Source organism: Camelus bactrianus, chromosome 35 (assembly GCF_048773025.1).
Source record: "Camelus bactrianus isolate YW-2024 breed Bactrian camel chromosome 35, ASM4877302v1, whole genome shotgun sequence".
NCBI lineage: Eukaryota > Metazoa > Chordata > Mammalia > Artiodactyla > Camelidae > Camelus > Camelus bactrianus.
In genome coordinates, this window is record NC_133573.1 from 6,739,783 (window position 1) to 7,016,600 (window position 276,818).

Consider the following 276,818-nt stretch of genomic DNA (forward strand, 5'->3'; position numbering starts at 1 on the left):
CAGCCATTAAGGAGGCTATGGAGGGTGTCAGCTTGACCCTCCGGAATTTAATCTCCCTGGAAGTCTCTGCTGGGAGCATTTCTTTTTGAGAGAGAGCAGAAGTTTTACCAAGAGTAACAACAAACCAATATTGGAATCTCAGGCACTATCTACTGTAGGTCATGTCCATAGTAGGCAGAGAAAGGCTGTCAAAAAGGACTCCAACAAATGTGCAGGGTGCATGGTGGGAAAGGGCTTTGGTGCACAGCTGGGTGGGTGCAGGTCAGGAGGGAAGGATGATGCATGGATGGAGGATGGATGGTGGCTGGGTGACTGGATGTTTGGTTCATGAGTGGATGAGTGGATGAGTGGATGGAGGGAGAGAGAGATGAGAGGATGGGGAGAGAGGGAGAAAGGAAGAGAAGCAGGATGTGTAGGTGGATGGGTATACTTGTACGAATGTATGAATGGATAGAGAAAGAGATGATGAATAGATGGATGGATGGATGGAGGGATGGATGGATGGATGGAGGGATGGAGGCTAGCTGATTCACAGGGCTTCTTTTGGAAAACACCTTTCTGTTTTCCTCAATTCTTAAGGACTTGGCTTTGGTTGTAAACCACCAGAGCAGGGTGCTGAGTGCTAACTGCCTTTCAGACTCTTCTGAGTGGGGTTTCTGAGCTGTGAGCATGCTCCCAGTGGGAGACCAAGGGCTGGTGAGCCATTATCAGGCTAAGGCAGGTGGGTGGACAGCAGCGCTCTCTGGAATGGCCTTTTTCTCCCACCAGCACTTGCCTCCAATGCCAACAATGAGGCTCCTCCATAAGAGACAGGATGTCACTGGGCCCACATGCCGCCCTGTGTGGGCAGCAGGCAGATGGCTCAAAAAGAGCCCATGGAGGACAAACATATAGGGGGTGGGTGGCCCGGGGTCCAGGCTCAGCAAGGAATCCTTGGGCTCCCTGTGGTCCCTGAGGAGGGGGGTCTCCACTCTGGCTGAGCATCCTTTGCCCTCATCAAAGGAGCTGGGAGGGGCATGCGATCCTGCTCACTGGCAGTTTCAGATGTTGGGAACAGTCCAAAGAAAGGGGTGGGGACACTGAAGGGGCCCCAGCTTCATGCCATGAGAACCCCTGCCTCCCCCTTGCCCAGCTGCCCTGGGGGGTGGGGAGTGACGCCCTCTGACCTGGGCCTGTCCCTGCAGGACCCTGGCAGCACCTCCCCAGGTGTGTGTTGAGGGGTGGAAGGGGGGTCTCCTGAGGTCACTTGAGGTCCCTGAGGTGAAGGAAGGGGAGACGCTAGCCTCAGTCAGCCTGGCAGTCAGACCCCCTCCATCCTTGAAATCCAGGATTCAACCAGGATCCCAAAGAGATTCAGAGGGAGAGGACCCTGCTGCCCCATCCATGGGGAGGTGTAGGGTGGGGACTCAAAGCCCAGGGGTGGAGCGTGGCGGGCGGGCGCCAGTGCCACACGGGGATGGGGGAGGCAGCACCCGGGGCTCCGAGGACACAGGGATGAGGACGGAAATCCGGCCGCGGGGAGCAGGTCTGTTTATGGACCGCCTGCACTTCTGTGCTTGTTTCTTTCTTGCTTTCCCTCAGATTTAAGCAAAGTCTTTTTGGAAAATTCCAGCCTGGCTCAGCTGTGCTGAGAACAGGGGAGGTTTCAGAGGCTGGCATCTCAGTGGCTTCTGTGATCAGAGCACTGAGTGTCCCGGCGGGAGGTGAGTGGGAGGCGGGAGGAGGTGAACAGAGGAGAAGCCCGTGGGTGGGCGTGGGGGGCAGACTGGGGGGCTCCTCCTGGACCACAGGAGCTCCTTCAGCTCAGACGTCCAGGGCTCTGGGGCCTCGGGGATTGTAGGATTGTGTTTAACGAGGAAGGCTGTTTCCCACTGGCTGGGAGGGGTACCCTGTGTTCAGGTGACCTGGACAGACAGGGTGCAGGCCAGGCCCTGCATGCATCACCCTGAGCAGATTCCAGCCTCTCTGAGCCACAGCCCCACCTGTGAAATGGGGGTGCAGAGGCCCCCAACACAGAGCTGAAGGGGACCAGACACCACACGCAAGCCCAGCACACAGCAAGCATTCACCAATGGGCCTCCAGGAAGTCACCCCGATGGGGACTAAGGAACCAGGGGTTCAGAGAGGATGCATTTTGCCCTGGCTCATATGTGCACACACATGCTCACACGTGCACACACAGCTGGTTAGTGACAGAGCTGAAATTCACACTCCCCCCCAAGCTGCCTACCCTCCTCACAGACAACTGACTGTAAGACTCAGGATGGAAATTTCTAGAATATCAACAGGAGAGGAGGAAAAGAGCCCACAAATGAAGGTCTAAGGGCAGGCGAGGGAGTCGGGAGAAGATTCTTGAAACATCTACAGGTCTGAGAAAGAGAGTCTGCCTCTCTGCAGGTGGTCAGGGAGCTGAACAGGGCCCTCCCACCCCTGCCCACACAGCCCGGGACTCCTCCCACCCCAGGGAGCACAAGACAGATGCAGAGTGGAAACTGGAGGCCTCGTTCACAGCATTAAATGTAAGAGGCTTCGCCTTTTCTCGTAAGAGACAGACCAAAACCTTCAAGGGCAGGAGGAAACAGAAGGAAGCAATTTGCAGCACATCATATGATAAAGAAATGTGGTTGGCCTTTGTCCTCTCTTCCTGAGAGGGAACCTCTGAATCTTTGGAATTTCCAGAAGGCTGGGTGTCTGCGCCACTCACGGTGGCCTTGGACCACATCTGAGCTTATTCTAGTGAGATGATGCAACTGGGCCCTCAATGGTCTGTTTAGTGGAGATAACTCAGGACGGGGCTGGCCATGCCAGAAACACCAGGCATGAGACTAGAGGGCTGGGGCTCTAAGCCTTAGGGTATCAGCCCAGCCTCCCCACCCCTGGGCAGGAGCTCAGGCTGGAGACTGAGTTTAACCTCCTGGCCATTGATTCAGTCAACCTCACCTATGGAATGAAACCTGGATCAGAACTCTGGACCCCGAAGCTCAGATGAGCTTACCTGGTTGGCAGGGTCTGTGTGCTGTCACACAAGGATGTACCTGGAGGGAAAGGTGACTCTGGGGACGATGGAAGCTTCCCATGTGCGGCCCTCGGCTGTGGTCCTCACCTGTGTCCTTCTGCTGTGATAGAACCACCACGGGTACAGCGCTTTCCTGAGTTCTGTGTGTTGGTCCAGTGATGTCCCCAACCCAAGGAAGGCTGTGAAGACCTGATTTGCACCCACCCAGTCCGAAGTGAGGCCCGGGTAGCCAGCCTCACCGCAACCGTCCAAAGTGAGGGCCGGTTTGGGGAGGATGATGCCTGCACTTGTGGGGTTGGCGTCAGAAGTCACCACACACACAGATAACGCAGGACAACACGGAGGTGTTAAAATTCACTACCATCCAAGATCTATTGGTCAAAAGCAAATAAAGCATAGATTTGGCCATGTTAATTTCAAACACTCCGTATTTAAATTTAAATAGAATTAAATGGAATAAGGTGTCAATGTAGATTGTTAAAATCTTAATTCTGCGATGTGGGTGAGTTGTAATCCCACACAGGCTGGCCGAGATAACATGAAAATGAACCTCTGCGACTCCTGGGAAGGCCTGAAGGAAGTGGAAGAAATGCAGAGTGCCTCATAAAGACCTGCTCAGACTCCCCCTTTCCATCTTTAGGATGCAAAGCAGAGAAACCTGATGAGGCTTAAAACAATTGGAATAATGCAATTATTAAACAAAATAATACCAGAAAGAGAGAGGCGCTGCATTATTTCCCATAATTTGTGGGCGTGGCAAAAATGATCTTAGTCTGTCCTACAAAAATCCCAACAAATTTTCAAAAGCAGACACTGCATAGAGTACATTCACTCATTAAATGAGAATTTAGCAGAAAAGCAAACACAGAGAGACACACACAGTGCGAACGGCAAAGACCTGGTTACGGGACCCAAACAGCACCCGAGACGAAGTCCCTCATCTCTTCACATAAAAGGCGGGAGCAGGGGTGTCAGGGGGGGACTTGCTGTTCTTGGCATCAGGGCTTAAAGGGGAGGTCGCCCAAGGGGGGGTGACCGCCCAGCCCCCACCCTCAGCTCCCTGCCCCCCCCCCAGTCGCCCCCTGCTTCACCGCCCGAGTGCCCCAGGCGCCCCTTCCACCCCTGTGCACAGCCAGGTCCCTCTGCCGGACCCCACCTAGCTGCATCCCCTGGATTCCGTGTGGATCCCAGAGGCACCCGAGGTGCCGTCTCCAGGGGCTCCGTCTCTCCGCCTCAGAGCTGGGCAGGACGCCCCGAGGATGCTCACGCGGCCTTGGTCTTGCACCCCTTCTTTTCTTAGGCTGCACCATCACCTCCCAGACATGCCCCTGTCCTTCCCACAAGACTGGGATCCTTGGGGCAAAGCTTTGCCTTATTCTTAACTGTGAACCCCCTGGAATGGAGCCCCCTGTACATGGGAGGCCTCCACGGAACACGCTTGCATCAGTTAGCATCCCAAAGCACACATCGCCAAAAGCTTGAAAAGGCAAAGAGTCAACGCAGCAGTTGAGGACCAGTTTCTTAGGACACTGGAAACAGTAGATGCCCAGGGCCCAGACCGCGGCGGTACTGCTCCCCAGCAGGGTGGCTGTGGGTATGTAGCTTGACTGCTCTTGGCCTCAGTTTTCTCATCAGCATAGTGGGGACAGGGATGGGCTCTACACTTCAGGATGACTGTGAGGATGAACTGAACTGACACACACAATGTTTGGAGCCGCTGGGCACACCCCACGTGCTGTAGAGTGCTGGCTATTATTTGGAGGATGGACATGTAATAATCCCAGCCTAACATCATCCCTGGGTTGGCAGAGTCCCCCCATCTGAGACCCCAGGCCCCTCAGTGACCCTCTGGGTTCACCCCGGCCATGGGCACTCAGTCCCAGCCCCGAGGTTCCTTGCCTTCACCCAGCACTGCCTCGCTGATCACACAGCCATCGGGAACCATGCACCCCAGCGCCTCCACCCTCTCTGCTCACAGTCCTCTCACCCTGCAGGGTGTACGGTGGGCTCATCTGCAGGGGTCTGCTCTGCCCCTCCACCACACAAGCACGCCCAGCTCCGCAGAGCAGCCAGCTCCTCCTGCAGCTCATGTGGTGTCGGGCTTGGGGTAAATGTGTGAGTTGGGCCCTGTGTGCCATTCCTGCCCCCATCATCAGTCCTCTGCCCACTGACCCCCAGGGATGTTAGGCCGGCTGCCCCAGGAGCAGCGGCGGTGGCTTCCTGTCTGTCGGCATCCTCTGAGCTGCCCCCTCGTGCCCCTCTAATCCCCACGCCTCCTGAAATCCCTTGTTTCAGTTTCTCCGGAGGCTGCGGACCTCTGTCGACTTTTTTCCCAATCCACATTCACCCTCTCCCTCGTGCTCCACGCATCCAGGTCCTCCCGGGGACATTCACCCCAGTGTGAAGTCACCATACGTGCAGAGGGGCCTCCCAGAACACACCCCAGGTGGAGGGAATCCCATCACACTGGCCGTGGACAAAGGGTCCAGGATGGGCGTCCTTCCACAGGGACCAGCCGGCAGGGGACATTCCGTGAGAAGTCCCCGGCAAACCCCACTCTGTGCAGCCTCCTGCCCAAGTGGAGCAGCCCAAGATGGATGCTGCCCCCTGAGGAGAGGCTGGGCACCCAGAGCTGGAGACCCGCTCAGCACACGAGGCAGGGCTCCTCCCCCAGCAGAGCCCAGCAGGGGCCTCCTTCGGCTCCCCCACTGTGACAAGTCCCCTCAGCAAGTCAGATAAAGGCCCGGGGGACCAAGATATTCAAAAAACAATGAGAAACATACTGGTTAGAAGGAGGCAGTTCTTAAGTGAAGGAAAACATGTCTTCACTGAGAGGGACACAAGGTGATCTGAGTAAACGGAGCTGTGGGCTGAGAGGAAGCCTGTGGGTGTGACTTGCTCCAAGCTCATTTGCATATTTAATGCAATTCCAATCAAACGTTCCATAGAGATTATTCTGACATGCAATAAAATTATTCCTAAATTTATGCAGGGGGAAAAGTGTTTAATGTTTTTAAGGATGTAAACAAAGACCAGTGATGGGGAGCTTGTCCTCCCAGATCGCAAACTGCACTCTGAACCTGCAGGAGAGAAAAGAAGGAATCACGGGTCAGGAATAGGAGACAATGATGGACCGGAATCAGCAGGGCTCAAACCTGCCTACACGACACTGGATGGAGAAAAGATGCCAATGCAGTGAGGGGAGATGGCTCGATCCACCAAGGGAGCTCGGAACATTGGCCTTGAGGGTGAAATACTGGATTCTGCTTTTACAGCCTGCATGTGCCAAGGTGCCTTCAAAGGTTAAAGAGTTAAAGGCCTAAAAGAAGATAAGACAGGTGAGCGTCTAACCACCTGAGACGGGGAGGGGTCAGCCAGGAAAGAACAGGGTGAGTCAAAGAAGGAGAGAGGTGGCAGGGAGACAGCCGTCACAGCCCGGCTTCTGGCTAACATTCTCTGTTCCTTTCTCCTGCCTTTGTAAGAAGCGGACACTTGCTCACCATGTCCTGCGTTCCTCCGGCCGGTGGCTGTGTGAACGGCCCGGCATCCTCCGGGCGCTGTGTGCGGGGTGCTCCAATTTGCCGGGAGGTGTGGGGGGCTTTCTCCCAGGTTCTGTGAAATCTGAGGACACTGACCTTGGGCAGCTTATGGACATTGATTCCTGGGACCCCTTTTACTGGAGTCCAATGATGTTAGATTTCAGAAAGGGGCCATTTGAGTTTTACTTGAGGCTTTCAACATGACTGGAGGAGAAAAAAGTTCTTTCAGAGCTTCAGCGGGGCTTGCCCACCCCTGTGTGAAGGCATAGGTGTGTGCAGGATGGGAGGGATCTGGCCATCGTGACCCAGGGGGACTGGAATCTATCTCAGCTGCACACAGAGCTGCACCGGCTACCATCAGCCAAGTGCCGTCCATCTCAGGGAAGGTTACTTTTCCCAGGGACTCTGTTGGGGAGGGACCCAGGGTGTTGACTTTCCCCCTCTGTGTGGCCCTAGAAATAAATGGCCCCTTGGAAACAACTGGCACCCCAGAGCTGTTGTCTGAGCCCCCACAAACCTGGCCGATAGCCCAGGGCCCCAGTGGGTGAGACCAGGGTGCCTGGACTGTGGGTCACAGACACCCAGGCGGGGATGCCAGTGCAGAGATGAGGTCAGGAGAGATGCTTTTCCTGAAGCATCCTCTGTCTCTGCATTGGTAGACTCCTTCCCTCTGGCACCATTCAGAGGCCCCCAGCAGGCTGTCAGTCCCCGGGTGGCAGTGATGCTGGCAGGAGCTGGGAAGGAAGGAGTCTGCAGGGGGCTCTAGCTGAGCTGGGGTGTGGTTTCCTCCTGTTCACGTCCCTCCAGGAGGACCGACAGGGTAACAGTAATCAGAGCTGCCCCACCCGGAGGCCAGGGCATCTCAGCAAGCAGGGCCATTAACCTCATTTTACAAATGGAAGAACAAAACAGCACTGGTCTTCAGGGGCCGGAGCCACCCAAGGTCACGTGTGCGAGGGACATGGCGTTCACAGGGGCCCATAGACTTGATCCCAAACCCCTGGCGTTTCCTCCATAGCCCACTCTCTCAAAGCTGCCCCCAAAGGCTTCAGATGTTCCTGGAACAGGGGGAATTACGTGTAACTGAACCACCATGCTGTGCATCAGATATTAACATGACATTAACATGACATTAACAGACGCAGACTCACAGACACAGAAAGCAAACTCACGTTACCGGGAGGGAAAGGGGGTGGGAAGGGGTAAACTGAAAGTTCGAGATTTGCAGATACTGACTACTCTATGTAAAACAGGATAAACAACAAGTTTCTTCTGTATAACACAGGGAACTATAGTCAGTATCTTGTAGTAACTTATAATAAAAAAGAATATGGAAAGAAATATACGTATGCACATGTATGACTGAAACATGCTGTACACCAGAAACTGATGCAACACTGTAACTGACTGTACGTCAATTAAAAAAATTTTTTTAATGAACATCTGTAGTCTTTAGAGCACCCACTGCAGCTGTCCCAGCCGCACAGTTTGTGGAGTGACCGTCCCCCTGGGGACCCCGCTGAGTGCCATCCCTCCATCCTGACTCCTGGATGAGAAAGAAAACCCCATTTTGTGAACGAGGAAACTGATGGTCAGCGAGGTTGGGTATCTTTGCCAAATTTACACGCCGCGTGCGATCCAGGGCTCGTCTCTGATGTGAGGGCCACCTCGGCCTTGACGTCAGCTCTCCAGGACCCGGTCGCCAACACGTGAGTCATGACTTCAACCAGGTGGATCCCAGTGGGTCCAGGAGGAGGGCTGGGTCCAGGTGGAGCCTTCTCCCGCTCATAGAGCGCCTCGGGCCTCCTCCCGAGTGGTCCCCCTCGCCTCCCACACCCGTGAACAAAGCACCCACGTGATTTGTTTGCACAAGAAGAAAGAGTCAATAAGTGAGTTTTTGCCGAGCCGGGAATCAGGGCTATTTGTCATATAAGTGGGGACTCCTGTGCCTGCGGCAGGGCTGAGTTTGAACTGCTCAGAGAGAAGGGGATGAAGTCCACTTGGTTAAGTGTATGTTCCAGGCCTCTTGCTTCTCCTGCAGAAGAAACGGAGTGAGTGACTGTGAACTCAGCAGCTCATCAAGGAACCCCCAAACATGGCTATTTACTAAGAAGCTCAAGGCCGGGGGTTCAGACCCAGTGGGAGGTCCTAATGCTGGTTTTATGTTTCACAAATGCACCCCTTAGGTGAAAGGAAGGCAGTCCCCTCGTGTCAGGGGGCCTGAGGAGGCAGGAGCCATCCCCCCGCCCGTCTCAGGGCCCCCAGACTGTCATCAGGGCCCTGGTGCCCCAGGGCACAGGACCGCCACATGGTCCAGGGGGGGATGGCGCCCCCAGCTTGGTGCCTGGCAGGTCACAGAGTTAGGTCCTTTTGGGCGAGAGTAGCTCTCTGGGGCCTGAAGCTGTGAAAGAGCAGGTAAGAGCGAGGCTCCTGGGGGTCCTCAGCGTCCCAACGTCCGCAGGAGGTCACAGGCGTACCAAGCCGATGGGGTGCTGAGACGCCGTGTCTGCAGGGCCCGCGCTCCCAGGAAGCCTCCCAGGGCCTTCGCTCTCTGGACCTGACTTACTGTGCAGGAAGATCTCCAGGCGACTTGCATCCTGAGGGTCTCTGGTGAGGAAATGCCCAGCAGAGATTCCTGGGAGTCAGAAAGCAAGACTAGACTCTGATCAACACAGGGCAGGAGGACCCAGGGCCCCAGGATGTACCATGGCTTCAGGGCCCCCTGTGGACCAGCCGTGGGACCCCGCCGGCCTGCCCGTCCCTGCTCTGTGGGGCGACAGGGTGACACAGGGCCCGCCCCTGAGCAGGGCACATTCCTCTTGCTGGTGGGGAATCTCAGGGCTCTGCCGTGTCTTGGAAACTATGAAGGGCGTGACATCACCCACACGGCTGCCCACGGGAAGGGCGGGAGCGTCCAGACTCTGCGCGTGCGGCTTGTCAGCTGCCGGGCACTCATGTCGACAGCCTGGGAGCCATGCGCTCTGTGCCAGGGGTTTGCGGAGCGTGCGTTCAAATGCTGTAACTCTGGAGTCAGTGTTGTTTATACCAGTTCTGGGAAACAAAAGGCATCTTTCTATTTTTGGTTTCTTTGTTTTCTATATTTTTAAAAAATATTTATTTATTTTATTTTCTTGGTGGCAGGGAGGCAATTAGGTTTATTCATTTATTTTTAATGGAGCTACCGGGGGTGGAACCAGGACCTCATGCATGCTAGGCACACGCTGTACCACTGAGCTAGACCCTCCTCCCTAAGGAGCATCTTTCTGTCTGAATGCAGACGGTGTCCCTAAAGAGAAGTTTGAGGGGAGCCATTACTAATTCAAGGCAGCATTTCCTAACAAGGCATCTCGAGTCCACCCTACAAGGCTCCAGGCAGCTGGCGGGAGAGTGCAAGGAAGGATAGTGTGGGGAAGGGAAGGGAAACAGCAGCCCTCAACTCGGCCCCTTTCCTCTGAAGCAGCTCAGCTCCTGGGGACACAGTGGAGCTGGGGATCGGGCAGGAGCCTTAGGGCAGGGAGGGGACCTGGCTGCCCTCGGGGGCCACAGACTTGGGCTTCCAGGAGTCAGTACTGCATTCACCTTTCGTCCGACCCAGGACATGTCTCCTGCACGTGACTTCCAGGCTGGGACTGCCAGACCCCACAGCTTCTGCTCACCGGCCAAATCTGCTGTCTTGTTCTGCCCCATCTCTGGACCGGCCACCATGCTAGGAAAGGCCCAGGCCACAGGGAGAGGCCACAGGAAAGAGCTCTGGTCACCAGTCCCGGCTGAACCCAGGCTTCCAGATGCCACCACTTTTCCCATCTTCTCAGCTAGGGACCCCACATCACGAAGCAGAGATTAGCCGTCTCAGGCAAACAGCTGACCGGCAAAGGTCACAAGTGTAATAAAATGGTCTGTGGTTTACACCACCAAACTCAGGGTGGTTTGTTACACAGTGGGAACTAACCCATGCATTGTCCAACAGATCCCACCAGGTCTCCTGTCCCACCCTCCCCTCTCCTCTGCCTCATTACTGGGACCTCAGTGGGAGGTGGGAGCTTGTCAGGAAGGGCTCAGGTGAAAGTTCCCTGCAGGTACATCTGGTGAACATTTATCACCCCCACCAAATCTCCTGCCTCCAGTCTCCCCCAGATCTTCATCTGGTCTACCCTCTCTACGTCAATGATAAAAAGAATATAAGTGTCATTCTTATCATTTTTCTAACACTTGACAATTTAAAAAGTACTCTCAAATATACTAACTCATTAAATAAAGCAAACTTTAGAGATTCTTATTCTGATTTTTATAGAAATGCTCAGGCTCAGAGAGGCAATGCAACTTGTTCAAAGTCACTTAATAGTGAAAGAAAAATCGAAGTGACTAGTAGGAGCCAGCCTCTAAGCTGAGCTGGTTTCTTTCCAGTACTCACTGCATTTCTTCCAAAAGCCTCAACATGGACCCAGGCCCCTACTGGATCTGCCCTCAATAAACCTCCTTCCCTGTTTCTTTGAGAGCATCAAATTCCTTTTGGGAATCAACCAGGCCAAGAATAGAAAGGGAAAATAAGAAGCAGGTTCAGCAGTTTTACCCATGGGAGAACACACTATGGGATCATCTTGTTTCCCTTTTTGCTTTTGTGGCAGGAAGCTCAGCACAGCATGAAAGGCAGCACAACCTTGATGTCCATGTAGGACTCCAGGCTCTGCTGGCTGAATATCACTCTCTTTATACTTTAATTTTTTATTCTCTCTACCTTGTATTTCCCCTGACTCAACATTTTATTTATGTAGCACATAGTTTAGGATTTTTTTCCTGTTTCATCCTTTAATGAATTGTTGGAGCCTAGGACTGGGCCAGGCACAGAGTAGGCAGTTACTAAATGAATAAATGACTGAATGTTGGGGTGAGCACCCGTAGAAGCCATGTCAAGGTGGCTAATGTGTTAAGTGCATTGCTGTGTAGTGGAACTTAGTTATTATCCCGAAGTGGAGAGAATGGGGAGGCAGACAGTGAGACTGGAGGCTCTGGACCCAGAGTGAGGGGCCAGGGATGCAGCAGGGTTGGGGGTGGCTTCTTGGACCTCAGTCAGGAGAGGTCTGGAGGGCCATGGGTTCTGCTGTCCCCCTGGACCCAGCCTGCCTCAGCATCCCTGCTGTGCTCAGTCCCAGCTGGAGCAGCCCCTGGAAGCATGTTCTTCGTGTGATGCAGGGAAGGATCTCAGAGCAGCAGGGGGGCCTGGAGAAGAACTTCCCACAGTCAGAGCTGTGGGGGTGGGCACATGGCACAGGGGAACCCCAGGGTCCTTACCAGGGGTGCCCCGCTTCCTGAACATCAGAACACTTCTATACAACTTACTGTGTGCATGCACTGTCTGAGCAACCCCACCCCTACTCTGTAGGAAGTAATCAGATGAGCCATCAAGACAGGAATCTGCTGTTCACCCCAGAATCAGCCATGACAGTGGCCTTCGCTGGTTAAAGAGCCAGCCCTCCTGGGTTGGAATCCCAGCTCTGCTTCTGGTTAACTGTGTAATCTTGGGCAAGTTACCTAACCTCTCTGTGCCTCAGTGTCTTCATTTGATAAAAGGGAGCAAAAGCTTGTTCCATAGAGGAGTGAAGTCCATCACTGTTGAGTGCTCAGAACAGTGCCTGCCCTCAGTGAACATTTGGAATGGGCAAATTCAGGGCCCATTGCGCCTCGGTGTCTCCTCCCATTGGTTTGGGTGGGCCGTGTGGCTGCTCGTGATGAAGACATGGAGGAAGCTTCACTAACCTGGGATGCTGTTCTGGAGATGGTCTAAAGCTTAAAGAGAAGTTCCCCTGGGAGTGACATGCTCCTATTTGTCTTTAAAATTGGCTGCATCCAAATCGACCTGGTGGGACTATGGTTTCCTTTCCATGTCCCTGCAGCTTCTCATCTGTCCACCAGAGGCGTCTTTTCCTTACATACTTGAGAGAGCTTAGAGGAGCCAGGCACCCGTGAGGGTCCATGTCCAACAGCCTCCACAGCTGGTGTCAGGTTGGAGGGGCTGGGTAGTGACTGGAGGAGGTCCGCCCAGATGACCAGCCCTGATGTGGACCTCTCACTCTCCCAGGGAAGCCCACACACTAGGACCTTCTTATCCCTTCCTGCGAAGGGTCCCTGCTATCAGTGTGATGGATGCTTGTCGACCTTGACCTTAATCTGGCTGAGATACTTGTCAGCCTCCTTCTCAGCAAAGTTTCCTCATCTCCCTCCCCTTTCTATTCTGTTCTCTTTGGGGGGAAACCATCAGGTGGATGCCACACTTAAAGGGTGGGAGTTATACCCCATCTTTGTGGGCAAAGTGTACGTAAATTACTAGGAATTCTTCTGTTTGGGAAGTCTGTCTCCGCCTCCCCCATTCATTTATTAACATGACCATTTCTTTCTATGGGTATATTTATTTTATCCTTTGGATTATAATCTAATATTTCTTTATTCATTTCCTCGCTCAAAGTATTCCACTTTTGGGTTGGGGGAGCAATTTCAGTTGACTCCTGTGTCCCTCGGAAATGCCTCTTTTTGGCCTTTTTTGCAGCAATGTGCTTTTGGTTTGTGTTTGTTTTGTTGCTTGGCACTTCCTCACTTTCTGCTACAGACACTGTAGTCACATAACTCCTTCCGCAGTCCTAGACGCTGATCCAGCATTTCTCAGAGGGGCCCAGGTCCTTTTGTTGGAGGGTAGGACCAGCTACCAAGATCTGGGCCCACGGTGTGCTCATGGCTACTGGGGTGCCATTTCTTTAATCCTCCGAAGAGCTGACAGAGCCAGGAAACATTTGTCATCTGTATTTGTATTCAGTTAAATGTGACTTTGTATCAGTATCCAACTATTCCATCACCATGTGATTCTTTCTAGCCTCCTTCCTTGTTTATCTGTGAATTCCCACTCCAGCAGTGACAAACCTGGCTTCCTCCATCTGCCATCCTTTCACTAAATTGTCCAATGGCGGTATTGCATGTGTAGGAGTATCAGAGCATCAGCTGTCCCCCTGGGGGGACTTCATCAGCTGGAACACGGCTCCTGGGGTGTCCCTTTTGCCTTTACAGACTCTAGTCACGTCTGAGGCTCCTTGGTCAGCATCTCCCCATACCCACTTCAGTGAGGTTGTTTCACATGGTCACAGCACTGTTAGTCTCTCTTCACAACCTCTGCGCCTTCCTGGGATCCCATAACCTCCTAAATGATCTGTCAGATCTGCATACGTTCAGGTTCACTCTTTGTGCTGCAAAGTGCTGGGAGCTTTGACAGCTGTATCATGTCATCTATTCACAGAATCTATCATCTCTCACACGTATATACATATTATACATATAATTTATCATGCACACAGCTGTCACACGGAAGAGCTTCACAACCTCAAAAAACCTCTGTGTTCCATCTATTCAAGTTCTTCCCCTCCTCCTGAAATCCTGGCAACCAACCACTGATTTTTTTACTGCCGCTATAATTTTGCCTGTTCCAAAATATCATATACTTGGCATCATACAGCGTGCTGGTTTTTCAGACTGACTTCCTGCACTTAGTAACATGCAACATGAGGTTGACCCATGTTTTTCATGGCTTCCTAGATCATTTGTTTTTATTACTTAATGACATTCTGTCGTCTGGAAGCGCCAGGGTTAGTTTATCCATTCACCAACTGAAGGACATCTCGGCGGCCTACGGTTTTTGGTGATTATGAGAAAAGCTGCTATAAACATTCATGTGCAGGTTTCTGTGCAGACACAAGTCTTCAGATCAGCTGAGTAAATACCACTCAGTATGAGTATGACTGCCAGGTTGCACGATAAGACTTGATGAGCCTTGTAAGAAACTTCCTAACTGTCTTCCAAGTTGGCATTCCCACTGGCCATGAATGACACGTCCCATCTTGCATTCCCACCGGCCATGAATGACATGTCCTTTTCAGCATCCTCACCAAGACTTGGTATCACCTGTTGTATGTGTACGTTAGCCATTGTAATGGGGTTTATCTGGATTTCACTTCCTTGGCAACTATAGTTAATAATACTGTGTTACATACTTGAATGTTTCCAAGATAGTAAATTTTAAAATTCCTCATCACAGGGAGAATAATTCTGTGAATATGTGGGGCGATGGATGTTAACTAGACACTGTGGCCATCATTTTGCAGTATATATAGATGTCGAATCATGATGTCATACACCTGAAACTAACATAATGTTGTATGTCAATTACACTTTAAAAAAATGCCCTTCCTAGCATTTCCTTTCGATTCTGTCTTGTAGTTTCCATCTCTTTGCTTACCTAACTCACTTGTTCTTATATGTGACAGCTTTTTCCCCCATTCGAGCCCTTAGTGTATTAATCATGGTGATTTTAAATTCCCTGTTTGGTAATTGCAAAATCAATGTTGTATCTGAATCCGATTCTGAAGCTTACTTTGTCTCAGAGTTTTTCTCACCTTTAGCATGCCCCGTAACTTTTTGCTGCGATCTGGACATGGTATATTGGGTGGACACTGAGATAAAAGGCCCTTAGTGTGCGTTATGTTTCTCCGGCTAGAAGTTGGGCTGTCTTTAATGTTCACTGCAGCTATAGGTCCCAGAGGCTTCAAATTCTTGTAATGTCCTTGCTTTTGTCTCCTCTGCTGAGTCTGGGTTTCCCTAAGAACTCCTTCTTAATGTGAGCATCCACGTTTCAGCTATTTCAGCGCAATCCTCTGTCATGATGGAGTCTTGCCGATGGGGTGTAAGGTGTGGGAAGAGGGGAGAGTTGGGTCTTAATATGAAATCAGTCTTTTTTAGTGGTGCTGCATCCTGAGCTGTGGTGCTCACAAGTGTTTCTTAGCTTCGTTCCTCCTCTTAGGTGATGCCCGAGGTCTTCCGGGGCTGGAGGTGGGTGATCTCAGTTCCCCCTTCAGCCCAGGTTAGATCAGTCTCTGCTGAAGTCTGTTCCCTTACAGGGTCAGAGCTTGTTATGGGAAGTGCTCCGAGCTATTTCAGATGGGGTTGCTTTTCCCCTCTCCCTGCCAGAGCTACTAGGGGGTTTCCTTGGCCCTTCACTGTGAAGACCCACTGGGATCCCTATGGGTAAAACCCATGAAATGAGGACCCCTAGGGTGGGAGCACCGGGAGGCGTCCACATTCAGCCTCCAGCATTTGTCAAAATCAGCCTTTAAGCCTTGCTTCCAGTTTGTGTCTCCAGTGGCTGATGCTCTGAATAAACTGATCTCAGCCCTGATCCTCTTTGTCTTTTTCTGTAGATTTTGGGTGGTGGTTTGCCCTGCTACCTCCACTCTCTGATGGTTCAAGAAAAGTCACTGGTTTTTATTTTGTTCAGCATTTTTCCTTCTTAATGTTAGGACGAAACAGACAACTTCCAAGCTTTCCTTGTGGTGGTTGAAACCGGATGTTCCTAAATAGACTTTTTATTTTAGAATTGATGGAAAAGTTGCAAAAATAGCCCATCGATTTCCCATATACACCCACACTCAATTTCCCCTGTTGTTAACATCTCACATTGCCGAGTCATGTCTGTCACAAGTGATGGGCAGTATTGACAGATCATTATTAATAAAGTCCATGCTTTATTCGGATGTTATTAGTTTTATCCTGATGCCCTTTGTCTCTCCCAAGAGCCCATTCAGGACATAGCATGGCATTTAGTTTGTTCACAGACTTCTCTATGCTCTGATGGGTTTTCAGAGCTTTCTTGTTTTTGATAACATTGATATTTTAATGAGTATTGGACAGGCATTTTGTAGAACGTCCTTTAATTGGATTTGTCTGACATTTTCCCACAGTTAAGCTGTGTTTTTGTTTTGGGTTTGAAGACCATAGAGGGACACAGTGCCTCGAATATCCCATTACCTCAGGACACACGCCTTCAACATGATGGATCACCACGATGCTGACTTTGATCACCTGGATGAGGTGCATCTGTCAGGTATCCCCACTGTTCTTAATTTTCCCGACTTCCCACACTGTCCTTTTCAGAAGGGAGTCACAAAGCATAGCCCACACTTAACAGGTGGGAAAGAAATTGTAATTTGATGAACGGAGGGGATTGTCAGAGATTCTTTATGAGTGGGGGAGAATATACATGTCTGTGTGTGTGTGTGTGTGTGTGTGTGTGTATAAATATATATTTGTGTATATATTACATATGTGTGTGTATATATATTATATATGTGGTGTGTATATACATACATACACACACACACACAGGTATCCTCCACTTTCCGAAAGTTCAATTTCACGCTACTTTGCTTTTACGAAAGATCCATATTAGTACTTGTTTTTGCTAGCCAGAAGATGTTACAATATTTTCCCTTTTATGAGAAAAGACAAAACTTGGAAACAGGGTCAGTGTTTGTCTTGCAGCTAGTGTCACAGAGGTAGCGCCACCTGAGAGAGCAGTGCGAGGGGCCCCACCGGCTTCCCAGGAACCACACTCAGCACGTCGGCATCCAGCCACTGCAGCCGTGGGCCGGGGCTGTGAGCAGCTGGGCTCCGTCTCCACTATATATATATAGTCCTTTAGCAGGTGGAAGAAAAAATATATGTATATATTATCAAATAGGTGTGTGTGTGCGTATCTGTTCTCCTCCACCTGTGAGAGAAATGTACATACATGTACACACCTGCCGACTTGAGCTCATCTACCTACTGCTGTATGTGTGTGTGTATGGGTATCCATATACGTGTTCATACACACATAAAATTCATATAAATATATATGTGTACATATGTGTGTATGTACAATATACATAGTATGTATCTCTGTGTACATATGTATCTGTATATATATATATATATATAAATATATATGGACATACATATTTTTAACATTATTTTAACATCTATACATATGTAAGTATTTTATATGTGTATATATGTGTACAGATATATATATACACATAGCTACATACTATATATGCATTACACACATACACACACATACACACGCACACGTCTATGTGTTATACATGTGTACGTGCAAACGGCTGCACATGTACACACATGCATGCATTTCTGTGCACGCACAGCAGTGAGCAGAGGAGCTGGGCTAAGGCAGCAGCTCTCACAAGAGGGAAGGGCTGGAGAGGACAGGCTCAGACAGTGGCCGTAGAAATGCAGCTGTCGGTGCAGAGCTGAGAGACTCTCCTCCCTGATCTCAGTCCCTCGTCCATTCGTTTGTTCAATCAACACGGCGTCCTTGCCCCTCTGACACGCCCCCGGTACCAAGCTCAGGATTACCCATGTCCTGGAAGCTGAAAGGGCTGAGATGCTTCCACCCAGCAATTCGGGGAAGATGGTAAAAAGCAGACATCTGAAAACTGATCACAGGCACTCGCGAAGCTGTGATGGTGGCCACGTACGAGCAGGTGTGCCCGGGGCTCGGCCCCAGCCTGGGCCTGCGGAGGACCCCCTGAGCTGTGGTGCTGAGCTGAGGGACCATGTGAGCGCGGAGCAGGAAGGAGGCCGGGGGCATTCCAGGCAGAGGGGACCACTGTGCAGATGGCCTGGAGAGGGGTTAGAGGGACAGAAAGGCGACCACCATGATTGGAACCTGAGGGTGCGTGGGGAGCTGGAGGAGGGGAAGCTGGAGGGCGCGGCCGGGGAATGCATGTAACGTGGGGCTGTGTTTGCAGGAGAGCCAGGGAGAACCATATGGGATCAACACCTGGGACCGGGGAGGATATAAAAGAGCAGGGGGAGGAGGGGAGGGAGGAGAGCAGTCTTAGCAGAACCTGGAGCCAAAGTAAGACAGCAGGGACTGGCTGGGACAATAAATGAGCAGTCGAGTTTAGTGAAGCCCAGGTTTATAAATGGGGCGCAGCAGGAACTTGTGTCCGGGAAGGAGATGGGGCAAAGGGCTGCTGGGGCCCAGGGTAGGGGAGTGGGTGGAGGGGGTGGTGCTGCACACTGGAAGAGATTTCTGACTCTCATTCCATCCATCTGCTCATTCACTCACTTGTTCAGTTTCCATTGAAAGCTCAGCTCTTCACTGAGGCCACAATATTTCATTCACCAACAGACATGGGGCGCTTCACCTGCCAAATGGAGAATCTGGTCTCCATTCTGTTCACAACAAGTCAGATGGGGGTTTCTGGGTAAAGGAGCGGTAACTCAGCACCAACAGCGGGAACCAGCTCCAGGCCGCAGGGGCTCGTCAGCCTTGCCCACCGTGGTGTCTCAGCGCAGCAGTCAGCAGGGGTCCGGGCCAGGCTTGCTGGGGGGGCAGGTCACCAGAGCTGGACATGGAAGGACAGGAGCACAGGCAGATGTGGGGAGAGTGCGGACGAGGCACAAGGGGCCCCTGGGAAGCTGCCGGTGTCACCCATGCACGGAGGGTCTGCCCAGAGCAGAGCAGTGAGCATGAAGGAAAGGGGGCAGACCCTCAAGGTAGCTATCTCAGTGCCACTTCCCCCGAGCAGACCCCACCTCCAGGATGTAATCAGGCAGTGATGCTGGAAGACACGGGGGATGGAAGATGCAGAGGAAGGTGCGATTTCAGGCAAAGGGCCATGGCAGGCACCTCCCACCTGCGGCTCAGGGGCCTCTCTGCAAGGAGAGGACGCCTCCAAGATGTCCTGACCCAGGACAGTCAGGCAAAGTGTCCCCAGTGGGGAGGACAAGCTCACCATCTCGCAGGCACGTCTGGCCTTTGTGAGTGCAGGTGAAGCACTGCCCAGAACCCAGGGACTGTCCCCACAGGGCTGCATACACAGAAGAGGGAGCATCAGAGAGAAGAGGGGTCTACAGGCATCGAGGCAGCACTCGACCCCACCGGCTCTCCCTGTGTGTCTCCAGGCCACTCTCCTGGGATGTGCGTGCACACATGCACGCGCACACACACATGCAGAGTTTTCACCCAGTTACAATCACAGCATGCATGCAGTTTTACACCATATACATTTTTATGTGGCTTTGTACTTTGTCTTGTGATTATAATTTTGAATGCCTGAGTAATATTCCATCAAGTGATGGACCATCATGCACTAAATCAAACTCTCAGTGGACCGGGTCTTGTCAGTTTCTCTGGGCCACAGAGAACTCAGCGTTGGAAACACATCCACATGAGGCTGTCTGTCAGGGATGTCCTCCTTGGGGCCCATCCTGAGACGGGGGGCACTTGGCAGATGGTAGACCCACATTACATCCTTCCACACCCAGAGCAGGATGTCACCACAGCAGTTCCGACCTAGCCACCCCGTGCCCGGCACTCCCAGCGTGGGTTCTTCTCCAACCAGGATGTCGACTCTCCAGGGCAGGCTGGTCCCTTCTGGTTCATGGCTACATCCCCCAGTCCCTCGAACATGCTGGTGATGCTGAGGGAAGAAGCCTTCCTCCCATGTCACATAGTCACTAGCTGAGCAGATGAGCCTGGCCCCAAACATGCATCCTCCTCCTCCCTTCTGGAACATGTCCCTCCTTCCCTGCGTCTTCTGTAAATCAGTCATTGGATCACGGTCCAGGGCTGGCTTACTGCCTGATGAGCACCCCTCAGGTGGGGCTGGGCTGCTGGGATGGCAGAGCATCACAAAGCACTTCAAAGACTGACCTGTCGTTGGCCTGGAAGCTCTGGTTAAATATCTCCCCCTCAGCCTCGTGCCTGCGTGGGGAAAATCACCTGGGTGAGAGACAGACAGACAGACCAGCAGGCAGAGAGAATGGAGGAGGCAGAGGCTGACGGTGCCTGTCCTCCCACAGGGCTGGGAGTTGCAGCCCAGCACGGGCTGTGGTTTTGGCTTTGCTTTTGTTCTGTCCCTGAGGACCATGGCCCAGTACCACGCAATGCCTGGCACCTGCTTAGTGCTCCGTAAACCTCGTCTAAACTGAGGGCGTCTTATAAGGGGATGAAAGTCAAAGAAAACCACCTAAGAATGAAACCTCTCTGTATCACAGAAGTTCCCTAAAATGCAATTTGCATCATTTTCTTTTTATCCGTGGGTATTAAAGTGCTGCTAATTGAAGAGCAGCAACTTTCCTCTGTGTACAGTAGGGAGAGGCCGTGGGGCATCCTTCCCAGGATCCGGTGTCCAGGCGGGCCATAGGGCAGGGTGAGCGGGCTCTGAGCCTCCCTCCGTGTCTGGGTGTGCCACAAAGTCAGGGCTGGCACCCTCTCTGAGCAGCTCTGAGGGGCCGAGATCTCAGGCTGCAGCATCTTCAGGGGTCTGGAGAGCTGATAAAGGAGGATTTGCAGAGACTTCCACTGGGGCACAAAGTGCGCTCCAGGTGGAGAGGACCTCATGCAGCTCAGGACAGAGGCTGGGTCCTGGGTGGAGGTTTATCTCTGCCCCCAGCACCCTGTGCCTACACAGTACACCCCCCCCACCCCACCCCCAATCCCCCACCATGGTCCTCCTCACTTGCACACCTGCAGCATCTGACTTCACATTTCCATAAATTTCTAAGAACATTTTCCCCTCTGATAAATTTCTCTCATGGCTGGAAACATGTAAGGTCCCCAGTGACGGCTTCAGCCTCCCGCAGTTACTGATTCTTAGTGAAATGAGCCTCCTAATTATGTCAGCAGCATCCATTCTAATGCACGTGTATCGTCCTCACCTCCCTCCAAAAAGAAAAAGTGCCACACAGGATTTAATTTCCTCTGACAAGTTTATCTTGCCACAACAACCCATTGAAATGATGGGAAAATTGAGCAGTTTATCTTGATGAAGGAAATGTTATGATCAGACAGAAATTGGCTTCAGCATGATCCATGGAGCACCTAACGGATCCCAGAAACTGCATGCCCCTCTGCCCGGAACCCAGGCTCAGCCATGCTGTTCTTGTCACTTGCAGAACAAACCAGGAAGGTGTTCCAAGGGGAAGCGGGTTAATTTAATGACTATTGCCATTTCAAGCTCCAGAAATCTGCTTACCTTATCCTCCAGGGAAAAGCCGTGTTCTACAAAAATCAGGCCACTTGCTCAAGAAAAGCAAAGCAGAGCTGGAGAATCACATCTCGTGTGTTGGCCCGCATTCCCATCACTCTGCCCACGCTCTTGGGGCAAGGAGGTTGTCGGAATGTGAACCTGGGCCAGCTCCTCAGGGAGGGCCCCCCCACACTGTGCCCCAGGCCGGGGTGGCGGGGGGTGCTGCACACGGGGGGCCAGGACCCAGTCTTGAGGACACAGCATCCCCTGCCTAAGAGACCTGAGGGGCGACCTACAGCCCCCACAGCTGGCCTTGGACACAAACCGGCCTTCAGAGTGGACTCTGTCCATGGTTCTGACTCTGCGCCAACCCTACTCAGCCAGCCTTCCTCCACGAGTGATGCCCAGCTTAGGTGCTGTCTGCTCCAGATTCTTCAGGGACAGGAGCTCCTTTCCCCAAATGGCTTCAGCAAAAAGCCTCCTCATGGGTCATGCACCTACCCCGCTCACACCTTCCGGGCTGGGGGCCGTGTGCACTACCTGGCCATGTGCATCAGCCAGCTTGGGCGGCATTAATAAAGCACCAGAGCCAGGCGGTTCAGAGCACAGGGATTTATTCCCTCCCAGCCCTGGAGGCTGAGTCTCTGAGGTCCAGGCGTCAGCAGGGCCAGCCTCTCCCTGCGTCCTCACCTGGTCTCCCGTGTGCCTGTCCTTGGGTTCCCTGTAAGCTGCTGTTGAGAGCTGGGCCCGCCGTGTGGCCTGAGCACCGTGAGCACTTGGTTAGTCTGGGCTGAGTGTGTGTGCGGCTGCGGTGCCGGTGGTCTCATGCCTTTCCAGGGCCCTGAGTTTGGTGTCTGTGTCCTTCTGGCCTTGTGCTCAGTGCTCCTCCTCGGATGGTCTCTGTGCCCCGAGCACCGTTAGCTGTGATCATGCTGAATAATCCACTGTGATTTTTCTGAGTGCTGTGATCATGGGGGGTGGTCCAGACAGTGTTCTGTAATTTTCCAATTAAGCCTCGGCTTTTCAGTGAGTGTACTTGGCTGAAGGGTGGCCCCCAAAAGTATGTTCACATCCTAACCCTCAAAACTTGTGAGCATGACTGTGCTGGAGAAAGGGCCTTTGCAGGGGTGATGAAGTTACAGATCTCAAGATGGGATCTCCTGGATGATCCCGATGGGCCCTGGATCCAATGGTGTGTTCTTACAGGGGAGAGGAGAGAAGAGAACACAGACACACAGAAGGGGTGAGACAACAGAGGCAGAGAGAGGAGCCTTTTGAGACCAGACACCGAGGACGTCCTGGAGCCACCAGAAGCTGGTGGAGGGGAGGGAGGGTCCTCCCCCTGAGCCTGTCGAGTAGCAGGGCCTTGCCTACACCTTGAAGTCAGACTTCACCCTCCTGAGCTGGGAGAGACAAGGTTCTGATTCTGGAAGGCACCGGGCTCCGGGCTTTGTTACAGTGGCCCCGGGAAGCTGGCACGGTGGACCCTGATGCGTTCTTCCCGTGGGTTTCTCTCCATCCTGACTGACACAAAGCGTCCCCATCTATTTCCGTGATGTTCTGTGCCATGTGGGCTGTGGCCTCCCCACAGACTGGGCAGGAAGGCTGGACAGGGCTGGAGAGGGGAGCTCTCTCCCTCCAGCCCAGGATTCAGAGCTGCCTCTGGAACATCCTTTTCCCTGGAGAGTTGGTATCTGTACGGAGGACGATTCGGGTGTGTTTCACAAGGATGACACCTCCTTCCCCGACCAGGGCCGCAGGGGTGCTTCTCTGATCCAGACTGTGAGGATCCGGCGAGGCTCCAGCAGGGAGCGACCTCAAAGGTGTGGGGTCGCCCGAACACACGCCCCCCCCCCAGGAATTTCTCGCCCTCATACTCGTCCACACTCAGTTTCCAGAAATTTCCCCAAATGACCATCTAAATGCTCCTACCAGCTTATGGCCCAGGGGTTTCTGCTCCAGGTGAGCAGGTCTTAGCTGTACTTCTCTGCATTTGCCTTTTTCTCGAGGTTGTTGCATTGGGGGTTTGCCCTATGACCACCATTCACCGATTGGTCCTGAAATGTTGTGGATTTTCAGAGTTTCCAGTTTTGTCTTGTAAAGGTGACAGCGATGACTTCCGAGGTCTCTACGTGTCGGAGCTGAAGCTGTGCGTCCCCAGTGTCTTTGCTACATGTGGTGATGTTTTTCTTTAACTATTAAATCTGTCAAAGACAGTTAATTGGTTAGTTAGTTAATTTCTCCGCTCAATAAATCCTTTTTTGGCCATCCTCTGTGAGGCTCTGGGGATTCAGGAATGTCGAGATCTGTGCTGTCAAGGGGTTTCCTTCAGGATGCAGGGTGAAATCCAGAAAGACTTACTTGCTGTGAGGTTTTTTTGCCCCGAGAGCCAGTTGTCTGTGGTGTTTCTGCTCCAGGAGGGATGCGACGTGCCTGCACCGGGCAGGCCCCGGGGGCAGGGAAGCTCCCTGGACAGGGTTAAGTCCCAGCTGAGGACTGAGGCTTGGGGACCACACCCCCACTTCCCACTCCAGGATGTCAAACAGGGAGGAAGGAAACCACCACAGCAGATGGATCTAGTTCTCAGGCTGTGGGATGCTGGAGGTGCCCACAGGAGCCTAATGAGAGCAAGGAGGGTTTGCAAAGAGGAAAAGCCATCAGATGAAGACTTCTGAGGGGGAGGGGACAGCTCAGTGGCAGAGCGCGTGCTTGGCTTCCATGAGGTCCTGAGCTCAGTCCCCAGCACCTCCATTAAACAAACAAATAAATAAATAACCCTAATTACCTCTGCCCCATAAAATGGATTGTCCCAGCTTCTCACTGAGCGCCTGTCACAGGCACCTCCTGCCATCGGCTCTTCAGTGGTGTCTCCTTGGTGATTCCGGGAGTCCAGCCCCCTTGTCCTTCTCTGGTTAGTTTTGTGTATGTTTTGATTTGAGAGTCATTTTTATAGAATTTTTTTAAACTTTACGAGCAACGTGCATTCTGTGGGGAATGTTTAAGCTGCTTTCTAGTTTAATGCATCAGAGTTAACTGACATTATTACTACGGGCTAACATGTCACTATTTTGCAGCCATTCCACAGCAGCGTAAAAGGATGAACCAAGGATTCAGTATGGTGTTACGTTTGACAGAAATGCATTTGTGTGACATTTCAGTAAGACTGTTCAAACTCATCAGGCCTTTCTTTTACCCATTGTCTAGCTGACACATAATCTCCCATGCATTGGTTTCTGCTCACTTATATCTGTATTTCTAAAAGTGTTTCGGTTGTATGTTGAGATGTTGGTATTTAGTATAAAATGTTCAACTGACACATCCTCATTGAGTGATACAATGACCATGTGTTGACACACAGCGTCCTTGTCCACTAAGTGATTGTTGCCTTGAATTTGACTTTTATTTTAAAATCACATAACCACCCTTCCTTTCTTTTCCTTTGCTTTTGCTCAATAAACCTTTCCTATTGTCTTATAGTCAACCTGCCCCTTGCAGTGATGCTGTTTTGCCAACAATCAAAACCAGGAAGGCTTCATTTCTCTCTCTGCATCACTTAGGGGATGCATGGCCTTAGAGGATAATCAGTTAACCTCTCAGAGGCAGGTTCTTCACTTATAAACTGGGAGCAATAATACCTGTTTGCAAAGAGCCGTTGTAGGAACTGAGATAACACACTTAGAGTCCTTCAGTGAGCAACTCCTGACAGAGCACACAAGTGCCAGGACCCAGCACAGAGGAAGGAATTCTGCAGTGAAACACCTGCCCCGCTTTCAGGAACTTACAGCAGGATGGAAGACAGGAATCAAGTAAGCACGTGGGGGTAAACAGTTCACGAAAGTGCCACCAATACGAACCAAGAGGGGATGTGAGCACTTACAGGAAGGAAGTTCAACCCAAAGGCTTCCCCAGGGAAGTGCCCCCACGAGTCACATAGTAATGAATGGCCAACACCTGGTAACCTTTTCTTTATCATAACTAATGTGAATGAAAACTACTGCAGCCACATTAGTGCAGAAAGGGTGCTGTCCACCGAGTCACCAGCTGCTCCCGCCACCCCCGACAGTGAGCGGAGGAGCTCAGGATGCCGACAAGCAGGCAGCCTGGCCTCTGCAGCCGCCCCCTACGGTGCCCCTGAGGGGACTCAGGGTGGGAAAGCACAGGACACTGGCCCTGGAGAGCTCAGTGCCGATCAAAGATGATTTCAATGAGCCCAGACCTCTGCACCTTCCCGCACATGGAAAAGCGCTACATTCGTCAGCTTGAGGTGTCTGGCTTTCTTTAATTAACAGTAACCTTTGGATGTCCCGACTCCCTGGTCTTTGTGGCAAGAACTCCTGTATCTCCTGGCTCCTCCCTGCCTCTTTGGAGCAGTCACTCAGAGGGCTCTGGGAGGCCGCCTCCCGGTCTCGAGCCTTCAGAAAGTCTGCCCAGTAAACCGCGCCGCTCAGCGCTCAGGCTGCGCACTTTCGCTCCGTCAGCACCAGCATGAAACCACCGCTTGTTCTGCGTCTGTTCTCCGTCAGTGTGTTTTGCATTTTACTCTCATCTGCTAGTCTTTGCCATTTAATAGGAGAGTTCAACTCATTAATATTTATTGTCATAAAATAATGTTTTGTCTTCCTTCTGTCATTAAAACACAGAGCTTAGTAAGAAAAATATTAGCATTAAGTGTGGCAAAGGCTTAATATCCTCAACATTCGGGGAGGAGGGCTTACCTGCCACTAAGGAGACAAATGACTTGCACAGAAAAGTCACATAAGAAGGACCCAGCATATGGAAAACACTCAGCCCCACAAGTAATTTTAAAATGCAAATGAAAACAATTATGGTTCTTTTTTGCATTTTTCAAATTGGCAATTTAGAAACATAATATTTGATGTTAAGGCAGGTGGAGTGAAATGGCTATGGTCTTCCCTGCTGGTGGAAACATAAAGTAGAATTACCTCTCTGCACAGCAATTTGATAATAGCTGGGAAGAGAGTTAAAAGAGTCAACACCCTCTAATGCTGTAATCATACCTCCAAAAATTCATCCTCAGAGCAACACGGAGCTGGGGACAGAGAAGTCCACGTGACGACACGCAGGGCAGCTTTTGCGGGTAAAACCCCAGCCACCTGGAAGAATTCAGTTAGGAGCCTAGCAAACCCGCCCCAACACAATCGTTTAGGGGGCTTTCTGGCTACTATTAGGGACCCCCTTTTTCCTGACGAATGCTAGTTTATGAAAACTTTCTAAGTTGGCGAGTAAATGGTTCTGAATTCTAATAGAATTTGTTCAAAATGTTTTTCAGATGTCTGTTTCCTATTTCAAATTGTACTCAATAATCATCAGACATTATCCCCACTGGTTTCTTTTGCACATGAGCTGTTGCAAAGGTCCACACAGAAAGCCAGTGTCTCCCCACAGCCCTCCCCATCTTAGGAACATTGGTAATGAAGGAGTGTCTATCAGGTCAGGAGCCATGAACCCAACCTAGTCATGACCTGTGCCCTGGATGAGCTGCTTACCCTCTGTGAAGATGACCGTTTCTTTTCCTTTTGGGGCAAACAGAGGCCGGCTTGGCCCTGCTCGCCCATCAGACAAGGAGTTTCAGAGGGGCTCGCCCTGACCTGCTTGGCTGCATCTCTTCCGTGGGCATAGTTACCCAGAACCTGGGCACCCCTCCTCCAAGCCCACGTCCAGCTGCCCAGGACCTGGAGTTCTGCCCAAGGGAGCGGGCAGCCCAGCCACAGGCCAGCACCCAGGGTAGGGCTGCTTCTCCACCTGTGACCATGTTCCTGCATGAGACTCGTGGGCATCTGAGATTCTGAATTCAGCCCTTCCCTCCGGGTCATTGTGATGGTGCATTCATCTAAGCTGGGGGTTAGAACAGGATGCCTTTAACAGGTTCTAAACTCAGATGCTCAAGACACAGTGAGGGGGCCTCTTTTTGGGCTCCTGCTTTAGGTCCCCAAAATGTCTGCACCAGGTTCGTGGGGACGTCCCCTCAATTTGGGCATGTGGCAAATTGGCAGGGACCCAAGCATTTGTCATGTTGTCTCCTGCGGTAAATAAAAATCAAGCATCCTCTTCTCTGTCTTTGTCCATAACCACATTCCAAATCGTCTGGAAGAGTGTGTTTTAGCAAGCAAGTTCTGTTTAAACAAATCCGATGGCACATTCCAAACCTTTTTATTTATCCAGAAACTTCAGCTTAAAAATTGAAACATTTAAGTTGTGCATCCTGGTGGTGCTCTCCCATGGCTCACATATTGGGTTGAGATTTTTCTGAGAAGTGATACATGAAATTCAAAATATATCTCCCGTTAGAGCATGACTATTTACCAGATAAACTGAGAGAGACATAGTTTCCCTCTGCAGGTAGGAGCTGCCTGGGGATGACACCCACACAGACCCAGCAGCAAGGCCACTCTGGGTGGAAGGTCTTGCCCTCACCCCTGGAGGGGGGCTGCAAAGATCCTGGGGGCGGGGCTGGCAGGGGAGGGCAGAGGAGGGGAGGGGGCTTCTCCAGCCTCCAGTGGAGTTGCAGCTATTTTGATGCAACTATTTATCCAGTCAGCTGGGTTGCTGTCTCTTCAGACAGAGCAAGTCTTTTTTTTTTTTTTAATGCAGTTTGACACATGAATTTATATTTTTACATGCGGAGATTTGATTGCCCAAAATAAAGAATATATTTTGTACTTTAAAAAGATTTTTCTTCTGTCCCTTAATATTGGGACTAACGCAAGAGATCCTCCCAGTTTGTCCCCATTCGTCTTCCCAGTCTGGTGCCTTTTACACTTCTCTTCATCTTTTGTCATACTTTCTTGCCCCAAGAAAAAGTTTTTATCACCTCTCAAAAGAATCTAACAGCTGTGAGTTACCAGCCAGCAGCTCTGCACACCTGCCCTGGCTTCCACTGCGGGGCCACAGCTGGCTGTTCTTCCCTCTGCATTTTAACCTCAGCCGTTTACAAGGTCTAGAGCACTGGTACCCAGGCTTCCAGCGAGCGTCATTCTTAGGAACACCAAGGATGTAGGGGACTTTCAAATGAGTTCGTCTGTTTCTGTCAGGACTTGCCTAAAGATTCACAAATGCAGCAGTCGATAAAAAAAACTGCCCATTTATTCAAAACTCCATCCTCCAGAACGGCCACTTGCTTTGGAACTTTGTGCCATTCGCCATCACCCGGAGGATTGAGTAGACCCTGACGCACAGACCGTCCTCACACGCACTCACAGCAGGTCATGAGTGCACCAGGGAGACGGCAGGACTTTATTCGAGGAAAGGAGAGTCTTTCTCTCCTCCCAGGCTGCTGTCGACTTCACAGCTCATGTGGACTTCAAGTCCAGCCTCATGGAGGTGCTGACGTCCACGCCGGGCACAAACCCTCACGTTTCTCAGACAAATCTCACAGGCCTGCCCCCGACAGGTGTCCTAATATTGAAAACTTAGCTTCCTAACAAGCAGGAAGGGGGTGCTCCCTGGCTTCAGTCTGTGACCAGGTAGGGACTCCAGTCTGTGGCCAGTGCACCGTCAGGGGGGAAGCACCATGCCAACCAAACACCCTGACGTCGCAGGACAACCGCTTGTTGTTTTCAAGGTGTGCCTGTCACCTGGTCTGAAGTGGCTCTCTGTCCCTCTGACCTGGCCCCCGGTGGACAGTGGACTGTCTTCAGTTCCATTAATGAGCATGTAATGGACTCCTGGGCACATAGCAGGATGATGATAGATAAAGAAGTCCTTGAGCTGGGACCAAGCAAAGGGCAGCTCGCTTCCAGACAACTGGTGCTCGCTCAGAGATGGCCATGGACATCCCACTGAGAGCCCTCCACTCAGGGCAGGGCCGAGGAGGGGGTGTTGGGGCCCAGTGGGGCCAGGGCAGAGGCGGGCTCCATGTGGCCAGCACTTGCCTTCAGGGGAGGCGTGTTGAGGCATAAAGAAAATGTCCCTACAGAGAGTGTGCGTCCATCAGATAACATATCCATTGTGCTGCGGATTTCTTTGGCCACAGCTGGTGATCTGAATCCAAAGTTATCAATCAATCTTCCACCTAAAGTGATGTCCACTAAATGAGTACTCATAACAAATGACTGCAGACTGCAGACTGCATTTCTGGAGGTCAGAAGGCCAAGGGCAAGGTGTCAGCTGGGCATTCCCTCTGGAGACCAAGCCCCCACTGTGTCTCTCCAGTCCCTGGAGCTGCTGGCAACCCCGGTGCCTCTGGCCCTCCCCAGCATCACTCTAGCCGCCGACTCCGTCCTCACACCTCCTCCTCCTCTGTCTCATAGGATACTCCCCCATGGATCTGCTCCCACCTGGAAGCTCCAGGATGAGCCCATCTTGAGATCCTCAATCATGACATCTTCTTCCACATAAGGTCACACTCAAGAGGTCCAGGTGGACACATTTTGGAGGCGGGGGAACCATCCTACCCACTACACGTGGCTGTATTGCTCACCCATCAATTAAACTTTGATTTAAAGAGATAACCAGATTGAGGGCCCAGGGACAGAGATAGCTTTTCACCATCTAACCTCATCTCACTAATTCAGATTCATTGTTGAACTGGCTGCTCTCGGTGACTGGAGTCTGAATTATTGTGCTTTGCAGAGGAGATCACACCATCAGTTTGAGCTCTGCAGAGCAGATCTAACAAGCCCTGATGTTGTTCCTCCTGCTGTGAGTGACCTGCCATCCTGTCTTCCCACACTGAGAGCGCGTCACCCACGCCGCTAGCCTCGCATGGCTCGTGGGGACGCTCAGAGTTACCTTCTTCTCTAAAATGAACAGAGGCATTAAAACAGGGGGTGCTCTGTGATTGCCCCAGTGAGGTACCACTGATGGAAATGCTGTCACAGATCTGAATGCTAAGCAAGGGTTTACTGTGCTTAACCTACTGGTGTGTTTTCTCCTAATGAACAGTAAGGATATGTAACTGACTGTCTTTGCTTTTTCTACCAAGAAGTCCAGAGCTGAGTGTGTGGCTCCAGTTTGGTGCTGATCCAGGACCCGAGGCTGAAATAACTTCTCTCTCGTCTTCCCAGTGGTCTGAGCTCTGATTCTGATGATGTTTTCCCAGATTCTAACATACTGATTATTTCGTTTATTACACATTTTATTCTAAATGACTTCAAGCTTTGCAGGATGAATTAAGGACCAACTGAACGGCTAGCTGGCTGGATTAAGGGATGGTGAACAGAAAGATGATTGGATGGATAGATGGATGGATGGATGTGTAGACAGGTGTTTGGGTGACTGGATGGATGGCTTTAAATGTGGGTGGATGGGTGGGTGGGTGGATGTGTGCGTGGGTGAGTGGATGGGTGGATGGATGGGTGGATGGGTGGATGGATTGTTGGGCGGACGGGTGGGTGGATGAATAGATGGGAGAGTGGCTATCTTACAGGAAGAGCATATTTTAAATCCATATGGATATTTGAGTGAATTTTAATACATATCAATATTTAAAATAGAATCACAACTATTGATCAAGGTTTGTCAAAGGAATGTTTCAATGTAATTCCCTAATTATTTTTCACTTGATCCAGATAATTTAGTTTTATTTTCATTTTTATTTTACTGAAATTAATTTTGTAGGAATCAGTCGTTTGGGTATCAATTTTACAACAAATATCTAATTCAACAATCAGTTTGACTAGACCATTTTCAGCCAGTGATACCAATGCTAAGCATTGCATTTGCTTTTTAAGTGCATTATTTCTACACCGTTCAAGTTATTCCAGTTACACATTTCATGAAAATGATCATAACCCACTTTGCTGTGTGAAATCTTGTTCCTTGCCCCATTTATCTTGTGTTATTTCTACCAGCAGTATTCAGTATGAAATAAATAAAATGGAGAGTCCATATGTCTCCCTTATTTTAAGGAAATTGTGAGAAATTCTTCTCACATATTTTAGAGTTATTTTTTGGGGCAGGATTTTTTTACATTGTTGCCAGGTTTTCTGGGTTGTTTTGGGGGTGTTTTTGGTTTGGTTTGGTTTTGTTTTTAGATATTTCATTTGTTTGTTTTCGAGAACCTAAAAGCAAATAGAGCAGGTAAAGCAGAGGTGTGAGCACACCAGGGTCAGACAGCAAGGTCAGGGGCTTGCCAGGAACCCGCGTCCCAGGGGGCTGACCTCCAGGGAAGAAGTGGGTGCTTGTCCATTGCTTGCTGGGTGTAAACACAGCCAGGACCCCACCCCCTGTGGTTCTGGGAAGAGCCGTTGACCACCCCCCGGCTTCTCCTCCCATCCCCACTAGACACCCTTATACTGTCAGGGGCCCCTCCTGCACACCCTCCCCTGAGAGGGGCAGGCTCCAGACTCACCCTTCCCTCTGTGCTCCTGAAATGAGCGAGTCTCTGTCCAGCAATAGAAACAAGCTTTTCCCAGGGGAGAGTTTACCCCCAGAACTGACGGACAGTCACCCGCCATCACCCGCTCACGCACGTTTAAGGGAGATTGTGTAGCTGGAACACGCCCTGCTGTGGCCATTGCTGACGGAAAGCAGCAGGAGGGGGGTCGAGGGAGCTCACCTCCAGCCCCGCCTCCTGTTCCAGACGTTCCTCCCCTCTCCCCTGCCCTATCTGCCCCTCTTCCTCTGCCATGCAGGGCATGGTCAAGAATGCCCCCCCGTTGGGGACCTGTCCCCTCCCAGATGGGGCTCCTCTGGGTCTCCACTGTCCAGATGAATCCAGAAGTTGTTCTTGGGGTCTCCCAGGGCTGAAACATCATAGAACAAAACCTTGAACAATGTTTTCAGCATCAGTGGCTTTGGGCAGGCGTGGCGACCTCTGGATAAACCCAGTCTGTTTCTCTCTGGGCTCTGGACTCTTCTGGGACAGACACTGAGCATCTGAGTGGAAGGTGATCCCAGGAGAAGCTGGAGAGAGTAGGGGGATGGGGGACGGAGGGAAGGAAGGAGAGGGCCTGACCTTCCCGTGGGCACTGGCTGTCCCCGCATCCTTGCATGACAGCATCAGACACGGTGAGCTCCAGCCCAGGAGCTGGGCAGTACAGCAGGGCCCCCTCTGGAGAAAGAAGGGGCAGGAATCAGCTCACATGGGGCAGTATCAGAAAAGCCTTCATGTCTGGTGGACATGTGTCCTGGGCCTGAAGACACACAATTTCATCAGAAGAGCATCCCAGGCAGGGGCTTCTGTGCAAAGACCTAGGACATTCAGAACAAGGAGCAAGGAATTAGGGCTCCCTGACCGTCTGTCACTAAAGAGATTTAAACAGGAACCAAACACGTTTCCTTAGAGGCCAGAGAATAAGCATCCTGGCCTCTGAGGAGCACAGGGTCTCCTTTGCAACCAGGTCAGAAGCAGCTGTAGGCAACGAGGAGACAGATGGGTGACCGTGTGCCGATAAAGCTTCATTCACACAGACAGCTCGAGGCGGGCCAGGATCTGAGGACCTCTGCTCTGGAGAGCCTGGGGCTCATCCAGGAAACAGGTGACATGAGACCACGTCTCTCCGGCTCTCTGAGGAGGGAGCAAAGTGTAGCTGGGCCATGGACGTGCCCCCAGCAGTGCTGCCCCACCAGGGAACTCGGACAGCAGGGAGGACCCCCGCTCTGGCACCCGGGCCACGCAGGTGACCTTGGTGATTATTAACCACACGCGGACAAGCCTCACAGAAACCTGGCCTGGGGACAGAGCCGGGGACAGCAAAGCACGGCACATGGGATGGAGAGGGCAACGGAGCAAATGCAAAGAATGAAAATTTATCTTCCCCTCTCGTCAGGCTGTCTGGGTGTCAGACGCTCTCTGGGCGGTGCCTCTGATTCATGGCTTGGCTGTTTTCTGTGGAGTTTCCCTCAGTATTGTGTAGCCAGTCTTGACTGGGAAATGAAGCGTCTGAAACATCTTCAGTTGACCAAGAGGCCCCCAGTGACGTTAGAATAATGATTATCGCATGTTTTGCATTTCGTGGAGAAGTGTGCTAGAATAATACGGCTGCATTGGTCTCCTTGGTGATGGTGATCTAGGAGCAGGTTCTGATCTGGGGCAGACTGTGGTGGGGTCTCCATCTCCCTCCCCACAAAAGGCCCAGGAGGGACAGTGCTTCATTTTCTCCGCGGCTCTTCTGTCCACAGGGAGCCTTATTTCTACTTTATACGCTTTCAGAAACTCTGCTGTTGGCTTGATTTATGAAGCAGAGAGAAGGCCTCCAAATGCATGGGGATGTGGGACCCGCAAGGCTTCTCCTGCAGCCGGGACCCCCTCTGACATTTCACTCTGCAGAAACCATCTCTGTATATGGTACAAGGTGGGCATCTGGGTTCCAAGACTTCAGACTAAGGTTGAGCCAATCTCTGGATCCTCCTGTTTTGGGCAAAGGGTGGCTTCCAGATCCATTACTCCACAGTTCTGGAGGTCAGAAGTCCAGGTTGGGTCGGGGGGGCTGCCTTCCTCCTGGAGGCTCTAGGGGGGATCGGACGAAACCCCAGAAGCCCGGGACTTAGTTTACGAGCCAGTCCGTGGGTGGACCCACCACGTGGAATCCTAATGTGCTCCCTCCCTCCTTGGACACCCAGAAAGAATCCACGATCTTGTAGATGGATGATGTGAATTCATGTCTTCTGAGTTCAATTCTCACCAAAACCTCAGACAATATGTCACCAGACAAAAAGAGGAAAACAAAGTCTGCTTAAGAGGCACAAGTCTACATGACTGTAAAACTAACCAAGCTTTCACCGGTATTGTTTGAGGCCAAATTGCTAAGCCACTCAGGGCTGATCTTCTTGGGAGGACTAGATGTGTGGTTGGAAGCGGCTTCAGACCCATGTCGGTCTCTGATGACTGCTGTGACAAAGGACACAAACCAAGTGTCTTTAAACAACATGGATTTATCACCTGGCGTATCTGGAGGTCAGAGGTCCAACACCGGTCTTGCAGGGCTAAAATCTAGGTCTCGGCTGAGCTGGGCTCCATTCCCAGGCTCTAGATGAGGACCCTGGCTGTGTCCTGATGTGTGACATGAAACAGATGTTTGGCCTTTCCCCCTCCCGACACGGAGCTCCTAAAACCCTCGGGGTTTCCTAAGGGATCAGAGTGAAGAAGATGAAGTGGGTGCATTTTGTTATCCATGTAGCAAGCCCCTTCAACCACGCCAGGGTTTATGGTAATGAAGTGACTTTTGGAAAGTCTCTAAGGAGGAGGGCCAGTTGCCAAGGGAACCAACCAAGTGATCTGAGGCTGGACCCCCCAGGGAGCGGAGAGGTCCTGGAGGTTGAATCAATCACCAGTGGCCAGTGATTCGAACAGTCATGTCCAGTAATGAGGCCACCACAAAAACCCCTCCAGGCCGGGGCTGGCTGAGCAGACAGAGGTGCTGGGAGGGAGATGTGTCAGGAGCGGGTGTGGAGCTCTGCACACACACCTGTCCCTATACCTCGCCCTGGGCCCCTCTCCCCTCCGGCTCTTCCTGAGTCATAGCCCTTATAATCAACCGGCAACCTTGTAAGTAAACTGTGGTCCTGGGTGCTGGGAGATGCTCTTGAAAAGGACTGATCCCTAGGAGGGGATCATGGGAATCTCTGACTCATGGCAGGTCAGTTAGAAGCCCAGGTGACCACCTTACCCCGTGGGGTCTGTGCTAACTCCTGTTAGAGCCAGAACTGCTTGATGCGGAACCCAGCACACCTGGTGGCGGGAGAGCCAGGAGCTGTGGAAGAGACGGCCTTGCCTCCAGCTGGTGTCGAGAAGGAAACACTTATCCTTTTCATCCCCGCCTTTCCCAGCTTCTGGGGGCCATTTGAATCCCCATGGCCCCTTCCCCTGTTTCTAACATCATTCCACACAGGCCGACTTGTTCACAGGTTCTGAGGCTGGGGATGTGGGCATCTTCGTGGGGCTGCGGGTCAGCCCGGAGCACAGGGCATCCGGTTCCCAGAGGACCAGGCGGGGGCTGTACCCACCTCTGTGCTTGGAGGCCTGAGAAGATGTGCACTGACCTGCTGACCCCGGGCCACTTCTCCAGAGCAGCCGGCTGCCGGCATCAGGCAGGTCCCGTGAAAATCAGGGCGGCGGCACCAGGCAGCCTGGAGGGTGGGAAAGTTTGGTGTCAGGCTTTCTGTCTTCTTTGGTTTTGTTTTCTATTAAAAACAAAATCAGGGTGATTCCACGGTGGCAGAGCGAGCAGGAGGCATGCTCGCAGCCACGGGGCTCTGGGTGATCCCACCTTGTTCCCAATTGTTCATCTACCTGCTCTCCCCTAAAATGTCAGGATTTTGCACTGAGACATGGGAGGAGTGAGTGTGTATGAGTGTGAGTTCCCGGTGTGTGTGCGTGTAGGTTCCTGGTATGTGTGTGTGAGTTCCTGGTGTCTCTGTGTGTGTGGGGTGTGAGTTCTTGGTGTGTGTGTAAGTTCCTGTGTGTGTTGGGGCAGTGAAGCTTCTCCGTGGCTGTCACTGGGGAGACACCACAGCCACTCCGGCCTCTCTCCCCTCACCCCCTCTGCTGCAGGAACCCCCTGAAGCAGCTGTCTCTTTAGCAACCACAGAAGCATCTCACGGCTTCACCCCATTCCTGAGACTAGCACTACCCACCCTGTACTTTGTCCCCCCATTTGTCCTGTGTCCAAATGCCACCCAGCACCTTGTCCCAGCCGTGGTGAGACAGGACGGAATCGTCAGGACACAGCTGTTCAAGGAAGGACATGGCAGTTAGCACCTAGATGGCGGAGAATTCAACTCTCATTAGGCCTTGAGGCCCAAGATGGCAGGCGAGCTGACGCCCATCGGCGCCCTGACAGTTCTGAGCCTGACCCTGAAAGTGGGTGTGGCCTGGAATCCTCCCGCTTGTCACCACATGAGGTAACCGAGCTGTAAAGCCTGTCACCCCCGCACCTCCCTGCCACTCTCCCTTCTGAGTGAGATGCCTGCACTCAGTCTCTGGAGTGTGTATCTCTGAATAAACCTGCTTTTACTCACCTGTGGCTCCTCTTGAACTCTCTCCTGCGTGAAGCCAAGGACTGACACTTGATGGATGAATCCCAGGGACTCAACCAAGTCCTGGGACACGGCCATCCTCTCGCACCCCATTTTCCTGCATCAGTGGGCCATGAGGAGGGGAGGTCCTGACAACTGTGGACATGGCACTGAGGTGCCCACAGCAGGCAGACCCCAGCACACTTCCCTTTGAAAGCAGGACGGACACAGGAAGGCCTTGTACAAACACAGCGAGGCCACCACCTGGAACAGCCCGGGCCCTGGGCCACCTGGCCAGGCAGCAGGTGGCGCTGGACACTCAGGTTGGCACAGCTGACTGGACTTTGCCTGTTGGGGCCTCTCCCTCCCCCCAAGGACCCTGGAGAGGGGTCGGGGTTTGGGAGGAGCTGCCCAGGAATGAGATTCTGGGACCCCCTGCCCCCCACCAGCATGTTCCTGGGGAGGGAACCAACACGGAGCTGAGAGAAGACTGGTAAACCAGGGTAACTGGCCCCCCTCTGTCAGGAGGGGTAATAAAATGGATTTATAGAAAAGGAAACGCAGTATGATTCTGCATAATGGCTGCTGACAGATTCAGGCTGTTTGTTCTAGCATATTAAATTGACAAACAGTGAGGGTTCGCGGGGCTCGCATCTCTGATTTGCGAGCTCCTGTCAAAAGGTGCATGTGCTCCTGGCCACACCAATCAGACACTGAGATTGTGCAGAAAGGAGCCGAGAGGGCGTCCTAGGGGGATCTGGATTTCAAACACTGAGACCCTGCTCCACAGATGAGCCGCTCACGGAGGAAGCAGCGTAGAAACGCTAAGCTTTGTTCCCAGAAAGAACAGGCCACATTTTTTAAAAATTTAATTAAGACCCGAGATCAGGTTTGCGTAATTAAATTTACACCATGAGGAAGCAAGGTGATGGACGGGCCTGCGTTCTCCCTGACACCCCGGAGGGGAAGAGACGCCTCTGCCCAAAAAGGCACAAGCCTGGAGGAAGCCTCTGTTGGGGTCCAGAGCGCTCAGCCCAGGGTGAGTGGCTCAGTGGCTTCGGGAGGCCTGTGGGTCACGTTTGGGAGCAGAGCACGGCCATGATGAGGAGGGCCACCTTGAAGGGGCGTCAGCAGAGAAACGTTTCCCCAGGGAATTTGCAGCACGAGGAAAGGCAAGCCCAGAGCCCATCACACCCCCTGTCCAGACACACTCTGGAGCCACCCTTGTCTGCCCCCAGGTAGACTGAGGAGGGCTGAGTCTGAAGGGCAGCTGCAGAGTGCGGGACGGCTCGGGCACACATGACTTTTGGAAGTGGTCTGTTCAAGGCTGTGAACGAGAGATCTGTAATAAATCAACAGCCAAGCAAAGGATGCTCTTTGTTCAAGTTCTTCTCTGAACCCCAGTGAGATGGTGGGACAGCGTCCCTCCTTGCTCCTGAGCCCACAAGGTGGGAGCTCGCCAACACAGGTGGAAAGGGGCTGCATCACCTTTCAGGGGTCCTCCCGCCAAACTCACCCCCGCACTTGGCCTTTTAGGGTCACGGGGCAACGTACTCTTTGGATTTGTGAGAAAGCATCGGGGCGAGACGGGTCTGGGATTGACCTTGCATTTGTGGACAAAAGGGCATTTCAGGAATGTGGGGGAAATGGGCTACCTGGCAGATTAAACCCTCACTCTCGATCCAGCTTCAATCAGAACGTTTCTACACAGAAGCCCTGAGCGGGCATTCCCACATGTTGATCCATCCCGGGGGCTTTCTCCCGATTTCCGTGCACCCCTCCCCTCTTTCCCTCCCTTGTCCAGGATGCACAGGACCCCTACCTTTTTTGGTAGAGTGTGCACGTGGGCAGACCCACAAACCCAAACCTAACAAAAGAGCTTGTCCACAAAACACACCAATCTGTTGAGCAGACAGGACCCAACACCACCAAAAACCAGGACCACGGCCACCATCACAGGGGTCGCAGTGGAGAAGCAGTTTGCTGCTCATCAGGGAACCTCTGGTCATGAACTTCCTCCCAGAAAGGCCAGCGCCGCTGCCCCCGGGAGCCCCCTCCGCATCTCTGCGTTCACTCAGTTCCAGGGTGATTTGTGGTTGTGTGATCTGTAAATCTCTTCAAAGATGTGAACAGGATGATTGTGCCGCCGTCAGATATTAATGACTTGATGAGTCTGTGCCGTTAGTTTATGTAAATGGATGATGGAATCTCTACAGGGGCCAAATATAATACTACAATCTGGTGGTTCAGTGACTGCTTCACACACACACAAACAGTGTGTCGTCAGACAAAGTAAGTTCCGAAAGCTAACAAGGTCATTGTGGTCAGGTTTCTTTCCAGGCTCCTGGCAAGAGCCAGGGTTGAGGCTTCCCCTGCAGGGCAGGGACTCCTGGGGCCCCCAGGAGGGAGCCGGACATATATCCCCTCCTCTCCCCCTCCTACTCCCCCAGGGAGCTCCCAGCCCTCGGTGCTCCCCAAGCCTGTCCTCAGCCGGATATGATTCTTACCTATTTCCCCAACCCTGGACATCCTCCTCTGATCATTCTTCCAGCAGCTGGCAGAGCTGGCCCAGCTCCCACATCCTGCTTCTCAGCACCACATCCCCAGTCCCTCCAGGCTCTGCCTTCAAGTCTTGCTGCGGCTGAACAGCGTCCCCCCAGACAATCCATAGGCTGGAGCCCTAACACCCAGCGCCTCGGACTGTGGCTGTGTGTGCCCCTTGTTTCTTGAGTCTAGGTCAGCTCTGGTCCCATGTGCACACACACGCGTGCACACACACTCACATGCTTGGCAAGTTTCCTTCCTGAGCCTCGTGTCTTCTCTGTAAGGTGAGGCGACAACACCCACTTTGCAGGGTTAGGACGGAGATAAGCTGTGGCGATGACAGCTCTTTCTGGGTCGGTTACGGACTAAATGTTTGTGCCCCCAAATTTCCTCAGTTGAAACCCTAACACCTAGTGGGATGGTGTCATGACACGGGGTCTGTGGGCAGTGACACAGGTCATGCGGGGGAAGCCCCCACGATGGGAGTAGCGTCTCATGTCCCATCGGAGAAGAGAGACTCAGGATGCCCTCTCTCTGCCGTGGGGACACGGCGAAGGCACAGGACCAGAGTCCCCACCAGGCGCCCAGTCCCAGGCTCCAGAGCTGGGAGGGACACCTGTCCGTGCGTCTGGCCCGAGCTGAGACACACGGTGCGTGTGATCTAGACAACCCCACCACCACCCAGGAGCATGTGCCCAGGCTCTACTGGACGTCTCTGCCCCCATGAGCCTCCAGGCCACCAGAGCATCCTCCCATCCTCACCAAGTTCCTAGCGCCCCAGGGCTGGGCTGGAGGCACATGTGGCCATGAGGACAACTGATGGCCTCTGGTCCCATCACGGCTAAGCTTGGGGTGAGGCGGACTGGCCCCCTTCCTCTTTGGGGGCCTCATGCTCTGTAAAATCAGGTGGCATGGAATCCAGCCAGGGGCTTTGAGTGTCCCCCACCTGAGTCCACATGCCCCTCCTTCATCCAGCATCCCCTCCTCCCTGACCCCCTTCCTCCAGCTCCCACCTTCTCTGGCCACCTGCCTACTTGCAGGATAACGAGAGCCCCCATCTTCTCTGAGTGTTTCTGTTGTGTTGTCTCCTCCTGTTTATTTGTGAACTGCAGTGGGAAAGTTACCCATTTCGACTTCTACTGTGGATAAACAAATATGGAAAATTAACAGATGTGTTTTGCAGATGTATGTAACCAAAATAACCTCCTTCATGACATGGAGAAGCAGCCGGGAGGACTGTTGGGGACGAGGCCTCGGGCAGCGCCGGACACCCTTCCGGCTTTAACGGGAGGAATGTGAGAGTCAAGGAGGGGAGAGGACGATCCCAGGGCCAGAAGCTGGTGGCCTAGCAAGACATGGGCACATCGGAGAGAGGGGCAGAGGCCTAGGACCTGATGGGGAAGGGGAGGGCTGTGGGCTAGTGCGGCAGGCGGGACTAGGTGGCCACAAGTTCCCGTAAAGCCCAGGGGGCGGAGGAGAGGAGACACGAAGACCCTCCACCCCATGAAGATGCAGAAGTCAGATTTCAGGGTGTCAGGGAGGGCGCAGGCCAGCACAGCCTTGCCCTCAGGAAGGGAAGCGGGGACAAGAGCCTGAAGGCAGCCCCTGGCATGGCAGGACACGACCCCGAGACACCCAGCCCCCGGCACGTGGCCCCCAACTCGAGAGCCATCAGACCGCAGGCAGCTGTCCTCACAGGCCGGGAGACAGGTGTGCCCCCCACGCTGGTCCTTTAGAAACCCCGTAGCCCTTCATAGAGCTGGTCTGGGGGTCCTTCTGACCCTGGGCCCAAGACTGGTCCTGCCCAGCACTGCTGACCAGGTGTGTGAGCCCCTGGGACCCTCTCCCGCTGCCTCCCCCCTGGCAGGGGCGGCCTCCCTGAACGCCTCCCCACGAGACGCTGCGGGCAGGCCCTGCCCAGAGTGGCGTCTGGGCCCCAGCCCGTGTTTCCTGGAGACTCGGCACAGCAAAGCCCACTGGGCAGGTGTCCTGGGAGCTGGGGTGGTCTCCCTGGCCACTGGCCACCTGCTGCCGTGTCGAACCAGGCTCCCCATCCGCTCCCCGGGCGTCTGCTCGTGGACGCGTGCCTGTCATTTGCACTTTTACTCTATTTGCACAAAACATGTTAGTCTCCTAACTGTAACCAGCAAACACCTGGAAAATTTGGCTTCCTCTCCTCCTCTCCTGCACACCAAGCCTGTGCCCTGGTCTCCCATCTCTGGGTCGTGGTTTCCCATAGATGTCAGGCCCCTGTCCTGCCCTGAGTGTCGGACCCCTCCATACAGGACACGCTCACCTGCACACACGGGCGCTCGCACACAGTCACACACACACGAGCTCACCCCCAGCCCAGACAGCCGTCCTGCAGGCACTAAGACACCTTGGAGAACGGATGAGGCCCCTTGTCAGCATGCAGGTCTGGTCCCGGGGAGGAAACGAGTGGTACAATTTTATTTCTTCTTACATGAAAGGAGACACAGACTCAGGAATAATTTAATCTGCCTTTTCTGTCAGAACTGACTGCTACATGTAGGAAGCTTTCTTCTCATCTAATTTTACCCCCCAAAAAATAAAAGACTCCAAGAATGTTAGAGCTAAGAGTTTCATTCAACCCCATCACCTGGTACCTGGGGAGAGGGGCAGGAATGGTCCAGGGCAGTGGTGCCTCCTGCCCAGGAGTGGGTGGGAGACCAGGGACAGGGAGGGAACTCAGGGACGTGGTGGGGACCCAGATGCCAGGTGGGGGTAAGGAATGGTGGCTGCCCCCTCCCTTCAGGGCTCCCACAGACCTTGGGGACAAGTGCCTGCCAGTTGTGAGCCGCAGAGATGCAAGGAGGTCTGGGGTGCCCACCCCATCCTCGAGCATCAGAGCGTATGCAGCTGGACCCCACCCCCGGCCCTGCAGCCGAGGCCCCACCCAGGCTGAGCAGACGGGCAAGACCAGGGCCGGCTACAGGGAGCATGTGGTCTGGGAAGTCAGCCGACAGGCGTGGCTGCTGTCCTCCCAGACGCCTGTGCGATTGGCTCGGCACCTGGGAACCCTGCATGCGGAACTCCCCATAAGGAGGGGTGCTCTGGGCCACCCTCTGTGACTGGTGGTTTGTGCTGAGTACCGGGTTCCCTGGAGTCTGGAGTTTGGGTGCCCACAGGCAGAGGGTGGACACCTGGGAACGGCCTCTGACGGGCCCCCCGGGGAGACAGCTTCTCACATGTGGGGTCACAGCTCATCTCTTTGGCATCGAACATGTCCTAATGACTCCCCAGATGGGACTGGGAGCCTGCCTGGCCCTCAGGCTTCCCCTGGGCACCCGCCCTCTGCACACTTGGCTCTGTGTCCTGTCACCATAACAAATCTTAGCTGTGAGGGCGACTACAGACTGAGTCCTGTGGCTACTTCTAGCAAACCACTGAGCCTGGGGCTGGTCTTGGGGACCCCATCACATGCTTCAGAGTCTCAGGAACCATGACCACATTTCCTAAAGGACCAAGTCCTGGGTCAGCAATTTGGGGTGAATGGTGGCAGGTGACGAGCTTTGTCCTTGGTGGGGCTGCATTTGGCCCATGGGCTGGCCTGGCCTGGGGACCTGGCTGAGGTGCTCATCACGCCTGTGATCCCAGGGAGTTTGTGTGGTTTGGAAGTCTACTGTTTTCTTTAACGTTTTGGGGACATTTTGCACTTACAATTTAAACTCTTCTAAAACCACAACTTGAATAGTTCAAGGCTCTATAGTGTGTAACAGATTGCTGTTGCTGGCCATTCATTCTTCTAACAAAGACCCACCACGTGCCTGTGCTGTGCTCCGTGGGGGTGGCATTGGGGGACGGGGAGAACTGTGTAGACAGAACAGACCCCACTGTCCGGGCGCACATCCAGGGGCAGGGACAGATGACAATTAGGTGGACAGGGAAGAGGAAGCAGGGTCATGAGATGGAGAGAAACCAGAGGATGTTTCGGCCATTGGCCATTTTTCCTGCAAAGTATCAGCAGAATTAGTATCTTTGTGTGACAATCTCCGAGTCCATCTTAGATTGTGTACTGAAGATAAATTCCTAGACATGAAATTACTGGGAGAGAAGTATGAGCACTTACGGCTCGACAAAAACTGTTTGGGCAACTCTTGCAAATTTCCCAAGTTGTCTGCCACAGCCTCTGCAGCAAGAACACGCGTGCACTCATCCCACAAATCCAAGGCTAGTTCTCCATCGGGTGGGGGTGGGGAGGGGCCTCCAGAAGGATGTGACCTCATGTTGCCAAGAAGGTTGCCATGGAGTGAAGAAGGAGAGGGTAAGAGGAGGAGATGGAGAAGGAGGAGGGAGGGAATGAAGGAAGGAGAGAAGGAGGAGGGGAGGGGGAAGGGGAAGAGGAGGGGGGGAGGAAGAGGGAGGAGGAAAAGGGAAGAGGGGAGGAAGACGGAGGAGGGGGAGATGAAGGAGGAGGAGGAGGAGATGCAGGAGGAGAAGGGAGGAAATGAAGGAAGGAGAGATGGAGGGGGAGGAGGAAGAGGAGGAGATGGGGGGACACAGGAGGAGGGGAGGGAAGAGGGCTTCTACTAAAATACTTCCACGCACCTTGTGCTTAGACAAACACATTCATTCGTTAATCAGTCCATTGAATCTTTCTAACCACCTTGGAAGGTAGATATTATCATTCCTATTTTAAACTGGAAGAAATTGAGGTCCAGAGCATGTCAGCAGGTGGCCCCGGCATCCAGTGCTGGTAAGCGGAGGCTCTGGGCGCTTTATCCCTTGCATACACGTGAGATCGCTTGCTGGACTGAAGAAAACGAGGTCAAGCAGACAGAGACCTGACACACCCCGTCCCAGATCTCTGTGCCCAGCCAAGGAGGCTTCATCAGCGTGACAGAGGAAGCACATGAACGCATCACGCGTTCTTCCAAGAGGCTTTTAAGAGTTAAACAGATGTAAATTCCCGAGTCGCGTCCGTTGCTATTTGACCGATGTTCACAAGGGGTGGCGGTGCTGTCTCCTTGCCGCGGCGTTTTAAAGGATCCCGAGGCTCATGTGTCCCGGGGGTCCCTGGAGAACACACAGACGAGCTGTAACGAAACTGCCGCCGCGGCCTCGTCTGTCCCGCCGTCCCACGGTGACTCCTCAGGACGTCTGCTCCGTCTCCTCGGAGGCTCGCGGAGCACGCCCCCTGTCGGCCGCGCAGCAGCCCCTCCTGGCCGCCCCACCCCTTCCTGCCCTGAAGCCCCCGCGTCCCACCTCCCGCGCCTCCTGCCGCCGCCCAGGGCGCAGACGGGCAGCGCATGCGCACACAGGCACACGTGCATCCGCTTCCGGACAATCACAACCAATTGTTGGCAAATGGAAAACCACAGCGAGGGAGGCACTGTCTGGCCTCCGTCCTTAAACAACCTGGTGGTGGGGGTAGTGCAGTCACAGCTGGTGTTCTCAGAGCCATCAGGAGCCTCAGGGGACATTTTCTCCTCCCCTGGGGATGGTGGCTTTGAACATTAGGGCCTCATTCATTCCGCCTTGGTTCGTTCCCAAGTGGCCACCGTCCCCTGAGGGACAGTGGAAACAGTCCTCCCCTGCCTCCACCCTCCCTCCTACTAACAGGCTGGGTCTCATCCAAAGGGTGGATAATCTTTCACCCAAAGCAGAAATGGCATCCCCAGAGGTAAGTGTACCTCCTGCCCCACCCAACCTGAGCCTCGGCTGCTGGTCTTGGCAAGACACAGGGGGGTGGACCAGATGACCTCAGAGCTGCCCAGAGCCCTGTCTGTGCGGTCAAGATGGGGGGTGTCCGAGGTGTGCAGGTATGTGCAGGGAATGGGTACAGCATCCCCAAGAGCCTCCTGAACTGTCAGCAACCCTGTGGCAGGTGCCAGGGGAGAGACAGAGGAAAGGCAGACACCACCCTTCCCCCACTGGGAGAGACTCTGATCTGATGGAGGAGACATGGGCGCTGCCCTTGGAGAGATGGTCTTGAAACAGGGAAGCAGGGCCTCCCTATCAAGGAGCTACCAGTCAGAGAGAAGAGTCAGTGCCTCATACTCCATCCAAGCAGTGATGAAGGAGACAGCACAGCCACCTTCAGTGAGCTTGCAGTCAGATGGAGGAGACACAGTCCACACTTGAGACGATTTTGTATTCTGATAGGGGAGACGTGGTCTTGAGGAGACATGGCCTTTTTTTGAGAATTCCTAGTCTGATGGGGGAGACAGTTCCCACTTTGGGGGTACTCCCAATCTGATGGGGGAGTAGAGGCCCCCACTCTCTAGGAATTTCCAGTCTCATGGAATAGACATGTTCCCATTCAACTTCTGAGGTCCCCAGCCTGATTGGAAAGACCCAGCCCAATAATCTGGAATTTCCAATCTGATGGAGGAGACATGGCCTCCCACCCTCTGGAATCTTTCCGTCTGATGGGGAATTATAGCCCCCATATTCTGAGGTCTCTCGGTCTGACAGAAGAGACACAACGTGGAGTACACAGCTCCCAAACATCTGATGGGAGAGACACGGCCCCCATATTGTGAGAATTTCCAATCTGATGGGGGAGACATGGCCCCTATACTTTGGGAGTTTCCAGTTTGATGGAGGAGACATGACCCACCCCTCTAGGGTCTTCCAGTTTAATGGGAGAGATATCCCCCCAAAGGCTGGAAATTCCTAGTCTAGTGGGGCAGAGACGGCCCCCACCCACTGAGGTCTCCCAATCTGACGGGGGAAGATGCAGCTCCCTGGCTAGCGGGCATGGCTGGGACACAAACTCCGCCTACACTACCACATGTCACCTGCTTCCTCTGTCTCCCTCCCAGCACCCCACACGGGGAGCACCAGCCAGTGGGGGAGGCATAGGTGAGCTGGCTGGGGGTGGGCAGGGGATGCTGTGCCCTGTGCTGGCCCAGCTGACCCAGCCCCTCCAGCTCTCTCCCCAGCGGCAGTAGTGTCTATGATGATCGTGCCCGTGCCGAGCAGGCCGATGGAGGGCCAGGATGTGACACTGACCGTACCGGGCTACCCCAAGGACCTGCTGGTCTACACCTGGTACCGCGGGCCTGCCTCCGAGCCCAACAGGCTGCTCAGCCAACTGCCGTCGGGGAACTGGATTGCAGGCCCCGCGCACACAGGCCGGGAGGTGGGCTTCCCCAGCTGCTCGCTGCTGGTGCAGAAGCTGAACCTCACAGACGCCAGCCGCTACGCACTCAAGACTGTCACACTGCAGGGCAAGACTGAGACGCTGGAAGTGGAGCTGCAGGTGGCCCGTGAGTGTGCAGGAGGGGGCGGGGGCACCTCTTTTCAGACAGGGGCTCCCAGAAGAGGCCTTTGCCTCCTCCATGAGTCTGGGGAGAGAGGTCAAGGATGGATATGCCTCCCCATCAGACGGAAGGAAGGGGCCTTTGCCTCCACCATCTGACCTGGGACTCCCCAGTGGAGCTCTCGCCTCTTCTGTGACACTGATAACCTAGACCAGGGGTAGCAAGGCTCCCTCCATCAGACTGGGGGCACTAAACAGGGCTCCTGTGCCTTCTCGCTCCTGGCAGAGGCATACCAGACCAAAGGTTTTAAGAGATGGGATGTAGCCTGAGGATAGGGTATCCTTTTTCCTGCAGATGGGTGGCCCCTAAAACACAGGAGATATTGCCTCTACCACCACACTGGGAGGATGGGTTAATGATGGAGGCTTACCTCTCCCATCAGACTAGAGATGTAGAGTGAGGGTGGACCATGCCTCCCTCTTCAGACTGTCATCCCAGACAACGAGGGTCCTGTTTTGTCCTTTGCATTATAGTAAGAGTGAGAACAGAATTTCTACCCCTAGAAGGTAAAATACATCTCTCAAACTGAAAAAAGGGTGATCTCCATTAGGATGGAGGTTTCTAGGTCGTAGGAATTATGTGTCTTCTATCAGACTGGAAATTCCCAGTGGTTAGGAAGAATGTCTCCTTCATCAGACTGGGGGCTCCCAGATGTTAGGGACCGTGTCTCCCCATCAGACTGGGAGCTCCCAGGAGTCAGGAACAATGTCTCCTCCATCAGACTGGGAATTAACAGATGTTGAAGACCATGTCTTCCTCACCAAACTAGGGGTTCCCAGAGTTGGGGATCATGTCTCCTCCATCAGTCTGGGAGCTCCCAGAGTCAGGGACCATATTTCTCCCATCAGACTGAGCATTCCCAGAGTTCTAAGAGGCCATGTCCCTGAGGCAGGGTCAAGTTTTACCTATTTGACCAGGAGCTATCAGACACTGTGGGCTAGGTCATTCCCCAGTCTGGAGTCTCGCTTCCCCCAGGCAGTCCCAGAAGCCATGTCCCTGAGTCAAGGATAGTGACCTCCTGCCTCAGACTTGAAGCTTCCAGGATCAGGGACTCAATCACTGCGAAGCACCCCTGGTACCCTCCTTCATCCACTAACTCAAACCCTGGTTTTCTGGGTCCGTGTTGGAGGGAGAATGCCTGTCAGCGGCAGCAGGCCACCCCCGATGAAGCCCCGGAATCCCTCTTCACCCTGTCTTTCTTCTCACAGTCAACCTCCCTTCCTCGCACCGGGACCAGCGCCACCTTCCTGAACCTGAGCCTGCCACGGGCTGAGCGCGGGGGCGGGAGGGGCCGCTGGGAGGCTAGGTTGGGCAGGGCAGCGGGAGGCACGGGGGCGCCGGGGGCCTGGCCCCCTACCTCCCTGACAGTCTCCTCCGCCCCTGTGCCCATCCTTCTGCACAGACCTGGAGTAGCATCGTGGCCCTGGAGACCTCCAGAGAGACGAGCGCTTTGTGCCACCCTCCTCGTCTCCTCCCCCTGAGTGGAGGACCTCTCGCTTCCAGCAAGGATGCTGGACCGTGGCCCACTGTTCTCCTGTTTCCACCCTAGAGTTAGAGCCACCAGGGCCCTACTCCTTCACTGAGCTGTCAGGGAGCCACAGAGTTCATAAACGTCCTGGTTCACACACGTATGTGTCAGCCTATCCTTCCGCCACTGCCAACCCTGCCATTTCCTGGTGGCCACACTTGCTGCTTTTCCCACCCAAGATTATTCTCAGTCGGGATGCATATATCTATAGGGATGCTCAAATCCGAGGGCTCCAAGCTCCCACTGCTTGATATCAGGGCCTCAGGCCTTCCCACATCTCCCCAGGTTATATCTGAGGGTCCTGCTTCCTAGTGGGGCAAAGAATGTCCCTCCTCTGGCACCAAACAATGGCCGGACATGCCCTCTCCTACACTGCACCCCGCTCCTTAACCCAGGGCCTGATGCCAAGCTGCTTGTGCACAGGACAGGGAATGACCACATTTCTCAAGAAGAGTTCCAGCACCTTCTGGCCTTCATCCATTTAACCAAAGATGCCCTTTTGTGTCCTCCGTTGTCCTGGGATTTCCCCCCCACCCCTCGTGTCTCTCACACATCACCTGCATGGCCCTAAAATATCTCCCTCCTCCTCTAAACACAAAAATCCCCTATGAATAAATAAATGCAAATGGGGCAGGGGTAGGGGTGAGGGGTGGAGAACAGGGGAGCAGGAAGCAGAGAGAGTGTGTCTTCTAACTCCTCCCACTAGTGGAGTCTGAGCCGCAGGCCCCCACCCACTCAAGATGACCCACTGGCGAGAGACTCCTGGTGTTAGAAGTGGCAATAGCAGACTCCGGGCTTGGGGTGGAAAGAGAGGTTTGGGCAGGGATGGAAAGGACTAGTAGAGAGATTTCTCCAGAACTTTCAGGCCAGAGCATTTCTGGGGATGGCTATGCTGAGCTAAGATGGTGAGTGGTGAAAGATACCCAGAATGAGGGTTATAAAAGCTGGGCTGGAATCCTACATTTGCTGTGGGTTCACTAGACCCTCGATTTGTCCATCAGTAAAAAGGTGTGGACTTAGGATAGGCTAGAGTTTTCCAAACCATTTTATTAGCCTCAGAGCCCTTTCTTCAATTGCAAGCTTACATGGTAGGTCAATATCTTATTTAAAATGCAATGCAACAAAAGTAGATAACAATTCAAAAGCTAGAGCCCGTTCCCCACCCCAAATTTCTAAACATTTAGTGGGGGAAATCCTTTTTAAAAATTTCTTTCTTGTTTGTTTTTTAATTTGGGGCGAGAGGTAATTAGGTTTGTTTATTTATTTATTTAATGGAGGTACTGGGGATTGCACTCAGGAACTTGTGCATGCTAAGCACCTGCTCTACCACTAAGCTATACCCCTGCCCCCGGAAACCCTTGAATTTAAATAATACTTGGATTACAGGGACACTTAAAATGCAAAATACTAACCAGAATCAAATGACAATGAAAACATTATATAATGAAACTGTGGGATACGGCCAAAGCCGCACTTGGCGGGGGAATGAAAGCCTTAAATACTTAAATGCATTGAGAGTATTAAAAAGAAAAGAGCTTGAAAGTGAGCAAAATAAGTTTCTACTCAAGAAATTAGGGGAAAAGTCCCCAAAATAAACCAAAAGGGAAAAGGCAAGGAATTAAGAAAGATAAAAGCAGAAATGGATGAAATAGAAAACAAAATATTGAGTCAATAAAACCTAAAGCTGGTTCTTTGAAAGTATCAGTGAAATGGACAAACTGTTTGCACATGTAACAAGAAACAGCAGAGACTAATATATAAAATTAAAGAGAAACTGTTTTGATTTAAGTGAAGGGTCTGTCCCATGGTAGATGCTCGCGCACTCTCTCTCTTTCTCTCTCTCTCTCCCTCTCTTTCTCTCTCCTCTCTCAGAGAAAGAGAGAGAAGAGAATGTAGTTAGCTCCCAGCAACCATTCCCCTCTCCTCTTTCATGATGGCAGGTACTGCCTCCCATAAAAGCAGCTGAAAATGTCAGGTACTCACTTTCCCAGACTGCTTTACAGCAACAGGTGGCCACGTGACCAGTTCTGGCCAATGAAGGAAGGAGGGAGCTAAAAGTTCTGTCCACTGACTCTGTCCTACCAAACTGAGCACTAAGAGAGCTCCATGGAGTTTGAAGGCTATTAGCTAAATCCGTGATCTCCAAGATGAGGTTTCCAGGCAATAGCACAGCTAGAAAGTGAGGATGGATTTGAACCCGTACTCTTAACCCCAACACTAACCAGCCCCAAATAAGAAATAGCATCAAAGTTCTCCCCACACCTCCATGTTCACATAAGAGTCAGTGACATACCTATCAGTTAGAATTTTTCTTCAATAGCTGGTAAGAAAGACTGGAAATAACGTAACACAAACAGCAAAGAGAAAGGACAATAATATATAAGATAAAAGAGAAACTGGTGTATATATATATGAGTAGCTTATATGAATAGAAGATTATTTCTCTCTCACATAAAAAGTGACCATAAGCAGGTTGTTCAGAGCTGAAATGGTGGCTCCACAGTGCCATTAGGGACACAGCTCTTTCTATCCTTCTGCTCTGTTATTCTTAGCTGGGGACTTCCGTTCTCTTGATCACCTCATGGTCCAAGACGGCTGCTGGAGCTGCAGCTGCCTCATTTATGTTCCAGGCAGGAAGCAGAAAGAAGGAAACAAAGGGTAAAAATGGCCCCATGCCAGATTATGGACTGTGCCCTTCTTAAGGAACCCTTCCCAAAATCCCAAGTACTACAATTTCCACTTACATCTGATTGGCCAGCTCTTAGTCATGCGACCAGCCTAGCTGCAAGGGCGGCTGGGACATGTAGTCTTTTCCCTGGGTATATTGCTGCACCAAAGAACATCAGGGTCCTGCTCTCAAAGAAGACGGGAAGGATGGATTCCCAAGTGGGCAGCTGGCAGGCTTTGCCATGACAGACCTTGAATCTCCTACCTACTAAGCTGGACAAAATGACCTTTCTCACCTAAGCCCAAAGAGAAAAAGCTCCAGCCACAGTAAAAAGGATTTGGGAAAGACTGGGGTTGTGTCTAGCTGGGGTTTGCTTTGTGCAATGCAGAATGAGGCCAGGGGGAGGGGCCACAGGAGGGGGGCAGCTCAGTTTTCTAGGTCAAGCCAGATCCCATGTCCTCAGGATGTGGAGGCTCAGATGTCCCCAAGACCAAGTCTCCTATCCCCCTAGGTCTCTCTGGGCTCCTGGACTGAATCCTCCAGGCAGTCCAATCTCCTTCTTTAAGAGTCCAAGAAAGAGTAACAACAAGAAATGAACATTTTTTTTTTAAGAAAAAGGAAAAAAAGAGTAACACAGTCATACAATAATCATAGCTCCTCTATCCCGAGCATCAGTTTTGTCCTTTTGTGTGCTCTATCTCAATGAATTCCTACAACAGCCCTTCTGAGTGGTTACTGGCAGCTCTTCCACCTTACAGGTGAGGAAACTGAGGCACAGAGAACCAAAAACCTCGCTCCAGGTCCCACGGTCCCCACGGCTGCTGGGTATGTACACGCCAGCTGACTCCTCAGCAGGGCTGCAGGGCAAGGGCGCAGCCTCGGAGCCCGACACAGCTGAGCTGGCCGCCTTCGCTGTGGGCCTCCAGGCAGCCCGGCTCTTCCTCCCCCACAAAACAGGCATAATGACAGTGCCCGCCTCCTCCTGCTGTGGTGAGCCCAGGTAACAGGTACTCCGGAAGCCAGTAGGACGGAAGTATTAAGAAGTGGAACGTCTAGTGGATTTAGAGGGCGAATACCCGTTGGAGGCCAGCACCTGCCTAATTCAGGTGTGGGAGCAAGGCCTGAGCGATAAAAAGCTCATGAGAACCCAGTAAAAACTAAGACTTCTGATACAATAAAAAGAATTAGGACTAAGACATTAAATGAGTCCATACAAGGAAAGAATCTAGTTAATATAAGCACTTTTTTTTTTTGGTTCTTTCTTTGTTTTTGTTGGGTTTTTTTGTGAGGAAGTAATTAGGTTTATTTATTATAAAAATATTATATTTTAATAATATATAATATAAATATTTTATAAATAAACCTATTAAATCTATTTAAAATATATTATATATTATTTATATATAAAAGTATATTTTGTTTGTTGTTTTGGGGAATAGTGAGGTTTACTTATTCTAATGGTAGGACTGGGGATTGAACCCAGGACCTCGTGTATGCTAAGCATGCGCTCTACCACTGAGCTATACCCTCCCCACCGTAAGTGCTTTTTAACCATGAAGATGTTAGGTTTGAGCAACAGGCAGATGAAAAAGCCCCAAATCACCGTTTTTCCATAATGCCTTCTTCCTTGGGGACTTAATCCTATGGCACAGGTTTCCCTCATTTTATGTAATACAGGATGTTCTTGAAAATTGTCATCACTTGAAAACAGCCTATAAGAAAACTAGTCCATGTGTACGAGCTTTCCAAATGCCAACGCTGATCATCACAGGTGCCCGGGCCACGTGCGCTCAGCGCTGATTCCCTAGCCTGCTCCTCAGGCCTCCCTTTGAAATGGGGTCACATCTCCGCAGTCTCCTAGCTGTTTATTAAAAACATACCTCCCAGGTTCCTGCCTGGGCCCAGGGAACCTGTGTCTCCAGAGAAAGGACCTGGAAGCTGGATTATCTAAAAATAAAGAGCCTGGGTGATTTTTGTCAGCTGAGACATTGGGGGACACAGATGCAGGGACTGTCTGACAAAAAAAAGGAAAGTGAGGCACAAAGAGTAGGAAGCAACTTGCCCAAAGTCAGCCAGCCAGGAAGGGGTGGGGCCAGGAATTGGTCCAGGATCACAGGGCAGGTTTGCAGACCGAAGGTTGAGATTGGGGCCCTCTTCTGCCCTAAGGAGTTGATAGCAGCTCTCCACATCCCCCAACAAAGCCCAGAGGGTGCTTGGGGTCCTCTTGGGCCCTCAGATTCTTCTAGCCATGGGTGGGAGCCAGGCCAGGCCTCCAGCACTGCCTCTGCCCCTGTCCCCATCCCCATTCATCCCCTCCTCACCCAAAATGTCTTTTCCCAAGTAAACTTTCTGCAGTGGGGAGGGCAGTTTCAGGGCAGGAATGACCTTGAGGCCAAAACACACAATAGCCCAGTCAGTCTCTGGAGCCCTGCCAGGGTGAGGAAGGAAGGCTGCCCTGTTTTTCTCCCCTGGGCCAGAATGTTGATTCAGGATAGAGAGGAGGAGGGTGAGAGAGAGGGAGGAGGAAGGAGAAAGAGGAGGGAGAGGGGAAGGAGGGATGAAGATGGAGTAGGGAGGAGGTGAGGGAGGAGGAGGATGAGAGGGGAAGAAGGAGGTGGGTGAGAAGCAGGGAGGGGAGGAGGGAAGAGGGGGTGCCTGGCACCAGGATGCCAAGGCCAGACCTTGGGACCCAAAACCCAGCAGGGAGTCTGGTGAACTCCAGCCTGTCCTGACACACAGTGAACAGTCCAGAGAGGTTGTCCCAGCCCCTCGAGGTTGCACAGGACAAGGGCAGCCAAAGGGCCTCACCTGTGCTGCTAACCACAGGCAGAATCTCCCTGAGTTCCCACAGTGACCTTCAGAACCAGGTATCAGGTACACATTCCTCAGAAGACGAAATAGAGGCCCCAGAGGTGAGATCACATTTCTGGAATTATCTCCTCTTCAGATCACAGGCTGTACCCCTCCTCCTCTCCTTTCCTCTCACTCCAGTCTGGCCACACTGGCCTCTTGGCTATTGTTTGACCAAGCCACACAACTCCTGCCTCAGGGCCTTTGCACTGGCCATTCCCTCTCCCAGGAATGTTCTCACCATGGATGTCTGAATCATTCCATTCAGATCTCTGCTCACATATCACACCTCAGAGGGACACATACCCCCAACCCAGAACACCTAATTTTATCTAGCTTTGTTCTTCAGAGCATTTATGACACACACACTCCACTTCATATTATGTATTTCATTCTTCACTTGTTTGTTATCTGTCTTTTCCACCAGACTGTGAGCTCCATGAGGCAGGACATTTATCTCTTTTGTCTATTACCTAAATCAGTGCTTGGCACTCAGTAGGTGCTCAATAAATAGCCGTAGTAATGATCAGGAGGCTTGTCCTACCAGATAACAAAACATACCATAGAGTGATTGTATCAGTTATCTACTGCTGCATAACAAATTCCCCCCCAACATCAGCAGCTGTATTATCTCACAGTTTCTGTGAGTCAAGAATCCAAGAGTAACTTGATTGGATTGTTCTGGCTCAGGGTCTTCTGTGAGGGTACAGTTAAGAAGTTGGCTGGGTCACAGTCATCTGAAGGCTTGGCTGGGGGTTGGAGGATCCACTTCCTAGCTCACTCATGTGGCTGTTGGCTGGAGGCCTCTGTCCTTTGCCACCCAGGCCTCTCCTTAGAAAGTTCATGATAAGGCAGCTGGTGATCCCATGGTGGGACAAGAAGGAAGCCACAGTGGTCTCAGAAATCACACACCTTCACTTCCGCTGTATTCTACAGACTAGAAGCAAGTCGCTACATCCAGCCATATTCAAGGGGAGGGGGATTCGCTTCACCTTTGAGGGGAGGATCCTCGAAGAAATTGTGGACAGATTTTTAAACCATCACAGCCATGATAAGTAAAGCAGCGTGGAATGAGGGGAAAAAACAACCGAGAAACAGCAAATGCTAGAGGGTATCTGAGTCAGCTTTGGGAATAACAAAATACCATGGATGGGATGGCTTGAACAACAGAAATTTATTTCTCACAGTTCAAAATGCTGGGAAGTCCAAGAGCAAGGTGCCAGTAGGCGGGTTTCAGTCCGAGGCCTCTCCTGTGGCTTGCAGGCACATCCATCTTGCCCAGGGCTCTTTGTGAGCTCGGGGGGAGAGAGGGGGGGCAAGCTGTTGGGTCTCTTCTTAGAAGGACACTAATCCTCTCAGCTTGGGGCCCCACCTTTAAGCACTTCCGTAGAGGCCCCATCTCCACGTACCGGTGCACAGTGGAGGGGGGAGGTTAGGGCTTCCACATGTGAATTTAAGGGAGACACAAGCATTCGGTTCATAATCAGAGGAGACACAAGGGCAGAGTCACTGTCTGCATCCCCCAATTCCAAGAACGGTGCCAGGAAAACACTGGGTACTTGATAAATACTTGATAAGTGGATGGATGAATGAATTTGAACCGAAGTATCTGTTGAGCCTAGACCCTCAGCAGGTTCTGCGTAAGGTCACAGGAACACATACTAAATGAGACATCTGGGATCCTGGCCTCACGGAGCTCACAGCCCAGACTGGAAGACAGGTGTTAACAGGTCTTGACAAAGTCATCACAAAGTGTCATTATGCTCTGATGGAAAAGCGTGGGTTCTTGTATGTAGTGTAGGTGGAGGCTCCGAAGCAGCCTCCCGGAGGGGTGACATTTCAGGTGTGTGTGTTTCCTGTGACTGCCGAAACAAAGTGCTACAAACTCAGTGGCTTAAAACAGCAGAAGTGCATTCTCTTACAGTTCTGGCAGGCAGAAGCTGGAAATACATCTTACGGGGCTAAAACCGAGGTGTCCACAGGCCTGGTTCCTTCTGGAGGCTCCAGGGAAAAATTCGTTCCTTGCCTCTTCCAGCTTCTGGTGGTTGCCCGCGTCCCTCGCCTGTGGTTGCACCCCATGTCTCTGCTTCTATTGTCACAGCACTGTGTCTTCTGTAGCAAATCTTTCTCTGCTTCCTTCTTATAAGGATAGTTGTGATAACATTTAGGGCCCACTCAGATCACGCAGGATAATCTCTCCATCTCAAGATCCTGAACTTCACCACCTCTGCGAAGTCCTTTCCGTTATACAAGGTAACATTCGCAGGTCCCAGGGATTCCGACGTGGATATCTCTGGGGGGCATTAGTCGGCCTCTCACAAGGTGAGACCTGAAAGATCAGAGGAGCTGGGTGGACAGTTGGTGGGGAGGAGGCACTGCAGAGGGCACAGGATGTACGAAGGCCCGGAGGCAGGAAAGCGGATTCGAGCCAGGGTGATGGGAGCGGAGCAAGTGTGGGGGAAGTGGAGACGGTGAAGGCAGCGGGCAAGCAGGGGCGTGCAGGGCCCTGTAGGCTGCAGTAAGGACTTGGCCATTACCTCAAGTGAGGTGGGAGCCACAGGAGGGGTCTGAGCAGAGGCTGGACAGGCCCCGACTCAGGTCTTAACAGGATCCCTCTGGCCCCCTGCTGGAAGAGACCATTGGAGGGAGACAGAAGAGCAGGGAACCCAGTGAGGAGGCAACAGCAGTGGCGGCAGCTGGACCGGGATGGTGGCCGTGGAGGTGGGGATGGACTTTGAAGGTGGAGCCAACAGCATTCGCTGATGGGCTGGATTCAGTGTGAGGGAAGAGAGAAGTCAAGGGGTCTCTAAGCTCTTCCCTGAGCATGTGCAGGATGCAGCTGCCATTCGTGAGGCTGGAAGGCTGCAGGCAGAGCAGGATTGGAGGTGGGGCCAGTGACAGGGCAGACAGCCTGGACCCCATGGCATACAGGCTCTGGGAGGGAAGCTGGCACAAGCTGTGGACTGTGGTTTTTACCCACCTCCAGGGGCCCCTTATCCTCTCCCCTAACTTTCCCTCACGCCCGGGTGGAGCCAGCCTTGTTTGTTTCCCTCCCATCATCCGTTTCATGATGGGGAAGGCTGGTTTTCCCCTAACCCAGCAGACACCTCTTCCCTCTGCCTGTCCCTGACCCTCCCGCCTTGGGAAGCCCCGCGCCGGCCTCCTGAAATGTCCTGGCAGGATGGGGCCCCTGCCGCCCATTCATATAGCCAGATGGGCCCCAAAAGGGGAAGTGGGTCACCCACAGTCACCTGGCACACGGTCAGTTCAGGACCCAGGGTCTTGTCTCCTCAATGTCCCTGGGAGGCTGGAGGAAGAACTACCCATTCTTTTCACATTTCTCACGAGAAAACTGGAGCTCCAGGAGGGCCCTGAGCTCACCCAAGACACGCTGCAAATGGGGGAGTCGAGATTGAAGCCCAGGTCTTGACAAAAGGATGTCTCTATTATAAGCTCTGCAGGAAGACAGTGGATGAACAGAACCCAGTCCCATCCTCCCAGGACCCAGTAGGGGAGACAGACTTGTCACAGACAGTGATAACCCAGCATTGGTCAGGGATGAGATGGGGGGAGCCCAGGAGGCCAGGTTGGGGAATGCCTGACCCCGGGGGTCAGGGAGTGCTTCCTGGAGGAAGCGGTGGCCCACTGAGACCTAGAAGATGAGCGGGAGTTAATACGTGCAAATGTTCCAGGAAGAAGGAACAGCATATACAAAGGCTCAGGATTAAGAGGAAACCTGGAAGCTTCTAAATCTGACCTTGTCCCTCCTCTGATTAAACTCTCCTCTGGCTGCCCTGGCAAACTCTCCAGCCTGGCATTCATTCATTTATTCAAACAAACATTCCCTGGAGTATGTAGCTAGTGTCAGTCCCTGTAGGGACAGAGCACTCCCCATAAGACTGTAACCCTGACTTGGGGAGGTCAAGGAGGGGCTCCTGGAGGAGGAGGCATCTACTCCAAGATCTGAAGGAGGAGTACAAGAGATGCGGGGGAAGAGGCAGGGAAGGGTGTTCCAGGCAAAAGGAACAGCCTGTGCAAAGGCCTGAAGGTAGGTTCTGAGTCTGACATGCTCAAAAATCTACTCATGTTCAGCTGAAGCACAGGGCGGTCTGGGAGAGGCTAGAGAGGCCAGCCTCGGGGCCCACGTGCGGGCTTCCTTCTCAGGCACTGGGGAGCCATGGAGAAGTTGTGAGCAGAGAGGCAGGAGCAGACTTTTAGGTCAGAAAGACCCCTCCCCCCAGAACACCTGGAGGATGAGCACAGTGAGGCCACAGAATTACAGATGGGTTTCTTTTTTTCTGGGGGCGGGAGGGACTTGCACCTAGAGGTTCACGTCCTCTGGGGCCTCAGCTTTCCTCCAGCTCTGGATTGGAGGCCTGGTCCACAGATGCCACTAGGTGGCGCCAGTACCTCACCATCCAGTTCTGAGCTCACAAAAGACGTCAAGCCCAGAGCCCCGCAGAATTGCCCTTGGGTCCCCCAAATCCTTTGCCTCCCTAGCCCTTGGTCGTGGCCCCCTCCAGAGCTGGAGCTGACTAACAGTGGCATTTCAAGCATTCAGGTGCTGCTTGGACTCTGGAGGCTCAGGAAAGAGCGGGCTGAGCTGGAGTGAACATTTTCTATCATCACATCGGAAGCTCGGGCTGGAGCATCTTGTTTCCCCCTGAGGAGCACAGAGAGCGGGGCAGGATGAGGGGGCGTCGAGGAGGAATTTCTACCTCCCCCTTCAGACTGGGGCTGGGGCTACCTGCCTCCTCCCCCAGACTAGAAACTAATCATCTCACACATCAGAATGGGCCCTCCTAACCTCCCCCAGCAGACTGGAAATGCAGACTAGACATCTGCTCTCTATCCAGGGAACTGGGACTTATCTTTATCCTGTTTGGGAAATCCTGTCTCCCTCATCAGACTTAGAGCTCTTTATCGTCTCCATCAGGGTGGAGCTCCTTGTCTCCCCCATCAGACTGAGAAAACCTTTGTCTCCCAGTCCGACCAGAAGGGAAGACGCCTGAGGGTCCTTCTTGTGTCCCTGCAAGGAGCCCCACCCATTTTACCTAGAGGGAAACTGAGGCACATGGCAACGAGGCAGCACCGCGGAACTGCAGATGCTCCCCTTCCCCCTTGGCCCCTTTCTCCGCACCTGCCTTCTGCCCTCCGCACCCTGGTAACTCCCCTGGCACCGGGAGGAGGAGAATTTTGCCTGCTGGCCTCTGCACTGCTTGCCTGACTTTTATTGACCTGGGCGGTGGCTGGGGATAAAGTTCAGAACTGGGCTTGGGGCTCTGGGCAGGGAGGGAGGGAGGGGTGGTGGCCTAACCCTGCCTAAGGCCGCTGCTGGAGGGCAGCCAGGACGGTAGGAGATGGACGGGGCTGCATCCTTGCCTTTCTTAGGGAAATGGTTGTGGGTTCAAATCTCCTCGCTCCAGTTCCTGATTGTGTGACCTTGGACTGGGAACTTTGCAGCCTCTCCAAGCCTCAGTTTCCCCAGCTGTGAAAAGCGCATACTTCTCCGGGTGGTTGTGAAGATTCGCTGAGTTCAGGTGTCAGAAACTCCCAGGATGCTAGCTGACATTGACCCCCAGAAGTCAGCACAGACCCCACCATCTCCCTTTCCCAGGAAGTTAGCTCCTAAATCTCTGGAATGGATGCTCGTCACCCCTCCCTCACCTACCCTCCCCACCCAAGCCATCTGCTGGCTCGAGGCAAAGCTGGTCTCCCTGCACAGTCAGAGGGGTCTTTCCAAAACTCAACCCTGACCCCTGCTCAGAACCTGCTGTGGCTCCCCAGTACTCTCAGGAGAAAACCCAAGGGCTGTTCCAGGGCTCCAGGCTTACTGGGCACCATGTGGCCTGACCCCTGCCTGTGTCCATCCTCCTTTCTGTTTTGCTAAAAGATCTTGGCGCTGGCCTCCTTCAAATACTTCCTCAGCTGCTTTAGGTCTCAGCTAAAACATCAGGGCCCCAAGGATGTTTTCTCTGATCTCCGCAAACCAAGCCTGGTCCTCTCACTCCTCCCCATCCTGGTTCCCTGGGCTTCTTGGCACCCCCCTAACACAGGTAGAAGTAAGATAGATCGGGGTATCCACCTTCAAACTAGCTTCTGAATCCAGCCACTTCTCCTCATCACAGCTGCACCCAACCTGACACAGCCACCACCACATCACCTATGGCCAGGACCTCTGCGGTCTCCTCCTCACTGGGCTCCTTGCCTCTGTTCTTGCCCTGCCTGCAAAAGAAAACCCTTGCAGCCAGAGAGACTCTGTTAAATCTTAAGTCAGGTCACATGTCTCCCCTGCTTAGAACCCTCCCATGGCCCCCATCTCCCTCTGAGTAAAACCAAAGTCTTGGCAGTGGCCCACAAGACCCAAACAATCTGTCTCACCCTCCCTTGTCCTTGGGCTCTCATCTTCCCAGTCTCTCTTCCACTTTCCCCACTGCTCACTCTACTCCAGCAACCAGCCTCAAACAGCCAGTATAATCCACCACAGGGCCTTTGCACTTGCTGTTCCCTCAGCCTGGAACACTCTTCCCACTGATGTCCAGATGGCTTCATCTCTCCCCTCCTTCACATCTTTGCCCAAATGTCACTCCTGATGAGGGCCTCCCGATTTTAAAAACACTTTAAACCACTCCCCACTCTCCCACCCCACCCTACCCCCAGTCACTTGCCAGTTTTATTTTTCTCCATAGCAAATACTTGACGTTGTCTACATTTTCCTTGTCTTATTGACAATCTGTCTCAGGACACAACTCCCCAGTGGTCAGACCTTACTTGTTCCCCACCAGAGCCAGGCCTGAAATACCTGTCGGTAGTGTGGATGGAATGTGTGTGTCTATTTTGAACCAGTAAGACAGTCACAAGTTTCAAAATCCAAAAAAGCACAAAATAGAATTGAGATGTGGCCTATCTACCTGACCTCTGCTCCAACCCCTCCCTAGTCCTGTTCCCACCTCCCAGTTTCTGCTCTTACCAGCTTCTTGTGTTTATTCCAGAGATAGTCTATGAATGGACCAGAAAATATGTACACATATTTCTTTCCCCTCCCCTCTTTCCACAAATGCACACATTCATCCTGTTCTGGACTTTCCTTCTAGCAATTTGTCTAGGAGATCACACTACATCAGCCTAGAACTGCCTTTTTTTTTTTTTTTCTTTTTTTAAGCAACTGCATGATGTGACCAAAGGGGAAAGAGCTTTTGTTGCAATCATTTACAGGAGCCCTGTGGCTTGGTGACCAAGAGCTCAGCCCCGTCTCACAAACCCAGACTCACATCCTAGTTCTGCAATCAGAACTCTCCTGAGCTGCTGGTGAGCCTGCAAAGCAGAGCGGCCACTTTGGAAAACAGTTTGCCAGTTTCCCCAGAGGTGAAATATACACTTCCCAGGCGCAACCCGGCAATTTCAATCCTTGGGTACTCACCCAAGAGGAAAGCGAACCTAGGGTCACACGTAAACCTGTACACGCATGTTTATAGCCACTCTCTTCAGAATGGGAAACAGCTGGAAATGACCCAGGTGTTCTTCAGCTGGTAGATGGATAAGCCAACTGTGGTCCATCCACGCATGGTCATGAAATGCAGCACGCTTCTGATGCACACGACCACGTGGATGAATCTCAGATGAGTTAAGCTGAGTGAAAGAGGCTAGACTCACAAATCTCTGTTATTCTGTTTATAAGACATTCTGGAAAAGGCCACTCAGTAGGGACAGAAAGCAGATCAGTGGTTGTGGGGGTGGGACGGGGGAGGGTGTGACCACAGAGGGCCAGCAGCAGGGGGTTTTGGGGGTAATGGAAAAAATCTGCATTTCGATTCTGGTGGTGGCTACCTTGCTGCATGCATGGCACAAAGCTTATAGAACAGGACACCGAAAAGAGTAAATTTTACTGTATTCAAATTTTTTAATGAATTTTTCTAAAAAGCTGCTTAATGTATGATACCATTTATGTGATATTCTGGAAAAGCAAAAACAACAGGGATAAAAAACAGATCAGTGGCTGCCAGGGATTAGGGATGGAGGGAGGGTTTGACTGGAGGGGCACGGGGGTAGTTTGGGGGCGATGGAAGTGTTCTATAGCTCGAGTGTGATGATATGACTGTAAACTTTTATCAGAACTCATCCCTCACATCACATACACTGAATGCATTCTGTTGTATGTAAATTATGTCTCAATAAAGTTGATTTTAAAAAGCCTATTTCCCCCGGCCCTTCCATGGCTGTGTGACCTTAGGCAAAGCCCCTAACCTCTCTGTGCCTCACAGGAAGGAGTGGGGAGTTGGAGAGATGGGTCCTGAAGTCTGGGGTCTCACAGTGGGTACACAGGTACACAGGTACATGCAAGAAATGTTTACAAATAAAACAGAAAGGCTTTATGAGCCTTTAGAGTAGACCTGGGGACAAGAGAGCTGAGCTGCTGACAATGGCTACTGTGTCTCAGGAGGGCAGGTCTTGGGCTGAGCACCATCGGACCTTACCTGAGTCCCTTTGAACCACTGGGCCCACCTGTTGACCTAGAAAAGCGAAGAGAGCCACCCCAGGGTCCCAGAGGAATGGCATCCCGGTGCACAATTCAGAGCATTGTAAGGCAGCCTCTTTCAATAGTCAGGTGGAGCTGATGGACCTGTTCCCTGAACTCTCAGCTGTTCCAGGGAGTGTCTGGATGAGCACAGCCCCAGCCTGCCCTCACAGGATCACACATAGGGGAGACTGAGCTGCCCCCAGACAGCGACATCTCCGAATGGTTGGGGCTTCGAGTTGGGGAATCCAGAGAGGGGCACCTGACCCAGCCTACAGAAAGAAATCAGGGAGGACTTCCTGGAGGACAGGCTACCAGAGCTGAGACATGATGTGTAGTTTGAACCCTCCTGTGTGTCCTGGTCTGGATCTCGATGAAGAGACGGGTTTTTGAGGCTGAAGTTAAAGGGGCATGTGTGGGCAGGAGGGTTGGGGGAGAGGCCACAGCTAAAAGCAGGGGTGTGGGTGGGGGCAGGGCAGGGGGAGATAAGGCAGAAGGAGGTGGTGCCTGGTTCAAGGCCACATGGCAGGAGCCTGGACTTTCTCTGGCTGACACCCTAGCACCCTAGGTGGGAACAACTTACTTAAGATCCATTCACTTGCGCAGGGAGGATAAGCCGGGAAGAGGTGGGGAGGGTGAGGAGGGAGGTGATGGATATGAGAAGTGGGGGTAACAAGCAGGGTGAGAAGACAGAGGTTTTGTCTTTTCAGTCCCACATGAGACACTCCCAAGAGCTAGGAGGCCTCCACCAATGGAATGTCCTCATTTCTGAAACTTGAACACAGTCAGTCTTAGGAACTACACGTGATAAAAACGCATCCTTGGCAAATCTAAGACTCTCTGGCCTGATAAGTCTTCATCTCTTAAATTCTGTTAGCCTTTGCTCCTGAGGTTCCACAATTGCAAGTTTCTTTGATCCTTTGAGGCTAAGATCCATTCAGGAAATATTTATTGAGCTTCCATCCTGTTGGAGGTGCCAAGGACACAGAAAAGAACAAGATGGATGAAATTCCTGCCTGAGGGGAAATCGCATTTACGGAGCACTCACTAGGCACCGGGCTCAGTTCTCAGTGTGCATATAACTCCTTGAATCCTGTCCCCAATCCTCTGAGTCAGATACTTGACACAAACAAGGAAACTGAGGCACAGGATTCTAGAATGTCTTGTTCCTTAAAGTCTGGGACTCTAAAATTCTTTGCCACTGAGATTCTAAGTTTCTAGAGCTTTTTGTCTTAAAGATTATGTTGTGCTTGGATTCCAGTGGATAGTGGATAAAGGAAAGGGTGCTCAACTGCATTCCTGAGCAAGGAATTGCAAATTATAACCACCAGAAGATACACACACACACACACACCAGGATGACTCGTATTTCAAAAGTCTGACCAGATCCAGTGCCAACAAAGATGTGGGGCAGGTAGAACTCAAAGCAGCAAAGTAGACAGGAGTGAAAATCAGTGCAAAGCCGTGTGGCCGTATCTTTCCACAGCTGGACCACTGCAACCCAATACCCCAACCCTACCACTCTTGGATAACGCAGAAAAATGCGTGGGCTTGGAGGCACCAGGGGATGCACAGAGCATCGTCCAAAGAGTCAGAATCGAGAGACCGCTCACATGCCCACCAACAGGAGAACGGATGAAGAAATTATAGTTTTCCAGGCCAGAGAATGATAGACACAAAGTCACGGAAATGAAGGCACTCCAACAGATGTAAGAACATGCACGAACCTCGCAGACATAAAATGCAAAATGCAAGGAGCCGGATTGAAGAGATTGCACTGAAAGATCCTTTTTATTAAAAATTGAAGGAGGGGAGGGTGTAGCTCAGTGGTAGAGCACATGCTTAGCATGCACGAGGTCCTGGGTTCCATCCCCAGCACCTCTGTTAAAATAAATAAAAATAAATAAATAAATAAATAAATAAATAAATAAATAAATAAATAAATAAATAAATACTTCCCCTTCCAGAAAGAAAGAAAACTGTAGTGGTCAGGTGTGTATTCATAGGGAGTAAAAGGAAAGCAATAAAAACATAAAAGAATATGGGTTACCTTGAGGGAGGGAGAGAGTTATGATTTGGAAGAGGCCTGAAGGGGCTTCTGAGGAATCAGCAGAACCATTTCTGAACCTAGCTGCGCCCTTTATAATCGTTCGTGAAGTGGAACATTGCATTTTATGCATTTCGCCACATCATATTTCCTAATTTAGAAATATATATATATATTATTTTAAATCCCATGATTCCACCATCTCTTCATTGCTCCTCAGATGACTTGGTTCTCCAGGGGGGGCAAAATTCCTGAGCCCGGAGGCAGGAGGGTGCGGTGGGAACCCACAGAAGAGAATTTGGGATCTGAAACTCACGATAATGATTTGATTTTTCCCAGAAGTGAGCCAACGTTCCGCGGCTATGTGACCACAGGAGGCCGAAGTGATAAGTTGAGAGGTGGGTGATGTCCCCAAGGAGATGCCACAGCCAACTCCCACCCCCACCTCCCGCAGAGCCTGATGGTGACAGCTCCTCTGGACACCCCCTCTCACCAGCCGGCCCATAGCCAGTGCAAACTCACAGAGGCCTGGTGCCAGCCCCATGCTTTCAGATGGAGAAACTGAGCCTGCCTGGGGTTGTGCAGCTGGGAGGCTGCCGTGTGGAGATTTGCTTCCAGCTGGCGACCTGATTCCACCAGGTGGGGTAGTGGTGACATGTCTGCCATGGGAAAGTGGCAGGGCAGGGGTAGCCCCTGCCAGGACAGTGGTTTGGGACAGGGAAGGTGAGTCCACTGTGGCCCCAGCTCAAATGAGGAAGGGCCTGGCATGACCTGGCTTTCCCAGGAGCCTGGGGAACTTTTGCATCTGTGTTTTTAAGCCTTAGTGGCCTCAGGCTGGGGAGGCACCGACTTCCAGGGAAAAGGCTAGATTTTCAGGGAAGATGCTGTCCCTTCCTCTGTGATGGGCTCTGCGCTCTGCCCTGGGGAGGTGGGCTTGGGAAGGGGGGCCCCAGTTCATTGAGGGAGGCTCACACTGTCTCAGGGAGGGGCTAGGCTGATGGGAGAGGCAGGCCACAGCTTCCTCCTGGGTAATTCATAGCTTATACTTTAATACTGGGGACAAGACACGCTCACTAAGCACTCAGTACGATGGCCGATTCAAGCTCCAGAGCTCAGTGAGCCAGCCTGATGGAGGAGGCAGGACTCAGACTCGCCCTCAGGGAGCTTTAGCATGATGGTGGAGGCATGCCCACCTTCTTCAGGAAGCTCTGGTCTAATACTCACCCAAACGTCCCCTGGGAGGGAGGCAAACTTGTCCCCCTCCATTGAGAACCATGTACGAGACAGATGATGGAAGCACACTGCCTCCTCATTCAGGAGCTCCTAGTCTAACAAGAGGCGTGCCCAGCCACCACCCGAGGGAGTGCCAAGTCTGGGAGAGGAGGCAGTGCCCGCACGTAGAGATATCTAATCCGCAGAGTCACACTCATTCTCAGGGAGATTCTGATCTGATGGAGGAGGAAGGACCCAAGGCAAACCTGCAAAGGAACTCCTGCACTGATGGGGAACGTGTCCCCACCTCAGGGACCTCCCAGTCTGGTGGTGGTGGCCTTCCTCCCACCCTTGGGGAGCTCTAGTCTGCTGAGGGAGGCAGTCCCCGCAACCAGCACCTGCCCTGCCCGCCCGGCCCTCTTTCTTTCACACCCTTCCCCTTCTCTGGTTGACAGAATGAGCAGGGCAGAGGCCTCCCCCTTCCCACCTCCACGGTGTATCCTAGTATCAGGGAACTTCTCCAGGAGACACCACACTTTCCCAGCCCTGGGACTTCCCTTTATTTGTCAGCCTGGGAGCAGGACCTCAACGGGGGTCAAACACGCCCTCCGTGCAGACCCCTGCTCACCTCCCCTGCCACGGCACTCACAGTGGTGACACCACCTGGCTACTGAGCATCCAGTGAGCTGGGCTCAGCGGGGCTCCCCGTGCCTGCCCTCGCCAGCGCCCTACCCGGGGAGGGAGGGGCCCATCCCCTCTTTACAGACCAGGCTCAGAGGGCAAAGCACTTGGCAGCAGCCGCATGGCTGGGACCTGGCAGAGTGGGAGGTAGACCCAGATTCGACTTGTCTCAGCCTTCTGGATAAGGAAGACGTAGGCAACAGTTCCTAAGGTGCTGTAGCTGACTCACTGGATCCTTTCAGCCATCATGTTATCATCCCCACGACTCAGAGGGGGAAACTGAGGCCCAGAGAGATCAGATGCCACTCCAAAGCCACTCAGGCAGAGCCGATACTCCCACTCAGTTGTCTGACTCCCAAGTGCCTTGTCATGGATGTGGTCCTTCAGGAAGCAGACACTGAGAGGTAGGAGGGCAAAAGGTTTACGTGAGAAAGGGAGGGGAGGGCAGGATTGGGCAAGAGAACCATCAGGCCACGATGCCAGCCCAAAAGGGGGCCCCTGAAGCAAAGATTGCATTAGAGGAATCCCACAGTGGCCAGATACGGCCAGACCCCCCCCCCCCCATCCTGCCTGGCTCTGTCAATGGCTGGAGGCTGCCCAGGGGACTTTGCCCCCGACTGACACACTGAGGCAGCCCTTGAAGGAGCCAAGTGTTGAGGCTGCCAGCCACCTACACGCCTGGCAGTTGGGTCACAAGTCCTCTCTTCAAAGGGGATCCAAGCAGTGTGCCTCTGTGGCAACACTCCCATACTCAGTATTAATAGCAAACATTTGAAAATCACAACTTCCACATACTGATTACTTACTCCACGTCGCCCTGTGCCAACAGGTGTGAACTCATTTGACCTTCGCCACAGCCCTGTGACACATGCACTGGTTCTGCCCCCATTTTATAAATGAAGAAACTGAGGCTCAGACAGGGTAAGTCACTTGCCCAGGGTCACATAGCTGGTAAGTGGCTGAGCTCAAGCTTGAACCCAAACAGTTAGACAGTGATCCTCATTTACAGATGAGCCCCATTTCCACTAAGGCCTAGCACTGTAACGCCTGGCTGTCTATCATCATCACCTCGCTGGGACCCCTCTGCCCTCCACCTGACCTTCTCAGAGCCACCACCCCCTGCAGCCACCCAGGGCAGATGCTGATATCCCCGAACTCCTCCCATCTCCCCTGTCTGATCAAGGCAGTGAGTTGGGGGGAGGAGTGCAGGGGGGAGGGTGTCCAGTCTCGAAGCCCGCCTGGAGACGATGTGGTAATCCTCTGACTCAGCGGCATGCGTGCAGACGCAGCAACAGGGAGAAGGAGGAAGATTAAGTCTTGGCCTAGGCCCCAGATACGCTGATCCTGCCTGGTGCCAGGGGTTCCAGCAGCTGCCAAGGCCCCAGGGTGGGGAGGAACCAGGAGGCGCAGGCTGTGCGCCAGGAAGCTGGCCTGTATTCACCCCTGGGGGTGGGGTGGAGCCTCAGAGGGCAGAGCTGTGTGCAGACCCAGGGAGGACTTTCAACCCAGAGCCCAGACGCAAGGCTGTGTGACCTTGGGCAAGTCCTTTTCCATCTAGGCTCACTGTCTCTGTTTCCCTCTATCTGCAAAATTCACTTGCTCTCCCCGAGACTCTTAAATCTAACTCTATTTCCTCCTGCTGCAAAGTGAACTTCTCTCTTGTCTGCTCAAACTTCCCTGTGCCGGGAGGCAGCAGAATAGCCCTGGAGAAAGAGTGTAGACCCTTGGGCACGTGACCTTGCCTTCCTGTGCCTGAGTTTCCCCATCTAAACGACTCCTTCCCAGGGAGTAACTGGAATTAGAGCTGAGACAGAAGGCCTTGGGCCTCTGGGACTAATGACCACCCCACGCAGGGCAGCGGGTACAGCAGCCAAGAAGCTGGGGTCACAGAGACCTGCTTACAATCTTCACTCCCCCAGTCTCTCACCGTGTGATCCTAAGAAGTGACTTCTCTGTGCCTGTTTCCTTCTCTGTAAAAATAGCGATTTTCGCTGACTTTTCCTCACAAGGTGTCAAGAGAATGAAATGGGCCAATTCCCAGTGGGAGCTCAGCCAGGAGGACTGGGCCATCTTGGCTGATCGCTGGGTGGAACACGATGACAAGAAAGGTCCAGCCTGCTGGGTGAAGGCAGGCAACATGGACACAAGAATAGAAGTCATTCATTCATTCAGCTGTTCATCCTGCACACCTGGGCTCACTTCATCTGCTCAGCAATCCTGGGAGGCAGAAGCTGTTACTACCCTCAACCATAAAGTCATAGAAAGGCACAGAGAGGGACAGCCACCTATCCAAGGTCACACAGCCAACACATGGCAGAGCCAGGGCTCCAACCCATGTCTCTAAGCCCAGTAGGTTGGATGCTAATTTCCTCAAAGAAATGGATCCCGCTGTTGAAATTATGGGTTAATTGATAATAATTATTATTCCTATGCCAGGTTATAACAGGAAGAATAATAGTAGCAGCTACATCACATTAGGCACTTTCTGTAGTTCAGAACCTGTAGAATGGAAGTGTCTTTTCTTGATTTAGTCTGTCTTGTAAATGAGAAAGCTAACTGCCTGGAAGTCACATAACTAATGAAAGCAGGAGACAGGACTTGTATCCTGGCCTCAGTCAGAAGCCAACAGGACAAGCCCAGGAATTAAGTCAATAGGAACATAGGGCCCGACCAGCCCAATCTTCTCTCCTTTGAAGGGGAAACTGAGGCCCCCAAGGCAAGAAAGCTGCCCCAGACCCACAGCTTTCTAGCTAGGACTTCATTTCTCTCTTCGGATCTCGAGCACGTACAGTTGTGGTCCTTCCTTCCCCAGGGAAGTTTGGGGAAGGACAAGGGGAGAAGCAGTAGGAGGCAGGAGAACTGAACAGGTACAAAGGGTCACCTGCATGAGGGAAAGTGGTTAGACACCAAACAGGACTTTCGGGCCTTCTCTGGGAAGTTTCTGGGACTCATCCAGGGACTGCCCCTACTGGTGGCGGGGGGCATCCAGATTTCAAAGCCCAGCGAGGGGAGACCCTAGTCCTCCCCGCCTAGGGTGCAGGGAGCAAAGGGAAAAGGAGGGGAAGCCATCCTGGTTCCGTGTCCTCCATTCCCGACACTGGAGGGGGACGGCTGTGGGAGCTGGGACTTTCCTGAGCAGCAGAAGATTCTGGGAAATTAGAGACAGCTGCGGGGCGGGGCTGACTCCAGCCTCGCTTTTCTTCCCTCCCCTGAGTCTCTGCAGGTTCCCCAAGCATGCCGCTCTTCCCTCCGGCCCACGGAGGCCCTCCTCCAACTGCTCCTCCTCCCTCAGACCCTCAGGTCTGCTCCCTCCAATGTCCTCCACCCTCAGAATTTGCCTCCCCTCTCAGATGCTTTTCAAATCTCCCCTTCCCTCAGACCCTTCTGTTTCCCCCAACTCTCTCCTCCTCCCTCAGAGCTACTGCCCTCACTTTCTTAGAGTTCCTCAGACTGTCTCCCTTTCCCTCAGACCTCACTTCCTCCCTCAGACCTTCATTTCCTCCCTCAGACTCTCACCTCCTCCCTCAGACTCTCTCTCCCCTTCCTTAGACCACGTACTTCTGTCTCAGATCTGTCTTCCTCCTTGAGATCCTCTTCCCTCAGACTCTTATCCCTCATCCATCCTCAGACACAGAACCAGCACCCTCTCCCTCAGCCCCTCCAACCCCTCTTTGGGCCAAGCGCAGACATCCCCCTTTCCAGTCCTGCCTGGGCCGAGAGCGCCACCTGCCACAAGGGAGCCCGGGGTGGGTGGGTGTCCTGCCAACACTCTCCTAGGGTCATCACCTGGACAAGCCCTGCTCCCCTGAGGCTGACTTTCCCTCTGTGCAGGGGTAGTATTCTACATCCTGTCCCTCCCCTGTGTTTGAGAGTCACCAGAGGCCAGGGATGGGTGGGCGGGGGCAGTGGGACCCAGACTTTCCAACCTAATTCCTTCACCTCTTCCCTTGTAGCCCCCACAACTCTAGGGCCAGGGCTTGACATCAGCCCCATTTTCCAGAAGAGCAAACTGAGTTTTAAGAGAGACAACTTGTCTGAGGTCCACCGTCAGCAAGGGGTGGAAGTGGAACTTGCACCCAGGTCTTGCCCGCAGATGCTCACCCATTGCAGGGGACCCAGGGGGAGAGCCAGAGAGGTAGCGAGACGGGGGAAGGGCTGCGGCCTGAGTCTGCCCACGGCTGCTCCTCACATCCCGTTTAACGATGCACCGGGTGGAGCCCCAGTCCGGGGCAAAGTCCCTTCCTGGGAACCGGGGCCCCACACCCACTTTCAGGGTCCCAGAGAGACGCTGCCGAGGAGACAGAGACGCAGAGACTGGGAAACAAAGAGACAGGGTGGGGCTGGAGACAGAGGGAGGCCAGGGCCAGAGGGACAGAATTGCAGAGACATAGGGAGACACATGGAGAGAACCAGGGAGGCTCTGCGTGCCGCCTGAGTAGACCCGGAGTGCAGCCGCCCTTCCCCTGCCCCCCACTAGGTCCCAAAGCCTCCTGCTCCGGTGACCGGGACTCAACCCCAGCAACGGTCCCGCCTCCAGGGACAACCGGGAAAGCCCCGCGAGGCCCAGGCCCCTCCCCGGGGCGGGGAGAAGGGCGGCAGGGGAGGGGACGCGGGAGAGGCCCGCCCTTGCCGTCCCCCGCCCCCAGCTCCAGCGCGCCTCTGAGTCATGCCCCCAGCCGGCCTGGCCCGTTCCCCACCCACCAATCCGCCCGGGATGGGAGTGGGATGCGGTGCAGAAGGGGAGCCAGACTGCCCCCGCCTCCTGGGCCCGGGTTTGGTCGCTGTGGCGCTGGTCTTGTGTCCCTGCGTCTCTTGGTTATCTGCCCGTCTCTTGGTTATCTGCCCGTCTCTCCCTTGGTCTCTCACGACCTCTCTGCCTCTTTTGCCACGTCTCTTTATATCCAGCGTGTTTAGAACAGTTCCTGGTACAGAGTTTAAGCTGAATTTGGGGACGTGGCCAGTGCTTCACCACCGACTGATACTAGTAATGCTAACCACAGTGGAAGGTTACGGTTACAGGTAACTGTTTCTAGTGCCAAACTAAAAAGAAAAAAGAACTGGTTTGGAACAGCAATATATACAGAAGTAGTAGTAGATGGAGAAAGTAAGAAAACAGAAAAATCCAGTAGTTTTTCTAATCCAAAGTGGGATAGACAGCTAACTATAAATGTGATCCCACAGACCACGTTGGAGTTTTGAGTTTGGAGTCATCACACTTTAAAAGCAGATGCTTTATTAGGGACAGCAACGATGGATTTGAAACAAGCACTCTTAGTACACAATAGAAAATTGTAAAGAGTGAAAGAACAATTAAAACTTTCCTTGGAAACCAAGGATGGTGTAGTGCAAACTGGTGAATTAACCGTTGTGCTCGATGGACTGGTGATTGAGCAAGAAAACGTAACAAACTGCAGCTCATCTCCAACCATAGATACAAAGCAAAATGGTGATGCCTGACATGAAAATGGAGAGCCTTCCGCAAGCTGCTGAGGGCACTAATGGAATAGATAATCATGTACCTACAAACACTGTGGTACAAAACTCATGCTGTTCACACGGAGTTAATGGAGACAGCACACCTTCATCTCCAGCTCAGGTTGCTGCCAGACCCAAAAACACACCAGCTCCAAAACCATTCACATCTGAGCCTGCCAATGACACTGTCAGTGGAGAGTCATCCTCATCTGCACCAGCTGGTGATGCTCCCGCTGCGAGTACCACAGGGGTGTGTGGAGAAACCACCTGTCTTCAAATTGCACTAGCACTGCTGTCGAAGATCCTCCAGTTTGGGAAACCCGGGCTTCCCCAGAAAGCAGTGAATGTATTCATCCTAACAGTGCAGCATTCGGATCTGAGGCTAGAAGCACGTTAGCGCCTTCCCCCTCCAATTCTGGGAGTAGCTCAGCTTCTGAAGCAGCCAAATGAAGAAAGCCAGGTGGGAGCGTGGAACCCGTGCGGCCGCAGTCTGCAAACGCCAGCACAGAGACTCTGCCCTTGGGGTGGGAACAGAGAAAAGATCCTCACGGTAGAACCTATTATGTGGATCTTAACACTTGAACCGCCACATGGGAGAGGCCTCAGCCTTTACCTCCAGGTTGGGAAAGAAGAGTTGACAATTGGGGAAGCGTTTACTATGTGGATCATAACACCGGGACAACCGCGTGGCCGCGGCCCGCCATGGAGTCTCTCCGGAACTTCGGGCAGTGGCAGTCCCAGCAGAGCCGGCTGCAGGGAGCCACGCAGCAGTTCAAGCAGCGATGCCTCTACTCGGCTTCAATGTTAGCTGCAGAAACTGACCCGTATGCGCCTTTGCCACCAGGCTGGGAAAAAAGACTGGATTCAACAGACGGAGTTTACTTTGTGAATCATAACATGAAAACAACCCAGTGGGAGGATCCCAGGCCTCAAGGCTTACAGAATGGAGAACCCCTGCCGGGAGGCTGGGCAATCAGGTACACCCAGGAAGGCGTGAGGTGCTCTGTTGATCATAACACAAGAACAACAACTTTCAAAGACCCTCGCCATGGAAAGTCGTCTGTAACTAAGGGTGGTCCACAGATTGCTTATGAACGCAGCTTTAGGTGGAAGCTTGCTCACTGCCATTATCTGTGCCCGTCTAATGCACTGCCCAGCCACGTGAAGATCACTGTGTCCCGGCAGATGTTGTTTGAAGATTCCTTCCAATATATTACGGCATTAAAACCCTATGACTTGAGGAGGCGATTGTATGTCATATTCCAAGGAGAAGAAGGGCTTGATTATGGTGGTCTAGCAAAAGAATGTTTTTTCTTACTTTCACACGAAGTTTTGAACCCCATGTATTGCTTATTTGAGTAAGGCAAGAACAACTATTGTCTACAGATAGAACCAGCATCAACCATTAATCCAGACCATCTTTCCTACTTCTGTTTTATTGGTTGCGTTATTGCTATGGCACTTTTTCATGGGAAGTTTATTGATACTGAGTTTTATAACTCCCTTATCTGGATAAGAGACAATAACATTGAAGAATGTGGCTTAGAATTGTACTTTTCTGTTGACGTGGAGATTTTGGGAAAAGTCACTTCACGTGACTTGAATTTGGGAGGTTCCAGTATCCTGGTGATGGAGGAGAACAAGGATGAGAACATTGGTTTAATGACGGAGTGGCGTTTTTCTCAAGGAGTACAAGAACAGACCAAAGCTTTCCTCAACAGCGGTTTTAATGAAGTTATTCCCCTTCAGTGGCTGCAGTACTTTGATGAAAAAGAATTGGAAGTCATGCTGTGTGGCATGCAGGAGGTGGGCCTGGCAGACTGGCAGAGAAACACCGCGTACCGACATTACACAGGAGACAGCAAGCATATCATTTGGTTCTGGCAGTTTGTGAAGGAGACGGACAATGATGTAAGAATGCGGCTCCTGCAGTTTGTCACAGGCACCTGCCATCTGCCACTGGGAGGATTCTCTGAGCTCATGGAAGTAACGGGCCTCAAAAATTTTGCATTGAAAAAGTTGACAAAGACACCTGGTTACCAAGAAGCCACACATGTTATGATCGCTTGGATCTGCCACCATATAAGAGTTATGAACAACTAAAGGAAAAATTCTTTTTTGCAATAGAACAGACCGAGGGATTTGGACAAGAATGAATGTGGCTTCTTGTCTTGGAGGAGCTCTTGCATTTAAATGCCCCAGCCAAGAAAAATTGCACAGATAGTGTATAATAAGCTGTTTATTCTATACAGTGAATTTTCTGAACCTCTCAAAGTATAAATGTTTTCCTTTCTTCCACAGAAATATCCAAAACAATTCATCTTTTTCTACTTTAGGTATTCTTCCCTTGAAGTGACTGACCAGGAAAAAGATCATCCTTAAATTTTGAAGCAAGCAAGAGACTTTATTAAAAATAATAAGTATATATCTATATAAGCATATATGATAGTGGCTTTAGTTTTATAAAGGGCCAAGTGTATTACACATGACAGACGTTCATTCGAAAAATAATCTGGATTTGCTTTACCTTGTTTCTGTTATCCAGGGGAAGTTCAAGGTGCTCCATGTTTTTCCCCCTCATGTAACATCTCCTGAGGGTGTTTAGTTACATGGCTATTCAGGAAGATATTAAGAGGGCTTAGACCAAATCTTACTTTGAATGTTTTTAAAAATGCTGCTGGCTTTTCTGAAGACAGGTGCTTGAACCTGTCAATTTGTTTTAAATAAATATAATAGTTGAAAAATTTCCCTCTTTGGAAGTCATATACTAGATCCTGTAACATTTAGTTTATTCTAGAAATTGGAGAGAATTCATTGAGCAGCTTAGAGGTTTGTTTACATTTTACTTTGGGATGCTAGGTGTTTGTGGAATTAAAAAGAATCAGACATTTCTGTACTTTTGTTTTAAAAATCTGTGATGTTCTTTAAATTTAATTCATAATAAATTGATGCAGTTTGATACTTAGGAACATATAAAAAGGAAATGTGAACCTTTCTGCTTTGTTTGTGTTAAAAGTTTTGGTTTTATAAAACCAGATGAAGACTTACATAAGCATTTGAACACTCAAATAAGGCTAATGATTTTCTATTATTAGTGTTTAAATATCTTCATTCCTCTCAAATTCATGAAAATTCTATATATCTGAATAAGTATATAAAAATATTTTGGTCCCTCCTTCCTCCTTTTTTAAAGATTATTATTTTTGTCCTAAGAAAGTAACACTGTTTTTCATTATCAAGGGCATTTGCTAAACTACAAAGATGTATTACAAATTAAAATCTGATGTTAAGTAAAAAACAAAAAGAAAGAAAGAAAATGCACATGAACTTGGCTTCCTCCTCATTCAGCCAGGTCAACTTCAAACTTAAAATAATGGGCTATGATCACAGCAATCCCATCCCTGGGCATAGATCCAGAAGAAACTCTAACTCAAAAAGACACCTGCACCCCAATGTTCACAGCAGCAGTATTTGAAATAGCTAAAACATGGAAACAACCTAAATGTCCATTGACAGATGACTGGATAAAGAAGCTATGGTATATTTATACAATGGAATACTTTTCAGCCATACAAAGAATAAAATAATGCCATTTGCAGCAGCATGTGTGAATCTACAGAATGTCATTCTAAGTGACGTAAGCCAGAAAGAGAAAGAAAAATACCATATGATATCACTTATATGTGGAATATTAAAAAAAAAAAAAAAGACAAATGAACCTAGTTGCAAAACAGAACAGAAACAGACTCATAGACAGAGAAAACAAACTTATGATTACCAGTGGGGAAGGTGGTGGGAAAGGATAAATTGGGAGTTGCAGATTTGCAGATACTAACTAATATATATGAAATAGATAAACAAGTTTATACTGTATAGCACAGGGAACCACATTCAATAGCTTGTAGTAACTTATGGTGAAAAAGAATAGGAAAATGAATATATGTATATTCCTATATGACTGAAATATTGTGCTGTACACCACAAACTGACACAACATTGTAAACTGACTATACTTCAATAAAAATATATTTTAAACAAAGGAACTCCCACATTACAAAAAAAAGAAAAAAAGAAAGAAAGAATAGAAAAGAAAAGAAAAAAGAAAAGCCACAAGTTGTTTTTTTGGAGTTCCTGCTATGTGATATTCCTCCTCAGTCTCTGTTTCCATGAGTCTGTGCTGGGTCCATGAATTGCCATCTTTCTATATAAGGAAAGGCATACATGTCTATCTGGGCAGAGGCGTGCATGTCTATCTGAGAAAGCCTGCACATCACAACTTGGGGAAACTGACTCCTAGCACTTGGCTGATTTTCCTCCCTCCCTTGCGGAAGGCAGCTCCATCTGTCATTCCAGCACCACTAGTCTCTCTATTTGTGTATATGTTTGAAATTTTCAATAAGAAAAAATTGTTTTAAAAGGAGGAGATTGACAGAGATATTAGAGAAGATGAAGAGGAACTGGAGTTTCCAAGCACAGTAGAACTAGGAATGGTCAGTGACTTTGCAGAGCTAATTGGCATTTGAAAGTAAAGTGGAATGTTCACACATACACCCTTCCATTTCACTTCTAGGAGAAAACAAACTTAAGGGAGGCTGAATTACCCTCTAAATGGCTTTAACACCTAGTCTTCCAATATTTTAAAATTATCAACTCCTATAAGAAATCACACGAATTACATCAAATGAGGGAATATAAACTAACCTGGCTGCAATGACTGGAGATGCTGCTTTTTATGTTCTAGGGTTGTTAGGAAATATTTAAGGTGCACAAAATATAAAGGTATATAGGATTATCTCATATATAAACAAGAATGCATGTTGTCTGCCATCATTAAGAAATTGGAAGGAATATAAATAGGCATTAATGGAAGAATGGCCTTACACCAAGAATGGAAAATGCATTCACTGTGCAAAGGTAAAAATGAATGAACTAGACATCAGCACGAATAGTTTTCCAAATCCTAACGTTGAATGAGAAAAATAACTTGCAAAAAGACAGGAGGAGGGATGACAAAGACATGAGTGGAAAAATTAAACCCTAAAAGTCACTAGAGAGAAGGGAAGTGAAAAGCAAGTGGAAACAATACACAGAGTGTTTGAGTGTACCCATGATATTTTCTTTCTTAAGCAGAGTAGTTGGTGTGAGTCTGTTTGCTATATTAGCATCTATCCTGTTTTGTGTCCCTGAAAATTTAATCAGAAGACAAAAGAGAAAACTGAATAAGATGATTAAATTATGCTAGCTCCAGCGATGGGCCCGGAGGATGGCAGGGAAGAGGCTGCAGCCAGCTGGCTTGGTACACATTCATTCATGCATCACATAGAATTTGCCTTATTTCTTTGAGTATCAGTGATATTTTAAAAACCAAAAGGCAGTTTTCCAGAAGTAAAAATTCAATTTGCCAAGTAACATGACATCTCTGACTCTTGTTGTCTTATATATGAAAAGAACAGTAAAGGATTTCTGAGGGGATTTGTCTCCCCATCTAAGACCTGAAGAGAAACTGTAAGCAGCGTGTCCCCAGATTCTCAGGTGAGAGGTATTAGATAAATACCCAAGGAATGAATGTTTTTACAATATCTCTATTTATTCAAGGCACAGAATTTTTAAAGTTTTGGGGAAAAATGAGACTTAGAATGTTAGTGTCTGCCTAGATCTAGGTTAAGAAATCTGGATTTCCCTCCCTACTCCTGTTCTAATTATATTACAAGTTTTTGGTTAGCATCCCAGAAAGCAATAATCTGAAATCTGACCAAAATGACAGTGTAACAGCGCCATCTATTGAGCTCTAGATAATCTGACACAGAACTTGGGAAATGTCCTAAGGCATAGAAAAAGTAGGCTCTAGTCAAGCATAAGGTATAAACGCAGTGCCTCAGAAGATCTTGTATTTAATTCATTTTATTTATTTACTCTTTAAAACTAGTTAAAATATTAAGGTGGAATATGTAACAGAGCAATACTGTAAAGACTGTATAGCCAATAGTGAGGATTTGTCTTGTTTTTATGAACTACCACACTACTATAATACTACTCATAAAAAGACAGCCTTAAATATACTTTACTTCAGAATTGTGCAGCATAAAGTGGGATTGAGGGTGTTAGGCAGGCAATCAGCTTCCTAGTTAGTAGCCTTGGCTACTTTGTGATGTAAACTTTCCCACAGAGCCCATTCCAACATGGCACTGGGGCTGTATAGCCGACAGGTTCCCAGAAGCCACTGCGAGAGCTCAGGCTCCAGTGCCCACCTGGGCCTGATGCTACCACGTGAGTACAATTTTCCCACCCCTGAAAAGAATGGTAAATCATCACTCCAATGTTTTTCAGCTTAAATTGTATAATTCTAAGAGAAGAAAAATTTTACTCAGGAAAGGAAGACTGGCAGAGCAGCAGCATCACTTCTGAAAGCATCGCTCCTTCCTCAGTAAGGGTGGTGGGAGGTTCCCAGCAGCTCCACTTACTGTCCTGTTCCAAGTGTGGGAACATCCTCATGTCTGCCCAAGGGGCTAAAAGAGGATGCTGATGATGTGATTTTGTCACTATTAAATGTGAGGGAGTGGGTTGTGTTCCAAGATGGGAAAGAGATTGGCAGCCATTTGGTGAGGAAATTTTAAGTTCCTCTTTGCAAGATGGTCTTAATCCTTTTATCTACTGACCTCATCAATAAGGACGTCAAAATGCTAAAACACAACCCCAGCCCCCCACGGACTGAAGTCGAATGCGACTTGGCCACCTGTCTCATTGCAAAACTGCATCTTCAACGGTGGGATCAGAAAAGGACTATATAGAAAGGTGAAACCGCAGTGATGACTGCTCACAGAGTTGAATTCACACTCAGCTTTATGTCTGGGGCTTCGCCTTGACAAAGAGGAAGAGTTAGGAAGAAGGCATGAACCCTTGGTTTCTTATAACCTCCAGAGGAAGGTGTTAGCAGTGTGTCTTAGAGACAGAGGAAAGGATCCTTGGAAATGTGGTCTGAAAGCCTAACAGGTGATCCTAATGTGAAGCCACAGGGGAGAGCTAATCTACTTACTGTATCTATTTTTGATCATTTGGTCATTCTCAGTGTGTGGTCATATTCTTACACATCTTATGTTGCTCCTGTGTACCCATCGTCAGGAGTGGAGTTGCTGAATCAAAGATAGGTTGACCATGTATTTTAATCATCCAAACTGAGACGCTTTTAAGAGGAATGGGTGATGTTAAAATAAAAATTTATGTATTGGCCAATAAGTTCATTCAATGTTAGGAGACCTTTAGAAAGATTTTGATCCAAAACTGATTTTCAAAAAGAAAAACCCTTCTAAAATATTAAAGTAATGTATACCCATTTACATTAAGATAAAATTCTAAAAATTTTTCATATTGATAATCTGAATTTTTTTAAGCAGGGTAAATATTCTCGGTACATATTCACATATGTAAATTAAAGTTTTAACCACAGCTAGTTTTTTTTTCTGAAGAACATTATTTTAATATGGTCTCAATATGTTTTGTGAAACTACTTGCAAAATTCATCATTGTTGCATTTTATACCCAATATATTTAGTGGTTGGCAATTTCAGTGGACTCTTCCACAGAATATATATTTTAATACAAATGCACTTCTATGGATTCTGAGGTAACTTGTAAGCTCAAAGTGTTAAATGAAGGATCATCTCAATTCTAGTTTTTGTAACCTTGAAATGTGTAAATAGTTATGCCTAAAATTTTCCATAGATACTCTTTTTCCTCTATTCAAAATATTTTCCTTCAGCAATTTTTATAAGCAAAACTTAAGAAATATGTTGTCTATTTAAATTTCTTTGCCACATACATTTACAGAAAAATTGTAGGCCTTCTGAATTCACTTCTGGTTAGAAAATAAATATATCCAATTAAAAGTAAGAACTCTATCAAGAATGTCAATATAGTTCAAAGTACAATTTGACAATTAAATTTGATACAATATTTGGGTTTTCCTCATTTAATTTGTTTAATCCCCCATTGCCAGTTACTGTTATAGGGGTATATTTCAATGGTTCTCTGATTACAAATTCAGTTTTCAATAATTAAAATTGGTACAACTTTCAAAAGCTGCAAGGTTTTGGTATTCACTTTTTAACATTTTGATTAGTATTTTTGATAGATTGTGAACAAAATTCAACCAAAATTTAGAGGACCTTTTTCTAATACCATTGCAGGACATTGGGTATATTAACAAGTTAATATTCAAATGCTCAAATATTTCTAAGATAATTAATAACGGGAGCAAATAGAAAGAGTATATATGTATATATGTATGTATATATAATTTAGACAAGTGTGCATGTATTTAGGTTAGTAAAATAGCACATTTTTTATTCTGGTAAAATACACATAACCAAATTTATCACTTTACACAATTTAATGGCATTAAGTATATTCATAATGTGCAAACATCACCACTATTTCCAGGGCATTTTTATCATCCTAAACAGAAACTCTGTACCCATTACACAATGGTTCTCCAATGTCCCCTCCCCCTGTGCCTGGTAACTTCTATTCTACTTTTTATCTCTATGAATTTGCCTACTGTAGGCACCTCATATAAGTGGAATTATGCAAATTTGTCCTTTTGTGCTTGGCTTATTTACTAGTTTAATACTAAAATAATGTATTTAAAATTCATCTATGTTGTGGCATGTATCAGAAATGCATTCCTTTTTAAGGCTGAATAATATTCCATTGTATTCTTTGGGTGTGATATACATATGTATATAGTACATTGTGTTTATGTATTGATTCATGTTGTTTCCACCTTTTGGCTATTATAAATAATGCTGCTATGAATATACAACCATTTGAGTCCATGCTTTCAATTCTTTTCCATATGTACCTAGAAATAGAATGATGAATCATGTTAATTTTTATTTATTATTTTGAGGAACTGTCATACTTTTTCCACAGCAGTGGTGCCACTTTTTCTCACCAGCAAGGTACAGGGTTCCAATTTCTCCACATCTTCACCAATGCTTGTTAATTTCCATTTTATTTTTTTAATAGCCATACTACTGGGTGTGAAATGGTATCTCATTGTGAATTTTATTTGTTTCTCTAATGACTAGTGATATTGACTATCTTTTTATGTATTTGTTAGCTATTTATATAACTTCTTTGGAGAAATATAAGACTTTTACCCATTTTTCAACTGGGTTGTTTGTTGTTGTTAAATTGCAGGAGTTCTTTATATATTTTACATATTAACCCCTTATCAAATATATGATTTGCAAATATTTTCTCCTTCTCTTTGCATTGTCTTTTCACTCTCTTGATAGTGTCCTTTAATGTACAAAAAAGGACTTTTTTTGACACATTAATAAAGTATGCATGCACTACAACCAATTCCAACTACATTTCTACTCCATAGGTTTCTTAATTTAATAATATTGTTTTTATCTCAATGTCATATTCTTCCAAAATTCATATTTGTATTATCACCACAGAAACATTGTCTTTAGTGCTGAATGTTTTAAGTGAATCTATGGTAGAATTCACCATCATGTCTTACGTTTTTCCTTTCACAGAATGAATTTTAAAAGCTTTACTTTGACTCAATCAATTGGAAAGAAAAATTCAGCCATTATTGAAGTGATTTTCTCTTTGACACATTGATGGCCCTGCTATTAAACTATTATCATATAACTGTTTGAAAAGTTCTTCTTCTGCTAATAGAGCAAACACATTGACAGCTATCACTTCACTTTTTGTGTCTGCACAAAATTTGAAGTTTAAAAATGAGCAAAATTAATTTGCAGTGCCCATTTGATCTTAATGAAAAGTCATGCTTCATGGAATGTTATGTAAAGTCTCTGCTTACAGCCTTCCTCAAATAAATACTGCCTTAATATATATGCAGACATTTCAGGTCCATGTGTGACTTCTGGTTCTCACGTGGTCAGTGATTGCACTTTGCCCCAGGATGTATTGTGGGAGCCCAAGATTGGGTTAATAAATTGAAACAGACTCCAGCCACTTGTGACCTTTAAGAAAAACAAATGTGCTTTGCTACCAGGCGCATGTTCATCTGCACTCCTGTCTCCTTGCTGTAAAAAGCAGACAATATTTTGCTTGTATAGTTGAGGTTTTAGCTTAGGGCTGCTTCTGCAATGGCAAAGCCATTGTGTGTCCCTTGCTATAAATGCAGGACACAGCTTATTTTAAGCATAGGTCCATAGTTCAGGATTTACTCTGCTAATTGCAAAGTGATGACCATGCCCTCAGCTATAAATTCTGGGCATGCTTTCTGCTGTTTAGATAGTCTATAACCCCCAAGGCAAGAAACTGTAGTCTGGTAGTCTGTTTTGTAATCAACTTCTTATAACTGAAGAATGTACCTTGTTCCCCTCTCCCCACGACTGCCCTGAAGATAAATTAAGCATTTGTACTTAGTGTGGAATTTATGATCTCTACCCAATGCCATTTTTCCTCAAGCTCTTGCATTCCATGACACAACTTTTTTGATCTTTTCTTTAATTGTGCACAATAAATATGGGAGTGTTTGAGAGACTGGAAGAGTTGACCTCTGACTCCCTCTCACTCTCTTGATTTTCCACAGAGTCTCAAGTAATTCTTTCTATCTTGGTGGGATTTCTGCCAGACAGAACCCACAACTGGTGACCCCAACATGATTGACTGCACAGCGACAGAATCAGCATGCTTCAGCTGGAGAAAGAAACTGCATCTGGATCCCCATAAATTCCATCCCTGTAAGGGAACAGCAATGCCCACTTGAGATAGTTGCCAACGTGCCTAGAATTCAGTGAGATCCTTACTTTCCTTTCATTTTCTTACTATGGGTCAACTCACTAAGGAACAAATGATCTACCTCTGCACATTGGAGCATCTGCTGAAAGCAACTCGCTGTGTCAGAAGAGCAATTTATTAAATTGTTATAAATAGTATAGGAGATTTGGCCCTGGTTTCCAGACCATGGAACAATCAATTTGGAACTCTGGGGATGGGTCATTAAGAATTTAAAATGTAGGCATCAGCAAGGGGAGAAAATCCCCACTTCCATTTTAACTACTTGGAGTTTGGTACACACTGTTTTATGTCCCTTGTATTCTTCCTCACAGAATAATGACACTGAACCTGAGTCCCATTCTCTCCCTTCCTCTCCTTCTATTTCTTTGCCCCTAGTCGTTTCTGCACCATCTGCCCCTCTTTCACATGAGATCGATTTACTTCTGCCACCACCTCCTCCTCCCTTTCCTGAGGAGTATGATTATAAGTAAACTGCTATGCAATAATGTTTTAAAGAAGGCTTACATTTGGGAGCACTGAATGCTTACCCAGTAATTGTGGGATGCGGGCAAAGTGCTAAGCATGAGGCTGTCACTTTCTCAGTATTCAAGGAAATAAAAACTACTGTTACAGAAAATGGGACTCAGACTTCATTTACTAAAGGTATTCTTGATATGATTGGAAATTTATATGTTATGACTCCTTGGGATTGGAGAGCTCTTGTAAAAACTGTCTGAACTCATGTTCAATTTGCTGTTTGGTCTTCTGAATATCATGAAGGTTGTCTCTTACAAACTGTTTATAATGCAGATGCTGATATTGATGTATCTGTAGAAATGCTTGAAGGAACAGGTCAATATGCTAATACTCAGCAACAGATCCATATGGAGACGCTGACTTTTAAGCAGTGTACTGAAATTGCTCTCACAGCATGGTCTAAGGTTCCCGATACCAGAGCTGCTACTGGCTCCTTTGCTACCATTCAACAAGGCACCACGGAAACTTATGCTGATTTTATTAATCACTTAGAACAGAGCATCTCTCACCAAGTAGATAATCAGGAAGCAGTGAAAATGCTCTTGCAACAGCTGGCTTATGAAAATGCTAATGCAGATTAGCCAGGCAGCTCTTGCCAGTATTTGAACTCAAAACAAAATATAGCCAATTATATAAAGGCTTGCCAAAGTGTGGGAACTGAAACCCATCGTGCTCAGGTCCTTGCAGCTTTAACGAGATCCCCTTCTGCTGTGACCTTCTTTAAGTGTGGTAACCTGGCCATATTCAAAAGGAATGCTGCCAGTGCAATAAGGGAGGGCAAGGAGGTCCACCTCAGAAATTACCTAAAAAAGACTGCACTCAGTGTGGCAAAGGAAGACATTGGGCAAACCAATGTCACTCTAAATTTGATAAGGATGGCAATCCAATTTTGGGAAATGGGAAATGGGGCACTTGCTCTTGTACCCCAAACGCCAAGTAGAGAAATCCTGCCTGGCCAGCTCAAACACAGATCTTTATGACACAGCCTCCTCAGTCCAGCCCTGCAGAAACCCCTTCAGCAATGCATCCACAGTGGACTTATGTTCTACCTCAGAATTAATTCTTAAGGAACAAGATTGTATATACTCCACCTCCACTAGAATCTCTGGTCCTTTCCCTGAAGGGACCCAGGGTCTAATCATAGGCTGCTCAGACCTATCACAGCAAGGCATTCTGGTTTTACCTCAATTACTTGATGCTAATGTTACTGGCAAAGTGACAGTGCGTTTACAGTCCTCTGGACTTCGTGTCCTCTCTCCGGGAACCTGACTTGCAAAATTTCTGCTCCTTCCCCTTAAAGGGACCTTTGCCAGCTTTAAAACCTGCCATCCTTTAGCCACACCAGCCCTTTACTGGACAAAAAGGTTTGGGTCTCATCAGCCTCTTTTACTGGTAAATCTAAATGGCATAACTATTCATGAATTATTAGATATGGGGGCGGGTGTTTCTGTTATCATGCAACATGAGTGGTCTCCTCAGTGGGAAAGATCTGTAGGCCAATCAGTCATTACTGGTGTTGGGAGGACAAATCTGCCAATGCAAAGTAAGAAACCTCTCAAATGCCCTGAGGGGCAAGTCGCTTACAGCCAACCCTTTATTTTACCCATTCTGGTCTCCCTCTGGGGTAGAGAAATTTGAAACAATGGAAAGTCATTATATACTCTTTTGGGTAGGGGCCACTGCTAAGATACCTCCCCTTCCACTGATCTAGACTTTGTCCACACTCATTTAGATTGAGCAGTGGCCCCTAAAAGGGGAGTGTCTTTCTCAAGCAAAATTATCAGTTCAGGAACAATTGGCTGCTGGACATATTGAACATTTTTCAACTCCATGGGATATGCCTATATTCACCATTCCAAAAAAGTCAGGCAAATGATGATTAATACATAACTTAAGAGCTATTAATGCAATCATTCAGCCAGTGGGAGCCTTACAGCTGGGTCTTCCTAACCCTTCCATGCTTCCTTCAGTTTGGCCCCTAATTGTAAGTGACTTGAAAGACTGGTTTTTTCCATTCCTTTAGCTGAACAAGACAGAGAATGTTTTGCTCTCTCCCTGCGTACTGTAAATAATCAAGCCTCCCTTTCATGTTTCCAGTGGTGAGTTCTTCTACAAGGGTTGATTAATAGCCCAATCATCTGTCAATATTTTGTTCATCAAGTTCTACTTCCAAAGACAACCTACGGAATGGGAGAAAATCTTTGCAAATGAAACCGACAAAGGCTTGATCTCCAGAATATATAAGCAGCTCATACGACTTAATAAGAAACAAACAAACAACCCAATTCAAAGATGGGCAAAAGACCTGAACAAGCAATTCTCCAAGGAAGACATACAAATAATCAATAAGCACATGAAAAAATGCTCAATATCACTAATTATCAGAGAAATGCAAATCAAAACTACAATCAGCACATGTTAATGTTATGTGTTGTGAATATCTTGTACTACCCTCAGGTTTCCTTATTGGCCTCCAAATTGTTTCTTTAAGTGAATAAAAGTTCTTAATTTTCAATATTTGCAATATCCTTTAAGGAATCTTTCCTTCTTCAGAGATCATGAAGATACTGCCCTGTGTTATTGTCTTAAAGCTTTTTTTTTTTAACCTGTTGCATTGAGGTATACAGTCCTACTGGAAATGATTTCAGGCTATTGTAAAAGATAGAGATAATGCTTAATGCTTTTTTTTCATATTGGTATAGACTTGATTGAGCATAATTTTTTCAAAAGATTGTCCTTTTCCTACTGAGTTTCAGTGAAGATCTTTCATAAATCAGGTAACCGTATGTTTAGGTCTGCACACTCTCTATTTTGTTCCACTAATCTGAATTTTCCTTTGCCAATACCACCCTGCATATTAATATTATAATCTTATAATAAATTGGTTTCTGGTGGTATGAGTGTTCATTTTTTGACTTGTTAAAGACTGGATTGGAGATTTTAAGTTCTTTGCATTTCCATATAAATTTTAGAATCATCTTGTTAATTTGAACCAAAAACAAATTCTGCTCAGATTTCTATCCAGTTGCAGTGCACCTGTGGATCAATTTAGGAGAAATTGAGAATGTATTGAGTCTTCAAGGCATGAGCATGTCATATTTTATTTCTTTAGATCCTCTTTTATTTCTCTCAGCAATACTTTGTAGTTTTTGGTACAGACTTCTTATGCATCTTTTAGATTTATTCCTATGTATTTTACATTTTGTGTTACTTTAAATTATGTTTTTAATTTCATTTTCTAATTATTTAGTGCTGTCGTATAGAAAGGCAACTGATGTTTATATTCTGAACTTGAATCCAAAAACCTTGTTAAATTCACATAAGTCCCATATGTTGTTTATAAATTCTTTTAGATTTCTTCATACACATAACCATGAAATATGTGGAACAATGGCAGTTTACTTCTTCCTTTGTAATCTTTATCACTTTATTACTTTTTTATATCTTATATATCCCTTGTTGCATTGGCCATGGCCTCCAGTACCACGTTGAATAAAAATGGTGTTAGTGGAGAGATCACCACAAGGGGAAGGCATTCACTTCACCACTAAGTATGTTAGCTGTTGGGTTTTGTAGATACCATTTCCAGATTAAGGAATTTGCCTTCTACTCTTATTTCACTGAGAGACTTTTTTTAACCCATCAATTTTATCAAATGCTTCTTCTATACATATTAAGATAATTCATATGGTTTTTCTTCTTGTTTCTGTTGATTTGGTGAATTATATGGATTGATGTCTAGATTTCTTGATAATTTTATAATCCAGAAATAAACCTTGTTTGGTCAGGATTTAGTGTCCTTCATTTAATAATTGGATTCAATTTGATAGAGTTTCATTTTAGATGTTTTGTTTCTGTGTTCATGAAAGGAACCAGTCTGTAATTGTCTTTTCTTCTAATGTCCTTGTCATATATCATATCAAGTTTATACTAGTCTCATTTTTATAAAAAAAAAAAAGGCAAAAAGCATTCCCTCTTTTTCTATTCTTTGATAGAGTTTGTGTATGATTGGTATTATCTCTTTCTTAAATATTTAGAATAAGTCACTAATAAAACCATATGGCTTGGATTTTTCTTTGTTGGAAAGTTTTAAATGATACTTAACATATATTACCATTTAGTTTTTCTATTGCTTATTCTATCAGTTTGTGTAAGCTTTGTTTTTCAAGGTTATTTGTCTGTGTCATCTTATTTGTTGAATTTATGGGTAGTTGCTCATAATATTCTCCTAGCATCTTTTTATTATTTATAAGGTCTATAGTTAGAATTCCTTTCAATTTTTCATATTGGTTATGCCTTCTTCTCTTTCTTTCTCCCATTTTTTCTTGATCTGTTCTTGCCAGAGATTAATACATTTTATTAGCCTTTCTTAAATTGTAGTGCAGTTCTGCTGATAATAAGTTCTCTCCAAAAATATCTTTATTTCAAAACAATTTGAGAAGGATATATTTTACTATAAATACAGTGTTCAAGGTTGTTAGTTATTTTCTTTCATCACTAAGAAGATGTCATTTCATTGAATTATGGCTTCCATTGTTCCTGCCTTGAGGTCAGCTGTCAGTCTTATTATTGCTTATTTGAGGTTTTGTTTTATCACCCTCCAGCTGCTTTCTGGTATTTTCCTTTGGCTTTGTTTTTCCGACACTTTTACTGTGTTGTGCCTACATCTGATTTCCTTCATATTTATCCTGATTGGGGATCACAATGTCTCTGGGCCTGATATCATTTTTAAACAGAAACACGGGAACTTGTTTTGCTTTGTTTTAAATTGTTCTGGTTTTAAAGGTGATAAATAATCAGACATCCCCCAGATATAAATTCAGGAAGAAATTAAGAATGTATACAGTAATTAGAGACATAAGATCAAAATATTAACCTTATTCCTGATAAGTCAAGGATTGAGGAAGAAGAAAACTAACCTAAGATTATAAGGAACTCTCTAATAATCTATCTGAAGGCTAGATCTCAGGACAACTTTCCCAAGGAGAATTTTCACCTGCAGAGCAAGCACCTTTCCTCCAAATTGCTGCCTAATGCTTATTGGACCACAGTGATGAGGAAAGAGGGAAATGATCCCATAATCAGAAAGGTAGAGCATGTGTGCTTACCTCATGGAAAACTGAAGCAGAGACCAATAAATCTCTGTAGACAAGTAAGCCAGAAAATAAAAAAAAAAAAAAAGGAGCCAAGTGATACATGCTCAGTTCCTTCTTCCAGTCTCATTGATCAAGTAAATCACTTCCTCCCTCAGGTGAAGGGACAGAGAGGGGTTCCTCCCATCATCTTCCCTCCTGAGGTATCAAGTTAAAACTCCCCCCACTCCATGGGAATAAACTGCCTGGATAAGCATTTACCTTCAGGTAAATAATATGTACACTAAGCAGCATTTTTTTCTATCTTATACCTGATCCCAAAGTTTAGTGAATTTTTTAGTGGATACCTTAGATTGTGTAGAAATTCCTAAAGACATGATCCAAAATCCTTTAGTTTGTGAAAACTTACAAAAGCAAATACAAATATATTCAAATTTGACTTTTAAAAGAACTCATGGTTGGGGAGATGGCACAAAGTAACAAACTATGTGATTTAGTCAGAAAAAGGAATCATGCACAGTAAGAATGACTGAGGTGAATTATGAAGATTAAAATAAATATTCAAAGTCCCATTGATGGAAACAGAGGTGTAACAAGGTGATACAGTGAGAGTAGATTAGTCTGAAATTTCTTCTAGTTCTAACAATTCATGTTCCTGAATTAATTAACCAGAGTATGCCCTAGATGAACTACATTTTCCTTCTACAGATAATGTTATTGGCTGAGCTGTGTTTTCCAAAAATTCATATGTTGAAGCTCTAACCCCCTAGTACCTCAGAATGTGACTGTTTCCTGGATCTAGTGTTTTAAAAGAGGTAATTAAGTTAAAATGAGGCTGTTACAGTAGGCTGTAATCCAATCTGATAGATATCCTCATAAGAAGTAGAGATTAGAATTTACAGAGAGACACCAGATGTGTCAATGCACAGAGGAGCAGCCATATGCAAACCAAAAAGAGAGACCTCTGTGGAACCCAAACATGCTGGCACCTTGATCTTAGACTTAAAACCTCTAGAACTGTGGGGAAAAAAAATGTCTGTTCTTTAAGCCACCCAGCCTGGGATATTTTGTTATGACAGCCTCATCAGACTAATAGGAGGATGCTGATCAAAGACCAATAAATCAGGCTAACTTGAAACTGGTCTTAGCAGGATGACACAGGGAGAAAAAACTTTTCAAACTTTAAAGAGCCTAGAAAAGTAAGACAAGTATTTCTCAAATGTCTCATAAGCAGACAGGAAAGGAGAAATTACATTGTAAAACACACATGAAAACTTCCTAAAACTCCTCTTAATTCATTATTTTCCCTAAAATGCCGCATCATGGCAAATGCTTACCATCTCTCCATCTCCTCCTCTCTTGAAATAGAAAATGAAAAGCTCCTCCAAATGCTTCTTCTTCTAAGATATTTTAATCTTACTGAGTCTCTATGCATTCTTTCATGTATCTATATTTAAACTTCTCTATATCTCCCCAATCCACTACACCTCTCTTGCTATCAGCATAACAAAAACTCATTAGTGACTCCAAGCCACCCTTAAATCCTTTCTCCTTCAAAGTGGGGAAAGGATAAAGAAACTCTAACTTATATAACTTATTAGATTTAAAGTGTCTTTTGTTATTCATAACAAGCCCCTTTCAACCACACTGGCGTTTATGTCAATGTAGTGATTTTTGGAAAGCACCTAAAGATGGGGGCTGGTTGCCAGGGGAACCAAACGTGAATAGAGGGTTGGAACTTTCACTCCCACTCTCTGACTTCTGAGGAGGGGAGAGGAGCTGGAGGTTGAATCAATCACCAGTGGCCAATGATTTAACTGATTATGCCTATGTAATGAAGCCTCCGTAAAAGCCCCAAAGGGCAGAATTTGGAGAACTTCTGGGTTGTTGAATACATGGAGGTGCTGAAGAGTGTGGAGCCTGGAGAGAGCATGGAAACTTTGGGCCCTTCCCCATTCTTTCCACTCTACATCTTTTCCATCTGGCTTCTCCTGACTTATATCCTTTTATAATAAGCGAGTGATCTAGGAAGTAAAATGTTTATCTGAGTTATGTGATCTGCTGTAGCAAATTTATTGGAGCCAAGGAGAGAGTCATTGTAACCTCCAATGTATCACCAATCCAAAAGAACAGGTGATAGCAGTCTTGTAGTATTAAGCCCTTAACCTGTGAGACCTGACTCCATCTCTGGGTAGATAGTGTTGGAATTGAGTTCAATTGTAGGATACCCAATTAGTGTCTGAAAATTTTTGGTGGTAGGGAAGATCCCTATGTCAGAATTGGGTGCAGAACCTTCTTAATGTCCCATTCAGGAAAACTCAGTATTGTTTGGGAAGTGAAAATTGCAATGAGCCAGGTTTGGGGATGGCAACATAAATTGCCAAACAATTGTGTGTTTCTTTGGCTTGGTTTCTTTGTTTTCTAATTTACTTTCTTTTATTCACAGATTAACATTTGTGTGAGCGAATCAAAATAGTTGTTTTGATTTTATATAGAAAGAACTTAAAGTAAATATTGAATCATCTAACAACAAAACTAAAGAAATGCTGTTTCATAATTAAATTGTTAAATGAAAAATCTTGATTGAGTTATTAGTTTAAGAGGAAAACCCATGCTCTAATTTAGGTTTGAAACAATGGAAAATTCCCTGTAATAAAAACAGTGTTTTGAGGAGCATGCTAAATTCCCATGAGGCAATAGAAATATACCATGTTTCACAGTTTTCCAAAGATGAATTCTACAATTCTAGGGCAAGCTCTGTGCTCTTTCTTAATACTTAGATGCCAAAAAGGAAGGGGATTAGCAGAGAGCTCCCTTCCCAGAGGAATAAGGAATTATTTTAATATTAACAAGTAATTTTGCTTATAATAGACTCTCCAAAGAAAACAAAGGTGATTTATGAAAGGAAAGCCATCAAAACATAAATATCCACTCAGGAGAGATCAACAAATTTGATCAGCTACTGAAACTACTATCAGCCAATTCCAGCAGGAAATATAAACAATACTTTCCATTTCAGAGAAATACATCTTATCTCAATAATCATTCATTAAGACATGTGAAGCAATGCAATTATTAAATATAGTATTTTATAGAGATTAGCACAAGGGGAATTCCTGGAGAACTTAATGAACCTGGATATGCCATCTTGAATTCCTTCAATTTTGCTTACCCAAGAACCTTGTCAATTAACAATGGGGCAGGGGCCAGGGTAGGTGTACAAGGAAATCTAAATCCACATCACCAACATCCAGACTCCTTGAGAATCAGGATATTGTTTTATTCATCCTCCAGGACTTACCCTAGTAGGTCTTCAAGATGTATTTGTTTAGGAAGCAGGAATATACAATGGAGAAAAAACAGTCTTTTCAGCAAAAACGTTAAGAAAACTGGACAGCCGCATGTAAATCAATGAAGTTAGAACACTCACTCACACCATACACAAAAATAAACTCAAAATGGCTTAAAGAGTTAAATATAAGACAAGACAGTATAAACCTCCAATAAGAAAGCATAGGAAAAACATTTTCTGATACCTAGGGTAGTCTACCCGGGCAATAGAAATAAAAGCAAAACTAAACAAATGGGATCTAATTAAACTTATAAGCTTTTGAACAGCAGAGGAAATCATAAGCAAACAAAACTACAACCTATGGAATAGAAGAAAATATCATCAAATGTTGAGACTGACAAGGGCTTATCTCCAGAATATATAAACAGCTCATACAACTTAGTAACAACAACAACAACAAAAAAAACAGCCCAATCCAAAAAGAGGCAGAAGACTAAACAAGCAATTCTCCAATAAAAGCATGCAAATGGCCAATAGGCACATGAAAAAATGCTCAATATCGCTAATTATCAGAGAAATGCATATTAAAACTATAAGGTATCACCTCACACCAGTAAGAATGGCCATCATTTAAAAATCCACAAATGATAAATGCTGCAGAGGGTGTGGAGAAAAAGGAACCCTCCTACATTGTTGGTGGGAATGTAGTTTGGTGCAGCCATTGTGGAAAACAGTATGGAGATTCCTCATAAAACTAAAACCAGACTTATCATATGATCCAGTAATCCCACTCCTGGGTATATTTCAGAAGGAACCCTGCTTCAAAAAGACGCCTGTGCCCCCAATGTTCATAGCAGCACTATATACAATAGCCAAGACATGGAAACAACCTAAATGTCCATCAGCAGATGACTGGATAAAGAAGCTGTGGTATGTTTACACAATAGAATACGACTCAGCCATAAAAGAATAAACTAATGCTATTTGCAGCAACATGGATGGACCTAGAGATAGTCATTCTAAGTGAAGTAGGCCCAAAAGGGAAAGAAAAATATCATATGATATCACTCATATGTGAAAGAAGAAAAGAAAGAAAGCAAGAAAGAAAGCAAGAAAGAAAGCAAGAAAGAAAGCAAGAAAGGAAGGAAGGAAGGAAGGAAGGAAGGAAGGAAGGAAGGAAGAAAGAAAGGCTGGCACAAATGAACTTATCTACAAAACAGAAACAGTCTTACAGACATAGTAAACAAACTTATGCTTACCTAAGAGGGAAAGAGAGTGGGAAGGGATAAACTGGGAGTTCAAGATTTGCAAATACTAACTACTATATGTAAAACAGATAAACAAGTTTCTTTTATATAGCACAAGGAACTATATTCAATATCTTGTAGTAACCTATAATGAAAAAGAATATGAAAATGAGTATGTGTATGTATATGTATGACTGAAACATTATGCTGTACACCAGAAATTGAAACATTGTAAACTGGCTATATTTCAATTTTTCAAAAAAAAAGTATGTTTAATTAAATTACATTAAATCAAGTGGTATCTACCAAAGCTAAGATTTCATTTAGAAAAGGACAGTAATTAAAAATTACAATTTCCCTATACTTTTTATTTGACACAATTGGGAAGCTTTTCTTGTATGTCCCTTTATTCATTTCCTCTACTCAATACCAAACATCTTAAGGAAAAGGATCGTCTCTTACTTGTCTTCCTACTCTATGTCTAGCACAGTAAGAGTTCAATAACTATAAATGAATAAATGAATGAGTCAATAAATAGTTATTTAAATTCCCTTTTACTAGAAATTACAACACTACATTCCTGGAACACTGAAAAATAACAGGAACATTGAAAAATAAAACCCAATACAAGGGGTGGGATAACAGTAAGTTAACAAAGTAAGCTAAGCTTGCACGTCTTATCTGTCTGGTAAAAATTTCAAATCAAAAACAAATATCTGGGATCAACAGAAATGCAAAGGACCAATAGAATAATACCAATACTCAGTAAAGTATATGCATCAACATACAGTCCAAACTTCACAAGTTTAGAAGAAAACATAAACCAGATCAAAAACAAACAAATAAAAAATAGTTTAAATGCTGAATGTAAAGCAAATGGCCAAAATCAGCAATGACAAAAGTGTATAATCCATGATAATAATCTTGCTCTAGCTGCCACCCTAACTCCAATACCTGGAATTTTCATCACTGATTCCAAAATTTCCATCAACTTGAAAAGATAGTAACAAATCCTTTTTTAAAGTTATTAACAGTTTGGCAGTCATCATGTGAATCTCCATAATAATTTAAGAAGGAGGTATCATTAATCCAGTTTTATAGATGAGCAAGTTGAAGTTCAGATCCACCTGACTCCAAAACCCATACTTTTTTAAAACTTAGATATAATTACATATAGCATTGTGCAAGTTTAAGGTGCAAAACATGTTGATTTGATACATTTGTATATTGCAGTATGATTACCACTGTAGGGTTAGCTAACACCTCTACCATGTTATATAATTATCATTTCTTTTTTGTGTTAGGAAGAATTAAAATTTAGTTTCTTGGCAACTTTGAGGTTTCAAATACAGTATTGTTGACTATAATCACTATGCTGTGAATTAGATCCGATTTATTGGGACTGATTTATCTACCAGTCGCAAGACTATAGCCTTAATAAATAACATCTCTCCTGTTCCCCAATCCCTGGCCCCTGGTAACCACCATTCTACTTTCTGCTTCTACGAGTTCAGAGTTTTGGATTCTACATAGAAATGATGCACAGTGTTTGTCTTTCTCTGTCTGGCTTATCCCCCTTAGCACAATGCCGTCAAGTTCCATTCATGCTGTCACAAATGGTAGGATTTCCTTCTTTCTCATGGCTAAATAATATTCCATCATACATATATGATATCTATCTATATATCTAGATAGATAGATATACACATATATATATATCACATATATAATATATAACATATATATCTTTATCCATTCATTCATTTGTGGACCCTTGGGTTGTTTCCATATCTTGGCTATTGTGGAAAATGCTGCAGTGAATATGGGAATGCATGTAGCTCTTCAAACTCCTGATTTCATTTCCTTTGGGTAAATACCAGGAGTGGGATTACTGGCTTATATGGTCACGCTATTTTTAATTTTTTAGGAAACTTCATGTTGTTTTCCAAAGTTAAAGCCCATGTTCTTCTTCACCACCCTAAATTACCCTATAGCCTAGATACCTTATTGACATCTGGAGCTCAATATGATCAATCTTATAAAAATAACAGAGTCTCATTAGTTGCAGATCCATGACTTGGATTCACATGTTTTGATTTGCAATTCAGTGTGGTTTCCATTATGTTCCTCTGTCCCTCCATTGCTAGATGCTGTATTGTTCCTTCCCAAACACATGCTCACATTTCCTTCTAAGGTGAGTCATCCAGCCCCTGGTCCTCTTCTTGAGGTTATGGCAGATTCTATCTCTCTACCTCCTGGACATCAATGCCTTTTCACTCAGGTAATTGCAACAAGCCCAGTTGACGGAACGGGGACAATTGCCAGGCTGTCTCCCAAGAACTTGACATTCACTATCTGCTCTCCTGCAGCAGACGTTCCCCTTCACTCCCTACATCACACCCATGCACACATACACATGCACACACACAAAACATGGCTACCACCAACTATCCCAGCACCTTAGTAACTCTAGACTCTGTTTTTTTCTCATGTCCCCATGGGCCTGACTATTTCTAATTGAACTGCCCTCCTCGTGTATTCCATCAACTCCTGGGTCAGCATTTAAGAAGTTCATGGTGCTCATTATTAAGTAAACATCAGAAATTAAAAAGAATAGATGCAAAGAATAGTACTTCAGTTTCTAGAATTATGATATGGATAAGACAGCTTGAAACCTTCACACTAAAATGCTAGGTCAGATATAAAAATCATCTTTTTTATGCACAAGTGAACTTATAAGATTGTGAGGTGAATTTTTAAGACCAGGATCAAAGCAATAACTCAAGTCTATTTAGGGTAGGTGGACACTGAAGCCACCTGTTACCTTGGGGCCCTGACTGATAAGAGGTGACCCAGAGCAGAGAAGATGAATGACAAAGCCAGAAGCTCTTGCTGGATAGGGAGTCAGGTCACAACTTTCCTCTGTCCCTGCTCAGAGATCCTGCAGTGCTAGCGCCTCAGAGGGAGTGTCAATGAGACAAAGGAATTAATTGCCCTGGCAGGAGCAACAGTGAAGAAACATAACTGTGATTATAAAGGGGTGGGTGGCTCACCCATCATTGTGTCAACAGGACGCATGGCACCAAGGTGGAACATAAATGCACTCTCTTTGCAGTCTGGAAAACTGCAAGCCAGGAACTTTCTTCTAAAAAGGCACCAGCAGAAGCAAGCGTAATTCCTCTCTGGAGGGCTGAAACCTTATCCTATTTTGACACCGAAGAAACCACAGTCTGACACTTTATTTTAAAAGTATGTATATGTAAGACTGGGACATTGTGCTGTACACCAGAAATAAATACATTGTTATTGTTCTTCAATTTAAAAAAAAATAAAAGAGTAGATTAACTTACTGGAATAGACTTCCAATATGTCCTGAATCACGGCAGACCTCATCTGGCCGTGGTTGACCTTCCTAGATCTCCTTGAATAACAAAGCCCCTACAGGCAACTGAACACCATGGTGGAATGGATTTTCTTAATTCTTTGAATTCTAGAAGAATCACCAGTGGCAACCATCATTTTGCCTGCATGTTGCTGTCTCTCGGCAGCTCCACAATACTTTTAAATACACACACATATCCAAATCTATTTTATAATCAGCATTTTAAAAATTAAGTTACATCATTAGTGTGTCTTATTTCAAATGCATACACCTATGAGAGAGCAAGATTAACCTTTGCTAAAAGAGAAAGGAGCCAGGAAAACAGGTGTCATGCCTCCTTCCTATTTCCTTTATGTTTTTCTTGGAAATCTGAACTGGTAAAGAAAAGGTTTTTTTTTTTTTGCTAAGTGGTTATGATTGTGTTATCTTAGAGCTGTAATTTTATACTTTTCTAGTTTTTTTTTTTTTTCCTTTCATTCTTGAGGAGTAAATGTAGCCTCTGTAACATGTTATAAGCAGATTAATGGCAGTGATTTGGGATTCAAGATCATCTTTCCCTGCAAAGGACCTTGACAAAGAAGCATGTGAGAGACTTTGGGGGCCCCACATGAATCAGTGGCAGTAATGGGTGCTTGGATACAGTCCATTTGTTGATGGGAAGGTGACTTCAGCTTAAAGAAATGGAATGATAGGACATGAGGAACCTAGTCCACTGTCCTGCTGCACACCTTACAGGTGGGAGACCCTAGGCTCCAGGTATGAGCCTTGGTGAATTCCCCTTTGGGTTGATCCAGTGTGGGACTCTCTGAGCTTCCTGGACTTGGGTTAGTGTTTCCTTTCTCAAGTTAGGAAAACTTTCAATTAGTATCTCTTCAAAATTTTTCTCAGGTCCTTTCTCCCTTTCTTCGTTTTCGGGGACCCTTTAATGTGAATATGAGTGCACTTCATATTGTCCCAGAGTTCTCTTAAATTACCCTCATTCATTTTCATTCTTTTTTTCTTTTTTCTGTCTTCTAGCTCACTAATCTGTCTTCTGCCTCATTTAGTCTATTGTTGTTTCCTTCTAGTATGTTACTAATTTCAATAATTTTATTCTTCAATTCTGTTTGGATATTCTTTATATTTTCCAGCCTTTGCTAAAAACTTCACTCTGTGCATCTATACTTCTTTGAGTTCTCTGAACGTCTTCACCATCATCATTTTAAACCCTTTCATAGATGAATTGCCTATTTCCTCATAATTTATTTCTTCTGTGGTTTTTTTCTTGTGCCTTGTTCTGGAGGTTACTCCTCTGCTACCTCATCTTGTCTGTCTTTCTCTTTGTGTTTTTAGGTGGGCTAGTTATGATTCTCGACCTTGGAGAAGTGGCCTCTGTGGGAGGTGTTGTATGCATCCCTGCAGTACACTACTCTCTTGTCACCTGAGGGGCAGTGTCAAGCTTGTCCCAGTCTAGAGTCTGGCCTGTGCTTGTGGATTCCTTCCACAGGCTTGGGGTTATTGTTTTCTTATTTCTGGTATCTTCCCCCTGGTGGATGAGGCTGGGCTAGAGGTTTATGCAGATTTCCTGGCAGGAGGGGTTGGTGTCTGCCCAATCCTGGGTGAAGCTTGGCCTAGACCTCTGGTGGGTAGGGCCCTGCCTAGAGGTGTTTGTCACTCAGAAAGTCTGCTGACGGATGAGGCTGTGTTTCCACCCAGTATGTTGTTTGGCCTAAGGGTTCCCAGCCCTTAAGCGTACAGGCTGTTGGGTGGGGCTGGGTCTTGGTGTTATTAATCCAATCAAGATGTCAGCCTCCAGGGAAGCTAATGTAGAAGAGCACATCCAGAATGTCTGTCATCATCTTCTGTCTGCTGGGTGAGCTGCAGCAGTCCCCTAATGGCCCAGGAGAACTTCCAAAACCAGCAGGCTGGTCTGGTCCAGGTCCCTGTGCAATCACTTTCTCTGCCCCTGGACCTGGTGCACTCAAGATCCCACGCACACCTCCCAAAAGAGTTAAGTCTCTGTCTCTCCCAGTCCTGTGGGGCTCCTGAATTTAAGTCCCATTGGCCTCCAAAACCAGATGACCAGGGGTCTCCTCCTCCCACTGCCAGAACCTTGATCTGGGGAGCCTGATGTGGGGCTCAGAACTCTCACTCCTGTAGGAGCACCTCTGTGACTTAATGGTTCTTCAGCTTGTCGGTTGCCCACCCAGAGGGTATGGGGCCTGACTATGTCATGAGCACATCCCTCCTACCTTCCTGCTGTGGTTCTGTCTCAATTTCCAGTTGAAATAGATCCTTTTTGCTAGACTCCAGTCTTTTTTCTTGATGGCTGTTCAGAAGTCATTTGTGTTTTTGTTGTATTATGAGGAGAGGCTAGTTTGTGGTCCTACTACTCCACCATCTTGATTCAATCTCGGAATACCTTTATTTTGAATTGATGACAAGTTTATGAACAAATGAAGGCATCACATTATTTTTCACCTTGCATTTCTTTGATTACTAGCATTAAACATTGTTCCCAAGAAGCAGCTTTCAGTTAATTTTACTGGAAGTCTCTTCCAACAAGAGTCCAGCCTGATGTTTTTTCTAGCAGAAAGAACTATTACTATTTTTTCCTAGTAGTAAGTTTTTACCAGTTTTTCTTTCTTTTTCTCGCACTATCCCAGCAAATTTAACTTTTCCCTGTTAGTCAGTCTCCTTCCCTTTCCTTCTGTGTAGATTCTTTCCGGAACTGAACATTCCCATTGTACCATATTTCTGAAATCAGTCACTTTGTGCCTTACACAAATTAGTAAGCTGCTTTTTTTTTTTTTTTTGGTAACACAGTAATATGCATTCTTTCATATAGCAGTTTCCTCTACCTTTTAAAAGACCAATAAGCATAGCATTTGGGGTTGAAGAGAATTAGGACTTAGATGAGGTGGGATATTATACTACAGAATGGTGAACAGATGTACTGTGTTTTGTCTTCTTTGTGTTTGGATCACTTGCACTTAGCATAATGCTTGGTACATAGTAAAACTTCATTAAGTGTTGAATGAATGAATGAATGAATGAATGAATAGAATTTATACAGAAACACTTGTATGCTGTAGAAGAATCATTTTCTTCCTTTTCCAAAGTTTCTACTGGCTCACATAATAGGGAATTTTACCAAGACTCCCAGCTTCCCAGGAAACTAGTGGGGAGAAACTTGCTTGCTCTCCACTTCTCATTGGCTTTTCTTTGCTACATTTGGTGAGGCAGTAGGAGACTGAGATATTGTTCCATATGTTGTTTAAGACTGGTGAACTCAGTAAAAGTAGATACTCATAAAGGGCACATCTCTTTGACTCTTTCTTGGGTGGGGCTCCCCTACAAGTTGCACTGATCACCTTTCAATCATGCCTCTTCCAATCAAAATGCACACCCGGGTAGACCCACCCATGGGGGCAGCCTGCAGCCATGGGATCCAGCAAGTGTGCTCACTTTAAGGAGGGAATGGCTTCTCAGAAGCCCACCTGGCCACAGTGCAAGCACAGCAATAAAATTCATACTTGATCCCCATCCTTCTTTCAGGCATGTTCTTAATTCTGGGCTCAGGGCAGAGTGTGTTGTGATTAACTGGGTCCTTCACCTCCATCCTTAGAAATAACTCACAACTATCAGCATCAGAGAGCATATGAATAAACTTTTTGTACTATGAACAAGTCAAAGGCAGGGCATGAGGGAAGAGTGAGCAGTGAGTTAGCCCCTCAGGAAGATGGTCTTCTGGCAAATTCTTATGGCTTTCCTGGCAGGGCTGAAAGAAGTTGCTTTGTGATAATTCAGTCCCTTCCCTGTTCTTCTTTCCCTTTTTCTCTCCTCCCCCAGATGCACAGGGAATTTCTCAAAGCTCTGGTTGTGATAATTTCTCCTGGGAGATGTGGAAAGGAAAACAAATGTTAGCTTTTAAAACATGTATATATTATGAGTTAAAAAAGTGAAATTTAACCCAACTTTTCTGATCATTGCTGACCTGCTGCAAAACTGTTTCAGCTCTCAAAATTGTTGTATTTTATCTCCTAATGAAGATAAAGCATTGGTTGTTGTTTTATTATTATAAATATTATTATTAAAAGAAAAGGATTCAAATGAAGGAGAAGGCAAAAATTAAGTATGCTTTTATTTCTAATATTGGAGCTGAACTGGTGGCAAACAAGCCCCTAGCTCTGATATCAGGGTTGGAATACCCTTAGAGCTTGAGCCTCGTCCACAAGAGAAGACACTTATCAGATCTGGACATTGTTCCCACTGTAGAATGAGCATGGCACTGGCTACCCCGGCTGCTACTCTGATCTTACTGTTCACAAAGTTCATCATGCTCACCTGGCTCCTGTGGCCCATGCATCCCACCTGGCCTCCCATTAGTCCCCTTATCATCCCTGTTGCTATCAGCCCAGGTCTCTAACAGCATCTCCTCTTATCTGCCTGAACCTAAAGAGGATGGCCAGGTGCTGAGCTTCACAGAGATGCTGGGACCTCTCTCAACAGCACATTCCTTTCACCTTTGTCGGTTGGAAGTCCCCTCAAGCTCTCCCTTGCAACTTAGTTCTCTGGTGGAGTTTCCATGGAGGGACACCAGCCCTTCACAGAGCAGAATGGCCACTTCTACAAACGCGGGGGGTTCAGAAAAATATGAGGAGCCAAGAATTTCAGGGGCACCAATCCAGATGTTTCCACCCCACATAACAGGGTCCCAATCTTCAGTTGGTACAACAGTGATTCCATAAACTAGAATTTGAGATTGCCATCAGGTCCATTTGGGCTCCTTGTGCCTCCAAGTCAACAGGTAAGGAAGGGGATTACAGTACTGGCTGGGGTGATTGACCCTGATTACCACAGGGAATGGTGTTGCTACTATTCAGTGGAGGTAAGGAAGAGTACGTCTAGAAACAGGTGAACTTTCAGGCTGTCTCTTAGTACCACCATGTCTTGTGATAAAAGTTAACTGAAAATTACAATACTGCTTGTCTTTCACTGTCTTACGTTCATGTGAGATATGGAGATATTATCTGACACCATGATGATACTCATATTGCAATACATAAGTGTATCAAATTAATAGGTTGTATACCTTAAACTTACACATTGTTGTATGTCAATTATATCTCAATAAAGTTGGGGGTAAAATATAACGATATTGAAGAAGAAGAAAATTACAAGCGAATTCCAGGAGAACTGCTAATGATCTTGACTTCTAGGAATGAAGATTTGGGTCAGGCAAAGAACTAGGACCAGGGAAAGAACTAGGGCCAACTGAAGGTAACCATACTGGCTGATGGCAAAGAAAATTGGACTGGATAGTGGAAGAAGGTGGTTACAAATATTAGCTATGACCACATGGCCACTCACAGAAATAATGATTGTAATTGTTAGGAGTGTTTCTTCTTTATTTTGTTATGAATATATTTGTATATATATTAACACATATATTGTTTTCTTCCTTCAGTTTTTCCTTATCATCTAACATAAGATGTATTAATAGCTTTGTTTATATAACTTTAATATATCACAGTATTTAAGTTAGAGGATATCAAAGCAGAAGACTGAGCATTGCCCATCCTCTTCTGGGGAAAGGTTTACTGTTTCCAGTTGTATGCAGGATAGTTGAATAGCATTAGGTGGAACTATGACATTGTTATTGTCTTTGTTTGGAGATTAAGTATGGTTGAAGGAGATGTGCATGGGTGTCCAGTGGACAAAGGAAGGGCTGTGGTAATCAGTTCCATGTGTTGGTTTGGTTAGGCTACAATCCCAGTTGCTCAAACAATAATCTAAGTGTTGCTGTGAAAGTATTTTGTGGATGTGATTAAGGTCCATAATCAGTTGAATTTAAGTAAGGGAGGTTACTCTTGACAATTTGGGTGGGCCTGATTTACTCAGTTGAAAGGCCATGAGAACAGAGCTGAGGCTTCCCTCAAGAAGAAGAAAGTTTGCCTGTGGCTACAGCTTCAGCTTATTCCTGAGGGTTCCAGCCTGCTCTTCTTGACCTCCAGCCCTATAGATTTCAGCACTCCTCAAAAAGCAGATTCAGATGGAGATTAGAATGCAGAAATTGCATTGGAGCTGTTATTGGGCATAACACCTGTTAGGAAGGACAGGGAGCAAGATTGGGTAGAACATATGAGTCTGCCAGACTCATGTTATAATCCTTAACCTTATAATCAGAAAAGTTGGAGCCTTAAGAGAATTTGAACAGTAGAATACTTTGAGGTGCCAACTGACATGTATTAGTAGAACAATAAAATAAACCATGCAGAAGAAGGAATTAAATAGAAGACTGCGTAAGTTTAGGATGATTTAGGATGACTAAATAAGTCTCTGTTCACACATTCTCATTGTCCTTTAAGAACATAATTCTTAACAGGGACAATAATGCTCCCACATAGAAGTCAGGATTTCCTCTTGAGGATCAAAAAATCATACTCTTTCTATGTGTAAAGCAGATGAATGTACAGTACATAAACAGATACACCATATAGCTGTGGTTTTAAAATTTCATGGCAGAAGTGATTTGGAAAAAATGTCTGAAAGAGGATCCTTAAGGGATGTTAATGAAAGAAAGGTTGGAAAGCACTGTATTAGAATGAATTATTAAATATTGTATTAATGTGCTTTGAAAAAATTATGGAAATAGCATTGTTAAATTTTCTTACTACAAAAATATATATTGCTGTTAGAAAAACAACATAAAAACAGATTGCTAAAAATTCCACCATGCAGAGATAAATATTATTATATATTTAGGAATGTGTGCACACTTTTTTCTATAGATATTACTTTTACTAAGTTGGAATTATACAATAATCACCACTTAGTGAATTTTTTTTCCACTTCATATTACAGTTAACTGGCTTTGCAACAAAGATAAATTACAGCATAATTTTAATGTCTGCATGATATTGCATGATATAATTACATCACAATATATTTCATGAATCACAATTAATAGAACTTCATGTTACAGCAGTATTTGTAACTGCAAACATTGCTCTGCTGAACATCCTGGACTTACTTTATAACTGTTTGAAGATAAATTCCTGAGAGGAAGAGATAAAGTCCACATACATTTTTTTAAAGCATTGATACATTCTTTTTTTTTTTCTTCTTTCTTTCTTTAGATTCCACATATGAGTGATCTCACAGGGTATTTTTCTTTCTTTTTCTGGCATACTTCACTTAGAATGACATTCTCCAGAGACATCCATGTTGCTGCAAATGGCATTATGTTGTCACTTTTATGGCTGAATAGTATTCCATTGTATAAATATACCACTTCTTCTTTATCCAGTTATCTGTTGATGGACATTAGGCTGTTTCCATGTCTTGGTTATTGTAAATAATGCTGCTATGAACATTGGGGTACAGGTGTCTTTTTGAAGTAGGGTTCCTTCTGGATATATGTCCAGGAGTGGGATTAATGGGTCATATGGTAAGTCTATTTGTAGTCTTCTGAGGAATCTCCATACTGTTTTCCACAGTGGCTGCACCAAACTGCATTCCCACCAGCAGTGTAGGAGGGTTCCCTTTTCTCCACAGCCTCTCCAGCATTTGTCATTTGTGGACTTATGAATGATGGCCATTCTGACCGGTGTGAGGTGATACCTCATTGTAGTTTTGATTTGCATTTCTCTGATAATTAGTGATAATTGAGCATTTTTTCATGTGCTTATTGGCCATTTGTATGTCTTCATTGAAAAAAAAAAGATAGAAAAGAAAAGAAAAAGACAAATGAACATAAATACAAAACTAAAACATATTCATAGACATAGAATACAAACTTGTGGTTGCCAGAGGGGAGGGGAGTGGGAAGGGACAGACTGGGAGTTCAAAATTTGTAGATACTGACAGGTATATATAGAATATATAAACAAGATTATACTGTATAGCACAGGGAAATATATACAAGATCTTGTGGTAGCTCACGGTGAAAAAGTATGCAACAATGAATATAAGTATGCTAATATATGACTGAAAGATTGTGTTCTACACTGGAAATTGACACAACATTGTAAACTGACTATAACTCAATAAAATAAAATTTTAAAAAAAGTAAATAAAGCATTGATACATGTTGCCAAGCTATATGTATCTTTTCACATCAATATATAGATTTTCACCATCGTATTTATGCCTTTATAGTATTTCATTGTTTAGAAGATCATAATTTATTTAATAATTCAATATTCAAGTTGCTGCCAATTTTTTTTCTTTGCTATTATAAGCTGTAAAAACAATGTAAAAGCTGTCAAAGCAATGATGGTCTTGGTTATTTCTGCAAGAATTCCTGAGTGGAATTACTGGACCAGGAGTAAACAGTAAAACACACACACACATACAAACACATACATGCAGCTTTTTAATGTTCTTGAAATTCTGTTCCAGTTCAACCTCCTTTTGAAGGTAATTCACCATTTGTGAGTCAAAGCATTTCTGGCTTTGTGGCTTTTCATGAATGTAGTTCTCTTATAGGGTCAGCCTCTATATTTTCCTGAAGTACCACCCCCTCCACATTCTGCTTCCCTGAGGGTCAGTCATAAGGATAGGCAAAAGTTTCTTCCACTACCAATACCTGAGGCCTCTGCAGTTTCTAGTGTTAGCCACAGGTATCGAGATGGAAACCCATAGTTCCTCACTAGATAGCAGTTTTCAAAAAATAAATTATTGGATGTTTTTATACTGGTTTCCTGGTCTGCTGCTTATTTGGTTTATGTTGTTTTCATTTTTAGCTTTGGACTTGCCAGGATGAGAATCTTGTGTTATATGTCGCCTATTGACCCAGGATTTGAGAAATTATTTGTGGCCAAAGTCCTTAATCTGGCTCCCAGGGCACTCCCTTGCTTCTGTTTAACAGTGAAACCATCAAGGAACTGGAGATCTAACATACAAGCCACTAGGGTTCTTATAAAACCATAATGAGTCTTCCTGTTATCCTAAAACACATGGAAAATCCCTAGAAGTCACATCATTCTGTTGTGGAGACTAAGGCTGGATTTTTTTTTTTTTCGGAGTATCTTTCCCCTCTATTTCCTAGTCCTCTCACATGGAACCAGTCTGAGGGAAAAGAAGTGAGGCTACCACTATATATAAAAAATAGATCTAAAAACCAAATTTCTTCTGTAGAGCACAGGAACTATATTCAATATCTTGTAATAACCTTTAATGAAAAGGAATATATGTATGCATGACTGGGACATTGTGCTGTATACCAGAAATTGACACATTGTAACTGATTATACTTCAATAAAAATAGAATAAAATAAAGTGAGGCTACAAGCTCAGGCTGCAAATTTGAATGCCTGGGGCTGCTGTAGAGGAACTGGTGACAGAAGATGTGTTGTTAGCAGCACCTGGTGGAGAAAAACCCTGGTACTCAGAAACATCTCTGGGGAACTTGGAAGTCAGTAATGTTATATTAACATTTATTGACTTCAGAATCTCACCTCCCATCCTCACAAAATCTCTCTTCATCTTATTAAAGAATGAATATAGGAATCAAAGGTGACTCAGAAGATTTTTTTCACAAGTTTTCAAACTGTGGCAAGATACACATAACATAAAATTTATCATCTTAATCACTTTTTAGCATGTAAGTTACTGATGTCAGATACTTTCAGTTTGTTGTGTGACCATCATCACCATGCATCCCTGGAACTCTTTTTATCTTGCAAAACTGAAACTCTGTATCTATTAAACACTAACTCCCATTTCCTCTACTTATGACTCATTGGTTTTTGGCCTGGGTGACTGGAAAGATGGTGGTCCCCTCCCTTCTCCTATATTATCACTGCCAGTCATCTTTTGATGGCATATCCTTTGGTTTGACTGTCCTTCAATGCTTATTTTAACCTCATGTTGTAAGTATTATTAGCTGGGGTCAGACATGGTGGTTTACTCGGGACAGCCACCTACATACAACCCATGGTGATTTTTATTTTCAGAATTTTCCTAATGCCTGCTCCAGGGTGCTGGTGTTTCTCATCCCCCAGTGTCCAATGTTTAGGGTCATCTAAAGTGAACATCTAATCCCTAAACTTACTCTAAAAGTCATGATTTCCATGGATATAACCACAATAAGGACAAAGGAAATTTGAAATATTAAGGAGTTTACTGTCACTTCCATCATATGTTTAAGAGCTTTCAGGATGCAGAGTGCTTTTTTCCCCATACGTTGTCACACTGCATCACCTCCACAAACCCTGTAAGGCAGTTGTTATTTTCATCCCACTTTTTAGAAATGAGGAAAGTGAGTCTGAAAGAGAAAGTAACTTGGCAAAGTTCATGCAAATTGTCAAGTCTCTGTCTCTGCTTTTCCCCAAAAAGGGAGACATTCTTGAAGTTGGAGGAAATATGAAATGAGTACAATCATTACTTCCTTGAAAATTAATAATTCCAAATAAACTAACCAGTTGAGCTTTGGGTACTAGTTGAATTTGGTTGAGGGAGGGTCAAAACTAAATTTCTCACCTCAATCTTATGTATTTGGTTATTTGACTGCCATTTTGAAAACTTGCTTAAATATTCTCACTTCTTCTTATATAGTTTCATTCTCTTACCGTAACTTGGTAGTTAGCTTCTTTTTCATTCCTGTGCTTAAGTGTAACTGCTTGTTGGTCAGCTGTAGAAAATTGATGTTCTTTTTCCTCTTAAATGATCCTCATGCCTGTCAGATCCTCTCCAGCTTCCCTGCATCTTTCTGCATCTCTGGCACAGAAATACATAACTGTACCATGTATTGAAGTGGTAAAATTCTCACTCTGTTCTTGTTTCTCATCAGATTTTCCTCCAGCTCCCTTCTGTTTATAATTGACAACTTTTCAGCTCTTAGGTCTTCAGCACAAATGGTTACTTTAGGACAGATTTAAATTATAGGAAACATTTCATGTTTATCCTTCATATTCCCTTTACTGTCCTTTTAATATCGACCAACTTAGCATAAGGAATTTTTCTTGGGTTTTCTCCTCATGAGCTGGACGCTGGGGTCTATCCTGGGGCTGTGTCTGCGGCAACTCACCAGCCACAAGCCTCTCTTGTCTTTCACTGGGACAGATGGTGCACTCCATGGGGGAGGAAATGAGCAGATGTGAGCAGCTATCTTCAGGTTGTGGGGGAGAGACATGAGGCCTGGGCTCCAGGAAAGAGAAAATGTTCCATTTTCAAATCCCAGAGTCCTTCCACTTAGCCAAGGGTGACCCTTCTCTCAGGACAGCCACATTCCAAATGCCAGGTGATGTGTGGAATTCTAAAGACTTGTGGAAAGACATGATTCTCACCCATCAGTAACTGTGTGAGGTTCTGTGTTGAAGAGAAGGGCCTTGGATATTTGTAAAATCCCATGGAAAGCTTCTGTCCCCTTTCACACTGAGTCTTTTTTTTAAATTGAAGTTTAGTTAATTTAGTGTTATAATAGTTTCAGGTATACAGCAAAATGATTCAGTTATACATATATATTATATATATATATATATCTACATATATCTATATCTATCTATATATATATGTGTTCTTTTTCAGGTTCTTTTCCATTATAAGTTATTACAAAATATTAAATATAGTTCCCTGTGCTATACAGTAAGTCCTTGTTGTTTATCTATTTTATGTATAGTAGTGTGCATCTGTTAACCCCAAACTCCTAATTTATCCCTCCCCCCTCTTCCCCTTTGGTAACCATAAGTTTCTTTTCTAAGTCTGTACGTCTGTTTCTGTTTTGTAAATCAGTTTATTTGTATCATTTTTTTAAGATTCCACATATACGTGATAGTGTATGATATTTATCTTTCTCTGACTTCTTCACTTAGTATGACAATCTCTAGGTCCATCCTTGTTGCTGCAAATGGCATTATTTCATTCTTTTTATGGCTGAGTAGTACTCCATTGTGTATATTGACCACATCTTCTTTATGCAGTCATCTGTCAGTGGACATTCAAGTTGCTTTTTAAGTTATTACAAGTTTCAGTCCTACTGATGTCTTTGGAGTGCTGTGTGTTTTCTGTTCAGTTTCTTCATGAGTTGTCATTGAGTCTCCAGAGTTCAAGAAGAGAATAGCTTCTCTTCACACGCCTTCTTCCTCCTGCTTCTCTCTCTCTGCTCATCCTCTTCTTTTTCACATAGTATCTCCTATGCATTTTTTTTCCAGTCTTCAAAAGTTCTTTGACATGTATTATCTTGCCACCACAAAGTATTTTGGTACATCTACCCATGAATCCATGTGTCAGTTATAACCATAAACATGGCCATTTCACATGATAATCTCCATAGATAACTGATTTGCACAAACAGGTCAGTATCCCCTCCCCTTCCCCCCAGGCATGAGCTGAAACCCCACCAGGGATTTAAATTTGTGACTTTGCTTTTCTTCAGAGCCAAACACTCAGTCTTTGCTATGAGCTGCCCATTCTTCTCATGCTCCTGGTTCTTTGCTGATAAGCTCTTCCTTCCCCTGTAATAGAAGCTATGGAGACAGGAAAAATAGCAGCTTCCTGTTCCACCTCAACTGTTTATTATGTTTAATTAACTCCTCTATGGTGATTTCTATTTTTTCTGGCCAGGATTGCATTCATATTCCAAAACTTAGTTTTCAGTGATGGTTGTATTCTAAAGTGTTTACCAAAGTAGGTCTGGCTTTATGATTAACTCCACAGAAAAGACTGCTACTATCTTTCAGTTATCCAGGAAGCATCACAAGTGGTGGTGGATTGTGACTGCTTGGGCATAAAGGGCAACTAAATTCCACTGTGGAAATGAAAAGGCACCGTTGGTGTCTGTGATGCCAATGTATGTGTGATAAGCAAAAGAGAAGACAATGGTAGGTTAAGTTTCAAAATATAATAAAAATATAGGATCTAATATACAAAGAATGGCCATGCTTTTAAGGACTTCCCTCACCTGATGTGAAGTAGGGATTAAAGAAGGGATGTCTAGGTGGGGAATATCCTCAAACTGCCTTCCCCAAAGTCTTCTGGAAAGTCTTCTTCACTGTGATAACACACAGCCAACTGGCAGCTGAAAGTTAGGTAAATGCCACTTTATCCCTCAGGAAGCATCAAGAACCAGCAAACTGTGGGCACCCACTCTCCTTCTTCTCCAACTGCATTGGCCAGTCTCTTTGGGTTGTAAGTAGCAAAAGCCCAATTCAAAATGATGAAAGGACAATAAATAGGATTTTATGCACTCAGCAAGTGACAGTTCCAAGGACAGCAAGCTTCAGACACTGGCTGGATTCAGGGGCACAAGTCATTCCATATCTAAGTTCTGCTTTGCTCTGTTTTGACTTCATTTTTAGGTTCTTACCTCATGGTGGCAAGATGGCAGTCAAAGGTCACTGTCTTTTACCCTCTCCTCTAGTTAATACCAGTTGGAAAAGTCCATCTCTCTCCCAATAGTTTCAAATTCTAAAGAAGTCTGGGAATTGAGTCTGATTTGGACTGACTGGATCATGCCCCCCCCCCGAACTGTGACTAGAAAAGGGGGGAATTCGTGCTGATTGGCCAGACCTGGATTGCATGTTCACCTTTGGAGCCAGCCCTAAATCACCTGGACTGAGAGGAAAGTGAATGTGGATGCTTTAGTATCAGTTCCATTACCAAATGGAGGGAGACTGGATGCTGTACAGATGAAACAATGAATGTGCACTGGGATCAAGTTACAGCTGCAGCTGCCTTGAAGGAGAAGTTGAATGGTTTGCTCTAGTGCATGCAGCTTTTTCTAGAATTTCTGAGGCTGACTGTACTGAACTCACCCAGTTGCGATCCCTCCCACTGCTCTCCTGGATTGCTGTGCCTTTTGTTCCATGTTTGTAACTCATGTATCACTTCTTACCCGCAAGCACTATTTCTGTCACGTTGATGGGAGTTGGCTCACCACCTCTCCCAGATTTTAAAGTCTTTTATACTTATGCAAGCTTAAAAAAAAGCTAGACTGTAGTTTTTGATGTATGGGGGTGAGTACTTGGGGCAGAGGTTAATAGAATTGATTTTGAAGTTAGATTTGCTGTAGGAATCCCATTCAAGATTCTGTCAGCCCCAAGTACCTACCTGCTCTTGACTTCAGGTCTTAGTTTAGAGCAACAAGTTCCAAAGACACCAAGAAAATTAAACGCTTTATTTTCTCTTCTGTATTCCAGTTTTAATTTGCAAAATGTTTTGTGTTGTGATATTTATAAAAGAATCAACTCCAGATTATGTGTCACTGTTTGTGGCTTTGTTAAGAGAGAATCTTCATATTTTGACAACTTCATTATTTTTTAAAATGTCAACTGGCAAATAAATTAACATTGCAGACTCCAGATGGTGGGGCAAATGTCTCTCTCCCTCCTGAGTTTCTCAGCCAGCCCTCAGCCTGCATGTTGTTAAAGGCAGTCTTGCTATTATCCCAACCCTGTTATACTTGGGGGCTCCATGTGACATGCTGCGACCACATGACAGGCCAAGGAAAAGAACCCAGAGACTATTGATTTCCACCCACCTCCAGGAAGCATCTGTCTTAGTCTGGGAGACATCAGCCTCCTTCATTCCTAGAATCTGGGAGTCTGTGCAGGGTCTACAGTCCAGCAGAAGGGATTGTGAGCAAGAAAATGCTAAGTCACATGAGTGACTGCTCTGGAAAAACAACAGTGAAAGCATCTCCACTTCATCTGAAGTGTGGAAGCCAGCAGTGCTGAGGGAACATCCAGCAGCACCTCACAGGGTGGGTTTGAGGCCAAGCCAGTGGCACCCACCACTGCTTGATAGCCCTCCCATTTTCAGAACCAGCCTACTTCTGCAGGGTAGTAATGACTACTGTGCATACAGACAGCTGCTAACACCAGTCAGGCTCTGTGCTTGATCTCATTGGAGCCCCATGACAACCCTAGGAAAGTAGTACTACTATTTTCATCCCCATTTGACAAAGGAGAAAACTAAGGCAAGGAATGATGAACATACTCTCCAAGAGTCACAGAGCTGAAGTCCAAGCCTGGTCAGCCTGGAATCGGGCATTTAACACCATACTACCTGCTTCTGCATATAGAGGATTTATTATATATGGAAAGTTGCTGAGGTGCTTCTGAATAAGGCTCCTGGCTAAGGAATTCTATTTTTAGCAAGGCATGGATTTGGCAGTGGGTGAAGGGGAAGTGTCTAGGTTGTGGGATTTTTCAGTCTGTTTGTTTCATGCTTTTTGTAAGCTTAGGAATGTTATTGTTTATGCTACTACTGTATGCTTTCCCACCAAGGGTCCTGGGAATCAGCTGTCAGTGTGTGCAGAGTGAGCATCTGGGCTCTTCCATGTGGCTTGTACCCCATTCTTTTTTCTTTTCAAGGACTCTTGCCTCATGACTAAATTTCTCTAAGCCCTTATTTCCCCTCATCCCTGGGGACAAATCACCCTCCTCCAGGATATATCCACAAGACCACTGGTCATAGATCTGCCAACACCCTTGCCCAGGTAAAGGCAGATTCTTGGGTGGAGGGGGAGACATGCCATTGTCTTGCAGAGTGGTTACTCAAAAATATTTATTTGAAAAGAATATACTTTATTTAGACGAAAATGCTGCTGTTATGTCACTCTTTTCTTTCAAAATAGCTGAAAGAGTGATGTTTGAATAAAATCATACATGCACCATAGTCTACCACTCCACCTGACACCTTACATTTCCTCTGAAGGATAGCCAATCAATCAAATCTACATGTACCAGCCAATGGGTAAGTCAGTGGTCTTGGGGAAAGTCAGCTCTAAGCAGCACATTGTTGGGATCTTGAGCAAGCTACAAAGGTGTCAAAAAGGAGGTTCCTTCAAAGCACTTGTAAGTTGGGAAAGCAGGACATTGCTGCGGAAAAGTTATGCTCAGATTTTCAGATATACTCTTTTGAGTTTATCTCAAATGACAGAAGGTTGCCTCCTGTTGAGGAGATTCTGGAGTTATTGCTTACATAAATCTTTACCCAGAATACTGATGCCAGAACTCAAGCATCGTGTGCTTTCAGAGGTTGAATGTTTATACACACATTCCCAGATAGCAGCACCAAATGTTACAATTTTTGACTATTACAGACAGACCACATGCACTTTGGGCCATGCTGACCCCAGCTCACTTTGGAACCTGGCTATACGTCTTTTCTGTACATAATCTAACATTATGTGTAGAAAGCAGATGTTTCCAACAGGTGATACCATGTAATTGTAATGATAACTAATTTTACAAAGTGGTTGGTGAGTGGAATGAAACTTGAATGCTTAGGACATGGTAGAGATGTGCCTTGATCTGCATCTTGAAAGATGGGAAGGGATGAGAGGATCAGCATCAGCAATGGTCCCATGGTGGGAAGGCTCAAGTTCAGGGTCCAATACAAGACCTGTCTGTCTGAGGAGGAACCTCTGAAGAGTTTAGAAGTTTAGGAGCGGGGGGAGCATAAATACAAAACAGAAATAGACTCACAGACATAGAATACAAACTTGTGGTTGCCAAGGGGGAGGAGGGTGGGAAGAGATAGACAGGGATTTCAAAATTGTAGAATAGATAAACAAGATCATACTGTATAGCACAGGGGAATACATACAAGTTCTTATGGTAGCTCACCCAGAAAAAAATGTGACAATGAATATATATATATGTTCATGTATAACTGAAAAATTGTGCTGTACACTGAAATTTGACACAACATTGTAAAATTATAAATCAATAAAAAATGTTAAAAAAAAAAAAAGAAGTTTTGAAGGTGGGAGAGGGTCTTGGGTTACCTTCTTAAACTTTGGGCCCATGCTAATGACTCCATCAATATTTGCTAATTCATACATCAGTCCAATGTAGCAGGGTGGACATAAATTTATCTATTTATATTTAGATAAATAGGAAGGAAATCTTTCTTCAAGGTAAGTCATAATTTTTCACTTTTGCCAATAGTTATTGAGTAGGGGGATTTTGTGCCAAACATTTTTCTAGGTGCCAGGAATATGGCAGTAAGTTGGAAAAAAAAAGCCCTGTCCACAGGTGCCTCACTCCTCTGTGAGCTTCTCCCTCTGACCACATTCCCACCTAGGCCTGGAGGTTTCTTCTCTTGGACCTTCCTCACTTCTGCAAAAGTAGCCTGTCTTACCCAGCCTAGTTGGGTGACCCTAGGCTGGTGCCTCTTCCTGCTATAATTTTCTGCTTTCTTATTTGTGAAGCAGAGGATGGACCCACTCTCTCAAGTTCCTCTGAATTCTAGCATCCCATGATTTCTACCAGTGTATCTCACATTCAAAAATGCAGAAAAGATACTGAAACCACACTAAAGGGGTATTTTCATTTATCATGGAACCTAGAACTGGTGTGGTGGTCAAGACAGAACATCCAACCACGAGGTTCTAGGACTCGATGGAGATGCTGTGAACTGGCAGTCAGCAACTATGCCTTTTCCTTCTGGTATGTTATCTTGCATTCCAGAAGTTGGATTTTCTTTCCCTAGATTTAGTCATTTCTAGATTTCCTGGCAGCCAGGCTTTCTGGGTGGAGTTGTGTTCTCCTGATGAGATGCTCTCAGCTGCTGGCCACACTGGCCTAGAAGGTCTGTTCTAGGAAGAGGGTGGGGAGAAACCCTGCTTCCTGATCCCTGGATGGTGATAGTGTGTGTTCCTGAATACAACTGTTGCAGGACAGTTCATGTCCCCACCTTCCTGACCGCTCCAGAGGGAGTAGGTCCCCAGGTGGCAGTGCTGGACTGGAGACTTGGCCTGGAACCCCTTCCTCCAGACCTTCCATCAATTTTGTGAGGGCCTAACTCCTTATAGAACATCTGCTTTAAAAACTAAAGAGATTTGTCTTTCCATCAACTTAGCCCTTAATTATGGAGTCTCTAACTTATGCTCAGAAAAAGGAAAAGCTCTTTCAGACCATGGTTATTAAAGTTTTTAATTTATTGCATCTTTATTTCCAAATCAATAGCAGATCCATAGTCCCAAAGTGGATTAGGTAGGGGTCTCTAGAGAAATAGAAACAATATGAAAGATATACAGAGAAATATTTATTATGAGGGATTAGCTCACATGATTCTGGAGGCTAAGAAGTCCCACAATGTGCTGTCTGGAAACTGGAGGTTCAGGGAAGCCAGTGGTGTAAGCCCTAGGCCGGAGTCCCATGGCCCATGAACCAAAAGTGTTGATGTCTAATGGCAGGAGTAGATGGATGTCCCAGCTCAAGCAGAGAGCAAATTTCCCTTTACTCTCCTTTTTTGTTCTATTTGGGCCCTCAAAGGATTAAATGATGCCTGCCCACATGGGTGAGGGCCATCTGCTTTCTCAGGTCACCTGTTCAAATGTTAATCTCTTCCTCCAGAAACACCCTCACAGACACACCCAGAAATAATATTTTACCAGCTACCTGGGCATCTCTTAACCCAGTAAGTTGTCCTATACAATTAACCATTCTACCAAGAACTAGCTCCCTCCATAAAAAAAACCTCCCTCCCTCTGCCCATCCCATTAATCTCAGGAATAAATATCCCTTTGGCAAAAGTATAAATAGCATTTAGGCATATTTAGACTGGAACAATTTGCACTGTATTCAGACATATTACTGGGCAGAGGGGTTAACAACCACAATTTATAACATTAAGTGAGAAATGCCACTGACTTGCAAATAAACATTTGAGACACAAAATGCATTCGTAGAACCAAGGACTCTTATATTTGGTCATAAAACCAGATCGTTCAAGGATTATGAAGGAATGATATTTCCCTCTTCTTCCTTTTTTGATGAAAACCATTGGTTTTCACCCTGATGTCTGCAAACAGGAAAGTTGGAACTTTGAGCTGATTTTCATTTGTTCTTTTTTCAGGAGGGTTGGGGGAGGTCACTTTTTGGTTTACATTTTGAAGACTTTGAAAGAATACAACTATAAAACATTAACTGAAATTTTCACAAAACTTTAAAATACATACTAGTGAATTTCCATTCATCTACAAATGTTTCCATCTCTTTAGAAGGTGATAATAGAAGAAAACAGTAGCCAAATACATCGTTGGTTAAGACTCATCTGAGGGGGATTTCAGAGGCATCCAGAGAAATACAGTCTATTCAATCTTTTAATTTTATGCAGAAAATGATCTCCTAAGGCCATATACATTCAAAGTAAGTGCATCTAAACCTGTTGTATTGTTTAAACAGACAAATCATCTCCTCAGCCCCATTTCCATGTTTATGGGGCCAGTAGTGAAGGGGACTCTTGGAGGGAGAGACCCTTTGTTTAATAATTAAACAGGACTGGGGCATTAAGAGAAATGACCTAGCAGCAGGTACCTTTGAGTCAAAAGCTTCAAAATGAAACAGAAAGGACATGAAAAGAAAGGAAAAGAAAATAATAAGAAAGGACCACTCAGAAAGCATTAACTTGAAAATTGACTGGAGATTACGGGGCATGAGGGCCTACAGCACAGCGAAGATTTCTTCCCTGTTCTGGGTACAGAATGAGCCTCAAAGCAGGAGATCAATTAGTGCTAATTTCCTTCACCATTTTCCCTATTAGCGTCCTGTCTTTTCCTTAACTCTTTCAGCTTTCTACGAAAAGAACAAAACAGCTTTCCAGTCTCTGCCTTGTTTGATGTCTCTTCTGAGGCTCTAAGGCAGATGCAGTAGGTCACAGACAGACATTTCATCCAGATACAGAGTGGAAGTGCCAACTGCAAAAAAAAAAGCACAGCCTAAAAGTTGAGAATTATGCTTTATTCAGTGGACATACTGAGGACCTCAGCCCAGAAGACAGCATCAAATGGCTCTGAATGACTGTTCCAAACAGGTAGGAGAGGAAACAGGATACATAGGAGTTTTTGAAAAGACAAAAACAAAAAAAAACCAGAAAGTTGGAACATCAAAAGTTACTGTTAAAGAAAAGCCAGCCATCTCAAATTAATGAATTCAGCACTTTTCAGTGGGTGGGAATATGCAAGATTCTGGACTCACTGAAATCAGCCCTTTAACATGCACCTCAGTTATCTAGCACCAGTGTCCTGTTTTTCTCCATCCTGAATCCCCTCAGGATGTCCAGCTAGGGGCAGCTGCACTAGCTGATGGTTTAATGGCTTGATGGCTGCAACACCCTTTGTTTACTGATACGGCAGGTGACATTCTTCATCCACAAAAGTTTACTTTCCTACTTTCCCTGACCCCTCCTTGACTATATGACAGTAATTCAATGACCAGCAAAGGGTTGAGCTAGAAGATTCTCCTTGCTGTAATGGAACAGGCAACCAGATTCTCAGGTACCCACCAATCTCCTACTATCCTTTCCAATGGCCAAGACCTATTGACGCATCCCAGACTCCTCTAGGGACTACGGGGCATGCAAAGAAAAACAGTCAGACAGGGGGTCTGAAATTACGCTATCACTGATCCACTCTTGTAGGCTAATACACATTTGCAACTTCTCTGATGAAGCAGAAAGATCTTTGGAAAGACACATGGATTGATTGACATGGGTGTGAGTCACCAAGAGAATGGAACGTGGGAGTGTTAGGGTTAATGGAACACATCAATTCCTTCTCAGTAATCTCCTCACCTTTTTTTCTTTTTTCTTTTCCAAGTAGATGGCCAACAAGTTCTGCAAGAAAATACAGAGCACATCCAATTTCCATCTCTGGCTACATTTTATCTAACTTTAATAAAAGAGTCAGCAAACAGGAATTGGAATATTCACAACACATTTCCTGATCAGTACAAACCTCCAAATTAGTTTGTTGTTCACAGGCAGCTTCTTACTCGGGGCAGATGAGAGGGAGCAGAGGGGGCAAGAAGAGAAAGGGGAGCAGGAAGGACAACTCCTCTTGAAATAAATTCAGACAATTAAAATTCCACCACATGGGCACAGACATCAGGAAAGATTTCAACAGAATAAATAATCTTTTCACGGAGCCTCTGGAATCAAGGTCTGTGGAAAAATTCAGTCAGGAAAAGTTCTGTATATGGCATCCCTGCTTTTGGCAGAGAACTCAAAAATGGAAATGAAATGCACAGTCAGGCAACTTCTAAGCAGTTTTAAGTAAGTACAGTCATAATTCATCTTCAGTCGAACAATGTGAGACTTTAATAAGAGCAACAGGAAAATTCTAGAAGGAACGAACTCTTCTGATTTCCATTGTTCTGCAAACACTCCCTCTCAAGCAGTGATGTTTTTTCCCCCATAGTTACCAAGTGTGAGTCTGGTTAATGGAACTAGAGAAACAGTAAACTGTATACTTTTATTCCAGTAGAGGAGAAGGGGGAGTATTTAATTCTTACATAATTCTGGGCAGATTATATGGAAGAGTGCTTGCTTATGTGATTTCACAGGATTTGTGCTTTCTTATCGTCCCACCCAAGTAGCTGGAAAGCATCCACCTGAGGAGCAAGTGCTCACGGGGACCTCAGCACTTTTCTTGGCTTTGAGATGATGCACTCTTCAAAGTATTTAACCTCTTTCGTGTCATCTACAAAATGGGTTGGGGCTAGTGGTTGTGAAACTATTTATACAAGCCTCAGTGTTGCTATCAAGATGCATACACTTCTAAAGTGCCCTATCATCCACAGAAATTTTGTTACACACACAACAGCTATTATTTTGAGCATCTACATGTCCTGATTGTGACCAAAACTTGATTAGACTAATCAATTAGTGTTTCCTTAGACTTCTACCACTCTTACAAGTTCTAAAACGCTATACTAGCATAGTTACAGGATCCCAAATACCAGTGTTTGGGGTGAACAATAAAGCTTAGGAGGGAAAATAATATAGAACGAGGATTTTTGCTTTTTTTAAATTTTATTTTGAATAATTACAGACTCACAAGAAGTTATGAAAACAGTAAAGAGAGGTCCCTTGCACGCTGCACCTGGCTTCCCCCAGTTGTAACATCTTATACGACTATAGTACATTAAAAAGACCAGGAAATTGACATTGGTACAATACTATTCATTAGATACTATTAACTGGATTCAGATCTTACTGGAATTAGCAATTTAGCAATTTAAACCAATTTGGACACAGGTAGAGGTAACTTGAATCATTTGCATGAACTTTGTTCTCAGAGGTAACCTGGTATAGGGAATTTGAGTTTGCTGTCATCAGACCCATATATTGTGGGTACATTATTTATCACTGTAAAATGGGAATAATATTACCCAAATAAATTCTTATAAGCAAATATCTTCAGTCCAGCAAGCATGGCATATATTAGGAACTCCAAATATAAGTGTCCTTCGTTCCCTCAGGAAACCTGACACTTCAGGTCCCAGGATTTTGTAGGAGTCCCAGATGATCCCCCGTAATGACCTAGTTATTGATGATGATGATGATGATGATGATGATGATGATGATGATGATTTTGTTCAGGCTAATCCTGTTTCTTATAACCAACATCCCTGACAAAGACACATCTTCAAAAGATTTGTAGTGAGTAGTTTTAACTCTGGGATGGGCTTAATATCACTTCCCTTAGGAGCAGTCCCCTACCCCAAGAAAGTGACTTGAAAATTTTGGGACTGCTCTGCTCCAAAAGCCATCCTCCACCCAGCAATCTAGCCAGCCTGGACACTTTGTGTTCCTATGGGCAGTTGCCAAGCTGGAGTTGAGGACTGATCTGGACTGTCATTCATCTCATATGCTCCCTCCCCTGGCTCTGATGTGGACCCCGGAATTACCCTAAGACTCTGAGGCTAGAAATCAGAAGGAGGTATCAGGCGGTCCCTAATTGTAGGTTTTCTCTTCCAACTTTCTGACAACCTGCCACCCCGTGCAGGTGCACAACGTGCATTAACTGCAGCACTGGCCCTGAGGATGCCGATAACAACCACATGGGCTTCCTCTCCTGGTTTTACTGTATCTCACAAATGATTTGTCTGTAATAAGCCAACTGGGTAAGTGCTATCCTTCTTTCTTTTTTTGGTGCAGTGCCTGCCATGCCTTAATGCCCAATAAATAAAATCACAGCAATAACCCTCCTCTGGAGTACTGGAGTGTTCTGGAGGCAGCACCAGGTCTCTGATGAGTCTGGTGTGGATTTCTTCAGAGCTGTCCTCAGGGTCCCTGCAGTGTTGGTGGGAGGCACAGTAGAGAGAGTCAGGGGGACATGAGGGTTGTATGGAGAACAGCACACAGCAAGAGCCAGTTAAAGAAGGGAAGTTGGGGTGGGGGCTGAGTTGGGTATCTCCGCTTAAAGGAAGCATGAAGTTTTTGTAGAAAGCTTCAACCCTGGGGCCAGAAAGATCGTTTTATTGGAACCTTGGCTCTATCACGCACCGGTTAAGGGCTAAGGACAAATTCCTTACCCCTCCTTTTCCTGTATTCTGATCTGTGAATGGGACTCGCAGTACCTAATTCTGAGATCATGTATTATGAAGACAAAACTAAAGTGGAAGAAAGGACTTAGGGCCTCATTAAATGTAAATTTCCTCCTCACCTTAACCTTCTAGAAATACCCCAGCACAACTCAACCTACAGATGTTTCCCTGTCAACACTCAGGCACTGAGGGCCACCTACAGTTGACGCGGGTTGAGGGATTCTGTCCCAGCTGACCTCTGATCTTAGGTGTCACATCTCCCCTGGAGTTCATGGGTGGATTGGGACGTGAAGAGCTGCAGGATGGCATTATCCTGTGGAAACCTTGTGGGGTCACACTGTGAGACCCCGGTGCCACCCAGGACCCTCAGTCAATCAGCTGCAAGGCTACTGGCCTGAAAGGCAGGTGCTGTTATTCCAAAGCGGCGGGGAACCTAGGCTGCCAGCGGTCTGGGCGCCAAGGTCGCTTTTCACCTTCCCCGGGAGGCCTGCGGGCCTCGGGGTGGACCCTCTCGGGTGGCCGCCAGACCGGCCGCCAGGCGGCACCACGGCCGGGTGCCTGGGCGGGCGGGCCGGGGGCGCGAAGGGGTTAAGGAGTCGGCGGAGGCGCGGCAGCAGCTCTCCCGGGAAACCCACCCGGGCGCGCGGAGGCGGGAGCCGCCGTGGGCTGCAGGGCCCGGTGCCGCGCCGGGCGGGGGCGCGGCCAATCGGGCGGCGGGCCCGGCGCGCGCGGAGCCAGGCGACATGGAGGGAGGCGCGGCGGCCGGCTGCCCCTGACGCGCGGCTCCGAGCCGGTGATCCGCCAGCCCGCGCCGCCCGGGGCCCTGCGGCGCGGAGATGAGCAGGTCGGCGGCGCTCCTGCTCTGCCTGCTGGGCTGCCACGTCTGGAAAGCGGTGACTAAGACGCTGCGGGAGCCCGGCGCCAGAGCCCAAGGTCCGTGCGCGGCGGCGGCGGCGGCGGCGGCGGGGCCCGGGCGGAGGGCTTTGTGTCGGCCGCGGGCCTGCGGCAGAGGCGGCGGCGGCGGCCGGGCTCCCGGGCCGCATTGTGTCGCCGCGGCGGCCAGAGTCCCCGCCGCCGGGCCTGCAACCCCCGCGCCGCTCTTTTTGGGGGGCGGTGCCTTCCGGGGACGCGGAGATGCCCGGGCAGATGCTCCCGGGAGGCCGTGGGCCGCTGGGGGTGCGGGTGGCATCAGCTGTTGCTGACTTGGGTGGCTGGTTTGGGTGCATCCTAAGTTCCTTTATGCGCCACAGGGACATGAGGCTCCATCTCTTCTTTCGCCCGGAGAGAGCGGCTGGCCCCGGGTCACCTCCGCCAGCTCCCCTTCCTTGGGGCTGGGGGTCCTCAAATGCTGATCGCGGAGGCTGCGCTCGGCCCTTTTGTTGCGTGACCGAGGGGGTGGCCGCCGCCCCTGGGGTGCCCCCTGCGCCCCTGGACCCAGAGGTCCGCGGCCGCTGCCCGCCTCCAGCCTGCTGCAGTTTGGGAAAGTTTCGAGGTTTGCTTCCCCTCCCTATCCGACGTCTTTTCCAGGCCTTAAGGGATTTGCCCGTGGGCCCAGGAATCATCCCTCTAAGAGGAGAAAGAATTGGAACTGGGAGGCCCTAATCAATTTTAAAAAAAAATGATTTCCAGGGATGTATGCGCCAGCTCATGCCTTTTGTCTATTCTTTGGCCTCTGCAAATCTGCTTGCCACCCCTGGAAGCAATGTGGTCGTCTCTGAGAATGGCCACGAGCCTTTTGTTTTTAAAATAAGAATGTATTTGGGCGGAAACCCGAGGCTTCCATTGCATGCGTTTGTGGGGTCTAAATCGAGTGCTTCTCTGGTGCCTGGCTTTTCCAAGGGTGAGTGAGGCGGCGGCAGATGAACATCTGGCATTCACCCAGGACACCGCTGCCACCCTAGCTGGGCCTCTCAGGTCTCCCGTGAAGGTTTCCTTGCAGCCTTGTAGATGCTCTCCGCCCCCAACCCCACTCCAGACACCTTGCCCTTGTCCTTTCCTCGAAGAAAGGTGTGTGTTCTGTGAATTCTGCCCAGCGGACAGAATGCACAGGCAGCACTCCATCCCGGCTGGCTCCATTTTCTTTCTGGGACCCTGCTTTACCACACCTCCCCCACCCCCAACCTTTTCCTCATGCTAACCCTCTTCCCTTACAGCACATATTCTGAGTCCAGAGTGCGTGGGAGCAGAGAACCCTGAATAGATTTACACCTCTGATGTTGCCACAGGGAAGGGAGGTTCTACCCAAAGTCCACTGGGTTTACTTTGTTACCTGCATGTTGAATTAAAGGTTTTCATATTCATCACTTGCTGTACCGTTTGCTGGCATCTATTTTATGCGTTGCTTTTTCTATAGCTGTGATGGAATAGGACCGTTATGAGTTGTGCATAACTTTAGTAGTGTATTATGGAAGGGGGAACACTAATAAGGTACAGAAGGACTCACATATCTCTTCCATGTGGGAAATGAATGTTTAGGACATTAGATCATCAGTGTTGAATTGTAGCCTCTTTCATTAATACCCTACTGCTCTTTGAATCAGCGATTTTAATGAATATGATATTTGTGTTTCAACCAGGCCATTAATTCCAAAGTACAGATTGAATTTTTTCTTTTGCACTTGAAGAAGGAAAATGGAAATATTAAGTTCATTAACGTATAACATAGGAGAAGGCCTGGCCTCAGTTGAAAAAAAAAAAAGTCATGAAAAAACCTAGTATGTTTAGGTCAAAGACCAACTTTTACAGAGACCTTGCTGCTAAAAATCAGATTAGGTAACTAAAATCTCAGAAGTGGAATATTTGATGAAGTGAGTGAGAAGTGGTCAACCTGTGAGCTGTTTGTGCCATGGCTAAGAATAGGTTTGTACGTGGGTGTGGTAGGTTGGAATGGTGTATCAAGTATCTTTATTTTTCTCCCAGGATTGCGTCCTTGATTGTGTAGGATGGCTTTGTAGAGAGTTGAGCCCAGGGCCGCTGCCAGAACTGAGGGCCTCACTACCTGGTATCTGGATTTTGAGTTGTATCATTTTTAAGAGAATGGACTCAATCCCACTGAGTTCTTCAAATTGTCTTGACATTTATCTTGTAACATAATTTTTATTTACTTTGTAAAATTTTATTTAATTTTTTTATTGAGGTATAATTGTTTTACGATATTATGTTAATTTCAGGTGTACAACATGGTGATTCAAAAATTTTAATTTATACTCCATTTAAAGTTATTATAAAATATAGGGTATATTTCCTGTGGTATGCAATATGCCCTTGTAGTTTATTTATTGTATACATAGTAGTTTGTACCTGTTAAACTCCTAGCCTTATCTTTCCCCTCCTCCCTGCCCTCTTCCCATTGATAACCACTAATTTGTTCTATCTGTGGGTCTGTTTCTATTTTGTTATATTCATTCATTTGTATTTTTCCACATAGAGTAACACAGTTTTTAAATTCATGTCTTTTCTGCGCTCTTGGATCACATACACAACGAAAACAAATGCTACCTCTGACTTGATTTTGCATTTCCACGGCCGGTGGTGGATGGTCTTGCACAGGGTGGGTGCTCAGGTAGTGCTGAAAGAGTGAAGGGGTGAAGACAAGCTAGTACATATACTATAGTGCACCATGCATGCATTTTAAGAAGCAAGCTTCAATTGGGAACCTTCCCCAAAAACTAATTGATAAAGAGTTTTGCTTTTATTATAGAGTGTCACCTGAATCATACTTTGACCGTGCATTGGGCTCACATAGATGTTGTGCACCAACGGAGTTTAGACTGAGTGAACTCAAATATACACATCAGATACCGTAGTAATCCAGTTAGATCCCTGGGGCTAAATGACACCTTTATTAAATGAATCTTTGTTATGTCATCTGAGGAAACTAACATCTGCAAAACTTCTTGACATCACTTTGCTTTTTATATATTCAAGATAAAATTTAAGATTTGGCTCTTCCCACTGTAGTTGCTTTGAATCAACCAAGGAATGTCAAAGACAACAGCTGTTACTATGAGGGTTGGCTTTGTTGATCATGAATTTGAACTAGCTCCAGCATGAGATTACATGTTTTTATTAAGTGTTTTCACCTAAGATGTCCTAAAGTGTTTATAGTATCTTTTTTTTTTCCCCTGGGAATTTTATCAGAACTGTTACTCAGATGAACCCACTAGTTCTGACTTTCTCCACCTCTTACACAACTGTGCACTGAGGCTGGCTTGATGGGGGTGGTGCTACTTGAAGAGCAGTAAGCTGTGCACATGTGCTCTACAGAGGTGTAGTTTTGAACCCCAGCACTCCCTTTATGTGCTAAAAGAAAGGTCTGAGCTAGATTAGGGGCTTCATGCTCAGAATGCTATTGTATGATCTTTACTATGCTGTTCATTGTCTAATAATAGTAAGGTATTTTGCAATGATGTACTAACTTTGTGGTCATCTCAGAAAAGTTACAATCTGTCTTAATGTTTGAGGTGAACGGTTGGCCATCTCTCTTCTCTCCAGAGATCTATTCTTGGCCATACTCAAATTTCGGCTATTGGAACATCATGATCAATTGAAAGACCATGAAGGGATGTAAACTACCAGAAGGGTCATCCAACAAGCGTAATATATGCTGACATTATATTATAAGCATAACATCTAATTAAAACTCAAGGGCTCACATCCTGAGAAACTACAGGACTTGAACTTGCTGAGATCTCTGGGCTTCATTGCAAGCCAGGTATGGAGCTCTATGCAGAAGCAATGGCACTGTCTAGGGAGTTTTTGGCAAAGTCTTTGAAGTGACTTTATAAATTAATTTTTTATCCTATTTGTATTTGTCCAACAGTGCTTTATAACTTATAGCATATTAGCTTAAAAATCTAACCAAAAGAAAGAAAATATTGCATGGATTTCTGAACTAATAGCTTGCAAATGAAAGTACTTTCCAAGTTTTAATCAAGACTTAGTTTTGAACAAATCAGTGATATCTCTGTAAATCTGATAATCTTTATTATTGTTAAATACTAATTTAGTAATTTTAGTAAATGCTAGTTACTAAAAAAGTACATGAAGCTAAGTTGGACAGATAACAGACATGTATAATACTGCATATTGAAGGAAGAATTGGATGTAAAAATATTTCAGAAACCTAGTTGGAAGAATTTGTCCTGTGATAACACATAGACTTCAATAATGCTATTATAGCTTAATCAAATTGTAGAGAAATATTGTAAACAAGTTGATTTTCAGTTGATTTCACCAAATATGGCTTCAGGACTTTTAAAGACCACAGTCCTGGCTAAATTATTCAGTTATAGCATCCATGGAAGTGATATATATTTTAAATGAATTTTTAAATTAAGCTTCAGCACCCCAAATAGACCAATTAAGTGCATGAAGTAATTGTTCTTAAAGAAATTTTAGTGTGATGCAATAGTTTGCCCTAAATTCAGAAAAACCATTACTTTTGTAAAGTCAAACTTGTAAATAGGCAACATTTGAGGCATTTAACCACTTTAGAAAGGGTTTCATAATAAGTTCCCTTAAAATCAACAGTTCAGTCCGCATACTGAAGATGATTCTACCTTCCTCTGATCAAGCCTCTGTTTGAAATGATCTGCTGGATCCTCCTCCTCTCAGATTAAAGTGAGTCTGCAAACATTTGCTCTTTTTTCTTTCATTTACCACTTACAGAATCTCTTAATCCATAGTGATGCCAGTAATTAAACCCTATTATGTGGATAACTCCAACGTTTCTCTCTCTTGCCTTGACCTGGTGTCCTAGCTCCGTTTCTTTATATACAACAAGCTACTGGACATCTCCATTCAGTGCGGTGAGTTTACTTCAAACTCCTGATCTTCCAGTCTCCTCCAGTCCAGCATACCTTAAATTTTCTATTCACTAGACTCAAAACCTGGCTGCCCCCTTAGATCCTTTCTCTCTCTTATAATTCATACAGTCACTGATCATAGGGGTGCATTTTTGTAACACATTTATATAGATTTTTTAGATGGGTGGATATGTTCTTACAGCATTAGAAGGATCTTCAAGGTCAAGTTTATCCTTCTTGTTCTGGAGATGAGGAAACCCAGGTCGAAAGAAGTGAGGTGACCTCAGATAGTGGTGTTCTCTAGCCACACAGACCCTGTGGAAGGTCGAGTCATGGCCCTCAAAGATGTCTATGACCTGATCCCTGGAACCGGTGAATATGATAGTACTTTACATGGCAAGGGAGACTTTGCAGAGCTAATTAAGTTAAGGATCTCCAGGTGGAAATATTATCCTGGATTATCCTTAGAAGAGGGAGGCAGGAAGATCCAAGTCAGAGGAGATGTGACAACAGAAACAGAGGGTCAGAGTCAAAGAGACGATGAAGATATCTCACTGAAGGCTGTGAAGATGGAGGAAGGGCCACATGCCAAGGAACACAGGTGGCCTCTGGAAGCTGGAAAGGGCAAGGAAATGGATTCTCCCCTAGGGCTTCCAGAAGGAATGCTGCCTGGCTGACATCTTCACATTAGCCCAATGATGCTATTCTGGGGCTTCTGACCTCCAGAACTGTACGATGGTAAATTTGTGTTGTTTTAAGCCACTAAGTTGTAGTCCTTCACTTGGTGGCAATAGGAAACTAATACAGATACTAGCCCCCAAGGACTGTGAGAGGAGATGCACCCATACAGCCAGGGACATGTTACAGCGTGGACCACTTTGGGAGACCAGGATGCTGAAGATAACACTCAGAGAAGTGCATGAAGTCTTTGCATCTAACAGAATTCTGCCAAATTGGTACCATGTTGGGGATCCTCGGGGAACACCTTACGGACCTCCCCACCACCACCAAAGTAACTTTTTTTTTTCCAGCGGTGCTCAGTGGGCTGTGACATGTAAGCAAGTTGCATCAAATTATCTATGTTCCTTCTAGAGTTGGGATTATTCACATCTGCACGGAGAATACAGAGCCTCTTTTAGAAATCTGGCTTGCTTTTAAACTTGGTTCTAATCTTTGTTGAAAACCTATTGGTAACTAAACGAGGTAAAAGAAAGTTATGATTTTGTTAGCCCCGGATGCCTTTCATATAATAAAGCAATACAGGACCCCACCCCCAACTTGAAAAGGCCTCCCAGGTGTGTCTCAGAGGCCCAGCACGTCTCCTTGGTATTTCTCTACCTGTCTCAAGGCAAATGAGCCCTGCCACCTCTGGGGCCTGGAACCAGGGGAACAATTAAAGACACCGCCATGCAAGAGTTGGGCAGAGCAGTGTAGAAACACCTGGATAGTCCTCGACATGGCCCCAGTGGGGAAACACAGGAATTTTAGTGAGACTGCATGGTCTCCTGCAGTTTCTGTTTCACCAGGAAAAGATTAAAGACTACTGTAGCTCAGAGAGGGGAGCCACATGGCATTCAGGCAGGACCCGGAGCAGCAGCTGCAGGGGTCACTAGTGATTTGGTGGAGTGGCCTGGGGTTCCAACCTCACAGGCCAGGAGAGGGGGAAAGATAATGAAGTGTCTTCTCCTGAGGAATCAACTCAAGACAGAAGCTTGAACCGTCTTAATTTCAGGGCTTTGGCCTAAAGGTCAATAAATATTGGAAAAAGGGAGAGAAGGACTCAGTTATGCTAAGGCCGAAGACGTTGCCTTAGGTGGAGTTATCAGTCTTTCCTTCCCTCCCACCTCATGAACATCCATGCATTCCTTTCTCTTCAGTTTCCCTTCCTGGCCTCCCTGTGCCCCCACAGGTCCTTGTGGACAGCAGCATGTCTTCCTCTCTGTTTTTGTCTGTCCTTTCAACCCAGGCTCTCTCCACATGGCTCTTTTCCAACACCATTTGAGTCATGTTTCTCTGCTGCAGAAAAACATCGACTATTTTCCTGTTACCCAAAGTATGAAGGCTCAATTATGAAGTCTGGTCTTGACAGCCTTTCTGTCTTTCCTCACATGCCTGTTCTGACTTTCTCTCCTGTTATTTGCCGGATGGAAGTATCCCCTCCAGCTAAAGTGTTCCATTCATTGTCCCCTGGGAGATGGTGGCGCAGCCTCAGTTCCCTGCACCCACAGTTGTGTCCCTCGTTTCTGTTCTTAAAATCCTAAATGTTGAGCGTCTGCTGTAGGAAGGCAGTATACTAAACACTTAGTAGACAAAAGAGGGTGGTGTAGAGGGGCCAGTGTATTTTGGGTAAGCTTGATTATCGAGGGGTCCTTACCCTCTTGTATTTTACAATCCAATTGGAGAAGAAATGGAAAAATCAATTAAGGACATCACCAAAGTACTTTTATGTAATTAGGCAAGAGTCTCTTGAGTAAGATGAAACTCATTAATGCTTGCATGACTAAAACCCAGCTATAAGTTGTCTATGATGTTTATTTCTAGGTATTTCAAGGGTCTGTCCACAGTAAGCCACAGGAAGTTGTATTTCAGAGAGCATAAGCACACAGAACATCGCTTAATGCTCCTAAAAGATCTGTTGAGTAAGAGACATCCTTTTGGTGATCAAATATTTAAGCAGCAACAGCAGTGATTAGACAATATTGGTACTGTAATAATTTCCAGTATCAGTTGAAGCTCTGGATAATAATTGCAGAAACAGGTAAAACTCATATTACTTAAATTGAATGGGGAGATAAGGTGATCAAATATAGATTTCATATAGTCAAATATTTCAAAACTTAATTTTACATAAAACATAGACACATTACTCAAATATGAGAACCAGCAAGGTCTTTGGGGATTGTGGGAAGTAGCAAATGTCATAGGAAAAGCTGGCTTAGGAGAAGTGAACTTGGAAGTGAGTCTTGAGTTTACAAAAGATTTGTTTTGTTTTGTTTTGTTTTGTTTTGTTTTGTTTTGTTTTGAGCTATACCCAACAGGAATAGAGAAACATGATTTTAATAAGGGAAGATAATCAGGTCCAAGTCCAATGAATATCTCATTTGCCTAGATTTACTTTTTTGAGCTGAGGATTTGCATAGAAGAATTGTTGAATTCGTATTGAAGGGAAGATTTTCAGTGTAATTTCTACAGGGCTGAACTGAGGCACTAAAACGCTGATGAAAGTTACCCTCAGCCCATAAGGTGGGTTATATTAGGAAGACTTCTGATTTCAAACCAGCAATTAGCACAGCCTCGTGGGTGACTTTATACCAGTAGTAGCTGAGTGTGGTTGTGGTTTGCTTCCTTTGCACCACAATTAGCACTTAGATCTCTCCTCTCAAAGAGAAGGCTCAATCAGGAGCATTTTCTAATGGAAACCCATCTTCACAGAGAGAATTAAAGCATATGTAACTTGGGTCTTAATATTTTGTTGTTAACAACACTTTTGTTTATTTGCTTATTCTTAATTTGTTTGATTATTTATAATGTATAGTTGATTTTAATATTTTATTAATGACTTGGATGAGTACATTGCAGGGACATTGATCATATGTTCTTATGAAATAAAGCGGAAAAGGATGTGTCTTAGACCATTTAAGCTGCTGTCAAAGAAGGCAATAGACCAGGTGGCTTATAAACAGCAGAAATTTATTTCTCTCAGTTTGGGAGGCTGGGAAATTCAAGATCAAGGTGCTGGCAGATGCGGTGTCTGGTGAGAGCCCACTTCTGGTTTGTAGATGTCTGTCTTTTTGCTGTATCCTCACTTAGCAGAACAGGTGAGGGAACTCTCTGGGGTCTCTTCTTAATAAGGACACTAACCCCATTCATGAGGTCTTTAGCCTCATGACCTAATCACCTCCCAAAGGCCCCATCTTCAGATACCATCTCACTAGAGATTAGGTTTCAACATACAAATTTTGGGGGGACACGGACATCAGTGTACAGCAAGAGGCTTGCAAGATTTAAATTAAAAAAAAAAAAAAATAAAAAATAAAACCTCTCCCAAGGCAGTAACTGTGGGGTAAAGATAACAAAATTGTAGAGTAGAAAGGAAGTTACATATATAGTTTTTTAGCCAATGGGGAAAAGACTTAGATCTTTTAGATGTCTGTAAGATTAATCAAGTAAAAAGTGAGTAGAAGGTATGACTTAGTTACCAAAACTTCCAGGGTGATCTTGAGCTGCTTTGAATTTGTGGTTTCGAGAAGGCAGATTGGGACATAAACCTTTGTCATGTGTTGGTATGACCACACTTGGAGGATTGTATTTGGCCCTAGATGCTAGATTTAAGATTGCTGTTGACCCTCCTGAACACATTCCAAGGAAAGCTTGAAATTGAGTCGCTTGGCTTCATGTGCTGCTGTTTCCATATCATCTGGTCATCCATTGATGATGTTAGCAAGCGCTGGGCTGGACCAGAGGCCCCTGCATCCACACAACCCTCTGACACAGCCTCATCCCTGTTGGTCATCACAGGCTCAGCCCCAGAATAGCTGAACTGAGTTCATCAGATGGAGGAACTCCAGACATTTATTGTTGTTCTTGAAAACAGGGCAGCTACATGGGTAGCCTCAAAGTCTTATTTGAGAAAGATGGTCTGGTCCCAGAGAATGTTTGGTCTAAACAAAAAAAGGCACCAGAAGGTGTGTTGGGAAACCTCAAGTATCTTAAGATCGACTGCATTCATTTTCTATGGCTGTCTTCACAGATTACCCCAAGTCAATGACTTGAAGCAATGCCCTTATTGTCCACAGTTTCCAGGGGTGGGAGGTTTGGGCACAGCACAGCTCAATGAAGTCTGTGCTTGGGGCACCACATGGCCAGAATCAAAGCATTGGCGGGGTTGTGTTCCTTCTTGTAGGCTCCTGGGTAGAACTCACTCCCAAACTCGCTCAAACTGTTGTCAGAATTCAGTTCCCCACCGATAGAGGACCGAGGTCCGTTTCTCTGCTGGCTGCCAGTCTGGAACCTTTCTTCACTCCTTAATGCCACCTGTTTTCTTTGTCACCTTGTCCCTTCCACTGCCAGACTGGCAGCTGCATGAGGAGACCTTCCCACATGTCATCGCTCTCTGATTTGCCCTTCTGCCCTCTCTGACCACAGCCAGAGGAAGTTCTCTGCTCTGAAGGGCTCATGTGATTAGACTGGGCCAACCAGGTAATCCAGGACAGGCTCCCTGTCTCCAAGTGCATAGCCTTCATTACCTCTGCAGTTCTTTTTGCCGTTCAATGTAACATATTCGCAGGTTCCAGGTTGAGGGGCATGGACATCTTTGGGGATTGCATCCTGCTGGCCCACAGCCATAGTGTAAAGATGGGTCGTGCCATCAGCAGTGGACAGAGGGTTTCAGGAGGCAGATTTCCCTGCCATTGGAGACATTAAGAAGAGCAGGGAGGAAGACCACGGAGGGTGTTCTCTCCAAGAGTCTCAGGAAGGGTTGTTGGATGAGTGACTTCTCTGTCCCTTCCTGCCCTGAGATTTTAGAACTTTGCTGACCAAACTCTAAACTTTAGGGATTAAACTCATAACTCTGGAGGCATATGTGAAGAAAACCTCAGGCAGCTTATACAATACCAAATTCTGTATTTATAGTGGTCCTGAGTATTGGTATTTTGACCCTGAGAACCTGGGAGTGAGGTTTATTTCGATGACTACAGTTTACTGAATTATTTGAATGGTAAATACGTGCAATATCTCTCTTATACTTAATGTTAAGTCAGTGTAACAGTGACAGGCACTCTCAGCTTCACTCAGACATGAAAAGTAATCAGAGTGATTAGCTAACATGTTTTGAGTGATTGTTGCAATGCCAGGCGCAATGCTGAGTACCTGGTGGATTATCCTAATTTAATCTTCATACCAATCTTGCAGGCTACAAATATCAGTCTCATTTTATAGAAGGAGAATATAAGGCACAAAGAAATTAAACCTTTTGCCCAAAGTCACACAGTATGTGACAGAGTCCACTGTGTGACACCAGGCAGCCTGGCCTTCACCCTCAGACTGGGCTGCTTTCTGACTTGGAGGTTTAAATTAAAACTGCACACAATTTGGATCCTCGTGGCATTTTACTGGTACAAGTAAGGGTCTCTGAATGGACCTGTTCGTTTTTATGATGAAAGACAAACATATCTGCTGTGTGGTCCCTGTTGGCCTGGGAGGCACAGAAAGCCACCCTGAACAGTTACTTTGGAGCATCTCCTAAGAGCAGAGCCCTGTGTGTTACGTTGTGTGGGATGCAGATGTGTGGAAGCGGTAAGGAACCCTCACCAGTCACTCTCATGCGCTCCTGACCGAGGTCGAGTCGAGTAGGGTGGGACTTGGGGTTACACCCAGCTGGGCTTGGGGGAACCTTCTGGCTTGTGTTTGAAGCCCATTAATATTTGGCAGACTATTTATATAACAAGAGAAGCTTGTTAGAACCCAGCGATTGGAGAGTCAGAGGTAGGGAAGGATGTAGTTATTTGCAAAACAGGCCTTCAAGTATGTTTGAATGGTAAAGATGCCCTTGTTCTCCTTGAGCATCAAGTAGGGGCTTTATTCACTCCAAAGGAGGTGTGAAATATAATATTTATTTGATATTTGAACCTACTTGAAAAAGTTTAATCTTTTTCACTCTTTAAAAAAAAAGCTCCTTAGTTCCTCTTTCTTTGTATGATGATCGTGAAAATAAATTTTTAAATGATGCCATTATGGGACTTTAATAGATTTTTCCAACTTTTTCACCAAAATGTTTGGCCATTAAAAAAACTGAAACAAATTTATGTGTGTATGTGCGTGACTGGGACATTGTGCTGTACACCAGAAATTGACACATTATAACTGACTGTAATTCAATAATTTTTTTTTAATTGGAAGAATTTTACAGTGAATACCCCATACTCACTATTTAGATCCTACAATTAATATTTTACTCTGCTCACTTTGTTATTTATCTACCAACTCATTTATCCTTTTGTCCATCCATCAATCAGTCCATCTGATTTTTAAATGAATTTTAAAGCATATGTCAGATATCAGTGCCCTTGCTTCCATATACTGTGGCATGCATATTATTAATTAGTGTTCAATATTTGTTTGATTTCTTTCTCATAGGTTAATTTACATACAAGGAAATACCCAAATCTCAAGTACTGATGTATGCATTCACCTGTGCAATCCTGAATCCCATTATGATACAGGCTGTCATTTCAGAAAGGTCCCTCATGCCCCTCTCAGTAAATCCCTGCTCCTACCCCTTAGGGGAAACCACTGTTCTCATTTTTCCACTACAGAAACCATTCTTGCCTGTTCTAGAACGTCCTGTAAATGGAGTCATACAGTATGTACCCTGGCTTCTTTTGTTCACCATAATTTTTCTGTGTGATCCATCCATTTGTCACATGTACCAATGGATTGCTTATTCTTATTGCTGAATAGTAGTCCACTGGACTACTAATATTCTACAGTGTATTCATCCATTCCTCTATTGATAAACACAATTTTTTTCTGGTTCAGGGCTATTGTAAACAAAGTTGCTGTGAACATTTTAATATGTTGTTCTGTAGACATATGTTTTCATGTCTTCATTGCTCTTGGGAAAATATCTAGGAGCAGAATTCCTGGGTTATGGTGTTGGTGAGTATTTATTTTCATAAGTTTCTGCTAGACCTCTTTCCAGGTAGAAGTTGTAAGAGTCAATACACTCCAACAAGTGCCAGGATCTCTTAATGACTAGGCAGCTCCTAGAAGTTACTTGGGATACTTAATTAACCCTGTTGAGTCATTCATGTATTGAATCAATTCCTCGAAGTATTCTAACAGACTTTTCTTAAAGTTAATAAAGTATTAAGCATATCTATTCACAGTAGTCAGAAATTTTGAATTAGAGTCGAGCATGCCAAGAAATGATCTACTGTAAAAAGTGAAATTCCTTGAGATTGAAAAAGCTTCCCTAAAGACTGGGTATATCATTTGGAAATGGAGACCAGGTACAATTGTTTCTTTATTTCCTCTGCTTGTGCCATTAACCTCTAGGAATATACATTTAGCATTTCAGACGTATGTGCGTGTCCACATGAAGATTTCATGGAACCGAGCTGTTCCAGAGATCTACGTATGGGATGGGGGAAGAAGTGGGTGTTTGAGTCAGGTCCTCTTTTTTTCAGTTCTGTTTCTTCCCTCATGTAGCCTTTCCTAACTTTCAGTCTAGTTCAGAACTGCCTGATATTTTTAAGAAACTGTATCCATGCAAAGAGCAGTGGCACCTGTGTGTGGTTTTCCTGCTGTGTGTGCAGTTGCCCTTTTAGCAGAGGTACTCTCTCCAATCTGTTGCCTGGCTTCTTTGGACTTCTACCAGACGGACAGATTTAGTGGCTTAAATAGCCTTTCTGCTGTTTGTATGAGAGATTTTGTAAAAGGAGAGGATTATTTTCTGAACTTAAAACATTTTCTTGCTTTGATGCTCTTGAGATAGGATTGTTCAGTCTGACTCTCGAATGTGGGCCCCCAGAGCCCTGCATTTGTTGGGTATTTAATGTGGTAGAAACTCATCCTCTGGAAACTGCTAATCACTCTATTACTGTGTCGATATTTTTTGACACTGAGAAAATCTGTGGTTATTCTGAGTTAGGAAAACAGAATCTCATTAGAGCCATGTAAGTCTGTTATTCCAAATATTGTGATACAAAAGGGCAGTGCTTCTTGAGGATGGAATGAAAGAAGTTCCTTGTGTTTAGTGTCATTTGATTATTTAAAATATTCCTGCCTAATCAGAGGTTGAAGGTGATTGGTTTTTAGATGCCTCTTTAGAACAAGGTTTGTTGTTTTGTTTTTTTTTTTTTTTCAACTTTTTTGCAGGGCTGATAGATTTCTTTCATTGTCACCTACCATCTGCTGGACATGTTTTTGAGTGTGTGATAAAGCATATGGTAAAGGGATGGAGAAGTTAATGCATTCAACTGGTGAAGGTGGAGGGCACAGTGTCTGCAGTCTGGTCAAATTTGCAGCCCACCTGCTGGAGCACAGGGAGCCCTTGTAAAATGTGGCTTTGCTTTCCAGGCTGAGCCCTCACAGACTGTGGATTGTCCCAGTGTTACTAGTGTGGCCACAGCAAAATTAAGCTGCTCTTTCCTAAATGACCTCCCTTGGCAGATACTCTGTGCACAGCTGAGAGATACTTTTTTTTCCTTGCCTAGTGAAATTAAACTCAGAAAGTAATCCTTTGAGCTCACTCACCTCTTGGCAAAGCCGACTGTTAAAATGTCTCTTAATACACACTTTGTATTTTTTTTTTTTTTAGAATTAATTCTTTTTCTGTAACTTAGGTTTTCAATTGGAATTCAAATTGATTTTTAAAAAGGCTCCTATTATGAACTTTCTCCCCCACTGTTTGAAACAGGTTTTTAAAACACTCTTGGACCTTATTTGCCTTTTTAAATTTAAAGATAAAAGTATTGCCTAAATGACTGTTCTTTGAGTGTCTTGTTGGAAATCTATTCAATGTCATATTAAATATTAAACTTATACATTCCAAATCAATACATGTTAAAATACTACATAAATGCTAAGCAAATGTGAGAAAGGAGTTATGAGCTTTCAGACCAGGGGTGTTGTTATGTGTACTCATTAGATGACATTTTGTTCATTAGATAGGGCTATTCCCTGCTCATATCTTCCCATTTCTAAATTCAGAATCCTTAGGGAGGGAGGCCTTTACCTGAGAGAATGATCTGAAAAGACTTGAAGTTAGATGCTTTCTAACCTTCTACTCCTGTTAGCTGCTTCATGCCTGATTAGCTGCTCTTTATTCACTCATCCACCCACCTCTCCACCTACCCATCTATCTGCCCACCCATTTATCCACCCATCCATCCACCCACCTATCCATCCAGCCATCCACCCACTCATCCACCCATCCATCCACCTATCTATCCATCCATCTACCCATCCATTCATCCCCTCAACCATCCATCTATCCATCCATCCATCTACCTATCCATCTATCCATCCACTCATCCATCTATCCACATACTCATATTTATACCCACCCATCAGTTCATCCACCCATCTACCCATCCATCCATTCAACAAAGAGTCTGCTTTCCTCACCTTTCACCACCAAAATGTTGATGTTATTATCTTAAATGATTAGGATCTGTTATTTTCAAGTGCTTTACATTATCTCTTGTTCCTCATAATCCTGAGAGTTATTCAGGAGAGAGATTATTCCTTTCCATACAGGAGAAAAAATGTGGCTTGCAGTCATGTACTAGTATAGCACGGAGGCGGTCAGCCTGCACGCACCCTCCTCCGCTCTCCTCTTAGTGCGTCTCTCGGTTGCTCTAGGGATTCCCACTCACAGTTTGGACAAATTATCAGTGGAGTTTCTGAACTTGCTAATAAATTTACATCTCATACCATGGGGGAATACTGAGCAGAGGGTATTATGCCAAGTCTGTGAACTGGTTGCCACATCTGATCTATCTTCCTCTCCCAAATAATTATAAATCCTCTTTTCCCATTTATTCTGCTTGACTGGTTAATCTTCAACCAGATATGCCAACATCAAAGGCTCTGGCTTTGCCGGTATCACTTTCCATAAGTCTCACCTCCTCTGCTAATCTCGTGTGATTTATTTAGGATGCAGTTATCCATCTTTGTTCCTGACCTCCTTCCCTTTCTCTCCCCATTCTTGTTCTTGCTTTTCCAGTGGAGTTAAGAGAAAGTGTCCACATCACTGCATCCAGAAGAGCACAGAAAACAGCTTTGGCAGCAGGAGGAGGAGACTTTGAAAATTGTTGAAAATAACTGCTTACTCCCAGATCTTAGTTTAGATCAGAGTTATTGAATATGCTGTGTTTATCTTAACAAGTCCTAAAGGGTTAGAGGTAAGGAATCTGATGGGAGCCATTCCAGTGATGGGATGGGAGTGATTTAGTTCCCAGAGGAGAAGTTCCCTCCTGTAGTCCTTTTTATACCATTTCTTTTTAAATGGAGTGCAACTCTTATGAACCATGACGCTTGCACATTTTTATCTGTTTCATATTAGTGCAGTTTTTTATGATTGTGCAAATGGCATCTTTTTTTTTGTACTTTTTAAAAATTGAGATATAGTCAGTTTACAATGTTGTGTCAATTTCTGGTGTACTGCTTCAGTCATACATGGATATACATACATTCATTTTCATATTATTTTTCACCATAAGCTGCTACAAGATATTGAATATATTTCCCTGTGCTATACGATACAAACTTGTCTATCTGTTTTATATATACCAGTCAGTATCTGCAAATTTTGAACTCCCAGTCCATCCCTTCCCACCCCTTCCCAAATCGCATACTGAATAGGTCATTTATTGCCTGCTGTTTGGGGCTTCTTTAAAGGACTAATAGTTGACTGTTGTCACTCAAGGATGCAGAGTCCCCAGTTTCCTTTCCATAATTTTTTTTTTCAAAGGAGTAAGGAATGACTAGATCTTGGAGTTGCTTTATTCAAAAGACGTGGGCTTTGTACCACACCCAGATAACACAGTAACACAGCAGCCGACTCTGCCAGCTGCCCCAGCTGCGTTTTCTTCATTGTCTGTGTGTGGAAGATGGCTCCAGCACTGCTGAGGCAGCAGGATTCCTGGGTGACCTTTTTGTAATTTATCTCCGTGGAGACTCTTGGCTTGCCTGAAGAGTCCCAGAGACCTTGGATGAGCCAACAGAATGATGACCTGTGAGTCACTGTCTTTCCGGCTCATGGGTTTTTTTGTTTGTTTGTTTGTGTTTTTAAATGAATGAGGCAGAGTTGCATCGCCTAGTCCCTTACCCCCTGAAATATTCATTTCCTCCCCTTTGGAAGAGGTCTGCTCACCTAGATGACAGCCAGGATGAATGCTCAGGAGAGGGCTTTAAACCCAGATGGGCCAGGGCTGGTTCGTACTGTAGCTCAAGGGAGAGGAATTTAAGAAAAGCCCCCACCCCCTAACCCCCGCCGCCAGTCCTAGGGCACAGCATCCCAACTTTCAGCTGCCAGCTGTGTGATCAGCATCTTCCTGCCTGGTGCTCCATCTCTTCATCTCAGCACATCTTGAGGCCCCTCCTGCTCTAAGGACACACCTGTGGACTGGCACCCTGATGGCCCCATTGCCCCCTCAAACCATTCATTTCTTCCACTCCATTGTCACAAATGCTGCTGTCTGCACGCAGCCTCTATACCTGTCACCCCCAAGTCATCCCTTAACCCTCTGCCCTGTCTCTTCTCTGACACCGGTGCCTCCATCTCCATGACCTGCTATCCTGACTTCCATGGCAGTAGCCTCTCTTGGTTCCTCTCCTCGTGCTAAGGGTGTCCTTTCTTAGTTCCCTTTGGGTCCCCCCTTTCCTCTGCTTCCCCTTGAGAGAAAGATGTGACCTAGCGCTCCATCTGCAGATCCCTGGAGCATCCTCTGTCCACTGGGGCTTCCACTTCCCGTCATCTTCTGAATGGACTCCCAGATCTCTGTCCCCTGTCCAGCCTGTCTCCTGAAGTCCCTGTGCTTTAGCTGTTTGGTGGGTGGATGTCTTCACTCATGGGAGCCCAGCTCTCTGGCTTTTGTAGGAGCCACTCCTCCTGCCCAGAATGCTTCTGCCCAACTAACTCATTTTCACTCTTCCTAAAGCATCAGGCATCACTCTCCCTGGAGAGCCATCTCTGGTCCCCACTTTTCCTCCTTCAGGTCTGTGTGCATACCTGTGCTATTTATCCAACAATAACCAAATATGAATGATTGAATGCTTCAGTGTTCAAGGCACTGTTCCAGGTGCTGAGGGTTCAGCAGAAAACTCCATCCTGACACTTAATGCCCTGCAGTGGGTAGTTGTGTGAGCATGTCAACAATACAACTGTCGCTCCTAGAGGCCAGAGCTGCCTCTCCTGCTCATCTGGTCCTCATGCAGTGTTTGCTGAAGGAGCAAATCTGATTACCAATTAACCTCCTCCTCTCCCCCTTTTCTGCTGTGTGTCCTTCCTCTGTCTCATACAGGAGCAGAAACAGGTAACAGAACTTCATGATTACAAGATTAGCCAGATAACACTTCATCACTGTTTCTTCTTTCTACATAGAGTTTGCTGAAGTGTGTGTGTGTGTGTGTGTGTGTGTGTGTGATGTAAAGTGTGAGTTGAATGCTTCCTTTGTTTGGTAAATTGGCTTAGCTGCAGCCAGCAACCAAAGTTTCCCTTCTGTTGTGTCCTTTGTTCAGAGCTGAAGAACTCAGTTCTTTGAAAAGGAGAAAGGGGTATTCTGCTTATATCCTATTCTGTTCTCCATAGTTCCTGTGCCACAAATACCAAAGTATTTTGTTGGGGAGCAAACAGGGTTTTCAGATGTTTTTATCTTGTAATACTATTATCCATTTCTCCTGAAACAAGCAACTCAAGGCAACCAATAGACTCTTTGGGGGCCATTACTAGTAGAGAGGCCAGAAAAAATACAGGATACACAGGTAAGTGGCATTTCAGTTAAACAATGAATATATTTTCAGTGTAAGTATGCCCAAATGTTGCCCAGGACATAATTACACTAAAAAAAAAATTATCTGTTGTTCATCTGAAATTCAAACTGGGCATCCTACATTTTTATTTGCTGAATCTGGCCACCCTTATTACTGGCAGAAGGTTGTTAGTTACTGGGATTCACCATTTGAGGCTCTTATTTTCAAGCCATGGGGACGTTTCAGAGGGACTTCCCAGGATTTGGTGAAGACGGCTACCTTTGCCAACTTTAAGAGCTTTTAGAACACATCTCAGCCCTAAGCCAGCGAGCAGGAAGAGGGTGGCTTTTTCATGTACCTCCTTCAACCTGGGAGTGGAGATGGCGGGAGGTGACGCGAGGTGTTAACAGTGTTGCACAGTCAGTCAGCAAGATGACATCAGAAATAGCAACCCCATCTCTCATCCCCGAGGTTGCTTTCCTCATATGGCTGTAGAAGTTGCCTGATCTGTGAGCACATTCAGTTTGTTTGACAGTCATTTATTAAATGTTACATTTGTAAGGCAGAGTGCTGAAAACCTTCAAGATGCTCATAGTTTGTGAGGAACTATGGTCTCGACCCTGGGTGGGCAGTTTAATTACCTGGGAGGTTTTTAAAGCAGCGCTGATGTCCAGGATGCACCCAGAGACATGGAGTCAGGGTTCTGCTGGCCCAAACATGGGTAATTTTCCAAAGTGCCCCCTCTGATTCAGCCGGAGTTGAGACCTGCTGTGTTTCAGCATCGTACATTGTCTCAAAGGATCCTCTGAGTGCCCGTGTGGAGAGAACACAAGGCACTAATGGGCAGCCAAGTGGGTTCAGCATTCGCAGCTTGGTGCTCAAACTAGCCCAGAGTTCTGCAACACCAAGGAATTTATAGTATTTTCACAGCAGAAAGGTCAAGTGTGGGCCATGAGCTCTGAAGGAGGCTAGTGACAGTCATGTGTCCACATGCGTAGCCTCTGTCTTCCCTGGCCTTTGCACGTGCACAAGCAACAGCAAAATCCTTTCCTACCTCTTCCTAAAAATTAACTCTGAGTATCCAGGAGTTCATACTGATGTGAATGAATGAGTGAGTGAATGAATAAGTGAATGAATGAAAAAGTGGATGAATGAATAAGTGAGTGGAGTGACGGAATAAATGAGTGAGTGAATAAATGAATGGAGGGAAGATAAGTCTCTTCTCCGGAAGAATCCCAAATAACTGATGTCCACACTCTGCCCTCAGGGAGGGGGAACCTAACCCCCAGCCCCTTACACGTGAGCTGTGCACAGTGAACTTGCTTCCAAAGAGGATAGTGTGGAAAGGGAGTCGGGGACTAACTCTGTAACTTTATGGTGGAGAAACCTGACAGACAGGCAGGTAACCAAAGCCAAGGTCAACAGTAGTAACCCATGTTGATGGTAGGTACCTTTGGTACAATGGGATAAGAAAGGCACTTCCCCTCTGTGGTCTTCCTCCCCAGACCCATACCCTCAGTCTGACCATGAGAAAAATACCAGAAGAACTAAACTGAGGGACATTCTACAAATTGCCTGACCAGTACTCCTCAAAAGTGTCAAGATCATCAAAAACAAGGGAAGTCTGAGAAACATCATAGCCAGGAGGAGCCTGAGACAGAATGACTAAATGTGATGTGGGATCCTGGGGCAGGAAGAGGGCATCAGGAAAAAGCTAAGGAAATGTGAATAAAATATAGGCTTTACTTAAGGATAATATATCAATATTGGTTCATTAGTTGTAACAAATATACAAATGTATTCTAATATGAGATGTCAATCATAGGGGAACTGGGTGAGAGGAATATGGGAATTCTCTGTATTATCTTTGCAGTTTTTCTGTAAATCTAAAACTCTTCTCAAATTAAAAGTTTACTTAAAAAATAAAAATAATCTTAAGGAGGAAGTTAACTGTTGGTGCTGGGGATGAAAGTGAAGAGGTTTTAGAAGGTGATGCTTATTAGCTAAAAATACAAGTTTTATGGGAGAAAATATATGTCGTATTTGAATTTAGGGTTCTAATACTATCAGGATACATTCTTCACAAATGTCATTGGTCTCCTTTACTTTGATTTCAGGTGAAATATATATAAATTATTAGGTCTCTACTGTGAATTTATTTATTTGGGGGCATTAACAAGTATAATAAAGGTAAAAATGTCAGAACAGATCATTAGTCATGACAGCAGAAGCAAAAACAGTACTGTAATTAATGACTGTTAATGCTGTTTCCTTTATAAATTGGCATTCATTTTAGTCGGACATGCACATTGTGTTGTTTATTTTTATATCTATGGTGAAAGAGTAGACAAAATAGTGCCTTTTCCTATCAACTGTTCCAGGTCTGAGTTACAACAGGACGAATTTCTGCTTGTGTTTGGAGATATAACAGTTTTATATAGAGAACTATTAAGATTTCCCTTGTACTAAATTTATTTTTTGAGTAGGTGTGACCTAGGTGAGAACTTGATTTCTGTAGCTCTGAAACTGTCCTGATCAGATCATATGCATCTGAGTCAGACCTCAGGATGAATTCCAAAGGGAGTGTTTCAATGAAAATGTTTATTGGACGGTTTATATGATATGCCTGCTAAGAAGAGTATTTTGTTTTTTAAGTAGAAGTTTCTTTACAACCATGATAAGTGAGCCATAACAATCTTGAAAGAGGATTTTTTTTTCCTACTGCTAATTAAAGTGCTTGTAGGTTACTGCAAGACATTGAATATAGTTCCCTGTACTATGCAGTATAAATTTGTTGTTTATCTATTTTATATATAGTAGTTAGCATCTGCAAATCTCGATCCTATATTCAATGTCTTATAGTAACCTATAATGAAAAAGAATATGAAACAGGAGTATATATATGTGTGTATATATATACACACGTATATGTATATGACTGAGTCACTATGCTGTACACCAGAAACTAATACAACATTTTAATCAACTATATTTCAATAATAATGATAATAATAAAAAGAAGCAATTAAAAGCCAACATGCTGAGGATGGTTCAACGAATCCCTGGAGGGGGGCAGAGGGAAATGAGTTTTTTATAATAATGCAGAGCCTGGCCAACTACTGCTACCTCCGGACTTCTGCTTCTCTGTGAAGTAGAAGTCCCTCTTCCTTTAAGCTGCTGCTAGCTAGGGTTTCTGTTACCTGCAGCCAAAATCATCCTTACCTGCTACTGCTGTGTTGTCCCAGTTTTACATGTGAGGAAGACTTGTAGAGGTGAAGTGACTTTCCCAGGTTTGTGTGACCCTCTGTGGCAAGAGCAGGGACTTGAACACAGGTCCAGCCCCCACTCTCTTTGTACATGACCACAGATGAGTGCCTCTCCTCCAAGATAGGGCTTTGAAACTTTCTGAAAGATGAGGTGGACCTGGAGCAAACCTGATGGTAAATGTAGCTGTTTCTAAGTGCTTGGGGTAGCCTCTGGGAGGGTCTTCTGGAACCTGAACTCTCTCCTGTCTGGGTGTGGCTTCAACTTATCCAAATAATTGATATCCTGACAATACACTGAACTGGTCTGCTTGGGCAGCCATAACAAAATGCTACATACTGAGTGGCTTAAATAGCAGAAAATTTCTCATGGTTCTGGAGGCTGGAAGTCCAAGATCAAGGAGCTGGCCAATACAGCTGGTAGACAGCCATCTTCTCACTGTGTCCTCACATGGTGGAGACCGGAGTAGGGGTACAGAGAAAGATCTGTATCTCTTCCTTTTCTTATAAAGCCACCAATCCTATTGGATACAACCCCACCTGTAAGTCCTCTTTAATCACCTCATAAAAGCTCTGTCTCCAAATACAGTCACTTTGGGAGTTAGGGCTTCAACATATGAATTTGAGAGGCATACCATTCAGCCCATAGCCCCCACCTATATGTGACCCTGGAAAGACAGAAGCTGCAAGAACTCTAACCAAGCCCAGCACTGGCGGGTTGTCCCTGCACTTAACCCTTTAAAGCCCAGCAGTGGTCCTGACACTTGGACACAGCCCTACCCAGAAGAACTTGGCCACCCATCTGGAGCAGCCAACCCCCAACATTGCTCAGCACTGACTTGGGAACCCCAGGATCTCAGCTCTCACGGTAGCCAGCAGAGGCGGTTAAAAAATTGTATCTTCTTAAATGAAAAATCAGGGAGAGGTTTTCTTTGCAGCTTTAATTTCCCACCTTGCTCATAGGTGTTGGGTGAAACCTTTAGACATCTAGTCTGAGCATGTCCCTGGAAGAGGCAGCATTGTTTCTTCAGAGAGAACTCTGACCACAGCCTAAAAGCATTGTAGGGGTGAGGGAGGGGATGTGGCATAGTCAGTCTCCACCATCTTTATAAAATTCACACAGAGATCCCCAAATCCATTAATCTGTTAAGAGCCTATTTCTTATCAGAACCATTTGCATACATAGTGTTGTTGAGTAGGGAACATGTGTAGGTCTGGTGAGTGATCTAACACTTTACACGTAATTGGCATTTCATTAACTAGAATCATTCCTGTAGAGCTGAAAATGATGGGAGAGCATGAGCGGTATTTCCTTAGTGCTGGTCAGACGCTACCACATCATTGACCCACGTTGACTCGGAAACCCTCGTGTTTCAGAAATACTAAAATGGAGTAGAAAAGCTCCACCTTAACATCAAAGAAATACACGTGACACAGATTTATTTTTCAGTCCACCGAAAATGTTTCTGCATAGTGGCTGCATGCTCTTGCAGACTCCACAGTCTCCATGTGCTGGCCTCAGCTGTCTTAAAGTATTGGGTGAAAATTTCCCCCTTCTTGCATGTGGAGGGCAAATATATTTTACTGATATAACTGCCCCATTTGGCCTTCCTTTTCCTTTCTTTTTTGTTTCTTTTGGGGGGAAAGAGGGAGTGCTGGGTCTTTTTCAGTGCAGCCTTGCTTCAAGAGGAACATACAAAAACACCCACAACTCCAGTCAAGCTGGGGTGACAGATGCCCACCAGATGGTAGCCTCCACCCTGGTTTATTTCCATAGGTTCCCCTCTCTCTCAGCTCTGTTTTTTGAGGTCCCATGCTCTGAAAAACATCCTCTTTGTTATCATTCTCTTCTCTCTCAGATTACTGCCTTGTAGACTCGTGTATAAACCAAAGATTTCCCAATGATCACACCAAAAGACCTCTGATGCCAGGTGATAAGTCTACAACTAACATCATACTTGATGGGGAAAAGCTGAAACATTTCCTCTAAGATTAGGAACAAGGCAATGATGTCCACTCTGACCACTTTTATTCAACATAGTTTTGCAAATCCTAGCCATAGCAATCAGAGAAGAAAAAGAAATAAAAGGAATCTCAATTGGCAATGAAGAAGTAAAACTGTCACTGTTTGCAGATGACAGGATACTATACATTGAAAACCCTAAAGAAGTGACCAGAAAACTACTAGAACTCATCAATGAATTTGGTAAAGTTGCAGAATACAAAATTCATGTGTAGAAATCAGTTGCATTTCTATACACTAGTAATGAAATAGCAGAAAGAGAAATTAAGGAAATGATACCATTTACCATCGCACCAAAAAGAATAAAATACCTAGGAATAAACCTACCCAAGGAGGTAAAAGACCTATAGGCTGAAAACTATAAGATGCTGCTGAAGGAAATTGAAGACCACATAAACAAATGGAAAGATATACCATGTTGTTTGATTGGAAGAATCAATATTGTTAAAATGGCCATACTGCCAAGGCAATTTACAGATTCAATGCAGTCCCTATCACACTACCAATGACATTCTTTTCAGAGCTGGAACAAAAAAAATGTTAAAATTTGTACAGAAACACAAAAGACCCTGAATAGCCAAAACAATCTTGAAAAAGAAGAACAGAGCTGGGGGAATCATGCTTCCTGACTTCAGACTATACTACAAAGCTACAGTAATCAAAACAGTATGATACTGGCACAAAAACAGACACATAGATCAACAGAATAGGATAGAAAGTCCAGAAATAAACCCACACACTTATGGTCAATTTATAGTAAAGGAGGCAAGAATATACAATGGAGAAAAGACAGTCTCTTAAATAAGTGGTGCTGGGAAAACTAGACAGCTACCTGTAACAGACTGAAATTAGAACATTCTCTAACACCATATACAAAAATAAACTCAAAATGGATTAAAGACCTAAATGTAAGACCAGATACTATAAAACTCCTAGAGGGAAACATAGGCAGAACATTCATGGACACAAATCACAGCAATATATTTTTTGAACCAACTCCTGGAGTAATGGAAGTAGAACCAAAAATAAACAAATGGGATCTAATTAAACTTAGAAGCTTTTGCACAGCTAAGGATGCCATCAACAAGATGAAAAGACATCCTATAGAATGGGAGAAAATATTTGCAAATGATGCGACTGACAAAGGACTAATTTCCAAAATACACAAACAGCTCATACACCTTAATATCAAAAAAAAAAAAAAAAACCAAAAACAAAAAACTAGCAACTGATCCAAAACTGGGCAGGAGACCTAAATGAGCAATTCTCCCGTGAAGACATACAAATGGCCAATAAGCACATGAAAAAATGCTCAGCATGCCTAATTGTCAGAGAAATGCAGATCAAAACTACAATGAGATATCACCTCACACCAGCCAGAATGGCCATCATTGAAAAGTCTACAAGTGATAGATTCTGGAGAGAGTGTGGAGAAAAGGGAACACTTCTACACTGTTGGTGGGAGTATAATTTGGTGCAGCAACTATGGAGGACAGTATAGAGGTTTCTTAAAAAACTAAAAATAGACAACATGTGATACTGCAATCCCACTCCTGGGCACATACCTGGAGAATAATAGAATTCAGAAAGACACGTGCACCCTAATGTTTATAACAGCACTGTTTACGATAGCCAAGACATGGAAACAACCTAAATGTCCATCAACAGATGACTGGATAAAGAAGAGGTGGTACATATATACGATGGAACACTACTCAGCCATAAAATGAGTGATGGCATTTGCAGCAGCATGGTTCAAGCTGAAGATTGTCTTTCTAAGTGAAATGGGCCAGAAATAGAAAGAAAAATGCCATATGATATCACTTATAGGTGGAATTTAAGAATAAAATTAAATTAAAAAATACGTACACGAATGAACTACTTATTATTAATAACTTAGATGATTGATTTCTTGAATATGTTATAAGCATATTTGACTGTCCTTTTGATTAGATTACCTCATTCTGTTGTTTCTTATTTTATGGTTGGGTTTATTCCTTTGATTACTACTCAAGTTTAAAAAGCTAAAGCTCTAATCTGTTCTTAGAAACAATGATCAGTACATATATGTAAACTAAAAATGTATGTGCAGTATATTGTATATATGTATTCACATGGAATATAATCTATATTTGCAGTCAAAATGTATTCATTCTACCTAATAAAACTGAAAAAGTAAAAAAAAAAAAAAAAAGTACAATTGTATGCACTGTTTGCTTCTGTTGAAAAGTTAACCCACTAAGATGTGCCCTGGATTCTCTACAACAGGTGACAGGAAGACGGGAAATTCCTTGTCACTTTCAGGCTATGAATCAAACGAGCTTATTAGCATTTTTTTTTCAAACGTCAACATTATCGTAAATAGAAACACACATTTTGTACATGTTTAATTGCTGTTTAAAATTTAATAATCGCCTTTGGCCCACATTTTATTTTCCTTCTGCTTGCTCTGATGAGGTACCTACTTTAGGATTGTGATTTTTTAATTTATTTACTTTTCAGAAACAAAACCTTTCATTAAGCAAATATGCTTGGTATAAAGCAGCATTTTATACTGATTTTATTTTATTTTTCTTTATTCATTTATTTCTAATATAAGCAAGATTTTTATTAGTGAAGTAAAAAGGTAGTAAAAGATAGTACACTCCTGCAAACTGGGAGAAGGCTCATCCAAGAGAGGAAAATGGCACTGCTCCTTTTGTTTTTCCTTCTTATATCCTGGCTTAGGGGCATTTTTTGTGATTGACTGATTGATTAATGGCTTAGGTCCTTTGATTGGTCAAGCTGATTGACAGCTCAAGTTCCTTATGCTCTGGCATACCCACCCCCTTTTAGGCAGGTTCATTTTATTTTTACTGATGGATGTACTGGGGATTGAACCCAGGCCCTCATGCATGCTAAGCATGTGCTCTACCTGAGCTGTACCACCCCCTTTCTTTTTACCTTTCGACCCCCTTCACACATTTCTCCCACTTCCCACCTCCCACCTCTGGCAACCACCAACCTGTTCTTTGTATCTGTGGAGCTTGGTAGGTTTTGGTTTTGTTTTTCATTTTAGATTCCTCATGTAAGAGAGATCACATGGTATTTTTCTTTCCCCGTCTGACTTATTACACTTAGTATAATACCCTTGAGGTCCGTCCATGTTGTGGCAAATGGCACAATTTCATTTTTAATGGCAGAATAATGGTCAATAATAAATACACACACACACCACAATTTCTTTAAACATTCATCCATCAGTGGACACTTAGGTTGTGTAACTTACTATTTTTTTAACTTTTCAATTCATTTTTTCAATTGTGATATAATTGACATATAGCATTGTATTAGTTTCAGGTGTACAGCATAACAATTTGATGCATGTATACATTCAGAAATGGTTATCACAATAAGTTTAGTTGTACATCATCACATATAGTTACAATTTTTTGTGATAAGAACTCTAAGACATACTCTCTTAGCAACTTTCAAATATACAATGCAGTATTGTTAAGTCTAGTCACCATGCTGTACATTACACCCCCAGGATTTATTCCTCTTATAGTTGGAATTTGTACCTTTTGACCACTTCCACCCATTTTTTTCCCCTCACAACCCTGCCCTGGCAACCACCAATCTGGTTTATTATTAGTACAAATTTATATAATTTCCTCCTTATAAAATATATGAGAGCACTGTTAAAATGTTAACTTACTTGAGTTTGCTTTGATTTCTTATCACAATGTGAGAGGTTAGATCGTTTTTGTGCATGTCCTGAATCAGGATCTTGCAGAATCCCTGATGCACTTTAGCCGTGTTCCTGAGCAGTGGGTCCTGAATGATGAAAGCTTCTAGGAACGTTTTTGTGAGTTCAGCCATTTTCAGAAGGCAACAAGAGGATATGGTAGAAAGAACTTTGGACCTGAATCAAAAGGCCTGCCCACAGCTCAAGTTAGGTGCCACCATCAAGACTACAGCCCACATTTTGACCCACATTCCTGAGTGGTATTTATGCCTTCCCTTCCCATGACACCAAGGGCTATTGATGTCCTACGAACACAGTTTGGGAAACAGCATTTTGAAAATTTGAAATCTTACTTTTATTTGGCCTCTTGAAATGTAGCTGGAATACCCTGTAATGGAATACCCTGTAATGGCATGGTCGCATCTGGTTCACTTTACTCAACAACTATTGCAGCCGATTATAAACAGAAGTAAGGCTAATAACTTCAGCAGTTAACCACCAAATATTTCATCCACTGAAGTTTTTGTTAATCAGTTACTTGAGGTCTAAGAGATGCTAACCCCAGATCCCCCAATTCCTATAGCAGCTTTGATGCCAGGAGTGTTTATCAGTCCATAAAATGGCACACAAAGAGGTGTGATTGTGTCTCCTCCTGTGGATCAAGGAACCAAGTTCTAAAGTCCAAAGTTAGAGGATGGTTTCCATTTTTCAAGAGCTGTGTTTCTCACTAAAGGGGGAAGGGCTCTAGAAAAAAACTATTGTAGCTAAACCACTCCTCAAAGGCTTCTGTAGGGAGAAAGTTTAGCCTGGCTGAGGCCAGAAGAGCAGAGCTGCAATATCTGGGTGTTATTTTGTAAGCCTGCGTTGAGGATTCAGGAGGAGAGGCTCCCTGAGATATTCAGGTGGCAGATCTGCAAACTTTGGCCAGTGATTCAGGTAGGAAGGCTAATGATGAAACTTTGGACTTTGAAATGGATATCCCAGAGGGCATGGAAGCAGTGACCAGGGTAGGCTGAGAAGCTGTAGGAGGAGCCAAAAGAGAGAGTCTTAAAAGCCTTAGCGGTCCCTGGTCCCGGATCCCAGGAGCCTCAAAAGGAAAGTGATGTCTGGAGTGGACAGAGTTCTCCCAGGAGCCGAGTATGGGGTTTGGGTGCTGTAAGGTGGGCAGCTGGGAACTGCCAGGGGGAGGTTTCACTGGTGACTTGCAACACTTGATCCATGGGGTGGTTGTGAATATACAGTGGAAAGTACTGTATAGTGTGGTCAGCTCTGTGTTGAGGATGTGTTGGAGGGCAGGTGAGGGCAGCGGGGAGGGTGGTCAGTTTGCTTGGATCATCCCTTAACAGAATCTGTTCACTTTTCCTTCCCATAAAGACCCTAAGATTGCAAAGTGACTCCAAACTCTTCCTTCCTACCTGGACTTAGACAGATTTGCTGCAATTCGTTACAGCCTGCTTATTCCACAGAGGAGCTCTGAAGAAACATTTGTGGAGGGGATGAGGAGAGAATAAATGGAGTCAAATCACAGAGGACCCTGAACAGAGCTGTTGGAAAGCTCAGGACCTACCGTGAGCCTGAGCAATGGGTCCTCGTTACTTGATCTGTAGTGGAAAGGCTACATTTATGAGTTAGTTAATGATATTAGTTATTTGAAGGGTTGTAAGTTCTGTCTAGCACATGAGGACTTTATATTTGTACCATCACTTCCATGTGGTAAGATTGGAAAACCACTTATATATCACAGGAAAGAGAGTGTTGTACAAGCAGACCCCACATTAATATTTGTCTTTCTATGGAAGAATATAGCCCCATTCCCTTCTGGACCCCAGCTGGCACTGAGAAATGTGAAAACTCTGGCTTAAAAAGAATAAAAGTATTGGGCATCACCAAAACTGAGGAAATTCCAAGTAAACCAAATACTGTCTGTCATGTCCTAGAAAGGAAAGTACTGGATCAATGCTTGGTTATGTCTCTAAAAAACTGAGCTTAAAATTACAAATCCCTCTAAAAATGCTAGTGCGTGTTTTTCGGTATTCTAGATAATAGTACTTGAGATCTTGGATCTTAACTGTATTTTCAAAAACTATAAAATGAGTGCTGTCATCAGCGTATATTTGACTTTTGAATGTGGGGTATCCCAAGTACCGGCCAAAGCTTTGTGCCCTGTGGGGATTTGGAATGGCTGCTGGAACCAGAAGTATGATGAAGGGGTGTGTTTCTAAATAATTTTAAAATTATTTAAAGTTCAGATGTTGGTTGTTCCCTTTTTAGACTGTCTGGCATGCCTGTTTCTTAATCTTTTGCTCTTATGTGAGGTCTGAGGAAGACTTCTTTTGTGCCAACCTACTGGCTTTCGTAGACAAGAGATACTTCCAGAACTATTGGGGAGACACAAAGCAATACGGTGAAAGGTCTTGTGGGTTTGAGTTCAAAGACCTGGGTCTTCCATTATCTGGCTCCTTCCACTTTGTAGTCCTGTGGAAGTCCAGCTTTTGCAGACCTCAGTTTCTCCGTTTACAATGCAGGCTTGAGAATGCCTCCCAGTCCATGGGAATATCCTTACTCTGCAGGGAGATCACGGCGAGGGGGGTGGGGGTGGAAACATGCTGCAGGGGCCTTACTTACTGTCATGAGTTCCTAGTGAGCGTTTCTCAGGCAACAGTGGGGAAGGGGGATAAAAGACCACCTGTGGGTGGCATTTACATTTGTGCCAGAAGGAATTAACTGTTTATGTTTTATTATTAGGGTGACCTTATTAATAATGACTGAAAGGTGTTTTTGTGCGAATCTGTGGAATCTGGTTACCTGTCAGCTCTCTTCCCTGGGCTATTACATGGAAGTTTTCCTGCTTTTTCTCTTTCCCTTCCATTTGCCTACTCCATGGCTCCCAAAGAAATGGCTTTGTGTACCTTTAAAAGTTGTAGAGAGTCATGAGGTTGGTAGAGCGTGTGCTTAGCATGCATAAGGTTCTGGGCTCAGTCCCCAGTACCTCGGTTACATAAAGAAAGAAATTTAATTACCCCCAAGTTAAAAAAAATAGTAGGGAATCATAATTTTGAAAGTATAGTAAAATAATTCAGTCTGGAATGTACCAACCATCTCTGAAGGGGGAAATGTTTACCAAGTGAATTAAACCTACAGACATCGGGCAGTTGCAGTGCCATGCTTTGCAATAAAGTGCTTGTCTTAAATGCATCCTGAAACAGGACTCTTTCAATTGCAAGTAAAAGAAACACAAATCAAGACTAGCTTGAACAGTTAAGGGAGTATTGGTTTATTAAACTAAAAAGCCGAAAGGCATGTTATTGGCATCAGGCAAATCTCCATATGGCTCAGCAGACTCACTAAGGGTCGTGATTTCTTTTTTCTATCTGCTTTGCTTTCCTTGGTGTCAACTTTATTCTAAGGATGTCCCCTGGAGATTCTCAGATGATTTCCAGTGGGTAATAGGGCCATATCCACCCTGTTCCCAGCATCCCCAGAAACAACGCTGCCATTCCTTCTTATTGGACCTTCTCTGGTCATGTGCTCAGGACAGAAACCACCAGTGACATAGTTGGTCAGGACTCCTGTTGATAAACTCTTAGTTATTAGCTCAAGTTAGTATACATATTTTAAACTCATAAATGAAGATCTGTCCAAAAATATGTTGTTGCTGGCTTTTCACATTATTCTGCACCCCAGCATGGAGAACCTCTCTTTCTTCCTGCATCAATATTTTTTATTGAGTTATAGTCAGTTTACAATGTTGTGTCAATTTCTGGTGTACAGCACAGTTTTTCAGTCATACATGAATATACATATATTCATTTTCAAATTCTTTTTCACTGTGAGCTACTACAAGATCTTGAATATATTTTGCTGTGCTATATGGTATAAGCTTGTTATCTATTCTATATATACCTGTCAGTATCTATAAATCTCTAACTTCCAGTCTGTCCCTCTCCACCCCCCTATCCCCCTGGCAAGCAAAAGCTTGTATTCTATGTCTGTGAGTCTGTTTCTGTTTTATAGTTAAGTTTACTCATCATCTTTTTTTTTTCTTTTTTAGATTCCACACATGAGTGATATCATATGCTTTTTTTCTTTCTCTTTCTGGCTCACTTCACTTAGAAGGATATTCTCTAGGGACATCCATGTTGCTGCAAATGGCATTATGTTGTCATTTTTATGGCTGAGTAATATTCCATTGTATAAATATACCATAACTTCTTTATCCAGTCATTTGTTGATGGACATTTAGGTTGTTTCAATGTCTTGGCTATTGTAAATAGTACTACTATGATCATTGGGGTGCAAGTGTCTTTTTGACTTAGGGTTCCTTCTGGGTATATGCCCAGGATTGGGATTTCAGGGTCATATGGTAGGTATCTATTTAGTCTTTTGAGGAATATCCATACTGGAAAACCAATAATTCCATAGTTGTTTTTAAAAGGATATTTCTTAAAGGATGGAAAAGCACTGGTAGATTTACCCAGCATCTACATAGTTATCCCTATCTAGACTGTTCTGAGGCAAGTTATGAGATGGAGAGAGTGGCCAACTGGGTCATCTTTGCTGTCCTCATGGAAATGACAATAGCAGCTAGGACCTGCAGAGCACATAGCATGCTCACCAGGCACTGTTCTAAGCATTGTGCATGCACTGACTTGTTCCTTCCCTAATACCCATGAGGAAGTGTCTGGGAAGGGTAGGCAACATGCTCCAGGGTACTCAGCAAGCAAGGGGCCAAGCTGGGATTGATCCCAGGTATTCTGGCTCCAGAGCTTTTAACCCCCATACTATACTGTCTCCTAGTGATGACTCTCAGGTAATTTTTTTTTCAGGGAATGTTTCACGGAAATCTAGAGTGTATATTTATTTCTGATGTGTCCTTGAGGGAAGAAAGAGATGGTTAATCATTTCACATACATCGTAGCCACATTTTCATGGCAAAAAACCACCAGGTGTGGCTGTGTCCTCCTGACCCAAAACCAAGGAAGGAAGGAAGCTCTCACTCCCACTTGAAGCAGCCAGTTGAGACTTGTTTTTAATTACTTATTGAGTCTGCATCAACAAACCCACTGCAAATGAAATCGTGGGTTACAGGGGAGGGGGCAGGGCAGGGAGAAGATAAGTGAGTCCAGTTGAGTCTTGTATGAGTTCATAATAGAACATCACATAGAAGACTCTAAATTTGCCCAACAGATAAATCAGGCAATTAGCTGCCATGGAAAATGATTCCTTTACTGCACAGTTCATCATAAATTTCCTAATCTTGTGCATCCTTAGAGTGTTTCGAACAGGCTTGGCCCTGGATGTATTTCATCTGCACTAAGTTGAAGTCAGAAAGGCGGTTTACAAGTAGGAGTCAGAAGTGATCATTGTTGAAAAATGAATATGAGAAGACAGAGTGATGGGATTGGGCAGAGCAATTTCTCCTGACCATTCGTGACTCATCTTCACCCAGGTCAGAGTCTAACAGCACTTACCTACAAGGACCCACACTCAGTGTCCGCCTCCGTCACTCCCTTCTGGGCCTGACTGGACCCAGAAGCCAAGCCTGCCATAAGTGAAGATGAGTGTGTAAGTTGGAGATGAGAAGAAACGGCACACACGTTCTGGGATTTAGTGAGTCTTCAAGCATGATTCTACTCAAGGGCTCCTGCACAACACAGAAAGCTTTTGGAAACCCTGAGTTCCAGCAGAACATAAAAAGCTCTGATGTAGACCAGGAGTATTTGTTTGGGGTACAGTGTTGGGGGAGGAAAAGCCTGGAAATGGGGCAGGAGAAGATGGAACTAAGCCAGGCCTGGAAGGGTGGTAGGGTGTGGATGGACAGAGTGAAGAGGAAAGGCCAGGAGGAGGGCTGAAGCCAAGGACCAGCTGGACCAGGGGCAGTCAGGGAACCTGCAGTGGAGATGGGGGAGAGGAGTCCCCAGAGAGGGAGGAATGAAGCAGGCAGGGCCAGAGTCGGTGGGGTCCGAGAGCCGAGGAAATCAATTAAGACATGCCAAAGACCAGTCTTGAGCAGAGAGGTGATCTAGTGAGAGCTCTTGAAATAATTTAGAGTCACTTTACCATATAAACCAGACAGTTATCCTCTTTTTACCTTGTGATAGATTGGGGTGTCACAAACCCTCCAAGCTTACCAAACTGACCCACGTCCCCATTTGGAACATGCAGTTGGTGCCTGGGTCTGGCTGAAGCATGGTCAGCCGGCCCCCTGTTCCACTGGCAGTACTGCCCTGGGAGCTTGTTTAGAGAATTTCATTCTCAAACTGTTATTGACAGTTGAACTTGTTAATAAATAGCTGATTTTAATTAAACATTACATGAACCATAGGCATGCAAAGAGAAAGTTATCTTTTCATAAAACTAGACTGATGTTTGGGAAAGATTCAGTAAAGGCCAACCACTAAAAAAAAAAAAAAAAAAAAAGATTTGAGTCTAACAACCATAAAAAAGATCGGAAGGCAGGCAGTTGTTAAAAGCTGAAAGGATTCTGCAGTAGGTGGCTTCTCAGGGGTTTTTAAAAGTTCTCTCTCCACTTAAGAGAAACTGGAAATTGTAGACGGTGCTTTCTGTGTAATTATTTTGCAAGATAGGTGACCTGGGATTCCACCAGCTCTTGGGGAAGGAGGGAGGGAGTGCAGATTGTATCTTGTTGTTTCATTTTATTCCTGTTAGTTTATCTGATCATTAGACAGCTGTGTTCTGTGATGTGCCTCCAACTTTCCCCAAGTCTTGTCCCTTCCATTGCTTTTCCATTTTGTTCTGAGTCCTGGGCTATGGGGGACGAGTGCTGGGTGGGCAGCATCCCGGCAGGAAGTGTTCACCCAGAGACTGATTAGAAGTTTAAAGGCTTTTTGTTTAGTCCACGTTGGTCTGCTTGTGATTTGTTATTAGATCCATGACTGAATTATGGATCCTGTCCTAACAGTGAGGATACTGATGGGCTAGGTTTTTTTGTTCTTTATCGTAGATTTCTTTTTACCCCCTCACCCTTGCATCTAAGGCCTTAATAGACGTAGGTGGTTAATTAGATTTTAAGATTGTTGACAGGAAACCTGTTAACCATTTGTTGGGTAGATGTGTGTGGTGTGAGTAAAACAACCACTGAACACAAACAGTAAATCTCAGCTGAGGATGTGTGATAGATGGGTCGTGAGCAAGGCAGGTGGTTGACTGGAGTTAATGCCACCAGAAATGCTTTACTGCAGTGTGGAGATAGCTGTTTGCCAGGAGACAATGTCTAAAATTTGGAGCATTAACAGTATGTTATGCTATGAGAATAAAATACATTTGGTTACAATATATAAAGAATGTTTCCCCCAAAGAAGAAAGAGGGTGGGCCTCTTAAAGAGTGAGTCATTTGAGGATTGGAGAAGGATCTGCATTACACTGGGATGGTCTACCATTCATGCCCTGCTTGGGGTGGACTTCTCTGCTTAGAATACTTTGTCGTCTCTGAGGAAGAGATGGAAGAAAAAGTTGGATCTTAGCTGGACACATGACAACTAGATGTGACAGATAGATACCTAGATGTTAAACTCCCTGTTAATCCAAATCACACATTATGTGTGTCAGTTTCCATCTTAAATCTTACATACTTTGGGGTGGAGATTAAGGCTCATATTTATCTTGCTGTCATTCACTTCATTTGCCATCTATGTATGAATTTCAAGAATTCTAGCTAAAAGTTCTATGATAGCACTCTTGCAAAATTGATTACCCACTAGCCTTCCCATCTTGGATGCTCCATTTTGAAATAGTTTATGCTCCCTATAGACTTTTTCACCATTATATTTTTAGTCATCCTGAAAGTAGAAGCTTTTCCTGGCAAGTGAATGGCTGTTACTTTGAAAGTGGTTGCACTGTGTTTAAGGATTTTCTAAATCGTTGAAACTAGACTAGGTGCTGTATCATGCTCAAATCCCACTACCATGTTCTTTTCTTTTGACTGTATTGCCTTCCACTTACTTTAAGTAAAACCATAACAGGTAGGGTAGAAGATATCACAGTCCTTTTCTTAAGACTTGTCTGTTTGCAGAGATGTACGCATTGGTTTATTTTAGCCTGATGCAGTTGATATGCATTTGAATCCTATAGTTAGCTGTAATTTTTCTAATTCTATATGATGCACCAAGTAAATTTCTGATTATAAGTTACCTTCTTGGGTTGGTGGGCTTTCAAGGGAGAGAGTGTACCAGTTATCTGATGAGAGTATTGCCACCTTAAGAAGAGGTGTTTTTTTTTTTATTGCACATTAAGATGCTGGCATTTTGTTTTCATACATCAGCCTCTGTCAGCCTGGTAAAGGTGAGTCCATCTGGGGGCAACATCTCCATCAGGGCTGAAGACCAGACCCAGACACAGATCAATTTCCCAGACTATGCCCACTCTAGGAGACCACATGGTGAACAGCTCCCTTGCTACTTCTGGAAGAGCTCTACCATCCTCATGCTTTTCATTTGAACATTAATAGTTACTATTAAATGTCTTGGTAACAGTGACTAATACTGTCAACTAGGGATTGGTGCATTTGGATGAGTACAGTGTCCTGTTGGAAGTAACTTAAAGGCAATCATCCTGTCTTCACCTGTGTCCAGCTAATGTTTAGGTGAGTGGACTAGCCTTAACCTTAAGGCTGTCTCCTTTAAATCCATGGTTTATGTTATCTAACAAGGGTGGAACGTGATGGATAAAAATTAAAATAAGAATCATCTTTTTTAATGCACTCTGAGTATTGGAAAGCATTCTGGAAAAGAAAACCTGGTAGCAAACCAAATAGAAATCTCTTGGCAGCTGACTCTCCCCAGCTGTATTCCGTTACTAAACAGCTGTCAAAAAAAGCAAAGCATTATTTGTCCATTTAGAACAATTTCAGAAAGCAGTTTTTAACCCCCAGTAGTATTTTTCTGCAGTCTTCTAATCTCAGTAAAGGATTTTAAAGGTTGAATACTTTACGCTTGTATCAGGCCTGATGTTACAGAGCCTACAGAGACGCACAGTAAGTGTTCACGTGAAAGGGATTATAACCACCGAAGTTTTATTTCCTGCAAAATTTCGCATTGTGACACATCATCATGTATAGCTGTCCTGACTAGTAGTCAGCAACGGTATCTACTATTTGTTTCTCAGACACATGATAAATAACGTAAGATAAAATCAGAGCTAGATGGATTCTTTGCATAACTACAGAGCTGGAAGCAACTATATCAATTTCTAGTCTAAACAATTTATCTAATAAAGGGGTTGGATCTGTGTAGTTTTATGAGCTTATAATGATATGAAATGCGGTTGAGATGGTCTTTCTTTTTGACTTGAGGCACAAACCATTACAATTTCAAAGCGTCAATTTTTTTTTTCCCCTCTGTTTTAATTAGAAGGTTTAGGTTTCTGTCTGGGAAGGCTAGTATTTGAATACATTGAAATTCAAGACTTAGAAAAAGTTGAAAATGTTTGTGTTTTGGTTTTTCTTTGTGGTTGAATGTTTGCCAAAAATGTTTTTATTTTAGTGGAAGTTGTACAGAATTGTAAATTGGCTATTTCACTGTGAAACTGGGTCACAGTTTTAGTGGGGAAAGAAATGTACAGCAAGCCTATTGGGTGGCTCCTAAGATTCAAAGCTGATTCCCAAAGGGAGATCAGATGAGCTACTTTACCTCTTACTTAAAGAATATAATAATGTGTTTTGAATATTTAAGAGATCATATATCATCATTCCCCAGTAGCAAACTTGAACATAGAAGGAAATTCTTTTATATGGTGGCCAGTTTGAGTCAGGCCACAAATGATCAAATGTAACCTAGTGTCCTTGTGACAGTGATATGACTTTCAATGCCAAGATCAACACAAAAATCTCCACATTCCATCAGCATTAAACTCTCTTTCTAAGTATGTTATCTAGAAACCATTTAATTTAGATAAATTGAAAGTAGCTGAATTACCCAAACTGTTCCATACATTTCACTAAGAATTGTCAGTACATCCACTGCACAACATTATTGTAACTATGTAGGTGGAAGGAAGAGAAGGCACTTTCCCACAGACATGACTGCCGTGTGGTAGAAAATGATCTATTTAATATAAAAGCTTAAATAGTTTTACCTGCTGTTTTTATATCTTTAATTAAAAGGGCTCCAGATGGTGAAGAAAGCTATAAAAATATTTTTGCATATGTTCTGTGCCTTCCTTGCATTGTTGAATTGAGAGATTATTTTTTGCTTTTGTTGGTTTCCCCACTCCCACTCCACTTTCAAGAGTCTTCCCCATGTGTGTTCAAAATCTCTGGCCATGTCTTATTTTTTAATGGAGAGAAGATGTAGCTTTTCTCTTTTGTGGCAAACATGGGCTTTCTTATGGAATGAACAAGTGATGGACAAGAGAGGCCAAGTTTCTGTGAGTCAGTTCAATATGTTACCAAACTCAGGTTCAGCTGCTCCCAGCTCAAAAGCCAGTATTTGAGAGACAAGTGTTGATAGAAAGAAAGTATCGGTTGCTTTATTGAGGAGGCTGACAACCTGGGGAGAAGGCAGACTCCTGTCCAAAGGCTGACTCTGCCTTATTGCTCAGAGGGAAGAGTTTTTAAAGGGGAATTTCAGGGGCACCTAGGTGGGGGGAGAGGGCTATGTGCAGAATAGCACAGTCAGCTCCAACAGTCATCTTGAAATCAGTCATGTGGTAGTCTGATCGCTGTCATACTGATTGTTTTTAAGTACAGTTAATCTTCAGTTCCAGGGTCAGTTAGTTCTGATTTCTTTGCGGCCTGTTCTTGGAATTGTGGCAGCTCCATGTCATGGCTACAGTCTGGTCATCGTGTAAACTTCTTCTGCCTGCTCAAAGGGTAAGGCTCAGAATATTGTCTACAGCCCTTGAAGAGGAACTAAAGATCTTCAAACCTTATTTAAGGACTGAAGTATAATTATTTTGTCCTGTTTAGTTGCTTTTCTTTGCTTCTGCATTTTCTCACTTCTCTGATTAAATTTATTCTTTGACTAAAGTTTTTCTGCAGACAAGAGGCAGGAGGAAGACATGCGGGATTCTGTCCTGGGAAGGCCCTGTAGGGTCCCGCTTGGTTTTAAATATACATCCCAAACACAAGCTTCGGCATAGAAATGGACATGTGCCCTGTGCTTCCCGAAGTCTCTGCACCATCCTTTCGAGTCTGGCTGTCTCCTTCCAGATATGTTACACCTCAGCCTTCTTGGTTGTACTCTGAATGCCGTGATGGTCTTTATACTGAAGTAGGGGTGGGAGTGAGCATCCCACTGGCAACTTCATGGTTCTTCTTCTTTTCTCTCTTCAATTCCCTCTGAAGCTTCTTATCCCTCATGAACCATCAAGAGGTCTCCGAGTTTTCCTCTTGTGACTGTCAAATGTCACTGCTTTCCCTGGAAGAGTTTGGGACTGCTTCACATTTTGCTTTTAGCAAGAGAGACAGTACAGACATGACCCCCAAAGAGTAAGAATCTCTACACCCCCAGTGTATGGGCCAGGGAGCTGTGCTCCTACAGTAGTCACACGTAGACCCCTAGAAAGTCTCAAAGGGATGGGAAGAGAATTAAAATCTTAACCACACCTAAAAGGATATGAAGGGAAGACTTATGCACAACCTAACAGAGGAAAACTAAGACTGCATACACCTCAAAACTCCTAAAAAATACCAACCAAGTTGATGTTTTCTGGAGCCCCTGAGAGGAGCCAGTTTTAGCACTTGATAGGGGATTTGGCCTGAGATTCCTGTCCTCCGAGGTCCCAGTGGGTGACACGGGCTGCTTGGAAGAAGGTGAATGGCTTTCACTGCAAGAGGCTGGAGTTAACAGCCATCTTTCTGTTTCGACGTGCTCCCCACAGATATGCAGTCAGGTTCAGGACCCTTCTCTGTGTGGCAGTGGGATTTGGTCTCTGATCTGAGTAGCTGTTTCCATCCCAAAAGGGCCAAGCTGGACCTCTGCTCTACCTGGAAAGGGTCCCTGATCCCTTTCCTCCTCCAGATTCATTTGCTCTGGGAATTAAGGTGGAGGAGTCTTGAGCTCTTGGTGTCCTGCCTGACAACAAACTTCACCATGTTACTTTCATGCTAAGAAAGTTCCAGCCTTCCCCATTCACTGAGATCATTCATTGCTAGCCTCTTGCATTGCATACCTCAAGCAAAATAATGGAACATATGCCCCTAATGTGTGTATAAATTTATAAATTATGTTATATCATATGTATCTGTATAAAATACTAGTACACCTGGAATTTTTTTTTTTTTTTTTTTTTTAGACAGCAGTGCATATAAGTGAATTCCATGGAAACCTTGAGAAAGAAGAACAGAGCTGGGGGAATCATGCTCCCTGACTTCAGACTATATACAAAACAGTTTGGTACTGGCACAAAAACAGACATATAGATATAGATCAATGGAACAGGATAGAAAGTCCAGAAATAAACCCACACACTTGTGGTCACTTAATCTGTGACAAAGGAGGCAAGAATAGACAATGGAGAAAAGACAGTCTCTTCAATAAGTAGTGCTGGGAAAATTAGACAGCTTCCTGTAGAAGAAGGAAATCAGAAAATTCTCTAACACCATATACAAAGATAAACTCAAAATGGATTAAAGACGTAAAAAACCAATCAATCAATCAATCCGAAGTTCCACAGTTCACTTTAGTGACCCCAGGCCTCAGGATCTTCTGCTGCTAACTGCAGCCCCATCCCCCAACCATCCAGGTTTGCTTTGCTCTCTGTCTGCAGACAATTTATGCAGCCTCTGTTGAGGCCTTCCTGACCCCGTCTGTCCTCAGGCCCTCCCATCTCACCAGAGCCTTTCTTTCTACACACTCGCTTTGTCTGCCGTGACCTTCCTCTGGCCTGCTTCCTTGAATCTTAAAAGTCTATTTTTCTTCCCTGTCCAACTGTCAGCACCTTGTGATCTTTCATCAGCTTCCCCCAGAATGCGTCTGTTGAGAGAGCTCTCCTGTTAGACAACAAGAATCCCCAGCATTGGCTTAATGTTTCCCCCTTGTGTCACCAGCCCTGCTTCAGGACCCCTGATGAACAGAACACCTTTTTTGACATTGTGTCAGAGAGTGCACAAGTCTATTTGTGGAATAAATTCTTAAAAAGAGACTGGCTTGTCAGAGCGTATGTGCGTTTGTGACTTTGATGGACGTTGCCAAGTTGCCCCCCAAAGCAGTTATGCTGACTTGTGTTCCCACCAGGAATGAATGTTGAGTGCCTTTTTTGACACAGTTATGCCAACACAGTGTATCATCAAACTTTTCAATTTTTGCCAGTCAGATGGTTGAAAAATAGAATCTGACAGATATGGCTTTTTCTGTGATTCTGCTGAAAACTTTGCTCCTGTTGAGGACTGGAAAAGAAAATGATTGTGTCTTAAGAGATCAAAAAGGCCCCTTTTGGATGGAGGTGTCCCTCCTGCCTTAGTCACTATGGCAGTATCTAGAAGGCTGGCCCTAAAAGCTGGGGTGTCTTCTTAGAATTCAAGAACCAAATGCACTGGATCCCTTAGAAGAATCTGCTCTTCATAAGAGCAGGGCCATAAGAACCCCTTCACTTAGCAAATGCCAACTTTGCAATTTGGATGGACAACAAAGCATGCCCTTCCAAAAAATGGGGAGTGACCAGTTTGGTGAAGAAGAAAGCCACCCTCTGGGTTGGTATCTGTAAACTCCCAGAGGCATCCCAGACAGTCGCAACAGAAAATAAACCTTCTCAATAAACCAAGGAATGCCTGTCATTACAAACAGGCAAGTTATACCAAGGGCACTTATGGCATTATTTGTAGTAATGCAAAGCTGGAAACAACCTGCAAGTCCAGAATAGGGCACGGTGATAGGACACATCCATAGGATGGAATGTTATGTGATCTTTAACATGCATTTTTATTGACAAGGGAAAATACCTATAGGCTAAATTTAAGTGAAAAATGTACAAATGTACATGTAAAATATAACCTTCTTGCTATGTAATGAAAAATGGCAATAAATTAAAAGTGAAAAACAAACAAAAAAAACCCTGAGAGGAAGTATGCCAGCATGTTAGATTTAGTTGCCTCTGGGAGATGGGGTTGTGTATGTGGGCTTTTGTTTCTTTCTTCTTCTTTATATTTTTTTTTTTTCTGTATTAGCTTCCTATCTTACATTGATGGTTAAGGAGAAAAAGGTAAAAATCTCATCTGGCTCCAGGCCCTCCTTTTCCACAATAGAAAGGACATCAGACCATCCTAAGGCCTGAGCTTGGAATGGAGCGAGACACCAGGTTGGTCTCAGAGGAGCAGAGATGGGCAGCCAATGTGACCAACGTCTCAGCAAACCTGATATTAAAGTATAGTCAACTCTTTCAGTTGAGGAGAGTGTTACTGAGACTTCTGTGAATAAATCTGTATTTGTAGTTGTGCTAAGTCTAGTAGAATCATGGGATAATGTGGCATTAAAAGTAATTTCTCCCAGGCCTGGTCACAAGCACCCTCCGCAGTAGAGAAAATCAGTCACAGGGAAGAAAGTGCAGCTCTTTCTCGTAGTGATGATGGTGGTGGTGGTGATGGCGGTGGCAGCAGTACCAGCTGACGTGTACGGAAGGCTAGTTACACGCCAGGCACAACTCCAAGTGTTCCGGCCCTTGTCACTTCGTCATACCATGTAATTCGCACACAAAGTGTACAGTGTGTTAAGTGTTATTACTGTCCCCATTTTGCAGATGGAAAAACCCAGATAGAGAGGGGTTAGATGATTTAGCCCGGTCACACAGCTGATGAATGACAACGCTGCCTAGCTCCAGAGTAGAAACCACTCTTTCTTCATCACCTGGATAAAATGGGTCTAAACAGTCCAGGGGACAAGGAACTTTGGGCGGTGATGGAAACTTCTACATTCATATGAATTGTGGTGCCAGTCACATGGGTATGTATGTTTGTCACAATTCTTCTAACTGTACCCTTAAGGTGGTTGGACTTGTTTGCATCAAAATTATACCTCAGTCAAGCTGGTTGAGAAGAGGGGAGAGAGCCCAGATGGAGCTGGTTCAGCCCCTTTCCTGCTGCTGCCACCTTTCAGGCTTGGGGCCTGTGGGGCAGTCCGGGGTGGGGAAGCCTTGCACCACATGCTCTCTGACCTTTCCCCCTGGCACACCGGGAAGGCGGACCATTCAAAGGTCATGCTCCCCTCTGTGGGATTGGGATGAAATGCGTTGATCTGCCTCAGGGACAAGGAGGGGTGGGAGTCCCTTGAATTCTTTTCCCAAAAATCACTTGATACTCTCAGAGAGTTCCCTGCCACATTATGCCTGTGGTGTTGGGTATCTGGCCAGTCAGTCCCAATAACCATCTTCCTTATACATGAACAAGGTTCATGCCCCAAATTATGGTTTTCCTCACATTTCTGGCCTTACAAAAGACATCCAAACAGACAACACTACAAAAGTTAAAATCTACAAGTACCCAAGTCTACTGCATTTTTAACAAATGCATGTTTGGTTAATCAGCTAAATTAAAGAATTCTAAAACATGCCAAATGGGTTTCTCTTCTCTTTTTGTTTTTTGCCAATGATGTTGAGGTCTCAGTGAAGATGATGGTGTGCATTCAGGCCTGTGTTTTTATACTGTTGTATGTAGCTTCCTGTTTTGAAGTCCTTTCCAATGACAGGGTGATGGTTTGTCCTACCATAGACCGTGTGATCAGACTCTTGGCATCTCACCCTTCATATCATCGGGTTTCAGCAGTGGGAGTTGGCTTCTCTGGTTCTGATCAGAGAAGCACATTGTCAACAGGAAATATCTATCAGCGAGACAGAGAAGATTCAGGCAAGACAGTGGGAGGCATGGTCAGATCCCTGCCTGTTCTTGTGTTCCCAGATTGAGGATATAGGACAGGAGCAATTCCTACTTGTTCAGAGTGTGGCCTCAACAAAGTTCTGCTCTTTGGGAACAGTGGAGACTTGTTTTTCTGAGATCACACACTCCTACAAATCCAGAAATACGTTGTTTTTCATTTTTTCCAAACTAAGTATGACAAGGTAAAGAGTGAATGAAGTTATCCACTCACGTGGGCTATCCTCTTTTACCCTTGGAATGTTTATTTATGACCCTTAATCTTCCTTTTAGTTTGGATGTGCTTAATTATAAAAGACTTGGAAATAGGCAAAAGCACAAAAGTTAAAATCTATCAGTGCGCACAGGTCTCCTATATTTGAAAAATGGTCAGTTCCTCTATTATAATAAAGCTGACAATAAAGTATACCTAATTGATGTAGAGGCCATCTATGATATAGATACTGTTTGTCTCCAGGATTCTTACTGGGCTGGGTCTTTAGGAGGAGGCTAAGTGTTCATCTTTGACTCCCAAGTCCCCAGTTAGGGTGATGAGGAGAGAGAAATTACAAAAGGGAAAATATTAGGTCAAGAAAAGGAAGGACTTTCTAATATCCAAAGCTATCCGGTCATGGAATAGACAGGGAATCTGGTGGCATTTCAGCCACAGGTGCTGGAATTCTCCCCCCTGAGGCTCCTGGGATCTCTCAGATTCTCTTTCTCCAGCTGCTGATTCCTGGAACGGAGAGAAGATTCTATTGCTGCAAAGCAGCTCCTGCTGTTCAGAGTAGGATTTCCAAATGTGTTTCCATGGCGGAGGAAACACGTTCTGCTCAAGGGCTGTTAAGACTCCAGGACTTCCTGGAGCTGGTTCCCCAGACCCATGCTCTGTTCCTGGCATCCAGTGAGGCACAGAGCTCACGGCAGGATGAAATCAGTGCTCTGCTTACTTTATCGAGAAAAAGTGGTGAACTCAGAGTCGTAGTCAATTTATGTTCTGGTGCCTTTTTTTTTTAAAGCCGCAGTTCAATTTGCAGAGAGCACTTCTGTGGACTTCGGCCTAAGGGGCACAGACACAGGTGTGGAGAGACAGGTGAGAGTCTCAGAGAAGGCAGTGCTCCAGGCCACCAGGCTCTCTCCTGCCTCCCTCCGCTGGCTCCAACCAGAGCAGTCTCCACATTCACTTAGCTTCAGCAGAGTATTTTAAAGAAGGGACTCTAAGGCCAAACAGTATTGGAAACCTCCCCACCTGCCAGCTGACTCCCTTCGTAGCCCAGCAGCCACGTGGCGATGGGAGTTTTGTGTAGGGATAACATGTCACTAGGAGTATCGCGTCCATGTCTAACTTGCTTCTTTGGACCCTGAACGTACTTTCTTTCCCCCTGTTCTTTCAAGAGCACTTTGACAAGCAGGGGACTCTTTATCTCCTTTTTTTGGTGACATTCCGATCTGATCAGATTCGAAAGGCAGTGCCTGGGACTTGGATGGTGGGCAGCTTTGGTGGAATAGAAAGTTCACCAGACTTAGTGGATGTGAGCCGAGATTTCAGTCCAAGCCCCCAGGGCAGCCCCGTAGAACTTCTTTGAGGAGAGTCCCAGGGTGAATGGAGATTATTTACTACTTATCTACTACTCATTTTTAATGGCAAGAGGAAGATCACATCTGTTTAAAGGAGGAAACAAAAGCATTTGCACGGAGAAGGTCACTTCCCACGGACTGGAACCTTTAAACACTGTTACCTACTTTTGCAGCAAATGGGTCAAAAATAATTAAAAGGGAATCCTGGTTGAATTGTTTTCTTTCTCATCCCTCCATTCCAATTCACTGAAATGTTAAATGCAAATGGAAATTTTGGAAACCAGATACGTTGAGATTATACCTGTGCTGGCAGAAAGCTTGTCCCATATCGTGCTTATAAAAATACAAAAGCCAACTCAGTCGTCAAATAGGAATGCTTAGACTTGGAATATAAGTGGCCCATTTTTTAAAAGGAAGGCAATAGTTGTACATGTGTGTTGTCTGAGGGGACAGGGAGGACCGTGTGGGCGGTAACTGCATGAAAAGCAGGTGATGCTCAGAACTCTCCATCCTGCATCCCTCGGATTCCCTGTGCCCAGTGCAACCTGGGCTCCATCCCTCCTGGGACTCTCCCTTCCCTTCTTATACTGAATGGCTAAGGTCCGTCCTACCACAGAGCTGCTTCCCAGGTCTAGGGAGGTGGAGGTGGGGGAGAAGATGTCTGGACAATTGATGCTTAAATCCAACAGATCTTTACTCAAGAAGATAGCTTTTTTTGAGGAGAGGTCAAGTAGGGAGAGCTTTTCCAGAGCTTTTAGTGTAGGGTTGTAGCCAAGTTGGGGCTAGCTGCTGCATCTCTGCAGGGCCAGCCCAGGCCGTTCACAAGGTACTGCACTGCTGGGCCCCAAGGCCAGTCCAGCTTGCCTCTCAACTCTGCCATTTTTAGGGTATTTTTAAGCTTTTTAGGCCACACTTACCTTTACTATAGGCAGGGGCATGGAGGGACATTACCTGCTGTGTCATGAGATTATTACTAAGAGCAAATAATAGAGCCTGTGTGACAGTTCTTTGTAAACTGTAATATTCCATACATCTATAAGGTTTTTTTTAAGTCATTTTTATGGTACTCTTTCCCACCAAATTCCTTCCTCACCAAACTTGTTCCCTCAAGCCACACCTGCCCCCGTGCAGGCTTGGCAATAGAAGTTGGAAACAGGGTATTTGGAAATAAATAATGTAAATATTTGGTTATTCAAGGCCAGAGAAGCAATTTAAGTATCGAGTACAATTGACTGGTAAAACTCAGCTTTCTCTTATGATCAGAATGGTTGGTCCTAGACCCAGAAGACAGCTTTATTTCTGGTGCTGAAAACCCAACCCCAGAGACCCATCGAAGTTAGAGATCAGAGTCTAGAAATTAAACGTACCTTTTATGTTCTTTCCTCTAAATTGAAGATTTACCCTGTCATTAAGCAAAAATAATTTCATGATCACTGAAAGCTTTCAACATTAAAATATTAGCATTTTCCTGTGTTTTTAATGAATAAAAGCATAGCAAATGTGAGTTCTTTTAAGTCCTCAAGCAAGCATTTAAAGGTTAGATTCTTCACTTTCAAATGTCTTGTTTTCTTTTTGGATTTAAGTTCACATGCTACTGAGTCTCTAATTTTTAACTTGGGCAATCACGGGTTTTGTTTTAAGTAGCTTTTAATTTGTGAGTTGTAAGTTTGTATAGAGTTACTTGAATATCAGTTATTTCAGTAAATTAAATATAAGTTAATTCAGCACTAGAAAATTAGATAAACTTGGTGTCTCTGCCTCTAACATGTATTATATTCATGTTTAAATTTTCTACATCTATTAATTTCGTGTTTACAAATTACATAATAATAAGAAATGAGCAAGAACAAAGAATGTTCAAAGTTTAAAGTAGGACCAGATTTGCAACAAGAAGTAGCTGTTCATGTTAAGATTGCTTTTTTTTTTTTTAAGTTGAAAAACTAGGGCAGCTATTTATGGAAATATTGATCAAAATAGGCTTTGTTGAACATGTCTAAGCTGTTCCATACCTTTAAGAATGAACTTTCTGCTTTTAAAAACTAAATGTTAACAGATGTTTTTCTATTTACAAGACTTTCTCTTTACCCTCCTAGCTTTTATTAACTTTCACAATGAAGTAACAGTTTTGTGTTCTGGCTAATTATGGGAACGTGCTCTTCCTAAGAGAATCCTCTGTGTGTACTTTGTATACTTGGACATGGAGCATGGTGTTCTGTTATTTGGGTTGTGTGCATGGCAACCACTGATTTTGAAAGATTGTGATGTGAATATGGAAGCACAAGGATGATAAAAATGTTGAATCCTTTCTAATAATTAAAAGTACCCACTTTGCCTCCATGTCCCTAAGTAAGCGTTAAATATTCAGTTAGTTGGTTGATTGGAAAAGAAGCATCACAGTATCGGAAGAATGTATTTACATTTTTATGGTGGTCAGTGTTACTGCTTGGGGGTCTTCCTCAAGTCCCTTTCTACTTTAGGATGAAATTGTAACTGTTTAATCCTGTATATAGCCCATTAGTGCAAGCTTTTTTACAACACTGTAGGTGTTCCACAAAGGTCGTGGGTTCAGTTCCCATATGGCCCATGTATGTGACGTCCAACTGCACTGAGCAAGCGAGTGGGAAGTTGTAGGATTTGTGCTAATTCACAACTTCCTGAGAAACTGTCAAAGTACTGGCCCCACTGAGGATGTGTGGGTGTTGTCATCTGTATCCTGGGTCAGCACATGAGAACAGGAAATAAGATCACTCAGCAGAGGCCATCTCAGCAGTACACTGGATCTAAGTGTGTGTCTGCGCCCACGCGATGTCACCACCCGAGGTCCTGGAGAGGATCACCAGGTCACACAAGAATTACCGTAGAATGCCTAGTTCTGGGAAGCTTGTCCTGGCAGAAGTATTTGCCATGGTGGATGTTTGCTGAATTTAGTTCTGATGAGAAGGTAGATCTGACCTAGTTGAGCAGAAGGATGAGAATCTGGAAGTAATTGCTAGTTCTTTGTGTGCAGATTGCTGTGCTTATGATGCAGTTGCTTGCCACTGACCTCACTTATGTTTTTTGGGTTGTCCTTGAGAATCTTCACCCCAAATCAGAAGATTGTGACCATGAATTTCAAAAAAAAAAAATCTCATCCTAAAAAAGCTAAGTAAATCACTGTAAATGTGTAGATATTGATGACAGGATGATTTTCCTTTGCACAGTTATAATACTTGAACGTGACTTTTTCAAAGGAGAACCAAAACTGCATTACTTGCCTTAGCCTTAGCCTGAAGACCTGAACTTAAATCTATAACTTAAAATCTTTTTGTATCAACTGATTCAGATAAATGTGCTTCTGAGTGTGAAGTTAGGGGCTGGCCCTGGCAAGAAATGTACAGTCAAGTTGCAGTTGAGTGTGAAACCCATGATGTATTGAGCATGATATGCATGGACTGTTTGGGTGGGTCCTTGGCAGGTCTACATCCAGGCTGTCAGACCCTGCCCTCTTGATGTTTTGGCACCTGTTCCACTGAGAGCCTCTGCCCAGGTCTCTCTCCTCACCTGTGCTGAGGGTGAGGGGGATCAGTTCAAGTTCAGGTTTCCCTTTCCTCCTATTTCTGTCCCACCATTATGCACCCCACATATGGACCAGCAAGACGGTCTTGGGACTGGACTTCAACAGGAATCTCCACATTATTTCTTCCGCCTACAGCGTCCCTTTGTTGCAGTCCACTTTGCATATTCTTAAAAGATGAATGGCTTCACTCTCTTGCTCGGAGATCTTCAGTGATCCTCTGCTGTTGAGGATCTGCCATTTCTCATTTACTGCCCTGAGACATGAGGTCCTTATATGGCTGTTGCAGAGCCTGGAAGGTAACTCAGAGGTTCATCAGCACTGATCTGAATCCTCTCTTGTGCCTCCCTGAAGCCATTTTCTCCTCTCACTGCTAAGTATTTGCTGTGATGAAGAACATACTATTTATTCATGTAGCCAAGACTTTTTAGAAAGTTTTTCTTCATAGCAAGTGTAATTCCACCTAATTCTGCACCAATTCTCTGCTCATGGTGTATCCTCAGCTAGGAAAACTGTGTTATCTATTGTTTTAAAATATAGATTATATCATTATTGATGTATGGGGAGGCCAGCAGACCAGGAGATGACTGCCCTTGAAGAGATAATTTGTTATACTCACAGTTCCCAAGAGGAAGGGGTATACCACTCCCCAAGAGGACAAGCAGGGAAGCCCCGAGGTCAATTAGGAGGCAGAGGGAGTGAAGGGGAAATATAGACAAGAATCTTTATTGTGGTTTCCTTGAGGAGGAATCAGTGAAGCAGAGTAAGCAGGCTAGATAGGGTTCAGGTTGGCTAGTTTGAATAATTTCAGCAGGCTCTGGGGTATGGGGGCTGTCTCCAGTTGCCTGGTATCAAGCCCTGGGGAGATCAGGGCAGGTGGATAGCACCCTGGGCCTGGAATTCAAGCTGTATAAAGGAGGTTGTTGGGGGTGTGAGCTCTGGATGGGTTAGTTTGCATCTGAAGGCATGCTCACAGGTCAGCCCTAGAAGAAAGTAGTTGGCTATCTCTAGGAATTAACTAGCCCTAGAAAGTGCATTCCCTCCAGGGTCACCAAAGCCCCAAGATGTCAAAGCTTCAAAATACAAAATAAAAAGACATGATTAATACACCTGCTCACCCTTTCAGTCCCATCTTATTTACAAACCAGCTATGTCACCTTGAATGAAAACCTCAAGTTCTTCATCTGCAGCGGAGGGTTCAAGGTTATAGCACAGCCAAGAGCTCACTCTTTCTTCTTTGTGGGGATGAAGCCTCTGACACTTCCTGCTGCTTTCGTCCCAATTCCCAGGTTCCCAGTGGGAAGTTTCACTAACCGGCACTCTCCCTCCCTGACGCATGTACAAGGAAGGCCATCAGCGGTGGGCCAGCCTGGGACTTCACTTTAATCTCTTCCATATGTGGACTTTTCTGCCTCCGTTTGTATCCCGAGCGCCTTTGGCCAATGGGCTCTCTTTGGGATGCGGTCATTGGCCTGGCCACTCGTAACTTTTGAGTTCTTGGCCTGAGTCAAATGTTCACTCCCTGTACCTATACATCTGTGACCCATTTAACAGGTGACGTTTAATAATGCCTTTGTGAAGGCAGAGCTAAAAATATCATCAACTTCTAAGTATAAGTCAAAATATGGCAGATCTTCTGTACTACAACTTGGAAGAATAGATCTCCGTTTTATGTTACAGAATTATTAATCGAGTTGGCAGAGAAGAGGAGTGGGGAATGCTTATTTTTCAAGGCGAGAGTGGAAAATAAAACCCCTTTATTGACATTGATGCCAGTACGTGAGCTATGAAAGTTAGAAGGCAAAATGTTAATACATTTGGCACAAAGAAGAACCATTCTATAAGCATAAGTGGTGTGGAAAATATATGTTGGTGTTCACTATGGAAAAAAAATCACAAGGACCAAGTATTTCTGCTGTTCAGAATAGTCAGATTTTCTTTCCCCTTCAGATGAAGCAGGAAATTTAAAATGTGTTGTGAAAACATCTAAATTTCTTGGAAAAGCCCTATAAATTGGATTTCATAAATATAGGTGTTAATTAGGACATCATAAGGGTCTGTAATGTGTAGGTGTGAGCAGTTTACAGCGCTGCCTCATGAAGACAGCACTTATTCAAACAGATACAAGAAGTAGAAATGGTATTTCACCAAACAAATGTCCATGTTCAGATGCTAAATGAATAGCAGCTAGCCACTAATCAGCAGAGAATTTTCATGCCACTCCTGTTATTGCTTGTGATGACACCAGTATGACTTTTCAACACTTAAAGCTTAAAAGAGAACTAAAATGATCAGTCATTTGAGAACAAACAAAATGCTCCCTAATGCTTGGAGGGGAAAACCCCCAGATTCCGCTTCTCCATACCATCCTTGCAGGGGGGGCTAAGCCTATGTCTAACACGCTGGAATGACCATGGAAGATTAGTGGAACAGAGGGGCTGCTAAGTGAGAGCAGGTGTCACGAGAGGTGTGGAAGTGGTTAGCATTTTCCAAGAGAAAAGGAAGTCCTTGGTTATCCATGATAGAGGGCTAACACAGAATTTGAAATTCTGATAGTTAAAACAAACCTTCATAAGCCAAAAGGCACTACCCAAGACTTAGGACTGTCTTGTCTCTGGTATTTTTTTTCTGACTCTCCTGGCCCTTCTCCCAGGACCCTAGCCCCCTCCGTTCCTGCCTGAGTGCCTTCATAATTCCTGACTCCCTTGGGTTCCTGAGTGGCTGTTAAGAACTGTAAAAAGGAGATTCTACTCTCCTTGTCAGCTGGGAAGCCAATCTGCCATGGTTTTGTAGATGCTGGCAGAAGACATAACACTCTCAGGTCAGAGATGAAGAATTGTTTATTACAGCAGTAGCAGTAGCCACAGTATCAGCCCCATGTCCTATAGGGCAACTCAGAGTGGGCCAGATGACACCTGTATAGGCAGTGGGTTGCATTACAGGAGAGAAACCCTGAGCTTAGGGAACTCGAATCTTTTGCAATGGGCAGTAGGCATGCCTGCCTGTGACACTGTGATTCATAAGAAGTCAATGATTTAATCAATCATGCCTATGTTATGAAGCCTCCATAAAAACTCAAAATGGAGGGAGTTTGAAGAGCTTCCAGGTTGGTGAACACGTGGAGATTTGGGGAAGGTGGTGCACTTGGAAAGCACTGAAGCCCCTTTCCCATACCTTGCTTTATGCATCTCTTCCATCTGGCTATTCCTAAATGATATTCTTTTATCATAAATCTAATAAATAACATGTTTCTCTGCATTCTGAGAGTCACCCTAGCAAATTAATCAAACCCAAGGAGGGGGTCTTGAGAACCTCCAGTCTATAGCCCATTGGTCAGAAGCACAAGTGACAAACTGGACTTGTGACGTGTCTGATGTGGGAGTGCGGGCAGTCTTGTAGGACTGAGCCCTTAACCTGGGGGATCTGATGCTGTCTACAGGTAGATAGTGTCAGAATTGGGTTGAATTGGAGGACACCCAACTGATGTCCAAGAATTTCTTGGTGGTGTGGAAACCCCCTGTCCCCTACACACACACATTGGAATTGTGATCAGACCTCTACTGTCCTTTGCTTCAGAGGGAGAGACTGTCTTGCATGAAAGTTCACTAAACAAACATCCTTAAAGAGATAGTCCATGACAAAGGGTAGTCAGTGCCTCTCCTACAAAGTGTGCAGAAGTACAAGAGACAGCAGAGAATCCACACTAGGCAGAGCCTAGCGATGGCTCCTGACATCCCTCCAGCTCTCTGTATCCTTGAGAATTGTCAGCAGTGGATGTGAAGAAGAAAAAGAATCTTCCACGAATGGTAGGCACCTGTGGTCAGCTCCTCCCAAGAACCTTTTCAGGAAGGCTTTTGTAAACTTTCTAAAGACCCCTGATGATCCCTGTTTCAGAGTCAAATGTAGGAAAGAGTAAGCTCATTATAAAAATGACTCACCATTATTGAACCCTCCTTGTTTGCTGGACTATATGCTAAGCACCTTACACTCACTGTCTCATGACAGCCCTCTGACTTGGTTAAGGAGGGCATCACCCCCATTTCTGAGATAATGAAAAACCCTAGTTAAGAGCATTAAGCAGTAAGTGAAGATGAGACTCCAATACAGGTGATCAGAGTCCTAAGCCCTGTGCTCTGAGAAACACATTCTCTTTCCTTTTTAATTTTTCTTTCATTGAGAGGCTTTGGGAAGAGGAGGAGGTGTTAGTGGTGGTTTTGAGATTTTGTTTCACCAGGTAAATTTAGAGGAATGTTAGACAGGAGGCAAGATTGGGGGTGACCTTGTGCTAGCAGAAGCCTTACAAACATCATCACCTGGCCTCTTCCTCCTAATCCTACAGTGTTTTCAAAGCAGTTGGAATCCCTGTTTTAGAAGATTGAAGAACTGGAAGCTCAAGGAGGCTGATGGACTTGACTGAGACCACACAGCTCCTAAGTCAGGAGCCTGGAAGCCAACCCCAATTGTTTGAACACATGATCTGTACAAACTCCCCAGTAGTCATGGTTGTTCATGTCAAAGACCCTAAAGTGCTCTCGATAATTAAGCTTCTTCTGAAACAGAAAAGAAAACATTTTAATGGGTATATAGAGGATCTTAGTATTTTATTTATTTATTTATTTATTTTAACATTTTTATTGAGTTATAATCATTTTACAATGTTGTGAATTCCAGTGAAGAGCACAATTTTTCAGTTATACATGAACATATATATATTCACTGTCACATTTTTTTTCTCTGTGAGCTACCATAAGATCTTGTATATATTTCCCTGTTCTATACAGTATAGTCTTGTTTATCTATTCTACATTTTGAAATCCTAATCTGTCCCTTCCCACACCCTGCCCCCTTGGCAACTGCAAGTTTGTATTCTATGTCTGTGAGTCTGTTTCTGATTTGTATTAATAGTTTTTTTCTTGTTTGTTTGTTTGTTTTAGATTCCACATATGAGCGATCTCATATGGTATTTTTCTTTCTCTTTCTGGCTTACTTCACTTAGAATGACATTCTCCAGGAACATCCATGTTGCTGCAAATGGTGTTATGTTGTCGGTTTTTATGGCTGATTAGTATTCCATTGTATAAATATACCACTTCTTCTTTATCCAGTTATCCGTTGATGGACATTTAGGCTGTCTCCATGTCTTGGCTATTGTAAACAGTGCTGCTATGAACATTGGGGTGCAGGTGTCATTTTGAAGTAGGGTCCCTTCTGGATATATGCCCAGGAGCAGGATTCCTGGGTCATATGGTAAGTCTATTCCTGGTCTGTTGAAGAATCTCCATACTGTTTTCCACAGTGGCTGCACCAAACTGCATTCCCACCAGCAGTGTAGGAGGGTTCCCTTTTCTCCACAGCCTCTCCAGCATTTGTCATTTGTGGACTTTTGAATGATGGCCATTCTGACTGGTGTGAGGTGAAAGCTCATTGGAGTTTTGATTTGCATTTCTCTGATAATTAGTGATACTGAGCATTTTTTCATGTGCCTATTGATTATTTGTACGTCTTCCTTGGAGAATTGCTTGTTTAGGTCTTTGGCCCATTTTTGGATTGGGTTGTTTGTTTTTTTCTTATTAAGTCGTAAGAGCTGCTTATATATTCTGGAGATCAAGCCTTTGTTGGTTTCATTTGCAAAAATTTTCTCCTATTCCGTAGGTTGTCTTTTGGTTTTACTTCTGGTTTCCTTTGCTGTACAGAAGCTTGTAAGTTTCATTAGGTCCCATTTGTTTCTTCTTGCTTTTATTTCTATTACTTGGGTAGACTGTTCTAGGAGAACATTTTTGAGATATATGTCAGATAATGTTTTGCTTATATTTTCTTCTAGGGGGTTTATTGTATCTTGTCTTGTGTTTAAGTCTTTGATCCATTTTGAGTTTATTTTTGTGTACGGTGTAAGGGAGTGTTCTAGCTTCACTGCTTTACATGCTGCTGTCCAGTTTTCCCAACACCACTTGCTAAAGAGACTGTCCTTATTCCATTGTATATTCTTGCCTCCTTTGTCGAAGATTAGTTGACCAAAAGTTTGTGGGTTCATTTCTGGGCTCTCTATTTTGTTCCATTGGTCTATATGTCTGTTTTTGTACCAATACCATGCTGTCTTGATGACTGTAGCTCTATAGTATTGTCTGAAGTCTGGGAGAGTTATTCCTCCAGCTTCTTTCTTTTTCTTCAGTAATGTTTTGGCAATTCTAGGTCTTTTGTGGTTCCATATAAATTTTATTATGATTTGTTCTAGTTCTGTGAAATATGTCCTGGGTAATTTGATAGGGATTGCATTAAATCTGTAGATTGCCTTGGGAAATTTTAACAATATTGATTCTTCCAATCCAAGAGCATAGGATATCTTTCCATCTTTTAAAGTCTTCTTTAATTTCCTTCATAACCCACCAGCTAAAAGAATTAGAAAAAGAAGAGCAAAAAAACCCAAAAGGCAGCAGAAGGAAGGAAATAATAAAGATCAGGGAGGAAATAAATAAAATAGAGACTTAAAAGCCACAGAAAAAATCAATCAACCCAAAAGCTGGTTTTTTAAAAAAGTAAATAAAATCTACAAACCTCTGGCCAAACTCACAAAGAAGAAAAACAAAGAGAGCACGAATAAGCAAAATAAGAATGGATAAGGGAGAAATTACAACAAATAAAATAGAAATACAGAATATCATATGAGAATATTTTGAAAAACTATATGGAACCAAAATGGATAACCTAGAGGAGATGGACAAATTTCTGGAAACATACAGTCCACCAGGACTGAACCAAGAAAAAACTGACCACTTGAACAAACCAATCATTAGAAATGAAATTGAATTAGCAATAAAAATCCTCCCTACAGATAAAAGTCCCAGATCAGACGGCTTCACCAGGGAATTCTACCAAACATACAAAGAAGAACTCATACCAGTCCTTCTTAAACTCTTTCAGATGATTGAAAAGGAAGGAATACTCCCAAACTCATTCTATGAAGCCACCATCACCCTGATACCAAAACCAGGCAAAGACACTACAAAAAAAGAGAATTATAGGCCAATATCACTGATGAACATAGATGCAAAAACCCTCACCAACATGTTAGCAAATGGAATCCAACAGCACATAAAAAAGATTATACATCATGACCAAGTGGGCTTCATCCCAGGGACACAAGGGTGGTTCAACATATGCAAATCAATCAATGTAATACGTCACATCAACAAGAGAAAGGACAAAAACCACATGATCATCTCAATCGATGCAGAAAAAGCATTTGATAAAATTCAACACCCATTTATGATAAAAACTCTCACCAAAGTGGGTATAGAGGAAACATATCTCAACATAATAAAAGCTATATATGACAAACCTACAGCCAGCATAGTACTCAACGGTGAAAAACTCAAAAGCTTCCCACTAAAATCTGGGACAAGACAAGGCTGCCCACTCTCACTACTCCTATTCAACATAGTCTTGGAAGCCCTAGCCACAGCAATCAGGCAAGAGAGAGAAATAAGAGGGATCGAAATTTATTTGTTTATTTTAATTTTTTTTAAATTTTTACACAATTTTTAAAGGTTACTTTCCATTTACAGTTCAGAAAAAAAATAATTGTAGGTTCACTGTAACTTGTTAAATATCTCTGCTTCTTTGGAAAGATAAGCAAGTATGTATAATGTAATCACTGCTCTGACTACAGCTGCTTCAAAGATATTTTTTTTTTGCTTTCATAATAAATAACTACAAGTGCTAGACAGCCTCACACAATTGGGCCATTCACAGCCTTCCAGAAACTTCTTCTGCCTGCTTTTTTGGCCCTTTTTTTTTAATTCTAAAAGTAATTAATGTTAGTTTCCTCACAGCCAACTCCACTTAGCACTTTCTAACTGATCTTCTTCCTAGAGAGAGAAATGACTTGCTAAAAATAAATTTTTAATAATAAACATCTGAAGGCTTCTTTATTCAAAATATGTGCAGTATAGTTTTTCTCTTAACCTGGCCCTGGACAAGCTATTTAAAGTGCATATGTAGAAGGAGATCTGATAAAACACACACAGAGAATTTCTCCTCCACTGCGTTCCCTTGGCAACCATTCCACTAGCATCTTCCAACACATCTTTAAAGCTTGGCTGAGGTGTGTATGTTAATTTTATAGACATGCTTAATATTGCTCATTAACTTCACAATTTCCAGATCCTTCCAGATTCTCTTAAGGGGACCTTGTGCCTTTGTGAAAAGTTTAAGACACCAAAAAAGCAAAGTTGTCTTAAAGTGGCTTCTTACAGTGACTTCCTTACAAATACTTCTGGGGCCTCTTGTTACCACAGTGTTACATCAGCTTAACTCTCTTGTTTAATTGTAAAGGATATTGTGTGAAGCTTAGAGAAACATCCACCGTATTTACATTTCCACATTGTAGTCGTTACACACTTTCCCGTATCTGACTAAAATGATGGTGTTGTTAGGTTCATAAACATATGCATTGATTTGGAACTGCAGCTTTTCTTTTTAGCTGTATTTAGCATTGTTTTGGTTCAACTGCTCAATAACTGCTTCAATTCTAATTCCTTTTCAAGAATTAAAGCATTCTCTTATTTTAAACTGGTTTGAGTGTTTGGGAGACCTTTCCCCCAAGATAAGTGATCATATTTTCATATAATATGCCACTTAAAAAGAGTGGAATTGTGTCCATTTCATTCACTGTCAAATAGCATAGTAACATTCTGAAATTATATTGTTTGGGAGCACTTGGTTATATAAATAAGTTTTACAGTTGAATCAGGCAAATCCAGCAATAGTTTTCAGATTATCCTGGGACGTTTAACCTAAATAACCCCTTGTTTAGTTGCAAGAGTGTAATCACTTTATAGTTGTGTTTATAGCATAAACTATACATGCAACCAGTCCCCAAAAGCCTCATTTTATACAGGTGCAATGACAGAGAATGACTTCTGCCATTTGACTTACTGGTGAATAGGTAGACTTAATAGCATCCTTAGCCAAAAAGTTGTTAAGAAGTTGTTGGTATTTGAGTATTGCATTTTTTATTTACATTTTACAGTGTTTCAGTGGGGGGAAGAAGGCATCCTGTCACTCGAGAAAAACAGGAAGTCAATGTCATACGTGTGTATGTATCATGTAGTCTATATGCATGTGTCATCGCTTCTTTAATTGCTGTGACTTTGTGAATGTTTACTGCATATTTCGACATTCTTGGCAACTTGATGTTGGTTAGAAAGCGTTGTTAACGAGATAATCGTCAGTTTGATCATCATACAGATTTCTTATGGGAAGAGGGAGGAATCCACTGATTTATCACCCCACAGATCCTGGCAGCCCTGCCAAGACAGCAGTTCATGTATGAGAGGGACAGGCAGGAGGGGTTGAGGGGAGAGGATGTGTTGTGGGAAGAGTCTGTGGAGACAGTGATGGGGAATAAGCTGGAAGCATGTGCCCTACAAAGGGCAGGCAGCCAGCACATGCAGCTCCTGTGAGCAGCACTCACTGGCTGCCTGCACAGGTCTCTCCCCTGCGTTCCAGACTGAAGCTGTGACTGTGAGTTTCCCACGAAGCCATCTTTCCATGAAGTTCAGATATGAGTCAGTTGCCAGAGGCTGTCAAACACAGAAAGGCACAAAATGGGATCCTGTGTTCCCAGGGGCCACAGTAGCAAACATATCTCTTGTTTGCTTTTTCAAGTGGGAAATTCAAATGGAAGAATGGAGATCATAATCCTTCACTGAAAATTAAGAGACACATTTATGAGGAAAATAAGCCCCTCATGGGTTAGAATTCTGTGTCAGATACTGTGACCTCAGATTAATAGGGAGGTTTAGGGCAGCTCTCAGTACAATCCAGCAAAAGGTGATCAAATAGAGAATGGATGGGAGGGACCATCAGTGGAACCAGGAGGGACTGGTGCCAGCAGATGTGTCCCCCTGACATATGTCTGCATCTGTCCCTTCTTGTCTTTGCAGAACACGGAACTGAATATTCCTTTTACAATAAAACACACAAAAATTCCCTAATGCCTTAGTGCAGCTAGAAACTGGATGCAAGGGAGTCCCAGGATGAAACTTACAAATTGTAGCAGGCATTTATTGAACTATATTGTATATTATATTATATGTAATAGGTAATATATAATATGTCATAAAATATTTATATGATATTCTATATAATGTTATATATTAATTTATGTAATACATAATATAACTAATGGTAATATATAATACATGTAATATATTAATACAGAATATAGCTATATAATTGATATGTAATATATTGATTATTAATATATTTATATATTATTATCATGTAATAATATATTTAAACTACATTAATATAATAATAAATTGTATTAATAATGCATTATATGTTAGTATAGATTATATAATGAGTAATATTATGTGATACCCAAAATTACACAATCTATAATATTATAGATCTTTTTTAGGAAATACCTAATTTGCTTGAAGAATAAGATTCACTAAATTTTGAGAAGAAAATTAAATTGAACAATATAAGATGCGTATGCACTCTGTGAGACCAGAGAAGATAAATTACAAGAAAACATTAGTGTGACCAAGGGCATTCTAATTTCGTCAGATTGCAAAGTAAAATAAACCTTTCGTGTTTCTAAAAGAATTAAAGTAAATGAATAGAAGCTGCTCTTTAACATGTTGGGCACTTCGGAACTGCCTGTAATTGAAAGACATGGCAATTCTGTGAATATACAGATAATGTTAAATGTTAGCACCAAATAATATGGGGCAAAATCTCTTAGAGCAAAAAGGCCTGGCAACATTTTAAAAATAGCCTCCCATTTAGAAAAATTTTTAAATGAGCAAGTAATTTTTTATTGTTTGACTTAGGAAATGGAAAGCCATTGTGACTCCCCTGAAGTTGGGTTAAATACAGCTAATCATAGCATTGGAGGCTGAGTTGAGTGACTTGCTTTTCCCCTCCTTTCCTTGGTGGTCAGCAGCCACAGGGGTTCCAGGCAGCTTGGGATAAAAGCCTTGGCTTGATCTACTGGTGGAAATGGACTTTCTTCAGAGCCCAGTGACCAACCCAGCAAATACTGGGTTCCTGATGAGGTGGGTTGCTGTGGAAACCAACAGCTCTAAACACCAAAAGGAAAGAAAAAGATTAAAATCCCTAAATAAAGGCCAATTTGAGGGAATATAAAAAGGCATGAAAAACGGTCAGAGGGAGCCAAAAACTTCACAGAAAGAAAACAAAACAAAAAAAGGAGCCCACACTAGACTTTCCCTTCCACGATGAGTCAGAGTTTGTTCGAACTGATAAGAAACTGAGCCATGTAAGCTGTTCAGACTTCAGGTGACAGTGATCCTCCTAGCTGTGTTCCCAGAGATAACCACAGAGGGCGCTGTGATCTGGAGTAGTAACTGTTAGCACGAGAATGTAGGAGAGATTGAGAATGCTGGTTTTGGAGTTTGCATGAGAAGTGCCTTCTGTCATTTGTAGAAAAATAACTAAAGCTATAAATTCTTGTTTGAAGATGGAGGGGGAGAAGGGAAGACGAGGCATGCTTTCTGCATGGCTTCCCAGGGTTTGCTAGCAGTTCTGTTAAATGCTGTGCACTTGTGAAGTACACACTGATTCCTTTCTCTCGTCCCTGCCGTTGTGTTTGCTCTAAATTTGCTGTGTAGGTACTTCCTCTACAACCCACAATTTGAAACAGACTTGTTGCATTTAGTTCTAAATCTATGGCAGAGAAAAAGGAGATGATGAAAAGATAATGCTGGACTAAAAGATGATGTTTCACTCTGCCCACCAAGCAGATGCTCTCTGCACTACTGAAAATGGACTGGCTTGTGCCCTCAGAGCCAAACTCTTCAAATCTGCCCAGAGCAAGGGAGTTCTGAATCACAGTGGAGGAAGAATTCTTTTTTTGGCAGGGGGACACAAACATTCAGTGTATAACAGCACCCATCTTCCATTTTTTCTGTGGGGGGGGGTGTAATTAGGTTTATTTATTTATTTATTTTTAAATGGAGGTAGTGGGGATTGAACCTAGGACTTCATGCATGCTAAGCATGTACTCTACCACCAAGCTGTATACCTCCACCTTCTGAGGGAGAATTCTTCAGCACTTGTTTCTTCTTGAGTCTACCACGGGCTGATGAAAATTTGAGAAGAATGCTTTAGAGGGGCTGAATTCCTGATCATGAAATAATATGCTGACTAGAAGTGTGAAGCAAAAAGAGATCTGAGCACAACAACCCCCCCAGGGCTCCACCCACCATGCACTGCAGAATTGGAACTTGTAATGGGCACTGTGTTAGTCAGGGTTCCCCAGAGATACAGAACCACTAGGATGTCCATGCACATAGGAAGAGATTTATTCTAAGGAATTGGCTCATATGATCTTGGAGGCTGACAAGTCCCAAGATCTATGTGGTGAGTCAGCAAGGTGGAGACCCAGTAGTGGGGTGGAGTTTCTGTTCAAAGGCTGGCAGGCTTGAGATCCAAGAAGAGCTGATATGTCAATTAAAGTCTGAAAGAAGGAAAAGGCCAATGTCCTAGTTCAAAGGCTGGCAGACAAGAAGTCTCCTTTACTTTTGGGAGGGTCAGCCTTTTTGGTTCTATTCAGGCCTTCAACTGACTGGATGAGGCCCACCCACAGGAGAGAGGGCAGTCTGCTTTACTCAGTGTCACGATTTAAATGTTCATCTCCCTCAAAAACACCCTCACAGAAATACTCAGAATAATGTTTGATCAAATATCTGGGCACCCTTATGGCCCAGTGAGGATGGGCCATTAACCACATATCATTAACCATCACAGATACTGAGAAAGGAAAGCCAGGGGGTGGGAGGTGGGTGCAGTTTCAAAAAGATGGTCCTCAGCCATATAGAGTCATGCCAGGACAGCAAACAACCTGAGGAGTGCATACCCCCCACCCACTCTCGCTCACAGACTCCTGGGAGGACAAGACTCCCAGCCGTATGATGAAACTGAGCCAGGGACAACTTACTGCCCTCCTGTGCTGAGACAGGGCCTCTCACACTGCTGCTCCTAAATAATTTGCCTCCTCTGTGGTCCCTGCAGTCAGAGAAAACACCTGCTTCCTTATGTTGCTGTCTTCTAAATCAAAATCCAGCATGAGGGAGGAGCAGATTAGCAGAAGTTATGTTAGAGAAACCAAAATCCGTTCCTCCACCCTACCTACCAGGGAAGCTGGGAAAACAAGTTTCTGGCTTCCGCCCTAGACCAAACGCATGATATAAGAACCTACTAAAATCTTCAGAAGATGCTGGCCATCCAGGCTTACCTTCCCCTGCTACCCATCCTTCCAATCTCAGCTTCAACCTTCCTCTCTTCCAAGAAGCATTTCCCCATTGAAGGCAATAAACCATAATCATGGCCAATTTTCATGCCAGACATGCTCGCAGAGCCAAAGGTACCCCTTTTAAATGTTTACTGTCACACCTACATTAACTCTATACAGATACTGTCAGATCTTTTTTCTTTGTTTATTTGTTTGTGTTTATGTTTATAAACTCCAGACCCTATTAGTCTCTTCTTTGCTCTTTTTCACCCAGTTTCATCTTTTTTGCTCTCTGGCACAAGAATTGGTCTTACCTCTCCCCAGGACCCCCCGCCCCCCCCCCCAAACAAATACTATAAACTCCTTACAAACAGTGGCCATATCTTTTTTTTAATGGAGGTCCTGGGTTGATGGAGTTAAGGGGGATTGAACCCAGGGCCTCGTGCTTGTTAAGCATGTGCTCTACCACTAAGTTTTACTGTCCCCCCAACCATATCTTTTTTCTTCTTCTCTTTTTAATGTCACACAGTTCCTAGCATCATACCAAGCACATAGTAGCTGATCAAGAAGTATTTTCTGATTAAGTACAATTAATTAGTTATCTGAATTGATTAATGCTTCTCAAATGAATTTTGGTAGTCTCTATTTAGAACAATAATGAATAAGATATAAGTGGAACAAAAAAACCCAGAGATATTTAGGCAGGTATCAGATGGTATCCAGAAATGCTATTAGTTTTAGTAATTCATTCAACATGTATATTGAGTGCTTCTGTGCCAGATGCTATTCTGTGTGCCTGGGATACTTGAATAGAGGAGAAAAGAGAAACAGACAAAATAGTACTCTCAAAGCTTACGTTCCAGAAGGGTCCAACAGATAACACATGATAATAAATAAATGATAATAAAGGATAAATATATTGGAATTGATCAGCGTAACACATAAAGGAAAAAGCAGAACACAATAATATCAGGGGTTCAGGGAGAGGTTGGAATTGACATTTTAGATAGGATGGTCAGAATTGTAAAGAAAAAATGTTTTTAGACAATCAGAGAAAATTGAATAGTTTCTGGGTATGAGATTGTTCTATAAATTGGACCTGATAATGGCATTTGGGAGCATGTTTTTTAAAAGTCCTTATCTTTTGTAAACTGAAGTATATATGAGGAAGTAATGTGACCTAACAGGATGTCTGGGATTTACTTCAAAATGGTTCAGAAAAAAAAAAAATTGAGGAAGGAAGGAAGGTGAAATCAGTTGAGGGGAGCACAGATGTGACAGGAATGGTAGAAAGTTGATATTTGAAACTTATCAGTGCTGAGTAGGGGGTGGTCCTCATACTATTCTTTCTACTTTCTTTCCCTGTTTTTTTTTTTTTTTCAGTGGAGGTACTGGGGATTGAACCCAGGACCTGGTACATGCTAAGCCTGTGCTCTACCACTGATCTATACCCACTCCCTATACTTTATACTTTTATAAGTGTTCTAAGATTTCCATAATAAAAGTTAAAAAGAAAAATAACTAGTGGTCAGTCAAGGTCTCATTCAGGAGGTGACATTTAAGCAGAGGCTGAGGAGGTTAGAGAGGTATCTGGGTAGATGGGTGTCCAAGGGAGAGCATGCCAAGCAAAGAAACAACACAGAGGTCCCTGGCCACCTTGCCACTCCTTGAATGGGGGCAGGGCGGAGGCATAGGAAATGAGGCTAGAGGGTAATTCGGTTGTGGGGTGGAGAACACCAGGAGTCTATAAGTCACTGTAAGGACTTCAAGTGAAGGTTGGATCTGGGAGTGCTGCAGTCATACCTGATATGTTTTCCTTGGGATTTTGTTGAACCACCAGGATACCCTGGATTTATTTATCCAGATTCTGAGATTAACACTTGTAACACATTACAGCGCCATCTGAAAGAAGTTTCTGCAGTGATGGAAATGTCCTCCCAGTGCTGTCCAGTATCTAAGCCACTAGCGCCCATGTGACTGTTGAGGACTTGACATGTGTCTGGTGTAGTGAGGAGCTCAATTTCTAATTTAATTTAATTGCAAGGAATTTAAATTTGAATTGGCATTGAACTGAATTTAAACTTGAATTGGACCTGCCTGTGCCTGGCGGCTCCCACACTGCAGTCTTAGGAGATAGTTAGTGTGGAGATATTTCCCTCCATGCTGGTTCTTACTTCGTTCAAGCAACCAAGCCATTCTCACCTCAAGGCACTTTGCGCCCCTTTGCCTGGCCAGTTCCTGCGTCTCCTTCAGGCCTGAGCTTAAATGACACCTCCTCAAATGGCCTTCAGATGTGAAAGTCAGGCCTCCTCCATCATGCTGGCCTTTTGCACCCAGTTTTCCTTTGAGGCATTTTCCCCGGTTTGTAATTACACTTGGTATTTAATGTCTCAAGCCCAGAGCCCCTCAAAGTCAAGGGTCCGATCACCACTGTCTACTAACCACACCGTCGGCATACAATAAAACTGACTCAGTCATCTCTCTCTTCTTGATGAGCCTGGCCAGAGATATGTCAATTTTGTTTACTCTCTCAAAAATCCAGGTCTTAGTTTGATTGATTTTTTTCTTTTTTTTTTTTAACCTCTCTTTTATTTATTTCCTCCCCGATCTTTCTTATTTTTTTTCCTTCTGCTGACTTTAGATTTTGTTTGTTCTTCTTTCTCTAATTCTTTTAGGTGGTAGGTTAGGTTGTTTATTTGAGATTGTTTTTGTTTTTTGAGGAAGGCCTGTATTGCTATGAACTAGTGGTCAGTCAAGGTCTCATTCTTAAAACTGTTTTGCTGCATCCCGTAGATTTTGTGTCGTTGTGTTTTCACTGTCATTTGTCTCAAGGTATTTTATAATTTCTTCTTTGATTTACCATTGATCCATTGGGTTTTTTAGTAGCATATTGTTTAGTCTCAATGCTGTCACTTTTTTCTCAATTTTTTTTCTGTGGTTGATTTCTAGTTTCATGCCATTGTGGTCAAAAAATATGCTTGAAATAATTTATATTCTCTTAAATTTGTTGAGGCTTCTTTTGTGCCTGAGTATGTGGTCTATCCTAGAGAGTGTTCCATGAGCTCTTGAAAAGAATGTATATTCTGTTTTGGGGGGGAGGTGTGTTTAATGTCTTAAAATATTAACCAACTTCTACTGTTATATTGTGTCATTTAGTTTCTCTGTTGCCTTATTTTCTGTCTGAAAGTTCTGTCCAATGATGTTAATGACGTGTTAAAATCTCCTACTATTATTGTATTACTATCAACTTCTCCCTTTATGTCTGTTAGTATTTGTTTTATATATTTAGATGCTCCTATAATGAGTGCATATATGTTAATGAATATAATATCCTCATCTTGTATTTTTCCTTTGATCATTATATAGTGTCCTTCTTTATCTTTCTTTATGGCCTTAGTTTTAAAGTCTATTTTGTCTGATATGGGTATTGCTACTCCTGCTTTCTTGTCATTTCCATTTGTGTGAAACATCTTTTCCATCCTCTCACTTTCAATAACAAAATAAGAAATGAAAATGGAGAAATTGCAACCAACACCACAGAAATACAAAAAAAATCATAAGAGAACACTATATTGCAATAAATTGGACAACTTAGAAGAAATGGACAAGTTTCTAGAAACACACAGTCCACCAAGACTGAATCAAGGAGAAATGGATCATTTGAGCAAACCAGTCACAAGAAGTGAAATAGAATCAGCAATAGAAAACCTCTCTGCAAATAAAAGTACAGGACCAGATGGCTTCACTGGGGAATTCTATCAAACGTACAAAGAGCTCATACTGATCCTTCTCAAATTCTTCCAAAAGATTGAAAAGGAGGAAATACTCCCAAACTCATTCTATGAAGCCACCATCACCCCAAAACCAAAGCCAGGCAAAGACACTACTGAAAAAGAAAACTATAGGCCAGTATTGTTGATGAACATAGAAGCAAAAATCCTCAACAAAATATAGCAAACAGAATCCAACAACACATGAAAAAGATTATACACCATGATCAAGTTGGATTCATCCCAGGGACACAAGGATGGTTCAACATATGCAAATCAGTCAATGTAATACATCACATCACAAGAGAAAGGACAAAAATCACATGATCATCTCCATAGATGCTGAAAAAGCATTTGATAAAATTCAACACCCATTTATGATAAAAACTCTAACCAAAGTGGGTATAGAGGGGATATATCTCAATGTAATAAAAGCTATTTATGACAGACTTACAGCCAGCGTAATAATCAACGGTGAAAAGCTGAAAGCCTTTCCACTAAAATCTGGAGCAAGACAAGGATGCCCGCTCTCACCACTTCCATTCAATATAGTGTTGGAAGTCAAGCCATACAAGACAAGAAAAATAAATAAAAGGGATCAAAATTGGAAGAGAAGAGGTAAGACTCTATATGTTGATGACATGATACTATATATAGAAAACCCTAAAAGCGCCACACAAAAATAACAAGAGCTGGTAAAACAATTTGGCAAGGTAGCAGGATACAAGATTAACATACAGAAATCAGTTGCATTTCTTTACACTAACAATGAAATATAAGAAAAGGAAGGTAAAGAAACAGTCCCTTTAAAAATTGGATCCAAAAATATAAAATACTTAGGAATAAACTTGACCAAGGAAGTGAAAGACTTATACATGCAGAACATCAAAATATTGACTAAGGAAATTAAAGATGACTTAAAGAAATGGAAAGATATCCCATGTTCTTGGATTGGAAGAATTAATATTATTACAATGGCCATACTACCCAAAGGAATCTACAGATTTAATGTGATCCCTATCAAATTACCCAAGACATTTTTCACAGAACTAGAACAAATCATCCTAAAATTTGTTTGGAATCACAAAAGACCCAGAATTGCCAAAGCAATACTGAAGAAAAAAAAATGAAGCTGGAGGAATAACCCTCCAATACTTCAGATAATACTACAGAGCTACAGTATCAAAAGAGTACAGTATTGGTACAAAAACAGACATATGGATCAATACAACAAAATAGAGAGCCCAGAAATGAACCCACGAACTTTTGGTCAATTGATCTTTGATAAAGGAGGCAAGAACATAAAAATAGACTTAACATGTGATCCAGCAATCCCACTCCTGGGCATATACCCAGAGAAAAATAAAATTTTAAAAGACACATGCACCCCAATGTTCATAGCAGCACTATATACAATAGCCAAGACAGGGAAACAACCTAAATGTCCATCAACAGATGACTGGATAAAGAAGATGTGGTATATTTATACAATGGAATACTATTCAGCCATAAAAAAGAATAAAATAATGCCATTTGCAGTAACATGAATGGACCTGGAGATTGTCATTCAAAGTGAAGTAAGCCAGAAAGAGAAAGAAAAATATCATATTTACAAAATAGAAACAGACTAACAGACATAGAAAACAAACTTATGGTTATGGGGGGAGGTGGGAAGGGATAAATTGGGAGTTTGAGATTTGCAGATTCTAATACATATATAAAATAGATAAAACAACAATTTCAGACTGTATAGCACAGGGAACTATATTCAATTTCTGGTAGTAACTTATGGTGAAAAAGAATATGAAAACAAATATATGTATGGTCATATATGACTGAAGCATTATGCTGTACATCAGAAATTGACATAACATTGTAACCTGACTATACTTCTATATATATATGTGTATATATGTATGAAAAAAACCTGACTGAGATGAAAATAGAGAGGGAGCAGTGCCAGTGTTCCCAGTTCTGGGGGCCCAGGTGAGGGGCCACTCACCCAGTTTGGGGAGGGGTTGGTAAGTCTGGAACAGCTTTTTGAATACACCAGAACTAGGACTCTCAAAGTGTGGTGAGGAATTGGCAATGTGAAAGCAAGGTTGCAGAAAGGCATTTCCTACAAAGATGAGAAGCAGCAATAGGAAGGAAAATAGGAAAAGTCCAGGACCATGTCTGGGGCTATGGTACATGAGGATCTGGTGGGGCTTGATTGTGGAGGACCTTGGATTGCTTGAAATGGATCCTGTAGGTCAGGGGTGGGCAGATTTTTCTTTAAAGGGCCAAAAGGAAATAGTTTAGGCTTTGCAGTCCTTTGGTCTCTGTCAAAACATCTGAATTTCACCCCTGAAATGCAAAACAGCCTTAGACAAGATGTACATGACTGGGCATGGCTCTGTTTCAGTAGAACTTTATTTATGGACACAAATCTGGATTCCAGGTAATTTTCATGTGATACAAACTATTATTCCTTTTTTCCCCTATCATTTCCCTATCATTTCAAAGTGTAAAAACCATTCTTGGCTCATGGACCATGCCAAACAGGCATCTGGCCACATCTGGCCCTCAGCCACAGTTGGTGGGGAGCTAACGGGTTTGAAGAGGAAAGGACATGGTCATATCAGCATTTCAGATGGTCCCTCTGGCTTCAGTGGGATTTCAGCGATCAGGTCTTGAAGACAGTGGCAATTTCTGTGGAGAGATGGAACAGCAGTCTGGGTGATAGATGTCCAGGGCCTGAATTAGGACAGAGTTAATAAGGATGGGAAGGAAAGACTGGCTTTGAGACCTATATTCTGGAATCAGAATCAGCAGAACTTGGTGATTGATGTTCAGGGTCAAGAGTAAAAGAATAATGTCCCAGCTTCAATTTAGTAATCAGGTTCTCCAGCTCAGCAGGATCTATAAAGCTCTCACTGACCAACAAAGAAAAATAATGCATCTTAATACATATTTAGGTCTGAGGCTATTGATATGGTCTTCCTTTTATCTGCAAAATTAGATAAATAAATAGTAAAGAGTGTCCCACCACATCATGAGATCAGTCCCCTGGCTGTCATTTAATTCAAATAATTTTGTTTGCTGTTGAATGGACAATCTAATTCTAAGTGTTACTCTATACAAACAATATCCCAATGGGCCATTTCTATAACTTCTGCTCAATTTTGCTGTGAACTTAAAACTGCTCTAAAAAAAAATAAAGTCTAACTGAATGAGAGCTACTGTTCATGCTATACTGTCATATGAATAAGGCAAACTGCACATTTAAAAAAAAATGATACCCCAGTGGTCTCTAATGATTACCTAACCATAGCGACATTTTTTCACATCCTATCACACCAAAAAAAAAGTAGCTAAATAATTCCTTTCAAGGTATACAATTGCAGGACATAAACTAGGCTTTCTGTATTAGAAGAACTTCAAGTGGTAGAATCTAGGATATCGATTATAGGAAAAGTCCTTCTTTCTCTGGTTATTTACCAGTCCTTTGGCTTTGTCCAAATCTCAGCTGCTCGTGCCTTTCCAGCAAACACAAGAGAAGCAGAAACCTTGTAATCCCAGTTGTTAGTAAGTGTTGAAGAAACATAAGGTTACATGAATCATCGGTGCAACCCTGCAGATTCACCGTCCCGCTTGCCCTGTTCTAGAGGATTTCTGCTATGCAGGTACAAATGACAGCTGAGTTCATCCAGGTGATATCTCCCCATGCCACCTGAAGACAAGGAAGACCCAGTTCAGTAAGAAAACATGTGTGGTTGTACGTACTGCAAGTCTGCGTTAAGATAACACTGATAAGATTGGAAGGAGTCGGCTAATTATGTTTTGTAATGTTATGTCCTGATTTCCTTGATGTTGGCAGTAGTTTTCTCCTCCTATAGTATGAAGTGACCAGGTTCGGTTTCTGTAGCACTTACTTTTTTCTCTACAAGGTTTTGAGAGATTCTTTTGATGCAGACCTTATATAGTACCTCGATCTAGGATTCTTTAGCAGTTTTTTACGGTCATCTACTCAAGAAATGTTTTAAGTCAGTGATACCAACCCAGGCTCTTGAGGTCTTTAATCAATAGAAATTCAGAAGAAGCCAGATAAGAAATTCCGGCAAGGCTTTATTGGGGCTCGTGCCATAGCATGAGGGAACAAAAATAACTAACATGTGCCCTTGCTCACTCCCCAAGGAAGCATAAGGTGGTTCCTTAAATGGGGTAACAACAGGGCAGCAGGTCCATGGGTGGTGCAGGAGGCGTGGCTTAAGTGTTCCACCCACCTTCTTGCTGTTGCTTTGTGTGAGGATCGTGTGCAGTACCCTGCCTTTGCTTTGGCAGCTCAGAAGTGGCAGTTGGTCTGTGTTCTTTTTGTATCTTTTTGTTCTTAATTACCCCAACCTTGCATGCTTGCAGTTATTTTCAATCCCTTATAGTTTCTTTGCATTCTGTTGCTTGAGGAAGTGTTTTTCCAGATGCAACCACTCCAGTAAAGGGTCCCACATCCCAGCCTATCTCATCAGTATGTGAAAAAATGGGTGAGAAAGTGATCAACTAACTGACATTTACAGTAATTGAAAAGGTTGCTTTAGCATCATAAGTCGCCGACTCGAACCAAAAGAAATTCTCAGTGTGGTTGCCCCGGGTAAGGAAGAGCTTGGGCTGTCAAGTTGCTACCCCTGAGAGGGATGTCTCATCCCTCCACTTTGTTTTAAACTTTTCTCCCCTCCCACTCTCTTCCCTGTGCCCTTTCCTGGTACCATTGGACACTATGACCAAATGCTTCCAAACATAGTGTTTGGAATAATATAATGGCTCCAGCTTGTGTTTGTGCTTTTCCTGAGACATATATATTGTTATTATCCCCAGTTTATAAATGAGGAGCAAGACGTGGAGAGCAGAAGTAACTTGCCAAGGCCACGTGGCTAGAATAGGGTGGAGCTGAGTTTCCAACCCAGAGTGTGAATTGCATAGAACTCTAGACACATACACTGGACAGTTCCTACCAGGCCAGCTTGGACACGCCTCCTCCCCTCACTCTCAGGCTGCTCCCCAGCCTGCCTTGACCTAACCTCCTTAATAGTCTCTCCACCGAGCTGGACTTCAGTGGTTCTATGAACGTGAGCTCCCTACTCACCTGGCAATTCTTTGCTATTCCTTGTCCCACCTCCCTATCCCAAGTCACCAGTAATGCCTTCAGATCTGAGGCAGCTCACAATGTCTGGCAGGTCATGCCTGTAAGTGGCAAGTGGATTTAGGTCACTGGGCACCATTTATTCCCTTCATACCTAAGCAAAGGGGCTTTCTTAGAGCAGAATACATTGATCATTCTGGAATATATCTGGAATCAGCGTCTGTTTATTGATGTCCACCATGGTCCACCACCACCTCTTGCTGGGTTATTATAGAATTCTCTTAATTAGGTGTACAGTCTCCAGTCTTGCATCTCCCTGAGTCCATCCTTCACCCAAAGCCAGATGTTTCTATGCATACGTTTGATTTTCAATCCCCTGTTTAAGACCTTTGTGACTTCCTATTGCCCTTAGGATAAAGAATCATCCTTTTAGCTTATAAATCCATAACTGATCTGGCCTTTGCTGGCCTCCCCAGCCTTGTCTTTCCCTGGGCTTCATGCCCTTCACACTCCCCATCCAGCTTTCAGAACTTATTTCCATTTCTCCAGGAAGCATGGCTTTCTCTTGCCTCTGAGCCTTTGCACATGCTGTTCCATGAGTGTCCCTTTGTGCCTCCACTGTACATCCCCCAGGCATAGCACTTGCCTATCTACTCACTTTCCTTCACCACTGTGGTTGTGCATTTACTCATGATTCTAGTCTTGGAGTATCAGCTTAATAAATGTCTCTTGTATGAATGAATGAGAATTTCCCACTCAATTTTAATTTTTAACATTAATTTGCATCTGTCCATTTCCCATATTCATTATTTGGTCTTGCCAATATTACTAACTCAACTTCAGCTATCTTTTCAAATGTTTTATTTTTCATTTTTTTCTTCTAACCTTCTCTCCTCTCACTCTTTGTATCCTCCCTTCTGAAGATATTTTGGCTACGTTTTGATCTAGTCTTTATGGTTACCAGCATAGCAACCCCACGCTGTACATATCCATGTTCACTAGGGTTGTTGAAGAATATGACTGCAGATCTTAGTGCTTGCAGGGTCCTTCTGTAGCAGCCTGAGCCTTGCTTGGGCTGTGTTTGCCAGCAACACTGGGAAGGATACAAGAGCTTTGTGTTTGTTACACAGCGTCTTAAAGGGATAGAATTTTTCTCTCAAATGAGTGTTGGTGTGAGCAGGGAGGAGCCAAGAGGGAACCAGTGTGTGATGGGCAGTGGTTTTGAAGCAAACAGGAAATCATGTAAAGTAAAAAATGATCTCTAATAAGAAAATGTTTCCTTCTTAAAATGATTCATATTTTGGATATAGCTCTAGATTTTCTCAGCATGTTCTGCTTTCTTCCTGCCTTTGTGGTTGTAGCAGAATGGCTGTTGAAGTTGCCCAATTAATAGCTACTGTTTTTTTGTTGCTTTGTACTTCTTCCAGAGGTTACCCTGAAGGTCCACGTCAGTGATGCCAGCACCCATCAGCCCATCCCAGATGCCCTCATTGAGATTTTCACCAACCAGGTCTCCGTCGCCTCTGGCACCTCGGGGACAGATGGCATTGCCTTCATCAAATTCCAGTATAAGCTGGGCAGTCAGCTGATTGTCACCGCCACGAAGCACGCCTACGTGCCAAACTCTGCCCCATGGAAGCCAATCCGGCTACCCGGTAAGGTGGTCTTAACCTTTCTCTAAAACAGGGCTCGTGGTCAGGCTAGGGGTGGAGTCAGATACAGAAACAATTTTGTAAGTCAGACCATCAGGAGAATACTTGTTCATTCTCTGCCTTATCTCTGGGGGCCCCTTATGTGAAGGGAAGGTGGGATCCTGGTACAAGGCTGATTGGGGCTCTGTGTTACTAGATGCACAGTGGAACCGAAGCCTTTTCTGCTCATTTCCCCATCTCCGTTCTGAACCTTACTGATTGTAACTAGCCAGGGGAATTGGGGCAGTGCCCTGGAATGAGGCTTCCTCATCTTGCTTTAGGGGCCTGAGAGCAAGGCTGGCCAAAAGATGGGGAATGATGGCCAGACTCTTTCCCACCTTCTTACCTGCTAAGGAAGACCAGTCCTGTGTGTTTCCTCCACCTCAATACTCCCCTCCACTTTGGGCACTTCTTATCACCAAATGTGTGTGGATTTTTCCACACATCAAGCAATTTGCAGACTCTGTGACACCAGCAGGGTACTTACTTAGTAGATTCCCAGCCTGTTACAAAGGCTACAAAGGCATAGCTTTATGGAAGAGAGGTGTAGGGCAAGGTATGTGGAAGGGGCACGGAGCTTCCATGCCCTCCTCAGGTGTGCCACCCCTCCAGCACCTCCAAGTGTTCACCAACCAAGAATCTCACTGAGCCCCATCTTTTTGGGTTTTTATGGAAACTTCATTATATAGGCATGGCTGATTAAGTCATTGGTCATTAGTGTTTGACTCAGCTTCCAGGCCCTCTCCCCTCCCTGGTGGTCAGGGGGATGAGACTGAAAGTTCCAATCCTCTAATCACATGGTTGGTCTCCCTGGCAACCAGCTCCCATCCTTGGATTATCTAGGGGCTTTCCAAAAATCACTGTCTTAACTTAAACTCCCATTAAAAGGGACTTGTTATGAATAACAAATGGTCCTTTACTGCCCATATCACTTAGGAAATTCCAAGGGTTTAGGAACTCTGAGTCAGGAATGAGACCAAGACCAAATATATATTTCTTATTATAAATCACAAGATCATGTTACCATTCACCACTGAAAAGCCATCAGTCTACCACAAGGGGCAAGGATGGTGCCTGACATGGGTTCAGCTGGGGATGGTGGAGGTGGAGAGCAGCAGATGGTGCCCTCTCTGTCCCGTAAATTCAGGCTCCGTCTTATGCCTGGACCACATTCTCTTCAGGCACCATTGCTGCCAGGGTGGTAGGGGTTGGGGGAGCATAGGCTTTGGAAACCAACTTACCTGGTTTCTGGCTCCAAATATGTGCTCGAGCCCCTCTAGCTCTGATGCCCATCTCTGCAAAGTGGAGCTGATTCCACCTTGTAGAGTGATTCTGAGTTTAAAAGTAGTCAACAAAGGTGCACCAGCTTCCAGTGCCTAGTAGGTGCTCAATAAATATACAGCACCCAGCACCATGCCTGGCAAAATACCAACATTAGTGCTCATGTCTGTGCCCCTGGACATGCCCCATCAGTGTCCGCGCTGCCACTGGGGACACATGGGAGCTAAGTGTGACTGTGCGAGTCTTATCCAGCCCCAGAGTCTACCCTCATTCACAAAATTCTCTTTAGTTCACTTTATACTTAATAAATGCCTACTATGTGACAGACACTGCCCTGGCCACTGAGAATACAGATCTAGAAACTCAGAACTTGCCCCTACGGAGTTTATCATCTAGTTATAAAGTCAGCCACAGAAGCCAATTCCTTCGAATGGGATAAATGCTTTGATACATTTATGTGCATGTGGACGTAGGGGGTGCTGGGGAGGAACAGTTAGCCAGCGAGGTGAGTGAATGAAGGCTTCCTGGAGAGGCTGAGAGGGGATCTGAGTCTTGAAGATGAATAGATATTAGCATCAGAAGGTGCTTGTGAAAACATACAGATTCCAGGACTCAGTCGTTCAACTGGGGAGATTGACCCAGGAGTGTGTATTTCAAAAAGCATCTCCTACCCCTCCCAACCCCGCTGGACATCTATGGATAAAAATGTTCACTAAATTTTGTGACCACTGCTTTGAGAGCTATGGAAGTGAATTTGAAGTAGGTACAACTGAAGAAATCCTTTAGGAAAATTTTAGAGAAAAAGAGAGAAATCTGAGAAATACTCAACCCACAAAATCCCGAAAGCCTTGGAGAATGGATAGGAAAGACATGGGGGAAAGGATGAATTAGAACAAATGTAAGTTGAATGTCAGGTTTCTGGCTGGTGATAGTGGGTAGAATAACAGATGGGCACTGGGCTTGGGAGACCTGCCATGCTGCGGGTCCCTAAACTTGACTCCATTAATGCTGTAGGTTGAAAGACCCTTTTCCTCCCTCCCTGTGTGCCTCTCTCTCCCCAGGCTTGAGGCTCAGGCAAAGATGGATGGAAGTAGGGGTGGATGTGGGGGAGACAGGAGAAAGGGAATGAGTGTTGGGGTCACCACTGATGATGAATTTAGCATAGATTGGATTTGAGCTGCCTGTGGGATGCCAGGGGTGTCGGCCGTTAGTTTGCAAAGAGTTTGGAACTTATGAGATTCAGAGGTGGAGGTGTATTTTGAGGTCATTATCAGCATTGAGAGGAGACTCCAAACTGAGCTCCCCCAGAGAGTGGAAGGCAGTGGGCCTGGGACATAACCCTGAGGAGGCCAGCACAATAGGACCGATGATCCTTACTAAGTTATAATGAAAGAAAATGTTTGACCTCCCCCATTTTTCACACCGAAAAAAAATCACTGGAAACAGCCCAGAGCAGGGAGAAAGGGGTGGAGTTTAAATGGTATCCACATACCACAACTCCACCTTTGCTGGGAGCGCAGCAGCACAAAATACCACTGATTGTGTCACGGTAGTTAGGTTCCCCAAAGTCACCACGAACATTGAATTCATGAATCCCGAGTCATCTCTTCCAAAGGGAAATGCAGGGTTAGGTTCCTGAAAGCCTCCGGTCACAACACTTTCATCAACCAATCAGAACATCACCTTTACGTGTTTACGTGTCTTTCTGTTTGGAGATGCCTGACTCAATATTTATCAGTGGTTCCCGAACATTGCACCATAAACATTGTCTGAGTGAAGCTTGTCTAATGTGTGTTTCTGCCCTAAGGCACACCCCAGCCTTCAGGAAGGTCGGACAGCACTTCAGCACAACTCTTGGGGGCCATTTGAAATAGCGAAATCACCAACAAAAAATACAGCAGTGCAAAAACTTGGCGTTAAATAGGCGTCAAAAAGGACCCTGGCAGTCTGAGAGCTGAAACAAGAAGGCAGAGCGTGGCCGGGTTTGACCTCAGCTGGAAACATGCATGTCAGGAACTCAGATTTTTGGCCATTCTGCACATGTGCACAGAAGGCATCATGAATGTTGATTTGAGAGTTACAAAGAGACTTTAGTGAGTAGACACATATGCAAATACTCAATCCACAAATAAGAATCTGCTGTGCTGTAGTTATGTTCACTTTGACTTTGTTAATATGATCGTTTGAGAAAAAGCAACCATTTTCATCATACGCATTTTTTTCTTAAATGAGTAAATAATGGTTAAAATGTTGTTTAATTCAAAGAGTTTGGGACTAGGCCTGAAGGCACCTGGGTTCTAGGCCTGCCCGCCCCCAGCTATCCCCACACATGTAAGCCCATCACAGCTTTCTGAGCCTGAATCCTTTCTAAAACTAAGTCAATTAGACTGAATATGCTTCAAGGACCCCCCATGTCTTTCTTTTTCTCTGCGTGCCTTGTCCACATAACAAGATACCTGCTCTGTGCTTGTCTGCACTGTTATTCCTTTACTGTTCTCTCTGCAAGCTTGTCTTCTGTCCTTTAATGCCCAGCGTGGCTGTTTTCTGTTCTCAGGAGCCTTCGTGCCTCTCCCAGGTAGTTAGATGTTCCTCTCTCTCTACTTACTAAAAACAAGACATCAGTCGGTATCTCCTCTCTGATAGCTAAAATACCATCTGCCTGCAGATGTGAGCGTCTCTCTGCCACCTTCCACCCACCAGCGCGCTCAGTCCCTGTGAGTTCTGTAGTCCCTTCCCTCCTGCTCAGGAAGCCCCTGCAGGTGTCTCGCCCCTTCTCATCATACTCATTAGGAGAAATCATTTTTTCTCCTATACGTAGTAGGGCTTGAGGAACAGTGTGCTAGAGCAGATGCCTTATGTTTGGAAGTACCGAATGTTGTAGGTTAGAAATGTCTCAAAACCCTCTGTGATGGTCGCATACATCTCGCAAGGCCAGTCACAGGTGATTCTAACTCGGAGTGCCCCACAGGTTTTCAGGGCGCAGAAAAAGCCCTCAGGATCTGTGTGGACTCTTGAAGGGAGCAGAATTGTCCAGGCGTCTTCACTTAGAGAGGCAGGAAAATAAAACCAGAGTTTGGAGGTGAGTAGTTTCTTAGAGGCAGGAGCTATCTGGCTCTTTTTCCCTGATCGTTAGGTACCCTGTCATTGGTCAAAGGGATCGTTGTTAAAGATGGTTAAATTTACCCATGAAGTGATTATGTAGGATTTACCCAAGTTAGGGTTTCTCCCTTGAGTCCTGGCTCACACACATCCTTCCTCCCCCAACTTGGTAGAGATTTTTCTCCCAACTTTGAACCCCCAACATGAATTCTCTTTTTTTCTTTTCTTTTTCTGTGTTTCTATTTGAGATATAATTCATAGAACCATAAAATTCACCATTGTAAAGTGTGTAATTCACAATGTTGTGCAACCATCACCACTGCCTACTTCCAGACTATCTTCTTCACCTCCAAAAAAAACCCTCACACCCGGGTTTAAGCTCCCCAAAGCCTGTATCTTTGGGGCTTTCATGTAAAGTTCATCACATCAGCATGATCAATCATTAAGTGAACTCTCCACCCCCTCTACCCTCCCTGAAGGATGGGAGGTAGGGCTGAAAGTTCCAAAATTCTAATGTGGATTGGTCTTTTTGGTGACCAGCCCCGCTCCAGGAGCCCACCCAGGGTCTCCTCATCAGAACGAGAGACTCTGATCACTCAGGAAGTTCCAAGGTATGTAGGGGCTCTGTGTCAGGAGCCAAATGCATAATTATTATGTCACACTATTAAAAATCAATGCCATTGATGGATTTGAACTCAGAGAATCCAAAGAACGCCGAGTACTTAAAAAACTGGAGTGATTTAAACGTGAGAATTCCCTCATATCCATTTTTGTTTCTGCAGTATTTTCTTCACTGAGCCTTGGCCTGCTTCCAGAAAGATCTGCCACCCTGATGGTATATGAAGATGTTGTCCAGATAGTCTCAGGATTCCAAGGTACGTCTGAAGTTTAAAAAGAGAAGCGATGGTAACTTTGGGGCCAACTATTAAATTCTTATGGGGGATGGCTGTTGTCAGGGAGTGAGGGCAGTGAATGTGTCCACAGCTGGATGTAACAGTGTCTGTTGTCCCTGCGAATGGACAACACATTAGCATTCTGGTGAAGCTGCTGGCTATGACCTGGTTCCTTATAGACCCAGCCTTTCAGTGTACGAGAGGAAAGAGGGGCTCCACTTCTCTGTCCACACTGCATCTCTCCTCTCCAAAGGAGAGAATATTCCTTGTGGGATCAGGGTCCCCATCGGCCTCACTGACCAGTGGGCGGGGTCTCTCTTAAAAGGTTCATGGGCACTTGAGGGTATAGCGTTTCAGTTTTGCAAGATGAAATGGTTCTAGGGACCTGTTGCATGACAATGTAAATACACTCCACGCTACTGCACTGTACTTCAAACTGGTTAAGAGGTAAATTTAATATTGTATGTTTTTTACAATTAAAAAAATTTCCTCCACTAAAAAAAACCAAAAGGTTTAGTTTATAGGCATTTAAGTGTGCCCTGTTTCTCTCTCTTGTCCTTTTATTTTTTAATTCATCTCACACGCAAGGATGTGTGTAAATGTGACCGCACCCCTATAACTTCTCTTACAGAGAAGCTGGTGTAGAAGGTTTGTGGGACTCACCCTTTGGGTGGTATTGGGTTAGGGTTAGGTGTTGGGGTTGGAACTGGGAATAAGGCAGTGTCAAACATATTCTTGTGCTGAGATGATCAGTTTCTTCCATCTAAATCATGGGCCTGAGGATGATATTTGCTGGCTTTTAATGTTTCACCAAAGTAGGTTTTTTGTTTACTTTATTCCTTTAATACTGTTTTACACCTACCATATTCATGTGCCATTTGCAAGCGAAGTGACCTCATTTATTCTTTTTTTTTTTAATTGAATAGCTGTGGAAAAATTCACAGAAGTTAACATGCAGCTGCTGCTCTTAGAAGAGGTATATGAAGGTAACATAAGTAGAAACGCCTTGAGTTGAGTTTGGGAGAGAAAACAGAACAGAGAGATACAAATTTTCATGTCATCTGCACAGTAAAAGCCCTAAATTACCATCTTTTTTGCCCCTAAGAGAGAGCAGGGCAGGCCTGGGTCCTCAGTATCCTTTCACATCAGAACCACACGGTGGCCTAAGCCCGTTGGCCTTGGTACCTTCAATGTTTCTTTAATTAGCTTTGTTGTTATTGTTTCACAGCTGAAGGATAATGGTTCCCAGCCCCTACTTGTACTGAGATACAATTGAGATATACCTTAAATGATCTGATATATGTGTATATTACAAAATGATTACCACAGTAAGCCTCATTAACATCCATCACCTCACAGAGTTTTTTCTTGTGATCAGAACCTTTAAGATCTACTCTCTTAGCAGCTGTCTAATTTACAATATAGTGTTGTTAACTGTAGTCACCATGCTGTTCATTACATCCCCAGAACTTATTAATGTTATAACTGGAAGTTTGTGCCTTTGACCACCTTTACCTATTCCCCTCACCCCCCGCCACCTCCCACCTCTGGCAACCACCAATCTGTTTCTATGAGTTCTTTTTTTTTTTTTTTAGATTCCACTTGTAAGTGAGATCAGACAGTATTAATCTTTCTTTGTCATCCATTTCACTTAGCATAATACCCTCCAGGTCTACCCATGTTGTCCCAAATAGCAGGATTTCCTTCTTTTTATGGCTAAGTAATATTCCATTGTTTACATACACACTTCCTGTATCCATTCCTCCATCAGTGGACACTTAGGTTGTTTCCATGTGTTGGCTGTTGTGAATAATGCTGCCATCTTTGCCTGAATAAGTAACCTCTGACCCTGGTTGACCTCAGCTGCTCCTGGCCACACCAGAACACCCGCACATGGCTGGAGGAAGCCCTACAGCTGCATCCTCTGGTTCCACAGACCTCAAGTTGGGTATCAGCGCAGGACTGAAGACACTTCATAGCTACTTGTTTTCTGACTCTCCAAATGACTATTTCATAACCTCTCACTCCCACACCACTGTTCTCTCCCACTGTGTAGTGGGCAAGTGTTCACATTCATGCATCTCCAAAAGATGCTTCCTTGATCATCCTGTGCTCCAGACACTGCCCTGTTTCTCTGCTGTCCTTTTGGAAGGATTTTGCTCTCCTCATCTTGCTTTCTCATCTCTCATTGCTTCTTCAGCAATACCTTGGTCCAGTTTCCTTCCTTATTGCTTTGCTGAAGTCTTCTACAACCCCTAGACAGACAAACCCAAGGACTTGTCTCTCTTCCTCTCCCTGGATGTCTGCACAACATTCAACACTGACAACTAGTCACTCCGTCTTAGACTTTTCTTCCTGTCACTTTCATGACATCACCCCCTGAGTTTGTCTCCAGCTCCCGGTCACTCCCATGACTGTCCTGGGCCTGCATTTCTTCTTCTTAGTGCTCTCCCTAGAAGATCTCATAGACCCATGGCTTTAATGCTCCCTAGATACCGATTACTCCCAATTTCCTCCAAGATGGGGACCCTTATTTAACATCTCAACTTGGACATGTGGTCAGCATCTCAAAGTCAGCACAGACGCAGAGACTGCTTAATGTTTTTTACCTTCCATCTCAATAAATGATGTAAACATGCACCTCAGTGCTCAAGCTAAGACTCCTAGAATTACCCTTGACTCTTCTCACTTCTGGTTCTCTTGCAGAGCCTCTTCTCTCTGTCGGTGTTGCCACCATTTCCCCTTAGGAAACTGCAGTAGGTTTTTATCCACAGACTTTTTCTCCACAGTGTTACAGGGACCAAGTCACCTGGCTTCCATTCACCAGCGGTTTTCTCATTCTCCCATTGTCCTTGGAATAAACTCCTTACACTCAGAGCTGGACAGTACCCGGCCCTGAGCCTCTGGTGGCTGCTGCAGTCATCTGGAAGGTCAGCGTTGATGAGAAGGGGTGGAGGTTGTATTTATACACAGAGCATCCCACAGAGCAGCTTCCCTGTCCCCTCCCCCCATGCCTCCCCTTTGGCCCTCCATTTCCCACTGTCGACCTCTTCTCATTCACGTCCACCTTTGACAGGCACAGCACCCATGTGGGTCATCCCTTCCCAGTCTCCTTCCTGGGAGTGTCACCAACCTTAGCAAAGTGTTTGTGACAAGGGCTCAAGCTGCAGCCTACGGGGTCCATTGTTACGGCCACACTTTACCCATGGAGGCTTCCAAACCTCCTTGTCACCACCTGCTCTGCTCCTCACTGTCCCCTGCCAGCCCTGACACTGGGTTGTCCCCTCTGGTGGCTCTGAGGGGTTCATGAAGGACCTCCGCATCTGTGTCATAGAACATAGAGTTACAGTGAGCCTGGCCCTGGTAACCCGAGTAATTTCACAGTGATTATCCCTTGGTCTGCCCACACTCGAATTCCTTCTGCTGCCCATGTGTTGTCCATTTGCATTGCATGGCTTGTGCCCTTTTGCAGGCGCTGATCAGTCTCCACCCAGTCCACTGCAGTCGCCTCCAATTAGTGTGCTTGTGTCCACCCTCTGAGTTAGGACTGGAGTTGGACTTGAGAACATGAACAGACTTCCCACCTCTCTTATCTCCTTTCCAGCACACCTTGCACCAAACTGCCAGTCATCTTTCTGGGGCAGGTTGCATGTCTCCCACTCCCGTTGTGTCTCCCCTTTGCCCAGAGTTTGGAATCCCGTTTCCTTACACAGCGTGCACCAGCCTCAACCTCCCTGCTGAGGGCTCTTCTCCTTCATGCGCTGCGTTCTAGCCTAACTGAATTTCTTTCCCTGTTTTCCACCTGAGATTCCACACCCCATCCTCCCATCTGTCTTCAGACTCTCCTTGGACATCAAGACCATCTTCAGGGCCACCCCTCACAGGAGGTCTTTTCTGTGTCTTCCCTGGAGATGTGAGTCATGCCGTGCCTTGCCCAGGTTAGAAGGAAACAGAAAGTATGAGTCAGAAGAAGGGAGCCAGTTGGTAGCAGCCTGGGGACTCATGGAGTCATGTTGATAGCACAGCATTCAAGTGAAAGCTACAAACTCCTGCCATGCTGTCCCAGAGCTGCCCTGAGCCCTGAACCAGCCACTCCTGCACCTTCCATCCCTCTGACTCCAGCCTTGGAGTCCACACATCCCTGACTTCCTTATCGCCCCACTTGTCCTTATCAGTAACCAGAAGGGTGGATTAAAGCAACCCTCCAGCCGGGGGTTTGTGTGTCTTACCACAATACTGCCCTTTCTGCCATATTCGGTAGTGTACCTTACCTCCCTGACTGAAACTGTAAAGCCTGAGGGGCAAGGAGGGGGTCCCGTTCATCTGAACACCCCCAGAGCCAGGCCCATGCCCACCTTATGATTGGTACACAATGAGCAATTCATTGGCCGATTGAGCAAATAAATATTTAAAAATCGTCCAAATCCTACTGCTTTTTGCACTTCCTGTCTCAATCACTCACACTGCAGTTAATTATTTTCTTTGTTGTGGCTGCTACAAGAAGTACAGTTCACACACACACACACACACACACACACACAACACGCCGTCAGAGTATCCGAATAGCTCTTTCTCTCTCTAAGGAGTTAAGTATGGTGGTAGGATGAGTCCCAGGATGTAAGCCATTCAGGTAGTTTTTGTTATGGTTAATTTATTCAGTCTAGTGTATTACTCCCCTCCTGTATATAACCAGGAACGGAGAACCATTTATTTCTCCCTTTCTAAAAATCTCGTTTGCATTCCAGCTTTTTCAAATGATCAATATTTCACTCATTTTTTAACTTATCCTACTTCATGAGTTTAATTATTGCTAGTCGTGCTTTTCCTTGTCACAGTAGAGTTGAGGGATGGCAGGAATGATACCTGGATGGTTTTGACACTTGGAAGGAAAGTCATATGTAAATAAACCATAAATAAACCACCGTAAAACTGAATTGATAAATGATATATCGAATTTGTATTCTCAAACTGGAGGGTTAGGTACACTTGTTTAATGGAGTCAGAGGAGGAAAATAAATCCTTGATAATCAGAAATGTAAGTACTGCCAGTCATTGGAATTTTTGTGTTGCTTGGAGGTTATCATGGGTTAGACTCCCCCAAGGAAAGAAAGGTAATGTGGTGATAGTTTGGTGACTAAGCCTTATACACATTATGCGCATAGTTTTGAGTGATGTCCCATTGTTTGGTTTTCCGTGACACTGGAGTAAAAGATTTGACAGAACGGAGGCCACTGTCTGAGAGATGGAGATGAGAGAGGCAGGGATGTTGTCCTTGGGAAGATGCTGAAGGCTTCAGGTGAAGTTTTTGTTTTGAAATGTTTACAATCAAATAAAACAGAATAAACTCATGGTTGGTGAGAGTTTTCCTTTTGAAAAATCAAAAGACCGTTCACTTGTTTTGCTCTCTGGAGGTATGGTGTCTATTTAGATTCAAACTGTACACACCCTGAAACCATTCTCATCAGACTAGGTGAGACTGTGTGGAATGCCTTCACACGCACTGCGAGCGCAAGTTTCCAGTGGAACTGGCCTTAGCAGTCGATTTCATTTGAAAAATCACGTGAGAAAAAGTGGTTGTGCTATCATCATTAACGTTGTTTTATAAAGAAAGCCCAGAGCAATTTTACATTGTGGTGAAGGGAAGGGCCGAGGTAGTCATTGATTAACTGTAGGGATTTTTCCCATCAGAGGCTGGGTCTGAAAATGTGCTCCTTGTCACAGAATGCTTGCAAATTACTTTCACTTTTTTTTTTAACTTTTATTTTCTTATTGAAGCATATTTGATTTGCAATGTTGTGTTAGTTTCAGATGCACAATATAGTGATCTGATATTTTTACATATTATACTCCATTTAAAACTATTATAAAATATTGGTTATAGTCCCTGTGCTATATATTGTATCCTTTGTAGCTTACTTATTTTATGTCTGGTAGTTGATGCCTCTTAATCCCCTACCCCGCTGTAGCCCCTCCCTTCTTCCCTCTCCCCATTGGAAACCACTAGTTTGTTCTCTGTATCTGTGAGTCAATTTCTGTTTTATTATATTAAGTTATTTGTTTATTTTTTAGATTCCAAATATAAGTGAAAACATACCATTATTTGCCTTTCTCTGTCTCACTTACTTCACTAAACATAATACCTTCTAAGTCCATCCATGTTCTTGCAAATGGCAAAATTTCATCCTTTTATGGCTAAATAGTATTCCATTGTGTGTGTGTGTGTGTGTGTGTGTACCACATCTTCTTTATCCGTTCATCCATTGGTGGACATTTAAATTGCTTCTGTATCTTGGCTATTGTGAATAATGCTGCTATGAACATTGGGGTGCATGGATCTTTTCGAATTAGTGCTTTCATTTTCATAGGCTGTAAACCCAAGAGTCGAATTCCTGGATGATATGGTAATAATACAAGTGACTTTTAAACTTTGCAGTGAGATCCTAGGAGAGTGGAGAGAGAGAACATTTGTCAATGATTTCATAAGAATCATCTTCTTTGAGAGTGTTTTGTACTTTGCTGAGGAACGCACCCACACTGAAACCTTTCAGGAAGGAGTCTGGTGGTGATTCCAAAATTTAAATCTCAAGATTATGAACCATAAGGTATGAGTTGTTGCAATGTTGGAGACTGGAGTGGCAGCCAGCCTGCAGTTCTGCCTCCCAAAGCATCTGGCAGACCTTCAAGATGTCTCAGGAGAAACAGTATTTTGTTGTGATGATGGTAAATAGGTACCATAAAGATGCCCCAGGCTGCTCACAGCCACACTGCATCCGGCCAGCTGACAGTGGTGTCCGTCCTCTTTGCTGTTCTTCTTACTGTCCCCTGGACAGTCCCTTTTTCACTCCCCAGGCAGCTCCTGTCAGCCCTCCCACCCCACACTCCCCACTTTCGTGCCCTCCTCTTAGCAATGACCTTGACAATGGTTCCCGGGAACATAGAGGCCATCAGGGAAGACTGCCTGTGGTAGCCTTCCTTCTACCCCCTCTCCTAAGGGGACTTTGTGACATGTCTCCCTGTCCTAGGAAATCCTTCTTAGTCCCTATTACTCATTTCCTTTTCCTCCCAAACTTCGGAGCCATTTGCCCTTGAGAATTTTCTTTAGAGATTTTTCATGCTGAGTTCGTGGAGATGGAGCTGCCAGCTCCCACGGCCTCTTTCCGGTCCTGGTCCTCCCGGCCTCACCCAAGCCTGTCCTTCCTCCTGAATCTCCCCTCCCTCACCGACTCTCAGTGCCCATCTCTCGTTCACTGCTTCTCCTCCTCCTCCCTGGGCTCTTTCTTCCCTGCATCTACCTATTCCAAAAGCAGCTTTCAACTCCAGTCACCTCTTCTGTGTTGGTGCCCAGGGCCCCTGTCTTCATTTGGAGCTTTATCATTTCTTGCCTGGATGTTTCACAAGAGCCTCCTGGCTGGTGGCTCTGACTCTACAGTTTCTCTACCCACTGTCTTCCCCGCCTCCGCTACCAGAACTGGTTGGAAACAAACTCAGTTCTCTCATTCCCGTCCCAGTAACCCCCATAGACTCTCCTCTGCAGGTCATCTCAAGTTCATACTCCTGATCAGGACGTACCAGGTCCTTCACAGCCTCCCCCTTGCCCAGAGCCCATGCAGCCTGCACCAGGCTCCTAAGGAATCCTCAGCCTCCAGAAACAGCCTAGATGTCACCCCTGGAACTTCTGTCCTGGCCGGTGGGTGGCGCTCTCCTGAAGTTTCTGCTGAACTTTTGGGGCATAGTTCTCTATTTTGGCATCTAAGGTGCTATGATGATTCAGCCATTTCCATGGCTACCTTCTCTAGCCTTGAGCTCCAGGACGTCAGGGCCTTCATATCCTCACGTATCCTATGCCTGCAGCCAAGGAGACCCTATACGTGTTTTCTGGGTCGTTCTGAGGATGCTCAGTATCTCGTGCAGTCTTCTCAGTCAGAAGCAATTCCCCACCCACCCCCAGGGGCAATGTCTGGGGACATCTTTGATTGTGACAACTTGGGAGCCGCTGTTGGCATGTAATGGGTGGAGGCCAGGGATGCTGTTAGACATGCCCCAGTGCACAGGACAGCCCCTGTGTCCCAGCAAAGAAGCCTCTGGCCCAAAATGCTAATAGTGCTGAGAATGAGGGACCCTGACCTGGTCGGAATTGAGAGACCACTATTAGGATCCAAGAAATTGCCCGGAATAACTAACCTTTACATTTAATTCTGTGAATATTCCCAGGACATGATGCCATGTGTTTCACAGAATACCTGCTCTTAAAGAGCTCCATCTAAAAGGGGAGAGGAAGGAAGGAGAGGGTAGCTCAGTGGTAAAGTGCATGCTTAGCATGCACGAGGTCCTGGGCTCAATCCCCAGCGCTTCCATTAAAATAAATAAATCAATAAACCTAATTACCTCCCTCTCACCAAAAAAAAAAAAAAAAAAGTAAATAATTTTTTAAAAATAAAAGGGGAGAAGAGATGAGAAATTATTGCTGACCCTACACCCATTATGTACCAGGAGGCAGTATAATGACCTAACATCAATCACAACAGCCATATTATGAAACAGGTATGATCCATACCCGTTTTACAGATAAAGGACCCAAATCCTAAAGCCACTCAACTCAAAGTTGGAAAAGGAAGATTTAAACAGTGATTCTGCTGCTCGTATTGTCTTCTCATGGTGCCCCTGGTTAGGGAGATGCTCAAATATCCAAAGAAACATAATACAAGGCGCAGAAAGTTCAGTGCTGTAAAAGATATACAAACAGAGTTTAGAGCTTGGGGTGGGGTCCAACGGAGAGGTGGCCTTTCAGGTGCATCTTGGATGAGGCGTAGGATCTGCAAACAGAGACAATGGGGAGAAGCTCTGACGTGGAGAAGGACATGGTCTCACCCACAGAAGCAAACAGAATGACTCTGGGCCTCTCTGGCCTTGGCTTCCTCCTCCATAAAGAGAGGAGAGAGCTCCTTCTTCCCAGGATTTTTGTGGATTGTGAAGTGAAATAGTATGTGCATAAGAACTCTGTAAGTTCTAAAGCACAGAACTGTACCTCTGACGGGCCGGGGAGCAGCAGTTTGGGTCTATGCTGGTCTATGATTGTTGCTGCCGTTGTTAGTTTGATAAGTGGTGGATCCACTGAAGGTTTCTGGGCGAGGAAACAATGTGATTAGAGTGGAATTCAAGAATTGTCAGTAGATGAGGTGGGAATGGGGTAAGGCTGAAGCTCAAGGGAAGTTAGGAGATTTCTGGCGATAGTTGAGACGGGGGTAAGTAGGGTAATGTTGGGTGGAGGCAGAAAGGGAGGAAAAGATGATGCTAGAAACATTGGTAAGAGAAGACTGGGCAGTCCTGACACTTGGGCGAATGTGCAGAAGAGGAGAAGGGAGAATGATGGTGATGACCCAGAATCAAACCCGGGTGTTGAGGGGAATGGGGTTTTGTTAAGCAAGAGAGAGGGTAGGTGATCATTTTAGATGGCCTGACAGGCGTCCAGGTCAAGGTGTCTGGAAGGCAGAGGAGTTGCAGACGTGGGCTTGGCAGAGTCCCAGGCGGGACAGGAAAGTAACCGGGGAGACTGCAGCAGTGGCGACGCGTCGGCTAGGAGGGGGCCAGGCTTGGCAGAGGCCGATGTGGAGCCCTCTGGCAACTGCTTCACTGCACGTGGGAGAAGGAAAAAGCACTTGCAGAGGAGAAAGCGAGCCAGCTCTGGAGAGAACAGAGTCCAGGACAGTGAATGCCACGAGTGGGGGCTTCTGGGCGAGGGCAGTGAACAGTGTACACCATTGTGAGGAGCCGAGGGGCTGGAGGCGGAGAGAGGGTCACAGGGTTAGCAGATTATACAGTCGTCAGCAGACATTTCCAAAAGCAGTGTGTGTTGGGGGCAACATCACTGGGGGTTGGGTGGAAGGAGAGGAGGCTCATGGGGATGACAGAATTAAAGCCATGTTGAACTGGGGAGGGAACCTGGTACAGAGAGGCGAAGGCAAGAATACTGGCAGTAAAACAAGCAAAAACTAGGACAGTCGGGTTGACCTTGGAGGGGAGCAGGGACAGAAGAGGCTGAAGAGGAGAGGGAAGAAAGATTTTAAAGTGCAGACAGAGGAAGTGGTGGCCCCAGTGTTTTCAGTGGGGTTTGGTCTGAGTGTTTGGGGCGGTGGAGCCCCAAGTTTGAGAAGAATGGAGGACATTTGAAACAGCTGCTGTCGAAAGATGGGGGAGATGCATCCTGTCCCCTCCATCCTCCTACCCCCCACCCCATCCAATCATGTCCCTCCTGAAATGTGTGGGAATTTGGCAGCTTTCATACATGAATTTAGGCTTAAGAACGTAACTGCCTTCCCCAACCCCACATATCCCTACTTTAGATTTTATTTACACTCTGGCTTAAAATACTTCGACGCTTACAGTCCTCGGATGTTCCTTTGGTCAGTTCACCAGTCCGAGTCTTGCCTGTGCTCCAGGGGAAATGTCTTTGATCCTGCAGAGGTATCAGGGCCTGCTGGTCACAGCAGGTGTCAAATCACACCTGCTTCTGGTGAGCCTGTCCCAGCGTCACCTTCTGTGCCCCCCCCACCCCCCTAGCCACAGAAGACAGACTCGGATGTCTGGCCAAGGAGCAAGTTCTCCTGCCCAGAAAAGGGAAGGGAGGCACTGGGGAGAGAGGGAAGGCAGAGCTGGCAGGGGAGAGTTGCATCTGCCACTGAAATGCATGCTAAAGCAAGAGATGAAGAGAAACCATGAGAGAGACAGAGACAGAGATGGAGACATATGCACAGAGACAGAGAAGCAGAGAGAGACACACACAGAGACAGACAGAGGCAGACACCCATAGAGACAGAAGGACAAAACTGAGATGATATATGACATCACTCATATGTGGCATCTAAAAAATAATCCGAATGAATCTATTTACAAAGCAGAAGCAGACTCACAGACATGGAAAACAAACTTACAGGGACCAAAAGGGAAAGGGAGGCGGGGAGCGATAACTTAGTGGTGTGGGATTAACAGATGCAAACTACTGTACACGAAAGAGATAAGCAGCGAGGATTTCTGTGTAACACAGGGAACAAGATTCAGTATCTTGTAATAAATAACCTAAAGTGGAAAATAGTCTGATGAAATATACATATATAACTGAATCTCTTTGCTGTATACCTGAAACTAATACAACATTGTAAATCAACTATACTTCAATTTTTTTTTTTAAGTGAGGAACCCATGATAAAAGTCACCTATTTAAAATTGCCTTCAATCTGAAAGGAATACCTTTTTAGATAGAATTTAAGCAGAACTTTTTAAAACTAAGACTTCAATTTATTAAAAATTTACTTTTTATTTTTAAAAGGTTTATTGGGATATAATTTTTAGCCCAGAAAATTTCTATTTTTAATTGTTAAGTTTGATCAGTTTTGACAAAATTATACAATAGTGTAACCATCAACACAAACAATATATAGAGCATCTCCAACCCCTTCAAAAATTCCTCAAAATCCTTTATAATCAATTGCCTCCATCCCCTCGCAGCTCCTGGCAACCATTGATTTATTTTCTGCCTTTATAGTTTTGCCTTTTCCAGCATCTCATCTAAATGAAGCCACATAGTGTATAGATTTTTGTGTTTGGCTTCTTTAATTGAGCATAATGTTTTTGAGATTCATTCATGTATCCTGTAGGTTATGTATTAGTAGTTCATTACATTTAATCAGTGAATAGTGTCCCAGTGAAAAATAGAAATTAAAAAAAAAAAAAAAAAAGAATTTGGATGAGACCCTCCAGGGGCTGGAGATCTGGGAATAACCTTGGTTGTGGTCTCTGGGTTCAAGGCTGGTCCCTTTAGGTCCTGGCTGGGCTGGTTTCCTGGGGTTCAGCGTGTTTCCCCTTCATCTTTCTGCACCCTCCCCCTTTCCATGGTCTAGTCTGAGTGGGTTTCTGTGCCTTACAGCCAACGGAGCCTTCCCAGTGAGCTCAAACTGCCCATCGCAGGGGGCTTGTGCTGGGGCAGCCGGCCTGGCCTCTGCTTTCTGCTTTGACCCTTGTGAGGACAGCCCCTCCTTGCACTGTCACACTTCAGACACGCCATCCTTTTCTTCATAGTAGCGAGTTCTCTGTTTCCCTGTGTCTGAAACCCAGGAGTCAGCGGCATTGTTTAGACTGAAAGACAGTGGAGAAAGGGAAATAAGTCACAGAATGTTCACTATCATTGAAAGAAAATGATAATAGCAACAGAGAATGTTGTCGGGGAGTCGGGGGAGCGGAGGTGGAAAAGAAAGGGTTCACTTTGACTTTCCATGTCTGAGGTGTCTGAGGGCAGCTGGGAGAAGCAGACCAGGCAGGCAGCAGGCGCAGGAAGCGGAGGGGAGGGCTCAGGGGAGGCCGCCGCTCCCAGCCCGGCATGGAGCAGTCCCGGGAGCGTGAGGCGTCCAAGCTCTGTGTGGTCCAAGGAGGTGACCGCAGGAGACACCAATGTCCTGTGAAACCAGAGGAAAGAAGGAGCAGACAAAGAACTGAAAGTTAAAGGATATAGCTACATGGATGCCAGTGTGTCACCATAGCTTTATTGTAGGGACCAAGAAAGGGCACTGATGATCTGAAACAGGACTGAGGTGTGTGTCTGCTTGGTTTCAGGAGGCAACTGGATTCTAAAGGACTGTGGTGAGTTTGGGCACCTGGCTCCCATGAGCTCTAAAGTTGGATCTGTGTTTATGGAGAACCAACCAGTCACTTGCAAAGTGTAATCAGTGATTTTCAGGAGATGGGGTGGCATCGTGACGTGACCACCTCTGCCATAAGTGGTCAAGGCAGCCTGCCCTGTAAATAAATCTGTCTTTGTGGTGAGTCCATTCGGCTTTTGTGGCCTCACCTGTAGGAAGAGACTTGGACTAGTTGATCCTTTGAGATCCAAAACTCCTTTATTCTAGAACATTTCTAGTAGGCTTATTCCCCTCTTGAAATACTGAATACTACTCAGCCATAAAAACCGACAACATAATGCCATTTGCAGCAACATGGATGCTCCTGGAGAATGTCATTCTAAGTGAAGTAAGCCAGAAAGAGAAAGAAAAATACCGTATGAGATCGCTCATATGTGGAATCTAAAAAACAAAAACAAAAACAAACAAACAAACAAAAACAAAGCGTAAATAAAGGACAGAAATAGACTCACAGATAGAGAATACAGACTTGTGGTTACCAGGGGGGTGGAGGGTGGGAAGGGATAGACTGGGATTTCAAAATTGTAGAATAGACTACACTGTATAGCACAGGGAAATATACACAAAATGTTATGATAACTCACAGAGAAAAAAATGTGACAATGAGTGTGTATATGTCCATGAATAACTGAAAAATTGTGCTGAACACTGGAATTTGACACAACATTGTAAAATGATTATAAATCAATAAAAAATGTTAAAAAAAAAAAAAAAAAAGAAAGAAAGAAAGAAAGTTTCTGACCCAGAGAGAAAGGGAGCTCTGGTGTTGACATGAAGACCATGAACCCTGGGCAGGGCTGTTGTGTCTGGACAGCCATGGTCGGGGAGAGGGAGCCCCCGGCTGACCACATGGAAACGCGGGCTCCCTCAAGCCTGGGGTGGGACCGCCGATGATCAGAACATCAGGGCAGACCACCGCTTTTAAGGAACCACTTTATTTCAACAATGTGTATTTCTGTTGGTAAATGCTATAGCTCTCATCTCTATTAATTTTTGTCTTAATGATGTGTTTGCTGGGTTAGTGCAAAATGATTTAGCACATTTACATCTTGTGACTGTCGCTACAGCATAGATTAAAAACAGGTTCAGGTTTTACAGTCAAAACAACATCTGGTGCAAAGTCGAAGTACTGATGGTGTCACAAGGGTAACTGTCTGAACTGTCTGAACGGGACCGTGGGCTCCACCCATCTTTCTGCATAGAACTGAGTTTGCCAAAGGGAGCAGTTCCCGCATCCTTGCAAGAGTCTCGTCATAAAAACCTCAGTGTAATCCCTGTCGAGTAGTATGCTCCCCACCGGAATAGATGGGCTTCCAAAAGGCAGCTTCCACTGGCGGGAAAGGCTTCATCACTGTGGGCTCTAGTTTGAGGTTCTTGTCCGGCTGCACCTCTGTCTCCTGGCTCTGCTGCAGTTTGGTCTGTGCACTTACACCAGGTTTTACCAGGAAGACCAAGAATGTGTTTGAAATGGTATCAAAGGGTTTCTCTTGCCTTGTTTGTATCAAGAGATTAATTGTCATCTACTCGTTTCACTTACGTGGACTTTCTTTCCCCAAACGTTACCCGTATCCACAGGCGAAGGCCGGCCAGTGAAAAGACTGTTCACAAATAGAGCTTTTTGTGAAAAACCTAAATCATATCCTGTGTCAAACCAATGTGACAATGGGCTATTATTCCTCTCCCCATAATAGCATGTTGTCACATCTTTGTGCCCCGCGTGAATGGGCGAGGAGAGGAGACGTGGGGAGGAGTGGGGGCGGGGGAAGGCACACTGAGATCTTAGAGAAGCCTTTCCTGGGGTTTGCGTTTTCTAAAAACAGAAACTGCTCCTCTGGGAGGTAATTCAGACGTTAATTTCCACAGGTGCCAGGCCACAGCCTCGTGTGCATTTCCAGAGACGAGCCCTGCGGCTGCCTGAGAACACCAGCTACAGTGACCTGACTGCCTTTCTCACGGCCGCCAGCTCTCCCTCAGAGGTGGACGGGTTTCCTTATTTGCGAGGATTAGATGGAAATGGAACAGGTAATCGGAGTCTCCTCTCTTTGCACCTGGCGTAGCAGTAGCACCTTTGTATGTGGCTGGAGGTGTGAGTCCTAAGTGGGAGAAGGTCCAGAACAGGAGATCTGTCCAGATCCAAGTGCATGGGAACTGTTATTTGAGGAATTCAGTCTGTACCACTACAGGGTTGAAGTTCAGTGAGTTTGTCTCCCTGAGCCTTTCTGCTGGTACCAGTTGCCTTAAGCACCTTCTCTGAGCTCCCTTTTGGGCAGACTAAATGTATTTAATGCCTAGAAGTTCTTTTAATTGAATTTTTTTAAGAGTCAGATCAGAGTTAGAGGTTTTCTGTCCACCTGTCCTCAGCCTTGTCCCAGGACTGTGCATTTGGTAGAGCAGCCTGTCCTTTGTGCAGAGGTGTGAGGCCCTGCCCTGCCGCTTGTCACAGATAAGAGGGGAGGGGGCGGGTGGCACTGGGCCTGATTCGGAGAGGGGCACACTAGTGCTCCCACCCCACCAGTGAGCCCTTCAGAGTGGGGAGCCTCTGGGCGCTGCTGGCTGAGTCCAGCCAGCCTCTTCTCCCATCCTCCCTTTCTTTGAGTTTGCCATCTCTCTGCCTTCCACTCAGCAGAGAGTGGTCAGCCTTTATAGCTGATTGTGAATTGTCTCCTGGCAGACTTCTGAGTCAGCCCAGTCATTCTCACCCTGTGCTGGCAGGACACACATTGCCCGAAGATCAGAGAAACTCAAAGCCACCAGCCAGAAAATAAGTAATAATTCCTTATTTGTAAACGACTACCTTCTACCTCTGTCCGTGGCCAGCAGAGCTTGGTGCAAATGTGGTCCCTGGTCATCCTTTTGATGAAGGAGGGTGGTAGAGTCTGGAGTCCTGAACCATTTTCTTGTTTCCACTTCCCTTCTTTTCCCCGACACTTTATACTTGTCGCAGCATAAACTAGAAAACCAGAGACCATTCTGGGTTAAATCCCTGCTAGGAAACTACGTTATTGCATTTCCCAGGGACGTTTTGATTGAATTTCACTTAATTGTCCAGTGCTTTACATAAATGGATCATCCTGCAGAAGCTTTTTAAAACTATAACATCTGATCTGTTTTTGTAGAATGTTAATAAATATTCTGGTTATGAATCAAGGTGACCTAGTGATTTGTTACCTGCTTTTCTTCCTTCTGCGGTACCTGTTTTGAGAAATGTTTCTTCTCCCTTTAGCTTTTGTATGATAATGATGCCATGAATATGTCAGTCACTGGCCACCAGACAGATGCATATTGGTCATCTTAACTGAACATTACCAGGGGAAATAATGTTGACTTTTAATTTAAATGGACAGGCCTAGGAGGAAAGTAGTGTTTCAGGGAACATGATAAAGTACAATCTGAGACCATCGTGAAACCTCCATCCAGGCTCCCCGACAACACAGTGCTCCAACATGAAACCTCAAGCTGGAGGGATGACCTCATTCCTCAGAGCGCATTCATTTTTCCGTGCCCCAATTCCAAGAGCTCTTGAATAAGTTATGAAATCCAGGACAACGATGGGGGGAAGAGGAACACAAGGACGTAGGACTATTGATTTTAGGGGAGTTTGTTTTATTTTAAAATCACTGTGTTATTTCAGAGGGAAGAGAGAAGATGTTTGCAAGGCTATATTCAACTTGTTTTCTGCTGAAGTAATTGGCCAGTTGACCTAGGAAGAAGCAGACCGCCTAGTAGGAAAGGCAGAAACAGTGTGGGTTCTGCTTAGCATCCCAGCAGCCCACCAACTGGGGCTACTGTTCTGCCCCACGTTTGCCTCTGGTTTTATGTTTCATATCTGAGAGATTTGCATCTGAGAGGTTTCAACTTCACGTGAGAGCCTGGACCACACAAACCCATGTGAGATGACAGGTCGTAACTGGAATTCAGTGAAGTGAATGGAGGCCACAAATTGACTTGGAGATGGGCTGGTTTCCCTGGCATGTCCTAAACGAGGTTGTTTCCTAAACATTAGAGGGAGTTTCCTAGGACATTAGAGGGAGTTTCCAGAGTTGTAAACAGAGAAACACAGCCGTCTGGAGATTTCTACCACTCCATCTCATTCGTTCCTGCCCATCTTCTCAGCATCACGCTCTCCCTGGTGGTTGCTAAGAAAGCACAGAACTGATCTGTGATGTTCTCAAGGGGTTTTTAAGAAACCTTCTGCTAGTAGCTCCAGGAAGACAGAGAAGAATGAGTCTATGACTCGTGCAAGATTTCCCCACAATCCAGAAAGTTTGATAATAGAGTGCAAAGCCAAAAGAACCTTAGATGCTGTCTGAGCAAAGCCCCTCTTGTTCTAAGTGATGAGTTGGAGGCCTCCTAGCTTGGTCCAGTGGTGCTGCTTTTGCCTGATAGACACCTGTCTTTATTCAGACATGTCAGGAGTCAGGTACCATCAACGTGGAACAGGAAGGGAAGACTTGTTATATGTAGAACTCAGTGTTTTGTGAAGAGTTGCCATCTCATAATGAGGGCTGGAAAGGGAACAATTTAGCCCTTCAAAGTATGAATGGTTCCAGAATAAAGAAAGTGGGAGGACAGAGGGGCCTTTGGAAGGAGCAGAAACACTAAGAGAGGAAAGAGACCCCCAGAAGGCAGATATAGGCGCCTGCGATGTCTTCAGAGGACTTCTTAAAGATTGTTAAATCACATGCACCTGGCGAAACTGCTTTACATGAATGTGCCCCTTTCTGCAGTGTTTTACTTACTTCTGAATGTTTATGGTGAAGGTCATTTCTTTCCATAGACTCAGAGGAAAGCATCTAGTCCAACCTCCTTAGTTTTGCAGATAAAACAGACCCCCTAGAGGAGTGAAGTAACATGCCAGGGGCCACCTGAGCAGTTGGTGGCGGATCTGGTACTGAAACCTTGGCTTCCTAGGCCAGGGATGTGCAAGGTCATTGGAAGGGAAAATCTGGGGATGACGGGATTCCATTTCCAGGAATCAAGAGGCAGCGTTAAGTGGGAGGAAGGGATGGAGGATGAGTCCGGAGTGCCTTTCTGCTCTACCTGCTGCGTCCCTGGACAGACTTCCTGCTGTAGGTTTGATGAAAGGAGCAGCACTATCTAACTGAAAACCTTATCTCTAAATTGTTTATACAAAGGCTAGTACATGGCCACCAGACAGATGCATGTTGATTATTTTAAGTGAACATTACTAGGGGAAAAATGTTGACTTTAAATGGACAGACTGAAAGGAAAGTAGGGGAACGTGCTAAAGTATGTGTTCTGAGACCATCAGGAAACCTCTATCCAGCCTTCCCAGCAACACAGTGCTCCAACATAAAACCCAGAGCTGGAGGCATGACCTCATTCCTCGGAACTCATTCAAGTTACTTAATTCCTCTTTGTTTTAAGTTCTGTCTCATCCAGATGGTCTAACAGAGCCTAGAGAGATCCACTGGAGACCTGGCTTTGCTTCTGGGTCAACTTTGGGCAATTGGCACATTTAGGTCCCCATCTCAAGGTCATCTCCATGTTGACCAGCAATATGATAAATTCTAGGTTTTGGTTTTCTTCGCCCTAAACTGAAATGGCCAGAATAAAAGATTTCAGAACTTGAATCCATGGTTCCAATGTGGACGTTTTGATGAAATCCTCATTTCCATGCCTTCCCCTTCATTGGAAAAGAGAGATGGCTGTAAATCATGAAAGACAGCGCTCTCACTACTGTATAGAAATGGCTCTACGAAGGAGTTAGCGATGACTCTCTGAAACTTTAATTTTCACAAGAAGGGGAGGGTGGGTACAGCTCAAGTGGCAGAGCACATGCTTAACATGCACGAGGTCCTGGGTTCGACTCCCAGTACCTCCTCTAAAAAATAAAAAAATAAGAAAAACCCTAACTACTACCCCTGAAAAAAATTTTTTTAAATAAAAATAAAATAAGATTCACTAGCTTTGCTTTAAATGTTTAAATTTACTCCTAATTGGGTATTTGCACTAGTTCATGTGGTTGATAGGTAGGTAGGTATGTAAGTAGTTTAAAAAGAAATCCTGTAAATTATCTCCTAATATAGCTTAACTTTTCCTGTCACTGTGTTTTTGTTGCTGTGTTCAAGGCGAGATTTTAAATTATGACAAAATACATTTTGTATGAAATATTATACTTCACTGGAGAAATTTTTTTCTCAAATGGATCACTTAAGTGTGTAAATACAGTATCGCTCTCATAAGCATTCCCCAATTTATCTGTAGACAGTCATTAAAGCACTGGCTTGGAAAAAAAAGGCCTCTAATGTAGAATAATAGGTCTATTAAGTTCCTTTTAAACAGATCAAAATAACAATGGCAACCAAAATAACTCATAAACACTTCAAGTCTAAGTTTTCAATAGTGTACTATTAGACGAAGTAACCTGACATTTTGAAGTACTCCTTGAAGAAATTAACTCTTTATTTTAAGGAGCCTGATTTGAAGCATGTGGTCTCATCGTGGTCGTCGGCCAAGTACGTAACATGGGCGCAGGGCTCACTTTGTCTAGGAGTTGATTTCAGGCATTTGCACACACACCTCCTCTCACATTATCGACATTCCCTTCCTTTCGGAGACTCTCTTTGAAAGCACAGCACAGTGGTTAGAAACGGAAAAGCTGAACTTGGATCTCAGCCCTACCCTCAAACTAATGTATGTTTGTAGACCAGCTCCATTTACTACTCTCTCTGAGCCTCAGTTTATTTATGTGTAAAATGGGGGGTTCTACCTCCTTTAGAAAGTCATGGTGAGGATTATATGTGTCAGGTGCTCAATACAGTCCCTGGCTTATAGGAGGTCTGGTACTCAGTAAATGGTAGCTGTTTTGTTTTTCTATAAAGTTTCTGCAACCCCACGTAGGTCCCTTGTGTGCATGTGATGGAGAGTGCCTCTTGCTTCCAGGAAACAGCACCAGGTACGACCTGACGCCGGTCACAGCTGTCAGCGTCCACTTGCTCAGCAGTGATGGAACACCGGTGCTGGTGGATGGCCCCATTTATGTCACCGTGCCCCTGGCCACACAGAGCAATCTGAGGCACAATGCCTATGTCACAGCATGGCGGTTTGACCAGAAGCTGGGTAAGCAAGACTCCTGTGCCGGCTGACCCCTAACAGATGTCTTCATGACTGTTTGATTCCCCGTCTAAGCAGCCTATACAAGTCTCTTTTCCTCTAAGTTATTGAATGCTGCTGCTCACAGTGCATTGTGTGGTTTCTGGTAGCTAAGGCGTACATGCTCTTTGGAGTTCTTTTTTTTTTTTTTTTGCATGTTTAAGCTAATTTGCTTGAAGAGAATCTTTCAAGGTTATTAGAGCTAAATTGGCTCTCCTAATCTTTATCATTTTAGTCTTTTACGGGTCACATGATCTCTTTTGGTCACATAGCTTTCTTTTCTCTATTTCTATTATCTTATTTCTATTTCTTCTTTATATTTTCTATTTCTTTCTTTTTTCTATTGCCACCACTGTATGAAAAAAGAAAATAAACATTACTCATGATCCACCACCTAGGGAAACCCACTAATAGTATTACGGGCAGGCCTTGTTCTATTACACTCGTTTTATTGTACTTTGCAGATACTGCATTTTTTACAAATGGAACATTTGTGGCAGTCCCGTGTTTTCAGGTGATGGTTAGCATTTTTAAGCAAGAAAGTATTGTTTATTTAAAATATGTACATTGTTTTTTCGGCATACTGCTATTGCATACTTATCTGACTACAGTGCAGTGTAACAGTAACTTTTTGGGAGAGTAATTAGGTTTATTTATTTACTTACTTATTAGGGTATTTTTAATGGAGGTACTAGGGATTGAACCCAGCACCTCGGGCATGCTAAGCATGTGCTCTACCACTGAGCTATACAGCCCCTCCTAAACAACTTTTATACGCACTCAGAAACCAAAAAATCATGTGCCTCACTTTACTGCGATGTTGGATATAGTGCAGCCGGTCTGGAAGTGAACCCACAGTATTTCCTTCCAGCCATTTCACTAGGCACGTATGTATTAGTTATCTTGTGGTGCTAAAACTCAGCAGCTTTAAACACCAGCAGACATCTGTTACCTCTCTGTATGGAGGGTCAGGAACGCAGGCACAGCTTAGCTGGGTGGTTTGGGATCAGAATATCCAGCAAAGTTGCAGTCACACTGTCAGCCAGCATGTCCCAGGGTGCAGCAGGGGCTGGTGAGTGCACTTCCAGGCCTCAGTTCCTCCCTGGCTGTTGGCTAGAAGCTCCACTTCCTTGCCACGTGAGCATCTCCATAGGGCCGCTCACAGCGTGACAGCTTGCTTCCACTGGGGCGAGTGATCCAAGAGAAATTACCTAATAAACTAAAAATACAAAAGCACAAGCGGGCAAAATGGAAGTCAAGGTCTTTTATAACCTAATGTCGAAGTGGCCTCCCCTCAGTTCTTTCCATATACTGTTGGTCACAGAGCCCAATACTGGTGCAGCCCAGGTGTGTGGACACCAGGAGTGGGCATCTTGGGCCCTTTTGGAGGCTGCCTTCCAAAAATATGTATTTAACAGAAAGGGGAATGTATGCTATGTGCTGTTCTATAACTTGCCTTTAAAAACCAATTGTATGTCACGAACGTCTTTCCATAGCAACTATTATTCTACAGTGTCCACGTTAAGAGTGCATAGTATGCCCTTACATGGAGATGTCATAGTTCAGTTGCTCGATCCCCTGCAAATAGAAAAAACATCAAGGAGAGGGTGTCGTTCAGTGGTAGAGTGCATACCTAGCATGCATGAAGTCCTGGGTTCAATCCCCAGTACCTCTGTTAAAAAAAAAAAGAAATTTAAAATTTTAATTAAAAAATAAAAGAAACAAAAAAAAAACCTCTGCTAAATCAATCAAACAAAAAAAATTACACAAGGTGGGGAGGGTACAGCTCAATGGTAGAGCACATCTAGCATGCACAAGGTCCTGGATTTAGTCCTCAGTATCATCATTAAAAATAAAGAAACAAATAAATCTAATTACTCCCTCTCCCCTCAAAAAGTAAAAGACGTCACTTTTCTTACCAGTGCTGAGATAAGTATCTTTGTAGTGAAATCTTTATACACAGTCGTGGTTGTTGCCTTGGGAGAAAATTTTAGAAGTGAAACAGCTGACTTTAAGATATACAGAATTCTAAAGCTTTTGATACATATTTCCAAATTTTCCTCCAGGAAGTTTTCCGGTTGACAGTCATAATAAGAACATGAGAGAACATGCTTGTGCTTAGGATTTTGACAGCACATTGGTTCCTATACTCCCCTTGAAAATGCCAGTTTTCAAAAAACCCAGTACAGAATGTTAAACTGATAGACCATCCTAAAAATAATGGACAGATTTTTGGTATCAAATCAAAGACACCTAATTCCTTCGGTAATCAAATTCTAGTTTTAGGAATTTATATTTGGAAATAAATGCTTGTTGGGCTTTCTGGAGTTGGGGAGGAGAGGATTGTTGTGTTTTACTTTCCAAACAGTTGCTAACAGACTGCATAATTCTTTGTGTAGAAGTCATTGACTTTATCAGATGCACCAAACTTGACGTCGTTAGAAGGAAATGTGATACACTAAGTCACATGGGCACATTATCATTGGTGTCCATTCTTCACGACTTGGTGATTTTTTGAGGCATGTGGTCCTGGTCAGGATGTAAGGAGCCCTGGGCTCCCAAGAGGAAGTGACTTGAGGGGGTGTGCCTGAGAGAACCCCTGAGAAAGATAGGAATTCTGAAGGGAGGAAAGGATGTGGACAACAAAGCAGGGACAGAAAGTACGAAGGAGAGGGGAAAGCTTGCACTGAGTCTGCCACTTGGAAAACTCTAAGTCCCACCTTGGACAGATCACCTGCACCTGTTTCCTCACTTGTGCAAGACATGCGTCTGTCAATTCTCCTCCCTCGTGTAATCTCCCTGTCACTGTTGTCTGTCCAGGTCGTCCCCCAGCATGCCAAGGCAGTGCTGTGAAGCAGAGCATGTGGTTCAGGGCAGGGACTCTGAGGCACAATGGATTGGAATTCTAGCTCTGCTGCCCACTAGCTGTGTGGCCTTGGCCAGTCTACTTAACCTCTCTGGGCCAACTGTAGATGGGGATAACAATAGTACCTAAAGGTGAAATGAAGAGTGTATTTATTAGTCGCAGTTCTCCAGAGAAACAGAATGGATAGGATGTGGCTGTGTGGGTGGGTGTGTTATGTGTGCATCTGTTTGTGTAAGAGAGAGAGTTCTGTTTTAAGGAATTGGCTCATGAAATCGTAGAGCCTGGCAAGTTCAAAATCTGCAGGGTGGGCCAGCAGACTGGAGACCCAGAGAAGATGTTGCAGTTTGAATCCAAAGGGGCATCTGCTGGCAGAATTTCCTCTTCCTAAGCTGGGGAGGGTCAGTCTTTATCTTAAGACCTTCAGTTGATTAGATGAGGCCCACCCATATTTGAAGAATAATTTGCTTTACTCAGTCTACTGATTTAAATGTTTGTCTCATCTTACAAATACCTTTGCAGCAACATCCAGGCATGTTTGGTCAAATAGCTGAGTGTCGTGACCTAGCTAAGTGGACACACCAAATTAACCACCCCAAGGAATAAATTTGGTGAGATCTGTAAGAAGCTGAGTTCAGTGCCTGGTACCTAGTACATCCTAAAAGTTTATTAAGTGAGCAGAGGTCTCCCCATTCTGTGAAAGTGTTTCTCAAACCATAACATCTAAACCACTTTCCCAAATTCCTCTTAGCTCAGATTTCTTGAAGGATTTTTATGTGCTGTTTCCATTTCTTGACCCACTGCAGTCCTGCAGTCCACATCCACTCTCCAAAAACCACAGTTACTAAGTTCAGCAGCAGCTGCATGTTCATAGAATCAAGCGACCTCCTCATCCTCTTGGACATCTGTCCAGCGTGAGATGGTTTCCACTCTTTCGAAATGAAGACCTTCTTCCCTTGGCTCAGTGACTCAGTGTCCCCTGGGTCCTCCTCTCCTGCAGTACCCTGGGCTCTGCCCTAAGCCCAGATCCTCACTTACTTTATATGTAGTCGCTGGGGCACCTCCTGGCTTTCCACATCTCCATAGCTACCTGTGCACCCAAATCTGATCTCTTATCTGTGTTTCTGTCTATTAGACATCTGTCCGCGCATGTCCTGTGGGAAACTCAGGTTCACATGCTGAAACAGACCTGTTGGCTTCCCTTATTTCAGCCCCTATACATGTCCATCTCCATGTTCCCTCTCTTGGCTAAGGGTACCAGACCACCAAAGTAGAAACCCAGGAGTTATCCCGCGTTTATTCTTCTGCTTCTCCTTCCTGCCCTACCCACAGCCACGTCTAGTCCCTTGCAAGGTCCTGTGGATGTCAAGTCAGTATTTCTCCAGCCCCTCCTCTCCTCTCCTCCTCTGTGTCACCTCTGGTTCAGACTCTTCCCTCTTTTCTGGCCAATTCCAGCAGCGTCTGACTATCTTCTACCTCGCCTTCCCTCCACCAGGTCTTCTGTGCTGCTCCTTGGGTTGTCTTTCAAAACCACAGACCCTTTTCTCACAGAGGATGTCTCAGAACCTCTCATTGTCCACACTCGTTCACATGGCACACAGATCTCTTCAGAGCCAGCCCTTACCCGGATCTCTGGCTCACTTCCAACCATTGTCTCCTGCACACCTTCCATCGCTTCCACACCAAGCCATTTGCCCTTCCCTGGAGGAGCCTAGGTCTCTCATAGCTCGTCACACTTGTGAGTAGGAGCTCTCCTTTGAAATCCCTTTCTCCATGCCCTGAACAGTAATTTGGCCGCTCCTAAGCTCATTGTACATTTAGCGGTGGTACTAGACATATGTGAGGACACAGCCTTGCAGCTTCTCAGTTATTATCTGTGTCTTCCCCAAGTCTTCCTTATCTTTGAATCCTCATGATCAAGGACAGTTCCTGGCATGTGCTAGGTTCCCAACTAAAATTTTTGCTGGATGATTGGATCAGATGAGAAGCATTTAGATGTTTTAAGGTTCAGGGCAGTTTAAGATATTACAGTGTAACATTTGCACTTAAGATTACTCTATACCTAGAACTTACTTTTACATGTCTATATACTTATAGTAAACATGTATCTATATATCTATACAAGTATGATGCTTTCAGTGCTCGTCTGGGGAGAGAACAGCTATATTGGATTTTTCTCCATCTTAGAGCTTCCATCCCTACTGTGATGATTCACCTGCTCCTTCCTGCCTCTTCATTTCTGAATGAACAGATCTGAATATGGATGAAAAGCGGTATAAAAGGCTGTGTTCCTAATACAGTGATGCTTTTGCTTGGGAGTCGTGCAGTTGTCATTGCAGTTGTCACAGGTCTGTAGAAGCAGCATCTTTGCTCTCATCAGTTTATTTTGTAAACAGCTCACAAGCAACAAAAGTTTATTTTTAAAATAATTTCGGATCTATATGGCAGGCTGAATGATTTCCCCCCAACCCAAATATCTCCACATCCTAATCCTGGGACCTTATGAATATTACCTTATGGTAAAGGGACTTTGCAAATGTGATTCAGTTCAGCATCTTGGGATGGGGAAATTCTCCTGGATTATCCACATGGGCCCACTGTCATCACAACAGTCCATATAGGAGGGATTCAGGAGGAATCAGAGGAGATGACAACATAATGATGGGAGCGGAAGTTGGAGTGATGCACCTTGAAAATGGAGGAAGAGACCACAAGCCAAGGAGCAGAGGCAGCCACGAACAGCTGGAAAAAAGGCACAGAGATGGATTCTTCCTCAGAGTCTCCAGAAAGACCAGCCCTGCTGATACTTCGACTGTAGCCCAGTGAGACTGCTTTTGGACTTCTGACCTCTAGAGCAGTAAGAGAATAAATCTGTGTTGTTTTAAGTCCCGCAGTTTGTGGTAATTTATTACAGGAGCAAAAGGAAATTAGTAAACGATGGAAATCAGTGAAAACAAAGGAATGTGCATGGTTATGAAGTCTCTAAAATGTAGGTTATCTAATTCTCCCCTTCCTCTCTGCAAATTATCCCCACGGCATTGAACCTTTTGTCTCCATTGTGTAGCTGATCTATTTTCATTTAGGCATTCTTTTTTAACTTATCATCTACAGTGAAAAACGTAACTGCCTAATTCCTAGTTCTAACAGATTGTATGTGTGCAGAGAAAAGCCAGTGTTTGAATAGTCACTCAAAAATGATCAAATGAATTAAAATATGTTTTCTGAAAACTTTAAGATTGGATGGACATTTCAAAGAAACCATATGTTCTTTAACTTACTAAACTCAATAGAAACCTACATATTTCATAAGGGGTTTTTATACTTATTATTATATGTGATCAAAAATGTCCTTATTTAAGTAGAAATTAAATTATTGCAGTAAAATGAAAAGTTCTAAGAGTGTATTATAAGATCAGGAAAAAATAGGAACACATCTTAAGCATGTAACACTATTTACTGTCTGCTCTTTATAATTAATTCAGATAGGATAATCACTTCAAACCAGTTTAATACCTTAAATTATCTGCTTTTGAGATAAATCAAAGTCATTACAATTTCAAAATGTTTAACAGCCAGAAATAGCAATGTGTGAATCCATTAAGAATTTTCCATCTAATTAAGGGTCAGCAAACTATGGCCTGAAAGTTAAGAATGGATTTTACATTTTTAAATGTTTGAAGACAGAATCAAAAGAGGAAGACTATCTCATCATGCATGAAAATTTTATGAAATGTAAGCCCCCCGAATAGTTTTATTGTGTGTTGTGGACTGAATTTTTGTATCCCACCCACAAAATGTGTATGTTGAAATCCTAACCGCCAAATAAATAGTATTTGGAGGTGAGGCCTTTGGAGGTGACTCGGCCATGAGGATGGAGTGCTCAAGATTGGAATTAGTGCCCTTAGGAAAGAGGTCCCAGAGCGCCCCCTCGCCCCTTCCCCATGTGAGGACGCAGCAAGAAGGTGCCATCTGTGAACCAGAAAGAGGGCTCTCTCCAGACACAGAAGCAGCTGGCACCTTGGTCTTGGACTTGCCATCTTCCAAACTGTAAGAAGTGAATTTCTGTTGTTCATAAGCCACCCAGTTGATTTTGTTAGAGCAGCCCAAATGCACTAAGACACTGGGACTCAGCCATGCCCTTTGTTCGTGTGTGGTCTGTGAGTGCTTTTCCTGCCCCCCGCAGAGTTGAGGAGTTACGACAGAGGCTATGGTTCCCAACCGGTATTTGCTATTTTTAAATTTTTTTTAGTATTATTGGGAGTAATTAGGTTTATTTATTTTTTTTTTTAAATGGAGACACCGGGGATTGAACCCAGGACCCTGTGCATGCTAAGCACTGCGATCTACCACTGAGCTATACTCTCTCCCCAAAAATGATTTTTTTAAAAAGCCTGACTTGTACATATTAGAATCAAAAATGGTGCCACATTTACATGCTGTGCAAAAAGCTGTCGTGTTAAAGTGTGTGGCGAGGGCTCTGTTTGGTGAGGATTAGTCTTTTCCTCTGGAGCATTAGCAAATTTCCCTAACTTGAGACCTCTGATGGTGCTCTGTCTTTGGAAAAGCAGTGTGACGCCCGTGCCCGTGTCCTTGGCATCAAGGCATGTCTGAGGCGCTGGGCTGATCTTGTCAGCTGTATCCAGGGTCCAGCCTGACCTCTGAAGGAAGCAGCTTTCCTTCCCTGGTCTGGCAGATGCAGTTTTGTTGGTCACGGTGAATGCATCTTAGCTGAGGCTTTCTGGACAGTAAGAGATGAGACGTCAGCTCACTCTTACAGACATCCCCTCTCCTTAGACTATAAATGGGACAGCAGATGGCTGTCCCGCACTTTGGGCTGTCAGACTGCAATCTGACTCAGTGCCTTGGGGAACGGCCGCTTGTGAATAAGCAAACCAGGTCAGTGGTTTGCACTGAGAGTGACCCACTGACATTGAGTGGCAGAGAAATCACAACTTAAGCTCTTCTATGGGGTAAGTTTCTGCTTTTTCACAACAACTTAGGGTGCTTGGTTTGGATACCCTCCTTCTAATGAGATGGAGGAAAGGAAAAGCAGATTCCAAGGAAGCTCCATTGTAGAATCCAGTTTTAACTGCCTTCCCAAAACACAGCCTGCAGAGTGCGTGTGCGTTGCTATAGAAATGGTATATGCTAAACCAGCTTCCTATGCTGCATGGTTCACGTGTGTCAGGCATTCAGGAATACTCACTCCTAATTGCCCTGCGGTGGATTTGTCTCTGCATCAGATGGGGAACATTACTGCTGATGCTGTATTCATTTGAACTAGTCCTTTTAGGTGAGTCATGGCCAGCCTGCTCTTGAAGGTGGAACTTGATTTAAAATACAGATGTAAGATTTGATTCCATCTCATGGTTTTTCCAGGGAAGAAAGGGATGGGAGTTCTTGAAGCACCGAATTATGTCTGTAACTTTAAGAAGATGAAAATAGTATTACTGGGGTGTCCTTTTCTCTGTAGATCATGAGCCACATGTTTTACATAGAAGATGGTATATTGCCATGCAGAGGTGTAGTGAGTGAATTACAAGAGGGGTCTCCATGGCACTGGGTGGGCAAAAGTTAGGACGAAAGAAGGGCGTTCATGTTTCTAACAATTAAGTGTGTATTTACAGGTGTGATATTAATTTTAGAACAATACACATTATCTTTTTTTTTTTTTTCCAAAAAGAACAGACTCAGTAGTTAAGGGAATCAAAGAAGCAAGCAGACTTACCTATCTAAGCATAATGTCAATCTGTCTTTAAGAAAGATGATCTGAGCGGGGAGGTTATAGCTCAGTGGTAGAGCACATGCTTAGCATGCATGAGGTCCTGGGTTCCACCCCAAGTACCTCCATTAAAAAGAAGGAAAGAAAATTGATCTGAAATGGATTTTGCCAGGATGAAGGTAATTTCTTAGAAACAAAGAAATAATTCTCAAGGAAAGAGTCTCTGCATTTCCAGATGTTAAAATTGCCCATAAAAGTGAATCGGGCTTCTCTTCAATATATAGAAGGGGGAAGAAAAGGTAATTTACCTGCAAAGAAAGCTGACTGAAGCAGTGCAACACAGAGAACTCTGAAGGTGCAGGACTTAATTTGGACAAACACCAGTCCAGCGAAAACTTTGTCTGGCCACAGATCTCTGCTGCCAGGTGGCCAACAAACTGTGGTCCGTTTTTGAGACACAGATTGGTATCTTTTGGTCACCATGGACCATCAGCATCACAGTTGTGATGTTCCACTCCTGCTGCCCAAGTGGAATGGAGTCAGGCCACAGAAAACATGGGGAGACCGAATGCTGAGTGATCTCAGAACATGGACATTTGCTTTCTGACGTTGCCTAGCAACTCAAAAAACACTCTTGTAATACTAATCCATTCCTAAAAATTGTTAAGCCTTTTGTGTTTGCAGAACCCCTGCCGCCCCCCACTCCCCGCAATTCCTGCAACAACCAAAAAAAAAAAAATGAAAATTTTCAGAAAAGAAGACCATCATACTAGCAATCTTATAGTTGTGGTTCAGGGCCACTTTTGTTTTCAAACCCTATTCGGAGAGACTTAATTTTCCTAAAGGGTCATTTTATACAGAATGAGAACTTCTCACGCTTGAGTTGAACAGAAACAATTTTTGGCAAGCTTTACAAATGACTTTTGCTCATTTTGTGGCCTTAGAGCGTATACATCAATATGTTCCGCCTAAAAGTAAGTGTCTCACGTTACAGTCAGCCCTTCATTACCACTTATGGAATATCTACTTTGTAGATTATCTGTGGCAAGTGTGCATCCCCCAGCTGGCTTCCCCCATCACCTGGAATCCTCAGAGCTTTCTGGCTTTGCTGCCGCTTGGCCTGGGTCTTAAGCACAGCATCTCAGATGATCGGTCTAATATCAGCCTGGGTGAAAAATAATCACGAAGGCAAAGCTGCCATAATTTATTTTAAAACCGAGTATTTTTTAAAATGCCTCTGTTTTCAATTATCTCCACTGAAATGGGTAATTAAAAGGTAGAATTATTTTTGATAGATTTGAATATTGCACATTGTACAGCATTTGGCAGGAGTGGATAGAACACAAGCGGCCTGTAGCCCAGCAACTGAGACAGCTTGGACATGGACACTGGTTCCTGTTGATCTTGAGCCAGTCCTTTAACCTCTCTGGGCCTGTTTTCTCACCTATAAAATGGGAATAATAATAGCTGTCACCTCTGCCTCATAGAGTGGCTGTGAATGGAGAGCCCTTACAACAGTGCCTGGTACTGGCCAAAGTGCTCTATAAATGTTGGCTATTGTTATAATCACCTTTGCTCTTATTCAGCCCATGTTTAGTTTGTGCTTTGGGGGTAAAGCATAATGTAAGGGAGAAGGACGGGTACCATGAAGTCTTCGTGTCCTTAAATTTAATACCCAGTCTCATCCAAGGAAGCTTTGTAGCTGGTTTGCCAGAACATCCAGTCTGATTGGTCAGTACTCTTGTTCTGCAAGTTATCCCACATTCTGAATGTCATTGCTGTCTCCCTGTTTCCAAATGACTCAAAGTTCAGAATAAATGTTGCCTTTTAATTTGACTTGAGAGAGATAATGTACATAAAACACCTAGTGCATTGCCAGGCGTGTATTAAGTTCTTAATGTCTTGGTTCTTGCTGCCCCTTCTCTTGAATCACCCCTTAAAAATGATTTGCATGCATGCGCACGCACATGCATACACAGAACACGCACATTGAACAAACCCAGCCCACGCAAGATGTGTTTTGTTAAAGATTTCTGCAGAAGCGTGCTTGCTGGCTCTGCATTACGACCCATAGAGGAGTTGTACGTGGCAGCCTGGCCATTTCACATGTGGGAAGTTCACCTAGATCAAAGGGGAAGAAAAACAGGATCGTTCGTGAAAAGATGTTTTTGTCTACTCATTCTCAGCTGGGCTTATTCATTAGCAAAACAGGTATGACCATAGACCAACACTTTTCATTACTATTCTCAAAGAAACCCTGGAAGTAGGGGGCTATGTTCTTTATTAATCAGAAAGAAGCCAAAATTTAGCACAGGGGAGTATTTGATACATATGCCCAGTATCCTAGGAATGGAGCAGGGGAGATGCAAAAAGCGATTTCCTTCAGACTTAAATCCCCTTCCTGTTCGAGGGTATCAGATTTTGTGCATTCCTGCTTCTATGCCAAGATTTAATGTGGCTTTAATAGAATAATGGACTGGATCTGGGGGTGCAGAACCATAGTCCATTCCCAGATGTGTTTTGTTTGGCCCATACAGTTGATTCGGGGGTATTTATTTGTTTGTTATGTTTTAATTTACTGCCAACATTTAAAAATTGAAAGATCTCCTGTGGAATTCTGTTCTTGGCTTCCCTTTTTAAAAACTGAACACTTTACTCATTTCAGCAAATAGACAGTGAACATCTTCTTTGCGCCAGGTTTCACTCTGTTCAAGGCTCTTGGGATAAAGCAATGACAAAACAAGTCAGGGAAGGTCCCTGTAATCATGAGGTTTTTGTTCTAAATGGAGGAGACAGACCATCAGTTTACTTCACTGGCGTAAGTGCTTTAAGACGGTTAAGTGGGGTGATGTCAGAGATGGTGACTGGCTGCTCAGAACCTTTGGACGAATGACATCTGAGCTGAGATCCAGAGACACCAAGGAGCCTAACATGGGAATGTCTTGCAGGCAGAACATTCTAGGCAGAAAAAAAAAAAAAGGTAAATGCAAAGTCTGAAGATTGGAACCAATTTAGCCAGACCTGCAGCAGCCAGTTCACGGAGAGGCACTGCCTCCTTTAAATGGCTGTCAACTACTGGTCAGTAGTCTGGCAAGTGACTGGATTATTTCTGAAATAATATTCCTGAGGGAAATATTCCTGAAATTGCTTCAAGCGCTGGCCACCCAGTAGATGCACCCCGGCAACACTGTGGGAAATGGTACCGGGGTTTTCTCAAAGGATCGTCATGCCCACAACTGTGAAAATAATTTAGAGCTTTGCTACTCAAAAGTGGTCCACGGCCTGGGAGCTTGTTGGAAATGCAGAATCTCATGCTGTGCTCCAGACCCACTGAATCAGAATCTTCATGTTAACAAGATCTCCGCTGTAATGAGCTCTTTTTACAAGCAGTGGTTAAGAGCATCTTACCACCTCCGTCCAGATGTTCATCAACTTGTCTTTTATGCCACCCTTCATTCTGAGCAAGTTTTTTTAATGCTGGGGATTAGTGGCTGTGCTCCCCATAATCCTCATCTGCCTTCCCTACCCAATCCCTTCTGACATGTAATTGCAAGATGGATATTGGATTTAGTGGGTAATGAACAGAATTTCTCTCCAAATGGGCTTAATTACCCTGCACGCTGATACTGCTTTCTGGAAATTGATATATACCTGTTGTAAACTCAAAATTCTCTCATTAAGTTTTATTAAGGCTGTTATGCATCCTAATACCTCTGGCTACCTATTTAAGGCATGAGCTTTCTATAACTCTGCCAGAATCCTATGGTTTTCCCATTACTGCTCTCTCCTAAAATTTGTCTCAGTGAGTCTTGTGATAGCTCAGCTAAAGCTTAAAGGGGGAAAAATCAGTGGCTTGGATTAAATTTATTTTTAAGAATCCATTTCTCAAAACTAACCCTAAAAATACCCAGGGAACATGTTGTATTTGAACACTGATTCATTTCTTGTTTTAATTTCTAATAATTCAATATAGCTGTGATTTTATGCTTTGAACAGAAGGTCATCGGTGATAGTGAGTTGCCCTTAATTTTATTTCTATTTGAACTGGTCCTGAGATATACTTGCCCAAAGCTGCAGGAATCCAACCATCTGTACGTAACTTTCACTCGTCAATTCCATTGCTTTCAACAGGAGCCATCAGATAATAGAGCACCAGGTGAAACACTCTGCTGTGTGATTAACACGGAATGTATCCACCTCGCAGAGTTCACAAACAGTAATTCCAAAAACGGGAACACAGCTATTGAAAGGCATAGCTTTTAATTTGGGGGTGGGGGGGGAGACTACTCCACAATATCATAAAAATATGCATTGCTGCTGTTTCTGCCGTGCTGATGGACGGGACATAAGGGCTGGTGGACTTTCCTGTTCTGACTTTCACAGGTGATCTTGTCCCGCTGAAGTTCTGTTGCAGCATGCAATAAAATAGACTCAGAGCTTAACACTTCTACCCGTACAGCTGGTAGAAAAAGGCAGTAGAAGTTATAGTTTAAGATAATGCAGATGGTAGTCCTGGAAAATAAGTCAGTGCCAGTTTCTAGAGAAATCCAGTGTATTTGGGAATCTCGGGGGGGCCCTGTGATTGTAAGTAGCAGCAATAATAGTAAACAATAGCTATGGATCTGAGAGATACATGCCTCTTAAGGAGACAGCCCTGCGATGAGCTAATGCCCACACCATCCTGATCATTCAGCAGGAGTCACCACCACCCAAGCAAGAGGGTCACTGGCCATAACCAACAGCTGAAAGGCAGGACCACCAGAGGTTCCTACTGTCCAAGTTTGTGCCTGTGTCGTGCATGCATGTGGCTCACCTCTCAACACCAATGTTCCCAAATATTTCTCAGTGAACAACTAAGTTGTTGGAATAGAAATGGCTCTGTTTCTCAGTGTGATATTCACCTTTTAACCCACAGAACTTTTTCTGAGATGAGTTTTCTGAGGGTCTGTGGAGTTTCTTCGAGTCCCAGTTCGTAGACCTAGTGGAACTCACTCCTGTCTCTTTCGGGAAAAATACATCAGTCAGAATATATTAGTGGCACAAAGTAGAATCCCCAACTACAAGTGCTTAAGTGATGAGGCCGTTTATTGTTCACGTGACAAAGGAAGTGTGAAGCCACCAGCTCCAGGACTGCGCCCTGGGCTCTGTGAGACCACCAAGGACCTTCCGTTCCTCAGCTGGGGCCACCCTCGCGTGTCCTGGGGTCACACAGCTAGAAAGGGGCAGAGCTAGAATTCCCAGGCGGGCTTATCTTCATCCAGGCAAGTCATCGATGTGGTCAGTTGGCCCTTGATTGTGCTGGACTTGGATCTGCCCAGTGTCCTGGGGTGTGACATGGTCACGAGTCCCAGTGTAAGAGCAATGACTTGTTTCTCTGTATATTGGCTAAGGTGCCAGATGCCAGCTTCAACTCATCATCTGTTAGAATGCAGGTTTTCACTTCTAGTTTCCTTCTCAAAATCAACAGTGCTCATCATAACAGACTTTTCTGCTTGTTACTAAATGCTGAGATGAACTGGCAAGGCTTCGAGGCAGAATAAGTGGGCCAGGCAGGAAAAGCAGGGTAAAGCTGAACCCCGGAGGTCGTTTTCAAGTTAGACATTATGTTTCTGCTTTTTTCATATTTTAGAGTTCTTTTCCCCTTTAATAGCCATTTGTTTACAGTTTGAAATCACTTTTTCTTTTTAACTGAAGTATAGTCGATTTACAATGTTGTGTTAGTTTCTGGTGTATGGCATAGTGATTCATATATATATATATATATATATATATATATATATATATATATATTCCTTTTCATATTCTTTTTCATAATAGGCCATTACAAGATATTGATTATAGTTCCCTGTGCTATATAGTAAGACCTTATTGTTTTGAACTCACTTTTCTTTATATTTTGCAAATAAAAGCTGGTTTCATTCTTGCCTGGTAACCAAGCAAAAAAGCAGCAGCCTTGGTGATTGCTGTGAGACCCCATCAGATCTCACAGGTGAGCATAAGGCATAGCTTTCAGCCTGTCAGTTACTGTGTGCAATCATCATTGCGATTAAATGCAGCTTCCAAGTTAAGAACTCATGGTGCTTTATACCCCCAGCAGATCTTGACAGCTAAATACATAACTAACACTGTCTCAAAAGATGAGGATAGTTTTTTTAACAAAGCATTTATCCTTGAAAGGATCTCTAAATCTTTCCAATGTGCAAGGTTTCACTCTTAGAGAATGAAAATTCAGACAAAAACTGATCTCAGGGTGTGTACTGAAGAAACAAGACACTGAGCTTGGACTCAGAGGATCTCTGTTCCATGTCTGCTTTTATCCCTCACACTGCAGCCTGCGGACTTTATTCTAGATGCAGTCTTCACACAGTGGGTTATCTGGTTCCCAGTAGTAGATGCCCCTAGTGGGGAGTTGGGGGCTGTTGATGGTGAAGGAGCAAAGCTGATAACAGAAATGCTAATGACAGCGTGTAGGAAGGGTGAGGGAGAGAGGGGAGGGAGGAAGTGTGGAAGGAATCGGGGAAGGAAGGAGAAGGCGGCTGTGGGTGGGAGTATTTAGCATAAGAGCAAACAACTTCATACCTCAGTAGAGACCTAAGAGCATCAGGAATTTAGGACCAACATCAGTTAATCATAATCCTGACCCTGAATGATCGTGAAAAATCAAAACTATACTCAACATTATAAGGCAGAAGTAAATGATACTTTTTAGAATTATGTAAAACTGCCTTTTCAAACTTTGGGAAACAAGTTACGTGGAAGAATAACTTCCAAACTGTGTTCAGGTGATGTCCCGGGGGTTGCAGGGTTGGGGTGGGAGGGTTCTTGTGACCTGTTTGCAGAGAAGCCTGTCTTTTATCTGTTTTCTATAATAATTTCTTAATTTTCTTAATATAAAGATTCCAGTAAAGAGTGTTAAAATGCTTTAAAAACTATATGAAAACTGCTGATCTAGAAGTTTCAGTGACGTGGAGTTTCGTTCCCCGGTGATGCCGGGCATGTCTCTGCAACCCTCACACGCGTGCAGTCCCAGGAATAGATATGCCAGGGGTAAGAGACAGAGCACAGAGATGCTCGTGGTCCCCAGCCTGCCTGCTCCTGCCTCACCCACTTAACAGCCGGCTACCCTCCCCGGGCAGCCAGGGCAGTCACAGCTGTGCTTCACGAGAAAGCATGGGGTCCTCCTGCCCACGCACCTTCACCAGCGGATCAGCCTGGAGACTCTGCGTGTCCCAGCAGCTGCCTGGACTGCCTGTTCGTCAAAAGACACCTGAGACCACCATCAGGAAGCCCTGTCGTGCTGCGATACCTTAGGGCCTGCCCTCATGTCTGGACCGCAGAGGAGACAAGTTTCACCTGAACAGCCCTCAGGGCAGTTGTGCTGACTCAGGAGTACCCAGAGGCTGGCCCCACCCAGGAGGCAGGTGGGCAGACAAAAGGAGAAAAAGCAGGAGGCCTCCCACTTGGAATTTTCCACAGAGCAGTAGCAACCTGCATCCTCCCCGATCTGTCTGAGCAGTGCCGAGGCCCCCACGGGGATGAGGGAGGACCTGATCTTTGCACCCTGGCCATGGGTCCAGCAGTCATATGACGTTACTCAGCAGAAGAGACTCTACAGAGGTCTGTTTGTCCTTCTGTCCCATCACCAGTGAAGATTCCCAGCACTGGCTCCCTGGCCATGAAGACAAGAATCTCTCGTGTGTGCAGCTCAGGTGGGAAAACATCCTCTTCCCACACCATCAGGATTTCAGTAATGAGAAGCATATGTTTCTAGTACACAATTCATTAATTCTTGTGTTCCCTGTAGTGAATTTCCTCGCGCAGAACACAGAAAGCTTGGACAAGGCTTTTGCCAATAACAGCATGATTGTTGAATCCTAAGACAGTGTCACCCTTGATTCACTGAATACATGCACATTTTGTGGAAAACTTAGGCCAAAATAAATGCCTCTTTCCCAGCTGGCTTAGTTCCCTCTAGTCTGAAAGGGCAGAATCCCAATCTCAGCTGCACTTCCGTAAGGAGATCTTTCCTGCCAACCACACCCAGCCCTGCACAGAAGGTCATCTGATATTACTGGGGGAGGGGGGTTGCACGTCTGGCTTTCACACTCGGGTACTACCTCGTTCCCACGCCAAGGATATTTCTAGATGCCGAGAAGAAGACAAAAGGAGCACAGGACACAGGCCCACACTGGCCGAGGACATCAGACATTGGACAAGAGGTTAGCAACTTAGACAGCGTAGGTTTCTGGAAAATGGATGAGGTAGTAACCTGTGCCTTGGGACCCCTGAGACACATGCTGGAGGGACTCAGGATAGACACAGGATGTGTCTTGAATCTTGAAAGATGGGTAGGTTTTTGGAAGAGAGGAGAACCACGTGAGGTTGGAACAACCGTTGGGGGCCAAAGTCGCAGGCTCAGGTAAAAGTGTCTGTTTTGAGAACCGACCTGAGAAGAGCAGGATGAGGGGTGGGTGGCACCACACCTGGAAGGGCAGGCGGTCAGAAAGCTCTGACCTCACCTCCTCTGCGCCTCCAGTTACAAGTCCTGGTGGCCTCCCACTGCTGATGGCATTGGGAGCCCTGCCCAGCCCTCCCCTTCCATCCCTGGGCATCTTGTGTTTGTACATGCTGTTCTGATTCCTTTCTCGCTGCTCCCTCCCGCCTCCCACCCTCAGGTGACAGCTTGACTGTTCCTCAGAGACCGACTCACCCCCAGCCTTCCCTGCCCGCCCCAGGTGGCACTCTCCTCCCTACGCTCCCAAAGCAGCTTGTGTTCCATCTTCCCAGCTCCCACCAGCGTCACATGGGCCCTCAGGCTGGACTTGGGGTCCTGTCAGCTGGGTGCGTGTGTGTGTGTGTGTGTGTGTGTGTGTGTGTGTTTATGTATGTGTGTGTGTTTGTGTATCTGCCCACTAGATTTGCCCTCCCAGTATAACTGGGAAGTGTTTTAAAAGCCCGTTTTGGCTGTGTTGTAGAAAGCCAAGGCAATGTGGCCCATCCAGGTAGGGAGCTTTGCCCTTGACTGAGCAGGAATCAGGACTCTTTGAGGCTCCAGCTCTTTTCCTCTGGGTCTCGTAAGCCTAACCTAGTATCCGTTCCCCTTGAAGAGCAGTGACTCAAGAATCTAATCTGGGGGAAACTGCAAACCAAAAGAATGCAGGCCACTTCCTGGCTGATAGGAGAGCCTGGCCGGGCTGCTCCTGCGGGAGACCGTGTGGGGGCAGGGCGGTGGGGTGTGGAAGTCCTGAGCTAAATAGCACGGGACCCCCAGGGGAAAACCGGAAGTGGTGGCAAACAAACAGTCTGCTCTCTGCCTTCAGGAAAACTTTCTGACCCAACACAGAACCCATCTAGCTGCACTTGTCAAACGCCCTCCGTTTCCCTTTCCTCAGCAGCCCGGTGGAGAGTGGTGCTTGGAGGGACTGAACCATCTCTGGGTGGATGCTCTTCAGCCAGTGAAGCTGAATTGAGCATCCTTGTCCTCGTGCTCATCTTTGAAACTTCCATCTTATAGTCTCGTCAAACTTGAATTGAAATGCCCTGGCGCCATGATCCAGCCCGTTGCGTGGGGAGGTCAGACAATGCCAGGCACCTGCCTGGTCTCCCCCATCCTCCTTCTTGGTTCAGCTGCTGTCAGCGAAGGGCGGGGGCGTGGGGGGGGGCTGGGAGGAGGGACGGGAGGGCGGGGCTGGGGCACCTTTCCATCCGCTGTATTTGAATGTTGCTATGGCAACGGAGAGGCCCTAGAAGCAGCGCAAAGTATTGTTTATTTCCTCAGGAGGGGAAGAAATCCACTCTTGGCATCTCAGTGATGTGTGTACCTGGGAAAGGCAAGGATTTGGAGACTGGAAGGTGGCATATTTGGTGCACAGCTGGAGCCTTTAGGCCTAGAGGGGTCAGGGTTCCACACACAGCCATTTCAGGGGGTGGGCCTGTGGGTGCGGAGCGCTGTGGGCCCAGAGGAGAGCTGGAGCCTGGTGTAAGGTACCTGTGACTCCAGGCTACTGAGTCGGCGGGGTGCGCACAGGCCTTGGGGGGCCCAGCCAGCACTCTCTTTTGCACCCCCACCTCAAAGCACGGGTCTCTACAGGTGAGACAGGTGATAGCCAGAGTCTTGGGCAATGGGGTCTGCTCCTGGGAACCGTACAAAGTGAAAAAGTTACCAAGCCCTGGCGAGCTTTGTGGGAGAGGCAGCAGGGCAGAGCGGAAGAAGCAGCACTGGCCTTGAGGACAGACAGAGAGACAGACAGACCTAGTGTCCCCTGCTCTGCTCTCTACCCCGGGGGGCCTCAGAAGAGTTCCGTGTCTCACCAGTCTCCGGTCCAAAAGGGGGAAATAAGTCCTACTCTGTAGGACCGTTGTGAGAACTGTAGGTAATATATATAAGAGACATCACTGTGATTAGCTAGCTTGTAGTAGGTGCTCATTAATGTGAAATACTAGTTAAAGTAGTAACTGAAAGACAGCACCGCCCTGGGCTTACTCGGTGTCTCCCAGCATCAGAACCAACTGGAAGCTTTTAAAATACTCAACTAAGCCAAGCTTGCAAGGTGGGACCAAGATGTCTATGTATTTTTTAAAGCTTCCTGAAGTAACTCTGATGTCACCAGTCTGTGACTTCGGATAGGAAATCCGTTTATTTGCTTGAGGATGAAGAACATAAATAGCGCTGGAGTTTCCCCTCTTCTTTCCCCTCCCACCAACCTTTTTCATGCTACCTTTATTCTGCTTCAAAACTCCAAAGGCTTCTGGAAGAGATCGGCCAAGATGGCAGAAGTCGTAACCTCCAAATGCTTCTGCTAAAATGATCTGTGTTTGGAAGCAGGGCTGCGTGATAGAGAGGCTGAAAGTAATTTAGTCAGGAAGACAAAGAGAAATGAAAGTCCAACTCTTTACTGAAAGGAGGTGAAAAGAATTTCTGCAGAAAGTGAAATGCAGCCCCTCCACGACGGTTGGACCCTTTGGGCTCTCAAGGGTTTTACACGTGACACTTAAGGTGACTTGTACAAACCTTAACTAGGAGTTTTGCGTGCCTCTGGCTAAAGTTCTTTTCCTGCATCCCACAGGAACGTGGTTGAAGAGTGGTCTCGGTCTTGTGCACCAGGAGGACAGCCAGCTGACGTGGACGTACATTGCCCCACAGCTGGGGTACTGGGTGGCAGCCATGTCTCCTCCCAGTCCAGGTAACAGCATCCCCAACACCTGCAGTGATGGAGAGTGACTCTTGCGGTTTCAGGCTAAGTAGGATTCTGAGAGTGACTTCAGCAGGGAGTCACATCTTCCTCCAACCAGTTGGAAATGTGAAAATCAAACGATGAGACAAAGGTATTTTGTGGGGGTGGGGAAGTTCTGGTTGGAACTTTCCCATCTGGGATAAGAAGAATGCATAGGAAAGAGTCTTTTCTCCAGTCTCTGTCTTGCTCAGACAGCTGCCATGGGGAATTATTAATCTGAAGCCCACAGAGGTGGTTTCAACCTCCTCCCTAATTCCTGAAACAGCTGTGGCCTGGTGGAAGAGAACGTGTAGCGAAAGGCACTCACCAGAGGAGCTAGCAAAAAGTCACCATTCATTGGAGGCTTCTTGGGGCAAAAACCTGGAATGAGCATTTCTGAAAGGCTTAAAAGCAAGCCTGTTACTTTATGTCTAAAAGAATATTCATCTCCACTTAGGATATGTGAATTAATTTGTATTGTTCAAAGTGTGACTAAAAGTTTATTTTTTCTAACCTAGCCGCCCTGATTTATCCCTCTGAGTGTTCCAGAATTGGTTTGTTTGTTTTTTTTGTTTTGTTTTTTTTTCAAAATAGTCACCTTAGAAGAAGTCTTTCCAGTGGTGGCTTCTATTACTTCAAAATGCCTTTCGGACCTACCTCCTTTGGATAGTCTTCATTAGTGAAACTGTTCGTGGGTGGCCATTCTTTATACTCAGAGGGTCCCTTTGATTTTTCTTCAACGCATCTAAAAGTCACCCGCCTCCACATGTGGTGAATAGAGTAAGTAATTGAGCTAGGCCAAAATGTGCTAGGATTAAAAGTTGTCTCTTGTCAGTTACCCATGAAAGCTGTTCCAAAACGGGAGTCCAGAATATTTTAGCGATGGATTTTTCACTGGAATGAACACTTAGACTCCCAACGTGACTAATTTGATGGAAGTCAATCCAAGATGAGGGTTGAAAAATCTGTTCCATGTACTTTAGGCTCCCATCCTGAGAATATGTCACTTCACTTCTGGGTTTTAGAAATATGTTTCCCTTTACAAGAATGGTCTCGTAGCCATGTAGGTGTGCACCGGGTTCAGAAATGCCCCATCTCCAAATCTGGAATGCCTGGAATATGACTCTGAGTAAGGAAAGAAAGAAAAGATACTCCTTAAGCACCAACGTAGAGGCCACAAAGCCCACACGTTAGAGTTAACTTTTATTTTCGATCTATTTCAAACAACCGTGGCTCTCAGTTTTCCCATCATGAGACAGATTAATAGATGCTTTTGTAATGAAGGGAAAAAGAATGACTCCATGTAGGTTGACCAAGCTTCCTGAGAGCAGGGAAGGAAGAGGCGAAAAGCTCTAAAAAGCATACAGATTACAGCCCCTGGTGGCTTTTAATGTAGAAACACATCTGTTGGTATCCTCACACCTGTCACCTTTATTAAAACAAATCACAAAACAAGACACTGCTTTCATGAGCCTGAAACCAACGAGAACATAATTAGAGCTTTCTCTTTCATTCTCTGGCTAAGAAGCAAGTGAAATATGGCTATGAATTTTATCAAGATTTCCACTGGCAGAAGTTAAATAATAACATTTTAAGTGCTTAAAAGGACCAAGCTTCAGTTATTTGTAAATGATTTTTATGGGTACCCCAGATTTCTTGGTGACTCCTGCCAGGGCATTACCTATGTCTGTGGGGTGGTCTCTACGTAAAAAAAAAAGAAAGTTTCTCTGAACAATTAAGGCCATGTATAGTTGTCAGTAACTTTTCCATCTTTTGTAAATATTAACTCCCACTCACTCCTACTGAAGTGATTTATAGTTAGGAGAGAATGCTGTTATCTTTTGAACTTAAGTGATGTCACTATTTTCAAAAATCAACAAGTCCCCCTGGATTCATGTAGCTTTTAAGAGATATAGCTCCTTCTAAAGATTTTTGAAGAACTGTATCCCTTAGAATATCAAACATTAATCAATCAATGGGTGTTTATGGTGATCATAACCACGCTACTCCGAGGGAATGTGTAACCACACTCCTCCCTTCTCATCTTTTGGTGCCCTGCCAGGATACCTGGATGCCAATACTTCTGTGCCCAAATATTGTACTTTGGGGGGATTTTTGTTTTCGATGTCAATCCATTGTCAGGGACGTTAAGATAGGTTCTTACGACTATTGAACATAAACAGTAAATTAAACTGCCTCTTGGGATTCTTCCCAATGTAAATTAAGAAGAAAACGTGTTTGCCTCTGATAAGCTTGTCTGTAAGCTCTGAAGACGTCTGCGGCCAGTTCAGACTTGCCATTTTGAAGAGGTGCTAAAGAGGAAGATTTTATTTTTTGTAAATGGGAGACATTTTAGAAACTCTCGATGCCCCTGTAAGGAGCTGCAGATTTTTTTTTAAGTCATAGGGAATTTATTTCCTATGTTTCAACCGATTTATTTCGGCCAAGGGCTCTCTACATAGTAATCATTGCCCAGAGAAAGTGAGGATAAAATCTGATGATTTTTTTTTCTCCCACGGGATCATAAAATCCTCAGGTGTTCAGGCCAGGTCTCTGAGTCGACGAGTCCCACTCGTTGTATGATTATGCATCCAGTTTTCTGGTATTAAAAGGCCACATATTCAGCATGATGAACACGGCACTGGATGCAGCTCTCCTCCTGGCTAAGGAGGGACATGGTCACTACACGTAGACTCTGAGTGCTCACAGTGCTCAGTGATGGTATGGGGATCCCTTTTCATTGAGGGAGGTTAGGGTGATGCTGCAGCCACACAGTGATGCGTTTGCTGCTGGCCCTGCTCCACGCCCCAGCCAAGAAGAGTAAGAAAAACGTCACGCTCTCAGTTAGTTAATCCCTCTTTTTATGTAAAGGCTTTCACAAATCTAAAATGCCCGTTTCTGACCTTCTAGGTCCCGTTGTCACACAGGACATCACCACGTATCACACGGTGTTTCTTTTGGCCATCTTGGGAGGAATGGCTTTCATACTTTTGGTTTTGCTGTGTCTCCTTTTGTACTATTGCAGGTAAAGTTTCACCAGTCGGGGTGCTAACTTTTTAAATTTGGAATTTCTTGCACAAGCATTGATATTGAGGTCTCTTCTCTGAGTCGAGGTCCTTTTTTTCTCATAAGAAAATACGTAAGAACCAAATGTATGTCATGTAAGTTGCAAACACAGGACGTGAGAGGCATGCATGCATGATGTTTCTTAGGAAGGAGTCATTAAAAAAGTTTGATCGTCACGAAGATTCGTTCAGAATATTCCTAAATGGTAATTAAGAGGTGATATTCTCAAGAACAAAGCAGAATTGTTCTTACTTTGATGCCTTGTCTGTTCGGCTTGCAAGAATGTTTATTGCCGACTCTGGGGCACCCACTTTTGAATGAATAACTTGGATGTTCTCAGGGTGAAAGCTGCAGTTTGAGACCCTCAGAATCAAAATAAGGCTGAGGGTGTGGGGTGAGAAGGCTTCTGGTTTTCCATTAGTTGTTTTGTCTTGTTTCTTCCTGCGAGAATTGAGAATGAGATTTTGACTTGAAAACTCAGCATTCTGAGAACCTCTAACCTTCAGGTTTGTATCTTTGCTCACAGACGGAAGTGCCTGAAGCCCCGCCAGCACCCCAGAAAACTGCAACTCCCTGCCACCCTGGAGAGTTCCAAAAGAGACCAGTCAACTTCCATGTCACACATCAACCTGCTGTTTTCTCGTCGGGAGTCAGAATTCCCCGGGCCACTCTCTGTCACCAGTCAGGGCCGCCTGGACGTCCCAGGCTCAAAGGAGCTGATGGGCGGAGTCCATTTAGAAGTGATGTCTTCCAGCGGGGAAGCAGACATGCATACGCCCATGCTGAAGCTCTCCTACAGCACCTCACAGGAATTCAGCTCTCGGGAGGAACTCCTGTCCCACAAGGAGGAGGATAAAAGCCAAATCTCCTTTGATAACCTGACACCGAGCGGGACGTTGGGAAAAGATTACCATAAGTCAGTGGAGATTTTCCCCTTAAAGCCCAGGAAATCGATGGAGAGGGAAGGCTATGAGTCCCCTGGCGGCAGTGACTACAGGAGGAGTTACAATGCCATGCTCTCACAGCCCTTATTTGAAAAGCAAGAGAGAGACGGTCAGGCCTCCGTTAACCATATTTCCACAGGAAGTAAGCTCACCATTCAGGAACATAAGTACCCTACGCCTTCATCTCCAGAAAAAGAGCAGCTGCTGGATCGCAGACCTACTGAATGTATGATGTCGCGCTCAGTGGACCACCTGGAAAGACCTACCTCTTTCCCGAGGCCCGGCCAGCTGATCTGCTGTAGTTCTGTGGACCAGGTCAATGACAGCGTTTACAGGAAAGTTCTACCTGCCTTGGTCATCCCAGCTCATTACATGAAACTCCCAGGGGACCATTCCTACGTAGGCCAGCCCCTGGTCGTTCCATCTGACCAGCAGCTCGAGATAGAAAGACTGCAGGCTGAGCTCTCCAGTCCTCACGCAGGGATCTTCCCACACCCCTCCTCTCAGACCCAAGCCCAGCCCTTGTCTTGCCAGGCGATCTCACAGCAACACTTGCAGGACGCCGGCGCCCGGGAGTGGGCCCCGCAGAGTGCGTCCATGTCGGAGTCCCTCTCCATCCCAGCGTCCCTGAATGACGCAGCCTTGGCTCAGATGAACAGTGAGGTCCAGCTCCTGACCGAAAAGGCACTGTTGGAACTGGGGGGTGGGAAGCCCCTCCCTCACCCCAGGGCGTGGTTCGTCTCCCTGGATGGTAGGTCCAACGCACATGTCAGACATTCCTACATTGATCTCCAAAGAGCTGGGAGGAACGGAAGTAATGATGCCAGTTTGGATTCTGGCGTGGATATGAATGAACCAAAATCTGCCCGGAAGGGAAGAGGAGACCCCTTATCTCTGCCGCAGAGCCACCCACCGGTCCAGGAGCATCCACAGAAAGAGCCAAGGGCCGCAGAGAGCTCCACCTACACGCAGCTCATGTACCTGGACGACATGGACCAGAGCGGCAGTGAATGTGGCACCACGGTCGGGACCCCTGAGGACAGTGCCCTGCGGTGCCTGCTGGACAGCTCTGGCCGGAGAAGCGGCGGCCAGCTGCCCAGCCTACAGGAGGAGACAACAAAACGAACTTCCGATGTCCCCCCGGAGCCGATGGCCAGTCCTGACCAGAGGCAATCTGCTCAGGAGGACGAGGAAGATGAAGAGGACGACGATGACCAAGGGGAAGACAAGAAGAGCCCATGGCAGAGACGGGAGGAGAGGCCCCTGATGGCGTTCAACATCAAATGAGTGACCACAGAGCCACCCCCCAGGGGAATATGATACAGTTGCCAAAAATCCTTTCTTACAGAATCGCTTACCTGTTTGTGAAGGAAGATGAACCTCTCCCACTAAGGGAAGTGGACGTTTTTTCTGCATTACCGTTGGCTGTGTAAGTGTCAGAGAGGAAGTGAAGGTCTTACTCAGAAGAAAAGGTGATGTTAACGGATGCCTCACCTCCAGGGAGATGGCTGACCTCAGTGTCTGAATGTCAATGTCGTCCCACGAACCTGCTGTGTCCACCCCCGAGGACACCAAAACATCACATGTGATGTCACTAGGTTCCGCTGATAACCTCAGTTCTCCCCCAGATTCTGGGAACAGATGAAACTCTTTGCATTGCTTGAATCCGTTCTATCACAATAATGCTCCTGTGAAGTTATTACTGAGAAATTAGCTTGGCACTTAGTGTCTCGAGGTGCGCATCATCTCCAGGGGAAACTATGCATCGCTGCTTCTTGGTCTTACTTTGCTTAGATTTTTGCTTTGGTTAGGTTTCATTTCCGGTTTGCTTAAAACACACACACACATGCAATTTGGTTGTAAGGATTTTATTCCTTCATTTTCATCTGTTCTGCTTCTCGGTGGTTTATTTCGGTATCTGCTTTCAGGAACTCCTGAGTGTCATCTCATAATATCCAAGCCTTTGAATGAAATAGTACTGAAGTTTTTATCAGCTGCCAGTCCTTCAATTCTGGTCCCATTAACTCCAAGTGCCTTTTTTACAGTGACAACAGACAGTCCCTTATTTTGCTTTTTTTCGTTGTTGTTTTTCTTGATTTCTTTCATTGAACAGCCTGGATTTTATAAAGCTATTAAACGATACCCCTTTTCTTTAAACTGCATGCTGCCAAGTGCCCATTTGTGCTCAGAATTCTCATTTCAACTCTGTGTACTCTCTCGTTCTCACCTGTGACGTGGATTCTGTTTAGCTGAGATAGACTAGAGGACACTTTAGCAATCCCCTTCCCTGTTCCATCCCTTTGGCCACTAGCCACCATTATGGTTTTCTTGGCTGTTTGTATATATGGTTACGTATTAACTCTGGAATCCTATGGGCTGATCTTGCTCAGCAAGCAGACTGAATGTGACTATTAAAAAAAATCTTACGTACTATCCAGAAGTGCCAGAATGACTCTTCTGTGCATTCTCCTTGAAGAGCTGCTTGGTTATCCAAAAATGAAAACTCAGAATAAACTCTGATTTAAAAAAAAAAACTATTTTGTGGTCCTTTTCATTCATTCTGAGCCATTATTAGTTTCAGAGTTGCCATTAAGAATTCACTCTTCATTCCTTGGGCAGTCTGAAATGCCAATGGGACCTTTTTTTTCAGAGACTAACACATAGACACCGAGGAATTTGCACGATGGTTAAATCCTAAAAATCCACCTTGCTGGTTAGTTTCATTCAAGAACACAATGTAACATTTTATTGTGTTTCTGCACTTTACAAGAAACTGATTGTTTTATATTCAATATTGATCCACCTTGAAATAGCTCCAAAAAGATGTCATTAAAATGACCAGAACCATCCCAGACGTGTGGAACTGTTAATCAAAATCATTAATGGGGCCATCAGAACATAGAACAGATCAGTGGAAATTAAGCTAGCTTGCTTTGTTATAAAATCTTTATTATGAGTTCTACACAGGTGGAAAACGAATCAAGCTGGGTTTTATTATTATAATTCTCAAACGTTGATGTTTAGTCTTTTTGCTTTTAAAATGATTGAGAGAATCCTTGACAGAATTGAAGCATCTGAGTGGATGGGAGTCTGTGATTTAACAAGTGAGGGACTGTTTACAAGTGAGCATTCTCACCAATAGGTGGCAGAGAAACCCTTGCAGACTTCCCTAAGACTCTAGGTAAGAGCCATTTGTCAATTATGCTCCAAAAAAAGAAAAACTACGTGGCCTCTCCAAGAATACCTGGGGCAAGACATAGGTGATGGGGGAACACTAGGAGGTCCCCACCCCTTTGCAGCCCTTCCTTCAAGGATGCGAACGCCATCACCTCCTTAAAACACTGGTTTCCAGGAGAGCCTCGTTTACAGTGCCTGTTACCTGTGACTTGTAGGTGACACATTACCTGTCAGTACTGATTATGGGAGACGTGGAAGGAAGCTTGGGGGACAGGGGGCTTTTCTGATCCCTGTTTATGAGGACATACCTGGATCATTCAGGATTACGGAAAGTGTGGAGCAGCCAGCAGTGGTCACAAGACATTATGTCCCTAGAAAGACAAGACAGGGAGTTTGCCAAAGGGAAATGGTTCTGCTAAAGATGAAACTTACTCGTTTTACACTTGTCCAAAAAGAGGCTCAGAGGCTAAAGGTTTTGCTCAGGGTGCCAACAGTGATCACCAGACTAGAATTGTCTAGGAAGTTCACCGTAACTGGGTGGACTTGAAACATTGTATTTATCTCATCACAGTGTTCCGAATCAATTATATTGTGTGAAGAACTAAAGCTGGCAAAGGTATCTTGCTTATGCCACCTAGTGGTGAGTTTTCACCTGCCTCTTATGGAGACGAACCTAGACGAACAGCTCTCTGTGGCCAGGGCTGGGAAGACAGGTGCGTGTGCACAGGGATGCTTCAGACGCTGGTTTGGTCCTCCAGGTGAGATGCGTGAGGAGATGCGACTGACATTTGTTGACTCTGTACATGGAAACAATACATGGAAACAATAACTCATTCAGTACTCAAAATATTGAGAGGTTTATTCTTTGTTTTACACCCAACTAAACAGAGGTCAGCTAGAATCAGCAGTGTGTCACTTACACAGCCAGCACTCTGGAAATGAATGCATTTAAGTTATAAATGTTTCTGATAAGGGATGTACTGGATACAACTTACAAATTGTAATAAGATGCATAATTGTAAATTCCATTTGATAATTGATTCTCACAGAATGCTTTCATTGATTCCAATCGTAGCCAATCTGTTGTTGCAATTGACCAAAGGGTGTAGTTTTAACATGACTTTTTTACTTTAATGATTAATTAATGTAACTGAAATGACGAAGATACATGTCAGAACTTTACTCACTGATCAATCACGGATTCTTTGCCGTTTTAGAAAATAGTGTTTTGAACCCTAGAAGAACAGTTTCTCATTTTTTTTTGCACTACTGGCAATGCACTAACTCCAGACATGATACAGTTTTAAGTTGAATCTGCATTATTAACATCTTCTCCATCACTTTCTTGAATCTAGACAGTCAACAAATCAAGCCTCAATTTGTAGCACTGGCCAATTTCTGTGATGTAAATACTCCCATGTGGCCAATTTCAATTCTCCAGATTGACATCACTGCACATGAGTTAGGAGAGATGCTTTCAGTGATAGCAAATATAACAGTAGCAGAGTTCTATGTCCACCAGATACAATAAAGGTAGATAACCTCAGAGTATAGAGGTCAACCTCAAATATACAGTTAATTATCTTGGGGATTCCATATTCATTTGAGAATTCCATATTCACGAATCTGCCTACTTGCTAAAATGCACTTGTAACCCCCAGAGCAACCCTCAGTGTGTTTTTCAAGATCATTCACACAGGCACGGAACAATGCGTTGCCCAACATGCATGCTCCCAGCTGAGGCTGAACCAGGCGATGCTCTGCCCTCCTGTTTCAGCTCTCAGACTGCAAACAAGTGTCCCTATTTTACAATCTGTTTATTGCCACATTGTCTGCAGTTCCGTGCTTTTTGTTGGTGATCTTGCTGTTGAAAACAGCCTGCAAGTGTAGTGCTGAAGTGCTGTCTAGTGTCCCTAGTGCAGGAAGGCTGTGGTGTACCTGATGGGGAGAAGACGTGTGTTAGATGAGCTTTGTTCCGGCGTGAGTTAGAGCACCCAGGCTGACCATTAGCCAGAAAGCAAGGGCAGAGGAGCAAAGGTCTACCTGACTCCAAAACCTGGTCTCTTGCTTTGTGAAGTTTCACAGGGAAACCCCTAATTAGAGCAGAAAATTCAAAGTGCAATTGTTTTCCAAGCAATAGTATCACTTGGGATGCAGGATGGGCAGTGTTCACTGGGGAGAGCACCATGTACTTCTTGTGGTTCAGGTCTGGCTGCAGGACTTGGGAGGAATTTATGAAGGAAATGAGTTTATGTGCCCTAAACCATGCTAGGAAATATGCAACCTCATTTAAATGACAGAGCTCCTATGCTTTGGGAACTTGATTTAGTCTGAACTAAAACAGATAAATGCTAAAACAGTGAGGCAAAGTGCCCAAGAAAATGAGACCAGAACCAAAAAAGAAACAGACAATAAGCCCTAAAATTAATCAGCCCACAAGTCCAATAAAAGATATTTGATTTCTCATGTTCATCCTCTTACATTTTACTTGCAGACCTCTGTATTTGGAGGACAACAAGATAAAAACGAGTAAAGTTACAGATAGAAATTTGTGGTGATTTTTCAACTATTTCAAAGTTCCACAATTTTTTTTGTCTTTAAAGTTTTTTTTTAATTGAGGTATAATAGACACACATCATTGCTCTGTTTTCAGGTGTACGACATAATGATTCCATGTTTGTAGATACTGTGGAAGGATCACCATGGAAGGCTAATTAGCATCCATCACCACACGTACTTACAGAATTTTTTCTTGTGTTGAGAATGTTTAAGATCTACTCTTCTTAGTAACTTTCACACGTGCTGTACAGCGTTACTAAGTATAGTCACCATGCTGTCCATTACATCCTCATGACCTATAACTGGAAGTTCGCAGTTTTCCATGGTTTCTTATTTGCTGTTTTGACACTAATTAAAGCAAGTTGCAATTATGTGTTGGGACTTTTATGAGGACTCTGGACATCACAGAGAACCCGTGGAGGTGGGCATGATGGTCGTCGTGATCTTGGAGCAGGAGAAGAAGGCTAGTGGTGGGGGGGGCGAGAAATTGTCACAATCGATGCAGGGGAGATCTAGCTAAGCTCTTTAGGGGAAGGAGAAATTTCAAGCCTTCTCTTTTCCCTTGCAAACTATTTTCAAAGCTGTGGGCATAAATGTACACCAAAATCCCTGATACATGCTTTTATCGTTCTTTACTATGATTGTGACTTGTTTAAGGCTGGTATTCTGGTCCCTGAAAAGTGGCTAGTAATTCCTGTAAGACTGTTTCCCCTCAGCAGGAGGAGGAGCAGGAATTAGAGCCACTGAGAGTGTGGAACATGAGAGAGCCTTGATAATCTCCCACAAGAGGGAACTGGAGCCAAGAGGTTTGAGATGACCTCCCCTACACAGGCAGTGAGTGACCACACAGGGTGTCTGGGTCTGTTCAGGCTGCTATTACAAAATACCATAGACTGGGTAGCTTATAAACAACATTTATTCCTCACAATTCTGGAAGCCAGAAGTCTGAGATCAGGGCACCAGCGTGGGTGGGGAGGGCCCTTTAATTTACAGTTGGCACCTTCTTATTGTCCTCACATTGTAGGAGAGGGTAGGAGCTCTGTGGGGCCTCCTTTATGAGGGCACCAATCCCATTCATGGGGGCTCCACCCTTATGACCTCATCGCCCCAAAGGTCCCGCCTCCTAATACTGTCATCACCTTGGGCTTTAGGGTTCCAAATTATGAATTCGGGGAAGACATAAACATTCAGGCCATTGCACAAGACAGGGCTTCACCTCCTGATGCCTGGTTCTGCATGTGTCCACCTCCACAGGAGGCTTCTGTATCCCCTGCTCTTTCTGGCCAGTTCCTCTGCAGCTTCCACTGTCTCTTCTCATCCTGTGTATGATAGGTACTCAACAACCAGAATGTAAGGCATCGTAAGCCATGCTAGTTATTAAACTTCCAAGGCTGTGGGAAGAACCCTGGATTTGGATGCAGAACACCTGGGCATCAGACCTGGCTCCTGGAATCAGACAGGTAACACTTCAGGGGCTGTAGAAGGGGGGTGGTGTTTCCTGTGCTGCTTACCTGAGAGCAGGGGTAGGGGGGAGTTAAAATGAGACAATATTAAAGTGCCCTGTAAAGTGTAAATTATGGTACAAATAAAAGTTGTGATTTCTCTTAATTATTCTTTCAATCTTGTAGTTCCCTAATCTTGTTGCTACAGTGTAACAACGATCTTTTGTTGTTGTTGCTATCCCGGGAGCTTCTCTGCTGCTTTTTCGGAAAACAATAGACAAAACAACAAGATCTCTTCTTTCCCATGCTTATTGCTTCCCACTAGCTTCATCTGAGTGATGGCTCGCTCTCTGCACAAAATGATTTGCCAAGTGCTTAACATCAACCCGGGAGCTCAATAAAGATGCATCTTCCTTACATGGTGGTCTCGAAACATGTGCGAGGACACTGATTACAAGGCAATAACTTTCGGGTAGGTGCCCAATAACCACAGTTATTTGCTAACTGCCACAAAGATAAATACCTTTGGAAAACAGAGCAGTAGCCTCTTCATTCCTTCATTGAGTTGGTCTTGTAGGAAGATCACGTTCTTGTAACCTGAGAATGGGGTGCTCCAACGCAGAAGCACAGGAGCATCACCTGTGAGCTGGTGGCAAGTATGTGGACCCCACCACAGACCAATCAGAATCAGAATCTCTGCAGGGGAAACCTGGCACTGATATTAAAACAAACAAACAAACAAATACTTTCCTCAGCTGATTCTGATACACAGACTTGTAAACCACTGCCTTAGAAATTCTGAAGCTACTTTGTGGTTTGGTAGCGCCTCCTGTTGGGTAGCTCAGGGAATGACAGATTTCCCCTTTGTTTCTAGGGTAGGTTGGTTGCCCTGCCCTAGATTTGCAGCTGGGAAGGGCAAACGCGTTCAATAACAATCCTCCAGGCTGAGCAGCACGTGCCTAAGAGATGTGACCAGGGCTCTTCTCTGCTTTGTTCACATTGCCTGTTGAAAAGCTGGATGTCGACCACCCCGGGCACTGTCCCCTGTCCTGCTCACATACTACACATTCCCCTTGTCATCACACCTTGTTCCACAGCATCACCTGTGAAGGATTCCCACAGCTGTATCTGCAGCCAGATCTGCTATTGAAATTCAGACTCAGTTTCCAACTGTTAACTGGGCATCTCCATCCACATGGTCCTCCAGCACCTAAACCAACTTGCCCGGAGATGGAATCATCATACATCATCCCATGAACCTCCCTGCCAGCACCCCCAAAAAAGCTCGTTTCTCCTACTTTCCTCCCACATCTGCTACCCCAGGGAATAGCCTCACCATACACAATTTCCCCAGCCGGAAACCTCTCCACCCAGGCACCACTCAGGTTCAGGCACCACACCCTAACAATTTTACCTGCTGTCAGGATGCAACGTGACTGTTTCGTGCTTCTGGCTGGCCAGGGCTTTCTGAGCAAAACTTACTGGCATCCTAAGTTTTAGGATAAGTGAACGTAACCATTCCTTGAAAGACATTGAGTGAATTACTCCAAATAGATTTATAGGTTTATCTCCTCTGGAGCCATTGCTTTGCCATTCATTCATCTTCATTTACATTCATTGTAACATAAAGGGACCATTCCTTCTCTTCCCAGAGAGGATTGTTTCACAAGCTCCAAAATTCATAATTAAGCAATTCCTCTCCTGTAGTATAGACCCCACTTTGTGACATCTGTCCTCATCACGTTGCTGCAAAGAGTAAAATGAAGCGTAGGGTAAAGATATCTTTTCAGTAAACAATAGATCTACCTCTGATCCAGAAAGCTTGTTTTTGCCGTCAGGATAAAGTAAATAAACGCTTAAATGAAGACTTACGTGCTAAATCTCTCCCAGACCTGTCCCTCCTGCCCCGCCCCATTTCTAAGCAGCACTGCTGTCCCAGCCACTCACTGCCTCACTGTCCACAAGCTTGAGAGCCAAGTCAGTCACGTCACTTAAACAACATACTGTTCTCATGGTTGCAAATGACAGAAACCAAACTCAAACTAGCATAAGTTAAGTAAAGAACTTCATCAGATGTGGGAGGCGAGCGAAATAAGGTGTGATGTTGTGATTCATAAGAAGAAATATATATTTGGTCTTCATCCTTATTCCTGGCACAGAGCTCCTAAAACCCTTGGAATTTCCCAAGTGAGGAGAGTGATAAAGGTGTCTTGTTACTCATAACAAACCACTTCCAGCCACACCTGAGTTCATGTTAATGAAGTGACTTTGGAACCACAGCTAAGGATGGGGGCTCATTGCCAGGGGAGGCAACCCTGTGGTTAGAGGGTTGGAACTTTCAGCGCCACCCCCCCGACCTCAGGAGAGTAGAGTGGAGCTGGAGGTTGAACTGATTGCCAGTGGCCAGTGATTTGATCAATAGTGCCTATGTCTTGAAGCACCCATAAAAACCCAAAAGGACAGGGTCCAGAGAGCTTCTAGGCCAGTGAACACGTGGAGATTCAGAAAGAATGATGAGTCCAGGGAGCACGGAAGCTCTTACCCGCTTCCCCAGCTTGTCCTGTGCATCTTTTCCATCTGGCTGTCCCGAGCTATATTATTTTCTAACAAACCAGTTCTCTAGTAAGTAAAACATGTCTCTGAGTTCTGTGGGCCACTCTAGCCAAATTAGTGGGACCCAAGGAGAAGGTGGTGGGAACCTCTGACTATAGCCGTTTGATCAGAAGCCCAGGTGACAACCTGGACAGAGACTGGCATCTGAATCGGGGGCAGTCTTATGGGGCTGAGCCCTTGACCCATGAGATCTGATGCTGTTTCCTGGTAGGAGGTGCCAGAATTGAGTTCAACTCTAAGACAACTAGCTGGTGTTGGAGAGCTGCTTGGTAGCAGTGGAAAACCCACATATCAGAATTGGTGTCAAAATTGTACAAGGGAGCCAAACCACAAAAGACAAAGTGTAATCTTGTTACCCCAAAACTGAGTTCGCCTCTTAGTGGGTGTTGAGCCAAGAGACACAACCAAGCCAGAGAGCAGGAGAAGGAAGGGTGTCGCACCTGCAGCAGTGAGAACTCCAGGGGTATCTCCCAACACCGCTTCTCTCTGAACAGCAAAACTGGGGAGGTTTTAAGCTAAGGGTGCATACGTATTCATGAAGGGGCTTGGCAGAGCAGAATTCAGCATAGAACTGGGGCAAAGCATGACAGCATCCAGGCTCTAGTTGACTGATGTCACAAGGGTCACCAAAGTCAGTATCATCAATCCTTAGGCTCTGGCCAGTTGCCCAAGAGCCCGAGGGGGCTTGGACCCTGCAAAACAGCTCAGGAAAGTGCTACAGGCTAACCTTTACCTTCGAAAAAGCACGGGGAAGCTTTGCAACTGACTTATGGTGTGACATGGTGAAGTTACTTCCCTGGCCTGGTCATAGCTGTTGGCCTTTTTCTTTGTCCCCTTAAAAGCATTCGCTGCTGAGACCTATTCTGCCAGGGCGAGCACGGTGGTCAGGCTTAGATCACAGAATGGCTTAGGCCTAAAATGGCTTGTCTTCTGTCAAGAAAGCCATGCTGTCTTTCCCCTGGGAACCACTACCCTCCCTGTGCACAATAGGAGCCCCAGGAAGGGTTTCTTCTTTACGGACGACTTTCATACGCATGATCTTGTTTTATCATAATGTCCCTGTTTGTTTGTTTGTTTTCAGATATGTGAAACTGTTTTTAAAAATTGCCTCCATTACAAATTTAAAAGCCTGGAAAGTTCCTTTTTCCCTGCCCTATGAGCTCATTAAACACACACAGGAGAGCCAATTCATTTTCTTTTTTCTTTTTTTTTTTTAATAGACTTTATTCCTTTAGAGCAGTTTCAGGTTCACAACAGAATTGAGCAGAAAATACAGAGAGTTCACACACAGCTCTCCCCACCCACACATACATACTCCCCTACCCTCAACACCCCTCATCAGTGTGGCGTATTCGGTGCGATTGATGAACCAACATGGGCACATTATTATCAACCAAAGTCCATAGTTTACATGATGGCTCACTCTTGATGTTGTACATTCTATGGGTTTTGACAAATGCATAATGACATGTAGCCACCACTGTATTATACAGAATAATTTCATCACCCTAAAAATCCATTGTGCTCCATCCATTCATTCCTCCCTCCGTCCCTCCCTCTCCCCAAACCCCGGGGAAACCATGGTCTTTTTATTGTTTCTGTAGCTGTGCCTTTTCCAGAATGTCATTTGGTTGGAATCGTACAGTTTGTAGCCTTTTCAGACTGGCTTCTTTCATTTAGTAATATGTCTTTTAAGTTTCTTCCATGTTTTTCAGGGCTTGATAGATTTTTTTTTTTACTGCACATATATTTTTAAATTTACATGTATGTACTGTTCATTGTTTCTAAGAACGTTTAGAGCTTTAGCTTTTTAAACTTAGTTATCAAAGGAATAAAGCCCACCACAAAATAAGAATTAATTTAAAAAGATACATACACCCTGCTATTAACAGCAACATTGTTTATGATTGCCAAGGTACGGAAGCATCCTAAGTGCACATCAGTAGTTGAATAGATAGTGAAGACGCAGCACACATATTTTGCTTTGCTGTTTGACTGCTTTGGCTATTTGGGTCTTTTGTGGTCCCTCATAAATTCTGGAATTGTTTGTTCTAGTTCTGTGAGGAATGTCATGGGTACTGTGATGGGGATTGCACTGGAACTGTGGGTTGCTTTGGGTAGTGTGGCCATTTTGATAGTGTTGATTCTTCCAATCCAAGAGCACAAGAAATCTTCCCATTTCTTTGTGTAACTTAGATTTTCAGGGTATAGGTAACTTTCTTGGTTAAGTTTATTTCTAGATATTTTGTTGTTTTTGATGTAATGGAAATGTTTCTGCCAGAGATAAAATTCTGGTTTTTGAAGTGGAAAAAAAAAGTGAATGAAGAGCCGCAAAATGGCAAAATAGCCTTCTTTTTTTATGGGTGAGTTGTGTTCCATTACATATATAAGAGCCAATTCATTTTAAAAAAGGACATTATAAAAGGTAAAGAATGATATCCATAGGCATTAGGGGTTTTTCCCCTTGCTTATTTGATTGTATTTAAAAACAAAACAAAACAAAAACATTAATATGAATAAAAATAGGTCCAAATAAATATAGCCAAAGCAGGTGATGTGACTCCACTATGGCATCCAAAGATACTAAAAGGAAATGTGTTGCCCAAACCCTGGTAAGGATCCAGGATTTGAACAGAAACCCAGAACTGCAGACTTCCAGCCTGGAGGTGCTGTGTCCTGCCCCCTGTGGCCAGCAGCCTCACTAAGACTATTTCTGGGGACACTGAGTACTTGCTGTGTTCAAGCAGGTTCTCAATACTTCCTGCACATCAGCTCATTTAGTCCTCACTGTGACCTGTGGTTCTGTCATTTCTTCTGTCATTTCACAGACAAGGAAACTGGAGGAGCAGGATAACTTGCCTTATGGACCTGTCAACTGAAAAAAAAAAAATGAGCAAGCTAAAAGCTGAGAATGATGTTTCTATTTGGTGGACATACTGAGGACGCAAGCCCAGGAGGCAGCCTCTCAGGTAGCTCTGAGGGACTGCTCCCGAGAGGTAAAGGAAGAGCCGGGATATATAGGAGTTTCTGCAAAAAAACAAAACAAAACCAATAGTCGAAAGATTGCTGTTAATTAAAACAAACAGACAGACATCTCAAGGTAGTGAACTGAGTGCTTTTCTATGTATGGGAAGATGTAAGAGTCTGGACTCACTGGAACCATTCCTTTGATCTGCACCTTAACTATCCAGCCAGTGTCCTGCTTTTCTCCATCCTTAGTACCCTCAGGGCGCAAAGTCAGGGACAGCAACTGTGGCTGATGGCTTGATGGATGCAGTGTCCTTTGTTTACTGATTTGGCACAGGATATTTTTCACCCACAGACCTATGCCCTCTGCCTTTCTGCAATGGTTATGAAACAGTGTTATTAGAGTCTCACGGAAAGCTAAAAATGTTGTTTTCTAGAATGCCGACAATTTGATAAGGAGTATACCATAACTATAAATTCCTTCAAGAAACATGGTGCTAGTCACTGAGGTCCTAAGGGATCCTGTGAGTCTTAGAAAGATAACTTGATACTTACTCCCCAAAGTGAGAAATTTTGGAGTCCTGTGACTTTAATCACCCCTTAAAAAGCCAGACAAGGTAGGAAAGTAGACGAAGGTGAGATCAAATGCTCAGCTGTAAAAAAATTTCATGTTTGATATCAGGAGACATACAAAAGGAGCATTATGGGGACGAATATAAAAGAACTCCCTGGAAATAGAGAACAGCTCAAATTGTATCAGAGGTCAGTTACCTTTTTCCTTCAAAGAGGCCAGAAAGACAGATTTTCATTGTCTTGAGTGAGAGAAGAAGAATGGGAACTCTTTCTCAGGGAGGTTTGCCTTTTTCCAGATTGGAAGGTAAGAGAAGGCTGGAGAGAGGCATCTTCAGAGAAGGAGCTTCCCAGTATGGAGGTGATTCCCAGCCAGAGAAGGCTTGGAGTGTCTCATACGAAAGGTAGCTGTCTTTCCAGTGGTTACTACTCTATCATACTAACCTTGGCTCATCACCTGTCGGTATTAGGATGAGACAGGGCATCCAGCAATAAACAGCCACAGACGTCATCGTTAACTGCAGTGAAGCATTGATTTCTGTGGGCATCTCACGTTAACCAGAACTACAGTTGGTCCTTCTAGCCTATTGAGAAGACAACACACCGTTTAAACTTAACATTTTCACTGGGCAAATAGAATAGAATTTAGACTTTCAGAAAAAAATTTGTGGTTCGAAAGCGGGTATACTTCTAGAGGCAGATGGAATGAAACGGGCTAGTCAACTAAAATTTGAGCATCTTGAAGGTGAAAATCAAGAGAGACAGAGGAAATGTCATTTACTTGAAGAACAGAAGCTTCGTCTTTCTTTCCTTTGGTAACCTCAGACTTGCACAGTGGGGTGTGTGTGTACAAAGGACAAGAGGGATGGTATATACAGAGCTCAAAAAAAAAAAAAACCACTGGCTCACAAACGAATTAACTTTAAAATATAAGAATAAAGTTACTGAACCTTTATGTAGTGACTGTTGATGTTTTCTCTACAAGTTGTTTGGCTGATGTTTGCTCAGTTTTTCTCAATAATTCTTTCACATTCTTAGATACAGTACCAAAACGGCATTTCTTCTCATGTGTTTAAAGAGGTATTTTCTTTGCCTCTTTCTGGCTAATTATTTCTTCTAGGAAAATGATGACTAGTAGAGGGTGGAGCCCAGAGGCCATGTCTCCACTGTGGGAGTACAGTGATTGGTCCATATCCCCATGATTGATAGATAGGAATCAATCAGAGTTCTTCTCTGCCTTTTTTAATTTTTTTCACTATAACTGGGAAAATTGGGGCTAGTGGTCAAGCTAGAGCTGCATATATGAAGTTCTAAAGTTGTTAATAGTCATATTCCTTTGATGATCTGAGCCACCCTACTAACTTTCCAATGAAGTTTTCTGCCCATTTTCCTAAGGCAGCCAAGCCACAATAAGAGAAAGTGAACTTGACTCACACAGGGAAGCAGTGAGTAAAAGGAAAATCCTGACTTCCGAAGCTCACCTGTATCATTGTCCTTCCACTGTAATTTTATTATTCATCCCCTCCCTTTCATCATTAAAAATGTTCTAATAAATTCCCCTTTGTGGTCAGTGAATTCAAGTTTGTCTGTCACTAGTATTTCACAGAGCCCAGAAGCAAAGCATTCTACCGGCCAGATGTAGCACCTGGTTAAAAACCTACATGGAATTTTTCAGGTCCAACCATCAGCAATTACAAAACTTGCTGGTCAGGAAGCTGCCCTCCCACACCAGACTTGATGCCCACACCTGCATGTATTCCATGGGGAAAGTGGAACAAGGGTGAGGGGAGGCTGGTATGTTTTCCTGTTTAGCCTCTTGCTTATCCTAGCACAGTGATTGGACACTTGACTTCTACTTTCCATTTGGTGTGTGGTCTTAACTGTGCACCTCAACACTTGGCAACTCAGCTCTTGAAATAGACTAGTCAGTGAGAATGGGATTTCCATTTGCATTACATTATGCAAACACATTACATACAACTTAGACACTTGAAGACATGCTTGTGCTTTGAAAGGGTAAATCAACTGGAGTATACACTCCTAGGAGTTTTTAACCTGACTTCTATCGATAAAGGAAAATGGGGTGTGAGAGGACGGTCATGTCCCAGATCTCGGGCAAGTCTCTGGGACACACCCTGCCAAGGGAGGGTCCTTGACTTCATGCAGGAAAGAATTCAAGAGCGAGCCATTATTGAGTAAAACTAGGTTTATTCAGAGACATACACACTCTGTAGACAGAATGTCAGCCATCTCAGGAGGCAAGAGAGTGACCATGAGGTGGGGGGTTGTTCGTTTTTATGGGTAACTTCATATGCTAACAAGTGGGAGGATTATTCCAGTTACTTTGAGGAAGGGGTGAGGATTCCCAGGAATTAGGCCACCACCCACTTTTTGACCTTTTTTTTTAATTGAAGTATAGTCAGTTTACAATGTTGTGTCAGTTTCTGGTGTACGGCACAATGCTTCAGTTGTACATGAATATATATTTATTCATTTTCATATTCTTTCTCACCAGGACGTATCAAATATCATTCCTTGTGCTATACAGTATAAACTTGTTTATCTATTTTATATATACCAGTCAGTATCTGCAAATCTCGAAATCCTAATTTATCTCTTCCTACTCCTTTCACCCCTGGTAACCATAAGTTTCTTTTCTATGTTTGTGAGTCTGTTTCAGTTTTATATATAAGTTCATTTGTCTTTTTCTTTTTTAGATTCCACATATGAGTGATATCATATGGTATTTTTCTTTCTCCTTCTGGTTTACTTCACTTAGAATGACATTCTCCAGGAACATCCATGTTGCTGCAAATGGCATTATTTTATTATTTTTGTGGCTGAGTAGTATTCCATTGTATAAATATACCACAACTTCTTTATCTAGTATTCTGTTGATGGACATTTAGGTTGTTTCCATGTCTTAGCTATAGTAAATAGTGCTGCTATGAACATTGGGGTGCAGGTGTATTTTTGAATTAAGGTTCCCTCTGGATATATGCCCAGGAGTGGGATTGCTGGATCATATGGTAAGTCTGTTTTCAGTCTTTTGAGAAATCTCCATACTGTTTCCCACAATGGCTGCACCAAACTGCACTCCCACCAACAGTGTAGGAGAGCACCACACTTTCTGACCTTTTACGGTCAGCCTCAGAACTGTCGTGGCACCTGTGGGAGTGCCATGTAGCCGTTGACGTATTACAATGAGCGTATAACGAAGCCCAAGGTCTACTGGGAGTCAAATCTTCAATCGCTGTGTCATTCTTTTAAAGATGTGCCCTGCTCCCCTTCCCTCCTGTCGCATTGTGGAAGGATATGAACATTTTCATCATAAAGTCCCACATAGCTTATAGCCCAGGTATTACACACATAGGTCACCACAGTAGTGATCATAAGTCACCGTGACAAAACAACAAAGTCTCCTTTCACTGCATTTTAGATGCTCTCCAGTCTACAAATGAGAACAAAAAAGTATTCCTAACTTCCCCTGCCTTTGAATTATAGTAATTTCCCATGATAGATACAGACAAGGTACAAAAGAATCATGAGTTCTGTGAATGATAATAAAAGATATTTTCTAACTTGGTCACAAAAACATAGTGTCTGCCCTTGCTGTCAAGGAGGGAGTGAGAACAAAGACCTCAAAGTTAAGATGCAGAAACTGTCTGATTAACAGAGTGTGCTTTAAAATTAATTTACTTGTCTTTTAAATCCCATGTTTGCATTGATCTGCTTTTAATTAATTTTTTAAAATCTTCTCTTCTTCCTTTTTTGTCTTAACAAGCTAAGCTTCTTTGTTCCCCTTAAGCTCTACCTTAAGCCTTCTATACCCCTTGGCGGGTACAACCCGTGAATTTGCATAGGGACAAATCCATTTGTGTCTGACTTTATGATGACATGTTGCCTTAATATGCACCCACACTAAAAGCCCAAAGCACAGGCAGTGAACAGACAACCAACTCTCCTGGCCAAGCCATCTACATCAGTGTCAACCACAGCTGTCAATTTAGGAACAGGTGCCTTTTCTGCTGAGACAAAGCCCAGCATGACTTAACCAAAATCCACAAGTAAAACAGATAAGGGCTAAGAAGGCTAAGAGAGCCTGGGAAGGTCCAAGAAGGAGGAGAGGCTCGCACTCAGTTTAGAAAGTCAAGTGAGAGAGTTTTTGAGAAAAGAGGAGAGGAGGCAGTGGGAAACAAGTGTAGGATGTGGTTGGTTTACAGTCTTATTTACCAGGACTCAGCTCTCCAGTTCCAAAGCTGCATTTCTTTGGATGTTTATTCTTGGTGCCTAAGACTCTAGATAGATGTGCCTTGAATATATAATGCTGAACTTACTACCATGTAAGCATCATGAATTTTTCAAGTGGACCTTAATTATTTAGTTTAATTGAATAAAAAAAATTAATCCTGCCATTTGCAACAGCATAGGTGAACTTTGAGGGTATTATGCTAAGTGAAGTAAGCAAGACAGACACAGAAATATACTTCATGATAGCACTTATATGTGGAACCTAAAAAACAAAATCAAACTCATAGTAACAGAAGATTGAAAAGTAGTTTGCTGCAGGGGAAGGGGGCAGGGGGAAATAGGAAGAGTTTGGTTAAAAGGTACAAATTTTCTGTTATAGGGTGAAAAACCCCAGTGACTGTAGTTGATAATGCTTATTACATAGTAATTGAAATTTGCTAAGAGAGTAAAATGTTAACATTCTCACACACAAAAAAAGATAAATATATGAAGTGGTGATGGATGTGTTCATTAAAAGGTGGGAATCTTCTCACACTCACAATAAAAGTGTCTTAAACTTTATCTTTGGGGACATTGGCTGTCGGACGATGGCATCTCTTACGAATCAGAATTTCTCTGTTTTCAGGAATACCATAGTAACAACAATTTCTTTTTTCATTTGAGAATAACCTTTGAAATAATTAGAAAAATGCCTGGTATGACTCAACATTTTTTCTCCCTCCATCTTCTGAGGCCTGTAACACTGACCTACCCTAGGAATTCAGGATTCCAGAAACCCTTGGTGGATTAAGTCACCACATTCTCAGTGAGACTATGCACAAGGATGATTATCCGCTATCTGTTTCCTTTGATAAAGTCACTCTGAATATTTCAATGTGTGGACAAAATCATCCCATTTCTTTTCTATCATCTATTCATACCCTGTACTTATGACTAAGGTAGTAACAGGGTAATGGCTCTATCAATCAGCCCCATTATAAAAAGGTTTTAAATTGTTTGAAATGGTTGTGAATAGAAAATTGGCACTCTTGCTTCAGGCTGTGAAACTCCTGACAAATCCACAGAGCCCCAATTCCTGGAGCCGTAACATCTGCCTCTGTGGAAAATACTTCAACTGCTTTACCTGTGAAACTGCCGTGGTCCACTGAGAGTGGGCGCCTTCCCCTGGATCCCAGGCTCTCCTCCTTGGTTCTCCAATAAACCTGCAATTATGCTAAGGAAACAAAAATACCTATTTGAGACATTAAGAGTGCAAGCAGACAGGATATAAGACTCTGACATCTGTATGTGAAACTCACTCACCCTGAAGGATGACTGAGTTTACATCAATTCACACAGAAAAACTAAAGGTAAAGAGTAGTGTAGGTTTCATGCAGGATTGACACCCTGAATCCCCAGAAGATCGTGGGACCAGTTAATAGGCTAACAGGTACAGTCAGATTTCTCCAAAGAAGACATCCAGATGGCCAACAGGCACATGAAAAAATGTTCATCATCACTAATTATTAGAGATATGTAAATCAGAACCACAATGAGGCATCACCTCACACCGGTCAGAATGGCTGTCATTAAAAAGTCTACACATAAGTAATGCTGGAGAGGGTGTGGAGAAAAAGGAACCTTCCTACCTTGCTGATGGGCATATAAACTGATGCAGATACTCTGGAGAACAGTATGGAGGGTCCTTTAAAAACTAAAAATGGAGTTACCATATGATCCAGCCATCTCACTCCAGGGCATATATCTGAAGAAAACTCTATTTCAGAAAGACACATGCACCCCAATGTTCATAGCAGCACTATTTGCAACAGCCATGACATGGAAGCAGCCTAAGTGTCCATCGACAGCTGACTGGATAAAGAAGATGTGGTGTATATACAAGGGAATATTACTCCGCCATGAAAAATAATGAAATAATGCCATTTGCAGCAACAAGGATGGACCTCGAGGTGATCATACTAAGTAAAGTAACTCAGACAGAGAAAGAAATATCATATGGTATCGTTTATATGTGGAATCTAAAAAAATGATACACAGGAAACTATATTCAATATCTTATAGTAATTTATAATGAAAAAGAATATGAAAATGAATATATGTATGTAAATGTATGACTGAAAAATTAGGCTGTACACCAGAAACGGACACATTGCAAACTGCCTATACTTCAATTAAAAAAAAAAAACTGAAAGGAAAATTTTTTTTAATTTAAAAATGAGACAAATGAACTTATTTACCAAACAGACTCACAGACATAGGAAACAAACTTTTAGTTAACTTAAAGGGGAAAAGGAGGGGAGGGATAAATTGGGAATTTAAGTTTAACATATACACACTACTATAAAATCGGACCTACTTGTTATATGGCACCGGAAACTATTCAATATCTTGTAATAACCTATAATAGAAAAGAATCTGAAAAAGAATATATATATATATATATATATATATATATATATATATATATATATATATATATATATATACATACACATAACTGAATAACTTTGCTGTACACCTGAAACTAACACAACATTAAAAATCAACTATACTTCAATTGAAAAAAGAGGTACAGTCAACATGCCTGTCTGAGATCTTAAAGTTGTGATCAGAGTGAGCATCTTTGAAAGACAAATTCTGACAGAGAAAATCATGTGGTGGAATTATTGAGACCGGAACAACAGCCACCTCCATGTGGAAGCAGAGGAGGGACACCTCTTGCTAAATAATGTCAGAGCCACAAGAAGCACAAAGTTCAGAGACCTCAGGTTGGCCAGAGGCAGATTAACTTACAAACTTCAGCCTTTACTCTCTTAAGAATGAATTAGTGTTATCAACGGATGACTGGATAAAGAAGATGTGGTATATTTATACAATGGAATACTATTCAGCCATAAAAACCGACAACATAACGCCATTTGCAGCAACGTGGATGCTCCTAGAGAACGTCATTCTAAGTGAAGTAAGCCAGAAAGAGAAAGAAAAATACCATATGAGATCGCTCATATGTGGAATCTAAAAAACAAAAACAAAAAAACAAAGCATAAATATAAAACAGAAATAGACTCATAGACATAGAATACAAACTTGTGGCTGCCAAGGGGGTGGAGGGTGGGAAGGGATAGATGGGATTTTAAAATTATAGAATATATAAACAAGATTGTACTGTAAAGCACAGGGAAATATACACAAGATCTTATGGTAGCTCACAGAGAAAAAATGTGACAATGAATATATATATGTTCATGTATAAGTGGAAAATTGTGCTCTACACTGGAATTTGACACAACATTGTAAAGATTATAAATCAGTAAAAAATGTTTAAAAAATAAAATTAAATTAAATAAAAAAAAAAAAAAAGAAGAATGAATTAGTCTTATGGAAAACAAACTTATAGTTACCAAAGGGGAAGGTGGGGTAGGGATACATTAGAAGTATGGGATTAACAGATACAGACAACTGTACATAAGCAACAAGGATTTACCATGTAACCCAAGGAACTGTATTCAATATCTTGTAACAACCTATAATGGAAAATAATCTGAAAAGTATGACTGATATGACTCACAGTCTTTGACTTCCTACTCCAATTTTTTTTCTTTATTTGGTTGACTGGGTCATAATGCCTTCATAAGTATGAATGGGAAAATGAAAGAACCCAAAGAAAGCTGTCTTCAAAGTAGCCTAAGTTGGTCTTCTTTCCTCCTACTGTACATGTGTAACAGCGAAGGGGGCAGGTAGAATGTTTTTACTGATGCTTATTTTTTCCCTCATAATTTCTGTTTATTAAGTATCTTAAGAAACTGGTTTTTAAATTATTCTAAAGTATACGGGGGTTCTGTAAGGTAGGAAGCCAAGACAGGATCTTCCAATCTTCACTGATTTATATATTAGGGGCCTTGTGTAATTACTTTTTAAATGATTTCACTTTAAAAAAAATATCATTTGGGAACTACTGTCCTAGGCAGTGGCAACAAGGATTTGTTCTTAGCTTATAATTGTGCTATTCTGCTTTAAAAAAAAAAAAAATCAGAAGGAAAGAACCGGGAAGAAGAAGGCCATGGAGGATGGCAGCAGAAGTCCGAAGACAGAGGAGGGTGCTTCGCAGCAGGGGGAGTGGGGGCTCACATCCAGAAGAAGAAACAACGTGGGGAGGCTGTATCCACTCCATGTCCTCTGGGGCAGCAGCAAGATCTCTACATTGGCTCTCAAGGTGAGGATTAGGGAGAGCAGGAGCTGCCAAAATTGAGCCACTTATGGGATTTCAAAAATCAACTTCTCACTTGCCCTCACAGCTGTGAGTCAGAGGAGTAAGGAGAAAAACATGCGGAGGAAGAGGCTCTGCTTCCAGATCTAGTCCGATGGTTTGATGTCATCACACAACAAGGAGCTAAAGGCCCTTAGGGGTCCCCGGGCCCAGCCTGCCTGTTTGCAGATTTAATGAAGGGCTAGATTGAGTCTGGTTTCCCTGCCCACAGAGAGGCCACCTACAGAACATGCCCAAGGTAAGCCCTTTAAAAATGGCTGTTCTCCTCTAAAGAGAATCATTTAAGAAACTTCGAAGACAATACACCAGGAACTTGATACAGCTGGTGAGTTTCTTCACTATTCGCCTGACATATGGAGTCCCTGGCATAATCTATCCAAAGCATTCCACACTGAAGGTTTTTGGGGGAGTAACGGCTGAAAAAAATGTGCATCAGTTACAAGTTGCTATTTTCACCTTGAATTCGCATTAACTCTTCCCTGCTCCCTTCTTTATTGGAGAAGGTGGGTGACTTGTGCTAAGCAATAGTTTCCTGTTGAAAAAGTAGCAGATTTTTTTATCTTTCTAGTTTTTCTAATGATTCCTCTTGCACTTCTCGAGATCCTTAAAGGCTGAATCCTTGGAGGATAAATTCTCTTACAACAGCATGTGCTGTTTTAGTTCATGCAATCTCGTTCGGTATTAAGCCATTATTTCTCAAGCAGTAGCCAGGCAATATGCACTAAAGAGTTCTTGAGGTGCAGAAATAAATGAAGGTTCTGCCCTCAACACTCACTCATGCAAGCAGGTGAGTGTCGAGCGTAACAGGTCACTTTTAAAGTTCTGTTTGTGAGTATCTCGCTTTGTTAGAATCAGGAAAGGTGGAATAGTATTCCAGGTTTGGGGGCTTTTCCTGTTGTAAATCATTACAGGGATGCTGGCATTCAGGGTTCAGACGGAAATGCTTTAAGACACGCCTCGCAAAGTACTGGTCAGCACAAGATGTGCAGAGAAATGTACCAAGGTCTGGTATCAATCAATATTGTACTCCCATGTGAAAATGAAGGGGATGGTTAAAGACAGGCCACTCCTGTCTGCAGTCATGGGCCTGGGCGAGAAGAGCCAGTGGGATCTGAAGGTCTGCAAGAGGGCTGAGCCCCACACAGGGGCTGCTGCAGCAAAATCTTGCTTATTCAGACGATCTATTAAAAGCCAACTCGGCCCTTCCCAACCTTCCACAAGGACCAAAAAAGTCACTGAGAGCGAAAGCCCAGAGGCAGCCACGTCCCAGCTGAACGAAGTCACCAGCACCATTGCCTCCTCCCACCAGACGTGCCTTGAGGGGCGATGTCAGCTGTTGAGAACCTTCTAACTGCAGGGTAAGGGGTATGAAATTAGAGTTGGGCCACTGCTGTCATTTGCAAATTTTTTTGCTTCCTTTTGCTCACCTACTCCTAAGGAGGCTTTTTTTTTTTTCCCTAATGCCTGTTGTTGAAGAACATGTCACGTGATTCGGCCCCTTGATGTATGAGAACTGAAACTGAATGTCTGTAGACGACTCGCATGAGTCCCCAGAAGTCAGTCTGACTGCATTACAACGCTGAGAAATGCCACCACGGAGGTATGCAGAGTGTGCTATGCTGTAGCTCACATTGTCACAGTTATGGGAAAAGAAAGTCAGGTGTGATTGGAGCTACCAGTACACCAGGTCGTTTAGAACATTTTGATGAAAACAAGCCTTCTCGCATCATCTCTCATTATCCGCAGCACAAAGGATGTGTTCTACCCACAGGCGGACGTGAAGAACACTCTACCCTGTAAAAGAGAGAGGATTTGAAAATAAGATGTAGCAGTTCTAGAGCTCAGGGATGCTGGCAGTAAGACTCTAATATCCCTCTCCTGGTAATCAGCAGAAGGAAAGGCATTACCCTCCGACTTTCACAGAGGCAGAAGCTGCTATTTAAATTTCCTACTTACTTGCAATGACTAGAAGTCACCTGGCTAGACCTTTCCACTTCTTGGAAGAATCATTTAAGTTGCATACGTGTAAGGCAGGTAGCATCCACTGACCTGGGAGAAAGGGCTAGTCAGATCCTTTATCTTTGGCTTGACAAAATTGTCTTCCTGGGGACGAGTCTCATCTACATAAGGTGCTTGGGGGTACTTGGGAGTGGAGACTTACACCCTGGTCCCTTCTCTGCAGTACTTAAAGTTAGGGAAGCCGGTGGAGGGACCCATTAGCTATGGAAAAAATAAACAAACCAACAAACTCTCATAACAATAAAGAACTGTAAGATCTCTGGAATAAAATGACCATGAGGACTGGAAGAAATGAGAGCCGCGAGTTGGCCACTGCTCTGTCAGAAGGGAAATCAAGGCAGGAGTGATTCTGCCCATGAAGTAGCAAACCAGTTCTGGCAGGCTGGCTCCCCAGGGAAGGAATTGTCTGGGAGAGCCCCAGGTGAGGACCCTTCCTGTCAAGAGCAGTAGTGGAGAACAGAGAACTGAATTCCTTACAGGCACCTGGGGAGCAGGGAGGCCTGTTCTGGAGCAACCAACTTCCGGGAGATGTTGAAATATCCTCCAGCTCTGTCTGGAGCCTCTTGGGAACGATGGGTGGGGCAGGTAAGTCTGCATCCAGAGATCCCTAGTCCTGGGTCATGTAAGGGCTCAGAGACAGGCACAGACCTTCTCTTGCTTATCCGGGAATGTGGGGGTAGAGATAGAGCATGGCGGGTGGAGGGTTTGTAAAGCTGTTGAAATACAAGTCTTCTGGGACACTGGAGCCTTGGGGGTGGGTGGCGTACTGCCTCAGATGGACCCTGAAGATGGAAATCGGGATGTCAGGAGTGGAAAGGGGCCAATGCAGGCTCAAGGTGGCCCTTCTTTGCACAAGTATAAGGCCAGGGTGCCCTGCAAGCCACAAGAACCACTGTTTACAACTCCTGACCCCAATCTGGAAGCAGAAGGATGTCCTTCACAGCTGACAAGGCAAGTTCCTTGACACTTGCTCTCTGCCCAGATAATGCTGGGCCTTCAAATCCCCATCCAGGGACTCAGTTGAGACCTTGTGCAGCCTGTGACCAAGTACAGTCACTTGCTGGGGACTCGCTTAGAGGACCTGAGGATCCTAGAGCCTGAGACCCAAATTGCATCTGTGTGGCCCCATCTAGTAGCCAATGGCCCAGAGTTGAGCAGAGGACTCAGGTGCTTCCCACGGACCTCGTTGTGTTTTTTAGTCCTGTCCTATCAGAAACCAAGGTTGAGAATCCAGAACAGCAGGGGGAATAAATCTATGCTAGACAATAAAGCAAGCCGGACCAGGCTATGAAATCCAGGATCAAAGCCGACATGGGTAAGCTAAGAAGCAGGAAGCTCAGATCCAGGAGTTAAATGAACCTGTCTTAACATTCCAAAGTGTCAAGTCAGAGCTGGGGCCTGGTGAGGAAAAGTGATGCTCAGGCAGGAGGCCAGATTTAGTGGGAGGTAGCATTTTTGCCTCCCCTCAGCCTCTCAGCATCCTTACTCTTACTTGTCCAAGACTAAAGGACGACCCACCAGAAGTCTGAAAGGCCACTAGAAATTTGGTTTCCCTGAAACCCAAGCATGGTCTTTTTTTGTCCCTTCCTTCAGGCTAGTCTGAGATGAAGGCAGAGCAGGGTTTTTAAGTACTGGGCTGTTCCTCTTCTGCTAAAAGCTGCAGTGACTGAAGAATCCAGACCCCAGTAGAAGAATCCACAGGACAGCCAACCAAAAGCCTGAGCCTCCCAGCACTCAACCTGACCTTTACTTTCTGTTGTAGTGTATTTGCCCTCCAGGGAGGTCTGGTTCCTGAAAAATCTCCCCAAAGTAAGTGGCATCTGTTACCATTTCTTTTTCCTTTATCCAAAGGGAGAGAAAGAAAGAGGGAGCAGGGAAAGAGCAGAGACCACAAGGCAGCCACGTGCTGATTTGAATGAGGAGGAAGAATGAAAGGGTTTCATGTGAAATAGGAGGGTGTAGAACATTAGATCCAAAATAGACTGTTAAACTCAGTGCTGAAGGAGTATTAGCATGACTCTTACAATCCCAATAGCTATTCTTCTGTGCCCCAAATATGCCCAAAGTTGCGGTGATGGTATGCACAGAGATATTGGGAGAATAAACACAATGAATGAACCAGCCAATCAACTAAATGTGGAAAGTTGTGTGACACCATCCACAAGGATCATCTTAGAATCACGTGAAAATTAAAAAGCTGACTTCTCTAAATGCTAACCCATTAAGAGAGTCACAGACATCTATACCCACGTGGGAAGGAGCTCTCTTAAACACCCACACATCCTAAAAGCTTCTGGTTTTGCTTACATTTGTATTTAGAAACTCTTAATGTCTCACAATAATTTTCAAACATCACTGTTTCCATGGGTGGACCCTTGGGGGTGTTGAGGGGCGGATGTGATGGCACTTTGCAGATAGTGGAGGGTGAGAGTATAGTGCCCTTCAAGTTTGAATTTCTTAATATTTACAGAGCAGGTCATTTTATCACACTATCTGAATAGTTTCCCAAGAGCAGGTATGGTTTCCAATCGTTTTGCTGAGGAGTGGCATGTAGCTGAAAGATCAATCTTTCATGTTACTCTATTTTGAAAAATATGGTGCTCTTGGTGTATTCTCCTGGAATGTGTATATGAAAAGTCTGAAGTCAGGCTTGATCTTGGAAAGATACTTCCATGAGTTCACTTGTCCCAAATAACAAATAATTTTAGAAAAATACAGTACAAGTAAAAGCGTAAGACATGACTGCAGGTGTTATACAATCCAATATATAGGTTGAAAAAAATATGTGAAAAGATATACTTGGTTGTATAAAGAATTCACTTAAAATTTCATCATGAATATTGGATGCATTTCTAACTTTAAAATGGTACACCGTCTGCACAATTGTATCAACAGTCCAGATGATGAAAATAAAAACTTTCCTAAGCTGTTCATTATTAGTTATCACAACCATGAAACAATTCCTTTTCCTGAGGAAAGGATTGCATTTCCTAGTAAGGTTGAAACAGTTGATTGAAATGTCAGAACTATTGTTCTGAGTGGAAAACTTACTTTAGACTTTAAAATGTCATCCTCTCGTTCAGAATCTTCCAGAACTCTCCACATCTTTGTCCTGCTGTCTGGTCCCTCTGGTCCTGATGTTTTTGAACTCTCACCCTGTGTTGCACTTCTGTTTCAGCCCCCATCATGTTGAAACTCAGACTTTGATCTCAGACCTCAGATCTCAGATCTCAGATCTCAGATCCCAAGGTTTCCTGGCTGGAGTGCCTTCCCTTCTCCTCCCACTTACTCTCCAAAGTCTCAAAGCAAGGCAGCCTCTTAGGACCAGCTCATGTCCTGTCCCTTTAGAACCCCTGCTGTGCATCCCAGTAGGCTCACTCACCATGGCATGATGTTTCATGATATCATTTCTTTCAACTGTTTGACCTCCTAGAGGGAAAACCATGTCTTATTCTTCCTTTAACTCCCCATAGGTGTCCAGCAGTTGATTTGATGGCTAGAAGACCCGAGTTAAAATCCAAGCTCTTTCATTCCATTTATGACTTCCCTGAACTGGCATTTATTGGACACAAGGTATGTCAAGTCTGTGCTCTGATGGGAGATTGAAAGCTGAGACAGACATAGCTACAACTTTCAGGGCACTATGGACTGAATTGTGTCTCCCCAAATTCAGATTTTAAAGCCCTAACATCCAATGTGGCTGTATTTGGAGATGGTGGCTCTAAGGATGTAATTAAGGTTAAGTAAGGTCACTAAGTGTGGGGCCCTGATCCAATAGGCTAGTATCCTTATAAGAAGAGACTCCACAACTCACTGTCATTCCCTTGCTCTCTGCACACCCACCAAGGAAAGGCCGCAGGAGGTCAAAGTGAGAAGGTGATCATCTATAAGCCATGAAAAGAGGCCTCACAAGATACAAACCCTGCTGGTACCTTGACCTTGGACTTTCAGTCTCCAAAACTGTGAGAAGATAAAACTCAATTATTTAAGTCCCTTAGTCTATGGTATTTTGTTACAGCACCCTGATCAGACTAATACATAAAGAAATTAGAATCTAGCAGAATAGGCAGACAAGTTGAGCTAGGCAGACTGGCTTGTTTGCAGGACGTGCCTTAGCAGACATCAGATTGGTGGGAGCTTTCCCCACAGCTACATGTGACAGTGAAGCAATCAAGAAATCCAGAAGTTGCCTCGCTGTCAGCCTCATGGAGACAACAGGGAACCACTGGCTACTCCAGGCCCTGGATGCCTGGGTGCACAGGTATAGGGAGTGACTGGGACAATGAACGACATGCAAGTCTGAAGCTACTTAAGAACATGCTGGTCTAATAAATTGTAGCAATATCTTTTTGGATCCGTATCCTAAAGCAAAGAAGATAAAAGCAAAAATAAACATATGAGACCTAATGAAACTTAAAAGCTTTTGCACTGCCTAGGAAACCATTGATAAAATGAAAAAGACAGCCAGTTGAATGGGAGAAAATATTTGCAAATGATATGACCGATAAGGCGTTAAATATCCAACATATATAAACAGCTCATACAACTCAACATCAAAAACACAAACAACCCAATTAAAAAATGGGCAAAAGAAAGGAATAGACATTTTTCCAAAGAGGACATGCAGATGGGCAGCAGACAGATGAAAAGATGCTCAACATCACTCATCATCAGGGAAATGCAAATCAAAACCACAACGAGGTATCACCTCACACCTGTCAGAATGGCCATCATCAGAAGAACACAAATAACAAATGTTGGTGAGGATGTGGAAAAAATGGAACCCTAGACACTGTTGGTGGAAATGTAAATTGGTGCAGCCACTGTGGAAAGCAGTGTGGAAAGCAGCAGTTTTTCTTGAAAAACTAAAACTAGAACTACCATATGACCTAAGAATTCCATGCCTGGGCATATATCTGAAAAAAACAAAAACATTAATTTCAAAAGATACATGCACCCCCAATGTTCATAACAACATTATATGAAATAGCCAAGACATAGAAGCAACCTAAGTGTCCATCAATAGAGGAATGGATACAGATGCAGTATATACACACACAATGGAATACTACTCGGCCATAAAAAAGGAATGAAATAATGCCATTTGCAGCAACATGGATGAACTTGGAGGGCACTATGCTAAGTGAAATAAGTAGAACAGAGAAAGGCAAATACCATATGATATCACTTACAATTGGAATCTAAAATATATAACAAAATAGTGTATATAACAAAAAAGAAGCATACTCACGGCATAGAGAACAAACTAGTGGTTACCAGTGGGGTAGGGGAGGGGCAAGATAGAAGTAGGGGACTAAGATGTACAGACCGGGATATATAAAATAAAATAAGGATATATTGTACAATTCAGAGAATAGAGCCAATATTTTATAATAACTATAAATGTAGTATAACCTTTAAAAATTGTGAACCACCATATTGTATATCTGTAACTTATATAATATTATATAATATGATACAATTATATAATATATAATATTGTTCAGTAGCTATACTTCAATTTAAAAAATATGCTGGTATAGTTGGCAACTAAATGGCATGGTCCTACAGTGGAGAGGAAGGCCTAGGCTGCTGTGAGTACCCCGGGGCCTGTCCTGGATCTCAGGGGGGGTTCCTAGAATCCAAGGCCTTTTGGGAGCCCCTGACACCACAGCCTGCTTTCCTGGTCTCTTTGATACTTAAGGAGAAAAGAACAGAGTCACCAACCCAAGCAATACTCTCAGCCTGGGCTCTCTTTGCCCAGCTCCCTTCTCAGCCCGTTCTCCCCAGAAACTAACAATGAAATGGAGAAGAGGATCATCAGACAGCAGAACTCAGCTGAGGCAGGGGCGGAGGCCTCAGGCCTGCCTGGAATTGATGGGAACATCAGGTCCACACCGTGATCTCCCTCCTCAGGTCATCCCTCCCTCTGGGCATCGGGAGTTTAGGGAGGATGTTCCTGGAGTCCATCTCACCACTTTGATAGGACTCCGTTTTTCCCTTAGCCTCTGTTTTTTGTTTTTTCCCTGTTTCATTTTCATTTTTATTTCTCCCTCTTCTGTTAAATGAACAACCATCTCCCTGTATCTCCAGTTCAAATTCCCAAAGAGAGAATCCAATTTGGCCTGCACACCTGTTTTGGGGTGATGCGTTCATGCAAGGTAGTTGGGTGGTCCTGCTGGCCCCAGGCAGGCTGCTTGTCCCCCGTGCAGCCCCACATGCAGGCGGGGAGGGCCCTCTCCCTTAAAACGGGTGATGAGAATTCAGGGGCACTGAACTGAGAATACAAGGCATGCCTGTACTGATGGAGTGCTCTCAGCTGCAAGTAAGAGAACATCCAACCACAAGGAACCTAAACATGAGGAGATGATTTTTCTCCCCTAACAAGAAGCCTGCAGGTGGTAGTCCCAGAGCTCGGAGGTTCTGCAAGGAACCCCCACTGAAGACCAAGCCCTTCACATAGCTTCCCTCTGCCAAGTGGCTGGACAGTCATTGTGGCTGCTCAGTGAATGCATCACGTCTTAAAATTCCCCCAACAGCCCCCAGGAGGGGTCTTCATGTCTCATGGACTAAATGGGTCATGGTGCCACCTCTAAGTGCGAGAGAGGCAGCAAAGGTGCAGAGCTGGCATATGCAACGTCTGCAGGGGCAAGTGGGTTCTGATGACAGAATACACTGGCACGCTGTGTAGACAAGTGCCTGCTCTAACAAGAAAATAGGCACTCGCAACCCAAGGCTCTAAGTGCTACAAGAATTTGCTAAGACACTATTTTGGATAAGTTACATAACCTCTTCAAGGCTCAGATTTCTAAATGGAAAACAGGAATAATGCCTACACCACAGAGCTCTAGCAGAGATTAATAGGAAATAATACATAAAAAAATCTCTACTAATAAACTCATCTACAAAACAGAAACAGACTCACGGGCGTAGTAAACAATCTTACGGTTACCAGGGGAAAGAGGATGGGAAGGAATAGATTTGGGAGTTCAAGACTTGAAGATATTAACTATTATACATAAAAATCAATTTAAAAAACAAATTTCTTCTGTATAGGACAGGAACTATATTCAATATCTTGTAATAACCTTTAGTGAAAAAGAATATGAAAATGATGATATGTATATATGTGTGACTGGGACATGATGCTGTACACCAGAAATTGGCACATTGTAACTGACTATACTTCAATAAAAATAAATAAATAAAGTATTTTTCAAGAAGGGGGGAAACTCTCTGCTTCAATTCCTGCCATAATAAATACACTTTGTTTCCTCCTCCCAATCCCTCGCAGAGAAAATACGCAATAAATTCTTGGTAACTAAATAAAACTGTGTTCACCTGGAACATAAGCCTCTTGTTTTCAAAAAAATCAGTTTGACATGCCAAAAAAGAATAAACATAAAGAATTCAAAGGCTGGCCTGGTAGGAATTAATTTTAAGTGCAATCATACTTCCCTGTATTTACAAGAAAGGTTTATAACTATGTTTAAGCATCTAACACATTTCCCCTAGATATCTGAGTGTCCACTGGACCTTCCTGCAGGCATGGAACCTCTGAATAATCTCCCATCCCTTCCTGAAACTTGCTCTTGTTGCTAAAATGTTGGGGGATTTTTGTTGTTTGTGTCTGCGGTTTGTTTGTTTGTTTGTTTTTTTCCTTCATCGTAGCATCTCTGGACCATTCTGGGATCATTTCTCATCTGAAATAAATCACACTAACTGGCAGTTTTGCCTCCAGACTCTGTTCCTTGCGAGAGGTTCAAAACACTGTAGTTAAATCCATTTCTCCCACCTGCATCCTTGACAACATAATTGGTGGATGCATCTGCAGTGGATTCAATTTATTCACATTTGATTTCAAGACTGTTTTTCGAATTATCCTAATTATATCACCTCTCAGCTCCGCTCATGGGTCCTTTCCCTGACAATTATGCAGAAGACATTTGGTTTTCTTTTTCCTGCTCCAATTTGTCATCAGAGGCTCCTGATCTCTCTACCCAAGACCCACAAATTCTTTTTATGCACAACTCATCTCCAAGCCCACCTTCTCCAGGAGACTCATACCAGTGATGCTGTGAAGTAGTATCTGTCCCACTGAACAAGACCGTTTGAACGTTTGGTCTCTAACAAGGCAGGCCAATAGAGGGTGATACATCATTAGGTTTTGTTTTTTTTTTTTTTCCCACTGGAATGTAAGCACTGCTATGCTCAATGTAAAACCTACCCTCTTGGTAATTCTATCCATCTATGAAGTGCTCGAAAATCTCTGAAATAGTTTCCTTTGCACCGACTCTTAGATGAGCTGGACAGACTTACAGCAACCATGTAGTACAAGGTAGTTAGATAGTAGACAGTATTGTTTCTAATATAACCTATGCTCTGTGGGGTTGAGAGATACTCTGGGGTTAAGGCCCCAGAGCTAGTAAAGCTGAGCCTTCAATGCCCATTGACCTCCCATCATTCAGTCCAGAACTCCTTCTGTCTACCCCAGCTGACCCCGGTGGCATATGCATGGTCCAAGGAAATGTCTGCCAAGTTGCTGTTCCACATTGGATGTGTTAATTACTTTTCTGACAGTGCCTTATCAACCACAAGAGGGAAGAGGATCAATACTTACATTCTTTAATTTCTTTCTTTCTGGAGCTGATTACAATGCTTTGCATTCCTGAATACTTAATGTGGTCCCCTTCTAGAAATTAGAAATATCTAATTTCTCTCTGCTTTGCTCTTAGAACAACCTGTCATTGGATTTAGGACCCACCCAATCAAACCGGAATGATCTCATCTTGAGATCCTTTAGTTAATTCTATCTGCAAAGATCTTTTTTCCAATTAAGGGTGCATTCAGAGGTTCCAGGGGAGAGGACAAGGACTTAACTTTGTGGGGCTGCTATTCAATTCACTACAAATGTGGGTTACAGAAAAAGTATGACATGGTTGCTGACCCCAAGAAGATGTAACGGGGTTGAGGAAGTAAGGCATACTGTTTAGAGACGATTCTCTGTGCATCGCTCATATTTTTACATGTCTTGGCAAGAAAGGCACAGACTGCCCTTTGCTCTGGACTATCTTATGAGGATATTTATACGGTAGAGTTAGCATCTCTCTCTAGAGGAATGGGCAGGCATACTGACTTTCGTTGCAAAAGATTTGGTTGCCACCTTGTGCACTGTTGGTGGGAATGGAAAGTGGAAAGCAGTATGGCAGTTCCTCAAAAAACTTAAAAATAGAATTACCACCTGATGCAATACTTCCACTTATGAGTATGTGCCCCAAAGAACTGAAAGCAGGGATACGAACAGATATTTGTACACTCATGTTCACAGTAGCATTATTCACAGTTGCCAGAAGTGGAAGCAATGCAAGGTCCCATTAGTGAATGAATGTACCAAAAAAATGGTATACCCACATAATGGAATATTATTCTTCTTGAGAAGGAAGGAAATTCTGACAAATGCTACAACATAGATGAATCTTGAAGACCTTATGCTAAGTGAAATAAGCCGTCACAAAAGGACAAACACTGTATGATTCCATTTACATGTAGTACCCAGAGTAGTTACATTCACAGGGATGAAAAGGTTAATGGTGGTTGCCAAGAGCTTGGGAGGGCAGAACAGGGAGGAGTTTTAATGGGCACAGAGTTTCAGTTTTGCAAGATGAAAAGAGTTCTGGAGATGGATGGTGGTCATGGCTGCACAGCAAAGTGAATATGCTTGATACCACTGAATCACACACTTAAAAATGGTTAAACTGGCAAATTTTATATTGGATATATTTTATAATTTTTTAAATTTTATTTTAAAAAATTTAAAATAATTGATTCCCTCAGTTCAGGATTCCTCTGAGAAATACACTCCTGAGAGTACAGACATCCACCTGCATTGCCCCATGGGACCTGGGGACAAGGGGAATTGACATAAATAGGCTGATGCTCTTGCTGCTTGCTTCGCCATGAGGCAAAGTCCCTTGACTCTGACCGAGGAATTTCCTATCTTCTCCTAGCAAACTTGTTAGCTTGCATGGCAGGTAATGCCTCAGATCCCTCACAGTCCTTGACACCCTCTACTGCATTCCACTCTTAACAAGTGGAGATAAAACTGTGTGTGCTGAGCCTAGGAGCCTATGCCCCAGCCCTGGAATGCTCTGCCTACTAGCCCTCACGTGTGGCTCTCAGAAAATCGTGCATGTGATTCCTGGGAAAGACCACAGTGGTGGAGGGAAGCCAAAATTCAATTTAACCCAGCAAAATTTCATTACGTGCCTGCTCTATGCTGAAGCCTCTTTAAGACACTGAACATGACTGACAGTGCTGCTTCTTGTCAAGGAACTCACTGTCCAGAAGAGATGCAGATACAGGACAAATAATATAATGGAGTGTGAGAACCGCAATATTTACCCAGTACTGGGGCAGCATGGCAGAAAGTGACAACTCTGGGGAGAAGTCAAGGAGAATTTCACAGAAGAAGTCAAAAGGGAACTGAGCTTTGAAGGATTTCAATATTGTGAATGTGATCAGGGTTATGGGGGGACCTACTCTAAACATAGTGAAAACCACGTGCAAAGATTCTGCACTGTGAAGCCATGAAGAGTATTCCTCAAACAGAAATGTGCAGAGGATAAGCAAGAAACAAAGGTCCAGTTAAGCAGAACTAAATGATCTGTTTACTAAATAGTGGGGTTTGGATTTTTTCTGTGACCATTGAAGGGTTTAAGCAAAGGACCAAAACTGTCAAAGATCATTAGAGTAATTTGGAGAGTAGATTGCATGGGAAGGAGGCAGGCAAGAAATGATCAAACTCTGATATAGGGCAGGTGCATTGGGTATGGAGAGAAAATACGTTTGAGAGATTTAGGAGGTAGGCTCAGTAAGACTTGGTAAATGGTTGAATGTTGAGAGGGAAGGTAATTGTGGAGCAAAGAACAGCCAGGTTCCTAGTGTAAGTAATGAGACGGATGGTGGTGCAACTAACACTGATAACTAGTGCAGCTAGAAAATACAGGGGTCACAGGGGACTTAACGTAGTGTTCTCCTTTGAGCTGGACTAGGTGGGAGTGGTGGGTTAATGTACACGTTTGGTGACATGTTGATAATGAGAAAGGCTAGCGGGAAAACAGATGAGGTTAAACATGTTGGAGCCATGGGTGGATGGATAGGGCTGTTAAACAGAGGAGGGCTTGCCTGGGGAGGCTGTGTAGAGTCAGAAATGGAAGAGGGCAGAGTCCTGATGGACACACGCATTCCCAGGCAGGCAAAGGAGGAAAGAATGAGGAGGATGTTGGGTGAGCGTCATCCGTCTGCCATCGTTCCTCCCTCCAGGGAAGGGTGTTTCTGCTGGATTGGAGGCCCACTCATCTACTGCTGCCTTCACCTAATCCTGTCCCACAACCTCCAGGCAACCCCCCTCACTCCTGGACAGCAGTCTCTGCCCCTCAGCTCACTACTTCTCCATTCACCCCCTTAACTTGTTACTTTTCTCCCAATCCTACCGCTCTATCTGTGTCTTCCTTCTCTTTCATCACCAGCCTTAAAATTCTCGCCTTCCAGTCGCATCTAATGGCTGTGGTCCAGCTACTGCTTCAGATTTCTTCAGAAACTGCTTCTGGTAAGATGCCCGTGCTTAGCGTTTAGTTCTTACCTTGCTCCTCTCTCCTCCACTGACAGGTTGATGCTTCCTGGAAACTTTCTTCCTCCCTAGGTTATAAAACATTCTCCTGGCTCTACCTGGGTGGTCAGTAGACCAGTCTTCTTCCTGGGTCATGGCTCTGCCCACCCCTTGACTAGGGCTTCCTATATTTGATTCTCTGTCTTCTCCCCTTTCCTTCCCTTCCTCACCTCCTGTTTGTTCTTAACCACCATCATAGATTCTGTTTTTTAAAAATAATCTGGATACCATATAAAGAACCAGTCTGTGTGTGTGTGTGTATGATGTGTGTGTGTGTGTTTAAAGGAGGCTTAATAATTCTATCACCTTCTCATTCCTCTCATAGAGGCAAAATCTCTACGAATGATTGTACACTTGCATAATGGTTCCCTCTGTTTATAGGGCCAACCCAGTGCTTTAGAATAAGCATCCTTAGATTAGGAAACTGCCCCACCTGATAAGGAACATTTAGGTAACTAGTTTCTTTGAAAACACAATCAATGCTTTTACCTGCTGCTGATTCTGCAGATTTTGCAATATCAAGAAGCAAGACTTCTTGTACTGGTCAGGGTTTGATCAGAAAGGCAGAGTCTCTGACTGGTACAACAGAAAAAAGGCCTTGTTACCAGAGTT

The 276,818-nt window shown here is 44.6% G+C and overlaps 1 protein-coding gene and 1 pseudogene across 4 annotated transcripts; both read left to right on the top strand.

Moving 5' to 3' along the window:
- Positions 1-71,840: 71,840 nt before the first annotated feature.
- LOC123618170 (NEDD4-like E3 ubiquitin-protein ligase WWP1 pseudogene) lies at positions 71,841-73,032 on the top strand (annotated as a pseudogene).
- A 46,378-nt stretch (positions 73,033-119,410) lies between these two features.
- FAM171A1 (family with sequence similarity 171 member A1) lies at positions 119,411-243,203 on the top strand. Of its 4 annotated transcripts, XM_074358456.1 has the most exons (9): positions 119,411-119,650; positions 191,524-191,751; positions 196,950-197,042; positions 197,987-198,046; positions 211,613-211,771; positions 216,656-216,832; positions 236,517-236,633; positions 239,574-239,688; positions 240,256-243,203. In XM_074358456.1, the coding sequence occupies exons 1-9, from the start codon at positions 119,554-119,556 to the stop codon at positions 241,958-241,960; spliced, it is 2,751 nt and encodes a 916-aa protein (XP_074214557.1). In that variant the 5' UTR covers positions 119,411-119,553; the 3' UTR covers positions 241,961-243,203. The 4 variants fall into 4 exon arrangements, with proteins under 4 accessions (XP_074214557.1, XP_074214559.1, XP_074214558.1 ...); XM_074358458.1 differs by lacking the exon at positions 216,656-216,832; XM_074358457.1 differs by lacking the exon at positions 197,987-198,046 and having other exon boundaries at positions 240,256-243,202.
- The last annotated feature ends 33,615 nt before the right edge of the window (positions 243,204-276,818 follow it).

What these genes read in the sequence shown, in the direction of transcription:
- FAM171A1 (XM_074358456.1), top strand. Translation starts at nt 119,554, where the DNA reads ATGAGCAGGTCGGCGGCGCTCCTGCTCTGCCTGCTGGGCTGCCACGTC. An exon ending in GCGGTTTGACCAGAAGCTGG is followed by an intron (nt 216,833 to 236,516) that starts GTAAGCAAGACT and finishes TGCATCCCACAG; the next exon opens with GAACGTGGTTGAAGAGTGGT. An exon ending in CATGTCTCCTCCCAGTCCAG is followed by an intron (nt 236,634 to 239,573) that starts GTAACAGCATCC and finishes CTGACCTTCTAG; the next exon opens with GTCCCGTTGTCACACAGGAC.